The sequence below is a fragment of the Mobula hypostoma genome, chromosome 2 (genome assembly GCF_963921235.1).
Source record: "Mobula hypostoma chromosome 2, sMobHyp1.1, whole genome shotgun sequence".
Taxonomy (NCBI): Eukaryota; Metazoa; Chordata; class Chondrichthyes; order Myliobatiformes; family Myliobatidae; genus Mobula; species Mobula hypostoma.
This window is the reverse complement of record NC_086098.1, coordinates 95,780,537-95,999,021: the sequence shown is the minus strand read 5'-3', so window position 1 is coordinate 95,999,021 and position 218,485 is coordinate 95,780,537. Positions and strand designations below refer to the sequence as shown.

Sequence of the window (218,485 nt, the reverse complement as noted above, 5' to 3'; positions counted from 1 at the left end):
TCTCAAATTTCAGGGAGAATTTGATCATATTATGATCACTTTCCCCTTAGGGTTCTTTTATCTTAAGGTCTTTAATCAATTCCAGTTCATTGCACAACACCCAGTCCAGAATAGTTGATCCTTGTTGAACAAGTGGGCTACTTTAAAAAGCTGTCTTGTAGGCATTCTAGAAATTCTACTACTTGGGATTCAGCACCAACCTGATTTTCCCAATCTACCTGCATATTGAAATCCTCTATGACTATTATTATATTGCCTTTATGCATGCTTTTTCTATCTCCCATTGTAATTTGTAGACCACAACCTTACTACTGTTTAGGGGTCTGTATACAACTCCCATCAGGGTCCCATCATCAACCATTAGTATCCATTTTCTATTTACAGAAGGGTGTTCCACTAATAGTAGCAGCACGAATGTTGAGATGGGCTCTGTTTCTTACAGGACACAATTACAAGATGAAATTCAAGAGGAGGACTAATCATGGAAATGTTAATGGATTATTCCGTTCATTCTTGGAAAAGGAAATACCTGAAAAATTTGCTGAAGAGGAGACTTGTCTTGAAATATTCCCCTTAATGCAAATTGAAGGTCTCCCTATTAAGGCAGAGATGATCCAAAGGGAAACAAGTAAAGACCCAGGTCTACATGACCACCCAAAATGGCTCACAGGTGCAGCAGAAACTCCAGTTCTTCCATTTTTACCAGCGCTGGGATGAACTTGCCCTTGACGGGGAGGGATTGCCTTTTGTGGACATTGAAAGATTAGCAGATCGAGCAGCTTGCCATGTACTGTTGAGGATGCCAACACATCCAGAAGAAAGGTATTCAGAACTTTCAGCACCACATCAGACCATATTTCACAGCTACAAGTCTCACCTGCCAAGAAGAATGACTTCCCTGGTTATACACACACATTAATGACTAGAGCAATATGTTACATAATTGTTGAGGTGCATTCTATATTGAATTGAAGTTCATAGTAAAGTAGGAAGCAGTGATGTGTATTTAATATTTCAGTAATATTTGAGTAAAATGATAAATACATGTATTGTTTGATTAAGCATTCTTGATTGTTTACATAATTCATTGGAGGGTTATAAGTAAAAGTACCTAAATGGCATACATCATTACGCCACTATATCATAAGTGTGCGTTTTACTAAAAGAGTTTCTCTTTTATATAAACGCACACTTATGATATAAGTATACACGAGTATCCCCAGCTCTGCATTTTCTCTTTTGATTAGTTTTTTGAGTGAAAAAAATACATAACACCCTCTTCACCTGGATCCATTGATTGCTTGCCAGCTGGTCCTCCATTAAGTCCCCTCACATCTTTATGCTGACTTTGTACCTTCTTTCCGTCAATCCAGATGAAGGGTCATGGTCCAAGATGCAAACTGTTTATTTCTCTCCACAGATGCTGGCTGACTTCCTTAGTTCTTCAACTTTTTGTTTTTATAAAGTTGTGCCATAACCTCCCTTCTCTTATTTTCTCTGACCCAACAAATGTTTGTGATGTCCTTTGGGAGGATTAAGAAGGTTACGATCCATACAATGGATAACAAGACATTATGAGAATTGTAGAATAGAATGACTTCAATGAACAAGTCCAAGGATCTCTGAAGATGCAGCAAAGGTAGATGGCATTTTATAAGTAGTATTTGATGCTATGCGCCTGTATCAGAAATATCAACTGTTTGTTTCCCTCTATCGATGCCCTCTCACCCCTTCAGCTCCGTGTGTTGCTTTGGATCCAATCTACCAAGACTCTATGGATCCCATGTGCCTTCACCTTCAGATTCAGTCTACCACGAAGGACCTTGTTGAAAGCTTTCCTAACACCCTTATATTTACCATTCACGGTCTTGCCTTCAATTATCTTCATCACCTACTCAAAAAATCAAAAAACTTAATCTTGTTTGTAATACACAAACTTTTCCATACAAAGTCATGCTGATTCATCATCATCATCATCAGTTGCCATGCCCGGTTTGGGCTTTGACTGCCATGACTCACACATTCCTGTTTCCGGTCAAGTGGATCAATTCATTGGTATTCATTGTAGTTCTCTGGCTGCTGTCTCCATCATCATTTGTCTTTGTCTTCCTCGTGCTTTCTTCCCTTCAATCTTTCCCATAATTACTGTGCATTCTAACTCCTCTTTCCTAATCACATGTCCAATGAAGTTATGTTGCCTTTTCATGATCTCGTACATTATTTCTCTTTTTGTGTTTGCTCTGTTCATGACATCCTCATTAGATATTCATTTCGTCCATGATATTCTTTGCATCTTCCTCCTGTCTTCTCCTATCATTTTGGATCTCCCCCTCCCCCTCCAACTTTCAAATCCCTTACTCACTCTTCCTTCAGTTAGTCCTGACGAAGGGTCTCGGCCTGAAACGTCGACTGCACCTCTTCCTAGAGATGCTGCCTGGCCTACTGCATTCACCAGCAACTTTTATGTGTGTTGCTTAAATTTCCAGCATCTGCAGAATTCCTGTTGTTTGCATAATTTTGTTATTATGTCCCTATGCAGTTCTACCCCTTCCCTAGTTGCTCTTGTTTTTAATGTGTGTATGAAATAGTTTGGGATTGTCTTCAATCCCACTTGCTAAAGATATTTCATAGTCCACTTTATCCTCCTGAATCCCAAAGGAAGTTTTCTTTTATTTCCTTTATATTCCACAAAGCATCCTATCCAGTTTCAGTTTCCTAAATCTTACATAATGTTTCCTTTTACTTTTGACTAAATTTGCAATATATATTGTCATCTAATGTTCCCCGTATTTCTCCCTTTTAGGAACATGTTCGTCTTGAATTCTGACCAGCTGGCCTTTCAATGACTTACATGTCAGATGTAGACTTTCCTGATAACAGCTGCTTCTAATCTTCTCATTTAGGCCCTCATTCATATACACCGCTCCCTTCATATGCATAGTGGTTAGCACAATGCTATCACAGCTGTAGGTGTTCCAGAGTTCGGAGTTCAATTCCACCACCATTCAGTAAGGAAACTCTGTATATCCTCCCTGTGGAATGCATGTGGGTTTTCTCTATGGAGCTCCAGTTTGCACCGCAGTCCAAAGATGTAATGGGTAGGATAAATGGTCGTTGTAAGTTATCCAGTGATTAGGTTGGGGTTAATCAGAGTGGTTGGGTTGCTGCGGCAGTGTGGCTCAAAGGGCCAGAAGGACCTACTCCGTGCCGTCATGCTAAATAAATAAAATAATGGTCCTAAATAAGCCTCATTCTTTCTGTTTACTCTCTTGCCTTTCATTTGCTCATAGAAATGCTTTGGGATTTTCCTTAATCTTGTCTGTATGTGATACTTAATGCTTTGCTTTCAGTTCTGCATATCTGTCATGTCCTTCTCCATCCTTCAAGATTTTTTGACATCTAGCAGAGTAACCCAAGAGACTGCTAATAATTTTACAAGGCCAAATAACTAAACAATCTTAGTGAGTGGCAGATACCGGCACTTACACATCTGATAGCTTGGGCCTTATGATCCCAGGGAACACACAGGAACATGCTATATGGACTGCTGGGACTCAATGATGACTTGCTTCTACTCTGTGAGAAGATTGATGACATCATTGTGAGACCCACATATTGTACCACAGATGGGGCAGGAGATGATTGATGGTACAGGACGGTGGTAGTTTTCATATAGTGCATTCTTTCTATTGTCTATACAGGGCTTCTGTGCCTTCTTGATGAATTGATGCCAGGTTCTGAATGTCATCGCCAATATTTCTTCACTTGGAGCATTCACGCAGGGATGTTGCATTTTTTGCAAGGAGATTTTGAGAATATCCTTGAACTTTTTCTTCTATCTTATAACCTCTTATTATAAAACTCGTACGAGAATAACTCTTTTAGGAGTTTAACGTCGGGCACATGAACCAGATTGCTCATTGGAGTGGATGTCATACAACTAGGACCTTGGTGCTGGGGTTGTCAGTGTGGGAGAGATCCCTTTACATTTACTTACTTCATCTTCCAGTAAATTCGAAGGATTTTTCTCTGCTGAGAATAGGTCTCACTCCATGAGTTTTGTTATTGGTTTGAAGCTTCAATCTTCAAACACCACGTCCTCGTATCGGTAATGAGGGAGCAACCTCCGAGAGTTGCTGGCGCCACTGAGCGCGTGCACCTTTGAGGCCGTGACGCACACACGCACATAGCTCGTTGAGGGGCGGCGACGCGCACGTCTCGGGTGCGCGAGTACGTAGAGGAGCGGTTGCGTATACACGTCGCGGTCGTTGGCAGGCGGCTGAGATTGTTTGGAAATGGGGTCGGTGCTCACCGAGGCCGTATGGGGATGGTCCATATTCACCCTCGTCTTGCTGGTAGGCGGAGGTTTTGAGCGACGCCTTTCCACGGCCGGCATGGCCTCGTTGTGCGGCTCTCCCTGTAGACTTCAGTCCAGTTCAGAGAGCGGAGGGAAGGCTCAGTCAGGGAGGCCCGGGTCTGGATCACTCTGCAGTTTTAGGTACCCGGCCCGGTGCTGAGTGTCGGCTGGCAATGGGAGGAAAAGTTGACTGAGGAAAGTAAACAGTAGTTACTCGTGGTTCTGTATGTCAGTGTACTCACACTGGTAACTCTATTCTTCAAACTTCTGGGTGATGTCACTTTCAGAACCAGAAGAGTAACATTAATTAAGCAGAACCTTCCAGAAACGAGAAATTTGAGGTTAGGTGTAACTGGTAATGGTTCTTTCATTCCATTTGCCTACGGTGGAACGAATTAGCTATAGTCGACTGAATGGGGAGCAATTCACATTGTTGAATTGATTGCACTTACACTTACAACAAATTTTCCTTTAGTTTGTTGCAAGTTAATTAGACAGTATTGAGGCTAATCGAGAGAAAGAAATTGTTGTGAAGGAAGAAGACAACAACATAAGTATTGTCTACTTCTAAATTAAGAGAATAGCAATCAGTTTGTGCAGAGAAACTCCCATTAGGCAGTTGTAATTACCCAATAGGTTCTTGGGGATGTGGTTATGGGATAATTGATGCAGAAACTTTGGAGAGGGTGTAGAAATGTACTAAGGTGCTACCTGAAGGAGAGGACGTGCTATAAAGAGAGGTTGGACAATGTTAGGTTCTTTTAGTTGGAGCACAGGAGGCTGATAGTAGACGTGATGGAGGTTTACAAGATTGTTCAGAGGCATGGATGGAGTAGACAGCTGGTATCTTTTTTCCCCCAAGGCTGAAATTTATCAGAATCAGGTTTATTGTCACTGACTTGTGTCCTGAAATTTGTTGCTTTGCATTGCCTGACTTTTTTTAAAAAAAAATCACTACCAGTTATGAAATAGTGGACAATGTGAATAATGAGGTAGCTAGCATGGGTTCATGGATCACTGAGAATTTGGCAGAGGGGAAGACATTGTTCCCAAAATGTTGAATGTGGGTCTACAGGCTCCTGTGTCTTCTCCCTCATAGTTGTAATGCAAAGATCCCCTCCCTCCACAGAAGGTGAGGGTCCTTAATGACTCCTCCTTCAGGCACTGCCCCTTTAAAGATGTTCTGGATGGTGGGGAGGGTTGTACAGTTTGATTCTACAGCCCTCTGTGACCTCTTGCAATTCTGTGCATTGGAGGCTCTATACCAGTCAGGATGCTTTCCACCATACAATAGAAATTTGCAAGAGTCTTTGATGACCTACCAAATCTCCTGAAACTCTTAATGAATTCGAGCTGCTCATGGCCGCCTTCCTGACTACCTCAACATGTTGGGCCCAGAATAGATCCACTGACATTTATTTATTGAGGTACAGCATTGAATCAGTCCTTTGAGCCACACTACCGAGCATCACCTGATTTAATCCTCGCTTAATCATGGCACAATTTACAATGACCAATTAATCTACCGATATGTCTTTGGAATGTGGGAAGAAACCAGAGCACTCAGAGAAAACCCATGCATTAAATGCGCAGAAACGAGAAGCTGCTCACCCTTTCTATCACTGACCCCTCAAAGGGGACCAATGAGTGTTCTCCCAACATTCTGTTCTTGAAGTTCACAATTCCTTGATTCTGCTAAATGTGAGGTTGTTACAATGCCACTCAACCAACTGATTAATCTCACTCAATTATACTGCTATCTGAGATTCTACCAACAGTGATATCATTGAATTTGTAGGTGGTGTTTGAGCATGAGTGTCAGAGTGTAGAGAGAATAGAGCAGTAGGCTAAGCATGCATCCTTGAGCTACACCTATGTTGATTGTCAGCAAAGAAATTTTTTTAACTAATCTGCACTGAGATGGTCTGATGAGGAAGTCAAGGATCCAATTGCAAAAGGAGGTACAGAGTCTTGAAAACCTGTTGACTAATACTGGGGGGATGATGGTGTTGAACATCAAGCTGTAATCAATAAGTGGCAGATTGACATGAGTCTTGTCAAGGAATTCCAAAGCCAAGTGGAGAGCCAATGAGATTGCGTCCAGCATAGACTTGTTTTAGCCTTAGCCAAATTGTCAGGGGTTCAGCTCTTTGCTGAGGCAGGAATTAATTCTAGTTATAACCATTCTCTGAAAGCATTTCATAGTAGATGTGAGTGCTACTGGGTGTAGTTGTTGAGGCAGCTCACCCTGCTGTTCTTGGGACTGGTATGATTAACGCAGATTTGAAGCCTACTGGACCTCCGACTGCAGCAGTGAGGCTGAAGATGTCCTTGAATACACCAGCCAGGTGGTCAGCACAGTTTTTTAGTATCTGCCTGATACACCATCGAGGCCTGCTGCGTTGTGAGGCTTCATTCTCTTGAAGGCTGTGTTGATGTTTCTAAGATGGAGATCACAGGGTTGCAAGAGGTTGTGGGGATTCATATAGGTGTAGTGTTATTCTCCCTTTCGAAGCATATATAAAAGGCATTGAGCTCATTGCGGAGTGAAGCACTGCTGCCATTTATGCTGTTAGGTTTTGATTTGTCAGAAGTAATGGTGTGCAAATCTTGCCATAGCTATCGTGCATCCAATGATCACTCTAACTTCACATAGCATTGCCTTTTTGCTTTTATGTCTGGGTGTTTAGAGTTCTGGATTGCCAGTCTTAAATGCCACAGATCTAGCCCTCAGTAAACTGCATTCCTGCAGATCTCCTGGTTCGCGAAGACCTGGTATATTCTCGAACGGCCATTTGTCAACATTTCTAATGTTTAATACTAGAAGGCATGCATTTTAGGTGAGAGAGATTAAGTTCAAAGGAGATGTGCAGGGCAGGTTTTGCTTTCACAGAGTGGTGAATCCCTGGAATGTGCAGCCATAGTGGTAGTGGAAGCAAATATGATAGGGACGTTTAAGGGGTTCTTGCGTAGGTACCTGAATATGCAAAGAATAGAGGTACATTAGACGTTGTGTAGGCAGAAGGGAATTGTTTAGTTAAGAATTTAAACACTCGTTTAATGAGTTCGCCACAACACTATGGGCCAAAGGACCTATTCTTGTGCCGTTTTATGTTCTAAATATCTGGGGCTAACCTAGCCTGGGTTTTATTGAACTAGATTGCTGTTATTACAGATTGTTTCCATGTATTAAATTGTGTAACTCTTAGAATAGTAAAGAGTTGCACCAGAAATGCAAGTGGTTTTACTTGTGGAATGTTGTAACCTCTTGGTAAGTTTTATCGCTTAGTTTTTAATTAAAATATGCATCCTTTAAAATTGGGGATATTTTTGCAAATACTGACGAAATAATATTCAGAGGCTTCTCATGAAATACTTTGTTGGGTAAACTATACTTTGCTAAACTAATGCACTGGAAATTTCCCTGCTGTGCCCAGGGGCGCTCAGGGCATTGAATAGCTTATTAGTGTAATTCAAATATAAAGTGTATTCGGAAGAAAGGATAGTGCCTGATTGTGTGAGACATTACTGAGATGAGCAATTATTTTGTTCAAAGCTGAGCAACTGATTCATTTCATACTTGAATGTTTTAGTAATGCAGTTAGCAGAAGCACTGGGGCTATATTATAGACCACCTAACAGTTCATGGTGTTTTGAAGAACAAAATCGTAGAGAGATTACATTCTGTTTCAAGAAAAATATTGTTACTGTAGGTGATTTTTAAATTTCCACATATTGGGTTCTCATACTGTAAAAGGAGTAGATGGGCTTGAGTTTGTCAAGTGTGTTCAGGGAAGTTTAATCAATACAACGAAGTCCCATTGAGAGTGCAGGAGTTGATCTGCAATTAGATAATGAGACAGGGCAGGTGACAGAAGTTTGTAGGGAAACACTTTGCATCTAGTGATCATAATGCCACTAGTTTTAAAGTAAATATGAAAAACAATGTTTGGTCTGTGGTTCGAGATTCTACATTGGAGAAAGGCAAATTTTGATGGTATCAGAAAGAATCTGGCAAATGTGGATTGGGACAGGCTGTTCTCTGGCAAAGGTGTACTTGGTAAGTGAGAGGCTTTCAAAAGTGAAATTTTGAGAGTACAAAGCTTGTATGTGCCTGTCAGAATAAAAAGTAAAGATAACATGTTTAAGGAACCTTGATTTTCAGATTGAAGCCTTGCTTAAGAGAAAATAAAATAAGGTGCATAGCAGATATAGACAGGTAGGAACAAATGTGGTGCTTAAAAGAAGACATGAGGTTGCCCTGGTAGTTGAGGTGAAGGAGAATCCTAAAAGATTCTACAGATATGTTAAAGGGAAAAGGATTGCAGGGAATAAAGTTGGTTCTGTGGAGGATGAGAATGGTAATCTCTGCATGGAGTCAAGAGTTGCAGGAGATCTTAAATGTTTTTGCGTTTGTATGTACTCGGGAGATGGACACCATCTATAAAAAGTGAGGTGAAGCAGCAGTGAGGTCATGGACCCTATACAGGTTACAGAAGAGAAGCTGTTTGCTGTCCTGAGGCAAGTCAGGGTCTGACAAGGTGTTCCCTTGGACCCTGTAGGGGGCAACAGCAAAACTTGCAGTGGCCCTAGCAGAGATATTTAAATCATCTTTAGCAACAGGTGAGATACTGGAGGATTGGAGGATAGCTAATGTTCTCAAGCTGTTTAAGAAAGGCTCTAAAAATAAACCAGGAAATTATAGGCCAGTGAGCTTGACATCAGTAGTGGGAAAGTTATTAGGTATTCTAAGGGACCGGATATGAGCATTTGGATAGATGGACTGATTAAAAATAGTCAACTTAGCTTTTTATGTGTTAGGTCATGTCCTGTCTAACCAAGCTTTAGAGTTTTTTGAGGAAGTTACCAGGCAAGTTGATGAAAGCAAGGCAGTGGATGTTGTCTATATGGACTTCAGTAAGGCACTTGACAGGATCCTGTATGGCAGATTGGTCAGGCAGGTTCAGTCACCTGGCTTCCAAGATGAGATAGTAAATTGAATTAGATATTGGCTTTGTGGGAGAAGTCAGAGAGTGGTCATTAGGTAGATATTTTATGGATCCCAAAGGCAATTGCTGTGTCACAGTAGCATTATAAGTGCACAGATATACAAATATCAGAAGAGGAGTAGAAAGAATAAAAAATAAGTTGCCTCAAACAGCTTAACAGGAGTGGGTCATCACTTCCTTGGCCAAAAGTTGACTCTTTATAGAGCCCAATGGTCAAGGGTAAGAATGACCTCAGAGAGAGCTCTTTGGAGCAGTGCAGTTGTCTTAGTCTATTACTAAAAGTGCTCCTCTGATCAGCCATGAGAGCATGCAGAGGGTGTGAAACATTCTCCAGAATTGCCAGGATTTCTGTATGGTTCTTTGTTCTATCACAGCCTCCACTGTGTCCAGTGTGACTCCTATAACAAAGCCAGCCTTTCTGATCAGTTTATTGAGCCTGTTGGCATCACTTGTGTGGATGCTATTGCCTCAGCACACCATTGTACTGGTGACAACAGACTGGTAGAGCATGTGAAGGAGAGGCCTGCATACTCTAAAGGACCTCAGTTTCCTCAAGTAGTAGAGGCGACTCTGGCCCTTCTTGTACACAGCCTTTGTGTTGGTGCTGCACTCAAGTCTGTCATCCAGGTGCACCCCCAGGTACTTGTAGGTCCTCGCTAAATCCATGTCCTCACCATCAAAGGTAACCGGGAGTAGTGCAGATTTAGTCTTCCTAAAGTCAATTACCATCTTCTTTGTCTTGCTGACACTGAACTACAGACGATTCAACTTGCACCATTTGACAAAGTCCTCCACCAGGGCTCTGTATTTATTCTCCCATCCTCCCTTTATATACCCAGCTATTGCTGAGCCATAAGGGAATTTCTGCAGATGACATGACTCAGTGTTTTATCTAAAGACAGGTATACAGTGTAGACAGCTCTGAAGCCACACAAACTGTGGTCTGCCAGTCAGGTAATCAATTATCTAGGATATAATGGAAGTGGCAACCTGCATTGAATGGAGCTTTTCCCCCCAGCAATGAGGGCTGTAGGATATGAAGGCACTTGAGAAATCAAAAACATGATTCTCACTGTGTTGCCCTACTTATCCAAATGGGAGAATGTAAAAGATTTCTGCCCCTCTGACTGGAGGCCTGTGACAAATGGAGTGCCTTAGGGATCAGTGCTGGGTTCATTTTTCTTTGTCATCTTTATCCATGATCTGGATGATAATGTGATTAACTGGATCAGCAAGTATGTGGATGGCACCAAGAATGGGGATGTAGTGGACAAGGTAGAAGACTATCAGTGCTTGCAGGACCTGGACCAACTGAAAAATGGCAAATAGAATTTAGTGCAGACAAGTGTGAGGTGTTGTACTTCGGTTAGGACCAACCAGGGTGGGTATTATACAGGGAATGGTAGGGCATTGAGGAATGTGGTAGAACAGAAGGATCTGGGAATACTGGTCCATAATTCACTGAAAGTAGAGGCATAGGTAGATAGGGTTGTAAAGAAAGCTTTTGGCACATTGGCCTTCATAAATCAGTGTGTTGAGGACAGGAGATGGGAAGTTGTGTTAAAATTGTATAAAATGTAGGTGAAGCCTAATTTGGAGTCTAGTGTGCAGTTTTGGTCACATACCTGCAGGAAAGATGTAAATAAGTTTTAGAGTACAGAGAAAAATTACAAGGATGTTGTTAGGGCTGGAGAACCTGAGTTATAAGGAAAGATTGAATAGGTTAGGACTTTATTCCTTGGAATGTAGAAGATTGAAGGGAGATTTGATAGAAGTAGACAAAATTGAGGGGTATAGATAGGGTAGATGCGGGCAGCCTTGAGCCACAGAGGTTGGGTCTGACTACAACTGGAGTTCAGGGGTTAAGGGTGAAAGGTGAAATGTTTAAAGGGAACCCGAGGGGGAACCTGTTCACTCAGAGGGTCATCGGAGGGTTAACGAAGTGGTGCATGTGAGCTCAATTTCAACATTTAAGAGAAGTTTGGATAGGTACATGTATAGTAGTGGTATGGATGTGTATGGTCCAGGAGCAGGTTGATGGGACTGGGCAGTTTAAGTGGTTTAGCTTGGACTCGATGGATCAAATAGTCTATTTCTGAGTTGGCTGTACTTTTCTCTGACTCACTCACTGCTACACAGCATCAGCAATCTTGCAATGCTGTCTGTGTGGAATTTGCATGCTAGTTTTGGTTTTTACCTACATTCAAAAACAAGGATATAATATTGACACTTCCCAAAGCACTGATGAATCTTCACTTGGAGTATTGTGAGCAATTTTGGGTCCCTTATCAAAGAAATGATGTGCTGACTTTGGAGAGGGTTCAAAGGGGGTTCACAAAATGATTCTGTGTTTGAAATGTTTATCATGTCGAGAGCGTTTGATGGCTCTGGACCTGTACTTACTGAATTCAGAAGAAAGGGGGGGGGTGGTGACCTCATTATCGAATGTTGGAATACCTTGATGGAGTGGTTGTAAAGAGGATGTTTCTGATGGTGGGGGATTATTAAGACCATCCTCAGAATAGAGGGGCATCCTTTTAGAATGGAGATGATCTTATTTAGCCTGAGTGGTGAATCTGTGGAATTCATTGCCACCGGTGGCTGTGTACACCAGTCTTTATGTATATTTAATGCAAAGGTTGATAGATTTTTGATTAGTTGGTGCATTAAGCAATACAGAGAGAAGGCAGGAGATTGGGGCTGAGAGGAGAAATGGATCAGCCATGATGAAATAGCAGAGCAGGCTTGATGGGCCATATGGCCTAATTCTGCTCCTGTATCTTACTGTCTTATTCCAAACACACAGGTTTGAAAGTTATTTGGCCATTAAGTTTTCTCTAGTGTAGTAGAATCTGGACAGAATTGAGTAGAATGTGGAGAAGTACCAGAGAATGGTATTGCTCTGAAAACTGATGTGAACTTAATGGGCTGAATGGCCTTCTATGTCGAAAGGAAATCTAAGTGTTTATTTAAAGATGTTTTGTATGTATTTTGGTATAAACAATAAACATGTTTGTGTGGTTAATATTGGTAAGGAGGAGGTACTCAATTCTGTGATTATTTACCAGGTGAGCAACACAAGGGCAACGAATGGATATGGCATCACATGGGTGTTGAATTGGAAAACATGTCTGAGTAGGGACGAATTACCTCAGCTTATTGATTTACTTGTTAGTTTACTTAATGATTTACTGTGCATTCACAATCTGTGGAAAGAATATACTAAAATGAGCTTTTCATCATTATGGTACTATACTGTTGTAGAATATTGTACTCTTGCTTACTATGCTGTGAGAGTGATTTTTGTCTTTCAGTTCAATATATTTGTGTGAAGTAGGATTCTCTGCCTTAACTCATTTTAACAAACAAAGCGGGAATAAAATGACATCTTCTGACTGCAAAATGGATAATTAAATCAAACTAATAAATTTGTTAAAAAAAAGTCGGAAGCTTGCTTGGTTTCTCATTTCATGGAGCTGAGAAGCAACCAAGTGTTAAGGATAATATTTGGCTATATATTTAACGTATCATTGGCCAATATAGAGAAACTTTCAATTTTTGTAGTAATTAAAAGTCATAGAAATAATGGAGGGCTCCATGTTTTTACTGCTTTTCATATTTTGTTACAGTTGATGTATAAATTGACTGCTTAAACAATTAAGCTGCTCTAACTTGTCTATATACTACTAAAACTCTCATGCGCTGTCTGCCTGTTTGTGACCTCCAATTAGTGCAAACGGTACATTACAGCGGCACTTTTTTTTGGCTAAATCGAATTAAAATGTGCTAACTTACAGAATGCAGGCAAAGTTCAGGGTTATATATTCATATAAAATTGCTCATTCGCCAAAATCAACAGGCTCCCTTTTAACCTGAGAGCCGATCAGCCATCATGGAAATTGGGATGCGACAGCCCGACACATGCGCACAGCCAGCCTCAGCAGTGACACCTACCAGAGCAAAAGGGCAGGTCAGCTCTATTTCGAGGGGTCACATTCTGCTAATCACCATCAGCATGTGCAGGATTGGGACAGATCTAATTGCCTTCCATCAATAAGAGATAATTAAATTTATTGTAATGATGTACTTCAAGACACCCATAAAACCCTTTGCTGCAGTCAAAGGACAGCGGTGACTATATCACGTCCATTTAGGAGAGCACCAACTACATCATCAAGAATAATCAGCAGCCTTTGGTGTTAGTGCTTCACATCTTCTATCCAGCATTAGGGTAAAAAAAATGGTCAGCCTAATTATGCCGCATGGAAAGGGAAGGGGGACATTATGGTCAAGAGATGACGCCAAACGTCGTCGGGAAGTGGCAAGGAGAGGGAGAGAACAAGAATCGGATGAGGCCAGGGCCGCATGACTCCAGGATCAAAGAATCAGGACAAAAAAAGATGAGAGAAGAAGAGACAGCGGAGGAGAGGCATGCAGGTCTCCAGGATCAGAGACAAACAACAAACAGCAGAAGAGATGGAGACGGGGGATGAAAGGACTGCACATCTCCAGAATGATAATGAGAGGCACAAGGGTGACAGATAAACCAGAAATGATGCCATCAGAAGTGTCCTTCGTTAAATGAGGAGCAGCTATATTTGCTTTGCTACGAGTCGTTCTGCTTTAATAAACGGAGGTTTTCTACCTCAGTTTCCAAAGCAAAGTGATACCAATAGCATTCAGGAAAATTTAATGTTCATTCTGGTCACATCAGACTGCACTACCCTTCTCTCAATGGGTGCCCCAATAGGTCACCCTGTTGCCTATCTGTAATAAATATCTTGGAGTGAAGCATTTCTGTGTTCTTTTTTATTCCATTAAACTATTTATGGAAGCAAAACTGGCTATTGATGTTACCATAGGCTGTATTTTAAAAATGGATGAAAACTACCTGATTTGGTATGCATGTGACTGCAGTTAAACACTGGAAAGGGGAAGGTCCCTCCCCCTTTCTTTCTCCCTTGGCCTCCTGTCCCATGATCCTCTCATATCCCTTTTTCCAATCAACTTTCCAGCTCTTAGCTTCATCCCTCCCTCTCCTGTTTTCTCCTATCTTTTTGGATCTCCCACTTTCAAATCTCTTACTATCTCTTCTTTCAGTTAGTGCTGACGAAGGGTCTCGGCCTGAAATGTCGACTGTACCTCTTCCTATAGATGCTGCCTGGCCTGCTGCATTCACCAGCATTTTTTATGTGTGTTGCTTGAAATTCCAGCATCTGCAGATTTCCTCGTGTTTGCGTTTTTAAAAACACTGGTTAATACTGTCTTTTGTTCCCTATAAAGTGGCTGAGCAAGCTGCTCAGCTACATAAGCAAACACTTTGACATGGAAAGTTCACAAAGTTTTTTATACAACACAGCTGGTAGGAATAGAGAATAACTACTCTTGACAGACTGATGTATTCTCAAACAATATAAAAAAAAAGGTTTTCAAAGTTCCAGGCCCAGTATTTGGTGTTCAGTGGATCATGGTGTTGATACCAAAGATCAAAGCCTGAAGAATGATCAAAAGTCTGGAAGTCGAGGTCTGAGGGCCGGAGCTCTGAGTTTGTGAGTGTGAGTCTAAAGATGGCCTGTTCTAGGGTTGGAGGACTGTGTGGGTGGGTAGGAGGGAGGAACATGGCTTGTTTTGTTGTTGTTGTTTTGTCACTTGTTTTTTTTTGTTCTGCCAAGCATTGTGGGTGGCTTACTTTCTTGGTGTTGGAATGTGTGATGACATTTGCGGGCTGCCCCAGCACACCCTTGGGTGTGTTGGTTGTCAATGCAAATGCACATTTCACTGTATGCTTTGATAAATTAAATCTGAATCTTGGTTTTGAAGTATTGTCTTCTGCCTTATTACAGAAAGGATGTGGGAGCTTTAGAATGGTTGCTGAGGTGATTTACCAGCACATTGCCTGGTTTAGTGAACATGTCTTATGAGCAGAGGTTGAATGAGATAGGGTTTTTCCTCTTTGGAGCAATAGAGGATGAGAGGAAACTTGATAGAGGCGTATATGATTGAGAAGCATAGATATAATGGACAGCCTGAAGAAGGGTTCCGGTCCGAAACATCGACTCATTGTTTCCACGGATGCTGCCTGACCTGCTGAGTTCCTCCAGCATGTTGTGAGTGTTGCTTTGACCCCAGCATCTGCAGAGTATTTTGTGTGTAATGGATAGCCAGGCTGGCACTGGCCAATACCAAAGGATATGTATTCAAGATGAGTAGAGGAAAGTTCAGGGGAGATGGCAGAGGTAGGTGCTTGGAACATATTGCTGGAATTGTGGATGATAAAATAGGGACATTTAAGAGGATTCTGAGATTATTACGTTGATGTAAGAGATATTGAGATGTTTTAGCTTTGTTGGAAGTAAGGATTAGATTGATTGTCGAGTAGGTTTATATAAACTGGCATAACATCTTGGGTTGATGGGCCTCCACTGTCCTGTTTTATGTATAATTATCTTTGAAATGTTCTGTTGTTGCTTCTGAATTGGATTCCAGTGAATTCCTCGATGAGTGAAAGGCTGCTAGTCTATTTTGCTGCTTTCTTTTTTCTCATTGAATAGACTCATTGGTCAAGTTCTAATTTCCTAGAAAAGTTATAAATACTAGGAAATTTTAGAGGAAAATAACTACTGTCCATTACCTCTGCAGTTACCTCTTTTAAACAATAGGAATGCAAATCATCAGGTCTCGGTGATCTGGCTGTCTTTTACTCAGTAGTTTACTTTTTCCTTGTGAATATTGATTATTTAAAATTCTTTCTTCCCATTTGCTTCCAGATTTTATACTAATATTGGAATGCTTTCAGTATTTTCTACAAGGAAAACATAAAATATTTTTTCAGAATCTCTGCCATTTCCTTACTTCCTTTTATTGACTCTTCTGTCATACCTACTGAAAAGAGCTGCTAAAAAACCTGGTCTTATTCATCCACCAATCATTACTGCGTTTGCTGATCTGACAGTGCATTTTAAAAAATTTAGTCTTTTTTAAACTTGTCATGACGCGTTCCTTCCTTACAATCCTGCCAGTTATTTGAGCTTTCTCAATTTTTAGCTTCAAATTGTTTTCATCACTACATTGGTGGTTGTTTGGGGCCTAACACTTTGTCTCTTAAGAAAGTAACAATCTGCTGCGGGAACTCAGCAGGTCAAACAGCATCTGTTGGAGGAAAGGAATAGTCAGCGTGGTGGATCACCACTCTGCTTCAGGTCCTGAAACATCAACGATTCCTTTCCTCCCATAAATGTTTCTCAGCCTGCTGAGTTCTTCCAGCAAACAACAGGAATTCTGCAGATGCTGGAAATTCAAGCAACACACATCAAAGTTGCTGGTGAACACAGCAGGCCAGGCAGCATCTGTAGGAAGAGGTGCAGTCGACGTTTCAGGCCGAGTCCCTTTTAGAGAAGGGGTCATCGGTTGGGGTGGAAGAGTCCTCCCCGTTCCTTCAGTTAGTCCTGACGAAGGGTCTCGGCCTGAAACGTCGACTGCACCTCTTCCTACAGATGCTGCCTGGCCTGCTGAGTTCTTCCAGCAGATTGTTTGTCACCCTAGATTCCAGCAGCTGTAATCTCTTGTTTTCACAGTATCTCTTAATTTTAGAAAGTAGAGTAACAGACTAATTTTATGATCAATCATAACATATATTTCAACTTTATCACTTTTTAAAGCACAGAATGAGATAAATTGACCTATCAAATCTATGCCTACCCTTGGCAATCTCATTAACCCTAGCCCTGTGATCCTCGTATTCACTTACAGTAGTGATAATTTACAGTGGACATTGAACCTACCAACCAAGGATGTGGGAGGAAACCAGAACACAAGAAACCGGCACACTTGCAGGAAGAAGATTCAAACGACATATAGACAGCATCAGGATTTAACCCATGTCACTGGAGCGTGAGACAGCTGCACCACTGTTCTGAAAGTAGAGAAGTGTATTGAATGTGGTTTTTCACTATGAAAGCCATGTACATCAAAGTACTTTGAAATTAACCTTTAGTTCCTTAAATTAGTTGATTTACTGGGGAAATGGATATTAATCGGACAAGTATCGGAGTTTTTAAATGAATTAAGCTTAGTAGGAGGAGAGAAGAAAATGGAGTCATTAGTATTTTTTGTATCATGAAACTTCCTAAGGATAACTATTGTATTTTAGCAATTACTTGGGTGGTGAAAGATTGAAATTAATGACATTTTGGTATTGTTGAATAGAATTCTTTGTAGCAGTTGTTTTAAATCTTAAAGTTAGATGTTTGCATTAGATGAAAACAAAATTGCCTTTGTCTGCCGACCAGATACGCCTTAGTGGAACGTGTTACCATCTGGCAGTGGAGGAGGTCCCCAGTGGAAGTCTCTTTACTGGGGTGCTTCCCCTGTACATTGGGGACCTGGGGTGGCAGGTGTCTGAATAACAGGTTCCTGAGCAGATTCACTGACACCCCATCCAGCTGGCCATTCTGTGGGCGGGAGGAGTCGGTGTACCATGCATATACGGAATGCGAGAGGTTGCAGCAGCTCTGAATTCCTCAGAGAGCTGCTTTGCCATTCTGGCTGCAGTTTAGTCCCATGTTACTCATCTACAGGAACCCAGTCGGAAGGGGGCGGGTCAAGAGGAGTATCTCCTGGTGGGCTTGGTCCTGGGCCTGGCCAAGATGACGATTCACAGGTCTAGGTGACGGAACGTGGAGGGCGCTGCCCAGGCTGACTGCAGGCCCCTTTTCTGAAGATATGTCCGTGACCAGCTGTGCTTGGAGAGGGAGCACATTGCAGGATTTCTGTGAGCGGTGGTCTCCCTGCGGTATAGACTGTTTTAATAGATGGTAGTGACCATAGAATAATTTAAGTATAATTGTAAATATTGATTGTCTTATGTCTACGTGTTGTTAATAAACTTTTATAGTTTTGATACAAAAAGAAAGCTGAGAGGAAGGAAACAGTAATTCAAATAACCATGTGTTACAACAGTGGTGCATGTAAGTGTATCTCTGAATGCACAACATGTCAAACCTTGAAGTAGATTGACTACAGCTGCAGAGTCCGCAAACACACTGAGTGGCCACTCTGTGAGGTACAGATGGTACCTAATTACACTGTGGCCACTTTATTGTGTTGTTGTGGTTTAAAAAAAAGGAGCAAGAACATTTGTTAGTATTGCAACCTTGAATCTATTTTGTGGCACATCAATTCTTATAAGTTTGTTCTGTTACACTGAGTTATGTAGTTTTAATTTGTATGTTGATTTCTAAGGGAATTGTTTAGTATGATTACTATGCAAAAAACCTGACGAAGTAAATTAATCAGCTGAAGAATATGTGATGAAGATGCAATCAGATCTTATTTCAGTACATGGTAAAAACATTCCAAGATGTTTTATGACCCTTGTACTGTATTTTAATGATTCAGCTCTGAAATGTTGATTGGAAAAAAAGTTTAATTTTTGATTTTAATTGAAAACTGCTCAAAATATCTTATTGCTGACTGCACCTTTGTGTTAAATTGGACAAATATTTAAGGTAACTGAATATACAATGAACGCAAACAACAGGAATTCTGCAGATGCTGGAAATTCAAGCAACATACATCAAAGTTGCTGGTCCTGACGAAGGGTCTCGGCCTGAAACATCGACTGCGCCTCTTCCTATAGATGCTGCTTGGCCTGCTGCGTTCACCAGCAACTTTGATGTATGTTGCTTGAATATACAATGATATGTGTCTGGCAGGAGGAGTGGGATAGCTTTGTTTTTTTTAGATGAATTGACACTTATGTAATTAATTGCTGTTCTGTGCTTTGAATGGTTTGCATTCATGTGTATCCCCTGATTCATAGAAGATCATCAATTATAGTGTAAGTCCCTTTTTGAAGAGAGTCTAAATGGAAGGGCTTAATTTGGCCAAAGGTTGAGTCATGAGAGCAGCAAATATTGGAGCAGCAAAGGAAGAGGCCAAATAATTTGCCACCTCTGGCTTGATTCCTATCCTCTCTTTTGAAAACAATTCATCCTCCCCACTCCACCCTTAACCAAGAAGATACGGTGCAGCATCATATCAGAAATAACAGGGAAATGGGCCCTGTGGCCCATCAAGTACACACCACTGAACAACCATCCGTTTTACATTAACCTTGACCTCCGGGATGCTCGCCAACTTGTACACCATGCCAACTTGAATGTCCTGTATACAAGTTTCATTTATTATTTAGTTAGCTTTGTCAGCATTCAAACAATACCATTGTGGGGCCATTACTGAAGAGGAATCCCCGCTGCACCCAGTCACCCTGTGATTCCTGTCTCAGAGGCTGATGTCGGGCTGTCTTTCAGGAGGGTGAACCCCTTGCAAAGTAGCAGGCCCCAATGGAATACCAGGGAAGGCTTTGAAAACTTGTGCCAACCAACTGGCGGGAGTACTCAAGGGCATTTTCAACCTCTTATTCCCAGCTTCTTACTTCATCTTCCACCTTCTTCTGGAAGAAGATGGTGGCAGTGAACAATGCATCCAAGGGTGACATCCTCCAGATATTTCATGAAGCTACTTTCATTTTTATATCTTGCTCTTTCAAATGTGGTCCTGCTACTGTTGGGACTCTGGATCTACACTTTGGTGTGTTTTCAGGCCTATTGAGTAATCTGGTGCTCTGTTGTCTCCGAGAGTCTTCTGTGAGGTTTTGAGTGTGTGAGGGGATCCAGGAGTACCCCTATTAACTGTTTGGAGAGAGACATTTATCTTGATAATTTGTTTGAAAAGGAGAGAGAGACGAAGTTATTTACCACCGATATGTTGCTTTTGAAAAGAGGGAGAGAGACGAAGATTAATGGTTGGACTGTCACTTTAAGGCATCGGAAGTAACTTTGGATTTTTACTGAGTTTGGAGTTGGAGACAACACCGAGCAGCTCGTAAGTTGCTATGGTGACCGAAGGCGGTAGACACTCGATGTTATGATTTTCAGCTGGTTATTGATGTTACTTCCAAGGACAGGTTGCCTGCTTGTGCTCTCCTTTACAGACAAAGGAAGGAGGGACTCTTTGAGTGACAGGTGATGCTCAGCCTGGTGAAATAAATGGGAGGTGAGATGATACAGACGTCAGGACACAGGACACATGATCTGGACACTGAATGAGCATTGTTGTGCCCGCAGAAAAAGTGGGTTTTGGAGGATCGATCAGGCGGATCGATCCAAATTGCTATTCCAGTTTGAGGAGAGGGGGTTGACTGGTGGGGAGTTGTCTGTGTCCACCCTCGCTTGGGTGATAGCTCCACCACAGAAGACCGGTCCCCCTGTTTAAAGTCACAGTGGGTGACTTGTAAAGGATTTCGGAGGACGACGAGAAGATCGACAGTATCAGCTCACCTGAAGACCCTCTCTCCCTCTCTCCCTCTCTCCCCCTCTCCCCCTCTCCCCCTCTCCCCCTCTCCCCCTCTCCCCCTCTCCCTCTCTCCCCCTCTCCCCCTCTCCCCCTCTCCCCCTCTCCCCCATCACTACTCAACTAAATACCACGAACTGAACTTCACTCAACATCGTAAGACTGTATCTTTTTACCCCTAGACTTAAAGAAGCTTGGTTTTTCATACATATATATTCCACACACTTACTTTTATATATAATCATTACTAACCTGTTCCCTGATTTATTTACATTTATATTACTGTATTGCGTAGTTACTAATAAATATTAGTAGTTTATAGCAATACGAGACTCCAAAGTGGTTTCAATTTCTGCTGGTTCTTTATTCCCGTCACGGGGTCTGTGACAAGTGAAACTTGTGGCTTTGAGGCCAAGAAGCCAGGAGGCAGGTCGTGAGCTTACGATTGATTTTATTTCTCAGTGATTAAAGAGCTGAGGAAGATTGAAATCATTGAGGTGAGATGTGAAGGCAAGTTGCTGTTCAGTACTGTCCACCAGCTTCTTGCCGGAGGAAGGTCCCTGTGTCCAGCTGTTCTCCCTCTTCCCCGATGGTGCCTGATTCCATGGTTGTGGTTTGTGGATTGGACTCTGTAGTTCATGTTGTGATGTGTTTCTGGTTTCTCATTGCTCTTTTTTTTTAATATATTGCTTTTTGGGGAAATTTGATCAGGGTGCCCTGCAGATATTGAACAACACAACCTTGGATTGGCCTGAACTGCATTGACCTGAATATGTCTGACAACACACATAAAATGCTGGAAGAACTCAACAGGATAGGCAATATCTCTGGAAAATAGGGAACAGTCGCCATTTCGTGCCAAGACCCTTCATCTTGTGTTTGTGAATATGACTGGACTCTTTTGATTTTGTTTTATATTCTGTTTTTTCTCACTCTTTTTTGCCATTTGTGCTATTTGACATTTCTTTGCACGTTGGGAGGGGATTTAATTGGCTCCATGGTTTTCTTTGTTTTGTGATTGTCTCTAGGAAGACAAATCTCGTTGGTAATAAATGTACTTTGAATCTTGATTCTGGCTTCTTTCCCCCCTCCTTTCCAGCTCTGATGAAGGGTCTCGGACCGAAATTTTGACTGTTGTTCATTTCCATAGTTGATGCCTGACCTCCTGAGTTCCTCCAGCATTTTCTGTGTTACTCTGGATTTCCAGCACCTACTTGTGTTTGTGTTGTTAATAAACCTGATTCTGATTCTAAAGCTATGTCCAGTTCGTACCAGCACAAGAATAAAAAAAAGTTATCTTGCAGTATAAATTGCTTTGGGATTAGGCATTGAAGCAACGTGGATGACAATGGGGAAGAAAGTATACTTTGAGCAACACACATCAAAGTTGCTGGTGAATGCAGCAGGCCAAGCAGCATCTATAGGAAGAGGCACAGCTGACGTTTCAGGCCGAGACCTTTCTAATGTTTCAGTCTGAGAAGTTCAAGGTGTAAAAAGAAATTGAGAATTTGCCCTTGGGTATTTGGGATTTAGGCATGCGTTACCATATCGGTGGTTCCTTGATTCCTATTCTTGTACCCAGTCAGGAGAGGATTGCTTTTATAACAAGTCCACGCTGCTGTGAACAGTAATGTGATCTCATAAGCCGAACAATTTACCATGTAGTGTGAACAATAAGACCATTTAAACGACACATTCACAGGAAACAAAATTGTTCCCTGACTACAAATGGTACTTTAATAAGCCTTATTGTATCTCAAGCTGCAATTGTGAATCTGCTGTAACAGAAAAGAGCTGGTATAGCAGATTCCACTTGATTTAGTGTCGTTGTCCTTGATCTTTAATATTTTAATGCACTTTTCTGTTCAATAGTTCTTAACTGGTAGTGCATTACTAAAAAAAATGCTAATGTTTGAAATATTTATTGCAGGTTTCCACTATTTGTTCTGCTGCTCAGTAGAGCACAGATCATAAAATTCTTTAATAAAGGGCAATAATTACAGAGATACTTCACTTTAAACTGTGATCTAAGACAAAAGTCTATCAAATAATCTTGGATAGTTACTCAAATTGGGATACAAATAGGCAATCATTACTTGCAATTCAACCTAATGTTCTGTAAAGCACTCCTTGTTGGATTAAATTGAATCTGGCACAATAGATGAATGACAGTGGTCCTATTAAGATTATAATAGCTGAATGATCCAGTATTAAGTATAACTGTTCCTAAAGTAGGGTGGACTACCGCTTTTTAAAATGGTCCAGCTAAGGAAAATTTGAATAAATCATTGGGATATTAATAATGAATTCTCCATTGCAGCGACTGAAGCTGGAGCGTGAGTTAGTATATTTAGTAATTTAGAAAGTAAGCGAAGAAACTGCTGGTGCTCTGGCAGAGATTTTTTTGTATCTTAACCATAGCTGAGGCAGCAGAAGGCTGGAAGGTGGCGAATGATGTTGTGCCTTAAGGATTGCAAGACCAAGACGGAACTACAGATTTAAAGAAAATATTAACTCTGTTTGCAGTGAACCTAACATTGGTAGTGAGGATATTTGCTGAAGGTGATTCTGAGAGACAGGATCCATCTGGATTTGGAAAGGCAAGGACTTGTTGAGGATAGTGTGCATGGGAAATTGTCTCATGAATTTGATTGATTTTTTTTTATTACCAAGAGGAATGATGAAGGCAGGGCAGGAGATGTTGTGTATGTGGATTTCATCGAAGGCTTCTGATGAGGTCCTACATGTTAGGCTGGTTTAGAGTTTAGATCAAGTGAGAACCAGGGTGACAAGACTAATAGGATCCAAAATTGACCTAGTAGTGGAATGTTGCTTTTCAGACTGGAGGCCTGTGATCTGTCATGTTTCACAGGGATCAGTGCTGGGATCCCTGTTGTTTGCTATGTACGCTCAGGTTACATCCACACTACACCGGATAATTTTAAAAACGAAGCTTTTTCTCTTGGTTTTGACCCTCCATCCACATTGAAAAGGCGTTTTCATCCCCCAAAAAAGGAGCTTTTCTAAAACACTCTCCAGAGTGTGTAAATTTGATAACGATTGTTGCGCTTTGCAGTGTGGACAGGGTAAACGGAGATATTTAAAAACGCTGTCATGACAACACCACAACAACAATGGTTTTTCTGCTTCTCCTTGGTGCTGCGCAAGTACTGCCGGATGGCTGTTATAATGCGCGGTTGGTGTGAACGGCTTGAGAGTTAAATTGTAAAGTGAGCTTTTTTGACTAGATCCCCTAAATTGATTTGATTGAGTCTATCTTTAAAAATATTAATGCCAGAAATTCTGCGCAGGTCTGGCAGCAGAAGATTCCACTCTCTTGTTGATCTTGGGTAGAGGACGGCTTGATGCGCATGTTGTTTACTTTATTGTCTACGTTAATAGCTTGTTTGGAGTTAAACATCTCCACGTTCTCCACTGCTTTGCTGACTTTGTAGTCGTTTGTAACTCGCAGAAACAGCTGGACTTCATTGTCTGTCTAAATGAAGGAGTCCGGTCTGCTTTTTTCAACGGAGGTTTTCTTTGTATTCCTCGAAGACATTGTTGAAAACTTTCTTTTGCTGTTGTTGGTACTCTAGTTTTTGACCAATGGAAATAGCACAATGCCGCCGCGGAAACGTAAGTATTATACCGTTTCCTCTTTGCTCGTTTTCTGTAGATGTGTCTGCGCATGCCCAGTTGGAGTAGATTTGCCCAAATATCCATTTTAATGTGGACAGAGATATTTTGAAAAACGCCTAGTGTGGATGCCTATTGTTTTTACTCAAAACCGGCATTTTCAAAGTTATCCGGTCTAGTGTGGACGTAGCCTCAGAGGCCGCTTCATATGTTACACATGAACACCTGCTCGATAATGTAAGTATCTAATCAGTGAACCTTGCAGCAGCAACTGGATGCTTAAAAGCATGCAGACATTGTCAAGAGGTTCAATTGTTGTTCAGACTGGAGAAGAAATGAGATTTAAGTGAATTTGACTGTGGAATGTTTGATGCCTGACAGAGTGGTTTGAGAATCTCAGAAACTGTTTATCTGGTATTTTCACACATAACTGTCTCTAGAGTTTATAGAGAGTGGTGTGGAAAAACAACAAAAAAAAATCCATTGTGTGTCAGTTTTGTGGGTGAAATGCCTTGCTAAGACAGGTCAGAGGAAAATAGCCAGACTGATTCAAGCTGACAGGAAGGTGACAGTAACTCAAGTAACCAGGCGTTACAACAGTGCTGTGCAGAAGAGCATCTATGAATCTTGAAGTGATGGGCTACAGCAGCAGAAGACCACGAACATGAAGAAATACACTTGGCTCTCATTGCTATAGTTTGAAGTTCCCACATACTTCAAAAGGGCAAGAATTATACCAGTGCCCAAGAAGAGCAGGGTGAGCTGCCTTAAAGACTAGTAGCACTCTCATCTATGGTGATGAAGTGCTGTGAGAGGTTGGTTATGGCTGGAAGAAACCTGTCTCAGCAAGAACCTGGACCTACTGCTATTTGCCTATCGCTACAATAGGTCTACAGCAGATGTGATCTCATTGGCTCTTGACCCAGAACTGGATCACCTGGACAATACAAATACTTAAGTCAGGATGTTGTTTGTTGACTGCAGCTCAGCCTTTAACACAATTATTCCTATATTTCTGATCAAAAAGCTCCAGAACCTAGGCCTCTGTACCTCTCTGTGCAACTGGATTCTTGACTTCCCAACTAGAAGACCACAATGTTTGCTGATTGGAAATGATATCTCCACCTTGCTGACAGTCAACACTGGCTCTCCTCAGGGATGTGTGCTTAGCCCACTGCTCTACTCTACACCAGTGACTGTGTGACTAGGCACAGCTTACATGTCATTTATAACCATGATGCAACTAATGGCAGAGTTTCAGATGGTGATGAGAGAGCATACAGGAGTGAGATATATCAGCTAGTTGAATGGTGTTGTAGCAACAACCTTGAACTCATGTCAGTAAGACCAAAAGAACTGATTGTGGACTTCAGAAAGGGTAAGATGAGGGAACACACGCCAGTTCTCATAGGGTGATCAGAAGTGGAAGGTGAACAATTTCGGGTTCCTGGGTGTCAGTATCTCTGAGGTTCCAAGCATATTGCTGGCACAACACAAAGATGGCATGATAGTTGCTAATTTTTATTAGGAGTTCGAGGAGGTTTGGTATGTTACCAAAGATGCGCGCAAATTTCTACAGATGTACCATGGAGAGGATTATAACTGGCTGCATCATCGTCTGGTATGGGGGAATGGAGGGTACTACGCAGGATTGAAATAAGCCACGGAGAGTTGTAAACTTAATCAGCTCCATCAGGGGCACTTGCCTCCATAATATCCAGGACATCTTCAAGGAGTGATGCCTCAAAAGGACGTCTTACATCATTAAAGACCCTTATCACCCAAGTCATGCCTTGTTCTCATTGTTACCATCAGGAAGGAGGTACAGAAGCCTGAAGGCGCACACTTAACGAATTAGGAGCCGCTTCTTCCCCTCTGCCGTCGATTCCTGAATGGACATTGAACCCATGAACTCAAGCTCAATACTTTTAATTCCTATTTTTGCACAACTTATTTAACTATTTAAAATGTATATTACTATACTTCAGTTATTTCTATTATACATTGTACTGCTGCTGCAAAGAAAACAAATTTCACTACATATGCTGCTGATATTAAGCCAGATTGCGATTAGTCGCTACTTTATTGTGTATCTCCTGTATCTAATAAAGTGGTCGCAGAGTATACATGTAGTTTGCTTGATTCATACCTTTTTGTGGATGATATCAAAATTGCTGCTCTAGTAGATGGTGAAGAAGGTTGACTTGGATTTAAATCAACTGGGAAAGGAGGTAAAGAAATAGCGGATGGAATTTAATTGAGACAAATCTGAAGTGATGTATTTTGAGATGGTAAACTGGGACAGGACATACATAGAGAATGCCAGGGCCCTGATGAGTTTTGTAGAACAGAGATCCCAGTGTTGGAAGTTAATATTTTCCTGAAAGTGGCAACACAGGTGGACAGGTAGTGAAGAAGGGGCATCAAGTACAAGAGATGCAGTATCATGTTATAGCACACAAGATATCGATGAGGCTGCATTTGGAACATTGTGTAATTCTGGTCACCATTCCATAAGGATGTGATTAAGCTCGAGGATGCAGCGAAGGTTGACATGGATATTGCTGGAAGTAGCGCACTTGAGTTTTAAGGAGAGACTGGATAGGCTGGCAGTGTGTTCCTTGGAGCAAAGAAACTGAGAGATGACCTTGTAGAGGTTTATGAAATCATGAGGGGCATAGATAAGATAAATGGTTGGAGTATTTTTTACACAGGATACAGGAGTCTAAATGTAGAGGACATTGGTTTAAGGTGATGGGAAATAGGTTTGAACAGAAGGGGCAAGATTTTGACGCAGAAAGTGGTGGTTGGAATATTTAGAAAATATTTTGGACAGGTACATGGATAGGAAAGGTTGGAGGGATACAGGCAAAACTAAGCAAATTGATCTAGCAGAGGAAGGCACCTTGATTAGCATGAATTAATTGGACTGAAGAATGTGTTTCAATATTGTATGACTATGACTATGCAGTATGTGATTTTTCCCCAATGCAGTCAATTGGAATAAAGTTAAAGATAGAACAAATGCTGATACATTGTAGATTGATAATGCATTGGACAGATGCATTTAAACCCAGGCATCTCGAAGTTTGAAATCCTATATTTTTTTTCGCAAAAGATGCTGCATTTGGTGATTATTCTTTGTGTTTCCCATTTTTGTGTTCTGGATTCTTACATCTTTAGATTTTGCTTATTTATGTTGTTTAATCAGCCCTTTTGTAGTTGTGATTGGGACAAGAACATATAGCTGGTGCTGATTTGGGGTGTGAATTTGCTCTTTTAAGTTTGATTTTGCAATAATAACATCCCTTTTGGATGAATAAACTCTTTTCAGGCTTCCAGCCGGGTACAAGGATGAAGATGAAAGAGTATATCATTGAAAAATCGGTTATAATTGATACCTATACCTGGCTGGAAGTTCGAGAAGTTTATTCATTATATACTCCAGGAAAGCACCAGATCCTTTTAAATCCTTTTGTATTTACATCTTAATGCAAAAAGGAGGCTATTTTGCATTGACAGCTGTTATACTTTTAGAATCAGAATCATGTTTATTATTACGACATTTTTCATGACATTTGTTGTTTGCTAACAGCTAACGAATAACCGACCAAAGTCATATTCAAAAATACTATTTTACACAAATAAACTGTTAGTAATACTTCCTTTTGTTTTAAAAATGTATTAACATTTTGATACTGTGCATCAGCTTATCAGCTACAGACCATAGGCGCATAATATGCAGGAAAACCCTGCAGTTTGGGCAAACGAAATTCACCCCTGCAGATTTGACAAATTACTACCCAAAAATTTGAGATATGAATTGAAATTTGCTATAACAGCATTTATGTGAAGGAGAACAAGTAATTAAATACATTTTTAAAAAAAAACTCTCATTTCTTGATGCATACATGGACGATGCATCTTTGAATTATGGAAATTTGCGATACAGATTCCTTTCTAGGAATCTAACACCCCAGAATGCAAGGGTTGCAAGTACTAGGTAGTGAAGTGGTTAGGTAGCTTGGTGGTTTAAAAATAACAGATCAGCAAAAGTGCTCCAAGCAAGTCTTTGAGATGTAGAAGGAGATTGGAACACCTAGAGGAAAACCTCCAGGATTTGCACTATGACTGGTAGGGCACTACGGAGAGTAATGGAATAGAGGATCCAAAGAGTACAAGAGGACAGCTTGTTGAAAGTGGCATCATAGCTGAACAGGGTATTTGAGAGGGTGTTGAAGCCTTTATCAATCAGGATTTGGGACATTATGCTCTAGTTCTAAAAGTAATTTTTGTGGCTGCACTTGGAGTACTGTATGGTTTTGGTTGCCCTGTTATTGAAGAGGCATATTTAATAGGCAAAAGCCAGAATAAGAAGGTTGGGGGGAAGGGGAAGGGGAGGAGTACAAGTGGGCAGGTAATAAGTGAGACTAGATGAGGAAGAAGGTCCATGCTGGAGCGGGGGGAATGAAATCAGAAGCTAAGAGGTGATGTGGAAGAGGTAAAGGACTGACGAAGGAGGAATCTAATAAGACAGTGGATCATGGAAGAAAAGGAGGGAAGGAAACCAGGAGTTGATGGACAGGGGAGGAGAAGGGAAGGGGTAAACAAAATGATTATCTTGGTTATCTGAAATTGTTCATTTCGATGCTGAGTCCAGAAAGCTGCAATGTGCCTTGATGGAAGGTAAGGACACAGAAAAAAAGTCCGGAATTGTCAGCCAACTTGATGCTCAAGATCAAATTTGTTTTACAGCCTACATTTGGTTTCTCCAGTGTTGAGATCTCTTCATTTCCAGTGATACTTTACTTGTGTCTTGCAGGCAATTCTAGTATTCTGCTGGATATATATCCGCCGATACCAGAGTCAACAAGAAAGTGAGGTTGTCTCCACCATAACTGCAATATGTGCACTTGCTCTTGCACTGATCACTTCATCGTTGTTACCAGTTGATATATTCCTTGTATCTTACATGAAGGACTCCAAAGGATCTTACAAGGTACATTACTTCTATTAAACTTGCTCAACAGATAAATTTAATTAGTATATAGAGACATTGAAAATGTACAGTAATTGAAATATACTTCTGGAATTATAACATCTATGGTGAAATTACTATTTCCAAAACTCAACTTAGTATTAAAATAGAACAATTCTTTCATTACAAATGGAAACTTACTCAATCCGTGTAATATGTTGACTCCTGGTAAAGTAATCTGGGTGGTCCCATGCCTCACAGCACGACATTTATTTTGTTTTTGGTTCCTTAATTCCTTGAGGCCCCGTTTCTATTACTTTTGCATTCAGTGAATTTCCTAGAGTATAACCACTGTCTGGTTTTACTCATAATTTATCTTTAGCTGGAAATTTTATAAAGGTATCTTACATTCTCTTTTGCGAATACCTTCCCCCTTTCTAAACCAGTTGTGATGTTGTATATGTCTTTTTCAAATTGCTTCTCAAGTTTTTTTTATTGCAGGATGAGCAGTTCTATGGAGAGGAATAAACAGTGCCCAACTTTGTTAAGTGCTACATCTGGTGCATCTTCATTTGCTTTTTCTGTTAATTCCTCCTAGAGCTTGCAGGCAGCAGATTTTCTTTCCAGATTTACCCAATAGGTTGATGGATTTCATTTTTAGAATTTACAGGTTTGAGTTTGACTTACAAATTTGTATCATCCCGTTCACCCCTTTTCCCAATTTCTGGAATATTATGAGATTCATTTTTTCTTTTGTATTTAATCATATTTAGCACTGATAGTGGCATAATTTGATAACTAAAATATCTGGTTTACGAAGAGTATGGAGTATCAAATATGTTAAGCGTTGGTATAGATTCAATTATGTGTTTGGAATTCAGCAAGATATATCGTAATTGACTTTGTCATGATCTAGTTGTTACAGGCTTGGTGTTTATAATTAGAGACAACCCCAAATTTGGGGCAGTGGTAATTTGCCCTTTTGGAATTTAAAAGTCATGGCCAAAAATCTGAGATATGGAATAAAATTTGCCCTTGTGAAATTTCTGGGAAACAAAGTGAATAAATAAAGTCAAGATGCAAACCATCTGCTGAGCATACAGCTCCACCCCTCTATAACATGGGTCACCTGTACAAGACAATTTTATAAGAGGTTTGGAAGTCATCATCAGGATAAGACAGCATCACCTTTTGAGTACACACCCATCTCCCTCGTCTGCTAAACTGGCAATTTATTAGTTGTACTTAACACCACTGAGAATCATTATGTATGTAATTTGCAGAGCAGCTGAGCTTAATTAATTGGCAAAGAACATCTTATCAAGAGCACACAACATGCTTTTGAGCTGCTGAAATATTCTGAGATACAATACTAAATGTATTATTTAGGTACTCTGCTTGTACAGATTGCAATATCTTAATTGGCTTTTAGAAGTTGCACTCAGCGGTTTACATTATTTTAACCGTCAATCAGCAAGATTCAGAGATTAAGAAGAAAATTAAAGCAAATGTATGAATGTACAAATAGCTGATTTCACCTAAACAAAGAGTCAGCAGTTAGATCTACCAGGAGGATGATGATGTTAATTTTCTAGTTTTGGTATACCATCATGAAATCACATCTGAATGTGAACCACTGAGTCAGTATGTTAACTATGGGCATGATAAAATATTTGTCCTTTTATTTTATTGTGTTTAATTTTTGTTACTGGCTTTGAGTCATTTCTTTAAAATTCAATTTCTTGTATTTTTAACGATTCAAGTTCTCCCAGGATTCCAGGCTGGTTTTAGTGTGAGGTGATAATGAGCTGTTCACTACAATGAGTCACTTTCTGTGGTGATATTCGGGTAACAATGGCCATGTGTTTTCCACATGAATATGTGAACATGTGGAAAAAGTCAGCTTTCTGTTTGTATCTGGCATGGTGTTCCAGCTGTATCACTATCTTTAGAATAACACCTCCTCCTCCTCCCTGTCATAGTGTTGTGGTAGTTTCTCTTGGTGGTGGAAAGAAAAACATCAACTAACATAAGGGAAATAAAAACACCTAAAATATTCCTGCAACACAAACTGCTGGAGGAACTCAGCTCGTACCCCACACCTGAAAATTCCTCTCTACCTTCATCCAAAAAAAAAATTAATGATGTAAAGTAGACTTTGCAAAACCAGTAAAGTTCCTACATTCTGTGTAATGCTGAGGAACTTGTCCACTGTTAATTTCAGCAATTTATATTTTTAAATGTGTCAGATTCTAGAGAGAGTTAATTTCAGAACATAGTTTGTGCACTCTGTTTTTCCATAACTTGTATCTGTATTCACAAGTTCTGTTTAAGTTATCCATCATTGAGAGCTGTGTGTGCACTAATCCTATTATCCTGTCCTTGGCATTTCAAATGTTAATCTGAACATAAACAGTATGAGAGTACTTGCTTCTCCAGCTCTTCAGGCATTTAATTTCAGATTCCAGTCACCCTCTGGATGAAAAAAAATCTTCCTTAAAGACCCCTCAACTTTCATTAACCGACATGATCCAGATAATTTGTTAACTGACTCGTGCAATAAGTTAAACAACTTGGCTCTGGCGCTTCATGTACTATTATGCCATTTTGTTATGGAAACCTCTGTTAGGGGGAAATGCTTCTTATTAATTATCTTTTTGGCTTTTATAATTTTTTAATATCTCAATTATACACACCCTTGATCTTCACTGCTCCAACTAAAACAAGCCTAGTTTATCTAGGTAGGCACATACAGCACGCCAGATATGGAATGCGTCATTCAGTATGTTTTTTCTGAGAAAATCTTTGTAGTCTTGGATATCACATGAGCTTCTCTGACAATGTTGGAGATTTAACCATTATTATTGGATTCTGAGTGTGTTGGTATTTGAATAAAATAAATTTTACTGGACCAATTTGTTTCTCCTAATAACCCCAACTATTTTTTTCCTTAAAGGAATGGGCAGCAGATAACATCACGAGGAAGAATATTGAAGACACTGTCTTGTATGGATATTACAGTATGTTATTTTTTACAATTTTTTTACTAAATTTAACTTGTATTCTTTGAGTTCAGCACAATTGCCCTTTGTAGCACTTGTTCCGCTTACAAGGATAAGTGCCAGGAGGGAGATCAGTGGGGAGGGATGGGGGGGACGAATGGACAAGGGAGTCGCGTGGGGAGCAATCCCTGCGGAAAGCAGGGGGGGGGAGCGAAAGATGTGCTTAGTGGTGGGATCCCGTTGGAGGTGGCAGAAGTTACGGAGAATAATATGTTGGACCCGGAGGCTGGTGGGGTGGTAGGTGAGGACCAGGGGAACCCTATTCCTAGTGGTGTGGTGGGAGGATGGAGTGAGTGCAGATGTACGTGAAATGGGGGAGATGCGTTTGAGAGCAGAGTTGATAGTGGAGGAAGGGAAGCCCCTTTCTTTAAAAAAAAGAGGAAATCTCCCTCGTCCTAGAATGAAAAGCCTCATCCTGAGAGCAGATGCGGCAGAGACGGAGGAATTGCGAGAAGGGGATGGCATTTGTGCAAGAGACAGGGTGAGAAGAGGAATAGTCCAGATAGCTGTGAGAGTCAGTAGGCTTATAGTAGACATCAGTGGATAAGCTGTCTCCAGAGGCAGAGACAGAAAGATCTAGAAAGGGGAGGGAGGTGTCGGAAATGAACCGGTAAACTTGAGGGCAGGGTGAAAGTTGGAGGCAAAGTTAATAAAGTCAACGAGCTCAGCATGCGTGCAGGAAGCAGCGCCAATGCAGTCGTCGATGTAGCGAAGGAAAAGTGGGGGACAGATACCAGAATAGGCACGGAACATAGATTGTTCCACAAAGCCAACAAAAAGGCAGGCATAGCTTGGACCCATACGGGTGCCCATAGCTACACCTTTAGTTTGGAGGAAATGGGAGGAGCCAAAGGAGAAATTATTAAGAGTAAGGACTAATTCCGCTAGACGGAGCAGAGTGGTGGTAGAGGGGAACTGATTAGGTCTGGAATCCAAAAAGAAGCGGAGAGCTTTGAGACCTTCCTGATGGGGGATGGAAGTATATAGGGACTGGATATCCATGGTGAAAATAAAGCGGTGGGGGCCAGGGAACTTAAAATCATTGAAAAGTTTAAGAGTGTGAGAAGTGTCACGAACATAGGTAGGAAGGGATTGAACAAGGGGGGATAAAACCGTGTCGAGGTATGCAGAAACGAGTTCGGTGGGGCAGGAGCAAGCTGAGACAATAGGTCTGCCAGGACAGGCAGGTTTGTGGATCTTGGGTAGGAGGTAGAAACGGGAAGTGTAAGGTGTGGGAACTATAAGGTTGGTAGCAGTGGATGGGAGATCCCCTGAGCGGATGAAGTCGGTGATGGTGTGGGAGACAATGGCCTGGTGCTCCTTAGTGGGGTCACGATTGAGGGGTAAGTAAGAGGAGGTATCCGCGAGTTGTCGCTGTGCCTCGGCAAGGTAGAGGTCAGTACGCCAGACTACAACAGCACCCCCCTTATCGGCGGGTTTAATAATAAGGTTAGGATTAGTGCGGAGGGAGTGGAGAGCAGAGCGTTCCGAAGGGAGTGAGGTTGGAATGGGAGCAAGGTGCGGTGAAGTCGAGAGGGTTGATGTCCCGTCGGCAGTTAGCGATAAAGAGATCCAGAGCAGGCAGAAGACCAGAGCGGGGTGTCCATGAAGAAGAGGAGGGTTGAAGACGGGAGAAAGGGTCATCGGTGGGGGTGGAAGAGTCCTTGCCGAAGAAGTAGGCTCGGAGATGGAGTTGGTGGAAGAAGAGTTCCGCATCATGGCGAACACGGAACTTGCTGAGGTGTGGGCGAAGGGGGACAAAGGTGAGGCCCTTACTGAGGACAGAGCGTTCTGCCTCTGACAGTTGAACCTCGGAGGGGATGGTAAAGACCCGGCACGGATGAGAGCTGGGATCAGAGCGGGGAGGGGGGAGGCTGGGGGTGTCAATGGAGAGGGGAGGACAACTTAGGTACTTGACTTTGTCATTCATTCACAAGATGTGGGCATTAGTGGATGAGCCTTTTTTTTTCTTTTTTCATATGCATATTTCATTATCATAATTTTATGATGAGAGCTACCAGAGTGCCTGCTTCAATTTGATGTGATTTAAGAGTAATGTATTACCAGTGAGGTAAATATTATTGTTAAATCTTTGAGAGCATTTAGATTTATCAGTAGTAAATGGAAGGAAAATCCTTGATTCTTGATATTGTCTTGTAGACATCTTGCCTTAGAGACATCTTGCCTTAGGGACCACTTGGTGGAAAAGAAGACTTCCGATGCATCTTTTATAGATAGTATACCATTTCTTACCTATTTTCTGAATTTCTTCCTAAGGAACTAGTATGGATTGTAAATGAGAGAGTTCCTGCCACAATCTTCATTATTTGTTTTTGTTGGAAATTCACCTTACACAGTTGATGTTTCAATGTATGCAAGTTTGAAAAATGCAATCGAAGGCTAAAAATGCAGAAAAAATTAAGCTGAACCACAGAAAACCAAATGTAAAAGACCATAGCCATCAAACCAGGTTAAATTCCTTCCAGTGACATTGAATTCTTGGAGTTTCATTAATGTTAAAGGGCACTTCCCACTTTTAGAGTCATAGAAAAGTACAGCACAGAAATGGGCTGTTCAGCCAATCTAGTCTGTATCAAACAATTTAAACTGCCTTCTCCTATCGACCTGCACCTGGACCATAGTCCTCCATACATACCCCTAAGGTCCATGTACCTATCCAAAATTCTCTTAAGTCTTGAAATGGAGCTTGCATACACCGCTTGTGCTTGGTAGCTCATGACCCTTTGAGTGTAGAAGTTTCACCTCATGATCCCCTAAAGTTTTCACCTTTCACCCGTTATCCATGACCTCTGGTTCCAACCTCAGTGGAAAAAGCCTGCTTGCATTTACCCTATCTATACTTCTCATAATTTTGTATACCTCTATCAAATCTCCTCTCCATCTTCTACATTCCACGGAATAAAGTCCTAACCTATTCAGTCTTTCCTTATAACTCAGGTCCTCCAGAACTGGCAATGTCCTTGTAATTTTTTCCTGTACTCTTTCAACCTTATTTACATCTTTACTGTAGGTAGGTTACCAAAAGTGCACACAATACTCCAAATTAGGCCTCACCAATGTCTTGTACAACTTCAACATAACATCCCATCCCCTGTATTCAATACTTTGATTTTTCTCGATTGTGTTTCCTCTGTTAGTTTGAATCCAGTAGGTTTTAAAAACGGGCCTTTTGGCCCACTGTGCCCATATTGCCCTTTGTGACTACTTCTTCTAATCTCATTTACTAGTGAGATCCCCTTTTACTGGTTATCTCTGGAAACATGGCTCGTTTGCCCCTTGCTAACAGCGGCTGGATTCTGCAGCATTTCTCAGGCTTCGCATGTCTAGGGTGGATATGACTTTGGTCCTGCCAGATTTGTGAGTTTGGGTGTCTTGTCCACCCAAACCTCATCCTTGTAAATGCTGTATAATTTACTAAACCCCCTCCCCCAGCAATTGCATATCAGCAAGAAATAAAAGATCTGTCCTCATTGGTATACACAATCCCAGTGAATCTCCACTCCACCCTCTCCAGCACAATCACACCCTTTTGTGTGGTGATTAGAACTCGCAAGATGTGGTTTAACTTTAATAAAACTGTGTTATGACATCCCATCTCTTACATTCTATGCCAAGACTAGTGAAGACAATAATTCCTTGCACCTTCTTCACCTTTTTCAACTGTGCTTTTAATGTTATTGATCTATGGACCTGTACCCAAAACCCTTCTGTTCATCTGTGCCCTACCATTTACTGTGTATGTCCTCCCCTTGTTTACCTTCCTAAAATGTATTACATTTCAATTTTCAGGATAAAATGACATTTGTGATTGCTCTGTTCAACCTTCTGCTGAACTGTATCATTTTGTAGCCTTTTGCAACCTTCCTCACAATCCACTGCACTACCCCTGAACTCTTAATTTGTAAAATACCCATTTGTTGTATTTTTTTTAACCTGAAAGGCAGCTGCTGTCAAACTACATTTGTCAAATCCTACTTTGTTTTTGAAATAATCTCTTTCTCTCAATTTAGGACCTCAACTTGTGAACCATCCTTATCCCCCTCTGTGACTACCTTGAAACTTAAAGAATTATGATCACTTTTTGCAAAATGCCCACTGATATTTCTACCATTTGTTAGCTTCATTTTCCAATATTAAATCCAGCAGAATCATTTTGGTTAAAACAAACTCTTGGATAAACTTTATAAATTCTTTCCTATCTAATCCCTTTGCGTTCAGGAACTTCCAGTCACTATTAGGGAAGTTAAAATCCACAGCTGCAGCTTACTGCCATCATTTGACTTTGTGATTTGTCAATATAATTGCTCCTGTTTCTCTTGCTGATTGTTGGGGGAGTCCTGTAATATAGCCTTAGCAAATGATAGCCCATTCTTATTCTGTTTTTTCCATGGAGCTTCATTGGAAAAGTTTTTCAAGATGACCCTGCAGTAATGTTCTTCCTAATCAATATTGCACTTCTTCTTTTAGCACCTTGTCTTTCATGTCTGAAGCCTCTATTGCCTGAAATGCTGAGCTGGTGTCCTGGCCTTCTTTCATTGTTGTTTCTGTGATTGTAATTACATATTTCTGTGCTGATTAATGCTCAAAGTTCATCAGTTTTGCCATCTGATTCCTTGCATTAAGTAAATACAGTTTAACCTATTTGCTTAAATATGCCAATGTATTCTTTCTACTAATCCTCAGTTGGTTTATATTCTGTATTTTATTCTCACTCTCCACCTGCAGTATTACTGTTTTGCATGCCATCCCCTTGCCATTTGAGTTTCAGCTCTCCACAGCTGCATAAGCAACCTTGTTTTAATGTTGTGCACCATCTCAGTTTGGGTGCAATCTGTCCTGTTGTAACAACCTTCTGTTTTGCTCTTTAACCTACCTAACTAAGTTCACTTTGCAAGATCAGATCTCCCTTTGTACCTATGCTTACCAGTGGCTGGTCTCCATTCCATCTGAGAATGTCTTGCAGCATCAAATGGCTACTCCAAGGAGGCAATATACCATTAAGAAGCCTTATTCACTGCAGAAAGGCCTTTCGCTTCCACTGACCAGTGAGTTCCCTCCCGCTGCAGTTTTCGTAGTCTTTTTTTCCTCTCCTGCTGTACAATACTGTGGTGCCACAAATTTGGCCAGTGCTTCTTTCCCCAAAGGGGACCCCACCCCCCAGAACAATATCTGAAATGCTATACCTGTTTTGCAAGGCGAATGGTCACCAGGTATTCTTGTTTGCCTTATGTTTGGTGATCACCCATTGCCTGTACCTAAGGTGTGACCAACTTGCAAAATGGTGCTATCCACAATACTCCCAGTGGTGCAGACACTCTGCAGAGTCCATCCACAGTCTCAGCTGTGCTGTGATTTATTTGTCACATGCACATCAAAACAGTGAAATGCATCAACATATAGTGAAATGCGGTCAGTCAGGAGCTGCAGCTGGACACATTTTCTACACACATGCTTACCACCTGCTCTGAAAGTTTTCCTGATATCCCATATTTCTGGGAGCATATCATAGCCCTGACTGTTCCTGCTTGAATTCCTTAATAGATAGTGTATTAAAAGCAGAGATTATTAGGTTCGTGATTGGTAAGGGTGTTAGAGTAATGAGAATGTGGAAGGATGGAGTTGGGGGAAAAAAATCAACCAAGATTGAATGGTGGAAGAGATTTAGAGCTGAATTGTTAATTCAGCTCCTGTATTTTACGTGGTCTATCCGATCAGCAGCATCAACAGAGCTTTACCAAGAGGGATTTCTCGCAGGTCAGCTGTGGTTATTTAAAGAGGTTGCATCGAGAGCGTTTGTCCATTGTACATAGCCTATCAGTGGTGTCAACAGAACTCAAGGAACTAAATAAAAGTTCAGAAGGGATAATTGGGGCGGCCATTGTACAGGAGTAGACCAGTGGCGAGAGTAGAAGCGACAGGCTTTGCCTCAAAGGAGGCTTCGACTCGGAAGAGGCATCGGCTCTATGTAAAGCATCTGTTAAGGTGTCCTTTTAGTTTTTTTCCCCCTCTTACTGTACCATTTAAATGGCTGTGGTGTACTCTTCGTGCCAGATGTTGGAGAACTGGGAGACCCAGAGTCTTCCGGGGAATTACATCTGCGTGAAGTGCACTCAGCTGCAGCTCCTTGAAGACCGTGTTAGGGATCTGGAGCAGCAACTGGATGACCTTTGGCTTGTATGGGAGAGTGAGGATATAATTGATCAAAGTTACAGAGAGGTAGTCATCCTGAAGTTGCAGGAGACAAGTAGCTGGGTGACTGTCAGGAAAAATGGAAATAGGCAGTAAGAGCAGAGCACCCCTGTGGACATTCCCCTCAAATACAAGTATACCACTTTGGATCCTTTTGCAGGGGATGACCTTCCGGAAGAATGCCATGGCGACCGGGTTACAGGCACTGAGCATGGGTTTGTAGTGCAGAAGAGAAAGAGAGCGAAGAAGGGAGCGGTAGTGATAGGGGACTTGATAGTGAGGGGATCCGACAGGAGATTCTGTAGTCGTGAACGGGACACCACAATAATATGTTGCCTCCCAGGTGCCAAGATCCGGGATGTCTCAGATCGTGTTCACAACATTTTGGAGAGGGAGGTGGAGCAGCCAGATGTCTTGGTACATATTGGTACCAATGACAGAGGAAGGAAAAGTAATGAGGTCCTGAAAAAGGAATTTAGAGAACCAGGGAGAAAGCTGAGAAGCAGGACCTCCCAGATAGTAATTTCTGGATTGCTATCTGTGCCATGTGCCAGTGAAGGTAGAAACAGGATGATCTGGCAGATGAATGTATGGCTGAGGTGGTGCAGGGGCCAGGGCTTCAGGTTGTGGATAATTGGGATCTCTTCTGGGGGAGGTATGATCTCAAAATTGACGAGTTGCGTCTGAACCCGAGGGGGACCAATATTCTCATGGGCAGGTTTGTTAGAGCTGTTGGGGAGGGTTTAAACTAACTTGGCAGTGCGGTGAGAACTGGAGTGAAGGTACTAAGGAAAGGACGGATGGTAAAAAAGTAAAGATAGCGTGTAGTTACATTGTCAGGAAGGGCAGGCAGGTGATGGAGCTTAGTTGCAGCCAACTGGCTGAGTATCAAATCATTAGGGATGCAGAGTCAGAAAGGACAGCAAATACGGTACTCAAGGTGTTGTATCTAAATGCACGTATAAGAAATAAGGTGGATGATCTTGTTGCAGTATTACTGATTGCCAGGTATGATGTTGTGGCCATCACTGAATTGCGGCTGAAGGAAGGTTGTGGTTGGGAGCTGAATGTCCAAGGTTACATGTTGTATCTGAGGGATAGCAAGGTAGACAGAGGGGGTGGTGTGGCTCTACTGGTAAAGAATGGCATCAAATCAGTAAAAAGATGTGACATAGAATCGGAAGATGTTGAATCCTTGTGGGTTGAGTTAAACTGAAAGGGTAAAAAGACGTTGATGGTAGTTGTATACAGACCTCCCAACAGTGGTTGGGAGGTGGACCACAGGTTACAGCAGGAAATAGAAAAGACCAGTCAATAGGGCAATGTTATGGTAGTCATGGGAGATTTTAACATGCAGGTCGTTTGCGAAAATCAGGTTGGTAATGTATCTCGAGAGTGAATGCCTAAGAGATAGCTTTTTGAGCAGTTTGTTGTTGAGCCTACTAGGGGATCAGCTATACTGGATTGGATGTTATGTAATGAACCAGAGGGGATCAGGGAGCTTAAGGTAAGTTTTTTACGCGGAGAGTGGTGAGTGCGTGGAATGAGCTGCTGGTGACGGTGGTGGAAGCGGATACGAGAGGGTCTTTTAAGAGACTCCTGGACAGGTACATGGAGCTCAGAAAAATAGAGGGCTATGGGTAACCCCAGGTAATTTCTATGGTAAGGACATGTTTGGCACAGCTTTGTGGGCCGAAGTGTCTGTATTGTGCTGTTTGCGTTTCCTTTGTTTCTATGAACCAGTGATAACAATATGATTTTGTTCAATTTGAAATTTGATAGAGAGAAGGTAAAATCTGATGTAGCAGTATTTCAGTGGAGCAAGGGAAATTACAGTGGCATGAGAGAGGAGTTGGCCAAAGTAAATTGGAAGGAGCTGCTGGCAGGGATGTCAGCAGAGCAGCAATGGAGTTTGTTTCTGGGAAAAATGAGGAAGGTGCAGGACATGTGTATTCCAAACATGAAGAAATACTGAACTGGTAAAATAGTACAACCGTGGCTGACAAGGGAAGTCAAAGTGATTGTAAAAACAAAAGAAAGGGCTTACGATAATGCAAAAATTAGTGGGAAGGTAGAGGATTGGGAAGTTTTTAAAAAAAAACCTACAGAGAGCAACTAAAAAGTCATTAGAAAGGAAAAGATGAAATATGAAAGCAAGCTAGCAAATAATATCAAAAGTGAATAGTAGAAGTTTCTTTAAGTCTGTTAAAAATAAGAGAAATGAGAGTGGATATAGCGCTACTAGAAAATGAGGCAGGAGAAATAATAACGGGACAAGGAGATAGCTGATGAACTAAATTAGTAATTTGCATCAATCTTCACTGTGGAAGACACTAGCAGTATATCTGATGTAGTGTGTGAAGACACTAGTAGTATGCCATATGAATAATCAGATCATTATGAATACCTACTTTCAAAACCATCCAAGACGCTTGTGGACCTGGAAAAGTCCAAGTGATAACACTAGAAATCAAATTGACTTTAATACTGTAAACCAAAGATTTAGAAACTCAGTGACTCAATGAAAAACATATCCAGGTGCAGATTGTAATAGTGACCATAACCCAGCAGTATATCATGTAAAAGTAAAACTGAAAAAACTAAAGAAGCAAATACCTGAACAATCCCTTGACTACTTGCAATTAATTAAAGAGGAAAACTTAAGACAAAAATTTACAATTGAGGTAAGGAATAGAATTCAAAGTCTAGAAATTCTGTTTAAGATGATAGCAATCATGATAGCAATTTTCTTCAGTATTCACTAAGGAGAAGGATATTGAATTGTGTAAGGGAAACAAGTAGGGTAGTTATGGAAACTATCATGATTAAAGTGGAGGGAGTACTGGCACTTTTAAGGAATATAAATGTTCTTCGAAATGGGAATGGTGCTGGAGGATTGGCGTATTGCTCATGTGGTTCCGTTGTTTAAAAGGGTTCTAAGAGTAAACCTAGAGATTATCGGCCTATAAGTTTGACGTCAGTGGTGGGTAAGTTAATGGAAAGTATTCTTAGTGATGGTATATATAATTCTCTGGATAGACAGGGTCTGATTAGGAACAGTCAACATGGATTTGTACGTGGAAGGTCATGTTTGACAAATCTTGCTGAATTTTTTGAAGAGGTTACTAGGAAAATTGACGAGGGTAAAGCGGTGGATATTGTCTGTATGGACTTCAGTAAGGCCTTTGACATGGTTCCACATGGAAGGTTAGTCAGGAAGGTTCAATTGTTAGGTATTAATATTGAAGTAGTAAAATGGATTCAACAGTGGCTGGATGGGAGATGCCAGAGGGTAAGTGGTGGATAACTGTGTGTCAGGTTGGAGGCCGGTGACTAGTGGTGTGCCTCAGGGATCTATACTGGGTCCAATGTTGTTTGTCATATACATTAATGATCTGGATGATGGGGTGGTAAATTGGATGAGTAAGTATGCAGATGATACTGTGACGGAGTCCTGAATTACCCTTATTAACTGTGCTTTTGAAAAGAGAGAGAGAGTTATTTAACACCGACAATTTGTTTGTAAAAGAGAGAGAAAGATGAAGACTAACTGTTGGACTGTCACTTTAAGAACTGGTTAACTTTTGGATTCCTGCTGAATTGGTGAGAGGTGGCACCGAGCAGCTGGAAAGTTGCTATGGTGACCGAAGACAGGTTGTTGATACTTCTTCAAGGACTTTTGCCCTGCTTGCATTTCTTTCACAGAGAGGAAGGAGGGATTATTTGAATGACAGTTGATGCTCAGCACGGAAAGATAAAATAGGAGGTCAGATGATACAGACCTCAGACACATGTTTGGACACTGAATGAACATTGTTGTGCCCGCAGGAATAGTAGGTTTTGGAGGATCAATCAGGCGGATCGATCCGTCCCTCTTGCAGTGGAAGGAGGAAAAGGGTTGACTGGTGGGGAGTTGTCCATGTGTCCACCCTCGCCTGGGGGATAGCTCCACCACAGAAAACTGGTCCCCTTTGTTAAAGTCACAGTCAGTAACTTTTAAATGATTTCGGAGGACAACGAGAAGATCAATGGCATCAGCTCACTTGAAGACTGAAATCTCTCTCTCTCTCCCCCCTCTCCCCTCTCCTCCTCTCCTCCTCTCCCCCCTCTCCCCCCTCTCCCCCTCTCCCCCCTCTCCCCCCTCTCCCCCTCTCCCCCTCTCCCCCCTCCCCCCCCTCCCCCCTCTCCCCCCTCTCCCCCCTCTCCCCCCCCTCCCCCCTCTCCCCCCTCTCCCCCTCTCCCCCCTCCCCCCTCCCCCCTCTCCCCTCCCCCCTCTCCTCCCCCTCCCCCCCTCCTCCCCTCCCCCCTCCCCCCTCCCCCCTCCCCCCAACTAAATACCACAAACTGAACTGAACTTTACTCAACATCGGAAGACTGTCTCTTTTTACCCCTGGACTTAAAGAAGCTTGGTTTTTCATACATATATATTCCACACACTTACTTTTATATATAATCGTTGCTAACCTGTTCCCTGATTTATTTACATTTATATTACTGTATTGCGTAGTTACTAATAAATATTATTAGTTTATAGCAATACTGGACTCCAAAGTGTTTCCATCTCTGCTGGTTCCTTATTCCCGTCACGGGGTTCGTGACAAAACTTAGATAGGCGGCGTTGTGGATAATGAAGTAGGTTTTCAAAGCTTGCAGAGAGATTTGGGCCAGTTAGAAGAGTGGGCTGAAAGATGACAGACGGAGTTTAACGCTGATAAGTGTGAGGTGCTACATTTTGGTAGGACTAATCAATATAGGACATACATGGTAAATGGTAGGGCTTTGAAGAATGCCGTAGAATAGACTGATCTAGGAATAATGGTGCACAGTTCCCTGAAGGTGGAATCTCATGTGGATAGGGTGGTGAAGAAAGCTTTTGGTATGCTGGCCTTTATAAATCAGAGCATTGAGTATAGGAGTTGGGATGTAATGTTAAAATTGTACAAGGCATTGGTGAGGCCAAATTTAGAGTATTGTGTACAGTTCTGGTCACCGAATTATAAGAAAGATGTCAACAAAATAGAGAGAGAGTACAGAGGAGATTTTCTAGAATGTTACCTGGATTTCAGCACCTAAGTTACAGAGAAAGGTTGAACAAGTTAGGTCTTTATTCTTTGGAGCGTAGAAGGTTGAGGGGGGACTTGACAGAGGTATTTAAAATTATGAGGGGGATAGATGGAGTTGACGTGGATAGGCTTTTTCCATTGAGAGTAGGAGAGATTCAAACAAGAGGACATGAGTTGAGAGTTAAGGGGCAAAATTTTAGGGGTAACACTAGGGGGGGCTTCTTTACTCAGGGAGTGGTAGCTGTGTGGAACGAGCTACTACTAGAAGTGGTGAAGGCAGGTTCGATTTTGTCATATTAAAAAAAATTGGATAGGTATACGGACAGGAAAGGAATGGAGGGTTTTGGGCTGAGTGCAGGTAGATGGGACTAGCTGAGAGTAAGCGTTCGGCACGGACTAGAAGGGCTGAGGTGGCCTGTTTCTGTGCTATAATTTTTATATGGTTATATGTAGAAATGAAATTTAACTCTCTAAAGGATGCCTTGGTAGAATCAGCAAAGTCAGTGGTTCCTAAAAAAGGAAAAAGCACAAACAATAAATGGATGACAGATGAAATAAAAAAAAATAATGGAAGAAAGGAGACAGAAGAAAGCAAATCTTATAGAATATAAGTCCTTAGATAAAAAAGTTAAAAGCTTCTGTCAAAAAACCAAAGAAGAATGGTTAAACCAGGAATGTGAGCAAATAGAAAGAATTCCTATTACTGATCCAAAAAGGTTACATCAACAAATCAAGAATATCACTGGTAAAAAGCTCCTCCTCCAATCACTCCTTCCCCTCACTCCTCAGAAACAAAAGAACCCTGTCTTTGAAATCTCTGCCCTCAGCTATGGGAACCTCAACTTGTGATTTGGCCCGCTCTGCTATATTCCCCTCCTCTCTGACAGTATGGACAGGCCATGGCCCCACCTCACCTGGGGCCCCAATAGTATCAGGCAGTTCCACTGCTGTTACGTCAGTGCTAGTCTGAACTAAAACAAGATCTGTACCTGCCATTTTATCAAACCTCCGCCCCACAATCGTAACTTTGCCAATAGCTTTAACAGTGCTGAATTAACAGTTCATCCAGAGTACAAATATCTACCCCACACAATACATACGCATTCATTATCGGTAACCCCGTGGATGCACACCACCACTCAACCCCGGCAGCATCCATACTCGCACAGACTTAAACACATGACCCACTGGTTCATGCTTGGGGCAATCACACAGCATCCAATGAAATCAATCCCGGATGAACCCCCACAATTGTAACTTTCAGGTTTGGCTGGCGGCTTTAGTCTAGGGAAGGCAAACGTGTGAAATCTGAGGTGCACAACCTCTTGTTTGTGTGGATGCTGTGTGATCTGATCCTGTTACAAATCAGTACCACAAAATAAAGTACACCATATGAAATTAAATGATTTAGCTCTTTAATTCTTATTTTGTTGAAAGGGTTAGTAAAGAAAAACAAAAAGAAAAGGGCCCATTTTAATGAAACAATCTAATGTGCACGTTGGAGCACACGGTTTCCCTTCCGTTGGTCCTCCATCGATTTCTCTTTGTCAACTCCCGGCCCCACTCCAAGTCCACTCGGTCCTGCTGTTTACGACCTCTCCTTTCTGGTGTCTTCTTTCATCGTCTCTCGCCGAACAGAAGACCCAGATCACCTCGTTCTCAAGCACACAACAAGAAAAGAACACTCCCTTCATTGGATAGTGCACATTCCAAAACCCCAGTTATCTTTAGCCATAACCCAAACACTGCTGCTATAGAAAAACCATTACATTAGCAGTGCTTCTACAGAAAAACTATTACATTAGCAGTGAAGCCTTTCCCAGGGCTTTACAAGTACTTGGTGACACAGGACGAGATGGTACAAAGTCAGCATGGTTTCCTTCTGGGAAATTCCTGCCTGACAAACCTGTTGGAATTCTTTGAACAGATTACAAGTAGTGCAGGTAAAGGGGATGTAGTGGATGTGTACTTGGACTTTCAGAAGGTCTTTGACAAGGTGCCACACATGAGGCTGCTTACCAAGTTAAGAGCCCATGGTATTACAGAAAGTTACTAACCTGATTAGGGCATTGGCTGATTGGTAGGAGGCAGCGACTGGGAATAAAAGGATACTTTCTCGGTTGGCTGCCAGTGACTAATGGTGTTCCACTGGGGTTGGTGTTGGGACCACTTCTTTTTATGCTGTATATAATTGATTTAAATGATGGAATAGATGGCTTTATTGCCAAGTTTGCAGGTGATTGATGGAGGGGTAGGTAGTGTTGAGATGGGTAGGATGCACAAGGACTTTGATTGGGAGAATGGGCAAGAAAGTGGCAAATTTTATACAATGTTGGAAAATTCATGGTCACGCACTAGAAATAAATCTACGGAGTATTTTCTAAACGGGGATAAAATCCAGGAATCTGAGATGCAGAGGGACTTGGGAGTCCTGGAGCAGAACCCCCTGAAGGTTAACTTGCAGGTTGAGTTGGTGATGAGGAAGGCACATGCCATGTTTGCATTCATTTCAAGAGATATAGAATACAAGAGCAAGGATGTGACGCTGAGGTTTTATAAGGCACTGGTGAGGCCTCACCTTGAGTATTGTGAACAGTTTTGGGCCCCTCATCTCAGAAAAGATGTTTTGGCATTGGAGAGGGTCCAGAGGAGGTTCACAATGATGATTACAGGAATGAAAGGGTTATCATACAAGAAATGTACTTGCTGTACAAGCCTGTACTTGCTGCAATTCAGAAGGATGAGGGGGGATCTCATTGAAACCTTTCGAATGTTGAAAGGCCAAGACAGAGTAGATGTGGAAAGGATGTTTCCTATGGTGGGAGAGTGGAGAGTCTAGGACAAAAGGGCACAACCTCAGGGTATAGGGGTGCTCTTTCAAAACAGGGGTCTGGAGAAATTTCTTTAGCCAAAGGATGGTGAATTTGTAGAATTTGTTGCCATATGCAGCTGTGGTTGGGTGTATTTAAGGCAGAGATTGATAGGTTCTTGATTGGACATGGCAATAAAGGTTATGGGGAGAAGGCCAGGAACTGAGGTTGAGGAGGAGATAGAAAAAAGGATCAGCCATGATTGAATGGCGGAGTAGACTCTATGGGCCAAATGACCTCATTCTGCTTCGATGTCTTATAGTCTTTATGATTTTACAGATTGCCAATGCAGTAACTTATAATTTGGAGTACAAAATTAGTGATATTTCCCTGTTTCAGATCAAGTACAATTACTCTGTTGACCTTTCCATGTTTTTAAACTCTAAAGTACTATTATTTAAGTAACCTTTCTGAAGGCAAACAAAATATTCTGATGACAGATTATAAACATGAAAAAGTTTTTTTTCTGTTGTTCCCTCCATAGATACTTCAAAACCTGAGTATTTGCATATTTTATTTGAAGTTTTCTTTCTTTACAACAATTTATATGTTACCCCAAGAAATGCAGATAAGAGTAACAGTGCAAAATCAATTGTTGAAATATATTGGATGATAGGAAGACAAATGATGCATTTAGCATATATTTGTAAAAACTGTTCATTTCGTTCAATTTTCTGACTTCCTAGTATTCAACCAATTCCATATTGGAAGTTATCATTGACCTCCTTCCACAACATAAAATCAGAAATTTTTTGACACACTCTGAGTTTGTCATTATAGATCCCTGGTAAAACATCAATGGGAATTGAGGGATAAACTCTTCAAATAACTGGAGTAATACAATCATAAAGTAAAATAATTATGGTGGTTCATCAAACTCAGGACACTGTTCAGTCAAGGAATGTCCTTGATTCATCTGTCTTCAACTGGTCCAGTGTATGATTGTTGTCCAACATTCCTGAATGTACTGTAATTCGTTTCAGCCACAACTGCTTAGGTGATGAAACAGTCCATTCTCCTCTGCAGTGTGGCTTGGATAACATTCTGACATACATTGATTGGTGACAAATGCAATGCAATAACGAACTGCAACAATAAAATGTAAAACTGCCTTTTCCTGAGTTTTAGTTGTATTATCATCGCCGAAATTCCTCATAATCCAAATCCTGTGTGGGAGTCACTCTTGTCTAAAAATTAACTGGACCAGCCAAATAAATATTGTAGCCGCAAGATAAGATCAGATAATGACTTGTCTCTGATGATTGATTCAGTGTTGACAGCCAGAAGTATTTCTATGATCTGCAAAGCATATGTGAGTCTAAAAGAAAATTCTCCAAATTCCTGGATAAGTGTTTTTCTGACAATATTTGAGAAATTTGTGATCTTCCAGGACAAAGTGGCCTGCTTAACTAAAGTTATTTCTACCTCTCTTAACATTTATTTCCTCTTCCACTAGTACACAGCAGATTCAATACAGGTGTCCCCCGCTTTTTGAACATTCGCTTTACGAAACCTCACTATTACGAAAGACCTACATTAGTACCCTGTTTTCGCTTTCAGAGGGTGTTTTCACTGTTACGAAGAAAGGCAGCGCACGATAAAAAAATCAGCGCGTGATAAAAGGCAGCGCGCACCCCGAGCAGCCGCTCTCCCCCGGATTCTTGCCGATATTGCTTAAACACGTTGCATTGAGCAGCCGTTAGCAAGATGAGTTCTAAGGTGTCAGAAAAGCCTGAAAGAGTAAGGGTGTTACACTTAGCGTGATACTAGACATAATTAAGCGTTTCGATCATGGTGAACGAAGCAAGGACAAAGTGAGTTTGGCTTGTGGAAGCTGTTGAAGATGATGTTGAAGAGGATGTTGAAGAGGTTTTGGCATCCCATGACCAAGAACTAATAGATGAAGAGCTGAAGCAATTGGAAGAGGAATAGATAACAATCAAAACCGAATGCAGTAGCGAAAGTGAAGTCGTCCAGGAACTGAACGTGAAGCAACTGCGTGAGATTTTCACTGCAATGATAAAGTACGACTTTAATTTTGAAAGGGTATGTAGGTTTAGGGGATATTTGCAGTATTTTTTGAGTCCTTACAAAGAACTGTGTGATATAAAAATGCTCGAGGCTCAGCAGTCAAGCAAGCCTTCCACATCAGCCACTGCAGACGACGAACCTCGACCTTCAACATTGAGGCAGGCAGTCATAGGAGAAGATGAGCTGCCTGCCCTGATCGACGATGAGATGACACCCCCCGTGTCCCATCACCCCAACCCCCGGGCCCCGGACAGATACTGTACCGATTCACGGAGAATGCAGCGGTAGCCGGGAGGCACACACCACATCTTTAAGAAAAAAGCCGAAATAAACATGCTAATTAATTGGGTGCTGCCTAACATGTAATTGTCAGCCCAGATCAGTGCCGATGCAATCGCCTCTGATCTGCGCCGACATTTACGTGCTGGGCAACACCTAATTAATTAGCATGTTTATTTTGGCTTTTTTCTTAAAAGGTGGGCTGTGTGCCTCCCGGCTACCCCTGCATGCTTCACAGCAATATATCAGTCGGCGGCCCGGAGGGTGGAGGCCACTGCACCACCCCAGCCTGCGACGACTCAGTCTAACACACCATTATCAGTGTGCTTGGTGCTGTTTTCCCAATTCCCGTAAGTGATACTACACTGTACATACATTATTTCTACTTTATATAGGCTGTGTATTTTTACATGTTATTTGGTAGATTTGGCAGCTTCATAGTTTAAAGGTTACTGGAGAGCACGTTTATGCCAGCAGCGCTTGCGTGAGATTTCCTGCCGAGAGCGCTTGCGTGAGATTTTCGCTACGGAGATCTGTGCAGGCAATCGTTGTAGAGAAGTATTTCTACTTTATATGGGTTGTGTATTTATCATATCATTCCTGTTTTTACTATATGTTACTGTTATTTTAGGTTTTATGTGTTATTGGGCATGATTTGGTAGGTTATTTTTGGGTCTGTGAACGCTCACAAAATTTTCCCATATAAATAAATAGTAATTGCTTCTTCGCTTTACGACATTTTGGCTTACGAACCGTTTCATAGGAATGCTCTACCTTCGGATGGCAGGGGAAACCTGTATTTGAAGAAAGTTTTAACTTGCTGAGACTTAAGCAAAAATTCCTTGACATGTAACCTTCACTACTTGGATAAGAGCAGCTTGTGCATGGTAATGTCATCTTAAAACAATTTTCCTCATGTGACTCTATAGTGACTTCAAAATATAATGCTATTTCTTCAGTGTTGGAGGCTTAGAATTCCGGAACACCTTGCTTCAGAGCTTTGGACCTAAGTTCACATATAGATTGCAATGGCTCCAGAGAAATGCTCAGCACACCTTCTGAAAAGTAAGGGCATTAAATGGTGGTCTTTCCAGTAACATCCACGTCTCATGATGGAATAATATGAAATTTATTTTCTTTACTGGTGTATTCCTCATTTATGAATTAGTTCTTGCAGCTGTTGTATAAATTATTTCCTAATTTTTTTAGTATTTCAAAATCTAAAATAAATTCCAAACCTATGAACTGCATGCTTAGGTACTCATTGCTTTTAGTTTTTGAGTCTATCTGAAAATTTTTGTGCTAACTGCATTTTTTTATCTGACTTCGTTAAAAATTAAAGAAGCCACACAAAAATGTTTCTTCAAAGGTGGAAAAGAATTGGAAGTAATTTTGATTGGCCACTGGTATAAAATGTGTTGATTCGGCCACATGTTTGTACACCTTGGCCCAAATTTCCATTGCAGCCCATGGTATCTGATATTGATCAAAAGTATGAATTATTTTCACATGGTTTAAAGGAACAATCTCAATAACACTTAGCTTTTTTTATTTCGGAACACTTGAAAAGTAGGTAACTTTTCAGCATGGCAGCATTAACAATACGCTGTTACATCAGATTACCTTCTGTTCCTTAATCCATTTAATGTTTTAGATAATACCTTGCTTTTCCCTTGGAAAAGATTGAATACAAATATTTCTCTGATGTATTTGTAGTACATTCTGTAAATAAATAAATAAAATGTTAACGGTCCCATAGTAGTAAGATTACTGGACTCTAACATCCAGAAACCTGACTAGCTTGATGAATAGACAATAGTTCAAATTCAACAACAGGAGCTGAAAGTTTAAGTTAGTCTAACTAAATTATAGGTAATAGTGAACAGGATGCTGCTGGTTGTCATAAAAATAGCCCATCTTGTTCACTCATGCTCTTCTGGGGAGGAAATATGGTGTCATTGTGACCCCAGACACACATTAGTTGACTCTAACTGGTTTCTGATGATGCTAAGCAGGCTATCTCGGAGCACTTTAAAGACGGTCAATAAATATTGATCTTACCAGTAGTACCAATATCCTGTGAATGAATAATAACCAAAAATATAGCACACATTGACTCTACAAAGAAAGTACAGAGGAATTGTTAAAGTAGAATTTACTGTCGTTAAATGTTAATAACCAAAGCTTGTCAGAGTTGGACTGTCCTGCCATGACCTTAGCAGCAATAACATTTTGCTGTTGGTCTGTACATTGAATATCACAATGTTTCTGTGCTGATACAAACTAAATTCCCAGCAGTTACTTGAGGTAAATAATTACAAATGTAAATATTGTATCAGGTGCTAATTAAGGAATTTAAACTGCGCACAAAAGATTGTCACCCTCTCCTTGTTGGCATGTTAAGTATGTTTCACGATTATACACAATCACATTTCCTTGTACGGTTTCTGTGGACAGTGTAGACAACATGGAATTTGTGATATGTCTGCCAATTTTAGAACTAGCTTATTTATACTGATCTTATTGAATACATTGTTGATTCACTATGTTGAATTCCAAAGAAACTAAGAACTACTTGTTCATTTAAAGTGGAATGACATAATGATACAGTAGAAGCTCATGAGGTCAGGAATGTGCAGTTACGAAAAATATTTATGTACAATACGGAAACTGCTGTTAGCTGCATGTATTGTCACGATAGAAAAGTCGCTGGAGAATTTGCAAGTGGGAAGGAGAGATATTTGGAAACTTGACTTTTTAAGACATCATTTAGCAAGCAAATCACATATGGCCAGTGTGCAAAAACTCTGGCGAGAAAATACTTCATTACCTGCTACAGGCCTGTTTTATGAGAATGCAGATGAATGAGAGCGAAAACAATCAAACCCAGAGGAGATCAAAGTTCTTATTGACAGTGTTTTGTGAGCTGTTAAAATGAACACAGGTTCCCCCCCGCCATCCGAAAGTAGAGCGTTCCCATGAAACGGTTCTTAAGCCGAAATGTCGTAAAGTGAAGAAGCAATTACCATTTATTGATGTGGGAAAATTTTGTGAGCGTTTGCAGACCGAAAAATAACCTACCAAATCATGCCAAATAACATATAAAACCTAAAATAACAGTAACATATAGTAAAAGCAGGAATGATATGATAAATACACAGCCTATATAAAGTAGAAATACTTTTCCACAATCATTACTGCACTGTTCTCCGTAGTGAAAATCTCACGCAAGCACCGTCGGCAGAAAATCTCACGCAAGTGCTGTTGACAAAAACACGGCGCAAGCGCTCTCCAGTAACCTTTAAGCTATGAAGCTGCCGAATCATACCAAATAACACGTAAAAATAAACAGCCTATATAAAGTAGAAATAATGTATGTACAGTGTAGTATCACTTACCGGAATCGGGACAGCGTGGAGTACACTGATGGTGGTGTGTTAGGCTGAATCGTCGGAGGTTGGGGTGGTGCAGTGGCCCCCACTCTCTAAGCCACCGACTGATACCAATCCACGAAGCATGCAGGGGTGCAGCGGTAGCCGATTTCCGATTGCGTCATCTCTGATCTGGGCTGACAATTACGTGTCAGGGGGCACCTAATTAATTAGCATGTTTATTTCGGCTTTTTTCTTAAAGATGTGCTGTGTGCCTCCCGGCTACCGCTGCATTCTCCGCGAATCGGTATCTGTCCGTGGCCTGGGGGTTGGGGTGGTGGGACACTGGGATGTCATCTTGTCATTGTCTGTTTCCATTAGGGCAGGCAGGTCATCTTCGATCTCTGCCTGCCTCGATGTCGAAGGTCCAGGTTCGTCGTCTGCTGTGGCTGATGTGGAAGGCTTGCTTGACTGCTGAGCCTCGCGCATTTTTCTATCACACAGTTCTTTGTAAGGACTCAAACCATCTTGCAAATATCTCCTAAACCTACATGCCCTTTCAAAATTGAAGTCATACTTTATCATTGCAGCGAAAATCTCACGCAGTTGCTTCACGTTCAGTTCGCTACTGCATTCGGTTTCGATTGTTATCCTTTTTTCTTCCAATTGCATCAGCTCTTCATCTATCAGATCTTGGTCATGGGATGCCAAAACCTCTTCAACATCATGTTCGTCAGCTTCCACAAGCCAAACTCACGTTGTCCTTACTTTGTTCACCACAGTCGAAACGGTTAATTATGTCTAGTTTTACCCTAAGTGTAACATCCTTACGAGCTCTTTTAGGCTTTTCCGATACCATAGAACTCATCTTGCAAACGACTGATCAAAGGCATGTGTTTAAGCAATGCCGGCTAGAATGCCGTTCCGAATCCGGGGAGAGCAGCTGCTCAGGGTGCGTGCTGATTTTATCGCGTGCTGATTTTTTATCGTGCGCTGCTCTTTTTTCATAACAATGAAAACACCTTCTGAAAGCGAAAACAGGGTTCTAATATAGGTCTTTCGTAACAATAAGGTTTCGTAAAATGAACGTTCGAAAAGCGGGGGACACCTGTACCTCTGTATATAAAATTCAGTGTGCACATGTTGTCATCACGAGGCAAAAAATTGCACAACACAATTTTTGCACACACTGGTCATTACAAATTAGAGTGAACATGGTTATGAGGTTGAGCCAGTTCTAAAGATCAACTTTTGGGAATCTCTCAGATAAATGGCATCCATTTTAAGATATTCTTGATTATGTATTGGAAAAAAATAGCATCTTATTCTTTCATTCATTAAACTTTGTATAGAAGCATAAGTATAGTTCACTTTTGTCTAAATTTGAACATCTTTCATTTAATACAGGTTCATCACTTCTAATTGTCTAATATCTGCATTCTAATATCTGCATCACCTGCCATCTATGGTGGGTACAGAGTTCATCAGACAACTGTACCTGGGTTATCATTGCATTTGTCCATCTATCATAGGGTCACTATCTAATTTGTTGCTGTTACCACCTGCATCAGCCATCATTTATGTTGGGTACAGAATTCATCAGGGAATTGTTCCAGGATCCTGCTATTATTTGCTCATCTGGAGTACATGAGATCATTTGGCCTTGTAATGCTGAGATCTAAACCAACCAAGAAATTAAGGCTAAATCCACAAACAACATTTTCCAGATATTAGAAGTCTGAAAGATTATGTTGAACTACTAAATATTTTCATAATTTTTAATTTTTTTTTTGAATTTTCCATTTTTATTACTGAGTCTAAAGGTTCTTTTCAAAGGAAAACAGAAAATTCAAGTGATTACTGTATTACAGAAGGGTTATATTCCTAGATAAGTCTGCAGCATAATTTCTTTAATATGAAGCCCAATGCAGCATGAAATACACATTGTATTTACTTATTTTTCTTCACATAAATTCCTTGAGTGAATTTTTATTCAGTGTCCTAGATTTTTTGGCAGTGACTTGTGAATTCTGAGGGGTGAATTGACCTGAACTTTTGTAACAAAGGTTGTCAATAATAGAAGCACTCCACACATCAGGCACTATTTGTTGTTTTCAGTTATTTTCAGATCAAAGACGCTTCAACAGAACTGACAAGGAAAGAAAATATATTAAGTTGCAGAGGGGATATGGAAAGGATGGATAGGACAGAGGGAATATCCATCCCTTCGAGGGTTGGTACCAGGGTCATCATGCTTTAAGTTACCAGACATTTAGATTTGTGGGGACAGAATGAAGGAGAACATGGTCCATAGATCATAAATGCAATAAAATTAGGGCAGTTAAAGAGTGAGAGTCAGTTAAAGGAATACAAGGGTTGTGAAATTCATGGCTATAGTAAAAGCCCAACTGGTCAGGCTGTGTGAATGGTGAGAGAAGAACTGAGTCAATATCACAGATAGATGACCTGGCTTCTTTTGATATGCACGGAGAAAGCTAGTTACCTGATGCTGTAGAATTTATTGTTGAGTCCGGGATGCTGTAATGTGCCCAGCTCGAAGATGATTTGCTGCTTCTCAGGCATATATTGGACTTCTTTATAACAATGCAGCATACCACGGACAGATTAGAATGGGAATGGGACAGAGCATGAAACTAACAGTCTGCAGGAGTTACTGTGAGCTTGCACCTGCCTGAACCTCAGTTCTAGAAGGATAGTTAATGTTAGACAGTCTGTTGTGTGTCTGAGTTGTTTGAGAAGCTTGAAGTGAATGTTGTTACAATGTAACCAATGGTAGTGACCCCAGAGAGAACACACTGAAATGTAGAAAATGTGGAAAGCTATAGAAGAAGGCTATTTGACCCTAGGTTCCTGTTCCACTACTTAATGTGATCAAGGCTGCTGATCAAAATGTAATGCTCTGTTTCTCAATTTCTTCCCATATCTCTTGTTACTATGAGAATTATATCTACCATCTTGAACATATTAAATGTTTTGACATTAACTGTGTTCTGGTAGAGAATTCTCCAAATTCAGTAATATTTGGGTGATGAAGTTTCTGCTGGTCTCAATCATGTTGCACAGGGACAGGTTTATCAGCCCATTATGCTCATGCTGACCATCCCATACCCAGTCTCTCCGCCCATGCCCATCATAATTTTTTATATCGGGTCATCCATCTTCCTCCTCAGCTCCAAAGAAAACATACTCAGCATATCTATACTGAAATATTATACCCCAGGCATTACCCTGGTAAATTTCCTGCACCAGCTCCTGTGAATTCATGTCCTTTTCTGTAAAGTGGTGCCTTGAACTGCATATGCCTAACTGCCCAACACCTATTATGAAGTTGTATTCTGATATCTAAATTCTTCTGTTCTCTGACTTGGTTCACAAAATCCAGCACCCTGTTTGTCTTCTATGTTACTTTATCTGTGCTGCCACCTTCAGGAATCTATAAACATGTATTTTGAGGTCCCTGCATTTCTCAATGCTCTCTGGGGCCGTACCATTTATGGTTTAGGTACTACTTTTTTAGATATTCCAAAATGCATCACTTAATATTGTTTAAGATTAAATTCCATTTGCCATTGTTCTGCTCAGTCTTCCAGTTGATCATTATTGTTTTCAATTTAAGATGGTGTTCACTTTATCAACAACACTTTGATTCTCATGTCATCTGTAAGCTTATTCATCATGCCTACTGCATTCGTTAAAATTAGTCACCTCTATGACAAGCAGTAAGGATCCGAGCCTTGATCCCTAGCTATAGACTCCCTGTCTCAAACCTAACTCTCTACCATAATCATCTGTCTCCTATTACCAAGATAACCAGATTCATTTGGGAAACTTGGATGTCAAGGGGTCTAATCATTTGGATAGGCCTTTTGTATTCGATCCTGTTGGGGCCTTGGTGGTATCCCAAATGACTTGACTTCTATCTTTTGACAGTGATTGTGCTTCTGGTGTTTACCACCATTAGGAGCATCTTCTGGTTTGCAAGTAGTCCGTATGTTCCTATCAGATTTTTCAAGTTTCATTGAGATCTCCTTTCAGTCTTCTGGTGAATGCTTGCCCAGTATTCCAATCTCCCTTCATACCCACTCCTGTCATCTGAGGAATCAGTCCAGTGAACCTTTACTGCACTCCATCCACAGAACATGCTCCCTCAAATATGGGATCCAAAACAGCATTAGGTGTTTATGGTGTGGTCTAACCAAGACCTTGTGCAATTACATTAAGACACCTCTGCTTTTGTACTTAAATCCTTTTGCTGTAAGGGTCAATGGACCACTTGACTTGAACTGCCTGCTTCATCTTCATGTTTACTGTCATTGGCTGGTATACAAGGACCCCAGGTCTCCTTTCCAAATCTATTACCATTCAGATAATCTGTTTCCCTGTTATTGCCACCAAAGAGGATAATCTCAGACCAGTCGAATATATTGCATCTGCCTTGTGTTTGTCCATTCACATCAAGAGTTTCCTGCATCTTTCTGACTTTCCCACCCAGCTTTCTGAAGGAAATAATAATAAATAAATATTGAGAACATGAAATGAACAGTCCTTGAAAGTGAGTCCACTGGTTGTGGTAATATTTCAATGATGGAGCAAGTGAAGTTATTGCCTTTGATTCAAGAGCCGGATGGTTGAAGGGTAATAACTATTTCTGAACCTGGTGGTGTGAGTCCTGTGCTCCTGTACCTTCTTGTGATGACAGAAGCAAGAAGAGAGCATGACCTGGGTGGTGAGGGGGCCTCTGAAGGTAAATGCAGCTTTCCTGCGACAAAATTTCATGTAGATATGTGGAGAGGGCTTTACCTATGAAGGATTGCGCCATATCCATTACTTTATGAAGTATTTTTCTTTCAAGGCTTTGTGTCCATGCCAGGCTGTGATTCAACTGATCATTAAATTCTCCACTGCACATCTATAGAAGTTTGTCAAAGTTTTGGATGTTATGCCAAATCTTCGCAAACTCCTAAGGAAGTAGAGGCACTGCCGTGCTTTCTTCATAATTGCATTTATTTGCTCGGCTTAGGACAGGCCCTCTGAAATAATAACACCAAGGAATTTAAAGTTGCTGAGCCTCTCCATCTCTGATCCTGATGAGGCGGGACTGGGTTATTTTCCTCTGGTTTCTTTCTCCTGAAGTCAATAATTAGCTCCTGGGTCTTGCTGACATTGAGTAAGAGGGTGTTCTTATGGCACCAATTTTTCGATTTCCCTCTATATGCTGATTCATCACCACCTTTGATTCGGTTTATGACATTGATGTCGTCAGCAAACTTGAATATGGCATTGGAGCTGTGCCTGGCCTCATTGTTGAAAGTGTATGGTGAGTAGAGCAATGGGCTAAGCACGCAGCATTGTGGTGCACCTGTGTTGGTGGAGATAGTCGAGGAGATGATGTTGCCAATTTGAACTGACTGAGAATAATTTATATTGTCTATGTGTACTTTAAAATAAATAAATAAATAAATAGATTTAATTGACATGCTACTGAGTGATTCATCTTTATTATCAGAACCATTGTCTGGTAAAACATTTGCAAGCGATGGTCCTTGGTTTGTGGTTATGAGATGAAAACTAGATTTATTTCTCAAACTTTTTATCAACAGACTTTATCTTTTCCTTAGCTGTATAGTTTACAGTCTAATTAAATTATGGTTCCTAAGTAAGACAATTAGTTGGTTTTTGTTGCAAGGTCATTCTGTCTTGTAAGCAATTCTCTGATTTGAATTTGAGAAAAACGCGTTTGCCTTTCTGCTCAGTTTTGTAACTTGCTGTTCCTTGCAAAAGAATAATTGTACAGTGCTTTCATGTTCTCTTTCATGCCAGCTATTTGTTCTGTTTTTTTCCCTTGAGTAGCACTTCAAAGAATATGACATTTGGTCACAGGTGTTAATAATATCTGCTTGATTTTTCTTGATGACTTATTGCCAAACTCAATGATGGAATGTAAATAGAAAACTAACAAATCTGTGCCCTGTTCACTAATCCCAAAATACTAATTTGATAAAACATGTCCTTTATTTGTATAAGTATTGCTTCCGAATGGCGGATTAAATTTCGTGTGCTGGAATTAGTGTATTGTTTCCATACGTTACATGTTCCACCAGTAGATGGAGCCAAAGTGCTGTTTAAAAATTATATGTAACTTATGTAAACACTGAAAAAAGTAAGCACTCCAAACAGTGTTTGTAAATAAAAGTGGGCTACCTTGTATGCAAAAGTACACCGATCCTAATTGTGATTTTCTTTCTGACTACTTTTTTCCTGGTGTGAATCATAACGCTCCTTAGTAATCACAGAAATAACCTTGTTGCCACTGTGTCTGCAGTGCTGCTAGTGAAATGCTGCAGATCATCAGTGAAGGAGACTCTAGAGGGGTAACCTTGAAAGATTACATCGCAGATCTGAAGTAGTGCTGAATTGTAGCATGGGTAACACAGCCATCAGCAAGAATAACAGTAAAAGGTAGGTGTGCCTCATCCATGGAATAGCTTCTCAACAATTCCCTGGATCAAATTAAGGCCACATTATAGAAAGAAGTAGAATCAGGGAAGAGTAGATTAGAATATTGAGAGAATCAAATGGAATTAATAAATGACTGCTTGATGGTTGGCATGGATTTGTTGGACCTAAAGGCCTGTTTCTATGATCACTAACTCTTGACTTCAAGCTTCCAAAGAAGCAGTCCTGGTTGCTCCTGTACCATTTTAGATGTCAAATGGTGCATCGTGGTTGGGAATCCTGATTGTGTGGACAAAGTGGATCACCAATTTGCTACTTAAAAGATTGGACACCAGGTTCTACAAAATGCCCTGTACCAATTTTGTTCTGGACACTTCCATGGTCACTCACTGCAGGCTTCAGTCTAAAGGCTGCCTCTCTGAAACCACCTTCTTCAGCAGAAGCTATATGAGCCTTCAGTTTTCAACATGTCAGCATCTGTGTTTTTCTTGATCCTCACCATGGGTGGAAGCTATTGTGCAGTGTTGCATCAAATATCTACGAGAGGTGATTGATAAGTTTGTGGTCTAAGGTAGAAGGAGTCAATTTTAGGAAACCTAGCACATTTATTTTTCAACATAGGCCCCTCCTACATGTAACACACATCAAAGTTGCTGGTGAATGCAGCAGGCCGGGCAGCATCTCTGGGAAGAGATACAGTTGATGTTTCAGGCCGAGACTCTTCGACAGGACTAACTGAAGGAAGAGTTAGTAAGAGATTTGAAAGTGGGAGGGGGAGATCCAAAATGATAGGAGAAGATAGGAGGGGGAGGGAGGGAGCAAAGAGCTGGTCAGGTGATTGGCAAAGGGGATATGAGAGGATCATGGGACAGGAGGCCCAGGGAGAAGGAAGGGGGGGGGAACCCAGAGGATGGGCAAGGGGTATAGTCAGAGGGAGAAAAAGGAGAGTGAGAGAAAGAATGTGTGTATAAAAATAAATAACGGATGGGGTACAAGGGGAAGGTGGGGCATGAGCAGAAGTTGGACAAGTCAATGTTCATGCCATCAGGTTGGAGGCTACCAGACGGAATATAAGGTGTTGTTCCTCCAACCTGAGTGTGGTTTCATCTTTACAGTAGAGGAGGCCGTGGATAGACATATCAGAATGGGAATGGGATGTGGAATTAAAATGTGTGGCCACTGGGGGATCCTGCTTTCTCTGGCGGACAGAGCGTAGGTGTTCACCAAAACGGTCTCCCAGTCTGCGTCGGGTCTCGCCAATGTATAGAAGGCCACATCGGGAGCACCGGATGCAGTATATCACCCCAGCTGACTCACAGGTGAAGTGTCGCCTCACCTGGAAGGACTGTTTGGGGCCCTGAATGGTGGTGAGGGAGGAAGTGTAAGGGCATGTGTAGCACTTGTTCCACTTACACGGATAAGTACCAGGAGGGAGATCAGTGGGGAGGGATGGGGGGGACGAATGGACAAGGGAGTCGCGTAGGGAGCGATCCCTGCGGAAAGCAGAGAGAGGGGGGAGGGAAAGATGTGCTGAGTGGTGGGATCCCATTGGAGGTGGTGGAAGTTGCGTGTACCCCTCCTACATGTACACACTTAGTCCAGTGGTCGTGGAGCATACAGATCCCTTTGTAGAAGTGGTCCACAGCAGGGGTCATATTTGTTTGTGGTTTTTGTATTGCTATATTTATGCTCTATTCTTGATTGCTGCGGCTGTAACGAAACCCAATTTCCCTCGGGATCAGTAAAGTATATCTATCTATCTATCTATTGACAAATTTGTGGCCTAAGGTAGAAGGAGATAAGTTTATTAACTTCAAACTTTCTGCATTATCACTCAAAGAGTTGAACTGCACGCGCATGTAACGAGAGCGTCTTGGACCTCCAGGTGGTCCACAGCAGGGGTGATTGATAAGTGCATGGCCTAAGGTAAAAGGAGATGAATTATACAGCTCTCGTTACCTGCACATGCAGTTCAACTCCTTGAGTGAAAATGCAGAAAGTTTGAAGTTAATAACTCATCTCCTTCTACCTTAGGTCATGAACTTATCAATCACCCTTGCTGTGGACCACTTTCTGGAGGTCCAAGACGTCAACTTCTACAAAGAAGGGATCCATATGCTCCATGACTGCTGGACTAAGTGTGTGAATGTAGGAAAAGTAAATGTGCTAGGTTTTCTAAAATTGACTCTTTCTACCTTAGGCCATGAACTTAGCAATCATCCCTCGTATTTTGTGTTTATCCTTTAAGATGCATGGTAATGACAACTTTACACTTGCTGATAAATATGTAGTCAGATGATACTTCGTTTTCAGTGTTGTTCTCTTGGTGGTTCTTCCCTAATGAGTCCAGCTTGCCCCTCCAAATATCTGGAGTATAGAAGGCATACAATGTTTTTTGCTTAGTTCACCTGCAGGTTGCAATTCTGAAGGAGGTATGGGGACAAGTAAAAGGAGAATAATTAGATATTAGAAAAATGGTATTATTAAAAGTTGCAACACACTGCTGGCTACGCCCCTGCTGTTGCCATCTCAATCGTGGCAAACTAAGAGCGAGGGAAGACTAGTCTATCTCTCCCCTCGTGTATGAATGCTGCAGCTTTTTTCTGTTTGTGCATGGCCTTGAAAGACAGAGACATGCACTGAGTGGCCACTTTTTTGGGAAAGCTCATGGTCTTCTGCTTTAGCCAGTGTTTGACATGTGCGTTCAGGAATGCTTTTCTGCATATCACTGTTGTAATGTGCCATCAGCTTGAACCAGTCTGGCCATTTTCCTCTGACCTCTCATTAGCAAGGCATTCCCCCACAAAGCTGCCATTCACTGGATGTTTTTCGCATCATTCTCTGTCAACTCTAGAGATTATTATGTGCGAAAATCCCTGGAGATCAGCAGTTTCTGAGATACTCAAACCATGCTGTCCGGCACTAAGGATCGTTCCACGGTCAAAAATCACTAAGATTAGATTATGTTTGAATGCAGCTGAACGCCTTGACTATGTTGACATGCTTTTATGCATTGAGTTGCTGCCACATTATTGGCTCATTAAATATTTTCATTAATGAGCAAGTGTAGCTATAAAGTGGCCACTGAGTGTATGCTGATAAACGTTGCAATTTGTTTATTTTAACTCCAAGAGCAGTAGTGGGGTGGAGGTTAGCTTTAGATAGTGTTTGCTATCCACCATTCTTTCACAAGTTAGTAATCGTCATCAGCAAAATACAATTCCTAGCTCATGCCTAAAGTTAGTCAATAATATTCAAAAACAGCACAGAAATTCATTAAGCATATTTTGTTACCTTCCGTACTCTAAATGAGAAACTGTAGAATTTTGCATATTTTGTCTGAAGACTGGTGTGTCAAATTCTGTTGCACAAAAGCACTTTGATTGGCATCATTGTCATACTTTTGTGATTTCCTGCGTCACGCCTTTGCCATCCGTACAAGTCTTGATATTTTTAAAACAAATTGTACAACTGTTCTGTTAAACGTATGACTTTATTCATAAGATGTAGTCATCACTGGGAACAGCAACATGCACTTTCTATACTTAAATTTTTCCTGAAATAAAGGTGGCATTTAAGTCAACCACATGGTGAATGGGGTGTTGAAAGTTGGTCAGTAAGGCTGGCAGATATCCTTTCCTGAGGAACATCGGTGAACCAGCTGGATTTACATAATTAAATAGTTTGATGCTAACCTTGACTGAGACTAGGTGTGTTTTAAATTAGATTTATTTAATGACTTGAAGTTAAATTTTCCAGCTGTCATCATTGGAATTGCTCTCATGTCTTTGGGTCAAAGGTCCAGAGCTCTGGCTTATGGTCCAGTAAACGTAATCAATGTTTTACTGCATGTAGCAATCAGTTAATGCTGAATAATTGTGCATTACAATTTCGCTGTCTGATTTGGAGTTTGTGCGGATTAGACATTAGATTGAGTTGGAACCACCATGGTTCTGTAGCAGTATTAAATATTCCTATAAATTAGTGGCATTGGGGGTTGAACTTGAAATTCTCTTCCCATTCTAGGATCTTAGTAATGTTCTGTTTAGTATAGCTGTTTCACCACAGTGTCTGTGAGCTGGGGAAGGAAAAATCAATCAGTGTTCCTGGTATCACGCAGTATGCGGTGAATTTCAATTGAAGTGCAAATGATTGTAGATATTGATGTGTGGTATGGTGGAATGGAATGTTATGGGGATGGAGGCTCCTATGGGACCTTAATGGTATTAAAGGAGAATTAGAGAGAATGACTTGTTTTTGTGATGCATAATTTATATAAAAGTAGTTGAATTTGGTTTAGGAGGTGTTTTGTGTAAAATACTGTACTAGTGAGGGACAAATGCAGTTGAAGTCTGGCAAGAATGGCACAAAACTGCATGGAAACAAAATGATAATACTTCGGTCATAACGATTTTAGGTGATATAATCTGTTATCAATCAATTCTTTTCTTTCACCTCATTGCAGAAAGCCTGTCAAATTTAATTTATGCCATTACATTGTGGTTCAAAAGAGTTGGTGATGTAGGTTCCCACACTGCTGACACTGGGAACATTTGACCTTAGACATAGACAAACAATGTTATTGCTGCTCATTATTTCCCATTGGGTGCATTCCTCTGGTGGGCTGATTTTGTAGGTTAGAATCAGTCATTCAGTCATTTTAATAATTATGAATTAGATAAGTTCATGTTGATTGTAGGTTAAGGTGATCAGCATGAAATGTCTATCTATTTTCATACATTGAGTTATCGCATTATAACTTTTATATGCTGTTTGATTGCTAACAGATGCATATGCAGACTGACATAACATCACTGATCAGTGTCAGGCCTTCATTTTCATGAAAGGCTGACGTTTTATTAATCAAGCCAATTGAAACCCCAGTGAACTCCTCTATGAAAATGTGTCAGTAGCTCTTCACAACAGCTCATCCATCATTTAATTCAATTTACGATACTGAATTTTGATCATATTTTTAAATTAGGTGAAGGATTCTGTTCTGTAGTTAATGATAACTCCACTGGTCTTTTAAGTAAAACTGCCTTTCTGAGCATGGAAGCAGTGGGATCTTTTCAGATAGTTCATTCAGAATAGGTAGCAAGTGAAGTTTCCATTATGCTGAATAACTTGTATTTTTGATCTAATTTCTTCATTAGCTCTTTACATGGGTAGTAAACTTCTTTCATTAAAACTAGAAATTACACCTCCTCTTAAATCTGTTATCTGCACCACAAGCTAACCAATTCTAGATCGAACTGAACATTCAAGTGCTGATTTTTGATTGAATTTTTTGGTTATAATTTTTCCCATTGAGACAAAGGGCTTGAAGGTTTTAAACCGATTACTTTCTTTGATATTTTGTTGATGATGTACACATTATTGTATTAATGGATATTTTGCAAAACTCAAAAGGTTAGCATTGAATCTCTCAGAGAACAATTATAATTCAATGCCTTTGGCCTTGAAAGGGAATTTTTGGCTTGGGTTCCTGCAATTACCAATAATTTGGCATTTGTGTGTATGTACACACGTGTTTACAGTGGCATGCAAAAGTTTGGGCATCCCTGGTCAAAATTGCTGTTACTGTGAATAGTTAAGTGAGTAGATGAACTGATCTCCAAAAGTCATAAAGATGAAACATTCTTTTCAACATTTTAAGCAAGATTAGTGTATTATTTTTGTTTTGTACAATTTTAGAGTGAAAAAAGGAAAAAAGAAGTGCAAAAGTTTGGGCACTCCAAGAAATTTGAGCTCTCAGATAACTTTTACCAAGGTCTCAGACCTTAATTAGCTTGTTAGGGCTATGGCTTGTTCACAATCATTGTTAGGAAAGGTCAGGTGATGCAAATTTCAAAGCTTTATGAATACCCTGACTCCTCAAACCTTGTCCTAACAATCAGCAGCCATGGGCTCCTCAAAGCAGCTGCCTAGCACTCTGAAAATTAAAATAAATGATGCCCACAAAGCAGGAAAAGGCTACGAGAAGATAGCAAAGCGCTTTTAGGTAGCTGTTTCCTCAGTTTGTAATGTAATTAAGAAATTGCAGTTAACAGGAACGGTAGAGGTCAAGTTGAAGTCTGGAAGACCAAGAAAACTTTTCAAGAGAACTGCTCATAGGATTGCTAGAAAGGCAAACCGAAACCCCCGTTTGACTGCAAAAGACCTTCAGGAAGATTTAGTAGACTCTGGAGTGGGGGTGCACTGTTCTACTGTGCAGCGACACCTGCGCATATATGACCTTCATGGAAGAGTCATTAGAAGAAAACCTTCCCGCGTCCTCACCACAAAATTCAGCGTCAGAAGTTTGCAAAAGAACACCTAAACAAGCCTGATGCATTTTGGAAACAAGTCCTGTGGACTGATGAAGTTAAAATAGAACTTTTTGGCTGCAATGAGCAAAGGTATGTTTGGAGTAAAAAAGGTGTAGAATTTCATGAAAAGAACACCTCTCCGACTGTTAAGCACAGGGGTGGATCGATCATGCTTTGGGCTTGTGTTGCATCCAGTGACACAGGGAACATTTTACTGGTAGAGGGAAAAATGAATTTAATTAAATACCAGCAAATTCTAGAAGCAAGCATCACACCGTCTGTAAAAAAGCTGAAGATGAAAAGAGGATGGCTTCTACAACAGGATAATAATCCTAAACACACCTCAAAATCCACAGTGGACTACCTCAAGAGGCGCAAGCTGAAGGTTTTGCCATGGCCCTCACAGTCCCTCGACTTGAACATCATCAAAAATTTGTGGATAGACCTCAAGAGCAGTGCATGCAAGACATCCCAAGAATCTCACAGAACTAGAAGCCTTTTGCAAGGAGGAATGGCTGAAAATCCCCAAACAATAATTGAAAGACTTTTAGCTGACTACAGAAAGCATTTACAAGCTGTGATACTTGCCAAAGGGGGTGTTACTAAGTACTGACTGTGCAGGGTGCCCAAACTTTTGCTTGGGCCCTTTTCCATTTTTGTTATTTTGAAACTGTAAAAGATGGAAATAAAAAAGTAATCTTGCTTAAAATATTAAAGAAATGTGTCGTCTTTAACTTTATGCCTTTTGGAAATCAGGTCATCTTTTACTTAACTACACACAGTAACAGAAATTTTGACCAGGGGTGGCCAAACTTTTGCATGCCACTGTGTGCTCGGTTAAGTTGGGCACAGCTCCATTGTATGCCATTGATGAGTAAACTGCCAAGGCTCATTTGCCTCAGTATGAGCATCTGATTTTAGAAGACCAGTAACACCCAATGAACCCAGGTAACATCTCTGATAATGTGTCTCAATGTATCCTGGGATGGATCTCATCAGTGCCTTCCCTCACTTGCTACGATCATCCATGCATGAAATAAGCCCTTTGAGTTGCAACTAGCCATGAACCACAAAGATCAGGAGGAAGTGGGGATGTCTGAGCGAATGTTTTTTTTATTTACAACTTTATCTAATATTGGCTTTGGCTGTAAATTCAGGACATAATTATGTTTTCAAGTTTTTATTTTAAAAAGGATTTGTGATTATTATCCTGAGGAAATATCAGAAGAGTTGTAATATTATCTGAAATATTGGCCTGTTGCAAATACACCTTCAATCTTCAGAAACATTTTTGAATTGCCACACCACCAGAATTGCCACATCACTATCATTTTTAATTTTTAGTTTGGTGTATTTGTATTCAATATGCATTGGATTGAAATTAACATGTGTCAATTCTGTTGATCCAAAATCCAAAAGCGATGTTTTTATGAAATTGCATAATCATATTTCACAAATGTCATTTTATTTTGCTGTGAATATTGTCCAGCTATTGGGATACTTTTTGCTGTAATTATTCATATGAACTCATGCTGATATTGAAATATTGATTACGAAGATTTTCAGAAACCAATCCTATAAAAAGAAATGGTACTTGAATTCCAGATTAACTGATCAGGAATACAAGTGTTTAGAAATAATTTACTAAATTGTTTTAAAATTTTTGTTAGTTCCTTGGAGAGAGTAATTTTAAATACATTATTTCAGCTCTCACCAGTTTGAAGTGAAGTCTAGGAGCTTTTACAAGAATTTTGGAGCAAATATTATTGGAAAACAATGTGGAAATATAACATTCCCATATTTCCAATTCCACTTTGAATGGTGATCCTACTAGGGTAGAAATTTGAAGGAGACTTGAGGAAATTGTTAATGTAAAGGTTGAAATGAGCTGCCAGGGGAGATGGTAGAAGTAAATACAGTTATAATATTTAAAGGGTATTTGGAGAGGAAGTGAAATAGAAGACAGAAGGATACGGGCCTAATGCAGGAAAATGGATTTAGCTAGATTGGTATTGCAGTCAGCATATTTAAACTGGGCAGAAAGCGCTTGTTTCTGTAGTGTACTATAATTCTCACATTGATCTTTTGACATGTTCTGAAGCTGTTTATAAGACCATAAGATGCAGGAGGAGAAATAGGCCATTTGGCTCATCGATACTGCTTTGCCATTTTATCATGGCTAATCCAATTTCCTCTCGACCCTCAATCTCCTGCCTGTCCCCTGTATCCCCTCATGCCCTGACCAATCAAGAAGCTATCAATCTCTTCCTTAAATATACAAAAAGACTTGACCTCCACAGTATACCACAGATTCACCAACCTCTGGCTAAAGAGATTGCTCCTTATCTCCGTTGTAAAAGGATGTTCCACTATTCTGCGGCTGTATCCTCTGATCTTAGACTCTCCCACCATAGGAAACATCTTCTGCACATCCACTCTATCAAGCCCTTTCACCATTTGATAGGTTTCAATGAGGTCACCCCTCATTCTTCTGAATTCCAGTGAATATAGACTCAGAGCCATCAGACATTCTTCATATGATAAGCCAGGAACCTTTTTTGTGAACTTCCTTTGAACCCTCTCCAGCTTCAGCACATCCTTTCTCAGATGAGGGGCACAGATCTGCTCAGAATAGTCCAAGTGAGGCCTCGCCAGTGTTTTATAAAGTTTTAGCATTACATCCTTGCTTTTGTATTCTAGTCCTCTTGAAATGATTGCTAACATTGTATTTGCCGTCCTCACCACAGACTCAACCTGCAAATTAACCTTGAGGGAATCATATACAAGGACTCTCAAGTCCCTTTGCGTCTCAGTTTTTTGTATTTTCTCTCCACTTCCTTTCTTCTGCCTTTCTCCCTTCTTGAATTGTGAAGTGACATTTGAAATTTTGCAGTTTTCTGGAACCATTTCAGAATCTAGTGATTCTTAAAAGCATCATTACTAATGCCTCCACGATCTCTTCAGCTCTTTCAGAACTCTGGTGTGTATACCATCTGGCCCAGGTGACTGATCTACCTTCAGACCTTTCAGTTTCCCAAGAACCTTCTCTCTAGTAATGGTAACTTCATACACTTCATGCCTCTTGACATCTGGAACTTCCACTATACTACTATTGTCTTCCACAGTGAAGACTGATGCAAAATACTTAATGAGTTTGTTCGCTATTTCATTGTCCCCATTATTACCTCCCCAGTATAATTTTCCAGTGGTCTAATATCCACTCTTGCCTCTTTTACACTTTAATATTATTGGCTAGTTGACTTTCGTATTTCATCTTTGCCGTAATAACTTTTTTAGTTGCCTTCTCTTGGTTTTTAAAAGCTTCCCAATCCTCTAACTTCCCACTAATCTATGTTCTATTATATGCCCTTTTTTGGCTTTTATGTTAGCTTTGACTTCTTGTTAGTCATGATAGTGTCATCTTTCCTTTCGAATATGACATTTTTTGAGATGTATATACCCTGTGCCTTCCAAATTGCTTCTAGAAATTCGAGCCATTGTATCCCTATCAGTGTTCTTTTTCAATCAATTCCGGCTAACTCCTCTCACATACCTCTGTAGTTCCCTTTAGTCTATTATAATATTGATACATCTGACTCTAGCTTCTCCTCCTTAAGTATCTGAGTGAATTTGGTCACATTGTGATCACTTGCCCCTTAGGGTTCTTTTACTTTAAGCTCTCTGATCAATTCAAGTTCATTGCACAACAGCTGATCTGGAATAGTTGATCCTCCAGTGGGCTTAACCATGAGCTGCTCTAAAAAGCCATCCCATAGGCACTCTAGAAATTCCCCAAATTATTTTGGGTTTGGAAAGACCAGAGCAATATGACTGAGTGACCATAGGTATTTAAGTGGAGTGAATGTATGTGGCGAAATGTACGTTGAATGTCTGTTGGATATGAAGTGCCAGTGCACACATACAAGCCACGAATATGGAGATGTTTTAAGGTCTGAAAGCAGGAGCTGTTCATGACAGAAATGCTGAGAAAATGTTGGACTGTGAAAAATCTTTAATAACTCAAATTTTTATTTCTATTTAATATTTAAGTTTCTGAAGTTGTGAATGATAGTCCATTAAACCATGTTCATAAAGCTAATAGGCATTCATGGTGTGTCATCTCTGTAATAGTAGTTAAATATGTAGTCTCATGTCTAGACTTAATGTGAAACATAGAAACATAGAAACATAGAAAATAGGTGCAGGAGTAGGCCATTCGGCCCTTCGAGCCTGCACCGCCATTTATTATGATCATGGCTGATCATCCAACTCAGAACCCAGCCTTCCCTCCATACCCCCTGACCCCTGTAGCCACAAGGGCCATATCTAACTTCCTTTTAAACATAGCTAATGAACTGGCCTCAACAGTTTGCTGTGGCAGAGAATTCCACAGATTCACCACTCTCTGTGTGAAGAAGTTTTTCCTAACCTCGGTCCTAAAAGGCTTCCCCTCTATCCTCAAACTGTGACCCCTCGTTCTAGACCTCCCCAACATCGGGAACAATCTTCCTGCATCTAGCCTGTCCAATCCCTTTAGGATCTTATACGTTTCAATCAGATCCCCCCTCAATCTTCTAAATTCCAACAAGTACAAGCCCAGTTCATCCAGTCTTTCTTCATATGAAAGACCTGCCATCCCAGGAATCAATCTGGTGAACCTTCTTTGTACTCCCTCTATGGCAAAGATGTCTTTCCTCAGATTAGGGGACCAAAACTGCACACAATACTCCAGGTGTGGTCTCACCAAGGCCTTGTACAACTGCAGTAGTACCTCCCTGCTCCTGTACTCGAATCCTCTCGCTATAAATGCCAGCATACCGTTCGCCTTTTTCACCGCCTGCTGTACCTGCATGCCCACTTTCAATGACTGGTGTATAATGACACCCAGGTCTCGTTGCACCTCCCCTTTTCCTAATCGGCCACCATTCAGATAATAATCTGTTTTCCTATTTTTGCCACCAAAGTGGATAACTTCACATTTATCCACATTAAATTGCATCTGCCATGAGTTTGCCCACTCACCCAACCTATCCAAGTCACCCTGCATCCTCTTAGCATCCTCCTCACTGCTAACACTGCCACCCAGCTTCGTGTCATCCGCAAACTTGGAGATGCCGCATTTAATTCCCTCATCCAAGTCATTAATATATATTGTAAACAACTGGGGTCCCAGCACTGAGCCTTGCGGTACCCCACTAGTCACCGCCTGCCATTCTGAAAAGGTCCCGTTTATTCCCACTCTTTGCTTCCTGTCTGCTAACCAATTCTCCACCCACACCAATACCTTACCCCCAATACCGTGTGCTTTAAGTTTGCACACTAATCTCCTATGTGGGACCTTGTCAAAAGCCTTTTGAAAATCCAAATATACCACATCCACTGGTTCTCCCCTATCCACTCTACTAGTTACATCCTCAAAAAATTCTATGAGATTTGTCAGACATGATTTTCCTTTCACAAGTCCATGCTGACTTTGTCCGATCATTTCACCGCTTTCCAAATGTGCTGTTATCACATCCTTGATAACTGACTCCAGCAGTTTCCCCACCACCGACGTTAGGCTAACCGGCCTATAATTCCCCGGTTTCTCTCTCCCTCCTTTTTTAAAAAGTGGGGTTACATTAGCCACCCTCCAATCCTCAGGAACTAGTCCAGAATCTAACGAGTTTTGAAAAATTATCACTAATGCATCCACTATTTCTTGGGCCACTTCCTTAAGCACTCTGGGATGCAGACCATCTGGCCCTGGGGATTTATCTGCCTTCAATCCCTTCAATTTACCTAACACCACTTCCCTACTAACATGTATTTCGCTCATGTGAAGTATTTCCATTTGTAATAAAGCAGTTCAGCATGATATCTGGATTGCAAAATTGATGCCATTGATTTCAGCCAAGAAATTAAGATACATGATCAATATTATGTGGATACAGTGTTAGTATTATTCCTCCATTTGCTATTTTCCATATGAATTGATTAAAGATGCACTGCAAATGAAATTGCCTTTTTGAATACAGTCTAAAATCTACGTAGGTTTGACTGCTATGTACACAGACAATCTTATGCTCCTATTTTGTTAAGACCAGCAACATTTAAGGTGATTTCCAAGTAACAACTGGAGTGCCGCAGTAAATGATAAATGTATTTGAAAAGTGTGCTCTGCATTATGAATTTTGAGTCTCACATTGCCTAGGGAATTAATTAGATACTTTTTTTTGGTCAGATGTGGTCTCCCAGGCTTTTGTTGTTGTTTTGGTGTATTGGATAAAACAGGATTTCATGCTGTTTCATGCATTCCCATTGAGCCTAAATATTCATACTTGCATGATGAATATCATCTGTTAGACTTCCCCAGCCATATGCTGGTAGTGCGTTGTGTGGCATTTTAGTATCCCATTTGTTTTCAGATGAGTCAGCTGGGATTGGAAAGGTTATTAACAGTGGAGAACAAGTTTTCTCCGTAGAATGCTGAATGTCAGTTTATTTAATATCCAGCATGTTGTTTAGAAGGCTTAGTGCTATGACAGATGTTATGGAATATGTATTAGGGCTGCCTCGACCTCCATAGTGGTTTGTCCATAAAATTTGTGAGCTGTGAGTATAATATCTCAGTAACCTAACTTAGATTTTTAAAATTAAAACTTAATTTCTTTTGAATTGCTTATAAGATGCTTTATTTACAGATTTAAAAGAATATTTAATTTGATAAAATTGCCTGGAAAAACAGCTTTAATTTATATCATCAACCTAATCGCTTTAAAAAGAAAATTGGAAACAAAATGCAAATGCTGGAAATATAAAATAAAAAAGACAATATTATGAAGTACTCAACTCAGAAGGCAACATATATGAAAAGACAAATAGTTTCTTCAACCTGAAATGTTAACTTGTTTCTGTCTACTGAGATGTTGTCAGAATTTGTGACAATTTCCATTTGTTCCAGTTTGTATCCCAGTACATTTGCAATGAACATGACAGAGTAGTTGGGTTCAGTAGTGGTTTACAGACGTTGAGAATAAGTGAGGACACAGAATAATGACTTGAATGTTTAAAGCTGTAAATATGTGTATCTGGTTATGTTTCAGAGATTACATTTAATATTGCATAATGGCTGATGAAAATTTGTTCTTCCAGAATTTGTAAAAACACTTCTCAAAAATTTGAGAGAATTACATTTATAGAATTTATATGGGGAAACAAAAGGTAAATGGAAATTTGTTTTCTTTTCATCTCTCATCTCCTGACACCTGCACAGACGACACACTTTTGTGTTATGGAAAATTGGTATATAGACTGTTTTTGACAAAACATGTGCAGTATGCCTGTTTGATTTGTGTTCATCATCTGATCTGTTTGACCTGGCAACCTTTTCTACTTTGTTTCTTGAAACACTTTGCACAGGACTCATGCAGCTGATTTATTGTCTCTTGTTCATGAAGTAGTTGGTGATAATTTTAACCAGTTGTAATGCAAGAAATCACATGCAGATGAATTGTATTTCAAGCAGAAGAACTTGTGTTTAAAATTTTTGGTTAAAGTCATGCTTTGTAGATAAAATTAATTTTCTATAAGTACTACTATTACGTAGACTCAGGCCTAGGGGGCTGGCGTCGGGCAAATCGTAAGACATTTCTGTAAGTAATCTTGGAATAGTTGGCATAATCCTTTAAGATTTAGAATGCCAGACAGAGACGTGCAGCATGGAAACAAGCCCTTTACTCTATTGAGTCTGTGCCATTTATCATACATCCATTTTACACTAATCCTATATTAATTCCATTTTTCTTCTTGCTTTCACTCTACGTTACTGAGATTCTACCACTCACTCATACACAAGGGACAAATTACAGAGTGGGCAATTAACCAACGAACCAACACTTCTGTAGATTGTGGGAGGAAATTGGAGCATCTGGAAGAAATCCATGCAGGACAGGGAGAATGTGCAAACTTTTACGTTGTCAGAATTAAAACAGGGTTGGTGGTACTGAACGCAGCATCTCCACCAGCTCCGTCACTGTCCACTGGTTATTCACACTCTGTGAAAGTGAACCTTTCTGCCATAAATTATGTTTCCTTGCATGTTCTCACAATTTAATTTTGATTGATTTCTCAGTTCCCTAATTATTTTCTGTGACCGGACTTCAGAAGCTTCTTTTCCATACTGGAAAGATCAAAGTCTTTCCAGTTTATCATAAGAATTCAGGTTATGCACCTGACTATATGTTCATTGTTTAAGGAGCTCACTATTTTTGATGATATCCGATGCATAACGCAACATATATTTTGATTATTGATTTATAATTTTCTCTGACTTGAATGTCTACTTTAGCATTCAGTTCAGTTTTCCTGGACTGCTTTGGTAGCAAAGTTGGTCTTTTATCTTCACATTTTGTTCATTGTATTTTCCTCTCCACATTGCAGTGTTTTACGATTACTTGACTTAAATTCAATCCATATACATTTATTTAATGTATTCTGTCGCTTTGGGATTACAAAGTAAAGAATCAAGATCTGTATGGATAAAATCAGTTCATTGTTGTTCCTTGGTTTTGTATTGCCCCCGAATGGCTAATTTCCACTGAATTTGCAAAAATTGATATAGTTAGAGCAGATAGATTTTATGCCATTTAGTAATAAACAGTGAACATTGATGGGCTGGTTGCCACCCTGAAAATTACCTTTTTTTCCAGACAAATTAAAATTGTCATAGTGATTATATTCAAAGGCTTTAAAGGTACATATATTGTCAGAGAAATGTATACAATATACAGACTGAAATGCTTTTTCTTCGCAACCATCTGTGAAAACAGAGGAGTGCCCCCAAAGAATGACAGACAGTTAAATGTTAGGACCCCAAAGTCCACCCCCCCCCAAGCTTCTCTTCCTTTCGTGTGTAAGTGGCAGCAAGCAACAATTCCCCCCACCAGTTTAAAAAAAAGCATTGGCACCCGCCACCAAGTACTCAAGTGTGAGCAAAGCAACAGCAAAGACACAGACTTGCGGTACTCCAAACACTATTTGTTCACCCGGTATTCAACATACCGGCTCTGATAACTGAACTTGGTTCCAAAAAGTTTATCAAGCATGGTTGATACATTCTTGCAGTCTCCTATATATTTGATATTCACATTTCTTGTAGTCTCCTATATATTTGATATTCACATTTCTTGTGATGGGAATGAGTTATTCCCTGCTATTTAAGAACTTGGTTTGACCATTTATTTCTCTGAGTATTGTACAGTTAATATTAAGATATTTTAATGGTGACCATGTTTTATGGATTCATTATTACTAGTGATATTTTGTCTGACTAAGGTTTTCATAAAATGCCACTTGTAGATTTTCAATTTTTTTGCACTCATTTTATAATTGTATTTAGAGTGAGGCTCAGATGTTACTCAAATATTAAATGTCATGTTGCCATTTTAAAAAAATTGTTTCTATCTGTTTTCTTGGATTGTGCGTAATTAATTTACAAGATATGCAAACAGCTCATAGAGATCGATTAAGTAACTGCAAAATGTTGGAAAATGGATTATTATGTAGGAAAATAGGAAGTTGTTCACTTTGGAAGGAGAATGACAGAACAGGTAATTTAACAGAAGAAATACTGCAGAAAGTTGCAGCACGTACTAGGAGATATTTATATATAAAACACAAGTTTACGTCTAGATGTCACATAATTAGGGAAGGTAATGGAAAGCTAGCTTTTATTTCAAGAGGATGGAATGTTAAAGTTGGGAAAACTTGTATAACTGCACTAGGCACCAGTGAGGATGTATCTTGTGTAATGCAAACATTTTGGTCTCCTTAAGGAAAGATGTTATTTTTGGATAATCAGTAGAATGATCTTGGGAAGGAAAGGGCTGCCTTATGAACGAGTTCGGTCTGTATTCATTGGCGCTGAGAAGAATGAGAGGTGAATAACTGAAACATTAAAATTCTTATGCAGTTGTACAGGGAAATGTTGGGAACATTGTCATTTTCCACTTGGAAAAGTCTAGGACCAAAGGGGATGGTCTCTGAGTAAGGCTGAGGGAGATAATCGAAGACTAAGACTATGAAGTCTTCCTTTTATAGAGTCTCAGCAATTCCTTGCCCCAGGAAGTTGTGTTAGCTGAAATACTGAATGTATAGAAAGTTGAGATTTTTGTTCAAGATTATGGGGATAGGGGCAAGAAAACTGAACTTGAAGGAAGTTGGATCAACTCAGATGTCAATGAATGGGAGAGTAGATTGAAGGACTGAATCAATATAACCCTCTGTATCTTAGTCAATTTTATATCCATGTTGTTCTTACCATTTCCCAGTTCTGCAGTTTTAGTAATCGGTCTTTGATGTGCTATTTTATCAAGTGGTTTTGAAAATCCATGAACACAGTAATGTCATCCGCTTTCTCTGTAACATCATCAAAATAAGCTCAATTTGGTGAAGTATGATTTGCCTTTAAAAATAAGTACTTTCTGCTTCTCAATTAGTAATCAGTGCAGCTGTTCTTTTTCTCTATATTCTTGTTTCCAAATCCTTCACCCGTAACAGTAAATATCCTGACGTGAAAGTTTCATGTCCCTAAACATTTATTTCAAGTTCAAGTTTAATGCCAACTGACTGTATATACAATGAAATGAAACAATGTTTCTCAGACTACGGTGCATCCACACGACATGTATCACATACAAATAAACCAAAATATTATACTATAAATTAATAAAATATAATTCAAAATGCAGGTAATAAAGTGCAGATCAGGCAAACAGTAAATAGCTCACTGTCCTAACGACAAGACCTTATGGCAGGGTATTTATTAGTCTCTCAGCCTGAGGGGAAAAAGCTGTTACACTGTCTGACAGTCCTACTCCTGACGCTTCATCCTAAAGGCTGATTTATACTTGTTCGTCAAATGTATGTCGTAGATACGGCGTAGCCGCGAACCCTACGCTGTAACCTAACAAACACCTCTCCCAAAATGTAACCGCGTCACGGTGTTGCAGACCACAACTGTGATTGGTCCGCTTAGTAGCATCGCATTTCCTCCTACGCTGCAATAGCTTGCCATTGGGCTACTGAAGGGCAGAGAAGGAACTCTGGCTGCAATGCTTTCCATAAAGCTTTACAGACCTCCGTAATTATGGAGGATCCTGTGCTTGACGCCAGTTTGTAGCTAGCTGCCACAGCCTGTTGACTTCCACCTGAAGCTAAAACTCAAATAGTGATTGCCAGTCTCTGAGTATACTGTGTGTACACTGATGCAAAATAAATGGTTGGAGGTGATGAACCAAATCGTCAAATCTACTTGCCGACATCCGAAAATATTTGAAATGCATTTCCTCGTCCATGTCTCTCAGTGGCCGGACAAGCACAGAAAATTCACCCGTTTCAGTCGCCATTGTTTGAAGTTTGAGTTTCTTCGTGTTGAGTCTCAACATGAAGAAACTCAATACAGTGGCATAGAAACCCCACCGCCAACTAGCGTTTTGGTGGTGAATTGCAGAGCAGCGCAGGCACACCAATGCACAAGTATAAATGCTCACAATGGGGTAGGCCACTTGAGTAGGCTGCGGCATAAGCTCGTACATGCAAGTATAAATCAGCCTTAACAGTAGTGGATCAAAAAGTTTGTAAGATAGGTGGCAGTAATCCTCAGCAATGGTTTGGGCCCTTTGTCTGCAGCGATCCTGGTAAATGGCCCAAATATTTAAATATTTCCTGTCATCCTGCCCTTTGGTATTATTGGTTTAATTAAAAACAGAAGAGCATACTTGGCACCTCTGCAGTTTCTATATTTTACCTAGGATGGTGCCATTAATTTTTATCTAATTTTCTCAGTAATATTCTCTTCTGCATTTTGTTTACATAATGCCTACCAAATGACAACAGTCCCTATTGTTGTGTTTTTAAAGGAGGCATTTCTTATGCAAGTTTTTTCTCCTATTAAGAAATATTTGTTTTGAAGAGTAGTGTAACAAAGTAAAATCTGGTTTAAGGTGGCACTGTTGAAGCACAGCGACAACTTGCTGGCAGCAAAAACAACTAACTATTATTAATCAAATTTTTCTTTTAAGTGATCACTGCAATCAATAGCCTATAACTTCCATTTCGGAGTTGAGCTCTTGAATAGCTTATTTGAACTGAAGTCTCAAAGTTGCAGGATAGTTACAGTATGGTGAGTACGGGCCAAATCTAGGTGCCGAGGCTCAGCCCCGAGAGCAAGAAGCGAACCAATGTTTAGTTATTGCTGGACTACGAGGCAATTCGAAGTGGCAGAACCAAGGCAACGCAGAGTCAAGGCAGTGGGGCCCGGGGTCAAGAGCAAGAATTGACCGAAGATTTAACCAGCTTAAGCACCTGGCCAGATTGGAAAGGTCAAGGTTTCGGAGCTGGAGGTGAGGGATGGCTGGTGTTCAGCTTGCTGTTCTGCGCTGAACTGAGGCTGTGGCTTGCAACTAACAGTCCCCTGGATTGGCTTTGTGGCTGTGGACTCACTTTTGTGAACTTGAGTTCTGAATGTTATTTACTTATTTAATTGTTTGCACAATTTTTTTTCTTGCAGGTTGGGTATTTGTCAATTTTTTTTAAATGGGTTCCTTTGTGTCTGCCTGTAAAGTATACATACTTTGATAATAAATGTACTTTGAACTTTAAAAATCACTGCATTTTTTTAATGTGTCGATATCAAAGATGAAAAATAGACATAGTGTTCTAGTGCTCAGAAACAACTTTGGATTTCAGTTCAGATGTATCCATCATGGATGGTATTGGAGGTAAGTTATGCCGCCACTGTTATAATACAGTTCAGCAGACAAGACACTGGAGGAACTTGATGGATTAGGCAGCATCTGCAGAGGAAAATAGTTAACGATTTGGGGCGAGACCCTTCATCTGGACTGAAAAATGGAGAGGAGATGGCTTTTATGAAAAGATCAATTGAAGGGATGCAGCATGAGCTAGTGAGTGACAGGTAGATCCAGGTGAGGAGGAGCCATAGGCAGATGAAAGAAGGAAGAGTCTAACCTCCTCCATCAGCTTATCACCTTTTATTGCTTAAGCTTCGGAGTTGTATGTGGCTTTCCTTTTGAATAATCTAAGTGAAAAGGCATGAAAGAAAACTTACTCTCATACCATCTACATATCTCTCACAAAGATTCAGTACTCATTCAGTATTTCACATTGCCTTCAATGCTGCACTGCAATACCTCCTCCAAAGCGAAACCCAACAGCATGAATGGCAGCGGTGCTTCACTACCAGTTGAGCACAACTCTTATGTGCCTGCTTTGAAAGGGAGAAAAGTACTACAGCTGTGAAAGTCCCTGCTGCACCCAGTGATCCAGCGATCTCTGTCTCGGAGGCCAGCGTCAGGCTGCTTTCACAAGGGTGAACGCCTGCAACGCAGGACCCGATTGAGTACCAGGTAAGGTTGTGAAAACTTTTGCCATCCAACTAGCGGGAGTATTCAAGGACATTTTCAACCTCTCACTACTGCAGTTGGAAGTTCCCACATGCTTCAAAAGGGCAGCAATTATATAAGTGCCCAAAAAGAGTAGTGTGAGCTGCCTTAATGGTTATCATCCAGTGGCACTCACATCTCCAGTGATGAAATGCTTTGAGAGGTTGGTCATCACTGGAATGAACGGCTGCTTCAGCAAGGACCTGGGCCAATTGCATTGTGCCTATTGCCACACAAGTCCACGGCAGATGCAGTCTCAATAGCTATTCACACAGCCTTAGATCACCTGGACAATACAAATACCTATGTCAGGATGCTGTTCATTGACTATAGCTCAGCATTTAATTCCATGATTCCCCCAGTTCTGATCGATGAGCCTCAGAACCTGGGCCTCTGGACCTCCCTCTGCAATTAGATTCCCAACCATATTGGTAATATCTCCTCCTTGCTGCTGATCAGCACTGGCACACCTAAAGGATGTGTGCTAAGCCCAGTGCTCCACTCTCCCTATACCCATGACTGTGTGGTTTGGTTTAACTCAAATGCCATCAACACATTTGCTGAGGAAACAGCCATTGTTGATAGATTTTCAAATGAAGATGAGAGGCCATACAGGAGCAAGATATACCAGCTAGTTGAGAGGTGTTGCAGCAATAATGTTGCGTTCAATGTCAGTAAGACCAAAGAGCTGATTGAGAAAGAGTAAGACAAGGGAATATGAACCAATCCTCACTGAGGGATTAGAAGTGGAGAGTGAGCAATTTCAAGTTCCTGGGCCTCAAGGTCTCTGAGGACCTAACCTGGTCCCAACATATCGATGGAGCTATTGATACATACCTCGTGGGTATCTTGTGACTGTCTTATGACCATGATGTAATTGAGTATCTTGTGAGCATGATGTAATGGTCTTGTGATGGTGGGGTGAGGTAATTTTCCCACCAGTGTGAGGTCACGTGATGACATGTTCTCAACAGGTATATAAATGGAAACTCCTGTAGTTACGCATTTGATTCGTTATTTAATTCGTCAGTTACTCCGTTGTGCTGTGTATCCGTCTTATGACGCAGTTTCGTTTTAAAGTCGAGTTTTACTTTCTATCATAAGGTAAAATTGTTGTGCCGGCAGTTTCACCAATCACTGCCTGTTTTGTTTGGGGTATCTTTGATTTACCTTTACAGTCTAGTATTGGAGAGTGAAGACCTTACTAAAATATAGGAACCCAAAGGATTGAGTAAAGTTGGTGTCGTTTGGCGGTTTCATAGAGGATCAACTGATTGAATCTTCGTTCAGAAATAGTGACCTGCATCTGAGATAACCCCTGTAATATCAGGAAGGTTTGTGCAGTGTTCATTTTCCAGGAAAAGGTCAGTTCCTTTAAGCCGTTTTATTTCCTTCGTCGTGAATCCTTACTAACTGTGTAAATCACTTGGACTTCCAAATTTACCGCTTTAAAAACTGTTTTCGAATTTACCACTTTAAGAACTGTTTCAGGCTACGTCCACACTAGACCGGATAAATTTGTAACCGAAGCTTTTTCTCTTTGTTTTGACCCTCCGTCCACACTGAAACAGCGTTTTCCTATCCCGAAAACGGAGATTTTCTAAAATGCCCTCCAGAGTGTGTAAATTTGAAAATGCTGATTGTGCAGAGCAGTGTGGACGGGGTAAACGGTTATTTTTAAAAATGCTGTCATGACGTGCTGGAACAGATGGCGGCAGTGCAGCATTTCATTGTTTTCTTGAACCCAACCCCCCACACAACCTAACAATTTCAGAACAGATGGCAATGAGACTGAAGCCAGAAGAGTTAGAAATGTACTCACCAAACACTTTGACCCATAGCTTACTGAATAAATAAGTATACTCACTTTGCCCGTTTTCTGTCCTTGCTTATATGAAGGTGGTTTACCTATTTATGCAAGTACTCCTCTGACAATAGATGTGTAACAGCCTAATGTAACATTGTATGGAAATACAAGATAACACTGATGTAGACATGTTTTAGACATTTAACAAGGTGCTTTATTAACGCAACAGAGTTAGTCAGTTTTTCAATGTTCGTCGTCAGCCGGGTCATACTGTCCGTGATCTCCCTGTCGGTTGCCTCCATACACTCCAGTATTTGTTTCTTTTTTAGTTTTAAGTCCTCCTGCATGAGAGCCAACAGCAATTCCTTTTAAGTTTTTCTAGTCTGTAACTGGACAAACGCGCACCAAGTATACCGTTTCCTCTTCGCTTGTTTTCTATGTGTCCTGTGCATGCCTAGTAGAAGGAGATTTGCCCAAATATCCTTCTAACGTGGATGGAGATATTTTTAAAAACGCCTGGTGTGGACGCCTATTGTTTTTACGCAAAACAGGCGCTTTCAAAATAATCCGGTCAAGTGTGGACGTAGCCTCAGAGTTGCCGTATAGCAGTTAACTTCCAGTTAAGTTAGTCGTTTGAATACTTTTTGCTATTATCGAGCAGAGTTTAATAAATGTTAGTTTGTTTTTAAAACCTGGCTCAATTATATATTCATTGTTGCTGGTCACGTGGCACTATAAAGAAGGCAGCTATATTTCATTCGGAGTTTGAAGAGATTTGGTTTGTCACCTAAGACATTCAAACTTCTACAGATGTACCGTGGATAGCATTCTGACAGGCTGCATCACTGTTTGCTATGGGGTGGGGGGGTGGCACAGGATCGAACAAGGCTACAGAAAGTTGTAAAATAAGTCAGCTCCATCTTGGGTACTAGCCTCCATAGTATCGAAGACATCCTCAAGAAGTGGTGTCTGAGAAAGGCGGCATTCATCATTAAGGACCTCCATCAACCCTCATCTCATTGTTACTGTCAGGAAGGAGGTACTGAAGCCTGAAAGCACACACTCAGTGATTCAGGAGCAGCTTCTTCCCCTCTGCCATCTGATTCCTAAATGGACATTGAACCCATGAACACTACTTCACTGTTTTTTAAAAAATATTATTTCTGTTTTTCCACTTTTTAAAATTTAACTATTTAATATACAAACACTGTGATTGATTTATTTTTTCTACGTTATCATGTAATGGATTGTACTGCTGCTGTGAAGTTAACAAATTTCATGACATATGCCCGTGATATTAAACCTGATTCTGAGGAGTGTGTCTGTATTATATGCTTTGATCTCAGGAGGGACTTCTGGCACTCAATTTTTTTTTTGGTGCCTGCCCACAAATAATTTGTAAATTCAACTCGCCATGCAAGATTTTAAGGTGTTTGTGGATGCATTATCAAAAGACATACATTAGGTACTTTTAAGTGACTTCAGTATGCATTTTCAGATTCTAGGTCTCTAAGATGGTAAACCCTGTGTTCAAAATGACTTAATTTTTAAGTTAGCATTTTGCTGTAGGTTGTTGTACTATATGCTTTGTTGCATTGGTATCATCCATGTTGCTGAATACCAATGACAAGTCTTTACATTGACCTGTTAGCCTGCTCCATACATTCGACTGTACACAGAATTTATTGTGTTGTACTTAGTGAAATTTCTTCAGCATTCTCCATAATTGTGGAGAATATAGATCACAAACGAAATGTTGTGGAGAAGATTGCAGAAGTGTATTGTGGAAACTGGTTGGAAGGAATTTAGAGACAGTATTAAATCCATGCAGGTTGGGGGAGCTGTGGGTTGGAGTGATGCAGGAGTGGACAGAACCTGTGTGGTAATTGAATGAATTACTACAGAGTTGCTACTGGTAGAGCATTCTTGTCAGTCCCATTCTCATGCTCTTATTCCATATCTCTGAAAATCATTATCTCTAATGTTGATCCAATTCCCTTTCAAAGGTGCAATTTCCACACTCTTCTATGTAGTCAATTCCAGTGTTTATCCCTCTGATCCAGTTTTTTTTCTTTAAATTTCTTTTTTAATCAGTATATTAAAATCGGTTTTTTTTCTGCAGCATATTTGAAGTCTTTTTAGTCAGTAAGGTTAGTGTAAGATCAGTGTAAGTGCATTCTTAATGGTAGGTGTGGACTCAATGGGCCAAAGTGTGTTTTCATGCTGAATGACTATCTTACTTAAAAACAGTTAAGTGGGCAAAAAGGAAGGTGAAGTTATTGATTGTGCCACTGGGTCAAGTGTCTTGTGGTGCCTATTAATTGAGAAAAATTGTGTCTTTGACATTTTGCTCAAGCAGTATCAATGGAATCTGCTTTATAAAAATCTGGGCTGGATTAATTGCCAAATAATATTTGTGTGACATTCAAAAGGCAGCCTCTGTAACATGCAAATGATTTTTTTTGCAGTTTATCTGAAGTTATTTTGTATCTTGTTTCTCATTACAGCCTTGTACTCCATCATCCTTTTCTGTGTCTTCCTGTGGATTCCATTTGTTTACTTCTACTATGAAGAGAAGGAGGATGTTGAACCTAACAAATGCTCAGTAAGTCTTCCTAATTGCTTATGAATTGTACATGGTGTCATCAGTATAGACTACCATTCTGTGGAATATAAATAATTAAGGATAGTTAGATTAAAGATTTAAGCTTTGTAATGTGCTATAGGATCAACAATGAGAAAGATTTTTTTGTTGATCAACAAAGCCGAAACTAGAGCTATCCCCCCGGTGTCAGTGTCAAGCCATTTAAGACAACTGAGAAACAATTTTCCATTCAAAATATGGTAAGATGTGGATCACTCTTCAACAAAATTCTAACTTGAAAATGGTTTGTTTGATATTTGCTAGATGAAGGAATGATTGGATAGGAAGTCAATGTGTGAGTGAATGGAGTTATATTACAAAACAAGAGGAACAGGCTCGTTTGGTTCAACTTTACCATAATATAAAATCATAGTTCACCTTCCTACCTCTGCTTGACATTCAAAGATTGCTTTTACCATCCTTTGGTTAATCTTTTACCAACAGGCTTCATTCTGGCATAAACTGGTATCTTTTGGTTTTCATAATATCATAAAATCTTTTCGGAATAAGCTCATCTGTTAAGCACAAAGTCATAGAAAACTACAGCACAGAAACAGGCCGTACAGTCTATATGACCTGTGCCAAACCATTGAAACTCCCTACTCCCAGTGACCTGTACAGGGACCATAGCCTGCTTGCATTTACTCTATTTAAACCCTCATAATTTTGTATACCTCTAAGAAATCTTCTGCACTCTAAACTATTCAATCTTTCCTCATAATTCAGATCCTCCAGACCTAGCAACACCCTTGTAAATTTTCAAACTTATCCTTGTACTCTTTCCTGTGGGTAGGTGACCAAAACTGCACACAATTCTCCAATTTAGGCCTCACTATTGTTGCATACAACGGCAGCATAATATCCCGTCTTCTGCACTCATAGTTTGATTTATGAAGGCCAATGTTCCAGAAGTTTCTTTACACTCTATCTACCTGTGACGCCACTTTCAACAAATTATGGATTGATATTCCCAATCCCTTTTTTACCACACTCTTCAGTGCCCCACCATTCACTGACCTATCCTGGTTGGTCCAACTGAAGTGCGACACCTTGCACTTGTCTGCATTCAATTTGATCTGCCATTTATTACCCATTTTTCCAGTGGATGCAGATTCCTCTGCAAGCCATGATAGCTTTTCCCACTGTCCACTACACCCCCAATCCTGGTGTCATCTACAAATTTGCTGTTCCAGTTGACCACATTATCATCCAAATCATTGATATAGATGACAAACAACAAGCCCAGCACTGATCCCTGCAGAACTTCACTAGTCCCAATCTTCCAGTCAGAGAGGCAACCATCTACTACCACTCTTCCTCCCCCAAAGCCAAAGTCTAATTGAATTTACTACCTCATGTTGAGTGCCAAGTGACTGAGCTTTCTTGACTAATCTCCCATATGTGACCTTGTCAAAGGTCTTGCTAAAGTCCATTTAGATAACATATACTGCCTTGCCTTCATCGAATTTTCCTTGTAGCTTCTTCGAAAAACTCTTAAGATTAGACATAACTTACCACGCATGAAGCCATGCCGACTATTCTTAATCAGTTCATGTCTATCTAAATACTAAAATGTATGCTCCCTCAGAATAGCTTCTAATGACCTTCCCACTACTGAAGTCAGCCTCACTGACCTATAATTTACTGATTTATTTTTGGAGCTAGCATTGACAATCCTCTGATACCTTGCCTGTCACTAAAGATGATTTAAATATATCTGCTAGGGCAATGGTCCCCAACCACCGGGCCGCGGACCAGTACCGGGCCGCAAAACATGTGCTACCGGGCCGTGCGGAAACGATATGATTTGGCAATATGAAACAATATGAGTCAGCTGCACCTTTCCTCATTCCCTGTCACGCACTGTTGAATTTAAACACAGGGTTGCCAACTGTCCCATATTAGGCGGGACATCCCGTATACAGAGAGTGGTAGCTGTGTGGAACGAGCTTCCAGCAGAAGTGGTTGAGGCAGGTTTGATGTTGTCGTTTAAAGTTAAATTGGATAGATATGTGGACAGGAAAGGAATGGAAGGTCATGGGCTGAGTGCAGGTCGGTGGGACTAGGTGAGAGTAAGAGTTTGGCATGGACAAGAAGGGCCAAGATGGCCTTTTTCCGTGCTGTAATGGTTATATGGTTATATTGGGCTGAATTGGTTTGTCCCATATGGGACTGCTCTTGTCCCGTATTCCCCCCCCCCCCCCGGAGGTAGAACGTTCCTATGAAACCGTAAGCCAAAATGACGTAAAGCGAAGAATCAATTACCATTAATTTATATGGGAAAAAATTTTTGAGCATTCCCAGACCCAAAAAATAACCTACCAAATCATACCAAATAACACATAAAACCTAAAATAACACTAACATATAGTAAAAGCAGGAATGATATGGTAAATATACAGCCTATATAAATGATATGGTAAATATACAACCTATATAAAGTAGAAATAATGTACGTACAGTGTAGTTTCACTTAACCCAAATTGGGAAGATTAAGCCAAAACCAATTAGTAGGAAACAAATCGGTACGTACATGCATGCGCACACAGGTGCCCGCGCAAGGTTTCATGGTCATGGTAGTCTTTCTCAGGGTAAATACAGGTATCCTGTATTTGACTGCTACTTTTCTCCCTTACTTAGGAGTGAGAAAGTTGGCAACCCTACTTGAACACCACCGCCCCCCCCCCCCCCCGCCCCAGTCAGCCAGTCCGCAAGAATATTGTCAATATTAAAACCGGTCTGCGGTGCAAAAAAAGGTTGGGGACCCCTCTGCTAGGGCCCTGGCAATTTCTGCACTTGCCTTTTGCAGGGTCCAGGGTAATATCTTATCAGACCCTGGGGATTTACCCACCCTAATTTGCCTCAGGACAGCAAACACCTCCTCCCCTGTAATCTGTATAGGGTCCATAAAATTGATGCTGCTTGCCTCACTTCTATAGACTCTGTGTTCGTCTTCTGAGTAAATACAGATACAAAAGTTTTATGTAAGACATCCCCCATATCTTTTGGCTTGACACATGGATTATCATTCCGAACTTTCAGAGGACCAATTTAGTCTCATGTAATCATTTTGCTCCTAACATATCTGTGGATCTCTTTGGATTCTCTTTCACCTTGTCTGGTGGGGCAATTTTGTGCCTTCTTTTAGCCCTCCTGATTTCTTTCTTTGGTAATTTCTTGTATTTCTTAAACTCCATAAGCACCCATTTGTTCCTACCTGCCGATATCTACTCTGCACCTTTTTTTTAACTTAATCAAAGTCTCGATATCTCTTGAAAATCAAGGTTCCCTACACCTGTTAACTTTACCTTTTATTCTGACAGGCTTTGTTCTCTCAAAATATCACTTTTGAAGGTCTCCCACTTATCAAGTACACCTTTGCCAGAAAACACCCTGTCCCAGTCGACACTTGCCAGATCCTTTCTGATAACATCAAAATTGGCTTTTCTTCAATCTCAGATCAGACCTATCTTTTTGCATTTTTAATTTTAGACTAATGACACTATGATCACTAGATGCAAAGTGTTCCCCTGCACAAACTTCTGTCACCTGCCCTATCTCATTGCCTAATAGCAGATCAAGTATCGCACACAGGATTTCTACGTACTGATTAAGGAAACTTGCCTGAACATGTTTGACAAACTCTATCCCATCTATTCATTTTACAGTATGGGAGTCCCAGTCAATACTATAACAACCTCGGGTTTCTTGCAGCAGTCTACAATCTCTGCAAGTTTATTCCTCTAAATCCCTTGGACTATTGGGTGGTCTGTAATGTTGCCCCATTAACATGGTCACACCTTTTTTATTTCTGATTTCCACCCTGAGCGCCACATTGGAGGAGTTCTCCAGTCTATGCTGATGAAGCACTGCCATGGCATTTTCCCTGACTAGCAGGCAGCCCTCCTCCTTTAATCCTTCTGTCTAAAACAAGTGAACCCCGGAATATTGAGCTGCCGGTTCTGCCCTTCCTGCAACCACATCTCGCTAATGGCTACAATATCATAATTCCAGGTGTTCATCCATGCCCTGAGCTTATCTGCCTTTTCTACGATACTTCTTGCATTGAAGTATACAGAACTCAGCTCATTAGGCACACCACGGCCTGCCTTTTGGTTCCTGACTTTGCCTGAGGACTTAACAATATCTGTCTCCACAACCTCTCCACTAACTGTTTTGGCATTCTGGTTCCCATCTGCCTGCAATTCTAATTTAAACCCCACTCTGCAGCATTAGTACTCCTTCCTGCTGTGGTCCCCTACCCATTCAAGTGCAAACTGTCCTGTATGGGTCCCACCTTCTCTGTAAGAGAGCTCAATGATCCAAAAAATCTTAACACATTCCCTCCTACACCAACTCCTTAGCCATGTATTAAACTGAATAATCTTCCCATTTCTGGCCTCACTGGCACATGGTACAGGTAGCAATCGTGAGATCACAACTGTGGAGGTTCTGCCCTTTAGCTTAGAGCCTAACTCCCTGAACTCTTAGTCATCTTTCCTACCTATATAATTGGTACCTACATGGACCACAACTTCTGGCTGTTCACACTCCTGCTTAAGAATGCTGATGACTTGATCTGAGATGTCCAGTATCCGGGAATTTTGTTCTTGTCCACAGAACTTCCTTTCTGTTCCCCAGCTAATGAATCCCTTGTCACCACAGCTTGCCTCTTCTCCCCCTTCCCTTCTAAGTCCCAGAGTCAGATACAGTGCCACAAACCTGACCGCCTTGACTTTCCTCTGCTAGGTCATCCATCCCCTTCCCCCAACAGAATACCTGATGTTAAGGGGAGTGGCCACAGAAGTACTCTGCACCAGCTGTTTGACCCCTTTCCCCTTCCTGACTCACCCAATTTCCTGTATCCTGCATCTTGAGTATAACTACCTCTCTATATGTCCTATCCATCATCCTCTCAGCCTCCCAAATAACCAGTTCATCCAGTTCCAGCTTCAACTTCAGCTCCTTAACATGGAGTTTTACAAACTGCAGCTGGATGCACTTCTCGTAGGTGTATTCGTCAGGGACACTGGAGGTCTCCCTGCTTTTCCATATCCCACAAGAGGAGCTTTCCACTGTCCTGCCTGGTATCTCTACTGTCCTGATTGAGGAAATATAAAGGATATAAAACTCTACCTACAGCTTTTTTGTCTTTTCTGACTGAAACCTTGAAGAGCAAAAGCCTCAGAACCTCCATCTAACTCTGTCCACTCCAATGATGGCCACTATAACAATAGCTGCTTTGCATGGCCCTGCCTTACTTTGATTTGTTCTTGCAAATTAATCTCGAACACTGATTGGCTGCTCCTCAACGCTCCAAACTGCTGCAAGTCGTTGCCTCTTCTACTCAATCAGTGAACCTGAGTGAACTGTGTCTTAGGCTTCCGATTTCTCTGATTGATTGATGCTCAAAGTTCTTCTGGGCAAAAAATTCCACAAGTTCTTCACCATTCTTCTTAGCTCTATGCATAATTGTAAAATTTTGAGACAGATACATGAATTTAGGCAGCCCAGCTAGTAACATCAACCCTGCATAAATCCTTTTAAGTGCCTTAATTTTTTGTTATGTTTAATGGGATCACTTCTCATTCTTTTAAATTGTGAATTTTGACCCAATCTGCTAAATCTCTTCTTGGAGGGCATGCTACCATCAGAGAAGTCTGATTCCGTTGTGACACATGTTACTTGACTTGATGGGTATTTCAGCCTCTCATTTTTAAACAGTTACACCTTTTTTTCTAGATTCTCCCATGCAAGAAATATCTCCACATGTACCTGCTAAGACCTCTTTGAATTTTGTATGTTTCCATCAAGCCTCCTTTCATTCTTACAGTAAATACAAACTTGATCTGTCCAGCCATTCTTTCTAAAATTAGTAATTGAGATGTACAGCACAGAAATAGGTCCTTCGGCCCATTACATCTGTGTCAACTGATATGCCTATCTATATAAATCTCACCTACCTGCATTAATTCCATATCCCTCTATATAACCATATAATCATATAACAATTACAGCATGGAAACAGGCCATCTCGGCCCTTCTAGTCCGTGCCGATCGCTTACTCTCACCTAGTCCCACTGACCTGCACTCAGCCCATGACCCCCCATTCCTTTCCTGTCCATATAGCTATCCAATTTTACTTTAAATGACAAATGGAAGCTAGTTCCACACAGCAACCACTCTCTGAGTAATGAAGTTCCTCCTCATGTTACCCTAAACTTTTGTCCCCTAACTCTCAAATCATGTCCTCTTGTTTAAATTTCCCCTACTCTCAATGGAAAAAGCCTATCCATGTCAACTCTATCTATCCCCCTCATAATTTTAAATACCTCTATCAAGTCCCCCCTCAATCTTCTACGCTCCAAAGAATAAAGACCCAACTTGTTCAACCTTTCTCTGTAACTTAGGTGCTGAAACCCAGGTAACATTCTAGTAAATCTTCTCTGTACTCTCTCTATTTTGTCGACATCTTTCCTATAATTCGGTGACTAGAACTGTACACAATACTCCAAATTTGGCCTGTACAATTTCAACATTACATTCCAACTCCTATACTCAATGCTCTGATTTATAAAGGCCAGCATACCAAAAGCTTTCTTCACCACCCTATCCACATGAGATTCCACCTTCAGGGAACTGTGCACCATTATTCCTAGATCTCTCTGTTCTGCTGGATTCTTCAATGCCCTACCATTTACCATGACTAGTCCTGACGAAGGGTCTCGGCCTGAAACGTCGACTGTACCTCTTCCTAGAGATGCTGCCTGGCCTGCTGCGTTCACCAGCAACTTTGATGTGTGTTGCTTATCTTGTTTGAATAATTTACCAGTCAGATTGATAAGACCATAAGACATGAGAGCAGAATTAAGCCATTCAGCCTATCGAGTCTGCTCCGCCACTTCATCATGGCTGATCCTGGATCCCACTCAACCCCATACCTTCTCGACATTTCCTTTGATGCCCTTAACAATCAGAAAGCTATCAACTTCCGCCTTAAATATACCCATGGACTTGGCCTCCTCTGCAGCCTGTGGCAGAGCATTCCACAGATTCACCACACTGGTTTAAAAAAAAATTCCTCCTTCTGTTCTAAAAGGTTGCTGCTCAATTTTGAGGCTGTGCCCTCTAGTTCTGGATACCCCCACCTGAGAAACATCCTTTCCACATCCACCATATCTAGTCTTTTCAGCATTTAGTAGGTTATCAGGTTCTGTGCTGTCAACATACTTTGATAATAAATGATCCTCTATAAACATTTTTCCATCTCACTTTAAACCTATGTAGCCTTGTTTTAGACACCCCTAGAATGGTAAGTGGTCCTCTGCTTCAGTCCCCTTTGCTCCAGAAAACGAAGATCTAGCCTTTTCATTGTCTCCTGAAAACACAAGCCTCCAATCCAGGTAACATCCTTGTGAATCTTTTCCGTGTCCTCTCGCGTTTAATCACATCCTTCCTGTAATCCACACATGTGAGTTATTACTTGAGTAAACTTTCACTGAACTGTTTCTAATATATTAATATTCTGCTTTAAATGTAGAGACTTAGTACTGCACTCCAGAAAACATGTAGATCCTCCCTTGGGTGGGGAGATTAGACCTGTGCACAATACTCCTGATGTGGTCTCACATTGCTGGGTATGATTAGAACAAGATGTTTCAACTCTTGTATTCAAGTCCTCTTCCAATTAAGGTCAGCTATTGTTTTCCTAATTGCTCACTGTACCTAGATGTTTACTTTTAATGATTTGCGTACAGGGACAGCCAGATCCTCCTGAACATTAACGCCTTTTACTTAACCCATTTAAAAAAAAGTATCTTTCTAAACTTTTCTACCAATGTTGAAGATTTCACATTTTAACCCATTGTACTCCATCTTCCATTTCCTTGACCATTTTCTCAACCTGTTTATATCCCCATGAAGCATCTGCAATCTCTTCATATTCCATGCTGCCACATAATTTTGTATCTTAGGAGCTTGGACAAATGATCTGTCATAATAATTGATTTAGATTGTGAGCAGCTGGGTCCCCAGCAATGATCAGTGTGGCACCATACAGGTCACAGCCTCTCAATTGTGCTACTTAGCTACTGTGAAACTAGTGAGAGCTGAGTAGTGTGCTCATGCTGTTGGAAAAAAGTTTCCTTCTTTGAAAATTGAATATAGTACTCCTGGATTGTTATGTGATATTCATATCACCAACTGTTACCGATAAGTGTTTTATTATCCTATGCATTAGTATGAGTTCTTTGGGGTATTTGAAGAAAACAATCTTTCATTTGAGAAAGGAAATAAAGTTCCTATCATTTCTTCACTCAAAAAATCTGAGCTCTTGGAATGTTGATTTCTGCAGTTATCTACATTCTTAATATGTAATGTGATGAGGAATTGAATGGAAATCAAAAATGTATATCTGAAGTACTGGAAATCTGAAATTGAAAACAAATTGGAACCACTTAGCAAGTCTGGCAGTTTAGTAAAAAAGGGAAGACATAACATTGCACATGGATATTCTTGTCAGAACTGAAATAGAATGCTTTTAGACAAAATGTTAGGTTTAAGGAAGCTGTGTGTTATCTGTAATAAAATTGGATATATGCAACACTATTATTTGCTTATTTTCACTTTGTTTCTTAAAGCAAGTGAAGAATGCATTGATGTATACCATGGGATTTGTGTTTGTCTGCTCCATTCTTCTCTTAATTGGGTAAGTTTTTCAGAATAAGATGCAGTTTTTAGCAGTGTTTGGAATGATAAAATGTTACTTAAATAGTTAAGAGTCCCAGTGAAACTGCACAGAAACAGGTCCTTCACCCTTTGTGGCTGTGTTGGCTATCAAAAATGTATGTAATTTCCATTTTCTAGCACTTAGCCCATAGAGTTTTAAACAATAATATTTATGTGTTCATCTAAATACTACTTAAATTAGTCTCTATTACCCCCTTGAGCCTCTGAATGAAAATTTTTTCCTTAATTACTGTCTTAATATCCTGTTCTTTATTTGAAATCTACTACTTCTGGTTGTAGACACCTCTGCCAAATGAGAATAATTCTCATTGTTTACTCTGTTCCTTTATAATTGTGATACTTAAGGAGACAGGTCAGGTTTTCCTTAGCTGCCTCTGCTCTTAGGAAAAACAACTCCAACAAAACATAGTTTTTCCTAATTGTTTAATCACTTAATTCTAGCCAACATATCCTTTCTAGTGTGTTCTATCATTATCCATTTAGCCTCATTCCATGAATCAAATTCAGTGTCCAGTCATAGCACCCTCCAGGCAAAATATTGTTATTTATGCACAGTCTTCTTGTGTATTTGGTATTGCATGTGTCCATATTTGAAATGCAATCTCTTGTGCTGACAGTTTTAGCTGCAAAAATATCTGCAGCAAAATTCAAGGGAGGGAGGTCTGTTAGGCAAAACTTAAAGAAAAGTCAGTGCACCTTTACAAACCTTAATGTTGAGTAAGCAATAGGAACCTCTTAGTTTAATTCCTCACATGAAATATACCTTTTATAATGCTTTATTCACCATTGTTGAGTTACATACTTAACTCCATCACAAGGATGAAAGTTGGTGGTTTTCAGTGATGAAAATACCAAATAACTACATGATCAGCCATCAGTCCTGAAAAGTAAAGGAAATCAGCAATATAAGTGTCCATCTGCTGTTTATCAGTTGCAGCTTGGCTTTCAAATACATCTACCCTTCACTACTTATCAACAAGCTTCAAATCCTGGACCACAGTACTTCCACCTGCAACTGGATTTGTTATTTGTATTTGCCTGGCAGAAGACGAGCTCTGTTGTGGTTGACTGGAGATTTCAATGGACGAGAGGCTTTGGACTATATTCATGTATATTTGTGTGGTTGTATTTTAAGAATATTCTATATGGGCTTGTCTTGTAAATGTGGGACTGAGCCTCAAGCTGCGGTGTTGCTGCTGGGGGAGGAGGGGTGGGTTTGCTTTGGGTGTGGGTGTGCACCACTTGGGGCAATGTTGTGTGGCGTCCAGGCTGAAGTTGGTGCCCCCCCCCCACCCCCCACCACCAGTGTTCACTCAACAGGAGACGGGCTCTATTGTGGTCGACTGGATTGATGGCATGAGTTTTAGTCTCTTTTATTGTGTGATTGTAATAGTCATACTTTATTGATCCCGAGGGAAATTGGTTTTCGTTACAGTTGCACCATAAATAATTAAATAGTAATAAAACCATAAATAGTTAAATAGTAATATGTAAATTATGCCAGGAAATAAGTCCAGGACCAGCCTATTGGCTCAGGGTGTCTGAACCTCCAAGGGAGGAGTTGTAAAGTTTGATGGCCGCAGGCAGGAATGACTTCCTATGACACTCTGTGTTGCATCTCGGTGGAATGAGTCTCTGGCTGAATGTACTCCTGTGCCCAACCAGTACATTATGCAGTGGATGGGAGACATTGTCCAAGATGGCGTGCAACTTGGACAGCATCCTCTTTTCAGACACCACCGTCAGAGAGTCCAGTTCCATCCCTATTTATGCTTGCTATCTTGTGTGTGCTTTGTGCAGTGTGTAACTGTTGATACTGTGTTTTGTACCTTGGCCCTGGAAAACGCTGTTTTGTTTGCTATTTTCATGAGTATGGTAGAATGACAAATTTGATTTGAATAGTGACTACTGTCAGTGCAGGTCAGTAGTAACATCTCTTAGCTGACAATTGACACAGGCAATCTCAAAGATACATACTTAGCCCATTGCTTTACTCTCTTTGCACTCATGACTGTGTGGCTAGATGGAGCTCAAATGCCATCTGTAAATTCGATGATGACACCACCGTTGTTGACAGAATCTCAGATGGCAATGTCACTTCATATAAGATATTGACAATAAGCCAGATTCTGAAGTTAAATTATGTTTGACATATTTACTCAAATTCTTTGAGGATATGACACAGTGTTTATAGAGGAGAATTTGCAGGTCCAGTATATTTAGATTTTGGGTTCAACACAAACAGTAAAGTTGGAATGTTACATTAGGGAAATGAAAATTATGGTGAATGCTGTATAAATACTGCTCTGTGCAAAAGTTATTGTTCTCCATGAAATAACAGAACTTATACTGGCATAAACTTAAAGTAGAAGTATATCTGGAATTATTTCAGCTTTAACAGACAGTTAACAGATAAAGGCTCATTACAGTTAAGCCAATCTATAATGTGCCCACAAATGTTGGAGCTGTGTAGTTGTGCACTTCACTTCAATTACTTTTGGCGCTGAACCCACGTATGGTATTTTGATGGTTGACCATGATGAAATTAAATCTTTTCAAGAATTTTATACCAATCAGAATTTCCTGATGATTCTACCATAATACATGAATTTTTAAGGTAATTGAATATCCCGAAATTACCAGTTGATGAACGCTTAGCACTAGACGCACCCATTACTTAAGAGGAAATAAAGCAATTTTTTCGATGAACTCTGGTAAAGCACCTGGTCCGGATGGGTATACAGCTGAATTTTTAAAATCTTTTTCAGATTTACTTTCTCCATGGTTATGTAGAATTTTTAAAGATGCCTTATTTGTAGGTAAATTAGCACAATCCTTTTATGAAGCATCTATTTCTTTAATTCCTAAAAAAGATAAAGATCCCACTGAATGTGCATCATACAGACCTATATCTTTGTTGAATGTGGATCCTAAAATCTTTTCCAAAATATTAGCAATTAGATTGGAGAAGGCATTGCCACAAATTGTCTCTGAGGATCAGACAGGATTTATTAAAAATCATTATTCACATTTTAATGTTAGGGGGTTAAGGAACATTGTATACACTACTTCATCTAATATTTCAGTGTGTGTTATTTCGCTTGACGCCGAGAAGACGTTTGACAGACTTAAATGGGAATATTTATTTAATATACTGGAGAAATTTAATTTTAGCCCAAAATTTATATCTTGGATCCAATTGCTATATCATACACCTTTGGCTTCTGTATTTACCAATAATCAGAGATCCCCCTTTTTTAGGCTTTTTCGAGGTACTAGACAGGGCTGTCCTTTAAGCCCTTTACTATTTGATATTGCCCTGGAGCTCTTGGCAATCGCTCTTCGTGATTCACCCAATATATTTGGCATTATTCGTGGGAATGGGACGCATAAAGTATCACTATATGCAGATGACCTGTTCCTATATATCTTGAACCCAGAGAAATGCATTCCTGCAGTAATAACACTACTTGCTCAGTTTAGTAGTTTTTCTGGTTATAAATTGAATCTTAATAAGAGTGTGCTTTTTTCATCAAGTATGCAGGTTCCAATTTATAGACAATCACCATTGAGATTGGTTACTGATTATTTTATTTATTTGGGTGTTAAAATTACCAAGAAGCATAAGGATCTATTTAAAGTTAATTTTTTACACTTAATTGATTGTTAAACAACTGTTTACTAAATAGTCCCCATTGTCCTTATCTTTGATTGGTCAAATTAATGCTATTAAGATTATTATTTTACCTAAATTTCTATATCTATTTCAGGCGGTATCAATTTTTATCCCTAAATCTTTTTTTGATATTATTGATTCTAAAATGTCTTCATATATATGGCACAATAGAAATCTTAGGTTTAGTAAGAAATATTTACAGAAATCAAAAAAAGAAGGTAGTTCAGCTTTGCTGAATCTTAGATTTTATTATTGGGTAATTAATATTCGCTATTTAATGTTTTGGACACAAGAGTTGGATGAAACTCAATGTCCACAATGGCTGAACCTCGAGCGTGAGTCTGTACAGTGGTTTTCATTGGCTTCTAGTTTAGAGTCTGCGCTTCCCTTTGTACTTACTAAATTGAATAAACAAATGATAAATCCAATAATTAAACATACAATATGAATATTGTTTCAATTTTGTCAATTTTTTGGATTGAATAGATTTATCCTGTCAAGTTCTATTATATCTAATTTTTTCTTTCAACCATCTAGAATTGATCCAGCTTTTCTTCTATGGAAAACAAAGGGAATAACGTTTTCGTGATTTATTCATGGATGATTGTTTTATGTCCTTTGAACAATTATCTAATAAACATAATTTGCCTCAATCACACTTTTTCCAGATATTTACAGATTAGAAACTTTCTGAATGTTATTTTACCTACCTTTCGGATATCACATCAAATTGAAGTTACAGAAAAATTTTTAAGTTTAAACCCCTATCAGAAGAGTTTAATAGCATTTATTTATGATTTAATTATGAAAATACGCTTAGGTACTTCTGATAAAATTAAGAATGAGTGGGAAAGAGAGCTTCAGGTATCTTTACCTACAGAGAAATGGGAGAAAATTCTTCAACTAGTTAATACAACTTCATTGTGTGCCAGACACGCTTTGATACAGTTTAAGGAGGTTCATAGGGCTCACATGTCCAAGGGTAAGTTGGCTCGCTTTTACTGCCATATAAATCCTGTTTGTGATAGATGTAATTCTGTTAGCTTCCTTGACACATACGTTCTGGTCTTGTCCTCTTCTAGAAAAATATTGGAAAGGTATTTTTGATATTATTTCAGTAGTTCTGCATATTGATTTACAACCTCATCCTATTACTGCAATTTTTGGACTACCGGTGATAGACGCCAGTCATTTATCCTCATCAGCTTGTCATCTAATTGCATTTGTTACATTAATAGCCAGAAGATCCATTTTACTTAAGTGGAAAGATTCCAATCTCCCTATTACATTTCAATGGTTTTCCCAAACAATAGCATGTTTAAACTTGGAAAAAATTAAGAGCAGTACTATGGATCCTTCGGTTAATTTTGAAGAAACTTGGAGGCCATTCATTCAATATTTTCATATGATGTAAGTTCACCCTTTCTGAATCCTTTGTAGTAATTTTTTGTTCGTGTATAGAGGAGCGAAGTTAATGACAAATATTAATTTTAGCCGATGAAATATGGCAGCCCAATCTTTGTTTGGTTTTTTTTAGTTTAGGGTTTTTTTTCTCTTAATAAAACATCTTTTTCATGGTTAGTTACTAAGAGATTGGGAGGCTAAACTACATTTGTTACTTGAAATCTGTGCTTGTACATGTTAACCATTATTAATGTAATCCCGATCTCTTTGCATCATTATTATTATGTTTATTAATTTGAAACTTAATAAAAAGATTGAAAATGAAAAAGATGTTGGTGAGGCCATTCCTGGAATTTGATCTACAGTTTTGATCATATTGAAGAAAAGGATATGGTAACTTGGGGAAATCAATAAGATTCATCAGGATAGTTCCTGACATGAGAGGGTAGGCAGGGGTTCATTTATTATCAGAGTATTCAACTTTGTAATTCTTCAGTTCTCTGTGTAGCTGTGAAATCAAGAAAGAAAAGAAAGGCAGCACAATCATCAACCCCCAAATCCCTCCTCCTACCCAAAAACTGAGCAAAACAGATCAGGCACATTAAATCCCAAACCCTATTTCAAGCAGTTTAATTCTGTATACTGTGGAGCTTAGAAGACTGAGGTATAAGCTAATAGAAATATGTAAGATCCTAAGGAAGTTTAACAGGATGGATACTGAGATGTTTTCACTAGTTGGAGAGTCACAAAGTGGGCATAGCCATAAAATAAGTGGAAATTATTTACAACTGATTAGAAAATATCTTCTGTCAAAAGGTAGTGAATCTCTCTACCCTGAAGGTGGTAGAGGCCAGATCATTAGATGTATTTAAGGTGGTGGTTGATAGATATTTGAAAGAGGGATAAAAAGAACTGGGACTGATGAGTTGGGATCAGCATATAAGCTGAGTATATCAAGTTGCACAGCATGTTGATAGGGCACTGTGGTCTGTTCCTGTTCGTATTTTCATCTGTTTCTTGTGCTTGGTAATGACAAGCATGAAGATTGTTTTGAAAGTCTCTTTCCTGGTGACTGTCCTGTCATTTGCAGCTCAGAGTGATTGGTTAATAGCTTCAACCAATACTTTCATTGCTGAATAGCTCTAGTGGAGAACTGAGCATAAAGCAAAGCAGAAGTCAGGTTTTGTTTTTGGTCTGCTTCAATAATGCTGGCTTAGCTCTGCCCAGCAACTGTGGAGCTTGAGGTAGAGGGAAGAAGGAAGATAGATGATGACATAAACAGCCTGTCTAACCTGTACTTTGAATGAACAAGATACCAATTCTCATCAACAATAACTGTTGCATTGCCTTCCCTCTTTATCAGGATGTTTGCTAAGAAAGAATAAAAAACAGCCACTTGTCAATGTTCTAAACCATTTGTACACATTCAGTTATTAGGAAAGAAATGTAAAAACATCAGAACATTGCCCTTTTATACCCCTTGGTGTCAGTCTTTGTCTACCCCAATGCTGCTTTATGACATGTTAATTTTTCAGGATATGAACATAGCTGGCATAGCCTGCATTTATTATTTATCCCTTAATCACACCTTGGGGAAGTGATGGTGAACCATTTTGAACTGCTGTAGTCCTGCTGGCAAAAGTTATCACTCAAGTCTGGTCATAACAACAATGTAGGAGCAGCTATATGTTTCTAGGTTGGGATGTTGTGTGACTTGGAAGGGAACCTGTTGTAGTAATATTACTGTAAGCTGGCAACAGAGTTTAAAACTTTGCAGGTGACAGCAGTGCATAAAGTCCATGTCGACCACAGTGCCCACCAGTGCATAGAGTCCATGTCGACCACAGTGCCCACCAGTGCACAAAGTCCATGTCGACCACAGCGCCCACCAGTGCAGAGAGTCCATGTCGACCACAGCGCCCACCAGTGCATAGAGTCCATGTCGACCACAGTGCCCACCAGTGCACAAAGTTCATGTCGACCACAGCGCCCACCAGTGCAGAGTCCATGTCGACCACAGTGCCCACCAGTGCAGAGTCCATGTCGACCACAGTGCCCACCAGTGCAGAGTCCATGTCGACCACAGCGCCCACCAGTGCAGAGTCCATGTCGACCACAGCGCCCACCAGTGCAGAGTCCATGTCGACCACAGCGCCCACCAGTGCAGAGTCCATGTCGACCGCAGCGCCCACCAGTGCAGAGAGTCCATGTCGACCGCAGCGCCCACCAGTGCAGAGAGTCCATGTCGACCGCAGCGCCCACCAGTGCAGAGAGTCCATGTTGACCGCAGCGCCCACCAGTGCAGAGTCCATGTTGACCACAGCGCCCACCAGTGCAGAGTCCATGTCGACCACAGCGCCCACCAGTGCAGAGTCCATGTCGACCGCAGCGCCCACCAGTGCAGAAAGTCCATGTCGACCGCAGCGCCCACCAGTGCAGAGTCCATGTCGACCGCAGCGCCCACCAGTGCAGAGAGTCCATGTCGACCGCAGCGCCCACCAGTGCAGAGAGTCCATGTCGACCGCAGCGCCCACCAGTGCAGAGAGTCCATGTCGACCGCAGCGCCCACCAGTGCAGAGAGTCCATGTGCAGCGCCCACCAGTGCAGAGTCCATGTCGACCACAGCGCCCACCAGTGCAGAGAGTCCATGTCGACCACAGCGCCCACCAGTGCAGAGAGTCCATGTCGACCACAGCGCCCACCAGTGCAGAGTTCATGTCGACCACAGCGCCCACCAGTGCATAGAGCCCATGTTGACCACAGCGCCCACCAGTGCAGAGTCCATGTCGACTACAGCGCCCACCAGTGCATAGAGTCCATGTCGACCACAGCGCCCACCAGTGCAGAGTCCATGTCGACTACAGTGCCCACCAGTGCATAGAGTCCATGTCGACCACAGCGCCCACCAGTGCAGAGTCCATGTCGACCACAGCGCCCACCAGTGCAGAGAGTCCATGTCGACCACAGCGCCCACCAGTGCAGAGTCCATGTCGACCACAGCGCCCACCAGTGCAGAGAGTCCATATCGACCACAGCGCCCACCAGTGCAGAGAGTCTGCGTTGTCCATAGTGCCCACCCAGCTAGTTCCAGTTTCATGTATTTGGCCTATATCCGTCCAAGCCCTGCCCCTCCATGTACTTACTCAAGTGCTTCTTCAGTGATGCTGTTGTTTCTGTCTCAACAAGTTCCTGTGTCAGTTTGTTCAGTATACTCACTGCTTTGCTGGGAAAAAGTTGGCCCTCAAGTCCCTTTTAAGATTTTCCCTTCTCACCCTAAGGTTATGCTCCTCTCCCCTCCTCCCAGTTTTCATCCATTATGCTGCTGGTGTTTAGGACAACAATGAAGGTCTTCCACCTCTGGTGGTGTTCAGGGAAGCCAGTAGCTTCTTCCCCTTGGTTTTCACTGCTGTCAGCCATGCAAGTCCCGGGTGGAGACTCAGAAATACTGTAAAAGGATTCTTCGTTGCTGTTTCTGTAACAGTTTTGTTGAGCTGAACCCCCAGGATCAGTGTTTGATCAGAGCCCAAAACTGCTCACAATACTCCCAAGTGAGGCTTCACCAGTGCTTTATAAAATCTCAACATTACATCCTTGCATTTATATTCTAGTCCTCTCGAAATGAATACTAATATCACATTCGCTTTCCTCACCATTGACTCAATCTGCAAATAAACATTTAGGAAATCCTGCACAAGGAGTCCCTAGTCCCTTTGCACCTCAGATTTTTGAAATTTGTCTCCATTCAGAAAGTAGTCAACCCTTTCATTTCTTCTACCGAAGTGCATGACCATACACCACCCGACACCGTATTCCATCTGCCACTTATTTGCCCATTGTTCTTATCTGTCAAAGTCCTTCTGTAGTATTTTTACTTCCTCAAAACTAACTGCCTCTCCAGCTGCCTTTGTATCATCTACAAACTTTGCAGCAAAGCCATCAATTCCATCATCCAAATCATTGATATATAAAATAAAAAGAGGTACTCCCAGCACAGAGTGCTGTGAAACACCACTAGTCACCAGCAGCAACTGCTTTATCCATGCTAGTATCTTTCCTGTAATACCATGGGCTCCTAACTTGTTAAGCAGCCTCATGTATGGCATCTTGTCAAAGGCCTTCTGAAAAGCCAAGTATAAAACATCTACCAAATCTCCTTTGTCTATCCTGCTTGTTATTTCTTCAAAGAATCGCGAAAGATTTATCAGGCCAGATTTCCCCTGAAGGAAACCATTTTGTACAATTTTATCATGTGCCATCAATTACTCTGAAACCACTGTTGATCTTTCATCAACAGAACTAGGTTAGGAAATTTACTACGCGACTCATAATTAATTGAGCTCCCACTTTATTTTCTCCCTACAAACAACAACGTAACTACGTTGACCCCGAGCCAACAGCTTAGAACATGAATTCTACTGTTCTCACCGTGCCAGTACTTTCTCAAACCACTTTTCTAATTTTATAACACTGAAATAGGGGATCTCTTTTGGCTGGATGATCGATCCTTTCTTCACCCAGCCACTGGCATGGGCAGTTCTTCCTTACGATGGTGGGTCTCTTGAGAGAGTTATTGCTGATAGCACACTCGAAGTGTCCACTTTTATACTTGTTCCTTACTAATTCAAATATTGCATTCCAGCGTCATTGGCTGTAGGTAATCTGATTGACCTTCAACACCTTTTTATTGGCTCTGCTCCAGGCCAGCATCCATTTACAGGTGGCCCCCGTTTTCCGAATGTTTGCTTTACGAAACCTCACTGTTGCGAAAGACCTACATTAGTTACCTGTTTTCGCTAACAGAAGGTGTTTTCACGTTACAAAACAAGGCAGCGTGTGAAAAAAGGCGCCGTGCGCCCGGACAGCCAAGCTCCTCCCCCGGAACGGCGTTCTTGCCGGCATTGCTTAAACACATGCTTTAGCTCGATTTATTTTGTGCATCCATTAGCAGGATGAGTTCTAAGGTATCGGAAAAGCCTAAAAGAGCTTGTAAGAGTGTTACACTTAGTGTAAAACTAGCCATAATTAAGCATTTCGATCGTGGTGAACGGACATTCTCCACGCGTTGAACTTGCCTGTGTCCACCATTCGCACTATTTATATGCAGAGAGAAAGAATTTTGAAAGCTGCCGATGTTACTGTTCTGCTCATAGCGAAGTGGTCTCTTAGTCGGCATCCATTAATGGATAAAATGGAAAGTCTGTTGTTTGAGTGGATTGATGGGTGTACAAAGCGTGGTGTTCCGTTAAGTTTTCTTATACTCAAGGAGAAATCAGTCAGTCTTTTTAATAAACTGAAACAGAAAGCACTGGATGATGGTGATGAAAATGCAATTTAAAGGTAGTCATGGATGGTTTGATCGGTTTCTGAGGCGAGGGCAGCTTCATAGTTTTAAGCAGTTGTCCCCAACCTTCAGGCCGCTGACCGATACATTGCCGCGATGAATGCAGTGGTGCAGCGGTAGTTGGAACGCACCCAACACATCTTTAAGAAAAAAGCTGAAATAAACAAGCTAATTAATTAGGTGCTGCCCGGCATGTAAATGTCGGCCCAGATCAGAGGCGTTTGCCGATTGCGTCAGGTGGTTATTCGTATAAGCGAGTGTTTAATTGTGACGAAGCTGCAATTTATTGGAGTCTTCCTGATTCCAGTAAGTGAAACTACACTGTACATACATTATTTCTACCTTACGTAGACTGTGTATTTTTGTTATTTGGTATGATTTGGCAGCTTCATAGCTTAAAGGTTACTGGAGGGAGTGTTTCTGCTGAGAGCACTTGCGCTGTGTTTTTGCCGAGAGTGCTTCCACGAGATTTTCGCTGTGCTAGACAGTGCTGCAGAAAGGTATTTCTACTTTATATAGGCTGTGTGTTTTATCATATCATTCCTGCTTTTACTATATGTTACTGTTATTTTAGGTTTTATGTGTTATTTGGCATGATTTTGTAGGTTATATTTTGGGTCTGTGAACGCTCAGAATTTTTTCGCATATTGATAAATGGTAATTGCTTATTCACTTTATGACATTCCAGCTTACAAACCATTTCATAGGAACGCTCTACCTTCGGATAGCGGGGAAAACCTGTATTGCCCTCTTCCCAGCAAGTGACAATCGGTAACTTATGGCTCTTTGTTCTCTTCAGAAACCAGCTCAAATCACTCCACGCAGGCACCAACCCTGACATTCACAACCCTGCATGTTTTGTATCAAAGAACACCTCACAAGTAACTTCTTTGGAAATGATCTCTATTTCATCAGATTACCTGAAACATCATAGTCATAGTCATACTTTATTGATCCCGAGGGAAATTGGGTTTCGTTACAGTTGCACCAACCAAGAATAGAGTATAGATATAGCGATATAAAACCATAAATAATTAAATAGTAATATGTAAATTATGCCAGGAAATAAGTCCAGGACCAGCCTATTGGCTCAGGGTGTCTGACCCTCCAAGGGAGGAGTTGTAAAGTTTGATGGCCACAGGCAGGTCCTATGACGCTCTGTGTTGCATCTCGGTGGAATGAGTCTCTGGCTAATGTACTCCTGTGCCCAACCAGTACATTATGTAGTGGATGTTGTGTCTACTTTAAAACACAGAAAGGAAAACAACTTCATCTCGCGAAATGGAGGATGTAAAGCAGTTCCACAAAATGACAGCCTTCATCTCCAAGCACATGACAGGAACAAAGACAAGTGATTTGTCTGCTTCCACTATCCTTGACCCATTCGAGTTCGACATTTTCTTACATATTTTAAATTCTCCATGGCCATCACCACATCCTTCCTGAACAATCAACTCCCAACATCTTCTCAACCACTGAAGTCAGACCAACTGACCTATAATTTATTTTCTTTGGCCGGTCTCCTTTCTTCAAGAGTGGAGTGACATTTTCAATTTCTCATTTCTCTGGAACCATTCTAGTGATTCCTGAAGTATCATTGCTAATGCCTCCACAATCTCTGCAGCCACTTTTTTCAGAATCCTTTAAGGCATTGATCATGTGGATAGTCAGAGGCCCTTTTCCAGGGCTGAAATTGCTAGCACGAGAGGGCTCAGTTTTAAGGTGCTTGGAAGTAGATACAAAGGAGATGTCAGGGGTAAGTTTTTTTACGCAGAGAGTGGTGAGTGCGTGGAATGGACTGCTGGCGATGGTGGTGGAGGTGGATACGATAGGGTCTTTTAAGAGACTCCTGGATAGGTACATGGAGCTTGGAAAGATAGAGGGCTATGGGTAACCCCAGGTAAATTCTAAGGTAAGTACGTGTTTGGCATAGCATTGTGGGCCAAAGAGCCTATATTGTGCTGTAGGTTTTCTATGTTTCTATGTTTGTCTATTATACCATCTGCTCCAGGTGACTCATCTACCTTCAGACCTTTCAGTTTCCCAAGAATCTTCTCTTGTCATGACAAATTCACACACTTCTACCCCCTGACTTCTCGAACTTCCACCATACTACTATTGTCTTCCACGGTGAAAACTGGTACAAAATACTTCAGTTCATCCACTATTTCCTTGTTCCCCATTACTACCTCACCAGCATCATTTTCCAGCACTCCAATATCTCCTCTCGCCTCTCTTTACACTTTGTATATTGGAAAAAACTTTTGGTATCCTCAATATTATTGCCTTCGTATTCTATCTTTTCCTCCTTAATGACTTTATTTAGTTGCCTTCTGTTGGTTTTTAAAAGCTTCCCAATCTTCTAACTTCTGACTAATATTTGCTCTATGATATGTCCTCTCTTCAGCTTTTATTTGAGATTTCACTTCTCTTGTCAGCTATGGTTGTATTGTCTTGCCTTTAGAATACTACTTCCTCTTTGGGATGTATACATCTTGCACTTTCAGAATTGCTTCCAGATTTCCCAGTCTTGCTGCTCTGCTGGTATACTGTTCCAGTCACTCTTGGCCAGCTTCTCTTTCATGCCTCTGATTCCGTTTACTCCACTGTAATACTGAAACATCTGACTTCTTCTCAAGTTGCAGGGTGAATTCTATCATATTATGATCAATGGCCCCAAAAGTTCCCTTTACCTTAAGCTCTCTTGTCAATTCCGGTTCATTACACAACACCCAATCTAGAATAGCTGATCTGGTGCTCTCAACCACAAGCTACTCTAAAAAGCCATCTTGTTGGCATTCGAGAAATTCCCCCTTTTGGGATCCAACACCAACCTGATTTTCCTAATCTACCTGCATATTGAAATCCCCCATGACTATTGTAACATTGCCCTTTTAATATGCATTGTTTGTCTCCCATTATAGTTTGTAGCCCATGTCTTGTTACTGTTTGGGGTCTTGGCATAACTCCCATCAGAGTCTTTTTGCAGTTTCTTAGCTCTACCCATAACGATTCAACACCTTCAGATCTTATGTCATCTTCTCTAATGATTTGATTTCATTTTTTATCAACAGAACCACACCACCTCCTCTGCCTACCTGGCCATCCTTTCAACACAATGTGCATCCTTGGATATTAAGCTCCCAGCTATAATCTTTTTTCAGCCTCAATTCGGTGATGCCCACAAAGTCATACTATCTGTAACTGTGCTGCAAGTTCATTGACCTTATTCTTTACACCGCATATGTTCACATCATATCATAGCTTCGGTCCTGTATTCATTACCCTCTTTGATTTTTGTCTGCTTTTAGATTGCAACTCATCTTGTTGACTGCAATTTCAGAATCAGAATCAAGTTTATTATCACCGGCATGTGTTGTGAAATTTGTCAATTTAGCAGCAGCAGTTCATTGTAGTACATAATATAGAAGGAAAAAAGATAGTAATAAATAAATAATTAAATGGATTACAATATGTGTATATTGAATAGATTAAAATCGTGCAAAAAACAAACATAATACTGGTCGACCTTCACTAATCCGACTACCTGTAATCCGGTTCCTTCGATAATCCGGCACTGATTATGCTTAATGGGATCCTTCTTTAATCTGGCATTTTTCACTAATCCGGCACTCCTCATGTCCCAATGGTGCCAGCTTATTAAAGGTTAGCTATTGCTTAATGCGATCCTTCTGTAATTCGGCATTTTCACTAATCCGTCACTCCTCAGGTCCCAATGGTGCCAGATTAGTGAAGGTTGACCTGAATATATTTAAAAAGTAAGGTAGTGTTCAAGGGTTCATTGTCCATTTAGGAATCGGATGGCAGAGGGGAAGAAGCTGTTCCTGAACCACTGAGTGTGTGCCTTTATTCTTCTGTACCTCCTACATGGAAACAGGGCATGCCCTGGGTGCTGGAGGACTTTAATAATGGACGCTGACTTTTTGAGACACCTCTCCCTGAAGATGTTCTGGATACTTTGTGGACTAGTACACAAGATGGAGCTGACTAAATTTGCAACCCTCTGCAGCTTCTTTGGGTTCTGTGTAGTAGTACCCCTCCCCCCACCCACATACCAGACAATGATGCAGCCTGTCAGAATGCTCTTCACAATACATCTACAGAAGTTTTCGTGTATTTGTTGATATACCAAATCTATTCAAACTTGTAATGAAGTATAGCCACTGTCTTGCCTTCTTTATAACTGCATTGATATGTTGGGACCAAGTTAGATCCTCAGAGATCTTGAAACTGCTCACCCACTCCACTTCTGATTCCTTCATCTTACCCTTCCTGAAGTCCACAATCAACTGTTTTGTCTTACTGACATTGAGTGCCAGGTTGTTGTTGCGACACACTCCACTAGTTAGCATATCTCGCTCCTGTACGCCCTCCCATCACCATCTGAGATTTTGCCAACAAGGGTTGTATCATCAGTAAATTTATAGGTGGTATTTGAGGCTGGTGGCATAGTGGCATCTGTGCCGGACTTTGGGATAAAAGGTCCCGAGTTCGAAACCAGCCGGCTCCTCTGTATGCTTTCCATCCGAGCTGGGTTACGAGCTGGTGATCTCTTTGGAAACTCACCCGGCAGAAGGCAATGGAAAACTACTACTGTAACTTGCCTCATACGCGGTTTCCCACTATGTCAGAGAGACGTGGAGGAAATCGTCCGCTAACCGGAGAAACTCCGGATGCAACATACCTTTCCTTTTCCTAGCCACACAGTCTTAGTTATAGAGAGAGAGTAGAGCAGTGGGCTAAGCACACATCCCTGAGGTGCACCAGTGTTGATCATCAGTGAGGAGGAAATGTTATCACCAATCTGCACAGATCCAATTGCAGAGGGAGGTACAGAGGCCCAGGTTCTGCAACTTCTCAATTAGGATTGTGGGAATGATCGTATTAAATGCTGAGCTACAGTTGATGAACAGCATCCTGACAGAGGTGTTTGTGTTGTCCAGGTGGTCTAAAGCCGTGTGAAGAGCCATTGAGATTGCATCTGCCATTGACCTATTGCGGCGATAAGCAAATTGCAATGAGTCCAGATCCTGGCTAAGGCAGGAATTCAGTCTCGTCATAACCAACCTCTCAATGCACTTCATCTCTGTAGATGTAAGTGCTACCAGGCGATTGTCATCAAGGCAGCTCACATTATGGGTTCAGCTACAAAACCCGTCCATTTTGTATAGGTCGTATCCCCAGAGGAAATTCCATTGATACATATATTTGAGCCCCTAAACCATTTGCCAGTTTTTCAGCTATGTATTCATCTGCCAAATTGTCCTGTAGGGTAGCATAATTGGTGGAAGTGTACAGTACATTATTCAAAACTACTGGCATTGAGTTGGGGTTTCTTTTTAAGAGGCTGCTCTGACATGATGACGCAATTACGTAAAGGGTTTATAGCGTGCTTTGTGTTCAAAAATGTGCTGCCATGGCTTTTCTGAAACATAAAACACCTCCACAATTTTATTTGTGAAAATCACATTCTTATCTTCACTGGCACGTGACACAGGCAGCAAGCCAGAGATTACTACTACCCAGAAGATCCTGTTTCTTTTCTTCAGCTTTCTACGTAGTTCCCTAAAATCTCTCTTTGAACTTCCTCACCTTTCTGACTTATATAATTGGTGCCAATATATTCGAAGACTGCAGGCTGCTCACCCTCCCCCTTGAGAATGCCATGGACCTGATTCAAGATATCTCTGACCCTGGCACCTGTGAGGCAACATACCATCCAGATGTCTCTATCACACCCATGGAATCTCGTTTCTGTTCCTCTGACTATGGAATCTCCTATCACCTCTGAAGTTCTCTTCACTTCTCTTCTGAGCTGTCACAGAAAAGTAGTATCCATTATCTGATATCCCCACCACCCAGGTCACGGTCTGTTCTCACTGTCATCAGGTAGAAGATAGAAGGGCCTCAGGACTGGCACCACCAGGTTCAAGAGCAGTTGTTATCCCTCAACCATCAGGCTCTTGAATAAAAGGGGCCAATTACATTCACTTATCCCATAATTGTGGTTTTTTTCAACAACCAATAATTTCCTTTTGAGGACTCTATTTCATTACCTCACGTTTTTGTTATTTATTCCTATTAATTTATATTTACATTTGCATAGCTTGTCTTCTGCATTCTGATCTTTCATTGTTCATGTCCACAAGAAAATAAATGTTACAGTTTTATAAGGTGATGTATATGTACTATGGTACCATAATTTACTTTGAACTTTGAAGATGCCTGAGTTTCTCCTTTCAAAAACTATCCAAGTGTTGAACACCTCTGCAACTCTATTGTGATAACAATATTGTCAAAGGAACAAACTGCTTGGGTCGTGATGAGTGGGGGGGGGGGGTCATTAATGTTTTGGGCCAGAAAGTGCACCAGGACAACTATAGTTTTTCTTTTCCCTCTGATTGAAATCCCTCATTCCTTTTTTTATATATATAACATTTTGTTAAGTATCTTTTGTATCCTTTCCAAAATCTTGACATTGTTCCATTATGTGATACTCCAACTTGTAACTTTTTAAGTGGTTACCATTGTTTTCCTGCTTTTGAACTTTGTGTCTTGTAAAACTTAGTACTTCATTGCTTTTTTCATTGCCTTTCCAGATTTGTCCTGTTATCGCTAAAGATTATTGTATTTTCACCCACTGGTGATTTTTTTTTCCCGCTGCACCCTTATGAATTTTATTTATTTTGATGCACCTTATTCTTCTGACATGGAGTTTCATTTTTTCCAGTTTGGTATACATGCCATAATTTCTGTGAGAAGGTTGAAGATCAGTTGCCCCAAGATCATGTAATGAATGACACTAACAAGGTTTATCAATGGGCATAGTTGCGGACTGAATAATTGGGAAGTGTTCTCCTTTGTGTTTGAAGATTTGAAAAACCACTCCAATAGTCCTGAAATAAATAAAAGGAAAAGTGAGCAAAGTACTACAATGAATGACTTGAATTCAGGAAATTAAATATTCTCTTGAATATAAATCAAATTTGATATTCTTTTTTAAGTTTTTATTTAAATGTATACTGTATTCTCATATTCATCCTTGTCTGATGAAATGCATTAGATTTCAATTGATCCAATGGATGTAAAGAATTACCACTGAGTTCTTTTATTTCACACTACTTAGAAAATGTTATGGATAGCGCTGGGTTAAATTTAAATGGTTTCCTTTTAATAATGTACAAATTATTTTGCAGTAGTACAGGGTAGATTTTTCAAAAGCTGAGATCACTACAGTTTTTTCTGTTGAAATGTAATTTTAAAATTTGATGCCATGTAGGTTTCTGTACAATTAGTTACTGTTAATTATTTTCCCAAACACTTTTAAGTTGTGTGATTGAAGGAATGAAATTGAAAAATTAAAGATAAATTTTAAATCCATTATCCATGGCACTTTGAGGCACTTTTATTTATATTAATAAAATGTACGTTTGTTTTAGAATAGTCCATACGGTGTTCATTATGTAAAGTAAGTGTAATGTCTGAAATTAATCTTCTTTTCTATTGTAGTGCTTTTGTTCCTTTGAATATTCCAGCAAATCAAAACTCTACAGAATGGGAAAAGGTGAAATTTCTTTTTGAAGAGCTAGGAAGCAGTCGTAAGTAGAACATTCATTTTGTATTGATAATTGATGGTCATAGAGTTTTATTGCATAGAGACATGTCTTTTGACCCACCACATTTATGATATCCAGCATGTTTATTATTTTAAAAAAAGCACAAGACCATGGGAGTAACAATGGTTGATAGGTTACATTATGTTCATTCCATTCTTAAGATGTTGCCATTCATCATGATCTTCCTCCTTGCAGACTAGGTGTACAAAATTAATTCTACAGGTCAGGCTTGATAACAAAAATGTTTACTTCCATCTCTTTCAAAACAAAAATAATAATAAGGAATGTAATGCTTCAATAATCACTAATTCCTTAATAATTACCAATTTAGATCAGGATCTGGAAAAAAAAATCCAGATTCAGATTCATTTATTTATCGCATGTGCATTAAAATATACAGTGAATGAGTCATTTGCATCGACAACCAATACAACCTAAGGATATCCTGCGTGCAGCCCGTAAGTGTCACCACCTGTTCTGCTGCCAACATAGCATCAATACTGATTTACACAACCGATGGACTCACTTTCAAGAACTCCACAATGCATGTTCTCAATCTTACTCATTTACTTTTTGTATTTTCGCTGTCTTCTTTTGCTCATTGTCAGTCTTTGTGTGTAATTTTTCGTTGATTTTATTCTTCTTTGTTCTACTGTGAATGCCTGCAAGTAAATGAATCTCATTGTGTATATGGTGACATGGATAATAAATTTACTTTGAACTTTGTAGGATTTAGACTTTGTTAATGTTCAAACTGCGAGTGGAGGTACAATCCAACAACACACGCTATTACAAATTCAAGACAGATAATGAAATTAAATACTACGTGCTGAAAATTTCTGCGGGAGAACAGAGAGGCAGAGATCTTCCATGAAAATTGGGTCAATAAATATTGTTAATGGAGCAAATATGTAAATATTTAAATGAATAAAAGTCAGTAGCTGAGTAACATAGGTGTCATTAAATCACAGAGTACAACATAACTACACACACCAAAAAATGCTGGTGAATGCAGCAGGCCAGGCAGCATCTACAGGAAGAGGTACAGTCGACGTTTCAGGTTGAGACCCTTCGTCAGGACCAACTGAAAGAAGAGATAGTAAGAGATTTGAAAGTGGGAGGTGGAGGGGGAGATCCGAAATAATAGGAGAAGACAGGAGGGGGAGGGATGGAGCTAAGAGCTGGAAAGTTGATTGGCAAAAGGGATACAAGGCTGGAGAAGGGAGAGGATCATGGGATGGGAGGCCAAGGGAGAAAGAAAGGGGGAGGGGAGCCCAGAGGATGGGCACGGAGTATTAGTGAGAGGGAGAAAGAAGAGAGGAATAAATAAATAAATAAGGGATATAGGGTACGAAGGGGAGGTGGGGCATTAACGGAAGTTAGAGACGTCAGTGTTCATGCCATCAGGTTGGAGGCTTCCCAGATGGAATGTAAGGTGTTGTTCCTCCAACCTGAGTGTGGCTTCGTCTTGACAGTAGAGGAGGCCGTGGATAGACATATCAGAATGGGAATGGGACGTGGAATTAAAATGTGTGGCCACTGGGAGATCCTGCTTTCTCTGGTGGACAGAGCGTAGGTGTTCAGCGTAACGGTCTCCCAGCCTGCGTCGGGTCTCGCCAATATATAGAAGGCCACATCGGGAGCACTGGACGCAGTATATCTCCCCAGCCAACTCACAGGTGAAGTGTCGCCTCACCTGGAAGGACTGTCTGGGGCCCTGAATGGTGGTGAGGGAGGAAGTGTAAGGGCATGTGTAGCACTTGTTCTGCTTACAAGGATAAGTGCTGGGAGGGAGATCGGTGGGAAGGGATGGGGGGGACGAATGGACAAGGGAGTCGCATAGGGAGCGATCCTTGCGGAAAGCAGAAGTGGGGGGAGGGAAAGATGTACTTGGTTGTGGGATCTCTTTGGAGGTGGCGGAAGTTAGGAGAATAATATGTTGGACTTGGAGGCTGGTGAGGTGGTAGGTGAGGACAAGGGGAACCCTATTCCTAGTGGGGTGGCAGGAGGATGGGGTGAGAGCAGATGTGCGTGAAGTGGGAGAGATGCGTTTGAGAGCAGATGAAGGGAAGCCCCTTTCTTTAAAAAAGGAAGACATCTCCTTCATCCTGGAAAGAAAAGCCTCATCCTGAGAGCAGATGCGATGGAGGCGGAGGAATTGCGAGAAGGGGATGGCGTTTTTGCAAGAGACAGGGTGGGAAGAGGAATAGTCCAGGTAGCTGTGAGAGTCCGTAGGCTTATAGTAGACATCACTAGATAAGCTGTCTCCAGAGAGAGAGACAGAAAGATCCAGAAAGGGGGAGGGAGGTGTCAGAAATGGACCAGGTAAACTTGAGGGCAGGGTGAAAGTTGGAGGCAAAGTTAATGAAGTCAACGAGCTCAGCATGCGTGCAGGAAGCAGTGCCAATGCAGTCGTCGATGTAGCGAAGGAAAAGTGGGGGACAGATACCAGTATAGGCTTGGAACATGGATTGTTCCACAAAGCCAACAAAAAGGCAGGCATAGCTGTGGCCCATACTGGTGCCCATGGCTACACCTATAGTTTGGAGCAAGTGGGAGGAGCCAAAGGAGAAATTATTAAGAGTAAGGACTAATTCCGCTAGATGGAGGAGAGTGGTGGTAGAGGGGAACTGATTAGGTCTGGAATCCAAAAAGAAGTGGGAAGCTCTGAGACCTTCCTGGTGAGGGATGGAAGTATATAGGGACTGGACATCCATGGTGAAAATAAAGTGGTGGGGGCCAGGGAACTTAAAATCATTGAAAAAATTCTTTAGATTCTGGACTAATTTCTGAGGATTGGAGGGTGGCTAATGTAACCCCACTTTTTAAAAAAAGGAGGGAGAGAGAAACACCAGGGAATTATAGATTGGTTAGCCTAACATCGGTGGTGGGGAAAATGCTAGGGTCAGTTATCAAAGATGTGATAACAGCACATTTGGAAAGCGGTGAAATCATCGGACAAAGTCAGCATGGATTTGTGAAACGAAAATCATGTCTGATGAATCTCATAGAATTTTTTGAGGATGTAACTAGTAGAATGGATAGGGGAGAACCGGTGGATGTGGTATATTTGGATTTTCAAAAGGCTTTTGACAAGGTCCCACACAGGAGATTAGTGTGCAAACTTAAAGCACACGGTATTAGGGGTATGGTATTGATGTGGATAGAGAATTGGTTGACAGACAGGAAGCAAAGAGGAATAAATGGGACTTTTTCAGAATGGCAGGCAGTGACTAGTGGGGTACCGCAAGGCTCAGTGCTGGGAGCCCAGTTGTTTACAATATAAATGACTTAGATGAGGGAATTAAATGCAGCATCTCCAAGTTTGCAGATGACACGAAGCTGGGCAGCAGTGTTTCTGTGAGGAGGATGCTAAGAGGATGCAGGATGACTTAGATAGGTTAGGTGAGTGGGCAAATTCATGGCAGATGCAATTTAATGTGGATAAATGTGAGGTTATCCACCTTGGTGGCAAAAACATTAAAACAGATTATTATTTGAATGGTGGCCGATTAGGAAAAGGGGAGGTGCAACGAGACCTGGGTGTCATTATATACCAGTCATTGAAAGTGGGCATGCAGGTACAGCAGGCGGTGAAAAAGGCGAATGGTATGCTGGCATTCATAGCAAGAGGATTCGAGTACAGGAGCAGGGAGGTACTACTGCAGTTGTACAAGGCCTTGGTGAGACCACACCTGGAGTATTGTGTGCAATTTTGGTCCCCTAATCTGAGGAAAGACATCCTTGCCATAGAGGGAGTACAAAGAAGGTTCACCAGATTGATTCCTGGGATGGCAGGACTTTCATATGATGAAAGACTGGATTGACTAGGCTTATACTCATTGGACTTTAGAAGATTGAGGGAGGATCTTATTGAAACGTATAAAATCCTAAAGGGATTGGACAGGCTGTAGTTCCCGATGTTGGGGAAGTCCAGAACGAGGGGTCACAGTTTAAGGATAAAGGGGAAGCCTTTTAGGACCGAGATGAGGAAAAACTTCTTCACACAGAGAGTGGTGAATCTGTGGAATTCTCTGCCACAGGAAACAGTTGAGGCCAGTTCATTGGCTGTATTTAAGAGGGAGTTAGATATGGCCCTTGTGGCTAAAGGGATCAAGGGGTATGGAGGGAAGGCTGGTACAGGGTTCTGAGTTGGATGATCAGCCATGATCAAACTGAATGGCGGTGCAGGCTCGAAGGGCCGAATGGCCTACTCTTGCACCTATTTTCTATGTTAGTCGCCGGTTCCCCACATCCTACCCTTTATTCCACTGTACATCCTGGCAGATTCCTCCTTCAGCCCCTTATCTCTTGCATCTATTATCTCCCAGCCCCTCACATTATTGCTCTGCCCCACCTACCCACTTTCCCCTTCACTTGGTCTCAACTATCACCTGCGAGTTTGTATCCTTCCACTTCTCTTTGCATTATTTTGGCTTCTGCCCCCTTCCTTTCCAGTCCTGATGAAGGGGCCCACCTTGAAATGTGGCAACTGTTTATTTCCCTCCACAGATGGTGCTGACTTGCGGAGTTCCCCCAGCATATTGTGTGCTGGCCAACACAGGCCCTTCAGCCCACTGTTGCAGATGGTGTGCTGAAAAATGACAATTAGTGTAGCTAAGCATTCAAGACTGGCAATTGTTATGCCATCTATTAACTACTTATCTGTACTAATACCATTTTTCATCACTCTGCTTGTAGTTTTCTTTGCCTTGATGTTTCATTTTTTCATCCAGATATAGTAAACCCTTGTACATGAAACCATATTACCAAGAAGGAAGTGAAAATGCAATGTACAGTGCCTATAAAAAATATTCACCCTCTTGGAAGCTGTCATGTTTTATTGTTTTACAACACTTAATCACGGTGGTTTTAATTTGGCTTTTTGACACTGATCAACTTAAAAAGACTCTTGTCGATAAGTGAAAACAGATCTCTCCCAAGTCATCTAAATTAATTACAAATATAAAACACAAAATAATTGATTGCGTAAGTATTCACCCCCCCCCCCCCCAATATGACACACCAAATCATCACTGGTGCAGCCAATTGGTTTTAGAAGTCACACAATTAGTTAAACTGTGGTCTGTTTTGGGAGACTTGTGTGCAGTCGAGGTGTTTCAGTTGATTGTAGTAAAAGTACACCTGTATCTGGAGCATCCAACTACTGGGCAGTCAGTATCCTGGCAAAAACTACACCATGAAGACAAAAGAACACTCCAAGCAATATCGTGAAAAGGTTATTGAAAGGTACGAGTCAGGAGATGGGTACAAGAAAATTTCCAAGTCACTGAGTATCCCTTGGAGTACACTTAAGTGAATCATCAGGAAATGTAAAGAAAATGGCACAGCTGTAAATCTGCCTCGGGCAGGCCTTCCTGAATGACAGTGCAAGAAGGAAACTAGTGAGGGAGGCCAACAAGTGACCAATGACAACTCTGGAGGAGTTACAAGCTTCAGTGGCTTAGATTAGAGAGACTGTGCATACGATAATTGTTGACCAGGTGTATCAGCTTTACGAGAAAGTGGCAAAGAGAATGCCACTGGAAAAAGAACTCACGTGAAATCTCAGCTAGAGTTTGCTAGAAGGCATGTGGGATACAGCTGAAGTTAGCTGGAAGAAGGTTCTATGGTCTGATGAGACCAAAATTGAGCTTTTTGGCCATCAGACTAAACGCTATATTTGGTGTAAGCCAATCACTGCAGATCATCAAAAATACATCGTCACTACTGTGAAGCATGGTGGTAGCTGCATCATACTGTGGGGGCGCTTCACTGCAGCAGGCCCTAGAAGGCTTGTGAAGGTAGAGGGTGAAGTGAATGCAGCAAAATACAGGGAAATCCTAGAGGAAAATCTGGTGCAGTCTGCAAGAGAACTGCAACGTGGGAGAAGAATTTTTTTCCAGCAAGACAGTGATCCCAAGGATAAAGCCAAAACTACACAAGAATAGCTTAGATACAACGAAGTTAATGTCCTGGAGTGGCAAAGCCAGAGACCAAACCTCAATCCAATCAAGAATTTGTGGCTGGACTTGAAAAGGCTGTTCACTCATGATCCCCATGTAGTCTGACAGAGCTTAAGCAGTTTCTGAAGAAGAATAGAGAAAAATTGCACTGTCCAGATGTGAAAAGCTGTTAGAGACCTATCCACACAGACTCAAGGATGTAATTGCTGCCAAAGATGCATCTACTAAATACTGACTTGAAGGGAGGTGAATACTTAAGCAATAAATTATTTTGTAATTAATTTAGATCACTTTGCAGAGATCTGTTTTCACTTTGACACGAAGGAGTCTTTTTCTCTTGATCATTGTCAAAAAACGCCAAATTAAATCCACTGTGATTCAATGTTGTAAAACAATAAAACATGGAAACTTCCAAGGGTGGGTGAATACTTTTTATAAGCTCTGTAATAACTTGACAATGAAACATGAAAGTGTGGAATGTGCACAGGATTTGGAATTTAAGATTTGTGGTCAACATTAGATGATTATTCACAATTACTAAACAATCAAATGAAGACCAATATTGGTGTATAAAATTTGGCTAATCTTTTACGTATTTAATTCATCTGGATCCGTACTCTTTTTGGATAAAGTAATACGTTAGTATGAATTGCAGTTAAGGCTGATGCAAGATTCTAAATTCATGTGACTGAGGGGAGGGGCTGTGGTCTTTGGGCCAACATATGATGGAAGAGGATTTTAATGAAGAAAAATGATTAACCAAATGAAGCATGTATTTCAATGAGGCATACAATGTATGGCAGATTTATTTTATTCACAACGCATCATTCTCCACGACTTCCACCATCTCCAAAGGAATCTTGCCACCATACATATCTTTACCTCCCCCACCCTGCTCCACTTGGCACGAGAATTGCTCTCTCCATGATTCCCTTGTCCATTTGTCCCTCCCCACTGATCTCCCTCCCAGCACTTTTATCACTGCAAGCAGCCACTTCACCTGCTCATTCATCTCCCCCCTTACCTCCATTTTGGGCCCCAAACAGTCCTTCCAGGTGAGGCAGCACTTCACCTGTGAATCTGCTTGGGTTGTCTGTTGTGCTCAGTGCTCCAGAAACGGCCTCCTGTACATTGATGAGACCCGTCATAAATTGGGGAATGCTCCATTGAGCACCTCTGCTCTGTTGGCCAAAAGTGGAACTTCCCGATGGCCAAATATTTTAATTCCCTTTCCTGTTCCGACTTGTTGACCCTTGGCCTCTTCTTCTGCCTTGATAATGCCACCCTCACGGCAGAGAAGCAACACATGTTGGGTAGACTCCAACCTGATTTGCTGAATATTGATTTCTCCTTCCAGTTTGGGGAAAAAAGATTTCCCTTCCCTCCCCTCTTCTATTCATCACTCTGGACCTTTACCCCTTCTCACTGCCTGTCACCTCCCCTCGATCCCCCTCCTCCTTCCCTTTCTCCTATGGTTCACTCTCCTCTCCTGTCAGATTCTGTCCTCTTCACCCTTTACCTTTTCTACCCCCTTGGCTTCCCCTATCACCTTTTAGCTATCCTCCTTCCCATTCTCTCACCTTTTTATGTTGTCATTTTCCCCCTTTCTGTCCAGTCCTGAAAAAGAGTCTTGGCCTGAAACATCGACTGTTTAATCATGTCCATAGATTCTGCTTGACCTGCTGAGTTCCTCTAGCATTTTGTGTGTGTTGCTTTGGATATCCAGCATCTGCAGAATTTCTCATTTATTAAAACCAGATTAATTTCATGCCCTTATTTCAAAATTTTGGTGTCCCATTATCTGTTTTTGAAGTGCAATCCAATCCTTCACAATTGCCAAAAATCCACGTGCAGATGATTTACTGTCACATTAAGTTTGCATGGAAATGTACTTAACACCACTGTGGCATTTTTGATGCAGTAAACATTAATTTTGTAGTCTTTGTAATTTTTCTTGTTATGCTAATTGCTACTATTTCCTTACTAATACATACAATGAAAAATTTTTAACCTTAATGTATTTTCAAGAATTTTTATTTACCTGCATTGAATTTGCAAATCTAATTATGGAACTGTGTGTATCACCTCCTTTACCCCATGAAATCAACAGCATCCTCAGCCATCGTCATGTGCCTAGCTGCAGGAATAAATCACAAGTTGTTTTTAGTGATGACACAGAAGATCCTCCTTCATCCGGTAAATGTATATTAAATCATGAAGGATTCAGTGTACTTAACTCACACTAATCTCATTTTATCATTTGTGGGATGTGTGAGGAAGCCAGAGCACATGGAGGAAACACTTGCAGACACAGGAAGAACATGTAATCTTCACATTGGCAGAACCAGATGTCAGAATACCTGACTTCCCTAATGGTAAATTTATTCAGATTTTGCAGTGGATGCAGGGCAGCATCTAGATTCAGTGAATGTACACTATCCTTGCTATAAATGGCAAGTTTTGTTGATTGAGTTTTTAATGATATATTAAGTCACAGATGCAACCTTTCAAATTCTGACAGTTGTTTCTTTGCATTTGAATTGTTACTCCCTCAGTATAATATTGTAGTGCTCATGATTTTTAAAGTTTTGGTTTTCCTTGTTGTTTAATACTTTGCAGGATTTCCCCAGATTACGAATGCCCTTCTTATGGACCGTCTGTATGTTTGATTTGAGTGCTTGGGACACCAGCAGGATGGATTTGCTAGATGTTGCAGGGCTGCAGGCATCTTTTGCTGGGTGGGAACTGGGCACTTCTGTGAGCAGAGCTGGGAGTGCTGAGCTGAGCAGACTAACTCACTTGCCCACTGAATCAATGAAGCCAGCTGTTCTTCCCTCATCTTGCTCTCTTCTCACAGTTGTTTCTGCAGTCCTCTTCCACATACTGTTTTTGTTCATTTTCAATTTACAAACAGTTCAAGTTACAGGCAGTTCTCAGGAACAGAACCATGTCATAACTGGGGACTGTCCATATCCCAAAATTCTTATGTATAATCTTACCTTTATTTCACCTTCTGCAAAATGGTTAATGAAAGATAAAAGTTGGTGCTTCTTACATGGCTGCTTGTCTCTCAAGGATTCTTTAATATGATGGGATGCTCAGCCTCTTGTTAAATACTAATGATCCTTAGTAAAGGCAGTTGACAAATGTAATACGATAAAGGAGGAAGCGTGTGCCTCAGGGGCTACTAAATCATTATGGATGCTTGCTTCAAGGTCAGCTGTGAGTCCAGTTCCTCAGAAATAAAAACAGAACATACTGGAAACATTCAGCAAAGTGGCATGTGTGGGAAAAGAAACAATGAATGTTTCGTAGAACAGACCCTTCGTCAGAACAAGTTCAGATTTTCAGCCTTGTTCTATTGAGCAGAAAACCTGGATTAATGTTTAAGCCAGCTGACCCTTAATATAATACTAATTGATATACTACACATTTTAATGATCTCATCAAGAAACTAGCTGCTGCTAATAAACTTGTGTTTTTGTGTCTTTTGCTCACAGATGGTCTGGCTGCCTTGTCTTTTTCCGTAAGCACACTGACCTTGATTGGGATGCTAGCGGTTATAACATACACAGTATGTACTTACTGTCTCATTAACATTGAATTACATTCAGTTCAGTGAAATGTTAGATTCAACAACTTTGTGCTCATATACAGACTTAAGCATAGCAAAAAATATTTACTTACATTGTGGAAGAGTTAGCAAAAAAAAATTGAAACCAAGTTTGGATATATGAGGGCATATAATTTAAAATGAAAACAAATCTTGAAGGTTGAATTTAAGAGGTAAAGTGAGGTGGAACAGCAGTGAGATTTAAAGGATGAGATTCCAGAGCCTAATGTTAGGTACCTGAAGTCATGGACATTTCATTGGGCACTATAATGAGAGCAGGAGAAGAGGGTTACAGATCACTTGGAGGGTAATAGGGTTGGCAGAATTTTCAGTAAAGGGGCATGATAATGGAGAAATTGAAAACATGAAGAGTTAGATTTTGAAGTAATTGGGTAAAAAGTTTTAATTCAAATTTAGACATGGCAGCAGAATTGCAGAAGACATCAAATGTGCAGAGTATAGATTGGAGGGTGGGTTAAATAGTTTATTGGAATACAACAGTACATGGATGAGGGCTTGAAGACAGTTAATCATATAAAGGCAGACTGAGTAATGGTCTAAAGCTCACCTCAGTGTCGAGCATGATACAAGTTGCCAACTACCTGATTCAACTCTGCATAATTGTTAGCGAGAGCAAAGAAGTCGCTGCCTCAAGTCAAAAACTCAGTTTTATTTTTCCAACAGTTAGTTATGATGTTTGATAAGTTGCTTTTAGATGATGGTGCCAAAGAGCAGCATGCAGATAAGAAAAATGAGGAAGATGCAAGCAGCAGTCCTTGAGTGACATCAAGAATAATGTCTGTATGTGGGAAGAGATGCCTCAAGTTCAAATTCAATTTTATTGTCATTCAACCATATTTATGCATACACCAAATGGAAGTCCATTCCTCTGGACCAAGGTGCACAATACAGTACATATAACTCACACACAACACATAATGTAATATTACCACAAATAAATTAACAAATAATAAAATGTATTCCAGGTGATTGATGTTTAGCATAAAGTGCATTTACAACACAAGTTAAAAAAATAAACCATATAATACTACTGTCGCTTTGTTAGTGATGAGACCTGGTTTGTGGCAGGGTGTTAAGTAGTGTCATGACCTGGGGAGGAGGCCGAGCAGAAGGATTTCTAAGGACAGAAAATGGAAACTGATGGGCACAGTTCCACTGCCCTAAATGATGATGGAGAGGTTTTAAAGGTGCATGACATGCTTTATGTTGTAGACAAGTTAAGCATGAGGAGGAGTAGATTACAGCAATTCATAGTGTTCCTGAGGTAGAATCAGAAGGTTGTAGTTGAAACTGCAAGATTTGAGTGCATGATTAGATACACACTTCACTAATCTCAACAATGTGCTGAATCTACTGAAAATCATGATCCTAAACAGTAAGCAATTTGACTAACTGGTTGTTCCTGTTGATAGTACACTTGCGCTCTCTCTTGGTCTCACAGAGTGTTTTATGAATGATGTTGAATCAGTGTTCTCATTAAGACTGGAAAAGAACTTGAATATTTAATAAAGTGAGATGATTAATTAGAAAATCCCAAATTTATGATGCCAATAATTAGTGTGAGAAATATAACTGAATTTTCAATTTGTTTGGCACAGCTTTAGGATACACATGATAATTAGCTTGTCTTGACTTGGGTGCCAAGCCAATTATGTTAAGAAGAAAAATTCTTTTTGTAACTTGAGTAGGAAGTACAGTGGTTGAAAGCCATTATTCTTTCTCTTGAGAGTAAGGCGTGGTTGTCTAAATAGAAAAGGACTTCATAAACACAAGAGATTCTGCGGATGCTGGAAATCCATAGCAACACACCCAAAATATCGGAGGAACTTAGCAACTCAGGCAGCATCGATGGAGTGGAATAAAAAGTTGCCATTTTGGACCAAGACCCTTCATCAAGACTGGAAAGGAAGGGGTAGAAGACTGAATAAATGATGGAGGGAGGAGAACCAGGGCTTGATTTCATGGCAAAGATCGAATATTTCTAATACTGTTTAGCATAATATATTGGCTTAGATATTCCTGGTTATGGTGCATCTTGAAGAATGCCACATGTTCACTCTTGAATCCTTTAGCTTGTAATGTTTTTGGTGAGCATTTTTTATTTTAGGTGCATTATGAGCTGATACTCAGATGGCAAGGTCTTTGGTTCATCTAACATGATGGGAAAGTTGGGAGTAATGAAATTTAAAGATTGGAAAGTGTTCCTCCAAAGTCTCCCCCATTATTCTTGTAACTATTCAGCACTACAGTGTTCAGATCTTTGCCTTTATGGCTGTGGCTTTCATCTGCAAAAGGTGACTTCTGGAAAATCTTTACTCATCCTTTACTTTTCTTGGCTCCTTTTAAGAAGCTCAGTAAAATCTTCTCTTTCACTAAGATGTTGATTATCTGAAAATCAGTGTTTTTAAATCTCTCCTGTGCAACATCTTAGGACATGCTAATCAACTTAAAGTGTTGTAGTAATGGAAGTTGACCTTGGAGGTTGGAAATTATAAGGATTGATATCTATATCAGGGGTAAACTGTGGAGGAGTGAAAATAGAGAGTAAGGTGAAAACATTCTTAAAAATTACCTTTATTTCACAATTCAGACTGAAACTTCGACCATCAATTATCAGACATTGCCATAAACATTTGCAGGCAATAAACAATATTTCATCAGGGTTAATCATGTTTTAATGTTTTTCAGTGGCTAGTTTCATATCTTGTTACTCAGAGAAAAGTGGCGTTTTAATTTCACAAGGTTAAGGGTGTTCATGAGAACTGAGATTTCAGAAATTTAGCATCTTAATAACTCTAGTAATTCTATATCACTAAACAGGCATTTCAGACAAAGAACAAACCTGTTCAGAAGTACCTTGTTCAAGCAACATCTTGTACATCAGAATCAAACAATCTTTTCACGATACACAAAGAGAAAATGTTGTAAATTTGCAACAGGTCAGGCAGTATCTGTGGAACAAGAAACATTGGTAACATTTTATTTCTAATGAATTACAAAATCTTGCATTGGCTTACTTCTATGTAAAAAAAAAAAATATGTACAGGTGTCCCCCGCTTTTCGAACGTTCGCTTTATGACACCTCGCTGTTACGAAAGACCTACATTAGTTACCTGTTTTCGCTAACAGAAGGTGTTTTCACTGTCACAAAAAAAGGCAGCGCACGCCCCGAGCAGACACTCCTCCCCCGGAATAGCATTCTCGCCGGCATTGCTTAAACACGTGCCTGTGATGAGATATGTTCTAAGGTATCGGAAAAGCCTAAAAGAGCTCGTAAGGGTGTTACACTTAGCGTAAAACTAGACATAATTTAAGCGTTTTGATCATGGTGAACGAAGTAAGGACTAAGTGAGTTTGGCTTGTGGAAGTTGACAAAGATTATGTTGAAGAGGTTTTGGCGTCTCATGAACAAGAACTGATAGATGAAGAGCTGATGCAATTGGAAGAGGAAAGGATAACAATCAAAACCGAATGCAGTAGCAAATGGACCGAAAGTGAAGTCATCCAGGAACTGACCGTGAAGCAACTGCATGAGATGATAGAAAAATGCGTGAGGCTAAGCAGTCAAGCATATTGGCGTTTTTCAAGCCTTCCACATCAGCCACAGCAGACGACGAACCTTGACCTTCGACATCAAGGCAGGCAGACATAGAAGAAGATGACCTGCCTGCCCTGATGACATCCCAGTGTCCCACCACCCCAACCCCTGGGCCACAGACCGATGCATTGCCGTGGAGAATGCAGCGGTAGCCGGGACGCACCCAGCACATCTTTAAGAAAAAAGACGAAATAACCAAGTTAATTAATTAGGTGCCGCCCGGCACGTAAATGTCGGCCCGAATCAGAGGCAATTGCCGATTACATGGCCTCTCATCTGGGCTGACATTTACGTGCCGGGTGGCAGCTAATTAATTAGCTTGTTTATTTCGGCTTTTTTCTTAAAAATGTGCTGGGTGCGTTCCGGCCACCGCTGTACCACTGCATGCTTCGCGGATCGGTATCGGTCAGCAGCCTGGATGGTGGGAGCCACTGCATTACCCCAACCTCCGACGACTCAGCCTAACACACCATCATCAGTGTGCTCCGCGCTGTCTTCCCAATTCCGGTAAGCGATACTACACTGTACATAACATTATTTCTACTTTATATAGGCTGTGTATTTTTATGTGTTATTTGGTATGGTTTGGCAGCTTCATAGCTTAAAGGTTACTGGACAGAGTGTTTCTGCCGAGAGCGCTTCTGTGAGATTTTCGCTACGGAGAACAGTGCGGCAATGATTGTAGAGAAGTATTTCTACTTTATATAGGCTATATATTTATCATATCATTCCTGCTTTTACTATATGCTACTGTTATTTTAGGTTTTATGTGTTATTTGGCATGATTTGGTAGGTTATTTTTTGGGTCTGTGAACGCTCACGAATTTTTCCCATATAAATAAATGGTAATTGCTTCTTCACTTTACGACATTCCGGCTTACGAACCATTTCATAGGAATGCTCTACCTTCAGATGGCCGGGAAACCTGAATTACCATCAATGGTATCATTCTTTACGGTCTTGAATACCATGTACTCTGTCTTTTTAGTGTTTAGGTGAAGTCCAACTTTATTGCACTCAATTTCTATGGTTTCTATTATAACTATAGTTTTATTTTAAAACAGCAATGTAGTCTTTGGCTCTTTGCAACTTGATGAATAATCACTTATTTGCACTAGGACATATGGAATCTATAGTCCTGCTTCAGATTATTCAGTTTCCAAGTCTTTTCATTTAATACTAGTTTAAAAAATAGACACCAAGACTTTTTCCTGTAAAGCTTTCTCAGTCCTCTTTGATTCTAAAGCTAATTTATAAAGTAAATATACTAATAATTCATTCATAGCTCCCTTTATCCAGAATAGAAAAGTGGTTGATTGAAAGAGTGAAATGTGTTGTTTGCATCAAATGTTTACACACCAGCTGTGTGGTGAAAAAGGCACAGTAGTGCCTCTTTCACCTCAGACAGTTGAGGAAGTTTGGTATGGGCCCCCAAATCCTAAGAACTTTCTAAAGGGGCACAATTGAGAACATCCTAACCTGCATCACTGCCTGGTATGGGAACTGTACCTCCCTTAATTGCAGGACTCTACAGAGAGTGGTGCAGACAGCCTCGTGCATCTGTAGTTGTGAATTTCCCATGATTCAGGGCATTTACAAGGACAGGTGTGTAAAAAGGGCCCGCAGAATCATTAGGGATCCAAGGCATCCCAATCACAATCTATTCCAGTTGCTACCATCCAGGAAACAGTACCGCAGCATAAAAGCCAGAACCACCAGGCTCCAGGACAGCCCCTTCCACCAGGCCATCAGACTGATGAACTCACGCTGATTTGTGTGTACTCTATGTTACATTGGCTGTTCTATTTATTATAAATTACTATGATTGCATATTGCACATTTAGATGGAGACGTAAAGTAAAGATTTTTACTCATGTATGTGAAGGATGTAAGAAATTCAATTCAAATCCGATCAGCGAGGACAGCCCATAAGTGTTGCCGTACTTCCGACACTGACATAGCTTGCCTGCAGCTCATTAACCCAAACCTGTACGTGTTTGGAATGTGTGTGGAAACTGGAGCACATGGAGGAAACCCACCCAGTCATGGGGAGAATGTACAGACTCCTTGCAGGCAGTGATAGAAATTGAACCCCAATCGTTGTAAAGCAATGTGCTAATTGCTACACTACCATGGCACCCCTTCACCTTCCTGCTTAAACTGGTGTACTTTATGGTAATCACTGATCACTTCCCAACATGTGCCACTACCTCCGTCCTTCCCTTCACTGGCAAATAGTCAACACCTCCTCAGCTGGTTCCACCTGTCACTTGCCAGCTCTTGCCTTGGCCCTCCTCCTCACCTCTTCATACTGGCTATCTTCCCTCTACTCTTCCAGTCAATATTAAAGGTCTCATCCTAAAACATTGACTTGTCCATTTCTCTTTACAGATGCTGCCTGACACACTAAGTTCCTTCAGCAGCTCATTTATTGTTGATTATAGTCTGGTTAGCCCAATATCTAATATTGGGAAAATGTTAGAAACTTTTTTTTTCCAAGAGATAACAGAACATTTGATTAATGTTCATATATTCTAACAAAAGTTGTATTCTGATCAATTGATATTTTATTGTCAAATTTTGCAGGTGAGGCAAAAGTAAGAGTAAGGCTATGAGGACGATACAACCAATTTACAGAGAATCTAAGAATAAATGTGTGTGTTGGCAAATAGAGTATAATGTGGAAAAAGGTCTCTTGTTATGAAGAGTGATATAACAAATTATTTATGGAACAAAGATTGCAGAAGCGGATTTTCAGGGACTTTGTACATAAAACAGAGAAAGTTATGTGCAGCTACAGTAGTAATTGTGTTGGCGCGTGGCCAAGTGGTTAAGGCATTGGTCTAGTGATCTGAGGGTCGCTAGTTCGAGCCTCAGCTGAGGCAGCATGTTGTGTCCTTGAGCAACGCAGTTAACCACACGTTGCTCTGCGACGACACCTAGTGCCCTTCCCTTGGACAACATCGGTGGTGTGGAGAGGGGAGACTTGCAGCATGGGCAACTGGCGGTCTTCCGTACTGCCGGTTTTTACTTCAAGGGGTTGGGATATAATATCAGGAGGTCTTTCTGTATCAGTACAAGATAGTAGTGAAGTCACATCTGGGGTATTCTTCACAGCCTTGATTCCCTGATTTAAGGAAAGATAAATTATTGCTGGAAGCAGTTTAACAAAGGTTAAGGAGGATGATTCTACATAAGAGGAAATTCTCTTATGAGAAGGAACAAGTTAGTACTGCATTCACTTAAAGTTGAGAGGCAGCTGTATTTAAACATAAAATCCTGGGAAGGGATGGGGATTGGGAATTGAACAGATTAAAACTTGGAAGGAACTTCTCCCCTCATGGGGAGAGTCCGGGAATAGATAACATATTCTTGGAATAAGGGGAGCTATTTAGGAAGAATTTCTTCTCTTAGTTTAGTATTTGGAATTCTCGACCCGAGTAGCTGTGGAGGCAGCTAAGGGATTTTTAACCAGTACAAGAATTGAGAGTTATGCGGAGAGGAGATAAATGTGGACAGCAAATTGTATTAGCAGTAATCTTGTAGGATGGTGGAGGGATGATCAAGGGACCAAATGACCTATTCTGCTCTCATATTTATAGTCAGTGTTTTCTTAGAAAAATCATATTGAAGAATTCTTTCCATTTGAATACAAATAGTGCAGAAAGTCTATGAGTTGCTTCAATTTGGTTAATGTAATTTTTTTCAACTGCTGAAAAGGTTTTTTATTCATGTGTTTTATTCTTCATGGTTTGTAAATGTGTTGTTCCAATAAAGCTTCCATGAAATTATTTGGGCTGCATGAGCATCTTTTAACTTTAATTATTTGGACAGTGCTTCATTTCATTAGGCACCATACAGTTATAAAACTTTATTGAAAAGCTTTAGTCATCAGTAGTGCGTTTTTCAGATGGGGAAATGCAGGATTTTATTCAACTATAATGTCAGTCCTTGAGAGCAATACTGTAATTGTTTGAAAAGAAATCATGTTTAGTTTCATGTAAAAGTACTTCTCGCTTTTTGTTGATCTGGAGATGGACGTAATCATAGAATATTACGGCACGGAAAGTAGGCTGTTTGGCTCAATTCTTCCAAGCTGACCATTGGGCACCCTCTATATTATTATCTTCAAAATTAATCCATAATCTTATATGCCTGAATTATTCAAGTATTCATTTGGACACCTCTTAAGTGCTATTAGCAGCCCAAATTCAACCATACTCTTTGACCATGTATTCTCAATACTTATTCTTTGATAATATATCCTTCAAAATCTCTCCCTCCATCTGTTATATCTACCTATGACCATCAAGTAGCGTATGTCATTATATCTCCCAAAAATACCTAAATATGAAGAGCGTTTCTAAGTAAGTTATTGATGTATTTATAAAACTTGCTTGAAAGCACTTGCAGTCGGCTTAACTACTGTTGAAAACTTATGCCATATCCTTATTACTTACAGATTATTGGCTGTCTTACAGTTATAGCGAATTGACCTTGTCTGTTGTTGGGGAAGATACATTGACATAGTCTGTTCCCCAGAAACTTCACATCTCGGTATTTTCTTCCTGTTACATTTTCTTTCACATTCGATCCTCTTATTAGTCAATGGGAATTTTGATGTGAAGAGTTTATTTCACTTTGCTCATCTAAGTGACTATACCAAAGCTTACTACTTAGGATGAGCTAGTTAATTGGTGTGGGACTTCAGTGTGTTGCTTGAAATTTTGTCTTGCTTCCCCTACTAATATGCATCATTATTATTATTGAGTAGCATACTAAAAGTGGTTTTTGATATTTGATTATAGTTTGCAATACTTTACAAACTATCATAAACATGAGGATCAAAGCTTGCTCTGGCTTCCTTTGACTTGCTGTTGACAGCTGTCTCAGTCGAAAATGGCAAGGATCTATGTGGCAGCAGTGTATTGAGTAACATGACTACATTACCTAGTTAACAGTGAGAGTGATAGGTTGGGAAGTTGGGCTGGGAAGCTGAGATGCTAATGTAAGACCACTTCACAAAGAGTAAGTTTGGCCCAGTCATTCCTGCTTGTTGCAAACTTTGAAAACTTCTGAATGTCGTGAATTATCATTCTGTCTATCTTCTGGTCAGGTTCGACTTCCAGATTTCCTTCATGTCGTTCATAATCCTCCACGCCAGTGCCTTCCGTATCTTTGTCCTTCTCCGAACTCATCATTCTTGGCCCGAGGTACTTGAAGTCAAAGACTTTCTTAATGGTATCATTCTTCACGGTCTTGAATGCCATGTACTCTGTCTTTTTAGCGTTTAGGTGAAGTCCAACTTTATTGCACTCAAGTTCCACTTTTGTCAGTAGCTGCTGTGCTTCCTCCATCTGGTCAGAGAGCAGATGTCATGTGCAAAATCGAGATCTGTGAGCGTAACTGGTCTGACCCTTTTGGTTCTTCCTGGTTTTATGGTAAAACCAAGCTTGTCATGATCTTTGGTAGCTTGATGTAGAGCGTAATCAAGGACGATTATAAAGAACCGCAAGGCCATAGTGTCTCTTTGCAGCACAGCAGCTAGGAGCTCAAACACTGCTGTTTCTCCATCTGGTGATACAACTTTCACCATGGTTTTGGTATAGCTGGACTCTATTGCTCTCAGTAGACGGTCTGGTACTCCGTAAGCTTTCAGGATCTTCAGCATTTTACCTCTTTGAATGGAGTCAAAAGCTTTGCGAAAATTGATGAAAGTAAGCACGGCTGGTCGGTTGTTCTTCTCGACTTCCTGGGTGATTCTATGGAGAGCAAGTATTTGCATTACTGTTGTGCACTTCTGCCGAAAATGATTCTGATTGAGTCTTGGCTTAGGATCAATAGCGGTGCAAATCCTGTTCAAGGTCATCTGATTGTATAGCTTTGCTAAGATGCAGGTCAAGCTGATACCGTGGTAGTTATCTGTCTTTGTGAGAGATCCAGACTTGGGGACTGGGATAATGTTTGAGAGTGACCACTGTTCTGTTTTGTCGCCTTTTGTCAGTGCGTATTACATATGTCCAGCAAGATGTCGTCCAGGTCGCAGTTCTTCAGGACATCTGGTGGTATCCCATCTGGTCCAGCACTCCTGCCTTGTTTGAGTGCATATTTGGCCGCCTTCAGTTCCTTAATGGTGAATAGGCCGTCATCGATGTCGACTTGCGGTAGTATCCTGGGTATGTCCTCTTCTTTTGTGATCATTGGAGGACTTCCCAGCAGGTTCATAAAGTGGGTAAACCATGTCTGGACATGGTTTACTACTGCTGTTTTACCACTTATTTGACCTGATGGGGATGACTTCTTTCTGCTGATCTCGTTGACTAGGCGCCATGCTTCTCCATGCATCTAGTCTTCATTAGCAGCCTCAACCTCTCTAATCCTCTCAGCTAGTTCCTCTTCCTTTAGTTGGTCATAGGAGGCAAAGGGATTCTTTGCTGTCTTGAACTTGTCTCTTAGCTCTTCTGTTTCGCTCCTTCTTAGTTCGGCATGACAAGCATTGACCACACTTATTGCTGTGATGACGTTAGGGTGTTTCAAGATCTGGCTCTTCTTGATTCGCTTCACAGTAGGCAAACTCTTTGTTGCATCTGTGTGTGCGTCTATGACCCGTTGATAGCGGTCAGTGGCAGTCTCTTCTTCCCCCCTTTCCAGGGGGCTGAAGAGATTTCTCACCTCCACTGTGTACTGGGCTTGAAGAACAGGTTGTGAGGAGAATTCCTTCCAGTCAATCTTCTCCTTGGAACCTGTGGCTTTGGGTTGCCGCAGGCTCAGTCTCACTTGCATTGACACTACTCTGTGGTCAGAACTGATCAAGTTGAAGGTGCTGTAGGCTTCTGTGTTGATCACGCAATTACGCCATTTTGTTCTTACAAGGATGTAGTCGAACTGTTTCCTGTAGAGAGAGGCTTTGTTTGCAAGAGAGTTTACCAGCTCGCTTCTTGAATTGTGTGTTGGCAATGAGACTGTGTTCCTGGATGAAATCAGCTAGATATTGTCCATTTCTGTTGGTGAAGTCTTGGTATGAGTATGGAACATCTTCGAGTCCGACCTGGGCATGAAAATCGCCGAGCACAGCCAGGAAGTTATGTGCCAGTATTAAAGTGACAGTTTTGTGAAGTTTACTATAGAAGGCCTCCACCTCCTTTTCCTCGCTGCAGTTGTGCAGGAGTAACAGATGATGACAGAGGTCGCCGGGTTGCCATCGAATTCCGCAGTAAGGATTCTGTCACTGACTGAGACTACGCCCCTCAGTACCTTCTTCGCCTTGCGGTTCAACATCAGCCCAACTCCACCTTGTGCCGACATCGTTGTCGGCTCTCTCCATGCGGATGAGGTGCATTCCCTCTACCTCTGTGAACCTTATCTCTTCATCAGGGTGTACATGACGGTGTTCTTGGATCCCCAGGATGAAGATCTCATAGCTGCTTGCCTGTGATGCCAACTCTGTGCATCGAGATAAGAGGCGGATGGTGTTTGCATTGAAGGTTGAGATGATCGTTGTTACCTTACAGCGCAAAAGAGGCACAGTTCACCCAGCCCCCTCGTCGGACTCAACCCTCCCCGTGGGGTTTGAGGTTGCATCTTCATACTGCCTGTCTCGGCCAGGGTCTGGGTGTTCCACAGAGTTCCTGAACACTCCCAGCTCTGGAAGTATAGGGTTTGTTGGGTTGTCTGTCATCATAATGCCTTACAAGGATTTTCATAGCAGTCGTAGATTCCACTCTCACATATGGATACGAGACGTGGACACTCATTAAGACTTTGTGAAAGTCTCTAGATGGTTACTTTACACGAATGCTCCGGATTGCTCTTGACGTGATTTGGCAACAGCACATGACGAACGTCGAGCTCTATGACGACCGACCGATGCTCACCACTAAAATCGAGGCCAGAAGACTACAACTAGCGGGGCACTGTCTACACCACCCCGAGCTACCTGCCAGCCTTGTCATCATATGGGAGCCCAAGCATGGGAGGATGAACCCTGGGCACCCTCCCAAGACTATGGTCAACATGCTCCTAGAAGATAGCGGTGTGGCAAATGTAAATGAACTGAACACACTGATGAGCGAGAGGGAGAAGTGGAAAGTCTGTCATCGTGCCAGATGCTGGCCCCCTAGGCCTGAATCGACGAAGTAGTAGTAGTGTCTCTCTTCTGTATTTCTTTAAGATAATTTTGAAAAATGCAGTATCTTTTAGCTGTTGACGTAAAATGAGAATCAATTAAATTGAATCTCAGATTCATCTTGGGCTCAAAAGGGGAATCTCTGAAGTACATTGTTACGTATCCCGTAACTGGGTTGCCAAACCAGCAGAAATGGACCACATAGTTGGAGTCTGGTTTAACAGAAACTAATAAAGTTTTATTAAAGAAATAAGTAACACAGTACTCTAATCGTAAGGATATAAATGCAACAGGTTAGCAATGATAAAACACACATGTACACAGAACTAGGGTAATAGGAATCAACCAAGCTCTAGGGGTAGAATGATCAGTCTCAAGTGACGCAGAGTTCAGTTCAGCTTAGTACAGTTCGCAGTAATCGCTGTTGTGCCGTTGGAGAGAGAGAGATAGAGATATGTAAATCTGATTCAGCAGACCTTTGAGGTTCTTCGCAGTTAGCTTTCGGGCGGACCCTTTTTTATGTCTTCTGTGGTCACTGACTGACCCCTCCGCTCCGGATATGACCGTTCTTCCGCAGTGAACCCGGCACCCAGGCAAGGGTGGACACACACACCAGGCTCCCACCGATTGTACCCTTTTCACCCTGTGTGTCTATGGTCAGTTCCCGCAACCAGACCTCCAAACTCCTACCAAGTTGTGGGGGCACACTGCTCTTCCAGGGTCTCGTTATCTCGTGACCTCGTGGTGTGTGTCGTGCCTTAGCGAACCTGTTCTTTTTATCCCCCTGCTGGGGTATCGCCTGTCCATCAAACTTCAAACAGTTCAGGTTCAAAGCAATCGGTCTGTCAATATTCTGAAGTGTGTTTCCTTCTCGTTAATCTCTCTCTTCTCTCTTATTAGCATTTTGAATGTTTCTCCATTGTCTCTCTTATGTCTCTCATCAGCATCAATCTTCTGATAACTTGGTTTGTCATCACAACATGAAAAGACCAATTAAATTACTCTTACGTGAAGCTAGTACAAACTCAGTGTACTGAATAGCCTTCTACTTATTCATATATGGAAACAGCCCACCCAAATCTATTCTGTTTATAAAGCATCCATTTACAGTAATCTACATTAATCCCATTTTAGTTTTGCATTTTTCTCGGCTCTTAGATTTCACGACTCACCTGCATTCTTGCTGGGGAGGAGAATTGTGAGCAATCAGCTAGCAAATCTTTGAAATATAGGACAAAACTTACATGGAAACAAAAAGAACATATCAACTACGTTGACAGCACTGGAAGTGAGGATTGAACCTGGGTCACTGCAGCTCCAATAGCTTGAGGCACTGTCCCACCTTGTACTGTAACCTTCCTTTAATTCTGTCAGAAGATTGGGTCAATGTATGTCATCCCTGAAAGGCATCAGCTCCAAAATATGCTCTGAAATAACTATTAAAATGGTGTACTTTTTTGTTTTGTATAAAGATGTGATAAATGATTCGGTACATCTGGATAAATGTCTCTACATATATATGGCAACCAGAACACATCCTGTTCCTTTTAGCAGCACCATTGGTGCTGAACAGATGTAATTATTTTCAAGGTTGATAGATCTTTACTTCAACTGAGGCCAGTAGCAAATCAGAAGCAAGTGGGCAGCAATTTCAGAATCAGAATAAGGTTTATTATCACCGGCATGCGACGTGAAATTTGTTAACTTAGCAGCAGCAGTTCAATGCAATACATGATCTAGCAGAGAAAAAAAAAGTAAAATAAAAATAATAATCAATAAACAAATAAATCAAATATGTATATTGAATAGATTTAAAAATGTGCAAAAATGGAAATAATGTATATCTTTTTAAAAAGTGAGCTAGTGTCCAAAGATTCATTTAGGAATCTTTGATTCTTCATTTAAGATGTCCATTTAGGAATCGGATGGCAGAGGGGAAGAAGCTGTTCCTGAATCACAGAGTGCGTGCATTCAGGCTTCTGTATCTCCTATCTATCTGATGGTAACAGTGAGAAAAGGGCATGCCCTGGGTGCTGGAGGTCTTTAATAATGGACGCTGCCTTTCTGAGACACCACTCCCTGAAGATGTCCTGGGTACTTTGCAGGCTTATACCCAAGATGGAGTTGACTAGATTTACAACCTTCTGCAGCTTCTTTCAGTCCTGTGCAGTAGCCCCTCCATACCAGACAGTGATGCAGCCTGTCAGAATGCTCTCCACGGTACAACTATAGAAGTTTTTGAGTGTATTTGTTGACATGCCAAATCTATTCAAACTCCAAATAAAGTATAGCCACTGTCTTGCCTTCTTTATAACTACATCGATATGTTGGGACCAGGTTAGATCCTCAGAGATCCTGACACCCAGGAACTTGAAGCTGCTCACTCTCTCCCCTTCTGATCCCTCTGAGGATTGGTATGTGTTCCTTCATCTTGCCCTTCCTGAAGTCCACAATCAGCTCTTTCGTCTTACTGACATTGAGTGCCAGGTTGTTGCTGCAGCACCATTCCACTGGTTGGCATATCTCACTCCTGTGCGCTCTCTTGTCACCACCTGATATTCTACCAACAATGGTTGTATCGCCAGCAAATTTGTAGATGGTATTTGAGCTATGGCTAGCCACACAGTTATGTGTATACAGAGAGTAGAGCACCCCTGAGCTGCGCCAGGTTTGATTGTCAGCGAAGAGGATTTGTTATCACCAATCCGCACAAACTGTGGTCTTCTGGTTAGTGTTATGTACCCCGTAACTGGGTTGCCAAACCAGCAGAAATGGAACGCTCGTTGGAGTCTGTGATTACTAGGAAATAATAAAGTTTTATTAAAGGAATAAGTAATACAGTACATTAATCATAAGGATATAAATGTAACAGGTTAGCAATGATAATACATGCATATACACAGAACTAGGGTAATAAGCATCAACCAAGCTGTCTCGCAGTCTAGGGGTAAAATGATCGGTCTTAAGTGAAGCAGAGTTCAGTTCAGTTTAGTGCAGTTTGAAGTAATCGCTGTTGTTGTACCGTTGGGGGTGGGGGGAGAGAGAGTGAGAGATGCAGTTGGTTTCGGACAGACCTTTTGATCTCTTCTGATCCCGCTGCGGTCACCGACTGTGACCCTTCCGTTCTGGATACGATCGTTCTTCCGCAGTGAACCCGGCACCCAGGCAAGGGCAGACACACACCCCAGGTTCCCACCGATCGTACCTTTACACCCTGTGAGCCTTTGACCAATTTCCCGCAGACCAGTCCTCCAAACTCCCACCAACTTGTGGCGGCACACTGCTCTTTCCAGGGTCTCGTGGCATGTCTCGTGCCTTTTCAAACCTGCTCTTTTTATCTCCCTGCTGGGGTATCACCTGTCCATCAAACTTCAGACAGTTCAGGTTCAAAGCAAGCGGTCTGTCAATATCTGAACTGTGTTTCTTTCTTGTTAATCGCGGTCTTCTCTCTTATTAGCATTTTGAATGTTTCTCCATTATCTTCCATTATCTCTCTCATTAGCATCATTTGTCCGGTAGCTCTGCTTGGCGTCACACATGACATTAGGAAGTCGAGGATCCAATTACGGAGGGAGGTATAGAGGCCCAGGTTCTGCAACTTCTCAATCAGGATTGTGGGAATGATGGCATTAAATGCTGAGCTACAATCGATGAACAGCATCCTGACATAGTGTTTGTGTTGTCTAGGTCGTCTGAAGCAGTGTGAAGAGCCATGGAGATTGCGTCTGCTGTTGGCCTATTGTGACGATAGGCAAATTGCAGTGGCTTCAGGTTCTTGTTGAAGCAGGAGTTCAGTCTAGTTATAACCAACCTCTCAAAGCATTGCATCACTGTTGATGTGAGTGCTACTGGGCGATAGTCGTTAAAGCAGCTCATATTATTCTTCGGCACTGGTATAATTGTTACCTTTTTGAAGCAAGTGGGAACTTCTGCCTGTAGCAGTGAGTGGTTGAAAATGTCCTTGAATACTCCCAGTAGTTGGTTGGCACATGTTTTCAGAGCCTTACCAGGCACTCCATCGGGTCCTTCCGCCTTGCGAGGGTTCTCTCTCTAAAGACAGCCTAACAGCGACCCCTGAGACAGAGATCACAGGATCATCAGGTGCAGCAGGGATCTTCACAGTTGTAGTTGTGTTCTCCCTTTCAAAGTGTGCATAGAAGGCGTTGAGTTGATCTGGTAGTGAAGTATCGCTGCCATTCATACTACTGGGTTTCGCTTTGTAGGAAGTAATGTCATGCAGTCCCTGCGAGAGTTGCCATGCATCTGATATCACCTCCAACCAAGTTCGAAATTGTCCCTTCGTACGGGCCTGGGTAGTCAGACTTGAATGCCACATATCTCAACTTCAGCAGACTACGTACCTCCTGGTTCATTTTATTTATACATGTGCACTGCAACAACACACCAAAGTTCCTAAGGCAGCACCTTCCAGATCCACAGCCACTACCATCCAAAAGGAAAAGAACAGCAGACACCTGGGAACACCACCACTTGGAACTCCCCCTCCATCTCACTCACCAACCTGATTTGGAAAAATATCGCCATTCCTTCATTGTCACTGGGTCAAAATCATGAAATTCCCTCCCTAACAGCACTGTGGTTGTGCCTACACCTCAGGGACTGCAGTGGTTCATGAAGGCAGCTTGTCACCAGCTTCTCGAGGGCTACTAGGGATGGGCAATAAAAGCTGGCTTAGATATCGATGCCCACATCCTGTAAATGAATAAATAAAAATTGGACAATCAGTATGCAAAAGACAACAAACTGTGCAAGTATAAAAGAAAGAAAATTAAACAAATAGACAATAAATATTGAGAACAAGAAATGAAGAGTCCTTGCAAGTGACTCCATAGGTTATGGGAACAGTTCAGTGATAGGCTTATTCAGAAAGTCAGAAAGCATGGGATCCAGGGAAGTTTGGCCAGGTGGATTCAGAATTGGCTTGCCTGCAGAAGGCAGAGCGTCGTGGTGGAGGGAGTACATTCAGATTGAAGGATTGTGACTCGTGGTGTTCCACAAGGATCTGTTCTGGGATTTTTTTATTAACGACCTGAATGTGGGGGTCGAAGGGTGGGGTTGGCAAGTTTGCAGACGACACAAAGGTTGATGGTGTTGTAGATAGTGTAGAGGATTGTCAAAGATTGCAGAGAGACATTGATAGGATGCAGAAGTGGGCTGAGAAGTGGCAGATGAAGTTCAACCCGGAGAAGTGAGAGGTAGTACACTTTGGAAGGACAAACTCCAAGGCAGAGTACAAAGTAAATGGCAGGATACTTGGTAGTGTGGAGGAGCAGAGGGATCTGGGGGTACATGTCCACAGATCCCTGAAAGTTGCCTCACAGGTGGATAGGGTAGTTAAGAAAACTTATGGGGTATTAGCTTTCATAAGTCGAGGGATAGAGTTTAAGAGTCGCGATGTAATGATGCAACTCTATAAAACTCTGGTTAGGCCACACTTGGAGTACTGTGTCCAGTTCTGGTCGCCTCACTATAGGAAGGATGTGGAAGCATTGGAAAGGGTACAGAGGAGATTTACCAGGATGCTGCCTGGTTTAGAGAGTATGCATTATGATCAGAGATTAAGGGAGCTAGGGCTTTACTCTTTGTAGAGAAGGAGGATGAGAGGAGACATGATAGAGGTGTACAATAAGAGGAATAGATAGAGTGGATAGCCAGTGCCTCTTCCCCAGGGCACCACAGCTCAATACAAGAGGACATGGCTTTAAGGTAAGGGGTGGGAAGTTCAGGGGGGTTATTAGAGGAAGGTGTTTTACTCAGAGAGTGGTTGGTGTGTGGAATGCACTGCCTGAGTCAGTGATGGAGGCAGATACACTAGTGAAGTTTAAGAGACTACTGGACAGGTATATGGAAGAATTTAAGTTGGGGGCTTATATGGGAGGCAGGGTTTGAGGGTTGGCACAACATTGTGGGCCGAAGGGCCTGTACTGTGCTGTACTATTCCATATTCTATAGGGCAAGTGGAGTTATCCCCACTGGTTTAAGAACCTGATGGTGAGGATCCTGAGGCTCCTGTACTTCCTCCCTGAAGGCAATAGTGTGAAAAGAGCATTGCTTGGATGGTGGAGGTCCTTGACCGTCAATGCTGCTTTCCTGTGTAGATGTGCTCAATGGCTCAAAGGATTTACCTGTGATGGACAGGGCCATATCCAGTACTCTTTGTAGGCTTTTCCATTCAAAGGCAATTGTGCTGATCTGTGATGCAACCAATCAGTATATTCTCCTCCATACACCAATGGAAGATTGTCAGAGTTTTAGGTGTTGTGCCAAATCTTAGGAAACTTTTAAGAAAGTAGAGGCACTACAGTGCTTTCTTCATAATAGCACTTATGTGCTGGATGCAGGACAGATCCTCTGAAATAATAACACTGAGGAATTTAAAGTTGCTCAGCCTCTTCACCTCTGATCTCCTGCTGGAGAGTTGCTTCTTGCTGAAGTCAATAATCATCTCCTGGGCTTGTTAACTTGAGTGAGAGGTTGTTGATGTGTACCACTCAGCCAGATTTTCAATTTCCCTCCTATATGCTGATTCATCACGTCCTTTAATTCACCCTGTGGTGTCATCAGCAGACTTGCATTGGTGCTGTGCTTAGACTCACAGGGATAGGTATAAAGAGAGTAGAGCAGGTGGCTAAGCATACAACCTTGTGGTGCACCTGTGCTGATGGAAATTGTGGAGATGTTGCCAATCTGAACTGATCAGGTCCTGCAAGTGAGAAAATCCAAGATCCAATTGCACAAAGGTATTCAGGCCAAGGTCTTGAAGCTTATTGATTAGTTTTCAGGGGATGATAGTATTGAATGCTGAGCTGTAGTGAATAGAGTATCCAGACATATGCAACATTGCTGTCCAGATGTTCCAGGGTTGAGTGAAGACCCAGTGAGATGGTATCTGCCGTAGAGCTGTTATGCTGGTAGACAAATTGGGGCAGATCCAAGTCGCTTCTCAGGCAGGAGTTGATATGTTTCATCATCAACCCCTCACTCTATATTTAATTGCTACTGAATGATGGTCATTGAGGTAGATTACCATGTTCTTCTTGGGCTTTGCCATAATTGAAGCCTGCTAGTAGAAGTTGGGTTCCTAAGACTGCTGAATTGAGAGACTGAAGTTATCAGTAAATGCTCTGTCCAGTTAATCAGCACAGGTCTTTAGTATTCAGGCCAGATACCCCATCTTTCCATGCGTTCACCCTCCTGAAGGGTTCATGGACTGGAATATGGTCTCTGATGAAGTAAAATGAAATTACCATTTAACGATGTTACGTTTGTCCTTTGGAGTTTGTGTTCTAACATTTCCTTTTCTGTCAAGCTGGTATTGGATGCATGTTTTTCCTATTATACCACTTTTTTTTCCAGAGCTACCTTTGTGGCCACTAACTCTCTTTTTTACCAGATGCCAAACTATTATCAAGTAGCTAATACAGAACTTAAATTATTCTAATGAAGGCTTCAATTTGATATAAATTGGAACTGATCCTTGGACAATTTTAATTTTATTATTGGTCTGTAGAAAATTGTGTACAAACTTCACCTGAAGGAATTGCTTATCTATACAATAGATTTTAAAGTTCTATTTGGTGTACAAGAGGTGAAAGGCTTTTGCCTTTCAGAATCAGGTTTAATATCATTGGCATATGTCATGAAATTAGTTGTTATGCAGCAGCAGTACATTGCAATAGATTAATAAATGTTAAATGGTGCAAAAAGTGAAAAGCAAGTTGTGAGGTAGTATTCATGGGTTCAATATCTATTCAGAAATCTGATGGCAGAAGGGAAGAAGCTATTCCTGAATCATTAACTGTGTGCCTTCAGGCTCATGTACCTCCTCCCTGATAGTAGCTATGAGAAGACGGCATGTCGGGGGGTGATGGAGGTCCTTAATGGACGCTGCCTTTCTGAGACACCACTCCCTGAAGATGTCCTGGATGCTGGGGAGGCTACTGCCCATGATGGAGCTGGCTGAGTTCACAACTTTCTGCAGTTTATTTCAATCCTGTGCACTGTCCCACCCCCTGACGGTGATGTAGCCTGTTTGAATGTTCTCCATGGTACATCTGTAGAAATTTGCAAATGTCTTTGGTGACTCAAACGCCTAATATACCTGCTGCCGTGCCTTCTTTGTAACTGCATCAATATGCTTGGCCCTGGGTAGATCCTTAGAGATGATGGCAACTGGGAACTTGAAATTTCTCACCCTTTCTACTTCTGATCCCTCTGAGGACTGGTGTGTGTGCCCTTGTCTTATCTTTCCTGAAGTTCACAGTCAGATCTGTGCTTATAAGTTTATGGAAGCAGGCCATCCAAAGATATTATCTTTATAAAGCATCCATTTACAATAATCTGCACTAATCTCATTTTAGTCTCACATTCTTACCTGTCTTGCTCTTGTATGCCTTTTCATCACCATCTGAAATTTTGCCAACAAGAGTTGTGTTGTCAACAAATTTTTAGATGGTACTTGAGTTGTGCCTAGCAAAACAGTGATGTGCGTTGAGAGAGTAGAGCAGTGGGTTAAGCACTCATCCTTGATTATCAGCAAAGTGGAGATGTTATTTCTGATCCTAACATACTGTGGTCTTCCAGTGAAGAAGTTGAGCTTCCAGTTGCAGAGGGAGGTACAAGAGTCCCAGTTTTTGGAGCTTTTTGATCAGAACTGTAGGAATGATTGTTTTAAATGCTGAGCTGTAGTCAATGAACAGCAGCCTGATATAGGTGTTTGTATTGTCCAGGTGATGCAAGGCCCCGTGAAAAGCCGAGATCAGATCTGTCGTAGACCTATTGTGGTGATAGGCAAATGCAGTGCTTCCAGGTCCTTGCTTAAGCAGGAGTTGATTCTAGCCATAACCAACTTCTCAAAGCAGTTCAGTGCCATAGGTGTAAATGCTACTGGATGATAGTCATTAAGGCAGCTCACCCTGTTCTTGGGCACTGGTATGATTGTTGCCCTTTTAAAGCAGCTAGGAACTTCCAATTGTGGCAAAAAGTGATTGAAAATGTCTTTGAATCCACCCACCAGTTGTTTGGCACAGGTTTTCAGAATCCTACCAGGTATACAGTCAGTATCTGTCAACTTGTGAGGGTTCACCCTCTTGAAAGACATTCTAATGTGAGCCAACAAGGCATAAATCACAGGGTCAATGGATGCTGGAGGGATCCTCATAGCAGGAGGTTCACTGTCCCTTTAAAAGTGTGTATAAAAGGCGTTGAGCTCATCTGGGAGTAAAGCATCGCTGCCATTCATGATGTTAGGTTTCACTTGTGGGAAGTAACAGCCTGCAAACCCTGCCAGAGTTGACGTACATCTGATTCCCCCTCTAACCTCAATTAGAATTGTTCTTTTGCTCTTGAAATAGCCCTCCTTCAGTTATACTTGGCCTTCTTGTACAGTCCTGGAATACCATACTTGAATGCCTCACATCAGCCCTCAGCAGATTTTCAATCTCCTGGTTCATCCACAGCTTTTGATTTGGGTATGCACTGTTCTGGGTCTGACTGAAAGACACATTATTAAGAGTGCATGATATGCAGTGGTTTACTAGTTTAGGGATATTAATCTTGTACATTTGCAGCAATAGTGGTTATATTTTTATAATCATTTTATCACTCTTTAATCTGACAGTTTTAAATATCTTTTAAATGAAGAATTAGTTTTGTACAAGGAAGCTTTGTAGAACTTTTATTGTGTGCACCTTCTATGATATCCCTGTGTACTTTTTATTAAATCAGAGATCAGCTCTGTTACTTTAAATAAAGAACTTGAAGGAAATGGATTTAAATCGGAATAAAAAATCTGAAAATAATTGGTACATTAAATAAATGAATTTTCCAGATTTGTGATCAGAAATAAACAGCAGATAGAAACCTTACTAAATTAAAGCAGAAAATTAGTGCATTTATTAAGAGGTACAGAAATGGGAATAACAGCATTGTGCAAGAATGAGGAGAAACTTGTACTTAGAAAAAAATCGTAATTCAAAGCAAAAATTGTAGATGTGATTCTGATGTTTGCTGGAATGAAATCAATAAACTTGATGGTATTGAAATTTTAAAAAGGCATGTATCACCGTAAGTCTTTGCATCTTGTCCATTGCTTAATCAATGGCAGTCACGTATCAGGAGCTTGGAGTTTTAAAGGACAGAATGTATAGTTTTTTAATAAATAGACAAAACATCTCCATATGCCCTCCTGAAAAAAATTGTTACTTTGATAGAACTCTCTGAACCCCAGTAAATGCTTATATTAGAAATTACTTTTCTATCCATTATGTTTCAAGAATTCCAGACCTCGCTTTACAGACTAATCCCTCCTGGTAATGTTGTCCAGTGATATCGCAGTGTAGATCAAGTGAAAAGAACCAGAGAAGTAGAAGTATGTCAGAGAATAAAAATTTGTTGTAATCATTTGAAAGAAAATGGAAAGAAAAACAGGTTGGAAATCCTGTCAAAACCTGTAACTTTAACTTATCCTTGTAAGCAGAACAAGTGCTAACTTATCCTTGTAAGCGGAACAAGTGCTACATATGCCCTTACACTTCCTCCCTTACCACCATTCAGGGCCCCAGACAGTCCTTCCAGGTGAGGCGACACTTCACTTGTGAGTCGACTGGGGTGATATACTGCGTCCGGTGCTCCCGATGTGGCCTTCTATATATTGGCGAAACCCGACGCAGACTGGGAGACCGCTTTGCTGAACACCTACGCTCTGTCCGCCAGAGAAAGCAGGATCTCCCAGTGGCCACACATTTTAATTCCACATCCCATTCCCATTCTGACATGTCTATCCATGGCCTCCTCTACTGTAAAGATGAAGCCACACTCAGGTTGGAGGAACAACACCTTATATTCCGTCTGGGTAGCCTCCAACCTGATGGCATGAACATTGACTTCTCTAACTTCCGCTAATGCCCCACCACCCCTTTGTACCCCATCTGTTATTTATTTTTATACACACATTCTTTCTCTCACTTTCCTTTTTCTCCCTCTGTCCCTCTGACTATACCCCTTGCCCATCCTCTGGGTTCCCCCCTCCCCCTTTTCCTTCTCCCTAGGCCTCCTGTCCCATGATCCTCTCGTATCCCCTTTGCCAATCACCTGTCCAGCTCTCGGCTCCATCCCTCCCCCTCCTGTCTTCTCCTATCATTTTGGATCTCCCCCTCCCCCTCCAACTTTCAGATCTCTTACTAACTCTTCCTTCAGTTAGTTCTGGCGAAGGGTCTGGGCCTGAAACGTCAACTGTACCTCTTCCAAGAGATGCTGCCTGGCCTGCTGCGTTCACCAGCAACTTTGATGTGTGTTGCTTGAATTTCCAGCATCTGCAGAATTCCTGTTGTTTGAACTTTAACTTTACTTCTTTTTCCTGATGTGCTGTATATCCTCAGTGCTTTCTGCTTTTGTTACAGATTTCCTGCATCTGCTGTCTTGGTTTTTCACTCTGCTTTTGTGCATTCTTTCGTGGTTCAAGCTTCCTCTATTCACTTCGCAAATGTGATCAGAGATTTCGGTTCCTGTCACTTTAAATCTTTGTCTTACTCTGACCTCTCTGTACCTTCCTACGCTATTTCAGTAAAACTCAAAAGTAAGCTCATTTTCTGAACTAACAATTTGCAGCCTTCTGGACTTGATGTTGAATTCACCATTTTGCATAACATGCTTTTCAAACTGCATTATTCCATATTTCATAGAGTGTAGTTATTCACTAAGCATGGAAAGAAGCTATTTGACCAACTACATCCATGCTGTATTAATCCCATCTTCCAGCACTCGGCTCATAGTCTTAAATACCAGGATGATTCATGTGTTCATCTTTACACCACTTAAATGCAGAGTAGATTTTGGAGTGCAATGATCATTGCCATGGGAAAGGTACATTATAAACAATAAGGGTATAGGAAGGCAACATGATATCGATCTATCTGTCACCAAATCAAATCAGTGAGGAATGTACTGGGTGCAGATGCAAGTGTTGCTGCGCTTCGAATACCAACATAGCCTGCCCACAATTTACTAAACCTAGCCATATATCTCTGGAACGCAAGGGGAAAAAAAAGTTGCAGATGAATTGGTGGTTCAATAGAGCAAAGGAATTGAGGATGACAATTTTTGAGATAATATTTCCAGAGGAGAGGAAGGCACTTAAAAGGTTAGTTAGAACAGAAGTGGACGAGGAAGTTGGATGGGTGAAAAATTAGATGAAGACTCAAGGCAATGATGGGAAATGGCCAAACGAGAGGTTTGGCTTCACGGGCAAGGGGAGTTCAATCACAACTCAACTATTCAATCAGAAGTGGTATAAGATAACGAGTGATACGGTAGTGTGGCGACTAATGCAATTGCTTGACAGTACTAGTAATCACCAATCTGGGATTGATTCCCACCGTATGTAAGGAATTTGTACGTATGAGTTTTCACTGGGGGCTCTGGTTTCCTTCCACATTCCAAAGATGTATGGTTAGGGTTAGTAAATTGTCGGCATGCTATGTTGACATTTGAAGCACAGCAACACTTGCAGCTGCCCCCAGCACAATCCTGGGTGATTTGACTTGGCGCAAACAACACATTTCACTGTGTTTCGATGTACATGTGACAAATGAAGTAAATCTCTGAAATTTCTGTCATTGTTACAAATGTAGCACAAGCAAAAAAAAGGAAATGCATATGAGCATTTGAGACGGAAGACACCAGATAAATACACAAATCATAGAGGAGACTAATGTAGAAACTTCTTATTAGAGAGGCAAGTACAGGTGTGCCCCGCTTTTAGAACGTTCGCTTTACGAAACCTCACTGTTTCAAAAAAAAAGCAGCGTGTGATAAAAAATCAGTGCGCGATAAAAGGCAGCTCTCCCCTGGATTCGGAACTACATTCTAGCCTGCATTGCTTAAACACGTCTCTGTGAGCAGCCGTTTGCAAGATGAGTTCTATGTATCGGAAAAGCCTAAAAGAACTTGTAAGGGTGTTACACTTAGCGCAAAACTAAACATAATTAAGTGTTTCGATCGTGGTGAACGAAGCAAGGACAAAGTGAGTTTGGCTTGTGGAAGCTGACGAAGGTGATGTTGAAGAGGTTTTGGCATCCCATGACCAAGATCTGATAGATGAAGAGCTGATGCAATTGGAAGAAAAAAGGATAACAATCGAAACCGAATGCAATAGCGAACTGAACATGAAGCAACTGCGTGAGATTTTCGCTGCAATGATAAAGTATGACTTTAATTTTGAAAGGGTACGTAGGTTTAGGGGATATTTGCAAGATAGTTTGAGTCCTTACAAAGAACTGTGTGATAGAAAAATGCGTGAGGCTCAGCAGTCAAGCAAGCCTTCCACATCAGCCACAGCAGGCAACGAACCTCGACCTTCGACATCAAGGCGGGCAGTCATAGGAGAAGATGAGCCGCCTGTTCTAATGGAAACAGACGATGACGAGATGACACCCCAGTGTCCCACCACCCCAACCCCCAGGCCACGAACAGATACCGATTCGTGGAGAATGCAGCGCAAGCCGGGAGGCACACAGCACATCTTTAAGAAAAAAGCCGAAATAAACATGCTAATTAATTAGGTGCCGCCCAGCACGTAATTGTCAGCCCAGATCAGAGATGACGCAATCGGAAATCAGCACTGATCTGGGCCAACAATTACGTGCCAGGCGGCACCTAATTAATTAGCATGTGTATTTCGGCTTTTTTCTTAAAGATGTGCTGTGTGCCTCCCAGCTACCGCTGCACTCCTGCATGCTTCATGGCAATGTATCGCTTGGTGGCCTGGAGGGTGGGGGCCACTGCACCACCCAACCTGCGACGACTCGGTCTAACACACCATCAGCAGCGTGCTCGGCGCTGAACCAATTCTGGTAAGGGATACTACACTGTACATACATTATTTCTACTTTATATAGGCTGTGTATTTTTACATGCTATTTGGTATGATTTGGCAGCTTCATAGCTTAAAGGTTACTGGGCGCTTGCTTGAGATTTTCTGCCAACTGCGCTTGCGTGAGATTTTCGGTACGGAGAACAGTGCAGTAATGATTGTGGAAAAGTATTTCTACTTTATATAGGCTGTGTATTTATCATATCGTTCCTGCTTTTACTATATGTTACTGTTGTTTTAGGTTTTACGTGTTATTTGGCATGATTTGGTAGGTTATTTTTGGGTCTGCGAACGCTCACAAAATTTTCCCATATAAATAAATGGTAATTGCTTCTTCGCTTTACGACATTTCGGCTTACGAACTGTTTCATAAGAACACTCTACCTTCGGATGGCGGGGGAAACCTGTATTTGTTAAATGATCACATCAGTGAGATGAAAATAAGATCATTCTTTCCAAATTCAGTTGCATTTCATTCCTCGATGATGGTTGTGATCTTGATTTATTGTCCTGATTCATCATGTGCTGACAATTGTAATGGCATGCAACATTTGACAAATTGTGAAGAGATGCACATAATGACCTGTCAGCTAAGGGAAGACCTTTACACCGATTAACCACACAAGCCCAGGTCTGTATTTTCAACCTTCGCCTGTACAACATTTAATCAACAGATGTTTGCAATTTATCTCTAACAATAAACACAAGGAGTTCATTTTTTTCCAATTGGAATTTGCTGGTATTTTATGAAATTTCTCTATATAACACTTCAAACAGGATTATGTTGCTCTCAAAGCTAAAAAGGTGTCTACATGTACTGTAGAACTACCAGGCCACAGTTAAATCCATTTGTAAGTTGTAACAAATTTACTGTTCAGAGCCCTTGAATTTTAGTGAAATGGTTATAACTGATTAAGTTTCCGGAGTCTCTCCAAGATTGCTGCCAGTGCCAATTTAAGGAAATAACTTTGGATTAGGCAAGGCACAAGAGAGCCCATTCTGAAGATGGCACAACTTAGAAGCCATCAGCCTCGAGGTTATCAGTATTATCAGTACATGCATCCAAAGCAAAATAGGCTATGATTGAACTTAGCGATTCAAGTGTTGTAAAGAAAAATGATGTGAATCATGTAGTGTTTAAATTAGATTCTATTTAAATTGTAACTGATTTATGCACTGTTTGCATTAATTTCTGCCACGAGAGGGGGCTGTAAGGCAGCTACGTTCAGAGTGATTTTCAGCTGGCACACACAACACTTCATTGTGCTAAACTTTATTTTGCTATGGAGCTATTTCTTTGCTCTTAGTGGTGTATTATTCATCCTTATCTAAAGTTTCTATCCATTACATTCTTTTCATATTAAAACAATTAGTTCACAGTACACTTACTGTATTTCAGTAAACATATCCTTTGTGAAACAGCCACAAACCTTGAATTCTGCTCCCAAATCTGTATGCTTTGCTATTTCAGTGTGTGAATTCTTCACAGTGCTACATTCTAAAAACTTAATTCATAATGCTGATTAATTCTGAAAGCCAGTGGCTATTTATTTACAATCACAAGAACACAGATTCTTTGAGACATTTGCTGCTCCATGTTTATTATATGGATATTCCTACTGCCTTGATTACAAGTAATTATTTAAAAGATGCATGGGATCTAAACTTACTTAAAATGCAAGTGAAATCTTAAAATAGTCCCAATCTTTTTGACAAATAAAATGCAAAAAAGTGTTTGCTTCAAGACTCCTTGAGATATTTTGCTTGGATACAGATGTTCTTTAAAGAAGCAAGTTTGGCATATGTTTGTCTTCCTTATTTTAATTATTCATTTATCTAATTTGGTTGATATGTTTGTATCTTTATGTAGGACTTTATGAAATGTTTAATGTTTTGTTTTAAGTAGTTGGTGTAAGTAATTTGATTTAATTTTAGCCTAAGTAATTGTTTTCTGTTTTGCTAGTTGTCAGTGAATGACTCAGTGAAACTAATTATATTTGTAGCACCAGGTTTAATTTGCAGCATCCTTAACATTATGGTGCAATTCAATGGAAAGAGGAAAATAACAGTTCATACAGACCAGATGGGCTGAAGTGCCTGTTTCTTTGCCGCAGTTTTAATTGAAGAGGCTGCTGCATACGTCAGTTGGTGACCCTTGCTGGCTTTGAGCTTCTAATTTACTTCAGATGTTGGGTGATGCGGGAAGTAGGATTTAAGTTGCTGAATGTTGGTAAATCTATTTGGCAACTAAAAAAACATTGCTTAAGCTTCCTTGAATAAATCTTCAAATGTAGTATTGCGTATGTGTGCACTTCTCCTGAATAATATGCTCACTTGGAAACAATGCAGCTTTCTTACTGTGACAAGAATACACATAAATTAAGATGTTTGCTGGCCTGGGCTAGCACCAGTGGCATCAGCAGTTGGTCTGCCACCTGTCCTCAGGGGAGGGAGAGATAAGGTACACAATGAAGCAGCATTTGGAGATGTTAATGAAGGAGCCATCAGTCTGGGTATTGTCAAGACCGGCTCCCCCTTTGAACCCTGAACTGTCTGAAGTGATGGACAGGCGATACCCCAGCAGGGAGATAAAAAGGGACAGGTTCGCTAAGGCAGGACACACACGACACCCCGAGGTAACAAGACCCTGGAAGTCGGTGGGAAGCTCTTGGACGGCTGATCGCGGGATCAACCTTAGATGCACAGGGTGGAAAGGTACGATCAGCGGGAACCCGGTGTGTGTCCGCCCTTGCTTGGGTGCCGGGTTCACTGCAGAGGATCGACCGCATCTGGAGGAGGGGTCACAGTCGGTGACCTCAGGTGACATCACAAAGGACTCGCCCGAAAGCTGCTTGTGAGCAATATCGCAGGTCTGTGTGTGGAAGCCGTTTTGAATGATCATTCGTTCTTGTTCTCTCTCTCCTTCCCCCCACATTGTCCATCGCCATGGCAACGATTACTGCGAACTGAACTAAATTGAACTGTACTTTGTGTCACTTTGAAATTGGTCATTTACCCCTAGACAACGATAGAGCTTGATTGATCCTGTTATCTTAATTCTGTGCACATGTGTGTTTATCATTGCTGAACTGTTGCATTTATTATCCTTTCGATTACTGTGTTGCTTATTTCTTTAATAAAACTTCCTTAGTTCTAGTAATCCAGACTCCAACTGAGTGATCCATTTCTGCTGGTTTGGCAACCCAGTTACGGGGTACGTAACATAAGTGGGGTTCTCGTCCGGGAATTTGAACGCTAAATTTGGGACGGAGTAAATTGATTGGGTCAAATTTCCCGAAAGAAAGAAAAGACAAACAGCAGAAATGGAGGCTTTGGAATTTATAAAGGCGCCGATCTTGGAGGCATTAGAGGATGCCAGGAAATCGGAATTGGTAGCTGTGGCCAAACGATTGAATCTTGCTAAGGGGAAGTCGACAATGAGGAGAGAGGAGATACACAGAGCTATCGTAGAGCACTATGTATCAAAAGATGTGTTTCCCCAAGGCGAGCTGGAGGTGGTGTCTATTGAAAAACCTGCTGGAGACGCGGTACAGGTGCAGCTTGAAAAACTGAGACTCGAGCACGAGTTCCGGGTACGGCAGTTGGAGCGAGAAGAGAAAGAGAGAGAGAGAGACAGTTGCAGCGAGAGGAGAAACAGAGGGAAAGGGAATTCGAGTTGGAGAAGTTAAAGATAAGGGCCGAGCAGGGGCTCGTGCCGAACCAAGGTGGAGGGTTCCGGGCGACCCAGGAGGTTAGGCTGGTTCCCCCATTTGACGATACCGACGTGGATCGGTACTTCCTCCATTTCGAAAAAGTGCCTGTAAGTCAGGACTGGCCGAGGGATAAGTGGGCTGTTTTACTTCAGAGTGTACTGAAAGGGAAAGCCCAAGAAGCCTACTCAGCTTTGTCCGCGGCAGATGCCCAGAGGTATGAGGTGGTGAAAGAGGCCATCCTCAGGATTTATGAGTTGGTCCCGGAGGCATACCGTCAGAGGTTCCGGAATGCGAGGAAGCAGTGGGACCGCACGTATTTGGAGTTTGCCCGTGAGATGCAGACATATTGTGAGTGTTGGTGCGCCTCAAAGGGGGTAGAGGGGGATTATGACAGACGGCTGCAGCTGATCCTGATTGAGCAGTTTAAAGGTTGTGTCCCTGAGGGTATGAGACCCTACCTAGATGAGAAAGAGGCAGCCACGTTAGCCGCAACTGCTAAGTTAGCGGATGAGTATGCGTTGACGCATAAAATGAAGTTTGCCCCGAGTAAAGGCTACCAGAAGGGTAGTCAGGACGGCGGGGAGAGTCCGCCGGAAAAGTCAGAAAGTAAGCCGGGGACTAGTGAGAAGGATAAGGTAGACCGGGAGCAGTCTGGCAGGAAGTCTCCTGGGGTCGTCTGTTATAATTGCGGTAAAGCCGGACACTTTGCGTCCAGGTGCTTTGCCCCAAAGAAGGAGACGGGAAAAGGGAAGACAGCGATTTTGACTGGCTGTATCAGCTGTTAAGCGAAACGCTAGGGAAGGATAGGTCTGCCAAAGTTCAGGAAGGGCGCGAGAAGTTTATCTCGGCCGGATTGGTGTCAGTGAAGGAGGGGTTAAAACCAGTTCCAGTGCGGATCTGGAGAGACACGGGAGCGTGTCAGTCACTAATACTGAAGAGTATATTAGAGTTTAGCTCAGAGACCCGGACTGGGGAGGTCAAGGTCAAAGGTGTTGGGGAAGGGACAGAGTCAGTCCCTTTGCACCAGATATACTTACAAAGCAACCTGGTCTCTGGACTAGTCACGATCGGGGTGAGGTCCGAATTACCGATGAAAGGCGTGGAAGTCTTGCTCGGTAATGACCTCGCCGGGAGAATCGTGTTCCCAGTCGTGAGATTGACAGGTCAGCCTGCCAGCATTGAGGCCCCGCCCATGGACTCACAGGTTCATCATGGGGCTGCGGTGGTAAATTTAGCTGAAACGTTTCTGCCAACCTTGTACGAGAAGAGGGTAGAAAATGAAAAGAAGGAGTGTAGTGAGACAAGAGGTAGTGAGGGAGCTGGGACAGACGTAGCATTAGCCAGGAAAGAATTTGTGCAGACGCAGGAGCGAGACGAGGGGCTGATGGTTTTGGCAGAGACAGCTCTCTCTGACACAGACTTGACAAGGGAACTAGTAGGCTATTGTGCGGAGGAGGAAGTGCTAAGGAAGAAAGGGAAATCAAGTACCGTGCCCGCAGATGAGGAATGGGGGGTGGTGCAAAAGAGTTATGGGGATGAGGTTTTTAACCTGGCCCACGAGGTACCCCCCGGTGGACATTTTGCGGTGCTGGAGGGAACAGTTGGTGGAACCATGAAAGAGGTTTACCGGCTGCCCAGGGAGAAGGATGTTATTGATTATGACCGACGCGAACTGGGACGGTCACAGGCTTTTGATATGCTAACAAACCTAGTTGGTGTTAGCACGAAAATCAATGAAGCTAGATCAATGAAGCTGATAAGAGAAAAAAACCATTTTGAAAAGATGAGTATGGTATCGACCAGATGGGAGAAGGCTATTGTTTTGGCCAGGTCTGCTGATAAGGTCTCTCCCTTAATCCCTGAACAAAGCAACTCTTTAGGAGAAGTAATTAAAAGACTCGCACCCGTGTGTTTGATTGTCCGGAGGCGATGCAAAGAACTGGGACGTTGAGTGGTGTCTGTTACAATAGGTCAGCCTAGTAAACAACATTCATATAGAATGAGTAATTCAGTGACTGAAGGGCTGACGAACACAGGTGTGTATTGGCAATTTAATACGGCTATCTGAAGCCAGCTTGATAGTGAACATTGAAAAAAATGAGTTCGGCCACATGAAGGTCACTTACCTGGGAATTGTGATGACACGGGCAGCTGGCAGCAATGCAAGCTGCAGTGCAGGCTATCGCTGACCTCCCAACCCCGACAGACAAGAGGGCCCTCAGAAGGCTCTTGGAGATGGTGGGGTACTGTAGGAAGTTTTGCAATAACTCTGCGGTCACTACCCCTCCCCCTCCTACTAAGCCCTTGCGAGAGAAAACTAAGTCGGAATGGGACGACCCTTGTTATTGTGGTCCGGGACAAAACCAAATGAGAGGTTACATTGATTGCAATTCATCAGTGTTTTTGGCCACTATGAAGTTTGCTAAGTTGGAGCCTTGTCTAAGGGATTATAAATAACACATATAAAAGAAACAGAAAATGTGATTGCTGACAACTTCAAATTCTCTGTATTAGCCAAATAGCTGATAAAGATGTATATTTGTGTGTATCAAATAATGTACTCATGTTTGTAATTTTTACCCTGGTAAAAGTCCTTAAAGGGGGGGAAGTGTGACGAGAATACACATAAATTAAGATGTTTGCTGGCCTGGGCTAGCACCAGTGGCATCAGCAGTTGGTCTGCCACCTGTCCTCAGGGGAGGGAGAGATAAGGTACACAATGAAGCAGCATTTGGAGATGTTAATGAAGGAGCCATCAGTCTGGGTATTGTCAAGACCGGCTCCCCCTTTGAACCCTGAACTGTCTGAAGTGATGGACAGGCGATACCCCAGCAGGGAGATAAAAAGGGACAGGTTCGCTAAGGCAGGACACACACGACACCCCGAGGTAACAAGACCCTGGAAGTCGGTGGGAAGCTCTTGGACGGCTGATCGCGGGATCAACCTTAGACGCACAGGGTGGAAAGGTACGATCAGCGGGAACCCGGTGTGTGTCCGCCCTTGCTTGGGTGCCGGGTTCACTGCAGAGGATCGACCGCATCTGGAGGAGGGGTCACAGTCGGTGACCTCAGGTGACGTCACAAAGGACTCGCCCGAAAGCTGCTTGTGAGCAATATCGCAGGTCTGTGTGTGGAAGCCGTTTTGAATGATCATTCGTTCTTGTTCTCTCTCTCCTTCCCCCCACATTGTCCATCGCCATGGCAACGATTACTGCGAACTGAACTAAATTGAACTGTACTTTGTGTCACTTTGAAATTGGTCATTTACCCCGAGACAATGAAAGAGCTTGATTGATCCTGTTATCTTAATTCTGTGCACATGTGTGTTTATCATTGCTGAACTGTTGCATTTATTATCCTTTCGATTACTGTGTTGCTTGTTTCTTTAATAAAACTTTCTTAGTTCTAGTAATCCAGACTCCAACTGAGTGATCCATTTCTGCTGGTTTGGCAACCCAGTTACGGGGTACATAACATTACCATGTAACTACTGGATGGAATGTTGGATGAACGGCCATACTGAGAGCTAATTACAAGCAAAAAGATTCAATTGTATCACTAATATTCCCTGAAATACAAAAACCTGCTTGAAGGCCTTTTCTGTATTATCAAATTGCTGGTTCAGGAATATCTGGATAAATTGAGTGTAATTATAAATCTTTAGTGCATCAACCAAGCCCAAACTGTAAGCTCTTTTGTAACTCTAGAAAATATAAAGTTACCTCATTGAAAAAACTGAAGATTTGAGTGCAGAAATATGACATAACACAACTGAAGCAAAAATGAATAGCTGTAATCAATGTTTTTGTCAGACTGGGAGAGAAAAATTTGTGTTTAGTTGACAAGGTAGAACATGTAAAATGCTTCAATAAAAAAAATTGATTCATTTAGTTTGAGAATTCATATTTGCACAACCAAACATAAGATGTTGTACACAATCTAAAGTACCTTCCTTCTAGATGATAACAATGTGTTCAATATCTTAGAGGTGACTCTACAGTTTTGCTTAGTACTGTCAGTGTCGCTTGTGCCACAGAACAGATTTTCAGAGAAAAGGAAATCCAAATAGATTACCCATGTTGTCCAATAAGCATGTTATCCATATGTGAAGTGCTTCATAGGTAGTTTATCTAGATCTAAATGAAAGTTAACTAAATGAGGGGGCGGGCTTTGGAGGTAGGATTTTACCGGTTATCTGTTTATGGTTGAAATGTGTATCTTGAAGTAGTACCTCATTTTGATCAATTTGACTCATACTTGTGATTCCTTGAAAAAAAAATCCAAAGAATGAGCTGCTGACTTTAGGCCATGTGCTAGATATACCAGCATGCTTTTATTTTTATTGTACTGTATATGTTAATCCCCATATAAATTCCTTTACTTTCTTCATGGTTCCCAACAACAAAATTTTCTTAAACACTAGGAATTCTGAAGATGCTGGAAATTCAAGCAACACACATCAAAGTTGCTGGTGACTGCAGCAGGTCAGGCAGCATCTCTAGGAAGAGGTACAGTCAATGTTTCAGGGTCCCGGCATTGACTTGGCATGGAGGATGAGCATTCCAGCTTGTGAACAGTCATGAGCATTATCAGTCAATAGAGAGAGATGGTTAGGTCGTCTTGTGATCAAGCTTTGATGTTTTTATAGGTGTTCCAGGTACATGGTGTGACCAAACCAGTTATCAGAAGATTGATGCCGATTAGAGGACAATGGGGGAATCTTCAGAAATGTTAATGAGAGACGAGAGGGATTAACGGAAAGGAGACACAGTTCCGAGTATTGTCAGAGACCGGGGGCTTTGAACCCTGAACTGTTTGAAGTGTGATGGACAGGCGATACCCCAGCAGGGGGATAAAAAGGGACAGGTTCGCTAAGGCAAGGGACACACGACTCCACGAGGTAACGAGACCCTGGAAGCGGTGTGCCCCCCCCCCACAAGGTGGTGGGAGTTTGTGGAGGTCTGTTTGCGGGACCAGCCATAGACGCACAGGATAGAAAGGTACGGATCGGCGGGAACCTGGTGTGTGTGTCCACCCTTGCCTGGGTCCCGGGTTCACCGCAGAAGAACGATCGTATCTGGAATGGAGGGGTCACAGTCGGTGACCTCAGAAGACATTACCAAGGGCTCGCCCAAAAGCTAACTGCGAGGAATATCGAAGGTCTGTGTGGAATCCGTTTTGAATATTCATTCGCTTTCGCTCTCTCTTTTCCCCGCCCCAACGGCACAACAGTGATTACTGTGAACTGAACTGAACTCAATTGAACTGAACTTGGCGTCACTTGAAACTGGTCATTTACCCCTAGACTGCAATAGAGCTTGATTGATCCTATTATCCTAGTTCTGTGTACATGTGTGTTTTATCATTGCTAAACTGTTGCATTTATATCCTTTTGGGGTACTGTGTTACTTATTTCTTTAATAAAACTTTGTCTCTGCCACATCTGTTCTCAGGATTAGGCTTTCCTTTCCAGGAAATTAGAGATGTCCTCTTTCTTCAAAGAATATTGTCTCCCTTCCTCCACCATTGATGGTACCCGTACCTGCATCTCTTCCATTTCCCAAACAACCATATTCACCCCATTTTCCCACTGCCTTAACAGTGATAGAGTTCCTCTTGTTCTTACCAACCACCCCAAGAGCTTCCACATCCAACACATCATTCTGCGCAACTTCCGCCATCTTCAAGGAATCCCTCAAACATATCTTTACCTCCCCCCTTCTCTCCATAAGTATCGCTTCCACTTGTATTTCTCTGTCCATCAACAGTTTTATTCCCTTGTCCATTCATCTGTCCCCACTAATCTCCCTCCGGCACATCCCTGCAAGCTGCTAAGGTTCTGCACCTTCCCGTTCACCTCCTCCCTCACCTCCATTCAGGGCTTCATGCAGTCCTTCCAGATGAGCCAACACTTCACCTGCAAATCTGCTACAGTCATCTATTATGTCTGGTGCTCCTGATGCGGCCTCCTCTACATTGGTGAGACCCATCGTAAATTGGGTGACCACCTTATCTCTGCTGCATCTGCCAAAAGAGGAACTTTCCAATGGCCTAATATTTTAATTCCCATTCCTGTTCCAAAATGTTGATCCATGGCCTCCTTGTGTGCTGTGATGAAGCCACCCTCAGGGTGCAGGAACAACACCTTATATTCTGTCTGGATAGCTTCCAACCTGATGGCATGAATATTAGTTTCTCCTTCCGGTATAAATAAATTTACCTCCCCCTCCCCTCTTCTTCTATTCCCCACTCTGGCCTCTTACTTCATCTGCCTGTCACCTCCCCCTGGGTCACCACCTTCCCTTCCTCCTATGGTCTGCTCTCCTCTCATCAGATTCCTTCCTCTCCAGCCCTTTACCTTTCCTCTCCACCTGGCTTCACTTATCACTTTCCTGCTATCCTTCTTCCCCTCCCTCTACCTTTTTTATCTAGCATCTTCCCTCCTTCCTTTCCAGTCCTGAAGAAGGGTCTCAGCCTGAAATGTTGACTGTTCATTTCTGTAGATGCTGCCTGACCTGCAGATTTCCTCCAGCATTTTTGTGTGCGTTGCTTTGGCTTTCCAGCATCTGAAGAATTTCTCATGATGATGAAATGTACAGATTGTCTCTGTTGGGCATAAAACAAAATGCCATGGGGGAAGAGGCAAAAGATCTATTGAAGACTTCTATTTTCCAGAAGATCCCTGGTCTGCATTTGCTGGAGTTTAGAGGAATGAAGGAAAATTTCATTATAAGCCACTAGATATTGAAAGGCCTTAATAGTGTTGACATGCAGAAGATGTTTCCAGTAGTGGGAGAGTTTCGGACTAGAAAGCAGGGTCTCAGAAGAGAAGGATGTCCTTTTAGAACAGAGATAAGCAAGAGTTTCCTTAGCCAGAAGGTGGTGAATATGTGGAATACATTGCCCCAGATGGAAGTGGAGGCCATGTAATTGGGTGCATTTAAAGTGGAAATTGATATGATTTAATTAAGGTTATGGGGAAAAGGCTGGAGATGAGATTGAAAGGAAAAGTAAATCAACCAGTGCAGTAAGTCATGGACTGAATGGCCTAATTCGCCTCCTTTGTCTTAATGGTCATCTGTAATTGACGCTAAAAGACTTTTTGTCCAAATCTTTGCAAAGAAGGTACTTATGCAATGAAGAGATAAGAAATTTCTTTGATCTCTTAATAAAATCTTTATTATTTATCAACAACATTATATTGTTGTGATTTCCAATAAGAACCAGTTTAGAGCTGCATTTCTTAATGGTGAATTATTTCTTACAATTATTCATCAGGATAGTGAATTACTCTGTGACTTCCCTAATTTAATCTATAAATAATCTGAAATTATGTTTTGCCAAGTGAAAAGGAAGTCATACTGCATTGCTTCTAGGTATTTCTATTCTGTATTAGTGATGTCATATGTTGTTAATCACGTGAATTTCCAGTGTTGGTATCTGCTTTCAAATTATATTAAAATTAAACATTATTAAAGTACTTTACAAGTCCTTCAGAAAAGGACTTCACATGTGTTCCTTTTGTATACTCATCCTGTGCATTTTGTTTTCCAGGCTTACGGCATGTCTGCATTGCCACTAAATCTGATTAGAGGTACAAAGAACGTGGTGTATGAACGATTGCAAAATACTGAAGACCTTGAAGAAGTGGAACAGCAAATGGAGAAAATTAAATCCAAGGTTAAAATGTTAAATGTCAATAAGAAAACTTTTCGGATCTTTTCAAGATTTTGGCTGAACATTGATTAAAACCAAAAAAATTCTAGAAATACTCAGCAGGTAGGCAGCATCTGTACATAGAAAAACAGATAGTGTTTTGGGTCAATTACCATGCATTGGATTTTTTGGCTGTTACCAAAAATAATCCCCCTTTCACCATTTGCAGCATGGCCTGCTCAGCATTTCTTTCCATTTTTATTTGGAGTACAAATTGCTAGCTTTCTAAAAGCTGAACAATTAAAACAGTGGTAAATTGAATTGAAAACTGAATTGAATTTCCTGTATTTTGTTAATATTAACATGAAATGAGATCCTAACAAAATTCTACATTATTTTTAATCTTGCCCATACTTTGCAGCAGCCTAACTCTCAGAGCTAAAACACTTCAGGTGAAAGTACAAAAAAAACTGAATTGATATTGTGTATTGGCTTGATTTCACATAGAATTTATATGGAGAAGGAGAACTTTGCCCACCCAGTTTTTATCTGCCTGTGGCAAAGAATTCCACATATTCACCACACTCTGGACAAAGGAATTCTTCCTCATCTCTATTTTCAAAGGATGTCCCTCTATTCTGAGGCTGTGTACTCTGCTCTTATGCTCTCCCACCATAGGAAATATCCTGTCCACACATCCACTCTATCAAGGCCTTTTACCATTTGATAGGTTTCAATTTGGTCACCTGTCATTTTTCTGAATTCCAGAGCACGCAGACCAAGAGACATCAAACGCTGTTCATATGACAAACGATTCAATCCTGGAATCATTTTCATGAACAGCCTTTGAATCCTCTCCAGTTTCAGCACATCCTTTCTGAGATAGGGCCCCAAAACTGCTCAGAATACTCCAAGTAAGGCCTCACCTGTGCTTTATAAAGCCTCAACATTACATCCTTGATTTTATAATCTAGTTCTCTTCAAATGAATGCTGGCATCGCATTTGCCTTCCTCACCAACAACTCAACCTGCAAATTAACCTTTAGGGAATCCTGCACAAGGACTGCCAAGTTCCTTTGCATCTCAGTTTTTTTGTGTTTTCTCTCCATTTAAAAAATGGTCTGTTCTTTCATTTCTTGTACCAAAGTGCATGACCATAAACTTCCAGACACTGTATTTCATCTGCCACTTTTGCCTATTCTGCTAATCTATCCAAATCCTTCTGCAGCCTCTCTACTTCCTCAAAACTACCTGCCCTTCTACCTCTCTTTGAATCGTCTGCAAACTTTGCATCAAAGCCATCAATGATGTCATCCAAATTATTGACCCATAATGTAAAAAGAATCGGTCCCAACACAGACTCCTGTGGAATACCACTAGTCATCAATAGTTACCCAGAAAAGACTCCCTTTATTCCCATTCTTTGCCTTCTACAAGTTAGCCACTACTTATCCATGCTGGAATCCTTCCTGTAATACCACGGGCTTGTTATTTGTTAAGCGGCCTCTTGTGTGACGCCTTATGAAAGGCCTTCTGAAACTCCAAGTACACATAATCAACCAATTCTCCTTTGTCTATCTTGCTGGTTATTTCTTCAAAGAATTCCAACAGATTTGTCAGGCAAGATTTTCCCTTGAGGAAACCGTGCTGACAATGGCCTATTTCATCATGTGCTTCCAAGTACCCCAAGATCTCATCCTTAACAATTGATTACAACATTTTCCCAACCACTGATGTTAAAGTAACTGGCCTATAGTTTCCTTTCTTTTGCTTCTCTCCCTTCTTGAAGAGTGGAGTGACATTTGCAAATTTCTGCTCTTTTGGTACCATTCCAGGATCTAGTGATTCTTGAAAGATCTTTACTAATGGCTCCATAATCTCTTCAGCCACCTCTTTCAGAACGCTGGGGTGTATATATCTGGTCTAGGTGACTCAACTACCTTCAGACCTTTCAGTTTTGCCAAGAACCTTCTCCCTACTAATGGTAACTTCACACACTTCATGACCCCTGAAACTTCCACCATACAGCTAGTGTCTTCCACACTGATACAAGATACTTATTAAGTTCATCTGCCATTTCCTTGTCCACCATTACTACCTCTCCAGCATTGTTTTCCAGCCATCCACTCTCACTTCTTTTACACTTTATGTATCTAAAGGAACTTTTGGTATCCTCTTTAATAATACTGGCTAGCTTTCATATTTCATCTTTACCTTAATGACCCATTTCATTGCCTTCCGTTGGTTTTTTAAGATCTTTCCTATCCTCTGACTTCCCACTAATTTTTGCTCTACTATATGCCCTCTCTTTGGGCTTTTGTATTGGCTTTGACTTCTCTCGTTAGCCACAGTTATACAGTCTTACCATTAGAATATATCTTCCTCTTTGAGATATATATAGTGTGCTTTCTGAATTGCTTCCAGAAATTCCAGCTATTGCTGCTCTGCTGTCTCTCTTTTCCAGTCAATTCTGGCCAACTCCTCTCATGCCTCTGTAATTCCCTTTATCCCACTGCAATACTGATGCATCTGACTTTAGCTTTTCCTCAAATTTCAGTGATCACTTTCCCCTGAGGATTCTTTTACCTTAAGCTCCCTAATCAATTCTGGTTCATTGCACAACACCCAATCCAGAATTGCTGATCTTCTAGTGGGCTCAACCATGAGTTGCTCTACAAAGCCATCTTGTATGCATTCTATATACTGTAATGAGCTTCTCCTTAATTAAATCCATTCTCTTATTTTCATTCTATAGATCCCATTTCATACCTTATTTCCTAATAGTTTGTCATATCAGTTAGAAAGTTGCATTGAACTAATTGAATAACATTTATCCTGCCTTCTAAAGTCCTAGAGTCATAGACTAATACCACATGGAAACAGGCCCTTTGAACCAAATGGTCCATGCCAATTATAGCATCCTTCCTGCTAATCCCAGTTGCCCATGTTCAGTCCATAACCCTCCCCTCCATGTACTTATCCAAACACCTCTTGCACATAGCATTTTGTATCACCTCGACCACTTCCTCTGGCAGCTTATTGCAGGTAGTCACTATACTCTGTGTAATTAAGATATCTCTCAGGTCTGTTGTCAATCTCTCCTCGCTTACCTTGTATCTGTACCCCAACTCTGGGAAAAGACCTTAATTGTCTACCTTATCCATACCCCTCATGATTTTGTAAAATTTTATGTCACCCCTCAGTCTCCTGCACACCAGGGAATAAAGATCCAGTGTAGCCAACCTTTATAAAATGTACAAAATACTCCCAAGTACAGCCTCACTGACAACAACTTTAACTGTAACAAAATGTTCCAGTTCGTAAACTTAATGGTAAAAGCTTTCATCACATCATCTCCTTGTGCGCCTGTCATTCAGTGTTTTGGTCCTATTCCATTTTGAATGTCCGAATTGCATTATCTAAGTTAAAATCTATTTGCCTAAGTGATGAAGATCACTTTGCAATTCATTGTAACCTCCTTCACTGTCAAAAAGACCCCCTTAGTATTCAAACTACAAAATAGAGAAAATCTGCAGATGCTGGAACTCTGAGCAACACCCACAAAATGCTGAAAGAACTCAGCAGGCCAGGCAGCATCTATGGAAAAAAGTCCTGCGGAAGAGCTTCGGCCGGAAATGTCGACTACTTTTTTTTTCCATAGATGTTGCCTGGCCTGCTGAGTTCCTCCAGCATTTTCTATGTGTTGTACTTATTTAGTATCTTCAGCAAACTTGCTGGTCATGCCATGCATCCAAATCATTTCCATAACAATGAATAACTGTGGTCCCAACGCTGACCCCTGGGCCCTTCACTTGTCGTAGAGTCATAGCACAGGAACGGGTCCTGTGGCCCGTCTAGTCTGTGGCAAACTTTTAATCTGTCTGGTCCCATCGACTTGCACCTGGGCAGTTGTTCTCCATACCTTTCCCCTCCATGTACCTTTCCAAATTTCCCTTAAATTTTGAAATCAAACCCACATCCACCACTTCTGATGGTAGTTCTTTATACACTCTCATCACCCTCTGAGTGAAGAAGTTCCCCCTCATATTCAACTTAAACTTCTCACCTTTCGCCCTTAACTCATGACCTCTCATTCTAGTCTTACCTTTAACCCATGACCTCTCATTCTAGTCCTACCTAACTTCAGTGGGAAAAGCGTGTTAAATTACTCTACTTATTTTCCTCAATTTTGTATATCTCTATCAAATTTTCCCTCATTTTTCTATGTTCCAGGAAATAAAGCTCCAACCTCTTCAACCTTCCCCTATAACTTAGGACCTTGAGACCCAGAAACACTCTTGTAAATGTTCTCTGCACTCTTCCAATCTTATTGAATTCTTTGCTATAGGCAGGTGACCAGAACTGCACAGAATCCAAATTAGGTGTCACAGGCCTCCAGTCAAAGAATCAGCCTTCAACCATCAAATCGACCTTCATTTGTAAAGCTAAGGAATGATGATTTAATGATGTCATCAGTGTTGGTGACAGGTAAATACAAAGCTAAGCACCAAAGCAAGTTGAGAGGAGGATGGTATAGCTAGTGTAAGTGAAAATGTGAAGTATTTTTTTGAACTGTGAGAGATTGAACAGCTTTCAGTAAGATCTAGATGTCCTCGCTCATCAATAACTGATAGTTAAAATGTAGGTGTAGAAAGTAATTAAGATGATAAATAGTATGTTAAGCTTTTAATACAAGAGGACTGAATACAGCAGTATAGATCCCTCCCAAAAATTACATAATACCCTGCTGAGATATATCCTATAATATATACAAGTCTGGTCACCAGATGTAAAGGAGGATGGATCGGTGATAAAGGAAGTGCAATAGAGGTGCGTCAGAATGATTCTTACGTTGATGAGGTTTGTCTTGCAAAGAGGGAATAAGCATATGAGAAGAATGAGAAAAGATCTCAGTAAGTGATATTAAATTCTTATGAGGCTTGACAAGGTATTCCCTAGGAGGCATTACCCTTGTTGACGTGACCAGAACTGGGTGTCAGTCTCCAAAAAAAAAAGGAACAACTATTCAGCACTGTCAAAAAAAAATAAATTTCTTCACCATTGAAAAATATGTCCATCTGGTTTGAGTTTATTCACCGCAGTGAATCTCTGCAATTCTCTGTCCACGTGAATAAACTCAAACCAGATAGACATATTTTTCAATATGAAGTAAATAAACAGATAGCAGTTAGTGTAGCAAACTGGCACTCTAGTAAAATATCAGTCAAGACCTGTTGAATGGGAGAGCATGCACAGGTGCATGAAAGACAGTCACCACCTCCCTTTAGTAGTTAAAGATGAGTGTACCCTTGATGTGTAATAATATTTCGGCTTCATTCTCAAGTTATGGCTGATGTGGATTTAGCAACTATTTCTTTGTGCTAGAACAGTGAACTAATCTATCTATATAATTCTAGGATAGCATAACCCATTATTTAAAAGAACTTTTTCAACACTATTATCAGGTGTCTAGCTGATGCAGCTACATTGTAACTGCAGAGAATTTATTTTTCCTGATTTTGAGGACATAATCTGAACATTTTTTCACATCAAATCCCAAGGAGTTTATATGCCTTTAAGAAACCTGTGTTAAATTATATTTACAGTGCCTATAAAATGTAATCACCCCAGAAGTTTTCATGTTTTATTGTTTTACAACATTGAATCACAATGGATTTAACTTGGCTTTTTTTGAAGCTGATCAACTTTCATATCAAAGTAAAAACAAATTTCTACAAATTGCTCTAAATTTATTACCATTATCAAACATTAAATAATTGATTGCATAATTACTCACCCCTTTCAAGTCAGTACTTAGTAGATGCACATTTGGCAGCAATTACAGCTTTGAGTCTGTGTGGATAGGTCTCTATCAGCTTTGCACATCTGGACACTGCAATTATTCCCCATTCTTCTTTATAAAAATGCAAGCTCTGTCAGATTGCATGAGATTGTGAGTGAACAGCTCTTTACAAGTCCAACCACAAAATTCTGAATTGGATTGAGGTCTGGACTCTGACATGGCCACTCCAGGACATTAACTTTTTTGTGTTTAAGTCATTCCTGTGTAGCTTTGGCTTTATGCTTGGGGTCATTGTCTTGCTGGAAGACAAATCTTCTCCCAAGTTACAATTCTCTTGCAGACTGCATCAGGTTTACCTCCAGGATTTTCTTGTATTTTGCTGCATTCATTTGATCCTCTACCTTCACAGTCTTTGTAGGGCCTGCTGCAGTGAACCATCCCCACAGCACGATGCAGCCACCACCGTGCTTCACGGTAGAATAGTGTGTTTTTAATGATGTATGGTGTTTACCTTATACCAAACATAGCATTTAGCCTAGCTCAATTTTGGTTTCATTCGACCAGAGAATCTTCTGACTTCCAGCTGACTTCCGAGTCTCCTACATGCCTTATCGCAAACTCAAGCAGAGATTTCGTGAGTTTATTTTCAACATTCTCCCATAAAGCTGCGACTGGTGAAGCACCTGGGCAACAGTTGTTGTATACGCAGTCTCTCCCATCTCAGCCACTGCAGCTTGTAACTCATCCAGAGCTGCCATAGGTCTGTTGGTGTCTTCACTCACTAATCCCCTTCATCCATGGTCACTCAGTTATTGAGGATAGCCTGCCCTAGGCAGACTTATTCTTTCCATTTCTTGATGATTGACTTAACTGTACTCCAAGAGATATTCAGTGACTTGGAAATTTTTCTTGTATCCATCTCCTGACCTTTTCGCAGAGTTACTTGGAGTGTTCTCTTTGTGGTGTTGTTTTGCCAGGATACTGGCTCACCAGCAGTTGGTTCTTCCAGATGCAGGTGTATTTTTACTACAATTAATTGAAACACCTTGACTGCACACATGACCCCTATTTAATTATGTGACCTCTAAAATCATTTGGCTGCACCAGTGATGATTTGGTGTGTCTTATTAAAGAAGGTAAATACTTACACAATCAACTATTTTGTGTTTTGTATTTGTAATTAAGTTAGATCATTCTGTAGAGATCTGTTTTCCCTTTGACACAAAAATCTTTTTCTGTTGATCAGTGTCAAAAATAGGCAAATTAAATCCACTGTGATTCAATGTTATAAAAAATAAAACATGAAAACTTGCAAAGGGTGTGAATACTTTTTATGAGCACCGTACAAGCAACCTAATTTACCACCTGATAAAACTTAAGAACTTACTTTTATTCATAAGTTGTAAACCTGCTTGACTGTAGGATTAGGTCAGAGAAAATGGTTACCTGAACCTCATGCATGTCTTTGATATTTCATCAGTGCAAAGATGGTCGCCCGCTGTCCACAAAAGACCGTAGAGCTTTACAGAAACTAGAAGAAAAGTTACGAACACTTAGAAGAAGAGGCAGACATCTGGAAACTGCTGAGCAAAGTTGCTGGTTGAAAATTTGTTGTGCTCTTCGGCCTCTAAAGGTACATAGATTGGATATATGTATCTTATACACCTGATCTCAGTGCTGTCTACATTTTTGATGGTGTTATAAATTCTGATAGTTACAATGCTATCTATCATATTGATATAGCTGAGGAAATGGTCCCTGTGTGCATTCCTCAGCAAAGCTGATGTCCACAAGGGAACATGTTTCTACAAGAGAGAATTAAATTGTTTCAATATGTTACTGCAGACAGCTGTATCGATACTAAACTTGTTTGAAAATGCCTGTGGACATGTAGATCTACGATACAATATTTAACACAACATTAATTGCAGAATTTGCATGCTTTGCATGGGGAGTCTTGTAACCTTAATGAGGGTTTGGGAAATCTGGAAAATTAATTTGCTGGTTTAATGCACCTCAAGTTCATGAGTACCAAAAAATTTTTCCATTCTAACCCCTAATAATCCTTTTTGAGTGATTGCTTGTTAGTAAATGTTTCTCTTTTTCCTCATTTTCTTTCCACCCACAAACGCATCAAACAATGATTCTCACAGACTGTATTGCCTTTTTATTTTGTAGTAATAGTAGTAGGGGGTATTACATACTGCATCTGTGGTAATATTACTCCACTATTCTAACTGAGAAGAATAGTTTCAATATTAAGCTTACCCTGGTAAGTGAATGAAGATGGCTTCAGAGAAAAACTTACAACAATGAATAAATCTAAAAGGTCATAGATATTAAAACCTGCTTATTGAAAACAAAATCATATTTTATACACACAACTTGATCTATTTGCTTTTGACAATTAAAATGTTATCCTACACTCTGATCATTTATAATTATAAGGCATTATTTTGATGAGTACATCATGTTCATCCACAAATTACAATTTATTATTTTCACAGTATTTTGTTCAGATATTTGTATCATATTTTGTGCAAAGGAATCTGTAAATGTTGATTGCTGCATTTAATGTACATTCTTATCTTTCATCACTTGTTCTATTCTTGTTTCTCTCCATGCATATTAAAGAGAACGTTTCTGCTTTGTTACAAAAAGAACTTCATTTCAGTATTATTATTTTCTGGCAGCTAAATAATCAGTTTATAGAATCTGGAAATCTTTTTAGGATTTTACCATTCTGATAAAGGTTAAACAAGTTATATTTCATATGCAAAGAATCCCACAGAATTTCTGCTGTAGATCCTCTTGAACATTATTACTGATGACAGTAATTTAAAGTTAACAATTTTTGAATACTCTGTAATATGTTTGATGAGAGAACTATGAAGATTTAAGCCAAAGTGCTTCTGAAAGATAGTCACTGTGCAAATGCAAGTAATACAGGTTTTCCCCACTATCCGAAGGCAGAGTGTTCCTATGAAACAGTTCATAAGCCGGAATGTCATAAAATCAATAAGCAATTACCATTTATTAATATGGGAAAAATTTTTGAGCATTCCCAGACCCAAAAAATAACTTACAAAATCATGCCAAATAACACTTAAAACTTAAAATAACAGTAACATATAGTAAAAGCAAGAATTATATGATAAATACACAGCCTATATAAAGTAGAAATACTTTTCTGCAGCACTGTGTAGCGTAGCGAAAATCTCGTAGAAGCGCTCTCAGCAAAAACACAGTGCAAGCGCTCTCGGCAGAAACGCTCTCTCCAGTAAACTTTAAGCTATGAAGCTGCCAAATCATACCAAATAACACATAAAAATAGACAGCCTACATAAAGTAGAAATAATGTATGTACAGTGTAGTTTCACTTAACGGAATGGGGAAGACTCCAATCAATTGCAGTTTCGTCACAGTTAAACACTTATACGAATAACCACCTGACGCAATCGGCAATCGCCTCTGATCTGGGCCAACGTTTACATGCTGGGCGGCACCTAATTAATTAGCTCGTTTATTTCGGCTTTTTTTCTTAACGATGTGCTGGGTGCGTCCCGACTACCGCTGCACTGCTGTGTCCTTCGCAACCCGCTATCAGTCGGTGGCTCGGACGTTGGGGACCACTGCTTAAACTATGAAGCTGCCCTTGCCTCAGAAACCGATCAAACCACCCATGACTACCTTTAAATTCCACTTTCATCACCATCATCCAGTGTTTTTTGTTTCAGCTTATTAGAAAGACTGACTGATTCCTCCTTAAGTATAAGAAAACTTAACGGAACACCACGCTTTGTACACCCATCAATCCACTCAAGCAATAGACTTTCCATTTTATCCATTATTGGATGCAGACTAAGAGAGACCACTTTGCTACAAGCAGAACCAACAGTAACATCGGCAGCTTTCAAAATTCTTTCTCTCTGCGTATAAATAGTGCGAATGGTGGACGCAGGCAAGTTCAGCATGTGGACAATGTCCTTACTTTGTTCACCATGATCGAAATGTCTAGTTTTGCGCTAAGTGTAACACCCTTACAAGCTCTTTTAGGCTTTTCCGATATCTTAGAATTCATCTTGCTAACAGATGCGCAAAATAAATCGAGATAAAGCAAGTGTTTCAGCAATGCCAGCCAGAATGCAGTCCAGGGGAGGAGCTTGGCTGTTCAGGTGCGCGACGCCTTTTTTCATAACAGTGAAAACACCTTCTGTTAGCGAAAACAGGTAACTAATGTAGATCTTTCGTAACAGCGAGGTGTCGTAAAGCAAACGTTCAGAAAATGGGGGCCACCTGTATTGCTTTTGGATGTCGCCAAATTGTTTTCATATGTATTTATGAAGTACAGTAAATCTGTCTGATATTAAATAATTCTCATACAATCAGCAAAAATATTTAAGTATATTAAGCAATTTCATACTTTTCAAAATCTGAGGTAACGCTGGGTTGATGCAATTTTGTTTATGCACTGTCTCCCATCAGCTTACACCTGCCCTCAGTCCCTCACTTACCTTTCCAAGTGGTGTTTGGTTCCAGTTCTTTTCCATAAACTGTTGTATCCCTCCCATCTATACACTATGTTAAATAAGAATACCCCCAGCAAAGGGTTGAAGCAGAAATTTGTAGCACTGTCATTGAAACAGAAAAATGGAAATGTGCAACAGACTGAAAAAGGAATTTGACATTGGATGAATTCAGTGATTTATGACAAATTGCAAAATGCAAAGCCTAAAGAGATTTTTTATGAGCTTGTGATAAAATACAGTTTGGCAATTTTTTAAAAAAGTTTATGCACTGGGTTCTGGGCTGATGTACAGAAATTTTTTTTAAACATTTTTCTCAGCAACCTTCATTTCCTGTGGAGGCCAGATGGATACTGCTGTACTGTGAACCTTTTGTCAAGATGCAGCCAGTGACTAATGGCAACATCTTACAGTTAACAAAACTACTGGATACTCTTCTAAATGTACTTGTTCATCTTCTGAACTGCGGTCGATTGCAGTGTGTAATTTTCCGTTTTAGTATGTATTTTTGGCCCAACCAATGCTTCTACAATCTTCAGGGGGATTTGCCGTGGAGTGAGGCTATGGTTGTCATTGTGGGTGTATGCTGCCTGAATTCCGAATGGTGGAGCACAAACCTGTGGTCGGCTCCATTGATCCATGCCAATTAAAGTGTTGAGCAAGATTAAAATCAACACCTCCCTGCTTTTGACTAGACTCCCTCTTGTTACTGCCAGCTGAAGGTGCAGGAGTCTTGGGTCCCATGCTGCAAGGTTCGATGGCCTCAGCAGCTAGTGGCTGTGGAGTCACTTTTGGTTTTAATTGTTAACGTCCTCAGTGTGAACCCATTTATTATTTGCGCAATTTGATGGAGAAACTTCGGCGTGGAACTGGATCTGAGGCTGTGGCCTGCAGCCATCGAAATAGTGCTGAATCAACTTTGACTCCGTGGCTGTAGCCACGGCCGATCGGTTCCTGGACCAGCTTCACTCGCCTCGGTGGCTCATGGCTGTGGACTCACTTTTGGGGGACTCTCTGGTTTGATGTTTAATGTTTTGTGTGTTTGTGTTATTTGTTGGCTGTTTGTTGTTTACGCAAATTGTTCTTTTTTTTTGCATTTCTGATGGTCTTGTGTGGGGATTTTCTTTAAACTGGTTCAATGGTAGTTGGTTGTTTAGTGGCTGCCTGCAAGGAGATGAATCTCAAGGTTGTATACAGTATACATACTTCGATAATAAATGTACTTTGAATTTTGAACCATGAGAGGCTTTGAATAGGCTACAGCAGAATCATTGTGGCTAGAAATTGCAAAATCTTCTTTCAATCATCTTAGAATAAGAGATAACTAAGAGTCATATAGCATGGAAATGGGCCCTTCGACCCAAGTCATCCCTGCTTACTGTGTTGTCCAGTGACCTAGTTCCATCTGCCCATGTTTAGCATATAACCACCTAAATCTCTCCTATCCATGGCTTTTAAATGTTACTAATTTGCCTATCTCATTTCAAATACACACCACACTTTGCATGAAGAAGCACCCTAGTTTTCCCTTTTAAATCTCTTGCCTCTGATTTCAAACCTAATGACCTTTTGTTTATAGCACCCCATCCCTAGGAAGAAATCCTGGCTATGCCAGATCCTGTTTGGTGTGTAGGAACTTATGCTTGATATCCTAGAAAATTAGAACAAACATAGAACAAACTACTTTCTTCTAGACCTATCTATAACCTTTACAGTTTGCTAATGCCAGTCCTATCATCATCCTGGGCCGATATGCACACCCCCCTCCAACCCCCCCCCGCCCCGTTCTGTGCTTACCTGGTCAGAGTAAAGGCTATTTGTCACAGCTGCCCTTACTTACTCTGCTATCTCCCCAGGATCAGTGCCTGCTTCATATTTTTTTTGCTTGCATGCTGTTCAGTCGCAACATCATTTAAAAACAAAGCTTTATTTTCCACATGTATACTGATGATGCCTAGCTCCACCTCAGCACCATCTCTCTCCCTTGCTTCATTGCCACTAATCTTTCTGATTCTGAGCAAGATATTTTTTTTACAAAAAGTGGGGGGGGAAACATGCCATTATGTTGAGTCCCTGTCTCAAATGTCACAAGTTCATGTTCCTTGTGTACGAACGCGATCACTTTCTCTGTTGCATTTGGCTGAATATGTTTTGATAATTAATTGATTTTCAAATTCTTCCATTTAAAACATCCCTGTATAATCTCATTTTTGCAGCCTCATGAGCAGGTTTTCATTCACCAGACTCGTAATCTGCAGAACCTCAATCCCCATACACATTTTTCTCTTTTATGTATTAAAGACTGAAAGAGCAACACATTCATCCTCATCAAAGTAGTACTTGAAGAACCATAACTTATATGATGATTGGCTAGGATGTGGGAAGTGGATTAAGTGATTTCCCCTACTGCTGTTATTTGCTTATGTTGTCAAAGAAATATTTTAGGTATCCATGGCATGAACTTAGAAGTGTTTCCTATTTTACAGATTGTTCTGGGAACAATTTTCATCTTGGTGGCTCTTCTATTTGTGGTTGCTCTCTTTCTTTCAAAGTAAGTTTATCATTGCAATTTTTAAAAGAAAACACTTTGAACAAAAAGACTATTTTAGCTCTTAAACCTGTTGGTCTTCTGTACCCCCTGCCCAATGGTAGCTGCAAAAAGATGGCATGGCCTGGGTGATAGATGTTGCCACCCTGTGGCATTGTTTCCTGGAGATACTATTTATGATGGGGAGGGATGTGCTGGGATGTGCTGTGATGTATTCGGCAGGTCCACTGCTCTCTGCAGTGTCTTCCTTTCCTGTATATTGGAATTGCTATACCAAACCATGATGCATTCATCAGGATACTTTCAACAAATTGAACCTCCTTAACCTTGTAAGGAAGTCAATATGCTGACATATGTGACAGTCGTAAACTAATTAGCACTTGACCTATGATGAGCAGCTAAATAAATTAGAATGATTCTTTGGAGTTTGGAAGGAATGAGCTTATTATAACACATAAGATCCTAAGGATGTACGACTAAGGGTGTTCAAATGATGAGCTGTTTCCACAAATGGGATAATCTTGAGTGCAAGGACTTCATTTCATGATTAGGGAGTAGTCATTTAAAAACAGATGTACAGTTATTTCTTTTGTATCGAACTGTGTCCCCAAAAAAGTTGTGGAAGACAGATCACTGAGGTATTTAATGAGGAAGTAGATACAGTTTTGAAAGGTCGGAGAACTGAGGGCTGTGGAGGGCCTGAGAGGAGGTGAGGGCTGGGACCATGATCATATTGAATAGTAGAATATGCGTGGGAGGTTGAATTAACAACAAAGTTTCTGTATTCTTATAAGCTTTGGATAGTTCTCATTGCTCCTACTTCGGCTGCTTCATTAACTCAACAGCATCTCTGAGTTGTGTTTACCATTATCTTGTGCTGTGACATGTATTTTAGGACAATAAACAACCCCCTCTGCTCATTCATTTGTGGAGATGTAAACAGTTCTTTGTTTCTCTCAAATTTTTTGCAGCTTGGATAAAGCACTACATTCGATGGGTTTTGATTCTGGATTTATAATATTTGAAACTAACTTGGGAAATCCTTTAAATGAATTATTGCTTGTTCTACAGACAGTAAGTATGAAATTTGAGTAATTTTACAATTTGATTGTGTGTATTTTACTGGCTTGTATGGCAATATATCAGAAGTCCCAGTAGAATTGGTTCTAGAACACAGGAAGTTAAAAAGATACTTGTGCTTAAAAAATGAGCTATCCAGTACTCTGAAATAGATGACATTTTTTAATAACATAACAAAGAGGAATAAATGTTAACATCTGCATCATCAGTTCATTTGAATTAACCAACTTTGAGTTAAGAATAGAATGCACAACGCAACGTATAGATGTTTTGCACTATCAAACTTCAGTTCACTGAATTCTAGTAAAAATGTTAAAACAGAAATTCCTTCCATACTCTAGGCTGATGCGTATCAGTTAGCACCTGTCCAGGGTGCTTCACAGTACTTGTCCTGCCCATAGCCTCACTATTCAGTGGTACTTTGAATTCGTCTGTACACTTTTTAAAGCTGTCCCCTAGTGTTCGCTCAGCAGAAGACAAGCTGCATTGTGTTCGACTGCACATTTCTGCAATGTTCATGGACTCAAGGTCCTGGACTCTGTATTTTTATTTTGTGTGACTGTGTTTACTGATAGCTTATATGTGCTTGCTGTCTTATTTAGGTATGTGCTATGTAAGCTTTGTACTGCCTGTTGCATCTTGACCCCGAAGTAATGCTGTTTTGTTTGGCTATGTTCATGGGTATTCATGTACGGTTGAATGACAATTAAACTTGAATCATCATTTGAACTAAAGATTACTATTACTTTAGTCTCCAATTCATAGCCATACACCAATTTCAAATGATTAACTAAGAATTGTGTCATGGATGATTGATATTTTCTACGCATTCTTTAAGCTGCAAGATGTTGTACATTTGATTTTGGTGTCTTGTATTTATTTAAATACATTCACCTCTAAGTTCAATTATATGCCATAGCTTACATATTTAAAATTTTAAAAACAAGCTGTATAATTGTATTGGGACTGCTGTCTGATCATGAGTAAAAGTGTGTCAAAAACTAGTTTCTAAATGTCTTCTACTCTGTATAATGTGCAGGGATAATGGGTTGTGTTTAAAAAGATGAAATTCAAAAATTGCAGATGCTAGACATCTGGAATAAAAGTAGAAAATGTTAGACATGCTCAGCTAGTCGGGCAACATCTCTAGAGGGAGACACATTATCAACGTTGTGGTTCAGCTGCCATCCATCACAGTGAAATAGAGTTATTGAAACTGTCAGTAGCTATTAATTTAAACGTTTTAATTGTCCAATGCATGTGAAGGTTCTTACTTGAGATTGGGGCAGTTAAATGTATTGTGCTTTAATAAAAACATATTTACATAAAGTATAAGATCTTATATACAGTACTTGTTGCATGTGTCAAGCAGCAATGTTCCCCAGATGAGTGCAGCAATCTGAAATGCCACTAAATTGATGTTTTTTCTGTTGCTAGTTAGATTGGACTTGTGAATGTTCCTGGAAGGTTTAGAATCATTCATCAGTTTCATTCTTTGGCTCTATAGATGTTCAAATTATTGGCTGTATAGAAAGCAGGGAGTTCTCATTGTTACAGATGTCTGTTTATTTTGACAATTACGTGTAGGATTTCAATTCTAATAATTTCCCTATTTATTTGTTTTTTTCATTGTTACAATGTTTTTCATTTTTAGTCCCATGCATCTTGAGGGAGCATGACTTTCTTGAAAGTATTTTGAGCTTCAGGTTATTAAAGGGGATCCAAACCATCCACTGGATTTGCAAATAAAATTGTTATTTTCTCATAGAATCTTGTGTGTTAAAAGACTGTCCGTGTAATGTTATATAATTGCCTCAAAAATCAGATTCTGAATTGGTAAGCATGGTGAAATGAAGATTTTAATTGTCTTGATAAAATTCTGAGCTACGTGTACTTTTTTTTCTAGTTCAATTGTTAATGTTGAAAATTGTTTATATAAACATAGCATTCACCTCCTGTCTTCAAACTTCTTCCTCAGGTATTTCCATTGGATTATATCCTGATTGCTATCATTACGATGTACATAGTCTTTACATCCATGGCAGGAATCCGAAACATGGGCATCTGGTTTTTCTGGATAAGGGTAAGTTCGTCTCTTGAGAATCCGTGTTACATGTCCGAAAGTTAGAGTGTGAGAGAAGGATAATCAGAACGTAGATGATGCTAGAATTTTCAAAGAAAAAGTAAATAATAATAGATTGCTTTTCATTGTCAAGTTTGTTAAGAGCACTGTAAAATCCAGAGGATGAGACATACCCCTTTACACACGTGACCGACTAGTAGCATTTTCAAAATGCTGATTTTGAAAAGTTAAGATTTGTTAATGGTAGGAATGATTAATTTTAGATTTGGTGGCCTAGGATTGTTTTGAGCTCAGAAGGTTAGGTGCTTGATCATTGATTCTCCCACATTAAGTTGGTATTGTTTCAACTACTTGATGTATTTACATTTTTACAAAAAAAATCTGAAAATACAGATAATCTAAAGAAATAAAATTCAAAAGAAAAGTTTTGAAAAGCTAAGGTTATTTAAAACTTGATAGGATTGTAATTGTTCAAGTTTATGGCATCATAAGAAACTTAAAATTTCAGTAGATTAATGCAACAATGACCATGCAAAATTTTTTCCTGTGCTTTGAGAAATCATGTCATCAAGGGTGGGGTTCCAGCAAATTATAAAGACTCTACACCACCATGCAGAGTTTTAAGTGGTTTAAGTTGCTCTTTGTTTCTTTCCTTTTTCAAATAGCTGTACAAGATTAGACCAGGCAGAACACGCCCCCAAGCTCTCCTTTTTCTTTGTATGATTCTGCTCCTGATCGTTCTTCACACAAGTTATATGATCTACAGTCTTGCACCCCAGTATGTTATGTATGGAAGCCAAAAGTATCAAGAGCATGTAAGTATTGTATAATTATTTCTTTTAATCCTGGAATTAGATAGTCGTATGTTTTGTCATTTCACTTTGAGTCTGAAGACAGTATAAATGTAGTTGAAGAAAATAATTTAACCTATTTCATGTCATCCATCCAATACGAAAGAGAGTTTGCATTTCCCCATTACTCCATCTAATTAAATTAATCTGGTGCATCAACCAAAAATAATTCCAACTGTTGATCACTGAGTTTTCCGGAAGTATCAACTTCTACCACCTCGAAACTGGCAGTATCACTCTGAGGCACAGGGTGTTTCTCCTGTACTAATTAATTAATGGTGATAGAGTATATGTCATTATTTAATATGTAAATTTAACTTGGAATAATGGCTTTCTGTTGGTCTTGATTTTGGCATTGAGATCAAATGGATGTTGTAATAAAGAATTGGTAGAAATATTTCTGAACTGTTCCCCTCCACTTCACCACCACTTCTCTTGCATCCTGATTCTTCTGCTCTGCCTTTTTGTTCTGCTGCCTTGCCTACTTGCATTTCTCCTTCCTTCCTTTCCATGACAATCCTCGAGCCATTTTTCTTTTCCTCCCTATCCCTCCTCTTCCTACTTTACCTTCTTCTCCCTTCTCCTCTCCCCCTGTCCTCCAGTCATCCTTCATCCTCTCCATTAAGTAAGTGATAGAATCTGGATTAGTTGAGGGGAATGTGGGAACTAAATGGTATTAGTGTAGATTGGTATCTGAAGCTCAGCATAGATACTGAGCTGAGGGTCCTGCTTCTGTGCTGTATGGCTCCACTGCTTTTAGGGAGGTGCCTTTGCAAATGGCTCCCACGGAAAGAGAAACTTCTGTTAGAGGCATTTGATCTCCTGTACTTGCATTTAAAGAACAGTAGTTGAATCAGAACAACTCAGTAAAAACTTAATTAGGAAAAATATTGCAGGTAGTTAATATATTAAATGTTGCTGATGAGGTGATTTTCTGCTGCTGCACGCATCTTTACATGTTATCAATTAATGTAGCGTTAACTTAATGTTGAGTTTCAGTTTGAAAGCACAGAGTTCAAATCAACAAGTCTTGTTGAAGCATGACAGGATCTCCCAACTCTGCATACTTGAAACAATTTTCACAGTTGTCTGTCCCAAATTGCCCTTGAGGAGGAGATGGTGAGCTACTTTCTTGAAGCATTGCAGTCCTTCTGAATAAAGTGCTCCCATCGTGCTATGGACTAGAGAGTTTCAGGATTTAGATAAAGTGAAAGTGAAGAAGTGATATATTTTCAAGTCATAATAAGTGTATGGGAGAGACAAGTGCAGAGGCTGATGTTCTCATGTGGCTGCTGTCCTTGCCCTTTATTGTGATGGAGTTGTGTGATCGGGAAGTGCTGACAGAATAGCTCAGAGGAATAACTGCAATGCTTTTTGTAGATGCTCCACACTGCAGCTGTACAGTTGGTGATGTAGAGAATAAGGTTTATAGCAGGAGTAGGTAGATTTAGTCTTCAACACAATTCAGACTGAGAAACCAATCAGTTGAGCTGCTAGGTCCTGAACTGTGTCAACTTCTTAAAAATTGCCGAAGTGCATTCATCCAGCTTAGTGAAGAATAAGAATAATATTCCTTTCTGCTTTTGTATCTTGTAGATGGAGGGAAGACTTAGGGGATCAGGAGATGTGGCATTTTCCAGAGGATACCCAGCCTCTAACGTTTTCATGTATCCGTGGTATTATGTGGTTGGTGTAGTTGAATTTCTGGTGATTAGTAATCTCCAAGGTGTTAATAGTGTACTGGGTGATAGTACTGACATTGAACCTCAAGGTAGGCAGTTAGATTCCTATCAGTGGTGCTTTTATGGCATGAATGCTATTTGCTGTTTAATCAGCCTTGCCTGAATGTTGTCTTGGACTTGCTGCATGCTTCATTTCCTGAGAGACTGTTAAACATCATGCGACTGTTAGCAAACGTTGTCAGATCGCCGGTGGTAAGAGTGGGCTCCCTCATCTCTGCCCCTCTGACCTTCGACACAGGTGTCCCTCAGGGCTATGTCCTCAGCCCCCTTCTTTACTTTGTGTATACCCATGTCTGTGTTGCCACACACAGCTCCAATCTGCTCATTAAATTTGCTGACAACTCTACATCCATTGGCCCAATCTTAAATAATAACAAGATAGCCTACAGGGAAGAAGTCATCACCCATAGTGGTGTCAAGAATACAATCTCTCCCTCAATGTTGCAAAAACAAAGGAGCTGGTTATGGACTACAGGAGGGATGGAGACAAGCTAACCTCTGTTAACGTCAATGGATCTGGGGTTGAGAAGGTTAAGTTCCTCAGCATACACATCACCAAGGATCTCACGTGGTCTGTACATACTGACAGTATGGTGAAAAAAGCACAACAGAGCCTCTTTCACTTCAGACAATTGGAGATGTTTGGCATGAGTCCCCAGATCTTAAAGACTTTCTACAGGGGCACAATTGAGAGCACTCTGACTGGCTGCATCACTGCCTGGTGTGGGAACTGTACTTCCCTTCGAGCTCTGCTTCCCTCCCTGATGAGCTCAGTTACTTCTACACTCGCTCTGACCGAGAGAACAAGGAGGTCACCCTCAAAGCGGATCCCCCACCTGGTGAACTGCCTCTCTCACTTTCCACCTCCAATGTTTGCACCACCCTGAGCAGGCTGAATGTATGGAAGGCAGCTGGTCCGGATGGAATACCTGGCCGTGTGTTCAGAGTCTGTGCAGGGCAGTTGGCTGGGGTCTTCATGGACATTTTAAATCTGTCCCTGGCCCAGACAGTTGTCCCCACAAGCTTCAAGATCGCCACCATCGTGCCAGTGCCGAAACATTCCACTGCCACGGGCCTGAATGACTTCCGCCCAGTTGCACTCACCTCCATTATTGCAAAGTGCTTTGAGAGACTGGTTCTATCTCATCTGAAATCCTGTTTGCCCGCTACCCTGGACCCCCATTAATTTGCCTATCGCACCAACAGGTCAACAGAGGATGCCACCTCCACGGCACTTCACTCTGCCCTGACCCACCTGGACAGCCCCAACTCTTACGTCAGAATGTTGCTCATTGACTTTAGTTCAGCATTCAATACTGTGATCCCCTCCAAGCTGATCGCCAAACTTCGCCAGCTTGGTATCAGCTCATCCCTCTGCAATTGGACCTTGGATTTTCTGACTAACAGACCCCAATCGGTTAAGTTAGACAACCTCTCCTCCTCCACTCTCACCCTGAACACCGGCGTGCCTCAAGGCTGTGTGCTGAGCCCTCTTCTGTACTCCCTTTTCACCTATGACTGCGTTCCTGGTACATGGTTCTAACTCCATAATTAAGTTCGCAGAAGACACCCCGGTGGTTGGCCCGATCAGAGGGGATAAAGAGACAGCCGACAGGGATGAGGTCCAGCACCTGGCCGCATGGTATGCCAACAACAACCTGGCCCTTAACGCCCAGAAGACCAAGGAGATCATTGTGGACTTCAGGCATGCTAGGAGCCACACTCACGTCCCCATCTACATCAACGGAGCTGTAGTGGAGCATGTATCAAGCTTCAGATTCCTTAGTGTCCACATTTCTGAGGATCTCACCTGGTCCCTGAACTCCTCCATCCTGATCAAAAAGGTGCAACAGCGCCTTTATTTCCTGCGAGCATCAAGAAATCTCACCTCTATCCCAGGATACTGACAGACTTTTACTGCTGTACCATTGAGAGCATACTCACCAACTGCATTTCAGTTGACCCGTAATGGCAATTGTCCCGTATCAGACCGCAAAGCACTCCAGCGTGTGGTGAAAACTGCCCAGCGGATTATTGGCACCCAATTGCCCACCATTGAGAACATCTACCACAAACGCTTCCTAGGCAGGGCGGATGCATCTTACCCAAACCATGGACTTTTTACTCTCCTCCCATCTGGTAGGTGCTGCAGGAGCCTCTGCTCCTGCACCAGCAGGCACAGGAAGAGCTTCTTCCCTGAGGCTGTGACCCTGCTGAACCTCGCATCACAGCGCTAAGCAGTATTGCACCCATATTGTACTGTCTCAGTACTTCTATATTCGTGTGCTGTAGCACTTACTTTTTATTCACAGTTATTTTGTAAATAACACTATTCTTTGCATTTCTGGTTAGATGCTAACTGCATTTCATTGGCTTTGTATCTGTACTCGGAAAAATGACAATAACGTTGAATCTAATCCAATAGTTCTCTGCAGAGAGTGGTGCGGACGGCCTAGCACGTCAGAAGATGTGAACTTCCCACTATTCAGAACACTTACAAAGACAGGTGTGTGAAAAGGGCCCAAAGGATCATTGGGGACCTGAGTCACTCCAACCACAAACTGTTCCAGCTGATACCATCTGGGAAACAGTACCACAGCATAAAGGCCAGGACCAACAGGCTGCAGGATAGCTTTTTCCACCAGGCCATCAGACTGATTAATTCATGATGACACAATTGTATTTCTATGTTTCTATTGTCAGTCCTGTTGTACATACTATTTATTACAAATTACTATAAACTGCACATTTAGATGGAGACATAACATAAAGATTTTTACTCATGTATGTGAAGGATGTAAGTAATAAAGTCAAATCAAATCTTACATTGACTTTGGTGAAGGCATAGTTACTGATGAAGCAACTGAAGATGGTTTTCCCTAGAGCATTGCTATAAGAAGTTCCTGCAGTGATGTCCATCAGCTTGGGATGCTTGACCTCCCACCACCACAAAGTGTGGCCCCAACCACTGGTGTGTTTTTCTCGTTTGCTCAATAACTTCAATTGTACCAGTGCTCCTTGATACCATACTTGGTAAAATGCTGGCATGATGTTAAGGGCAATTACTCTTACCACACCTGTGAAATTAGCTCTAAAGTCCATATATGAACCAAGGATAAGGTGAGGTTGAGAGTTGAAGAGGACTGGCCTGATCTAAAGTGTGCATCAGTAAGGTGGTTACTGGTGAGTTGGTGCCTCTCGGTTAGCACTGTTGCTGGCACTTTCTATCACCTTGATGATTGAGGATAAAACTAATTGGATTTGTCTATTCCTTGAACATAGCAAAGCAATTTTTGTTTCTGTCAAGCAGATGCCAGCATCTTTCAACAGAGATGCAGGTTGTCAGTGCTAGATTCTACTTATGTTACATATATGTAAGTGTGCATGTTTAGCAAGCCAATATGAATGAAATTGAACATCTTAAGTTCTCAGAAAATGGGTTCTGCACTGCTGAATTCTGCTTCCTTGAGTTCTCTTGTGAAATGTACACAAAAGTATTAATATTTCTCAAACTTCCTAGTTGTGAAAATACCAATTATGATATGAGCTTAATCCAACTTTCAAAAGAGCAAAATTGTTATTTCCTCTTGTATAACTGTTGATGTTTGGAGTGTTCAAACACTTAACTTTGTCTTAAGCTTGTTTCAAGATTGCTTTCCACCACTAGCTTCAAGTTTTGTTTAAGGTTCTATTAGATGCAGCATGGATTCAGAAAGGGCAGGTCCTGTTTGGCAAATTTACTGGAGTTCTTTGGGGACATAATGAGTGCAGTGGATTGAGGAGAACAGGTGGACGTCATGTGCTTGGATTTCCAGAAGGCGTTCGATAAGGTGCCGCACGAGAGACTTATAAATAAGATACAGATGCATGGAGTCGGAGGAAGTGTATTGGCATGGATAGTGGATTGGTTAACCAATGGAAGGCAGAGAGTTGGTATAAATGGATTTTGCTCTGATTGGCAGTCGGTGGTGAGTGGGGTGCCGCAGGGGTCAGTGCTGGGCACGCAGCTGTCTACCATTTACATTGATGATTTAGAAGAGGGGACTGAGTGTAGCGTAGCAAAATTTGCTAATGACACTAAACTGAGTGGAAAACAAATTGTACAGAGGATGTGGTGAGTCTGCAGCGGGATATAGACAGGTTAAGTGAGTGGGCTAAGGTCTTGCAGATGGAATACAACGTTGGTAAATGCAAGATCATCCACTTTGGAAGGAATAATGGAAGAGCAGATTATTATTTAAATGGTGAAAGATTGCAGCATGCTGTTGTGCAGAGAGACTTGGGAGTGCTTGTTCATGAATCGCAAAAAGTTGGCTTGCAGGTACAATAGTTATTAAGAAGGCAAACAGAATGTTGGCCTTCATTGCTAGAGGGATTGAATTCAAGAACAGGGAGGTCATGTTGCAACTATACAGGGTACTGATGAGGCCGCATCTGGAATATTGTGTACAGTTCTGGTCTCTATACTTGAGGAAGGATATACTGGCTTTGGAGGCAGTGTAGAGGTTCACCAGGTTGATTCCAGGGATGAAGGGGTTAACCTATTAGGAGAGATTGAGTCGCCTGGGACTATACTCTCTAGAGTTCAGAAGAATGAGAGGAGATCTTATAGAAACATACAAAATCTTGAAAGGGATAGGTAATATAGAAGTAGGAAAGTTGTTTCCATTGGTAGGTGAGACTAGAACTAGGGGACATTGCCTCAAGATTCAGGGAGAAAGATTTAGGACGGAGATTAGGAGAAACTGTTTTTCCCAGAGTCTGCTGAATCTGTGGAATTCTCTGCCCAGGGAAGCAGTTGAACTTCCTCACTAAATATATTTAAGAAACAGTTAGATCTTAGTAAGGAAATTAAGGGTTATGGGGAAAAGGCAGGTAGATGGAGCTGAGTTTACTGACAGATCAGCTGTGATCTTATTGAATGGCGGGGCAGGTGCGATGGGCCGGATGGCCTACTCCTGCTCCTATTTCTTATGTTCTTATTAAGTATAGGGCTGAAATTGAGAGTAAGTGCTGGCCTCCCATCCAGATAGTGTTTGAGTTCCAGAACTATTATATTTGGTTTGTTGCAGTTGGCATTTTATTAATTCTAGGTCAGGCTACTCAGTTGAAAAGTGGATCATATGCTCAAGGTGATTCAACTGTACTGGGAAGAAATGGTGTCTTAATTTTGTTAAGTTCTGCTATAAACGTACCATAATATTTATCAATTACATCAAGAGTACGAATAATGGAAATGAGCAGAGATTATTTCAGAGGCTTTATTTATATAGAAGAGTATTTATTTCAGTTTTGCGTATGTGCAAAACACTACGACCTCATACTTTTGTATGACCTCATACTTATCTCATATTAAACCTCACTTGCCAGGTTTTTGCCATCTAAGTATATCCTGTTGCAGAATACAACATGTGATTATTGCCGCATGCCCTTCTGTTGATTTTCATGTCATCACCATATGTGTTTTATTGGCCTTCACTCCATTTATAATACAGCATGGTTAATGTGTGAAGTTTCAGTGATGATTCCATGCCAGTGAACATTATTCTTCACTCATTAATGATTTCTGATTACTAATGCCAAGCCCACTCAAGCTGGGTCCATATGCTTTAAGATAGATTCCCACAGGGCTGATTTTGACTCTGTCTCACTTTTGCATCGATATTAATGCTATCTCTGTCACAATAGCAAGGAAGTTCATGCATGCTGACAAAATAGATGAACAATAAAGATAACCTAGCATCACCTTATCCATTGCTTTTCTGACTGTAGACTTTAGGAATTTTTTGATTCATTTTTTAGGATGTGTCATGCTGATATGGCCAACAATTATGCCTCATTGTCCTTGGGAACCAAAGGGGAGCTTGCTAATCTGTGAAATATACCAGATAGGTTTTTATAATGCATAAGTTGTTTTACGTCTGAATTATTAATCTGAAGTGAAATTCTACACCTACTATAATGGTTTGTACTCAGTTCTCTGGATTGCCTGTACATTAACAGATGTATCACTGCTGTACATGTAATTATTGCTGATCTCTAGTCATTCTCAGCAGATGATTGGGAAATTTAGGCATTCTATAAAATGTGCAGAATTTTTTTTTTAACAGTGCCTTTAGAAAGGGAGTTCTATGGTTCTGCTCAATATTACTGAAGCAATTGTAACATATAGGGAGAATCATTGAGAGATGTAGCACGAGAATACCCACTTACACAAATCCTTTATTATTTTTTTATTATTCTTCATCTCAGCCCAGATTCTGCCGCTCTCCTTTGCACTAGGGGCAATTCACAATAGCTAATTAACCTACCAGCTCATATGTCTTTGGGAGGCGAGTGGAAACTGAAGCTTCTAACTCAGTCACAGGGGGAGCATGTAAGCTCAGAGTACCCAAGGTCAGGATTGATTTGAGATCTCTTCTGCTGCAAGGCAGCTATACCACCGTAACACCTGATATACAGCAGTTTCATGTGAAGAAAATGTGCAACTTGAGTAATGGTGGTGGTCCTATTTTACTGCTGTCTTTATGCTAGAAAGTAAGAGTAATTTGTTTTGGAGATAGTGGAATAAATCATGGAGGATTGTGTTGGCGAGTAAATCATGGTGAGTACATTGTCAAAAATAAAATTGCTAAATAATACAAACTTTAATTGCATTGAAAAGTTTGCATTTTCATTATCTGGTTGTTTTGCAAATTGTATAAGAGTTTATTATATTAAATAATTTTTTAAAACCTTACACAAAATATTTGGTAGTGGTCCATTTTTGCTCCTCTTGAAGTTTCAACAAATTATTGTTACTATTTGCCAAATTATAGTTTTCTTTACCTTAATTTTATCAGTGGACGTCCTTAATTTCACGTCTGTCATTGAAATATTTGTTCTTGTGCATTTCAATTATTGTAAATTGAGAACAAAATTAGTGTACAGATAGTAAATTGGGGTAAAATATTATAAGAATGTATCACTACTTCCTTTAAATCCTTGGCAATATTCTAAAAACTGCTTCTGTCTGATCTGTCATTAACGTATTTTATAAAATCTTCTTAGTTTATTTTTATGTCAAGGCAGTTGATAATCAAATCATTATTGAATTATTTGTGTAACCTTTCAAATTGTAATTTGTTTTGAATAATATTGGAATGCTTTAGTTGTAATTATTCTGCTTTTTAAACACAACTGCAATTTGCTTCTGAATTTTTCTTCATTCATTTAGTTTTTATATGCAAATCAACTATTTGTCATGACATTTTAAATTTTAAACTCTGAACATAATACGTTTGCAGAATAAGCATTTATTTAGAAGATGGGGTACTTGTATGGATGCAATGGATATCAGTGGATTACAGCGCATGTGATTCACTGGCTGCACCAGCATTTGTTTTGTAAATGAGCTTGCTGTTTGAATTGCTCCACTCTTTCTGGTAATGGTGCTCTGAGAGTGACATTATTACATTCAATATGGCTAAGTTGAGACCAAAGGTAACCCTATAATGTGTTTTGCATTGTTAAATTTGATTGAAATTAGTTGAATCATATTTCTTGGTTCAGTTCTATTTATACCCTTACTGTATGTTCTGGTTGTTGCTTCCTCGTGTTTATAGTTCTACCTTTTAATAGCTATGTGATGAGGTAATATTTTCATGTTGAGTCAACTATTTGGGGATCAAATTAACTTGGTGGTCTGAGGTCTTACACCAGGAGATACTTGGGGAAGTGGACTCCAATCTCTTTCTATCAGATAAGGTTTCCTATAAATTTGAATCTTGCAGCCTCGGCCTAATAGTTTGCAGTAGGAGGGGAATTTATGACTAGTATGTTAGATTTTGTATATCCATGGTAATAAAGATTATTTTTGATTTGTGTATTCAGGTGAACCAGACAGTATCCAACTCAAAGCAAGAAGATTCAAATACAACCTGGCTAACAAAGATGTGTGATGCAAAGGCACCTGAGGGTGAGTTGAGTTGTAGAGAGATCCTGGATAAAAATAGGCCCTCCACCTCCCCGAATTTATTCCAAACATTCTTCATCCATTTTATATTAAACTTGCCCTTGCCCTCTTTTCTCTTCCGCATATTCCCATCAAGTCCCTAGACTCTACCACTCATTTACACACCAGTGCCAATAACCTACCAATCTGCACATTTTTGGCCTGTGGAAAGAAACCAAAGTAGTGGAGGAAATCCACGTGGTCACAGGGAGAACATGCAAACTCTGTGTAGACAGGACTGGACATCAGCATTTTAAACTTGGATCTAGAGCTATGAGGCAGCAACTCCACCATCTGGAGCATTGTGCCACTTCCCTTTAACCCTTCGTTTGGCAGGTGAACAAATAGAGTTACTTTAAAGACAAAATAGAATATGAAAACTAAAACAACAGGAATACTGCAGATGCTGGAAATTCAAGCAACACACATCAAAGTTGCTGGTGAACGCAGCAGTCCAGGCGGCATTTCTAGGAAGAGGTACAGTGGACGTTTCAGGCCGAGACCCTTCGTCAGGACGGAGGGTCTCGGCCTGAAACGTCGACTGTACCTCTTCCTAGAGATGCTGCCTGGCCTGCTGCGTTCACCAGCAACTTTGATATGAAAACTAAAGGAGGTTTTGGAACTTGCTAAGTTTAATATATACAGTGTGTATTGAATGGGACCTGGTTACAAATGAGACAATATGTGCATCTTAATATGGCTGGGATAAGTGGGAGTGCACTGTATATTTCCTGTTGATATTATACTTTTAGCCACCCTCTCCAGTTGAACCAGATTAAATTCAGGTGTGACTCTGACCCTGAACCCTATTACATCAACTTTGTACTTTTAGAATGTTAACTTGTGCCAATGCATTGAAGTGTTGAAACTCAAGTCCATTTTCTTGCTAATACCAAACTCAATTACTTAAAGCTAGTTTATCTTGAAAGATTGAAGCCCAATAATATTTATCTATCCTATCCTTGATAACCAATTGAAATCTCAAATTTATGGTGATATTCTCATGCTTTGTTCCTGGTGACTTGAAGTTGTAACTGAACATGTTAAAGTGCTATACCAAATCAGGTAAACTTGTGCTCTCTTCAAGGCCAATATATGCCTCCCATGCTGCAGTACATTTAGCTGAGAACTCTCCTGTAGATTCTCATGGAGTCATAAAATTGTACAGCACAGAAACAGGCCCTTCGGTCCAACTCGGGTCTTGCTAACTAGTATGCCTTCCTGAGCTCATCAGGTTTACCTATATTTGATCAATATCCATTTAAACCTTTAAACCTTTTCTATCAATATACTTTTTACAAATATATTTTAACTATTATAACTGCACCCACCTTTACCACTTCCTCTGGCATCTAGTTTCACTTACCCACCACCGTCTGTGTGAGGAAAAAATGCTCTTCTCAGGTTCCCTTTAAATCTTTACGTCTTCAAGTATGCTCTCCAGTTTTAGTCTGCCGAATTCTGGGAATCCTATCAGAGTCATATATCACTGGTATATATTATGAAATTTGTTAACTTTGAGGCAGCAATACATGATAAATATAGAAAAAAAACTGAATTGGAGTAAGAGTGTATATGTACATGGAAGTGAAGTTTAAATGAGTAGTGAAAAAATGGAAGTTTAAAAAAAGTAGTGAGGTAGTGTTCGTGGGTACAATGACCGTTTAGAAATCTGATGGCGGGGGGGGAAGAAGCCGATCCTGAACTGCTTAGTGTGTGCCTTCAGGCTTCTGTACCTCCTTCCTGATGATAACAATGAGAAGATGGATGTACTGGGTGGTGGGGGTCCCAAATGATGGACATTGCCTTCTTGAGGCACCGCTCCTTGAAGATGTTAGATACTTTGGAGGCTAGTACCTATGACGGAGCTGACTAATTTTGCAAGTTTCTGCAACTTACTTCGATCCTGTGCGGTAACCACCCCCTTCCCCCCCCCCACCCCCATTCCAGAGCCAGTCAGAATGCTCTCCACAGTACATCTGTGCCCTTCGTGTTGTTAAAAATGTCTTTTTTTTTAAGCTTTTCCTGCGTTTTTGTTTGAATTTAGAATTCCAGAGTGTGTAGTTTATTTTTCTTTTTCTTAAAATTATCATTTTCTATGATTTTTGTATGGCCACTTGAGTCTCCATTTCTAGTTTTCTTTGTCTCTGCCTTATCTAAAGTATATTTGTATGCATTTGGACTCCACAGGTTTAATGTGGTTAGTTGGACAGTCTAGCAACATACATCAAAGTTGCTGGTGAACGCAGCAGGCCAAGCAGCATCTATAGGAAGAGGTGCAGTCGACGTTTCAGGCCGAGACCCTTCATCAGGACTAACTGAAGGAAGAGTGAGTAAGGGATTTGAAAGCTGGAGGGGGAGATGCAAAATGATAGGAGAAGACAGGAGGGGGAGGGATAGAGCCGAGAGCTGGACAGATGATAGGCAAAAGGGGATACGAGAGGATCATGGGACAGGAGGTCCGGGAAGAAAGACAAGGGGGGGTGTGACCCAGAGGATGGGCAAGAGGTATATTCAGAGGGACAGAGGGAGAAAAAGGAGAGTGAGAGAAAGAATGTGTGCATAAAAATGAGTAACAGATGGGGTACGAGGGGGAGGTGGGGCCTTAGCGGAAGTTAGAGAAGTCGATGTTCATGCCATCAGGTTGGAGGCTACCCAGACGGAATATAAGGTGTTCCTCCAACCTGAGTGTGGCTTCATCTTTACAGTAGAGGAGGCCGTGGATAGACATGTCAGAATGGGAATGGGATGTGGAATTAAAATGTGTGGCCACTGGGAGATCCTGCTTTCTCTGGCGGACAGAGCGTAGATGTTCAGCAAAGCGGTCTCCCAGTCTGCGTCGGGTCTCACCAATATATAAAAGGCCACATCGGGAGCACCGGACGCAGTATATCACCCCAGTCGACTCACAGGTGAAGTGATGCCTCACCTGGAAGGACTGTTTGGGGCCCTGAATGGTGGTAAGGGAGGAAGTGTAAGGGCATGTGTAGCACTTGTTCCGCTTACACGGATAAGTGCCAGGAGGGAGATCAGTGGGGAGGGATGGGGGGGACGAATGGACAAGGGAGTTGTGTAGGGAGCGATCCCTGCGGAATGCAGAGAGAGGCGGGGAGGGAAAGATGTGCTTAGTGGTGGGATCCCTTTGGAGGTGGCGGAAGTTACGGAGAATAATATGTTGGACCCGGAGGCTGGTGGGGTGGTAGGTGAGGACCAGGGGAACCCTATTCCTAGTGGGGTGGTGGGACTAGGAATAGGGTTCCCCTGGTCCTCACCTACCACCCCACCAGCCTCCGGGTCCAACATATTATTCTCCGTAACTTCCGCCACCTCCAAAGGGATCCCACCACTAAGCACATCTTTCCCTCCCCCCCCTCTGCATTCCGCAGGGATCGCTCCCTACACAACTCCCTTGTCCATTCGTCCCCCCCCATCCTTCCCCACTGATCTCCCTCCTGGCACTTACCCGTGTAAGCGGAACAAGTGCTACACATGCCCTTACACTTCCTCCCTTACCACCATTCAGGGCCCTAAACAGTCCTTCCAGGTGAGGCATCACTTCACCTGTGAGTCGACTGGGGTGATATACTGCGTCCGGTGCTCCCGATGTGGCCTTTTATATATTGGTGAGACCCGACGCAGACTGGGAGACCGCTTTGCTGAACATCTATGCTGTGTCCGCCAGAGAAAGCAGGATCGCCCAGTGGCCACACATTTTACTTCCACATCCCATTCCCATTCTGACATGTCTATCCACGGCCTCCTCTACTGTAAAGATGAAGCCACACTCAGGTTGGAGGAACAACACCTTATATTCCGTCTGGGTAGCCTCCAACCTGATGGCATGAACATCGACTTCTCTAACTTCCGCTAAGGCCCCACCTCCCCCTCGTACCCCATCTGTTACTCATTTTTATGCACACATTCTTTCTCTCACTCTCCTTTTTCTCCCTCTGTCCCTCTGAATATACCTCTTGCCCATCCTCTGGGTCACCCCCCACTCCTTGTCTTTCTTCCCGGACCTCCTGTCCCATGATCCTCTCGTATCCCCTTTTGCCTATCACCTGTCCAGCTCTCGGCTCGATCCCTCCCCCTCCTGTCTTCTCCTATCATTTTGCATCTCCCCCTCCCCCTCCAGCTTTCAAATCCCTTACTCACTCTTCCTTCAGTTAGTCCTGACGAAGGGTCTCGGCCTGAAACGTCGACTGCACCTCTTCCTATAGATGCTGCTTGGCCTGCTGCGTTCACCAGCAACTTTGATGTATGTTGCTTGAATTTCCAGCATCTGCAGAATTCCTGTTGTTTGAGTTGGACAGTCTAACCACTTTCGAAATAGGGAAGCTTCTCCAGAAATCCTTTATGGTTTGTTAGTAACAATATGCTTATGTCTCTGAGTATTAAATTCCCCCAAATCTTTTTCTACATCTGTACCATCAAGCCCTTTTATAATTGTATTAAGTTGGTCTTGAACCAGCTCTTTTCATTTTGGTCTGCTCAGCTTTTTTTTATGGTTGCAAACGTTCTTTGCAGAATGCAGATGTTACTAGAAATGCCCGAATTTATTGTCCGATTTGTTGCTAAATTGACGAGGCTTTGGTGGGAATTGGTAGATAAGGCTTGAATTTATATGGATCATTTTTTATCATCTTTCATGTCTGTCAACTATTTAATTCAGTAAATATTTTGAATGCTACAAAAAACTGGTTCAGAAGGGCTCAAAGGGTTCAATAATAATAATCTAAACTTGTCCGTGAGTTGTACAAATCCAGTAAAGCATATGTCACACAAAATGCTGGAAGAACTCAGCAGGCCAGCCAGCATCTATGGAAAAGAGTATAGTGGATGTTTTGGACCAATACCCTTCATCAGGGTTCTGATGAAGAGTCTCAGCCTGAAACTTAGACTGTACTCTTTTCATAGATGCTGCCTGGCCTGCTGAGTTCTTTCAGCATTTTGTGTGTGTTGCTCAGGTTTCCAGCATCTGCAGATTTACTCTTGTTGGGGAAGACAGATGGACGCCAGAAAATTGAAGGCTGATCAGAATCAGACTTATTAACTTGGAAATATGTCATGAAATTTGTTGTTTTGCAGCAGCAGTACAGTGCAATATATAAGAATGATTACAAATTACTATAAATTATGAATAAGAATATATTTTAAGAAGTGCATAAAGTGGGTGAAATAATGATGCCACACCTGATTAAATGCTGTTTTGAAGTCTAGCGCAATCATGTTCATCTCACCACTGGAATTTAGCTGTTTGGTCCAAGGCTGAGGTCTGGGACTGAGTAATCAGGAAAAATCCAAACTACGCCTTGGGAACAGGTTATTGGTGAGGTGGTGCCTCTAAATAGCACTGTTGATGAAAACTCCCATTATTTGTTAAAGATTGAGAGCTGACTAATTTTGTGGTAATTAGCCAGAGTTGGATTTGCTTTTGATGATAATACCATACTTGAGCAATTTTCAATTTTATCTCTATCGACAGTCATTGCCACAGAGGGCTGTGAATCCCAAGTCGTTTGTGCATTTAAGACAGAGATTGATAGTTTTCTGATAGGTAAAAGTATTTTGGAATATGAGGCAGAATGGAATTAATGAAAAATAATCAGGCATCGACCAGACTCAATGGGACAAATTCTGCTTCTACATCTTAAGGACATAATAGCTGGTGTCTTATTCCACTATCCCTACATATCCACCAAACTGTGGGAGGGTGGGGGAGAGAACTTGCCCTCAGATCCACTTTAAAACTCCCCCCTTCTTATTTTTTGACAATTATTTTCTTAAGAAAGGACAAATGCCACTGGAACCCTATCATTACTTCAGTAGTAGGTTCCCAACTAAAGGTGAGAATGGGATAAGAGCATGCATTGTAGGCATAGCAGGGAGTGAAATGGAGTTCAATCACAGGGGTTATTTGAATTAGAATATAAAAGAGAAGTGGTAGGAGGTAAGTAAGTTAGTTTCTGTATGTAAAGGAAGTTGTTGTACTTTAAGATATTCAATTTTGGTAAATAAAAGTATACACTTTATATAGAAACAAAAGTGAAAATGGGGGACACCTCCCTCTCCCTTGCCAGGGAGAGAAAACCTGTGGGTTGTCAAATTTTGGGTGAAATGTGAAGCTTTTGGGTTAACTGCACGGTCTGTGTCTTTGCTATCGCTGAGCACACACTTGGGCTCGGTGATTGTACCAGTGCACACTTAATTTTGCCGGTGGGGGGAAGGGGGATCATTGCTCGCTGCTGCATGGGAAGGGGATGCTGGGGGGGATTTTGGGGTTCTCACATTTAACTGTCATTCATTCTTTGGAGCATTTCTCTGTTTTCGTGGATGTTTTATGAAGAAAAAGCATTTTAGGATGTATATTGTATACATTTCTCTAACATTAACTTGACCTTAGAAGCTTTTGAACCTTTGAAAACACTATTGACCAGGTATGGCACGAGGAGGCCATGCCATGTTTTGGAACATAATTCCAAAAGATCCCAGAGCAGACCAGATAAATATTGACATTTTTAATACTGGCATTTTAATATCTATCTTTTCTGATAATATTTATTGTTATCTCACTGGAAGCAAAGATAATGTGGACCTGAGCCTCAATACTCTTCCCCCCTTGTGCAATTGGATCCTAGATTTCCTCACTTGCAGACCCCAGACATTTTGGATTAGCAAAAACATCTCCTCCACAATCTCCACCAGCACAGTAGCACCACACGAATGTATATTTAGTCCCCTGCTCTACTTCCTTACACTTATAACTCTGTGGCTAAGTATCACCATATACAAGCTTGCTGATGATGCCACTGCAAAACACAGTGGATTCGGCCCAGTATGTCACAGGTAAAACCCTCACAACTATTGAGCACATCTGCATGATACGTTGCTGTAGAATAGCACCATACATCATCAAAGATTCTCACCACCCAGCCATGCTCTTTACTTGTTGCTGCCATCAAGTAGAAGGTACAGTTGCCTCATTCGCACCACAAGGTTCAAGAACAGTTAATACACCTCAGATGTCAGGCTCTTGAGCAAAAAGGCTCTTGAGCAAAAGGGGATAAGTACACTTGTTTAAGGACTCTTTTAACTTGTTTTTTTCATGCTCATTTATTGCTATGTATTTATTGGTATTTGTACAGTTAATAGCTCTTGATGTTTACAGTTACTGTTCTATAGATTTGCTCAGTATGCCCACAGAAAAAGAATCACAGGATTGGGTATGATGACATGGATGTACTCTGGGATAATAGATTTTACTTTAAACTTTGAACTTTGACTCCCTTGTATTTTGAATGTCTGTCAGTCTCTGCTTTGAATGTATTCAATGAATCAGCCACTGCAGCTCCATGGGGTAGAGAATTCCACCACTCTTTGGTTCCTTTATTTAAATAGAGCAGCAGAGAAGAACCAGGTGACTGCAGGTTCACAAATCATATATCAGTGTATTGGGGCATGATGGGGAAGAATTTTAAGGGACTGTATTGATATACACTTGGAAAACAGGGATTAATTGTTCTTGGGAAATCCTGCCTCACCAATTTGAAGATAATACAAACGTATTAATGCTTAGATTTAACAAAGTATATTGACAAGGTATTTTCTATATGGACTTCATGGAAGTTAATGACAGAATCCCACATTTAGGCTGATCCAAAAGGTTAGATTGCAAGGTAAATTAAATCTAAAATTGTTTTGATAATTGAGGATGGAGGATTGATTTTCTGACCAGAATTTCTGGGGCTGAGGTTCTTGGTGAGTCCTGATGAAGGGTCTCAGCCCAAAATGGCGACTGTACTCTTTTCCATAGCTGCTACCTGGCCTGCTGAGTTCCTCCAGCATTGTTTGTGTGTGTTGCTTGGATTACCAGCATCTGCAGTTTTTCTCTTGTTTGGAGGTGAGGCTCTTGCGGTTTGTGATATGCATTAAAGACCTGGATGTGAATGTAGGAGGAATGATTAATAAGTTTGCAATAGACATTTTGTAGTGTTATAGATAATAAGGATTGTTTTAAACTACAGCATGACACTGATCCACTGGCAAGTTGGGCAGAGCAATGACAGATGGAGTTTAATCCTGACAAGTGTGAAGTAATCCATTATGAAAGGTCAAATAAGGGAAATACATACACAGTAAATAATAAGGTCCCACAGAGGTTGTAGAATGAAGCAACTGACTGTAGTGTAGCTCTTCTGAATGAATAAAGTGAATTTGAACAGAAGTCTGCATCCTTCATAATACCTAAGAACATTATTGTAAAAGAGTGAATGTGGGATGAAAAGAGAACTGGATTATCATCAAATTTATGACCAATACCCAGAACAAGGAAATTTTTATTATGGTGCGTAAGTGGTAATCAACAAGCCATTATTAACCCTAATAGAAGGAGGGTTAGGTAACAGAGAGTTACTTTAAGTAATTTGAGCTCAGGTGGTTGTGACTAATAGGGTACTGCAGGAATTGGAGCTTGAGGTTCAGCTTTTCCAAATCTATTTCAATAATTTGGATGAGGGATATCAAATGCATATAGCCATGTTTGCACATAAATCACTGGAAGGTAATATACAGGTCAGTTGCCTTTATTATGAAAGGCTTTGAGTAAGGTTATCTTGGTGAAATGACATAGGCTCTGGTGAGATTGCATTTGGGGTAATATATACCTGCCTGTTAAGTTATGTGGCTCAGAATTTTGGACAATATCTTGTAACATGAGGAAATGAATTGTAGCGGCAGAGATGTGGTTTTTGAGGAGGATATAAAGAATATCATGGATGAGGCGAATATCTAAGGAGGATGTCATGAACAGAGCAAACACAAAAAGAGAAATAATGCATGAGATCATGACAAGGCAACGTAACTTCATTGGACATGTGATTAGGAAAGAGGAGTTAGAATGCATGGGAATTATGGGAAAGATTGAAGGAAAGAAAGCAAGAGGAAGACAAAGACAAATAATGATGGAGACAGTAGCCAGAGAACTGGAAATAAATACCAATGAATTGATCCACTTGACCTGAAACAGGAGTGTGTGGGCCATGGTAGTCAAAGCTCAAACTGGGCATGGCACCTGATGATGATACCTGCCTGATTTCCCTTGTATTTAGAAAGTGGAAATGCAGCAAAGGTTCGTCAGGATGATTCATCAGATGGGTATTGTCTTGTGAAGAAGTATTGAGAAAACTGGAACTGTACTCTCTTGAGCTCTGAAGAATGGAAAATTTTTCTCTGGAAAGAAAAGTTGAGCTTGACAAAGATAGATGCGAGATTACTGAAATCAGAGAACAACCTTAAAATAAAAGGATAGCATTCAAAATTGGCACAAAAGAAGAGCTTTCATTCAAAGGGCAGTGAATATTTTGAATTCTTTATCAAAGAGGATCATAAGGGTGCAGTCCCTGAGGATATTCAGGTCAGAGCAATGGATTTATGAATCTTAAGGAAATGCAAGGATATTAAGAAAGCAGCAGTGAAATGAAAGGTCAGCCTGATCTTATTGAATAGCGGAGCAGACATGGGTTCTGATCTATCTATCCTGTTTTTTTTCTTTTGTTCTTGTGCCACTGAAACATTCATGTGGAAGAATAGAACAGATACTTAGACTGTCCACTCGCAAAATTTAACAGGATTTTGATCACGTTGAATTTGATCGATTATTGCAAATCTTGTCAATTGATGTTATCTCAGTACATTTGATATGGGTCAAAGTAGGTTATTTAAACCTTACACTTTGGCGTTGTGGCCAGAGCTCATCTTGATTTGAAGTATAAATTGTTCTTTAGTGGAAATGTGAAGTGGCCTATGTTCATTGATATTTGTTCAGAATCAGGTTTGATATCACTGATACGTGTCGTCAAATTTGTTGCTTTGTGATAGCAGTACAAGATAAGACATAAGAAATTGCTTTTGGTTGCAATAAAGATAAATTAATAAATGGTTAAATAGCACAAATATGGAATACTTAGGTAGTGTTCATGGACTGTTCAAAAATCTGATAGAAAGGAAGAAGCTGTTTCTAAAACACTAAGTGTGGCTCTTCAGGCTCCTGTGCCACCACCTTGAGGGTAGAAATGAGAAGAGGGTGTACCCAGGTGGTGATGGTCCTTAATGATACTTTTACAATCCTTAAGAAAATAGGATTCTGCAAAGCAATGCAAATCAAATTTTCCTGTTGAACTTTTAATATTTTGTAGAAAAGCTCAACAACTTCTCACAAGGCATCTGTGCTTTGCAAGTAATTAATCTTTCAATTATTAGACAATATATATCAGTTCCAAAGGATAATTATATAACAGTGATAACTTAAAGTATGTAAAACATAATTCATTCACCCTTTAGCTTTATGGTAAACATTCCTTCAGCGCATGCATGCTGAATTTACAAGCATCAGTTTATCTTTTTTTAATCAGCTTAGTTCCTTTCTCAACCAATAATATTGATTTATGAACTGAGACTATTTATTTTAAGCACATTTTCCCATTTTTAGATTTTAAAAGGTCAAGCTAATGCTAACTCCTCCCAACAAGAGGTCAGTTTGCCGTTGGCTTATTTTAAGTATTTAACCGAACTGTGCATGCCATTGCTAGAAAGTGAGTATTCTTTTATCTTAAATATGGTAAAGCTTTGTCAATTTGAAGTTGAGTGTTTTTTTTGTTGTAATGATATGATGACTGGGCTGCTACAGTGAACCATTTGTGGATGACACTTAGCTGCCATGTACTTCAGGTGTGCTGCGAGAGAACTGCAGATGGTCTGCAATGCAGCTAATTTGTCTTTGTGTTTGTTCCACAAATTACGAGCTTTCGTTGCTTTTGCAATAACACCTTACTACTAATGTTTTTTTAAAGGATAGATGAAAGGGTGGGGTAGAATTATGCAGGTGATAATCCCAACATGATAATGAGTAAGAAATGAAGGTCAAAGTCATCACCAAATAGAATGTAGCAGAATGAATGCACCTTGAATTCCGGTAAGTTGGTGGCGCTACTCAGATGCAGTAACTTCTACGGGGCCAACAGAAGGTGTTGTTTCTCTTTTTTAAATGTATTTGTTACAATGGCAAGACCCTGTTGGACATAAAGTACTGTAGATCTACCCCATTAGCGAGTTGATCGTAGGGGGAAAACTGAAGGAGCTGGACCTGGTGCAGATCCTACTGCTGCCTGCATTGGAGAGGCATTGGTGCAGTCTAACGGCGAGTGATTGTCTTAGCTGCTTCTCTTGCAATCGCAAGACCCTGTTATTGTTAATATGGAATGCTGCACGTCCAGTTCACTGTTTTATTGGCAAATGGTGGGAGAGCTGTGTGGCCTTGGACATAGTGAGTACTAGACTTCAGACCGCTGTGTTGCTCGTTTGCAGCCACCCAGGAGAGAGGCATTGAAGACCTGGCGCTCCACCAGAGACCGTGTGACACAGCGCAGCATCCATGCTGCTCTCCTGTGTTCACTCGGCAGAGGACAAGATGTATTGTGTTCGATTTCAGATTGCTGCAACACTCATAGACACAGGACTTGGACTATCTTTACTTGTGTGTGACTGTATTTTACTACTGTCTTGTATGTTCTGTGTGTGCCTTGTGTGAATGACTGTTGGTACTATGTTTTGCATCCTGGCCCCAGAGTAACACTGCAAAGTGTCACTTAGAAGATGCTGTAAAGATGTGTGAGAGTAGTCGGATGAGACTAAAATGAAACTTTTTGGTCACTAAGCGGTTTGTGTGATGTAAATCTAATACTATGCACCAGCCAGTTATCACCATTCCTACTGTAAAGTATGATGGAGGTAGCATGCTATGGGGATGCTTTTTAGCAGCAGGGACCGGAAATCTGGTCAGGATTGATGGGAAGACGAATGCTGCTAAATTCAGAACCTGCAAGCTTCCCTCAGAAAGTTTAAACTCAGCAAGAAGTTGATAAGCAAGTGAGTCAGTGTCCTGGCAAAAGCTACACCATGAAGACAAAGGAGCACTCCAAGCCATTCAGCGACAAGGTTATTGAAAAGCACAAGTCAGGAGATGGATACAAGAAAGTTTCCAAGTCACTGAATATCCCTTGGAGTACAGTTAAGTCAATCATCAGGAAATGGAAAGAATATGGCACAGCTGTAAATCTGCCTCGGGCAGGCCATCCTCAAAAACTGGGTGACCGTGCAGAAGGGGACTAGTGAGCGAGGCCACTACGAGACATGTGACAACTCTGGAGGAGTTACAAGCTTCAGTGGCTGAGATGGGAGAGACTGCGCATACAACTGTTGATCGGGTGCTTCACCAGTCGCAACTTTATGAGAGAGTGGCAGAGAAAAAGCCACTGTTGGGAAAAAAACACGTGAAATCTTGGCTAACGTAAAGCCAAAGCTACACAGTAATGGCTTAAAAACAATAAAATTAATGTTCTGGAGGGTCCAAGTCAGAGTTCAGACTTCAATCCAATTGAGAATTAGTGGCTGGACATGAAAAGGGCTGTTCTCTCACAATACCCATGCAATCTGACAGAGCATGAGCAGTCTTGTAAAGAAGAATGGGGGGAAAAAATGCATTTTCCAGATGTGCAAAGCTGATAGAGACCTATCCACACAGACTAAAGGCTGTATTGCTGCCAAAGGTGCATTTATTAAATACTGACTCAGAGTAGGTGAGTAGTTATGCAATTAGTTAACTTGTGTTTAATAATTGTAATAAATATATACCAATTTGTAGACATTCGTTTTCACTTTGGCACGAAAGAGTTTTTTTGGTTGGTCAGTGTCAAAAAAAAACAAATTAAATCCAGTGATTCAATGTTGTAGCACAATATAATATGAAAACTTCTGGGGGGGGGCGGGGTAGGGGTATGAATACTTTTTATAGGCATTGTACAGGTTTCCCCCGCCATCCGAAGGTAGAGCGTTCCTATGAAACGGTTCGTAAGCCGGAATGTCGTAAAGCGAAGAAGCAATTACCATTTATTTATATGGGGAAATTTTGTGAGCATTCGCAACCCAAAAATAACCTACCAAATCATGCCAAATAACGTATAAAACCTAAAATAACAGTAAATAATAGTAAAAGCAGGAATGATATGATAAATACACAGCCTATATAAAGTAGAAATAATTTTCCACAATCATTGCCGGCACTGTTTTCCGTAGCAAAAATTTCACGCAAGCGCTCTCGGCAGAAAATCTCACGCAAGCGCTGTTGGCAAAAACACTATCTCCAGTAACCTTTAAGCTATGAAGCTGCCAAATCATACCAAATAACACGTAAAAATACACAGCCTATATAAAGTAGAAATAATGTATGTACAGTGTAGTATCACTTACCGGATTGTCGAAGGTCGAGGTTCGTCGTCTACTGTGGCTGATGTGGAAGGCTTGCTTGACTGCTTAGCCTCACGCATTTTTAGATCATACAGTTCTTTGTAAGCACTCAAACCATCTTGCAAATATGCCCTAAACCGACGTACCCTTTCAAAATTAAAAGTTGTACTTTATCATTGCAGCGAAAATCTCACGCAGTTGCTTCACGTTCAGTTCCTGGACGACTTCACTTTTGTTACTGAATTCGGTTTCAATTGTTGTCCTTTACTCTTCCAATTGCATCAGCTCTTCATCTATCTGTTCTTGGTCATGGGATGCCAAAACCTCTTCAACATCATCTTTGTCAGCTTCTACAAGCCAAACTCACTTTGTCCTTACTTCGTTCACCATGATCGAAACGCTTAATTATGTCTAGTTTTACGCTGTGTAACACCCTTACGAGCTCTTTTAAGCTTTTCTGATACCTTAGAACTCATCTTGCAAACGGCTGCTCACAGGCATGTGTTTAAGCAATGCCGGCTAGAATGCAGTTCCGAATCCCAGGGAGAGTGACTGCTCGGGGCGCGCGCTGCCTTTTATTGCGCGCTGCCTTTCTTCGTAACAGTGAAAACACCTTCTGTAGCGAAAACAGGTAACTAATGTAGGTCTTTCGTAACAGGTTTCGTAAAGCGAACGTTCAAAAAGCGGGGGACACCTGTATTCATTTGGAAGTTGGAGTTAAAAATATATACCAAAATGAATGTGTTGTACATGTGACTGCTCTTTTACATCATAATTTCTAACAATTCTACATTGTTAATAGTTCTACAGTTCAAAGTGGTTGTGGATTTTTCAAGTGTAACTTAGTCATGATTTTATTTGATAGCCTCATATTTCTAGGCTCTCCTTTCCTCCCTGACCTTCATTAGCAGTAGTACGAGGAAATAAATTCAGTAATCCATCTCTAATAGAATATTTGCATTTGCTAAAATGAAAATGTTAAGGGGTCAGTTAAATTTCTTAAATCGGAACTTGCAGTCGCAATGTTGTTCAATGACTAATTATAACCAAAGCTTGAATGTGGAGCAAGCTTCAAATTCCATGTTTAAAAGACACCAGTACACCTTTAGGAATTACAAAGGGATGATGGGACTCAGAGTTTTATTGTTAGACATTCACACAGATGAACTTCATTTGAAGAGAAATAAAGAGTATAGGTTTCTGTAAATAAGTTAATTTACTTGTTCTGTATGCAGAAGCCAAGAAAATGGATTCCACTTAATAAAGCCACTAATATGAGCTCATATCATCCATCTAGCCCCATTATCCCTCTTCTTTGCCTATTCCAAAAGAGTGGCAGACTATTGACAGTTGAAAGGCTATTCATTATAAGAAGCTTGTGTGAACCGGCTGTCTAATAAAAAAGAAAGATAATGTTCATAGACGCAAATAACAGGAATACTGCAGATGCTGGAAATTCAAGCAACACACATCAAAGTTGCTGGTGAACACAGCAGGCCAGGCAGCATCTCTAGGAAGAGGCATCTCTTCCTAGAGATGCTGCCTGGCCTGCTGCGTTCACCAGCAATTTTGATGATGTTCATAGATATCTGATATCATATAGAGACTGAAGTGTATAAGGATCAGATCACATTGGGGGGAAAAAAAGCTGAAATTTAATGCAGATTAACATTGGACGTCCTGGTGTAGTGGGTCATCTAAAGCTATGAAACTTGGAATTATAACAAAGACAGTCAAATATTTATGATGGAAACAAAATGTATTATCAATAGATAGATTACATTTACATTTTCCCATAAGATAATTTCTCCCTATCCTCTGGGACCCCCATCTCTTCTCTTTTTCATCCTAAAATGCATATTTTTTGCTTTATTCATGCTTGACTCGGTAAATTAATTTGCAGCATGTACTCTCAAATCTAATATTTCAGTAAATCATGAATATAAGGAACCCACTCTGTGGAGAGCATTAATTCATTCAAATGGAAATTACATTTTGACAAAATAACAAGTTGAAATACATAATAGCAATTTGGAAAAATGATGTGGTGACTATAGCTGGTTTTGGAGGACGAGATCACTTTGGACTTCTGATTCCCAAAGCTCTCCACTGCCAGGGTTCTGCTTGTTCTTTTTCCACTTTCCCTGGAGCTTTCTCCTGAATGTTTCCTCTGGTCTTCATCTGATTGATTCATGCCAATTCTCTTGCAAAAGATTTTCTTTCCCACTGACTGCATTTTATTCATGAGTGCAATACACCCCTGTATCACTACACCAGCCCCTGGCTAATTACTTTGAGTTACTGTTTCCTCCTCCTCTTTGCCCTGTGCACTTATCTCTCAGGGTGCTGCAGTGTTACATTCTGGTGAGCTCATATGATAAGGGCAGAAGCTTAAGCTGGTCCTGAGCACTAAAACATTCAGATTATCCAGAGGGTTGAGGAATTAAGTAGTTTATTCCAAGTGAAAACAATTCATCTGTCTCTTCACAGCTTTTATAGTTTAATCTTTGCAGTGTTCACGATGGAGTCTTGATATTGGGTTCGCCTTCTCCTTGCTTTTACCTAATTATTGGTCTGGACTGCCAATTATGAATCAGCAATATACAGTATAATATAATCACTACTTCAGCTATGCCCACCACCTCACTTGCCCAATTTCGTAAGCCAGCTAACCTGATAGTTCTTGCTTACCTCAAATAAGCACTCCTCAAAACTTGCTTTCTTTAGCTATCCAGTCTGGGGCCAATTGACTGAATAAGTAATTCCACACATTGTCATTTCTAACCACTTTATCAGACAAGCATCTGTTCCATCAAGGCCAGTGTTCCTGTTCCAAATAGAACTAATAATTTTGAAGCTTTTAGGACCAAACTGGGGAAGGTGAGATACCTGGCATAATCATAGGACATTCATTTCTTCAAACCTGCTCTGCCTTTCTGTATGTCATGACCGATTTCCTCTCTTCCACCTCTCCCACCCTCGTCCCCCCACTCCCCCTCCACTCTTCCCGCCCCCACCCAGTGTAGGATTTGAGAAGATAAAACATGCCATCTCATGTATTCACATATTGTTAAAGAAATCTCCCTGTCACTTAATACAGTTTGGGACATCTGTTTTGCCACTTAAAATTATGGATGTTTCTATTTGCATGGAGCCATCCTTCAGCAATGTGACAAAGAGAGGTATGTATTGGGTGTTCGGTGTTTTGTGCTCAGGTGAGGCTCTGGTACTTGGACGTTCAAAGTGGATCCAGCAATTGGGATGTGTTCCCATTATAATAGGAATTTTGGAATATTAGTGTGTCTAAACTCAAGATATTAAAAGTAGGTAATTATAGCCATTTAAACTGCAGTTAATCACAGAGAAATAGAGCACAACATTGTACTGTTGTGTGTCAGGAGAAGAGGAATAGATTCTCTAGAAGATCTGTTTATGTTAGATAAAGGTCTTTTATATCTACCATTTCTAGTTTCCAGTGACGCAGTCACAACCACAACAGTTCTCGTTTGAATTAACTATCTACATAATTTTATAACTCATGAATAGCTCCATTGCTCTCCAGAAAATTTCCTGCTATCTCAGATTTCCTTACTTATATTTGAACTCAGTCATAACAAAAGTGTTTTTGTTGTTCACCTTTCTAATTACTCACCACCTGCAAGTTTGCTTTCTTCATTCAGTGAACCAGCACACTTCAATTTCTCTGTACAGAAATATTTATTGTTCAGTCAATGTTTAAAAAGACAAGATATTTCATGTTTGCACAACAGGGTATAATCTCACATTTTCCCCTCATTATGCTCCATTAGTACATTTTGTCACTTAGTAAACCTGAGTAAATTACTTATAATTATCTGAGACCAATGTGCAGCTCAATTTCTCATGGTGCTTTAGTAGTCTTGAATATTTCAGCTCTATCTGTCCATTAATTTCAGAAGGATGTCTTTTAGGATTGGGATAGCCTAATAACTACAAGCTTTAAAGTAGGAATGAAAAATTAATTTTCTCTTGGAGTTCTGCAGTGAAGATTATATCTCTTAATGAACAGAATCTACACTATTCAGAGCAACTGTGTCGAGTAGCACTTGGGTCCCCTGTAATATTCTCAGTTATAGACAACAAAGCTATGAATTTGTGACTAAAGTTCTTCATTGCTACATTTTGCTATTTCAGGAAAAATGCCATCTTGCTGCCAGGGCTTTATTGTTTTTTGTTGGGATGTAGCCTTTTCATTGCCTTGATGTTCAAGAATATTGTCGAGGTGGGCCCAGATAAAGTCATATGCACTCAAGGTGAAGGAGAATGTTGGAGTTGAAGAAGACTTCTAAGTGTCCTTTCCAGCAGATATTGACTTCCTGCCTTTCAGTGATATGGGGCTTTAAGAGGAGTCTTTGCCCAAAATGTCAGCTGTTTATTCATTTACATAGATGCTGCCTGACCTGAGTTTCTCCAACATTTTGTGAATGTTGCTTTGGATTTCTATCATCTGCAGAATATCTTGTGTTTATATGGGTCCTTGGATGTTTGGACTCTACATGGTGTTTGCATTGTTGAATAACCCAAGTGTGTCATGATGGTCAGCAAATCGTTAAATCTTCTGCATTCTCTCTCATTATCATCATTTCCTTAGGGTCCTTGGATCTCTGCCTTCAGGTGCGTCTAAAGCTGCTTTATTCCCCTTGAGGCATGGTAGTTTTTTTCAACCTAGGAGGTTGCGTGTTTGTAGTTAATGAGCTCCTGGATCTCTTGTTCATTCTCATCAAATCAGTCCTGATTCTTACTGCTGGAGAAGCCAAGAGTTTCTTCACAATTGCCAATTAAAGTGGACTTCACAGCAACCCATAAGCTATGGATACCTTACAGCTCCTGTAGGTTTGGAATTGATGGGTTGTTTGCGAGGCAAAAAGAACCAGCTGTGTGGGTCTCTGGAGCCTCAGCCTTTAAATTCTTGCTGAAGTACTTCATTTGTAGCACAGGTAATTGTGGGCATATTTTTACAGAAAAAGCTCAACATAATCAAGGTGATCAATTGTTCTGTCTATAATTATGGACTTCACTAATTTCCTGACAGTATTTCTTTGGTATCTTTCTTTCATCTTTATTCAGTGCCAGAGTGATGCATGCAATTGTCCAATCTAAAACACAAGTCCCCAGTCCTCGGATATTGTGATGAGGACAACTGCATTTCTTTGATTTAATTTTCAAACCATGAAAGCAGCTTACATGGGAGATTTGTAACTTTTTCTTTTCATAGAATATAGAACTGTACTGCACAGTCTGGGCCTTCAGCCCATGTGTTGTGCTTACCTACAGTATATAAATCTGCTCCATGATGGATCTAACCCTTCCCTCCTACACAGCCCATGACCCTCCATTTTTCTTATATTGCTTTTGTCTGAGTTAATTTCAACAATTCCAGTGTTTGATTTCTTGTGGTGTGTAGAACAATATTTTGACCAATCAGATTAGTTCAAGGATGGAAGATAACTAAGGAAGTAAAATATATTGTTCACTAAAAATATTGTAAGTTTTGTTATTGCATACCATGTAATCAATCTGATGTCTTTTCACCCATTTCAAATAGCATTAGTCAAATTGAATTAAGGCTACACACTATTCTGATGCTTATGTGCTTATAATGGGAAAACAATTCTAATGCATTATTGCAGTATTTGTTCATCTATAATAATAAAGTATTATTTAGCACAAGGATGAAAGAAAGGGAAATGGAGCGTTATGAGCAGTGTAGGAGGGAAGGGATAAACCATGGAATGGGTTAAAAGGTGGCACTACCCATACTGTGCTGTACTATTCTCATGATCTGTTTCTGAAACAGCTATCCAGTTACAGGTTTTTACTTCAATCGCAAATATTTTAAGCTAAAAAAAATTAAATTGATAAAATACTCAGTGAAAATTAATAAAAATGTTTTTAGATTAAAACTCTCAAACTGATTTATGTGGTTTCAGCAGCGAGCAAATATTCCATATTCAAACTGCTTGAATTAACAGATGTTGAGATGTAAGCTTATATTTGGTTGCACCTTGAGGGAAATCCATTCAGATTCATTCGGTAGCATTTTGGTGTCATCAGGTTAGAATCTTTTGAACTTGGATGTGGTGATGCTGGAATCTAATAATCTCTCATTTAGGCTTGACTGAACGTTTGCACGCTATGCTCAAGGGTGTTCAGCATGTTTAGAAAATTCAGGCCAAGGGAAGAAATTGAGACTGGTAAAAAAAAATTTAATACAGACAAATCAAATTGCTCTCTGATATAATTTAGCCAAGAATTATTGACCCTTTTCATTTCAAGCCATTGAACATGATTTTTGTTCTGAACTTTAGATCAATGCACAGTGACAAGAACATACCTCTTCCTTCACAAGTTCTGGTTCTTCAATGTTGTTTACTACTTTGGCAACTGGGCATTTATTGCAGTAAGTTCATTATTCTTGTTAAGATCATAATTTGACTGCTGGAAAGTTTTTACGTTTGAATTGATCTCTCTAAAACTTGCAGTGAAGTGTAGACCGATGGAAGGTATTGCTTTTCCAGTGATGTGATGTCACACTTTGTAACTTTAAGGTGTAGCTGATGTCTTTGCATTTTTCCTTCTAAATATGAGTGGATTTTCCAGGAAACCAATGCAACTCCAGAGCAGTCAAGTGGAAAAGACACCAGAAACCAATTTTCTAACTGCCTATATTTTTGTCACCTTTGAGATTTCCTGTCAGAAGCAATGCAGTATTTAAGTATACTTACTGTGGTTCCAGTTTATTCATGTCTGTCCACAGAGATACTCTTGCTTTCTTGATGATTATTGTCTGTAGCACCATAAGTTGTTGCATTACTGGTGACCAAGAGCAGTGATGAGAGAAAATTTTCCCTACCAATACTGATTTTCATCAGCAAACCTTTAGCTAGATTCCTGAAATAACGTACATGTGAAGTACTTATGTTAATAATTAGATGGAATAAAGCTAAAATATCTAAAATATGATACTCAAAGAAAACAATTGCATCTGAAAAGTGACAATGTTAGATTGAAAATCTTTGTTGTTTTAAGCCCCTTCCATCTTTATGCTCCTTAAATTAGGTTTCATGTGCATTCCTCCAGTCTACTGAGATTGACCCTGAGAGAAAAAAAGTGTTTCCTAATGTTACATTGCAGGAAATGATGACCCTTCATTCCAGACTCCTAAACCATGAAAAATATCCACATAGTATCTGCCTATCAAACTATCAATGATCTTTATATATTTCACAAGAAGATGTTATAAATTTATACATTAACAAAAATTATTCTAATTGCCCTGTCTAAATCGCCCCCTCCTCCTTGGATGTTCTTTTAAACCCCAGACATGAAGCAAGTCTCAACTCAAAACATTGACTAATCCTTTGTCTGCACAGATGCTGCTCCACCTTCGGCAGTTCATTATTGACTCAAGATTGCAGCACCTGCAGTCTCGTGTCTCTTTTTTAAAACCCATCACTGAGTAACACTTGTAATTTTTCTTGACATTTTTTCCCCCTATATCTTGGCTTCAAATTTTGTTTTGATATTAAGACATCTGATTGTGGTACAAGTCTTTTTGTTATTTATGTTGCTGTTCTTGAAGGTATTATTTGGAGAATGGATCTGCACTGTGACTGTATTTACGTTGCTTGGGAATTCTTGATGATAACATTGTTATCCTTAATCACAAACTCAACATTTAGTTTTATTCCTAATGGTTACACTGTGATTTCTATGCCTCACAGAGCATTGTAACCATGAAACATCTTGTTTGAAATGCCAGCTTTTAAATTTACAATTAATGCTTTGCATTAATGTTCTTTGTTTGCAGGTCTTCTTAATTGGGCTAATTGTCTCTTGTTGCAAAGGAAAGCGATCAGTCATTGAGGGGGAAGTAGATGATGATGATTCAGACTTCAGTGATGACGAATTCATGGAGAGACAGCAAGTTTAATTCCTTGATGCATATGTGTGAAAAGAAACTTCATATTCTAGTATTTATCACAGTATGGAAAATCTATTTCATTTGTTCCTCTTTTGAGTGAAAACTTTGAAAAAGGGGTCTAGGTGGTGTGTGGAGTTAAATAAAATTGAATAAACATTAACTTCAAACTTAAACAAACTTTCGCAAAGGCATCGGAATGGGACTCTATGATTCTTAAATAGCCTCAAATGAAGCAAGATAATTTGCTGATCACTGCACTCAATCTCTGGAATTACATACGAGGGGTGATTGATAAGTTCGTGGCCTAAAGTAGGAAGAGTCAGTTTTAGAAAACCTAGCACATTTATTTTTCCGGTGGTTGTGGAGCATACGGATCCCTTCTTTGTAGAATTCGGCACCTTGGACCTCCAGAAGTTGTGCACAGCATGGGGTGATTGATAAGTTCGTGGCCTAAGGTAGAAGTAGATGTTATTAATTTCAAACATTCTGCATTTTCACTTAAAGAGTTGAACTGCGTGTGCATATAACAAGAGCTCTATAACTCATCCCCTTCTACCTTAGGCCATGAATTTATCAATCACCCCTGCTGTGGACCACCTGGAGGTCCAGGACACTGTCATTACATGCATGTGCATTTCAACTCTTTGAGTGATAATGCAGAAAGCTTGAAGTTAATAACTCATCTCATTCTACTTTAGGCCACGAACTTATCAATCACCCCTGCTGTGGACCACTTCTACAAAGAAGGGATCTGTATGCTCTACGACCGCTGAACTAATTGTGTATATGTAGGAGAGGCCTATGTTGAAAAATAAATGTGATAGGTTTTCTAAAATTGACTTCTCCTTCCTTAGGCCATGAACTTATCAATCACCCCTCATATATTGTGTTTTTTGCCATTTACCATGAAGTCACAGACTTGGGTAAAATATGCTCTTTTTAACTTGGATGCATACAAAACTAACTAATGTAATGTATGTTTTGGTTAACAGTTTTCCTGATAAAAATTTAACTTGGGTAAGCACTGACTGCCAAGTTCAATTGAGCAGTTTACAAAGGTTATCTAATGTAATGTAGGAGTTAAGTTAATCTTATAATAAAACTACTACAGAAACGTATAGGATTTTTTTTGATTTTGTTTATTTTTCCTTTTCTGTCAACCATGGTGTTACACAGACTACCTCCCAATATCCCTCGTACTTCAGTCATTCTGTTGCCAGGTGTCAATCCTTGTGGTGTAGCATCATGTATTGGAGTCATACACCACTTAAAAATGAAGCACGTTGCTATGGTTTTTGATCTTTTGTTTATTCTCAATTTTATTTCAACTGGAAGCGACATTAAAATGAAGGCAACAAGTTGAAATGTGGCCACAAAAGATAATTTACATCTCTGATCTCTGCATCAAAATGACTAGAACAGTTAACAAAAATCCATATTGCCTCCTTGTATAAATGTAATATGTGGAGGAAGCTCTAACCTGGAACAATCATAGCTGATAACATTGTAAATGTTTTTCAACTTGCTGACATTTTCAGTTGAGCTTCATTGTAATATTATTTGTATATTAATGCAAGGAATCATGTAGAAAGAATCAGAATTAAAGTTCAAATTTATTATCAAGATACTGTATGCATACCATATACAACCTTTAGATTCATCACAAAACAAAGAAACAACACAATCCACGAAAAGCCAAGTACAACAAAGACCGAAAGATGTACAATGTACAAAAGAGGACAAGTCGTGCAAGTAGTTTTTTTTAAAGAAAGGAAAACAAGTGATACATAGAACAAGAGCTGCAGAGTCCTTGAAAGTTAGTACCTCGGCTTTGGAGTTGGTTGAGCACTGAGGTGAGTGAAGCCAGTCCAGGAGCACAATGGCTGCAAGGCAACAACTGCTCTCAAACTTGGCAGCGTGGGACCCAAGATTCCTGCACCTCCTGCTCAATGGTAGTAGCAAGAAGAGAGGGAGATGGGTCAAATGCAGGCAGACAGTGCTGGATACTAGTTTGTTTTCCACTCTCCTGCCTCCATGCTTTAATCGGTGTAGGGTAATGTAGCTGAGCATGGGTATGTATTTGACTTTCAGGCCTTGATACAGTATTCGCCTCCAGCAATGGCTGCCCCAACAATGGACATAACTGCATTCTCAAAAGTTAAGTTCACCACATCCTTCAGCAGATCATAAAATTACTAGTTTGTTTTAACAGTTCAAAAGTACATTTCTTTAGGGAAATTGCAGTCTGCCAATTGCAGTGATCATAGTTTAGAAGAAGTGTATCTAGTAGAGTATCGAATAGTTTTGTGAGCTGCCTGCAAAATGTTACCCACGCCATCTTGCTCAGGTTTGTTGTCACTAATGTTAGTGTGGAATTTGCTGTTTTATTTCAGCAGTGCTGTGCAGGCATAGTAATAACTATAAATTACAATAAAAAATTAAAATAGTGCCAAAGTAGAACAGTGAGGTAGTGTTCATGGACCATTCAGAAATCATATGGCAGGGTGAAGAAGCTATCCTTGAAACATTAGGTGTGGGTCTTAAGCACTTGTACCTCCTCCCTGGTGGTAATAATGAGCCATGTCCTGGATGGTGAGAGTCCTTAATGATGGATGCTGCCTCTGTGAGCTAGTGCCTTTTGAAGATGTTCACAATGGTGGGGAGGCCTGTGCTTATGATGGAGCTGGCTGAGTCCTCAACCCTCTGAAGCCTCTTTTGTTCATGTGCAGTGCCATCTCCAGACCATAATACAACCAGTCAGAATGCTTTCCATGGTACATGTATGGGCATTTGCGAGAGTCTTTGGTGAGATACAAAATCTCCTCAAATTCCAGGTGAAGTACAGCTGCTGGCATGCCAAGGTCAAGGTTGCATCAATATGGTGAGCCCAGGATAGATTCTCTGAGATGTTGACATACAGGAACTTGAAACTGTCCTATGAAGGGTGTCGACCCAAAGCATCAACTGTTTACTCTTTTCCATAGATGCTGCCTGGCCTGCTGAGTTCCTCTAGCAGTTTGTGTATGTCGTTTGGGTTCCAACATCTGCAGATTTTCTCATGTTTGTGAACTTGTAACTGTTCTTCATTTTCATTGCTGACCCTTCAATGAAGATTGGTGTGCCTTCTCCAGATTTGCCCTTCCTGAAGCCTACAATAAGTTCTTGGGTCTTGTTATGTTGAGTGCAACTAATAGATATTGTTTCCATAACAAGCAATGTCTACCATAACTGATAAACACATCAAACAAAATGTTATAGATATCATTGCTGTATTTTGTTAAAGTTTTGCTATATTAAAAAAGCTATTGAAGGAACTTGGTGGGTCAAGCGGTAGATAGATAGATATTTTATTGATCCCAAAGGAATTACAGTATCACAGGTACAAGTGTACAGATTTACAAATATTAGAAGAGAAGTAAGAAAGTGTAAAAGCTAAGTTGCCTCAAACATTCTTAACAGGAGGGGATCATCACATTCTCAGCTATTGGTTGACTCATTATAGAACCTAATGGTTGAGGGTAAGAATGACCTTATATAGCGTTCTTTGGAGCAGTGCAGTTTTCTTAGTCTAATACTAAAAGTTCTGTGGAGACATAGGGTTCTCAACCCAAAATGTTGACCATCTCTTTGCCTCTACAGATATTGCTCAACTCACTGCATTCCTCCAACATTTTGAGTATTGTTTTCTAAAGTTTTTGTTAAGATGGAAATGACTAGTGGCTTCCATGCCAAAGAATGGAAGCTGTTTAATACAACTAAGATCAACAAAATCAACAAAAGATGTTACTATTCAATTATCTAGTACATCTGAAAGACAGCACGTCTGACAGTGTTGAGTTAGCACCTATCAATGCTGCAGCCACAAGTAGCGAAAAGCCAAACTGTATCATGAAGAGAGGACAACTCAAATTGAAAATTTTAATCATTTAGTTGCACTCAAAATCTGTTTGTTAAAGCTGTTTCAGTCACAGATGATCTGATTAGAGACCCAGAGCCCAGGATAAAAAAACTCTACCTTGGTAAACTTTGAAGCTGAATTCAGTAACATCAGGTAACTAATGTGCTGTCCCCAGAGAAATTTGTGAGATAAGTTTCAAACCCAGCTGGATCACTAGGATCTAATGTAACAAGTTATCACATTGCTAACTGTCTTCGGTATGGTGAGATGATATATTAATGTAAATGTAGTTTGAAAAAATAGTTAATTTTATAAAGTGTAAACATAATGAGTGATCTCATCCTTGTCTATATCATTATTAAAAGAGTCCAGCAAAGTACTCAGCATCTTTATTCTGAATTCTTAATCAGACTACTGGGACATTACTGCAAGATGGAAACTACGTTCCTCCAAATTTTCTATTACACCTTTCAATTCCCCTACAAGATGTCCCAAAGTACTTGGTAATTAGCAAGGTATTTTTGAAGTGTAATCTTGATCTTACCTTAAGAATTAGAGCTCAGATTTTCCTTCATGGAGTGCCTATGTCACAATATAGCACATACACTTGCTTTATTTTTGAATTATGTATATGAACTATATAATACCACAGCCCAATTATTATGATGTTATGTGGATTCATGTGTTTTACAGTTAATTATACTGAGCTGCAATTGCTTTACAATGTCTATAGGAAGTGGATGACAAAACATGAGATTTCAAAAAAATGCCTTGTAAAAATTGGTTGGTGTCTTGTTGGTTCCCTGTTAGAATTACAGTGCCTATAAAAAGTATTCATCCCCCTTGGAAGTTTTCGTATTGTTTAGCAACATTGAATCGCAATGGATTTAATTTGTATTGAAGGTCCAGCTGCTGGTGAGTCAGTATCTTGGCAAAAACTACATCATGATGAAAAAAGAATGCTTCAAGCAACTCCATGAAAAGGTTTTTGAAAAGCATAAGTCAGGAGATGGATACAAGGAAATTACCAAGTCACTGAATATTCCTTGGGGTACAGTTAAGTCAATCATCAAGAAATGGAAAGAATATGGCACAACTGTAAATCTGCCTAGAGCAGGCCATCCTCAAAAATTGAATGACCATGCAAGAAGAGGACTAGTGAGAGAGGCCACCAAGAGACCCATGGCAACTCTGGAGGAGTTGCAACCTTCAGTGGCTGAGATGGGAGAGAGTGCACATACAACTGTTGCTTCACCAGTTGCAGCTTTAGGGGAGAGTGGCAAAGAGCAAAAAACAACACATAAAATCTCAGTTAACATAAGCCAAAGCTATACAGGAATTGCTTAAAAACAGCAAAGTTAATGTCCTGGAGTGGCCAAGTCAGAGTCCAGACCCCAATCCAATTGAGAATTTGTGGCTGGACTTTGCCGCAAAAGGATTGTTTGTTCATAATCCCCATGCAATCTTTGGCAGAGCTTGAGCAGCTTTGTAAAGAAGAATGGGGGGGGGGGGTGCGGATTGCAGTATCCAGATGTGCAAAGCTGTTAGAGACCTATCTGCCCAGACTCAAAACTCTAATTGTTGCCAAGGGGGTGAATACTTAGGCAATCAATTACGTTGTGTTTTATATAGGTAATTTAGATCACTTTGTAGAGATCTGTTGTCACGGAAGAGTCTTTTTCTGTTGATAGTATCAAAAATAAGCCAAATTAAATCCATTGTGATTCAAAGTTGTAAAACAATAAATCATGAAACTTGCAAGGGGAGGGGGTGACTACTTTTTATAAGCACGGGAAATTGGATAAAATAATCTACCTAAGGGTGGATAGGTTAAGAGTATGTTGATTTAAAATTTCCTTCTCAAATATCACATTTGCCAGTTAATGCTTTAAATGTTAAAAGAAGTACAGTGTTTGAAGATTGTTTGAATGGGAACCATGACACCTGGAAAATTAATATTCTGATTTGCATTGTAGGTATATGTCCTTGTGTCTCAGTGATTTTTGAAGAAACAATTCAGAATTACACTTTATTTTACTGACGTTAATGATGTGCTTAAAACCCACCTGAAGGGAAAAAAGTGAAAACTAGCCATTTGTGAAATGAGATTTATACAAAAGACCTTGTCAATCTGTCTTTTTACTCCACCAGGTAATCCTTTATAATCTGAAATAATGAAGGATCTCTCTTGACATCTTCAATGCAATAGAGGAAAACAATTCAGAGTAATTAGATTTTGCATTGTGATTATATTGGATGCTTTAGAATTAAAGGAAATTGATGTAGAACCAGAATAATTCTGCATATGTTGGTGAATTTGCTAGACTCAAGATTTTTTTTATCAGAGATTTAGTAGCTTCAAACTGAATTTTCATTTTATACAAATATAAAATAGTAATTAAGTTAATAAAGTGTGTATATCAAAACTCATTCAAATGAACGAAACTTCTGTAAATCATCAGAATAAAAATATGGGAAACTGACCTATTAAGAGCTTTCTTTTGTGCAGCTATATTAATGATGTTAGTTTCTGTTGCCTAGTGCATTAGCTTTCTGACAACATAAAGAGTGCTAGTGTAAATTATTTTTCAACATCTAGAATTGAAAATGTTACTAGACCCATAACCTATATATAAAATAGTTTGTAGTTGTATAAAGAAAATAAATCCTGCAATGTCACATCTGTTTAAAATTGCAGGACTTGTCAAATCCAGCCCTAATCATAGTGTTCTTTGGAGGAACAAGACCTGGGAGGTGTCCCAGTCTTTGTCAAGAGTTTTGGATAGTCTTCAGTCTATGAAGGGGTTGATAATAAAGACAAAAATAAGGGCTTAAGTAAAGGTTCAACTAGACTAATATGGATCCACCAGCACCATTTGGGGAGATTATGTGCCCTTCAATAGGAAGTTCTATTGTCATATTTCAGGGTTCATTGCTTTCTTCAATGTTTTACTGAAAGCAGAAATGTCAACTAATTGGCATACAGAAACAGAATTGGGCCTTTCACCCTTTGAGTCTGTTCTGACATTGTTGATTCATGGTTGACCTACATGATAATTTGATCTATTCATCTTAATTAATTTGCCTCATCTCTAATGTAGTACTTCGTTTAACATCAGTCTGTTTGGAATCTTTAGTTTTGTATTGCCCCTTACTAAATATCAAGTCTTTTTGAGTTCACCTGCTTGGATGATGACATGGCTGCATTTTTTGGTTTGGCCTATGCTCTCCAGTCCTTAAAGCAGAGATTTTCAGATTGGTGTGGGAAATATGTTATGACAGTAAGCATTTTTGTTTTTTTTTTTGCAAAGGGTGTGCATTGGCAGCGTTATTGTCAAACCTTTTCCTGTCCATGTTTTCGTGGCATAAGGGCAACATGACAGCACAGCAGTTAGAATCATGCCTTACATGGGTTCAGTTCCCACTGCTGTCTCTAAGGAGTCTGTACATTTTCCCCATGATTGTTTTCTTCTGGGTGCTCTGGTTTCCTCCCACGTTCCTAAAGGACGTACAGATTTGGGTCAGTAAGTTGTGGACATGCTATGTTGGCACTAGAAGCATGGTAACACTTGCTGGCTGCCCAAGCACATCCCTGGACTGTGTTGGTTGTTGTCACAAACAACTCATTTCACTGTATCTTTACAAGTTTGATTTTTGTTCATACAAATGGCTGAAACAAATCTTAATGAAGGCAGAAGCAGAGATAATGAAATTTTATATTTTAACTACTGTGCTTCATTGCTAATAAAGTTTGTCAAGATGCTGAGGTTACATAGCAGAACCTAAAATCCCACTAGATTTTGTACGTGCTGATTGTGCGAACTTAAGAAACTTATTCAACTGGGATCTAGCTTTATCCATTAAGTCTGCAGTTAGAGACCATCTTCATAATGGATCAAATCAAATGGTTCATTTTAATATCAGAGAATGTATACAATATACAACCTGAATTTTTTACTCTTCACAGACATTCACAAAACAAGAAACCCTATAAAATGAATGACAGAAATATCAGAACCTCAAAGATGACCTTCTCCCAAGGGTCTCGGCCTGAAATGTCGACTGCACCTCTTCCTAGAGATGCTGCCTGGCCTGCTGCGTTCACCAGCAACTTTGATGTGTGTTAGTTCTGAACTGATATTGGTTATTCAAATATAATTCTGCCTGCCAGAAAAAAAATACTACAAGGTGAAGTCAAAGCATTGAAGGAATCAAAGTACATTTATTATCAAAGAATGTATGTTGTATACAACTCTGAGATTCTTCTTCCTCATAGTCACGAAATGAAGAACCTGTTCAAACAATATAAAAAAGCCATCACCCCCCCCATCAAAAAAGAAATAAATTGTGTGAATAGCAACAACAAAAAAAGTAAAGACCCAATCAAAAGGCATATTTCAGTTCCGCTGGTGTTTATTATCTGCAGGCTGACTCAATTCAAAATCACTCAAAAAGAAACCAGAAAACAAGAACACATCTTAAATGGGAATTAGAGTCCACAGTTGGCAAACTGCATTGATTAAACCTTGCTCCAGCACCATCCTCTGACAGCATTGATAGAGAAAGGAGGGAGAGAGAGAGAGACCATCACATGCAGATACCTTCCTCAGGCGGCAGCAGACAGTGCTGAACACTCGTCCTCCACACCTGCCTCGATGATTTCAATCTTCCTCAGTGCTTAGATCAGCGAGAGATGGAGTTGATTATGCACCCATGTCCCGTCTCCAGGCTTTCTGGCCTCCTTGCCACACACTTAGCTCACAGCGTCACGGTACTGTCTCAGAGACAAAGCACCTGATCGACCTGAAAACACACTTCCAAAGATTAGATAACAGGCTCAGACAGTAGTCGAACCACATCTGAAATAAAAAGACATAAAAGAAGTGAAAGGAATTGCTCCACGACCCATCTTGAGGATGTTGCCCTTGGTAGTGTTGTTCACTGGCACCATCTTTAAAAAACCTTTCAAGCCCCAGATTTACTAGAACCGACACTGCTTTACACTGCAACTGAAATTACTGGCAGTTCTATGTGAAAAGGCTGGTATTTTCTAGTTTAGCAGTTAGTCTGTATGATCACAGATCACCTGAACTTGCTGGCAGCTCCTCACCACGACTATTTTAACTATGCTGTTGTGAAGCTTTTTTTCTCCTCGAAATAGGCACAGTCTCTGGGTTCTTTCTTCTATTGAACAAGTGGCACAAAGTCCCAATCACACATGAAAATTCTGTGGTTTCAGTGATGATAGACAACATAGAGTTTCATGGTGAATTGTTGACAGAAACTCCTGGATTTCATTGTCACAACATATGGGAAGTGAAGAACAGGAAGAAATACTTGTAGGTCTTTTTAGGTTTGGAAATCAGTCACTTGGGGTGCTATAGGTATTAGTGCTGGGTTCTCAAATATATGCTATCTATATTCTTGACCTGGATGACAGAACCAAATGTACTTTAGCAAATTTGCTGATGATACAAAGAAAGATATTACAACTGCAAAGAAGCTGGGAGGCATAAGGAGAGAGCAAGAAAGCTGATGTTGAGATCAAGATCAGATTAGCCATTAGGTTACTCAGTAGTGGAGCAAACATAAGGGACCAATTAGCCTACTCCTGTTCATTTTCTTACATCCTTATGAATGTTTCTCTCAGTTCCTTGGAGTTCTGATGGCATAGCTAGGAGCTTTGCGTCATTACTTCTGCCAAATCCAGGTCAATGCTAAAAGGACTAAGCCAAGTATGAAATATTAAGCTGTTTCAACATAGACTGTTGATATGAGCAGGTTCTTTTAGTTCAATCAGTGCAACATGCCTTCACATAATTTCTGCTAAACACAGAAACAGCATGTTTTAATGGAGATAAGAGTTCCCACAAGAAATGGATCTCATTAACGTTCTGCAGTCTAGCCACATCCAGCTGTGAACAGTAGTGAATCATTATAAAGCTAACAGGGAGTGAGGGAGTACCAGAAAAACCCCATGCAGAGCCCAACAGGGTGAAAACATAAGGTGAGACTGAAGTATTTTCAACCACCTTCAGCAGGTAGGTGTGATCAAAAGTTTCAGTTGTGACAAGGCTCCTACCTCTCACTCTACCTCCTCCCATATAGCTATACCACTATAATCTACCCAGTGGAATGTTGCTGAAAATACACTACTCAATATAAACAGAACAATTCTAATCTAATCCTTCGCTACTCCTTAGCCTTCTCCCAACCATCAGCAAAGGGACTGCATCAGTGATTGATAGTGCTTTGAAGTCCTACAAACTCGCAAATAACCAGTCTGTTTTGCTAGGACTACTTGACTTCAAAACACATCAGGTAAACCTGAACTCAAGAGGCCATTTGGTTGTAAACTCTTCATGACTGGAATTGTACCTTGTTCAAAAGAAAATGGTGGTGATCGTTGGAAGTTAATGTCTGATGATATATATGCTCCTTGATAATAAATTTACTTCGAAGTCAGGAGTGGGATGGCTCACTCCTTACCTAGATAAGTGCTTCTCTGGTAACACTTAACATAGTTACACAAATTGCTGGCAGAACTCAGCAGGTTAGGCAGCATCTATGGAAATGAATAAACAGTCTGCATTTCAGGTCAAGACCCTTCTTCAGGACTGGAAAGGAAGAAGGAAGATGTCAGTATAAAAAGGTGAGGAGGAGGGGAAGGAGGATGAGCTAGAAGGTAATAGGTGAAACCAGATGGGTGGGAAAAGTGTAAGGGCAGGAGAAGGTCTTTGATAAGAGGGCAGAGTGGACCATGAGAGAAAGGGAAGAAGGTTGGGCACCAGGGAAAGGTGATAAGAAGATGAGCAGGAAAAGTAAGAGGCTGGGTGGGAAATAGAAGGAGAGGGAGGGGAAAAAATTAGCAGAAGGAGAAATGGATGTTCGTGCCATCTGGTTTTAGGCTACCTAGATGAAATATGAAGAGTTGCTCCTCCACCCTGAGAGTGATCTCATTGTGGCAAAAAAGGAGGCCATGGACTGACATATCAGAACAACTTAACATAGTTGACACTATCCAGAACAAAGCCTTGTACTAATCACAGCTCCATCTGCTTCCTTGAATAGTCACTCTGTCATTTGTGCACTTTGGAGACCTTCTAACAACTTGCCATTAATCTCTCACTATGGAATCAAATGTTGTTGATTTGATGACTCCATTGTCATAAACAAATTATAATTAAATGAAATGAATTCAAAGGAACGTAACACTCCCACCTTTTAGGAAGAATGCTTGCTTTGAAAAAATATTCTCAATTTATGAATTCTGTTATCTCACTGGAAAAATTTGACAGTAGTTGATGGATGTGTGTTGTTATCCAAAACTATATTGTAATGTTAATACATTTACTAAACCAATACCTGTGGTGTATAAGCAGAGATTGGGTCAGATATGTCTCTGATCATGGAATTTAGAAGAGTGAGGAAAGATCTCATAGAAGTAGGCTAAAATGTTTGTTTCAATGCTACGAGTACTATGTGTAAGGAGATGAACTTAGAGCCTGGATTACAACATTGCCATTACAGACACTGAGATTGACTACTCAGTGTTCCTGAGTTATGCTTTAGACATGATAGTGTTGGGGGGGGCGGGTGTTGGAGAGAGAAAGATGGAAGGGTTGTGTACCTGGTAAAGAAGGATGTCACAATGGTATTCAAAGAGGACATACTGGAGGGCTCATCGACAGCTAATTTGGGTGGAGCTCAGAAATAGGGGCAAATGTGCTGACAGTATTGTAATACAAACCTCCCAATAGCCACTGACAGTTGAAGGAACAGGTATGTAAACAGATTATGGAAATATACTGAAGCAACAAGATTGACATAGTGAGGGACTTTAACTTCCCCAGTATTGATTGTAATTTAACACAAGAAGGTGTGATTGGGTGGGATTTCTTTAACATACCCAAGTGGAGTTCTTGAAACCTTATGTGGAGAGTCCAACGAGACGAAAAAACATACTGGATGTAGTTTTGGGAAGTTAGCCAGGCCAAGTTACAGACCCAAATTGTGGTTGACCACTTTGGGAATAGTTATCACAACTTCTCATGTTTTAAGATGGTTATAAATAAGGGTAAAATTGGACCTTGAGGAAAGGTACTAAATTGGGGGAGGGAAAATTATGACAGGACAACAAGAGCTAAGGGGCATCTCCCACAATCCTCAACTTCTATGCCCTCCGTGCCTAGCTCCGCTATGAAAACCTTTCACCTTTCCCCCAGTTCTGAAGAAGGCTATTAACCCAAAAGATACACTCCTGCTTCAGATGTTGCTTGACTAGCTGAGTTCATCTGACTTCTTCTATTGTAGCATTCTCTTCATGCACAGTTCACATTTGTAAATATGTTCATAGAATTATATAAACAGGAAGGTAAGATTGCTTACAGCCTTTTACAATTATTCATGAAATCACCTTCCATTACATTTTTAGACACCAGTTCTATTCCTAGTTATAGGGTCATGCTATACAGAAACAGTGGCTTTGCCCACCTTGTCAATGCCACTGTTGTACCTATCATCACTAATCCCATTTACCAATGTTAGGCCCATACCCTTCTAGATTAGATTAGATTCAACTTTATTGTCATTGTGCTGAGTACAGATACAAAGCCAATGAAATGCATTTAGCAACTGACCAGAAATGCAAAGAATAGTGTTACTTACAAAATAACTGCGAATAGAGAAAGTGCTACAGCACACAAATATAAAAGTACTGAGACATTACAATATGGATGCAATACTGCTTAGCACTGTGATGAGAGGTTCAGCAGTGTCACAGCCTCAGGGAAGAAGCTCTTCCTGTGCCTGCTGGTGTGGGAGCGGAGGCTCCTGTAGCGCCTACTGGATGGGAGGAGAGTTTAAAAGTCCATGGTTAGGGTGAGATGCATCCCTGATAATGCTTTTCGTCCTGCCCAGGCAGCGTTTATGGTAGATGTTCTCAATGGTGGGCAATTGGGTGCTGATAATCTGCTGGGCAGTTTTCGCCACACGCTGGTGTGCTTTGCGGTCCGATACGGCACAATTGCCATACCACACTGAGATGCAGTTGGTGAGAATGCTCTCAATGGTACAGTGGTAAAAGTCCATCAGTATCCTGGGACAGAGGTGAGCTTTCTTGATGGTCCGCAGGAAATAAAGGTGCTGTTGCGCCTTTCTGATCAGGATGGAGGAGTTCAGGGACCAGGAAATATGGACACCAAGGAATTTGAAGCTTGATACACGCTCCACTATAGTTCCGTTGATGGGGACGTGAATGTGACTCCTGGCATGCCTGAAGTCCACAATGATCTCCTTGGTCTTCTGGGTGTTAAGGGCCAGATTGTTGTCAGCACACCACACAGCCAGGTGCTAGACCTCGTCCCTGCAGGCCATCTCATCATCCCCTCTGATCAGACCAACCACTGTGGTGTCGTCTGTGAACTTGATTATGGAGATAGAAGCATATACAGGAACGCAGTCATAGGTGAAAAGGGAGTACAGAAGAGGGCTCAGCACACAGCCTTGAGTATGCCAGTGTTCAGGGTGAGAGTGGAGGAGGAGAGGTTGTCTAACTTAACCATGACTGGATGATTCAGTTATTTGTCAAGATGCTACTTAAATGTTGTCACATTATCTGCCTCCACCATGTCTTGAGCATCACATTCCAGATTCCAAATACCCTCTATTTGGAAAAAGCTTATGGCACCTTTGACACCTCCTACCTTTCACCTTATACCTATACTCACTTTCTTCAGACACCTCCGCGAAGGAAACAAAAAGTGTCTTTCTTTTCTTTCTCAGTTCCTCACATAATTTTACATTCTTCTCTCAGGTCACTCAACAGCTTCCTCCACTCCATTGAAAAGAAAACAAATCCAGCCTGTCCATTCACAAACAAGAGAAAATCTGCAGATGCCGGAAATCCAAACAACACACACAATATGCTGGAGAAACTCAGCAGGCCAGGCAGCATCAAGGTCCTGCTTGAAGGGTCATGGCCTAAAATGTCGACTGTATTCTTTTCCATAGAGACTGCCTGGCGTGCTGAGTTCCTCCAGCATTATGTGTGTGTTGCCAGTGTTCATTCTTGCTTTATAACTGTAATGCTCTAATCTAGGCAACATCCTGGTGAATTTCCTTTGCAACTTCTCCAATGCAATTAAATCCTTCCAAAACCGTGGTGGCCAGAACTGCACACAATACTCCAGGTGTGGTTTAACCAGTGATTGATAAAGCTGTAATATGATATTCTATTCTATGGGATCCCCTTCTCCACCTTATCCAGCCATATTACCACTTTCTGGGATCTATGAACTTGTATCCAAATTTTCCTCTGTTTATTCTACTCCCATGGGTCCTACCATTTACTGTGTACATCCTATTATTGTTTCCTTATCAAATACATTGCCTTGCATCTTTTCATTATT

General features: G+C 40.6%; 1 protein-coding gene across 1 annotated transcript; it reads left to right on the top strand.

The window, feature by feature from the left end:
* Window positions 1-4,243: 4,243 nt before the first annotated feature.
* lmbrd1 (LMBR1 domain containing 1) lies at window positions 4,244-210,548 on the top strand. The gene is made up of 16 exons (XM_063040281.1): window positions 4,244-4,355; window positions 29,177-29,353; window positions 32,289-32,352; window positions 82,766-82,863; window positions 91,542-91,609; window positions 109,602-109,690; window positions 119,175-119,248; window positions 156,189-156,314; window positions 163,574-163,726; window positions 169,106-169,170; window positions 170,139-170,241; window positions 172,226-172,330; window positions 172,996-173,145; window positions 182,796-182,880; window positions 202,563-202,654; window positions 204,065-210,548. The coding sequence occupies exons 1-16, from the start codon at window positions 4,296-4,298 to the stop codon at window positions 204,185-204,187; spliced, it is 1,632 nt and encodes a 543-aa protein (XP_062896351.1). The 5' UTR covers window positions 4,244-4,295; the 3' UTR covers window positions 204,188-210,548.
* Window positions 210,549-218,485: the final 7,937 nt, after the last annotated feature.

Excerpts from the sequence above, each read along its gene's own strand:
- lmbrd1 (XM_063040281.1), top strand. The coding sequence starts at position 4,296 with ATGGGGTCGGTGCTCACCGAGGCCGTATGGGGATGGTCCATATTCACC. Across the intron at positions 29,354-32,288 it reads ACTCCAAAGGATCTTACAAG|GAATGGGCAGCAGATAACAT; the intron begins GTACATTACTTC and ends TTTTCCTTAAAG. Across the intron at positions 182,881-202,562 it reads TGATGCAAAGGCACCTGAGG|ATCAATGCACAGTGACAAGA; the intron begins GTGAGTTGAGTT and ends TCTGAACTTTAG.